Genomic DNA, 288,358 nt, shown 5'->3' on the forward strand with positions numbered 1-288,358 from the left:
CCTTATACCTTTTAGAATTAGCAGTCATCTGTATATGGCTATTTCTTTGTAGCAGATTTCAAATCATAGATTCAAATTCTTTCACAGACATAAAATTATTCAAATTTTTCTTGCTTTTATTGCACTTTTAATAAGTTGATATGGATTCTTTGTACATATTTTTAATTTCAGTGCTATAAAGAACAAAATATCGTATGAAAAATAATATCTAAGCAATTATTTTATTGCTCATGTGTTTTATTTCTCCATTTTTATATGCTGCTTATCAAATTTTTGACACTTTATTCTCTACAAGGCATAATTACTTTCTCTAGCACTAAGCACTTGCTATTAATAATTCTTTTATTTTATTTTATGGCAGCAATATTGTAATGATCTGGCAGATCCAGTTGCTATGTGTGTTAATATTTTAATGACCCCAGCTGATAAAAAATGGAGGCAATACAGTGACATTTATTATAAATATAAGTAGCATATGAAAATCAAGAACTGAACAGAAGTTGGCTGTACTAAGTGAAAATTAAGAGATAGCTCTGCTAACACACCTTTGGGATATAGTGCAAATTAGAACACTCACTGCACTAATATGGCTTTCAGTTGTCCTGTAACATTTTCTAGTGAGAACCATCTTGTATTAGAGCCCTAGAAAAGAGAACCCTTACTTCCTGTGTACTGGAAAGCTGTAAAGTTTTCTTTGGATAACCAAAAATGTTTGTCAGCTAGCCTGTTTCCCATCCATGGATGTGTTTTACTACAAATTCCTGTACTGGCCCAATCAGAAATTTTCAGGTTAAAGTCTTTGGTATTCTAAACACTCAAAATTTTTGTAACCTTTCTATTTTATAATATATTTGCATACAAATATTGTTTAACCACTAATTTATGTAGTATTTGGTAAAATTACTACTTTTCTATAATTTGTTATGATCTTACAACTTTTGTTTAATTTCCAGATATTTGAAAATTTCTAGTTATATTTTAGCAGATCTCTCATAAAATTGTAAGTCTTTAAAGAGAATAAACTGTATGATTTAATCGTTAAGAAGTTTTAGAGTTCCACTTTAAAAAAAATAAATATCCCTGCAATTTGAAGCTAACTCTATGTTAATCAGAAATGCTTTGCAAATATTTTTTTGCAAATGAATATTATCATTAACATTTTCCACAGTCTTTAAAAAATATCAAAAATTCCTCCTTCTAGCTACAGTTTTACTTACTTACATAAAATGTCATTTAATATATTTGATGCTGGGCTGTTCATGTATATATAAATTTTTAGCTCACACTTTCCTGAAAAGTAGCTATTTTGTCATGATTAATACCATCTTATATTTTATACTAAAACTATATCATTCTTTGACTTACAAATACCACTGTCGCTGTCAACTGTCATCCCATTGCTCATCGATTTACTCAAGTAGGCGCCAGTAACATCTCCATTGTGAGACTTGCTGTTACTGTTTTTGGCATATCAAATATGCCACGTGTAGCTTGCCAGGCTCTGCCATGCGGGCAAGATACTTTCTGTAGCTTGCTGGACTCTCTGAGAGGACTTATAAACATACAGCTATATAAGGTTTATTTCATTGGTTTTATATTCTATACTCTCCCTCTTGGAGAACCTGACAAGCTACCAAGAGTTTATTGTTTGCATGGGAGAGCTTTGCAAGCTCCCCATGGCATATACATATCCCCAATACAGTAAAAAGTATACACATATCTCTCGAAGAGCCCAGCATGCTATCAAGAGTATCCCGCTCACACAGCAGAGCCTGGCAAGCTACCATTGGCATATTCAATATTTTTAATATTTTAGCTTTATTTAATTTATTATTTGTATATTTAAGATTAAATTGATGTTTTCTATATTATTTCTATTGCCATATTTTCATATTTTTAATTTAATGCATTATTTAATTAGTAAATTATTTTTGATTCTATATACATTTTATTTTTTAGCAGTATAAGTAGTTTCTTATAATATTATTTTAAAAATTTTGTGTTTTGATTACAGTATCATTACTTGTAATGTTCGTGATTTTTATCATTAGCATTAGTTTCATTTAGACAAATTGATATGCCTTAATTTACTCTTTCCTTTTATACAGTCTCTCTTCCTAAAGATCATTTTTAGTGTTAATGTGTTCATAGTAATCTTTTTTTTTAGTTAATTTGAAAATGTTTCTATTTTTTCTATCATGTTTTAATAATATGTTTTTTCTAAGTATGTTTTTCAAAGTTGCAACAATTTTTCCTCAACACAATAAAGTTATTAATCCACTGGTCATTGGGAAGACAACTGCTATCATTATGATTGTTGCTTCATATTACCAAGCTGCTGTTAATTTTTTTTACATTTAGTGTTCATCATATTATTTTTTTAAAGTTTTTATTTTATTGAATAACCGTGAAAAAAGTACAAAGCTTTCAGGTTTAAGTTTCAGTCATATAATGGTTAAACCCCCATCCTTTCAACAGTGCACATGTTCCACTGCCAAGAACCCCAATGTACTTCCCTCCCAGCTACCCCCACCTAAGTAGCTAATGATCTTCACTTTATTCTCTCTATACTTTGAATACATTCAATATTTCAATAGAGAACTTTTCTCCCTCAAATATTGTCAGATTTCATAAATAACTATAATAAATCTATAACACATATGAACTTTTATACTTTTTGCAAATATTATTCTTTCATGCATCCAATAAAATTTTCTGCTATAAGCAATAATATTCTAGAATATTGATTCATAGTTTTTTTTTGTGAGGAAGGCAATTCATGCAAAGCTAAAATATTTAATGCTATTTAGCAGTTAATGATAATAAAAGTGCTTTAACAACATATAAAGTAATTGTATATATTATTGAGAGGTATCGCATAAAATTTTGAATAGTATGTAAATGATAAAATTGACCTTTATCACCACTAATAATCTACTGTCTAAGACATAACTGAAAATACCAATATAGAGGCAGGTTCTAACTTTCTAACATGACTGGAGGCATGAATTGTTCTTGCATTATTACACAAAAATGATCTCTTAATTGAGTCACATGATTGATTTAAGGGAGAATGCTTTACAACTCCTGAGAATCTCATCTAAATATTAACAAAGATGGTTAATGGGTCTGAAGAGATTGTATATCTGGAAGGGTACATGTCTTGCATGTGGCCAACCTGTGTTTAATTCCCAGTACCTGGCAACTGTGACTAAGCCCTACCTGGAAGTCCTGAGTAAGTCCTGAACACTGCCAAGCATGGTTCCAAAGCAAACAGAAATTATTGTTGAAGTTTAATAATCATTTGAAGATAAAATAGTGCGCATGAAAAATCCATGGTATGTGAAAAGTAAAAGGATCATATGTTTTATTGAATTTCTAACCAAGAAAGGCATTGTATTACTTTTTTTTTGGGGGGGGTCACACCTGGCAGTACACAGGGGTTACTCCTAGCTTTGGACTCATGAATTAATCCTGGTAGTGCTAGGGGAACCATATGAGATGCTGGGAACTGAACCCCGGTTGGCCGCGTGCAAGGCAAATGCCCTACCCACTGTGCTATTGCTCCAGCCCCTGTATTATTTTCTTAATTACCATATTTAATATTAAGTAAAGCTTGAATAGTCCCACAGAAATAGTAAAAGACCATATTTTAAATTAAGCAAGCATATTAAGGAGAGCTCCATATTCTATACATAAATACTATTAAAGCATTTCTTTTTCTGGATTAGATATATTCCTAACTAAGGAACTGTTAAAAGAATCTTAAAGAACTGTGATGGCAATGATTTAGTTTTTTTGTCCCTGAGCCTTATCACAACCTTTTTTTCCCCTGCTAGGTAAAACTTCCAAGGTTTTCTATAAAGCTGAGTTATACTTGTTCCTCTCCTCTCCTCCCCTCCCCTCCCCTCCCATCCCCTCCCCTCCCCTCCCCTCCCCTCCCCTCCTCTCCCCTCCCCTCTCCTCTCCTCTCCTCTCCTCTCCTCTCCTCTCCTCTCCTCTCCTCTCCTCTCCTCTCCTCTCCTCTCCTCTCCTCTCCTCTCCTCTCCTCTCCTCTCCTCTCCTCTCCTCTCCTCTCCTCTCCTCTCCTCTCCTCTCCTCTCCTCTCCTCTCCTCTCCTCTCCTATTTTTGATTAAACCCAGAGATGCTCAGAGGTTAATCCTGGCTCTGCACTCAGGAATTATGCCTGGTGGTGCTTGGGGGACCATATGGGATGCCGAGGATGGAACCCCGGTTGACCTCGTGCAAGGCAAACACCCTACCCACTGTACCATCACTCTGGCTCATGCTTATACTTCTGTTCTGCCAGTAAGACATATTAGTAGGTTCCAGTGAAGACTCCTCCCTCTATCTATGTCACGGTTCCAGTATTGATTGGGCTCCAGTGTTGCTTGAGACTCTCTTCCTAAGTTCAGAGCTACATAGTTCCAGGTCCCTCCTTCATCATTCCTACCTCATACTGGCTATTAAAAAGTTTATAATTCAGGGCCTTTCTTTCTTTTTTTTTTTTTTTTTTTGCTTTTCGGGTCACACCTGGCGATGCACAGGGGTTACTCCTGGCTCTGCACTCAGGAATTATCCCTGGCGGTGCTCAGGGGACCATATGGGATGCTGGGAATCGAACCTGGGTCGGCTGCGTGCAAGGCAAACGCCCTACCTGCTATGCTACTGCTCCAGCCCCCAGTGCCTCTCTTTCAAGATGCAAAAATGATGTAGGTTTTTCAAGTTTTCTCTAAGACCTCAGTTGTGTTGGATCTTTCCCTCAGGCATCTAGTGACTTCAAGTGGTTCACATTGTTACCTATCCCTAAGGATCTGCTTCTACTAATCTCTGTATTACTGTACCTCTCTCTTTGAGCCCTTCAAAGTAAACAAACACCATATATTTCCTGACTAAAACAAAGAGTGTAATTGGCAATATTTTACGACCAACTATCCCAGGGTTATGTACATCGATATGACCTACAGACCAAATGTCCCAGTGTCTATATACATCTCAATGCATATAATAAACAGAAGCAAGCCATGATCAGAAGAGTGATTACTGTATCACTGTATCAGTGTCATCCCGTTGCTCATCAGTTTGCTTGAGTGGACACCAGTAATGTCTCCACTGTGAGACTCATTGTTACTGTTTTTGGCATATCGAATATGCCACAGGTAGTTTGCCAGGTTCTGCAGTGCAGTAAAGATACTCTCGGTAGCTTGCTGGGCTCTCTGAGAGGGAGGGAGGAATCGAAGAACCCTCCAGGTCGGCCACGTGAAAGGCAAATGTCCTACCCGCTGTACTATCACTCCAGCTCAGAAGAGTGATAATAAAGAGAAGCATTATAGAGAAGTGATTGAATTATTATTTCTTAACTTTCTAAGACATGTCCTTGTTTTTCATCAACTTGCTGGTTTTCCAATGATATTGTTTTTTACAGTACTAAACCCCAATCCAAGAACAACCAGAAATGAATTCTCTCAGTACTTGCCACTGGAAAATCACTCGTTATTTATATTAGGCCAACCAACTTGTCTTAGTCTGGATACTTTATCTGCTCAATATTTTATAAATATTCTTTAATTTGCTTTCTATGTGCATCTGTATATATCTTCCAGAGTGCTTTCTCCTTAATTTCATATGCATATAATGCCCCCACCAAATGAGATTCTTCTCTTAATCCCTAGAATCTGTGAATTCATGCCACATAAAAGAACAAAAATGTTGCAGATACAATTAGGGTTATGGGGCTTAAAATAGGAGATTTATTTTGGTTTAACAACTTGCATCAAATATGAATACAGAAACTCTTAAAAGCAGTAAATTTTAAGAAGACAGAAATTGAAAAGCAGAAACTTGCAACCTCAGAAAAGCTTGATGTACTTTTTCTCATTTGAAAACAGAAACAGGTAAGCAATGTGACAAGAAACATAGAATGAGCAGCCTAGAGAAATGTCTACCTTTATCATCAAGGAAATAGAGAAACTCCCTGAAACAACTGTTGCCAAATACTACAGAGACCTTAATTTGGATTAACAGGACCCTATCAAAGGTCTAGTGAGACCAAACTATAATAGACTTGAGATTTTCAAAACTGTGAGGTCACTAAAAGGTTTTGTTCTTATGCCAAATATGGCACAATTTATTATGACATCTGTAGGAAACTACTAGAATAAGCATAAAGGATTTTTATTTGGAAAAAATATACAGAAGGAGAGATGACTCAAAGATCAAGAACACCTACTTTGCATCAAGGAAGCCCAAGTTTGATTTCTGCCATCACATGATTCTAAAGAACTATCTAAAGTGATAGTTTAGATAGTTCATCACAGAATCAGGAGGAGCCATTCAACACTGCTGGGTTTGGCTGAAGAAAAATAAAGTAACAACCTATGTCAAACTTTCCCTAAACAGAGACCACTCCTTACATCCAATGCTTGCTTTTCTTTTGGTCAATCATCTTAAAAGAAACTTTTACTGTAGATCAGAGATCAAAGTCCAGTAGGGCAGTAATAACAAAATGACCTTAGAGGAGGTTGCTTAACAGCATTTAGCATTTTGTCACAGTTCACAGTTCTTGAAGTTCAAGAGGAAGCTGTTAGCTGGTTAGAAGAAATGAAGTCTTTTTAGCTGACTGTGACCTTTGATTTTTAACAGACACTTCCTGCTTCCATAAGAAAGACATTCGGTATTCCTTCACTCACTGCTCCCTGCAATAACTGGATGTTACAAAAGACTGGAGAAGAATGGAAATCTGGTAAAATGATGTGTAAACACCCAGAAGCACAATGGACATTAGAATTATTTGATAAAAAATAGAAAACTTCAGGGCCAAGAGGTAATACAGAGGTTAAAGCATAGGTCTAGCTTGTGCTACCCTAGAGTTCAACCCTGGGCACCACCTGATCCCCTGAGCATGGCTAGGTAGGACCCTAGGAGCCCCGAGCACCATGAGAATGGTTCTGGGTACTACAGAGGCTGCAATGCCACAGAGTTAGATCTGTGATAGTTCTACTGAACTATCTTCCTGACTTTCCCAGAGTCACAGCTGGGTCTGACCTCCTAGCACTAGTTGAGAGGGCCCTCAAACCACAGACACAAACACAGAGAATGGATTCATGTTTTGGATAAGTCCACAGTTGTGAGAGAGTGAGCTGTGGTGAACAGAAGGTGCAATATAAAGTTTTATATGTACAATTTTTTCTTTTTTCTTATTTGACTATTTTTAAGTAAAAAAAAAATGGATTTAATTTGTAGGTTTTGAGAAAGGGAAGGAGAGAGAAAGAGAGCATAATGTGCTCAAGAGAGAATGGGAGCTTCTTCAAGAAAAGAGAGCCCCAGTACATATCTCAGTATTAGATAAGAAAGAACACATCTCGAGATGGTAGATGCGGGCACAACATGTGTTTGAGCACCACATGCACTTGGCAGCAACACCTAACTTAAGCATCATATGCATATATTTGACTAAAATAATCCAATATTAGATACTATTGAACACAGAGCTTTTAATTGAAGTTTATATAAACTTAAAGGAATGCAACTTAATATTTCTACAAGAGAATAAACTCACCCATGCCCCAAAGTAAATGAATATTGTGTTTTATAGCCAAACTACTAGACAAGCGTTTCAAAATGCTTTTAAAGAAAGAGATTAGGGACTCACAAAGGAGCTGAAACTACAAAACCAGGAAGGAGAACCTAGAAAGTCTGTTAGTTATTGGAATTTGAAATTGGGTTTCAAAGATTGAAAATACTAGGTGAGCTTGGGGCTTGGATTAGTATGGTACATTGTCATTGGTGTTCTATAAATAAATTAAAAAGGAAGAAAAAAGCAAGGAGGAAAAATCACTGTCAGCATATGCTTATTCAAGATCATTTCAAGCAGTTTTTAATTAGAAATCTGAAAATATCTGTCACTGTCATCCCATTGCTTATTGATTTTCTTGAGCGAGCACCAGTAACGTCTCCATTGTGAGACTTGTTGTTACTGTTTTTGGCATATCGAATACGCCACGGTAGCTTGCCAGGCTCTTCTGTGGGGGCTGGATACTCTCGGTAGCTTGTCAGGCTCTCAAAGAGGGAAGAAGAAATTGAACCCGGGTTGGCCGCATGCAAGGCAAACATCCTACCCGCTGTGCTATTGCTCCAGATGAAAACATAGATGCATCGTTTTTCAATTGTAGAAAATCTAGGAAAGAAATTTACTCTGCCAAGAAAAGACTGCAAAAGTGCTTTTACTTGTTACCCTGTGTCCCTTTCCAATGGGCAAAATCTTCTTGGGCAGATAACAATAGAAGTATTCCCTGGGTCTTAAATTCTATATAAGTATTCACTACAAATTTGGGAGGAAAAATAAAACACCCTTTTCTTGATCTTTTACAGATTTAAATCCAACTTCTCCAATCTATTCCTCAGTTTGCCTTCTTAGTTTTTACTTGAACTGAGCAAAGATATTTAATATTCAAGGAATGCATAGCTTTGCTAGTTAACAAAGGATATACTATAAGAAATCTCAAGCTGCCCACTCTCTCTTTCACTAGCTCTAAAATCTTTGACCACTTTGATGCTCCAGCAGAACATAGAAGGTCACCTGGGATATACCTTGTGACTTAGTACTTCATTGCTCAGGAAGCAAGAAAGTGGTTAAATTTTGTGAGCCAGGCAGTGACTAGCCTGCAGAACCATCATGATTTAGTTTCATCGCAAAGATGTTAGTTGGTTCAGAGCAAAGTATCACCCTATGAGGCCACCTAGAAGACTAATTTCTCGCTGCCAGTTGCTGTGAGTGGAGCATGCGTGGTGGGGAGTGCAAGAGTTTCCATCAGATTTTGCGTTTCGTGCTCTTCAAGGCTTATATTCCTCTCCAGGCTGAATTTATGATCTTTCTGTCAACTGCTTCTTTAATGCATAAGGCTAAATATCAGTGGCATGATTTAAACACTCAGGCTTTTGAATTCCTACAACTACTAGGTCCAAGTAGTCTTGCACTGACAGGCACCATAGAACACTATAATTTAAAGCCAGGTCAAGTCAGTTCCAGGACCCTTATGGAGCAGCTGGCAGCTTTCCATATTTCCCTCATATGAAAGAGAAAGTTTTCATGTGTCAATTCTCAGAGAGTCCCTATCAAAGCATATAAAAGCATTTTTAGCAGTATATAATAGTGAGATAAGCAATACTTTCTGTAATGAATGGCTTCTCTTTTACCATTTTCTATGAATATTTTGTTAGCCAACTTTTCATTTATTACCATAAAGGGAGATGCTGTAGAATTTGCCCAGAATCTTTATGTAATAGGAAATGTTGTAAGGTGTACTGCCAAAACTTTTGAGATCTTATAACCTGTAGGAAAAATAATACACACCAAACAGCAGAAATGCACAATTGAGAACTCTCTACTCCCCACTGCTTATAAAAAGATCTTAGAAGACTCAATCCATGTTCTCTAGATATTTGTAGTACCCCACCACACCCCTGGGAAGGGGGTTGGGGATCATACCTGTACACTGGCTGTTTCTTTCAAGATTTTTTTTGTCCCAGCTTTTTTATGGACTATGTTGCCAGGAGATCTGTGCAAAAGGTGTTTTCCATATTCACAGCTGCTGACCCCATTATGTTTGGTTTGCGTGGAGAGAGCTTCACGTGAAATCTCAGAACTATGTACACTCACTGCAGGCCTTTCCACTGTGCTGAAATTAGCCTGAGGCCTAAGCAGAGCTGAGGCCCCTCCACTGTGCAAGAAAAGAGTCAGAGATATCTTTTTTTGCCTATCTGTGTTGCTTTTTTTTAACACCGAAGCAGAGATGCTCCTTCATTATTTTGTTGTTCTTGTTGTTTTGAGCCACATCTTATGTTGCTAACATCTGACTCCTGACTCTGTGCTCAGGGATCACTCTTAGTGGGGATCATAGAACCATATTTAGTGACAGGGGTTGGGTCCAGAGTGGCCGTGTGTAAGGCAAGCACCTTAGTTTCAGTGCAATCTCTCTTCCATTACATTAATTATTAATCAAGAAGGCTGTGAAAACAAATTCTCCAAATTTTGAATTTGTTCCTTATCTGAAAGTGCAGGCCCCAATCCATGAGTGTAGCCGGGATTCCCTTGTCTCTAATATATAGACATTGGGCCAGGAATGTGAAACTTTTAATCTCTTTTTCCAATCATCGCAGGAAAAACTCTAATTTCCTTTTATTGAAATAAAATGATTATTATTTTTCTTAATAATGTAGGAGTAACTGCTATTTATTCAACCATTGATTAAGCTGATTGAATTGGGCATGAACTCCACATTACTTTTTTAAATTCTATTCTGAATGTTAATTTTATTTTATTATTTTGTTATTATTTCCCCCTCTTTTTTATTTTGATTCATTGTGAGATACAGTTACAAAGTTTTCTTGTTTGAGCTTAGGTCATATATTATCAAACACCCATCCCTTCACCAGTGCACATTTCCCACCACCAAAATCCCCAGTATTTCCTACACCTCTGGTCCAACCCTTCCCCTGCCTGTGTGGCAGACAACTTTCCCCATATTCTCTCTCTACTTTGGCTATATTCAATATTTCGATACCAGTCTCACCACCACTCAAACCTGCCTAACAAAACAATGCTAGACAATTTTTTATTCTTTTTGGGTCACACCTAGCGATGCACTGGGATTACTCCTGGCTCTGCACTCAGGAATTACCCCTGGAAGTGCTCAGGGGACCATATAGGATGCTGGGAATTGAACCCAGTTCGGCCGCATGCAAAGCAAATGCCCTACTCACTGTGCTATTGCTCCAGCCCCTAGATGATTTGTTTTGTATTGCTTGTTATGGATAGAATATAATGTCCAGGAACTTCTCTGTCTTTCTCTTCTGGGAGCTTTAGTTTATAGTCTCTGGGTCTTGGCTGTTGATGAGATTACATGGCACCAGGGGTAGTTTGTGGGTTTGACTGCCAAGCTTCTGGAAAACCAGGGACTTGGGGGGAGGAGGCCCAGTCCCGATCTAAGCCTGCTTGGATCTTAGTCACAGGTTTCTGCATATCTGGGTTTTCCTGCAGGTCCGCTCTATGGTGAGGTACATCCCTTTTTAGGTGAGGTTCATCCTCACTTGGATGAGGCTCATCTGAACACGTGGAGATTGGCCTTAGCTATGGGAATTATTGGCTTCTGGAGGTTATCAGCTGCTGGGGCGGGGAGGGAAACTCAACCTGCCCCCCTCCAAGGTGCCCCAGTGCAGACAGCCTGGCGCAGGGTCATTATTTTGACCCTGCATTCTGTGGCACTCTCTTCTGGAAGCTTTAGTTTATAGTCTCTGGGTCTTGGCCGTTGATGAGATTACACGGTGCCAGGGGCAATTTGTGGGTGTGACTGCCAAGCTACTGGAAAACTGGGAACCTGGGGGGAGGAGGCCCAGTCCTGATCCAAGCGAGCCTGGAGCTCTCAGTCATGGGTTCCCACCTACCTTTATGCTACTGGCCCTAACTTCATATTTTGATCTCTTTTGAGATTTATGTGTCTCTGAAATAAGACATATAAATGAGCGTATATAGCTGAACTAGAGTTGGTTTGTCAGTATGTCTCCCACATACCTAACTTTTGGTCATTTAATTTCTTGGTAAAGTTGGCCCCAAGTTGTTTGGGATCTGGACAAAGACACAGCGGCAATATTGGGACATTTGGAAGTCTGAAGACACCATTGGGCTGCTGATGCACTCACCCCACAGGTACAGGTTTACCTGCTCGCGGCACCATGCCCCCTCTGAAATGAAATTATTTTAAAGCAAATTCAGCTATGTCAAGACAGAGATTCACAAAGTTTGGCCTTCAGACACAATTCCTGCTCAGATGAACTTCTATTGAAGAACATAAGTATACCTACTTGCATTTTAAAATATTACAAATCCCAAAGCAACACATTAAAAATGTGTGACTCTAAGTCTCTCTATTTGGGGGAACTATGGTTTATAATATAGATACTGAGAGGCCATCATGTTTGATCCTTTACCCACTTTCAGCATGCATCTCTGATCCAGAGTGATCCCTTCCAACCATCATTGTCATAACAGTCCCTCCTCTGTCCCAACTGCTCTTTCTCTAAGACTTTAAGGCAGGCTTCCAACCCTGGACCATTTTTTCCTGGCCCTTCTTTCTACTGTGCTTTGATGTTAGTCTCATACTATGTTTTTGTTTGTGCTTTTTTTAATATATATAAACCACAAATGAGTGCAGTAGTTCTTCTCTTTCTTTCTCCTTCTGACCTATTTCATGATACTCTCCATGTCCAACCATTTATAATCAAATTTTGTGACTTTATTTTTTCTAAGGGCTGTATAATATTCCATTGTGCAGATGTACTATAGTTACTTTAACCAATCATCTGTTTTCAGGCACTCAGGTTGTTTCCAGATTTGAGGCAGAGAACTTTTATATAAATAAATGTCTTTTATTGTGCTTCAAGGATCTTATAAGATTTGTTTATTAACAGGTGCCCTTTAATACTTTATTTTTACTTTTGCAGAATGTTTGCTCCCAGTGGAATCAATATTTCATGGAACAAAGTTTGATAAAATACCATGGAAACAGTATTCTAAGAAACACATAATAACAAATAATTCTGAATGGAACATTGAGGAAAGTTTACTTAAGTATTTGAACTCATTCCTCACATTTCTTTATGTCAGAATCATTCCAATTTTTTATGAAGCATTGTGGAGCAAGGAGTGAGTGTCCTAACTGGAAACAGATAACAGATAGTACTCTTCCTGGCATGACCACATCTTGTAGAAAGACTCCACCCCTCACCCCTCACCCCCACATACCTCATATCACAAATGTCGGGAAAAGCCTGTGCTTCATTCTTCTACTTTCCAAAGGACAGTATGAAAGCAATTGAAGGCAAACTCTTCGGGATTTAAACACTGATAATCATATTTAATTTGATTTTGGGGGGTGGTGGTGGTGATTTAAGTCCACACTCAGTAGTGTAGTTTAGAAACTATTCCTGTAGTGATTATACCTGGATCTTATAATTATTTGGCCTCATCTGAAACTAATGTCTTATCCCTCGTACTCTTTCCAGCTTGGTATATGACTTTTGTTGTTGTTTGAAAGACACGGCCAACTGTGCTTGGGCCTTGCTGCTGTTTCACGCCATATGAGATAACTTGGAGCAACCCAGAGCTGACTAAATGCAAGGTAAGTACCTTAGCTGCTGTCTCATCTCTCCACATCCCATATTTTATACTTAGCTCTTTAGAAAGATAAAGGTTGACATCTCATATGAAGTCACTCTTTGTCCTGACCAAACAAAAAACACTTTTAACTTCAAGAATTTAAAGTTAATATACTGTAGGTCTATGCAACACTTGTAGAATTTCAGGGATTTTAAAAAAAATTATTGTTTTGTTTTGCTTTGAGGCCATACCTATAGGTACTCAACACTTTACTCCTGACTCAGTGCTCAGGATATCTCCTGGTGGTACTCGGTAGACTCTATGCAGTGCCAGAAATTAAATTAGGTTTGGCTGCATATCAGGAAAATACCTTAATCCACATATTATCTCTCTAGCCCTCCTTTATAGGTCTATGGGCCAGAAGTAGAGAAAAAGAGAAAAAAACACAGAACAAAACAAAACAAACGAATCAAACAATGTTCTTAAATTCTGTCTGCTTTTAACTTGTATACGGCTTGCTTACTGAAGTAAACAGTGTGTTTGATATTATTTTATTACATGCATGAGCTTATAATTTATCTACAATGAAAGGAAATTATGAGATAGGTGTTCACAGCCACTTTGAGTCTCAAGTGAAAGGCTTTTATGCTTTATAAGTCAAATAATCAATGCTTTAGGCCATACTCCCTCTGGGGATGTTAAAGATTAATTTTGCTGGGACTATAATTAAAAATAGAATTTAGTGATAAACTTTGCCGTCATGTTATTACTTTAAATGGCTGAGCTCTAATATGTTATCATCAAGGATAAAAAGGATATTATTTTAGAGAAATCTACAATAGAAGGGAAGTTTTAATATTGGTTTAAGTCACCTGGGAATTATTTAAAACTCTGGAAGAAAATGTGTATCAAATGCAATTACCTCTCAATGGTCCATATGGGGCTTATCATTGGCAATGTTTTCATTGTGAGTGCTTTGTTTCCACTTTGCCTTCAAGCACTGCTTTTCACCCTTACATCCAGCTAATGCACGCCCTTTCAGGCACGTGCGCACTCACACACATATATATTTGATAAAATAAATTCTTGTGCAATATGAATACTATATAATGCATGGTAATACAAATGTTATTTATTTTATTATGTTTTATTATCTATTAGCATGCCATTTGCAATTTGCAATAGATTCCAATACCCTATGAGATCTATTTATTACTTACATATTCTATTTCTAGAGAAAATCACTGCAAAACAATATTCTTTAGGAAAAATCACTTCCATTAATACAGCTTATTTTATATTAAGGTAATGTTGCTACATTGTTATCATCATATTTTGTATACCTAACAAAGTTAAAATTTTATACCTTAAAAGTTGCAGATCATTTGAAAATGGATGGTTAAATTTTAAATAAATGTTTTCATTTGAAAAATAAATTGACTTATTATGATTTTTTGAGATTCTGAGTTTTACAAACTGAATTTATTAAAGGTGCACAAATAAATAAGCACTATATAATTATAAATTTTCTTTTAGTGAAATGATTATACAATTAATTCCCCATTGTGTCTAAAATTTAAGAAAATTCTTCTTGAAAGAGCAAATACTTGAGTTTTCCTAGTTGTTTTTCTCAGGGGAATGTTTTTGTTTAGTTGAATTTTTTTTTGGGGGGAGGGTTGTTTGAATCTAGAAAAAAATCAAAGAAACAGTGTGGGGAGAAGAAGAGAGTGTTGGCACAGTTGAGGAAGGATGGCAAGAGGCATATATTTGGCAGAACTGAATGTGTTAATCTGTAGTGAAATTAGTGATTTAAAAAAGTATTTCTCAGCTGCACATCTGAAAAAAATTTATGGGTCTAATTTTCCTTAGGAAATTTAAAATGTTACAAACTCTTAAGATATAATTATCCAAGTTTTTCTACCCCACACTCACCAAGCCCAGAGAAAAGAGTGGGAATTATGTATGGATGCAAATGGGATGAGTACTGCAAAGAATTTAGAAACATTTCAATAAACATACTTGCAAATATTTTCGGTATTTTAAAAAAGTAGGACACATATGTTGAATTCAAGTGAAGAGGGCCTAAAAGGGAATCTCCAAGTGCACAGTTTGCTTCTATATTTGTGTGAACCATTTGGTTAAGTATTTTACAAAATATCTACACTTTATTTTCCAGTCCTTATGGAATTTTCAAAATACTGTATATCCTACAATAGACTTTTCAACATATGTGTAAGCTGTAGTGTGAAAATAATCGTGGAAATAATTCTAGATCTATATAATTTCACAACCTACTTGCCTTGAATTGGCTGAATGTGTTTCTCATGAAAGTATGCATCAAAAATATTTAAGTGTTTCACACAAAACTCTTTTAGATCTCAAAGCATCTCTGGCAATGGGCAAGGCTTTGCCAACCTAAGGAAATTAGCAAAGATAACATTTAATAATACCACCCAAGAGAGCTCTTTTGTCAGATTACATTGAAATGCTTAGAAGTTTAGTTGAAACGTACAGATGTTTAGTTAAGATACTCATCCTTAAGCTTGTAATATATTTGATGGTAGGGAATGATCTGCACACAGGGGTTTTCCAAAAGTTAATTTATAATGAGTTTCTAGGGGAAAATAGAAAAATTTCTAGGGAGTGAATCTTTGCAGTATCTTCCATACTTCACAGAATTGTTTTTTAGGTTCTCAGGTTCTCCCATGCCTCTATTCTGGAAAGCTGATGAGAGGCTTTTTAAAATAGCCAAGGCTTTTCTTTAACGTCCTCATCTCTGAATTTCCTCCTCCTCCATCTTTTCTTTACCCATTTCAGATGTTATAAAAATTATCAAAGAAAAAACTAGCACTCAGCAGAACTATACACATGTGCATGCTAAATAAATACTTTTGATGATGATGAATGTTGGCAAGTCTCCATGGAAGAAAGACCTTACACAAAAGATGTTATAATTATTATGTTTAAGTGATTATGCTATAATTATTATGTTAGAAATCTCCCATACTCTCAGAACTGCTAGGCAGTGGCAGGGTTGTGACATCCCCATTAAAACTCATCGATTGCTAAGGCACTTACCACCTTCACAGCAATATAAAGACTATCTTGGCCAAACAGAGACATCCAAGCAAAAGGAAGGAATTCGTGAGGTTTTTTTTTTTTTTCTTTACTTATCTTTTTGCCATTCTGGGAGGCCATTGAGGTATCCCTCTTTCTAAATCTACCCCAATGTTTTAGCTCCTGCATTGCTTTAACTTTTCTGGATCTCCTGTTAATTACTCTTAATCTTTTTAACTTTTCTTGCTCTTCCACTTCTAATTGAAAGTTTTGGCAAGTTCATCCATGCAATGTTTAATCTGAGACTCAAAATTTACCTTCTGGGACTGGAGCAATATCACGGTGTGTAAGGCATTTGTCTTGCACGCTGCTGACCCAGGTTCAATTCTCAGCATCCCATATGGTCTCCTGAGCACTGCCAGCAGTGATTCTTGAGTGCAGAGCCAGGAGAAAATCCTGAGCATTGCAGGTGTGACCCCAAAAAGCAAATAAAATAAAATAAATTTAAAAATAAGAAGTAAATATTTTTAAAAATTTACCTTCACCTGGGATTAAAGAAATTTTAAGGGGAAATTGATGAAAATTAATTTAATAGTTGTCCAACAATGAGATTTTTATTATTAAAGACAATTTCCTGAAGAAAGGTTTTCAATTTAGGGCAGTGGCCAGATATTTTAGGGGTTCACAGATGATAATAACACCAAGAAAATTATATTCTCTTTTGTTAATTGTACTTTTGTTTGGGTTCTTGTAAAATTCTCCTGGTTCATAGTAACGTACAGACTGAATGACTTTTTTTATAGGCTGTTTAAGGTACATTGATGTTCTCTCACAATCCTCAGAGACTTCCTGAGGATTGTGGTAAAGGCTAAGTAAGCAGTTCTGATCAAGGTATCAAATGCTTCAGAGTAAAATTCACTTCTTTGTATATACCAAATTGATTTTCCAAAATATGTTTGATGGACAATGTTTATTCCAGGTTACACCAAGGAGTATCTGTTTCTTAGAACCCACATACTTCCTTGCAGTACTGATAGATTTGGCTGAGTGTGTGGAAAAGGGTGTTTGAGAATGGCAGAGTTACACGTTTTCATCCCTTACATCATCCAGGTAAAGTTGGTAGAACAAGTTTTGAAGCATGGCATAGAGACCCTGACCCAAATGGTACTCAAACTGCTCATGCAGAGGAGACAGAGACACTTTCAAACTTTCCAGCACACATAATGGCTCTAGTTCATTTAAATAGCTCTGACCAGTTATCACCCACAACCACCACAATCACATTTATGAAATTATTCCCATAACAATGACAAGAGAAAAAGAAAATAAGGAAGAAGTTGAGATGGCACACAAAAACCTCTTGAGAGGACTTTTAGTGAGTGTTCAAACAGAGAGAAGTGATACAAGAGCAAAAGACAGGTTCACAAACCAAAGTTGGAGGACTAGGGATTAATTGAAACCCTCAAGTGGTGCATGGTAAGTGACTGCCTATTTAGAACCGACAGATAGGTTTCTGTGAGGTTAAGGGAGCGAAAAATCCCATATGAAGCTAGTGAGATGTTAAATTCTAATTAGAAGTGTTAATTAAAAAAAAATTCCAATTTCATCAGCGAGAGTGCTTTTGTTGTTCCGATTCTCTTTGCTACAGTGAATCCTAAGTATCCTGACTCACTTAGTTCCAATATTATTTACCACTTCATATGGTAGAACAAAGTTGACTATGGCTCTAGGAACATGATAGTACAAATTCTAGTGCTACCATGATAAGATGCCTATTGACATTTTTTGTATGTGTGGGAAATGTCTAAATTCAGGACTTTACACTCAGGCATAGAAACTCATTGATCCTTTAAATTTAGCAAACAAAGTGTGGTACTCTCAGGATGAAAATGTTGTTATGAAATTTGTCACAGTAACTTTTGCCACTATTTTTTGTTCTCTATACCTTTAGGAAAGAGTCACTACATTTCCCATATTTAGATATTTTGTATTGCATATTAAGTTAAATAAATTGTAATCATTAAGGATATTTCACATATTATTAGTACTTAATTATCAAAATCTTTTAATGAGAACACAAATATTAGCTACATTGGTCCCAACTAAATATTAAATTGATTCTAATATTTAACAAATCCAAGATTAAAAGCATTGTACTGTTTTTTTAATATTAATTAATAATGAACCTCTGGAATACTATTTAATGTACTTGTAGATGTTTTTACGACAAAAACTGCAGCAAAAGGGCGCAAGGGTGCTCTTGGGAAGGTGGGAGGCACTGGCCCCTCCCACCGCTGCCGAGATGTGACCCTGGAGGCCGCACGCGCGTGTGGATCCTCCACAGCTGCACGAGCATGAATCCAGACCCAGCTGAACCAACTTCAACATGGAGTGCTCCTTGCAGATTGTCTCCAGCCAGAGAACTAAGCCGGTTTACCATCTTGCAATGATCCGGAAGAAATCTCCATGGACTTAGTTGTTAAAGTACAGAAATACAAAACCAGTAGCGGCCGCGCGACCTCATTTCTCTTCACAACAGGTCTGACTCTAGTGAGGTGCTCCTAATAATAATGGTGAGGTTTGTGTTGAAATATTGAATGTAACCAAAGTAAATAGAAAGTAAAGTGAAATTTATCAGTTACAAGGCGGGGGGGGTGTGTGCAGGGGTGGGCGGGATGGGAGGTGTACTGTGGTTTTTTTTTCCTTCGGTGGTGGGATATGGGCACTGGTGAAGGGATGGTTGTTTCAGCATTTTATGACTAAGACTTAAGCCTGAAAGCATTGTAATTTTCCATATGGTGATTCAATAAAATAAAATTTAAAAAAAAAATAAATAAATAAAAACATTGCAGTTAGTAAGAAACATTTTAACATATTTATGTCTGTTTGATGATGTGATTTTTCAAAATAAATAATAATATCAAATATATACATAATACATATATACAGACTGGAGCGGTGTTTGCCTTGCACACAGCCAACACAAATTGATGATATTTTACTTGTAAATTCTTATGATACACATTGATATGACCCAAGAACAAGAAAGAGTTAGGTACCATTTATTTAATGTCTCCATAACTCTCATTCATCATCTGCCATCATTCCTTGTAGAAAATGATTCTTTCTTTTTTTGCTCAGCAACTAAACTTCCTGCCTTAGAAACCGCCCTCCACTTCATCAGCTCTTCTCAAATCCAAAGACAAGAATAGGATTTCCACAATCTACTATCCAAATATAACTGTCCTGGACTCATTTTCTCCAACCCACATTTTTCTGTAACAGAGATAGAAAAGTCTTAATTTAAATTTATCTTGAATTACAGAAGCAGACTTTTTAGAAGTCAGGATAGATCATTGAGCCCTTAAACATATATAGCTTTCACCACATCAATGTATTTCACACATACTATATCACATATGTTAAATTCCACATGACAGAAGATAAGGCAAATTCTTTGAAGAGTTTGTGGAGAGAAACTTGGGCCATAGTAACCACTTCCAATGATATTTTGCCAACAGAATAGGAGATTTATTGTTTGATGTGGAGTTACTTGAGCCCTGCATTACGGACCCCCCCCCACCCCATCTCCCAGAGCCATTCTGACACTGCTGGTGTCCTCTGGTAATAAACCTTGTGGTTCTTATAGTGCCAGACATGAAGTAGATGTCTCTATTCTCTCAGATGAAATTTTTTTAATTTATTTTTTAATTGAGTCACCATGAGAAGTTACATCGCTTTTATGATCAGTCTCAGTCATACTATGCTTAAATACCCATCCCTTTACCAGTGCACATGTTCCACCACCAAAACCCCAACATACCCCCTCTCCCACTCCCCCTCTGCCTGTGTGGCAGATGATTTTCACTTTACTCTTTCCTTACTTTGATTACATTCAATTTTTGACAGAAAACTCACTATCATTACTTGGAGATTTTCCTCCAACAGTCAGACCTGTCAGAATGGCATCATTAGATTGTGTGTTTTCTATGAGCATGTGATGTTGCACAGTCACAAAAGCAGCTGCCCAGTTTGGGAATTCTGGTATTAAGTCCAGAGGTATTTCTGCCAACAGCCACTGCATTCCGAGATTAGTTTCTGTGGCTCTGGGATCATGGCTGTTCAGGAGCAGAGCAGCTGTTTATGGGCCTCCCCCATCGCAAGATTCCCTATGCATCCCGTCCCATCACTGCAAACTCCTACCTCTCTGTCCATTTGGTTCTGAACGGTGATAGTTGCCATACTGTTGCAGGGGGGAAAAGGCCAAGGGACAGAAACTCTTCCCCTCCTGGGCCTGCACGGGGTCGTAACTTAGTTCAGAGCCCAGGAGTATATCAGATGAAAAATTCTTGAATCATTAGTTTTGGTTCATAGTTGTTAATAATAGTCATAAGTTAAACATTTATTTTGGAAGTATTTTAGAATTATAAAGAAGATATTATAACTAATTATTTTTTCAAGACTAAAAGTATCATTCTTTTAATATGTGGAACAAAATATTTCTATGTGGAAAACTGGACTATTTTTCTTTGAATTAAGTGGACTACTTGTGAAGCTATATTTGGTAGCTTCTGGAGTGAGTAGTATGAAATGTAGGAAGACTGACATGATATAAAAAATAATTGTGTTTATTCTGTTTGGACGAGCCTCATGCATGAAGGGACTGGCAGAGGAACCAAGGTTTTCAGGACCTGGGGCTGAGATCTCCAAGCCTGCTCAGATTGGGACTGGGCCTTCTCCACCTAGACCCTCCATTTTCCAGTAGCTGACAGCCACACCCACAAACTACTCCTGGCACCTGCAATCCCACCAACGGCCAACATCCAGAGACTATAAGACCAAGCTCCCAGGAGAACGCAGCTGCTTTGCTGCCATGTAATAACATGTGATAGCCTTGTTTTCCCTCTTGGAGAACCTGACAAGCTACCAAGAGTCTGTTGCCCACACAGAAGAGCCTTGAAAGCTCCCCATGGCGTCTTCATATCCAAAATACAGTAAAAGATCCCGGCAAGCTGTCAAGAGTATCCTGCCCACACGGCAGAGCCTGCCAAGATACCCGTGGAGTATTTAATATGCCAAAAACAGTGACAATAGGTCTAATTCCCCTGACCCTGAAAGAGTCTCCAATTGTTGAGAAAGATGAGTAAGGAGAGACTGCTAAAATCTCAGGTCAGGGCTGAGTATAATAGAGATGTTACTGGTGCCTGCTCAAGTAAATTGATGAACAGTGGAATGACAGTAATGCAGTGATTCTGTTTCAAGTGAAAAATAAAAGAAAGGAAAGAAGATAAAATAATAATGAAAAATCAGGGCTGGAGTGATAGCACAGTGGGTAGGGCCTTGCGCGCAGCTGACCTGGGATCAATTCCCAGCATCCCATATGGTCCCCTGATCACCGCCAAGAGTAATTCCTGAGTCAGTCACTGAACTGTCCCTGGAGAAGTACCCCCCAAACAGCATATATATATGTATATATAGATGTATACACACATATATAGCTTATATATGTGTATATATATGCTTATATATGTGTATATATGTGTATATATTTTATAAAATAGTATATATGTATATATAACAGTATATATACATATATAGCTTATATATGTATAGATATGTATATATATGTTTTGTAAAACAGTATTGAGCAGCAAATGTAAACATATGCTTTCTGCTGGCAATGAACTTTCAAACATTATATATATATGTATATAAATACATACATATATGTATATAAATACACATATATATGTGTAAATTCTATATATGGAATTGTCTTAGCTTTTCATGGGGCTTGTTGTTCCATATAAATTTTAGGACTGTTTGATCAGTTTCTTTAAAGAATGTCTTAGATATCCTTAAAGGGAATCACATTTAATCTGTATAATGCTTTGTGGAATATTGCTATTTTGACAATATTAATTCTTCCAATCCATGAGCAAGAGATGTGTTTCCGTTTCCGTTTCTCCTCTTTTATTTCTTGAAGTAGCATTTTTTTTCCAAATGGAAAAAGATGTCTTTATTTCAAGTGAAGCAAACATGATCATTTTGACTGAGATCAAGATGAGCAATATATAATTTATAACAACTGAGTCAATTTTATTTTCTGTAACATTCAGGGGTTGGAGGAAAGTTGCTATTTAGAAATAAGACTTTCATTAGCATCATATCTCTACTAGAACTTGAATATATGAATAACAGTTCTGATACATCAAACCAGGGTCAGAAGGATTTTCTTAGTGTTAAGTACTTCTGTACTGTCCTTAACTTAAACCTACAGTTTATTTGAAAGCTAATTTTTTTAAGCATTCATGTCGTACAGTTAGAAAGATTTAGCCCGCCTAAGATATTATTTGCCAAAGATTCCCCCAAATGGGTTTTGTCCAGTCTCTTTTTGTTAAAATTTTTATTAGTGAATCACCATGAGGTACAGTTACAAACTTATGAATTTTCATGTTTGCATTTAATTTACATCCCTCCACCAGTACACATTCTCCTCCACAAATGTTCCCAGTATCCCTCCCACCACCCCCACCCCAATCCCCACCACCCCACCTTGTCTCTGCAGCAGGGCATTCCCTTTTGTTCTTTCTCCTCCTGGATGTTGTAGTTTGCAATAGAGGTGTTGAGTGGCCATCATGTTCAGTCTATAGTCTATTTTGGCACGCAACTTTCAATCTGAGTGGGTCCTCCCAACATTCTCTACTAGGTGTTCCCTTCTCTATCTCAGCTGCCTTTTCCCCCCAGTATGTGAGGCCAGTTTTCAAGCTGTGGGGCAGACTTCCTGGTTCTTATCTCTACTACTCTTGGGTGTTATTGTCCCATTCTGCTACTTTATATTCCACAGATGGATGTGATCTTTCTATGTCTGTCCTTTTCTTGCTGACTCATTTCACTAAACATTATACTTTCCATCTTGATCCACTTATATGGAAATTACATGACTTCCTCTTTTCTAACAGCTGCATAGTATTCCATTGTGTAGATGTATCAGAGTTTCTTTAACCAGTCATCTGTTTTGGGGCACTACGTTTTTTCTCTGATTGTGGCTATTGTAAACAGTGCTGCAATGAACATAGATATGCAAATGTCATTTCTACTATACCTTTTTGCCTCTCCTAGGTATATTCCCAGAAGTCATATTGCTGGGTCAAATGGGAGCTCAATTTCTAATTTTTTGAGAATTTTCCATATTGTTTTCCAAAAGGGCTAAACCAGTAGGCATTCTCACCAGCAGTGAAGGAGAGTCCCTTTTCTCCCCACATCTATGCCAACACCAGTTGCTTTTGTTCTTTTGGATGTGGGCCAGTCTTTGTGGTGTGAGATGACATCTCATTGTTGCACCAACACCAGTTGCTTTTGTTCTTTTGGATGTGAGCCAGTCTCTGTAGTGTGAGATGATATCTCATTGTCGTTTTGATCTGCGTCTCCCTGATGATGAGTGTGTAGAGAATTTTCTCATGTGCCTCTGAGCCATTCAGATTTCTTCTTTGAGAAAGTTTCTGTTCATTTCATCACCCTAATTTTTTATCAGAATGGCAGTTTTCTTTTTGTGGAGTTCAACCAGTGCCTTGTATATCCTTGATATCAACCCCTTATCGGATGGGTATTGGGTAAATACCTGTTCCCATTCTGTAGACTGTCTTTGTGCTTTGGTCACTGTTTCTTTTGAGGTGCAAAAGCTTCTTGGTTTAAGATAGTCCCATTTATTTATCTCTGTTTTCACTTGCTAGGCCAGTGGTGTGTCATCTTTGAAGATATTGTTGGCTTCAATGTCGTGGAGGGTTTTGTCGACCTTTTATTCAATGTACCTTATGGATTCTGGTCTGATGTTGAGGTCTTTAATCCATTTTGATCTGACGTTTGTACATGGTGATAGGTGGAGATCTGAGCCAAATTTTTTTGCATGTAGCTGTCTAGTTTTGCCAGCACAATTTGTTACAAATGCTTTCCTTGCTCCACTTCACAATTTTTGCTCCCTTATCAAAGATTTGATGTTCATATATTTGGGGTGGTGTGTCAGAATATTCAACCCTGTTCCATTGGTCTACAGCTCTGCCTTTGTTACAGTACCATGCTGTTTTAATTATTACCGCTTTGTAGTAGAGTTTGAAGTTGGGGAGGTTGATTCCTCCCATTTTCTTTTTCCCAAGAACTGCTTTAGCTATTCGTGGATGCTTGTTTACCATATGAATGTTATGAGTGTTTGCTCCATTTATTTGAAGAATGTCATGGGTATCCTTATAGGGATCACATTGAATTTGTACAATGCTTTGGGGAGTATTGCTATTTTCACAATATTGATTCTTCCAATCCATGAGCAGGGGATATCTTTCCATTTCCTCATGTCCTCTTTTATTTCCTGGAGTAGTGTTTTGTAGTTTTCTTTATACAAGTCCTTTCACTCCTTAGTTAAGCTGATTCTGAGACACTTGATATTTTGAGGTAAAATTGTGAACAAGATTGCTTTTATCATATCGCCTTCTTCTCTCTCATTATTTGCATATAGGAAAACCATGGACTTTTGGGTATTGATTTTATAACCTGCAACTTTGCTATATCACTCTATTGTTTCTAGGAGTTTCTTGAAAGAGGCTTTAGGGTTCTCTAAGTATAGTATTATATCATCTGCGAATAGTGAGAGCTTGATTTCTTCCTTTCCTATCTGAATGCCCTTAATATCTTTTTCTGGCCTAATTTCTATTGCCAGTACTTCCAGTACTATATTGAACAGAAGTGGAGAGAGTAGGCATCCTTGTGTCATTTCTATTCTTAGAGGGAAGGTTCTTAGTTTTTCCCCATTGAGGACGATGATGCTTGCCGTAGGCTTGTCATAAATGGCTTTGACTATATTGATAAATGTCCCTTCTATTCCCATTTTGGCAAGAGTTTTATCATAAACAAGTGCTGGATCTTATTAAATGCTTTTTCTGCATCTATTGATATGATTATATGATTTTATCTTTTCTTTTGTTGATATGATGGATTATGTTGATTGATTCCCGGATGATAGACCATCCTTGCATCCCCAGGATGAATCCCACTTGGTCGTGGTGTATGATCTTTTTAATGAGTTGTTGAATTCTATTTGCTAATATTTTGTTGAGAATCTTCTGAACCCAGAATGCATCTGGGTTCATCAGGGATATTGGCCTGTAGTTTTCTCTTTTTGTGGTGTCTTTGTTTGTTTTCAGTATTAGGGAGATATGAGCCTCATAGAAACTGTTTGGGAGGGTTTCTGTTTCTTCAATTTCCTGGAAAAGCTTGAGAAAAACTAGCAATAAGTCCTCTTTAAATGTTGGCATAAATCGCTAGTGAATCCATCTGGACCTGGGCTTTTGTTTTTGGGAAGACTTTTGATTACAGTTTCAATTTCCTTGATATTAGTAGGCCTATTCAGGTATTCCAGGTCTTCTTGATTCAGCCTTGGGAGATTATAGGAATCCAGGAATTTATCCATTTCTTCTAGGTTCTCTTGTTTTGTGGCATACAGATTTTCAAAGTAGTCTCTGATGATCTTTTGAATTTCTTTGGTTTCTGTTGTGATATCCCTCTTTTCATTTCTGATTCAGTTTATTAGGGTTCTCTCTCTCTCTCTTTCTTTGTGAGTCTTGCTAGTTGTTCATCAATCTTGTTTATTTTCTCAAAGAACGAGCTCTTGTATTCTTTGATCTTTCAGATTGTCTTTTGGGTTTCCATGTCGTTGATTTCTGCTCTAAGTTTTATTGTCTCTTTTCTTCTGCCTGATTTGGGCTACTTTTGTTGGTCCTTTTCTAAATTCTTGAGCTGTGAAGTCAATTTACTTATGTGGGCCCTTTCTTCCTTCCTGCAAAATGCTTGAAGGGCTATAAATTTTCCCCTTAACACGGATTTAGCTGCATCCCACAGGTTCTGGTAGCTCGTGTCCTCATTCTCATTTGTTTCCAGGTACCTTTTGATTTCTTCCTTGATTTCCTTCCTTACTCACTCATTGTTTAACATTGAGTTGTTTAATTTCCAGGCGTTGGATTTGATTTTCTGCTTCTGCACATGATTACCTTCTATCTTCTGTGCATCATGATCTGAAAAGATAGCTGGTACAATGACTACTTTCCTGATTCTCTTGAGGTGTGTTGTGTGGCCCAGCGCATGGTCTATTCTGGAAAATGTTCCATGTACACTGGAGAAGAATATATATTCTTTTTTGGTGGGATATAAAGTCCTGTATAGATCTATTAGCCCTGTCTCTTCTATTTCTTTGTTCAAAACCAATATTTCCTTGCTGTGTTTTAAACTTCTTGATCTATCCAGAGGTGATAGGGTGGTGTTGATGTCTCCAAATACTATTGCATTGCTCGAATTGTCCTTCTTAAGGTCTGTTAGCAGTTGTTGTAGGTATTTAGCTGGTTCCTCATTGGAATGATACACGTTTCAGAGTGTGATTTCTTCCTGTTGTACATGTACTCCGATTAATAAAAAATGGCCTTCACTGTCCTTTCTAATCTTTTCCAACCTGAAATCTATGTTGTCTGATATTAGTAAAGCCACCCCAGCTTTTTTTGAGGGAGTTGTTTGCTTGCAGGATTGTTTTCCATCCTTTGACTTCGAGTCTGTGTTTGTTCTGACTGTTCAGATGTGTTTCTTGTCGAAGTAGCATTTTATAGTTTTCGTCGTACAGGTCCTTCACCTCCTCAACTAAGCTGATTCAGAGGTAGTTGATTTTCTTAGGCATGATTGTGAACGGGATTGCTTTTTTCATATCACTTTCTTCTCTCTCATTGCTTGCATATAGGAAAACCATGAACTTTTGGGTATTGATTTCATAGCCTTTGACTTTACTATGCAAATCTATTGTTTCTAGGAGCTTCTTTGTAGAGATTTTAGGGTTCTCTAAATATAGTATCATGTTATCTGCAAACAGTGAAACCTTGATTTCTTCCTTTCCTCTCTGGATTCCCTTAATATCTTTTTCTTGTCTAACTTCTACAGCAAGTACTTCCAGTACTATGTTGAATTGGAGTTGTAAGAGTGGGTATCTTTGTCTTCTCACTAATCTTAGAGAGAAGACTCTCAGTGTTTCCCCACTGAGGATAATTCTTTCCGTGGACTTAGGGTAGAATAGCTTTGACTATATTGAGGTAATTTCCTTCAATTTCCATTTTGGTGAGAGTTTTCTTCATAAACGGGTGCTGGATCTTGTCAAATGATTTCTCTGCATCTATTGATATAATTATATGTTTTTTATCTTTTCTTTTATTGATATGATTGATCATGTTAATTGACTTGTTAAAAACCATCCTTGCATCCCCCAGATGAATCCTACTTGGTCATGAAAATAAGCTGCAGAAAGCATACAGGGAACAAAATATAATGGAAAAAGACCTCAAAATAGCTCTAGGGTTAATCAGAGACCAAGGGGATGAACTCAAGAGGAACAGCATAAATGTCACCAGAATACCAGAAGGACAGGGAGGCAACCCCAATGAAGTAGCAGCAGTTAAAAGTATCATTGCTCAGAAATTCCCAGACCTGGAGAATGCAAACATCCAGATCCCAGGAGACCAAAGGGTAGAGATCCTAATAAAAATACTCCAAGACATATCATAATCAGAATAATGAATACCATAGACACAAGACTGCAAGAGACACAATACTGCAAGCAGCAAGTTAAAGAAGAAAATCACATACAAAGGAGCCTTAGACTTACAGCAAACTTATCAGAGGAAATTGTCTGAGCCTGAAGACAATGATAGGATATATTGAAGAAAAAAAAAACAATGAAATGAACACCTCACCAAGAATATTTTGTCTGGTTAACTCACTCAAACTCGCCAAAATGATACACTATTTCATGGATAAACAACAGTTCTGGAACTTAACTCAAAACCAACCTTAAAAGAAGGACTAAATGGGCTACTGTAAAACAAGAAAACCCTACTACAAGCACAACAAACTTCTACAGAAAGATGGCACAAAAATCTCATGACAATAATCTCTCTCAATGGCATTGGTCTAAATGCACCAGTTAAGAGACACAGAGTAGCAAAATGGATTAGAAAACTGAACCCAATATTCTGCTGCCTACAAGAAATACATGTGAACAGTCAGAGCAAACACAGACTCCACGTCAAAGGATGGAAAACAATTCTCCAAGCAAACAACTCCCTTAAAAAAGCCAGGGTGGCCATACTATTATCTGACAACATAGATTTCAGGCTGAAAAAAATTAGAATGGACAGTGAAGATCACTTTTTTAATAATCAAGAGATATTTACACCGGAAGAAATCACACTCCTAAACATATATGCACCCTATAAGGGACCAGCAAAATACTTAAAACAACTGCTAAGAGGCCTGAAGGAGGACATTGCTAACAACACAATAGTTGTACACTTCAACATCACCTTATCACCTCTGGATAGGTAAAAAATATTAAAGCCCAACAAGAAAGCACTGATGTTGAAGAAAGAAATGGAAGAAAGAGGCTAAGCACCTTTTTTCTCTTTTCTCTTTCCCTCTTTCTCTCTCTCTTCCCCTCCTCCCCCCATCGCTTGCTCTCCTTTTGGACATTATGTTTTGCAGTACAGATCCTGAAAAGTTACCACGTATATTCCTTCACCTACTTTCAAGTTATATTTTTTTGGTGGTGTCACATCCAGTGATGCTTAAGAGTTACTCCTGACTCTACACTCAAGAATCACTCCTGGTACATTCAGGGAGCCATGTGTGATACCAGAGATTGAATGTGGGTTAGGTGCGTGCAAGGCAAGCAACCTCCCTGCTGTCCTATCACTCCAGTCCAGAAGTTAAATTTTTTATCTGAAGTTTTTCTGCATCTTATATATGTTATCAACTCCACTATTTGGCACTGATTTCACTGTGCAGCACACTCTGATGGTTTGTGTCTTTGTTTTCATTTGCTTTATGGAACAATTTTTATTTATTCATTAATTTTACTTTAACCTATTGGTTGTTTTAAGTACTTTGTTGATTTTCTAGATGTTATATTTTTTCGTGGCTTACTTTTACTGTATATTCAGGTATTCATGACATTTAGATTTGGGGCATTATGATGGTGGATCTTGCACATTTTTGTTCAACTCAATTTTATAAGTTCTTTTTTTTTAAGATTCTTGTTTCCTTGGGCTGGAGCGATAGCACAGCAGGTAGGGTGCTTGCCTTGCACTCGGCCAACCTGAGTTAGATTCTTCTGTCCCTCTCTGAGAGCCCGGAAAACTACTGAGAGTATCTAGCCTGCACGGCAGAGCCTGGCAAGGTACGCATGGTGTATTCAATATGCCCAAAACAGAAACAAACAAGTTTCACAATGGAGACATTACTGGTGCCCACTCGTGCAAATCGATGAGCAATGGGATGACAATTACAGTGACTTGTTTCCTTGTCATGTTCTGCCTGGTTGATCAGTTGAAGATTATAGATTCTCTATTCAATATGTTTTTTAGATCATTAAACATTGAGACTATTACTATCCTAAAAGCCTTATCAAACATTCAAACATATAGATGAAGATTTTCCCAGACCTTCTATCATCATATCATCATATGTTAATACAATTGAATTTCTTCAATTCTTCATTCTTCTTGTTACTGCATCTGTGGATGGAGTTCTGGCTCTTCACAGTTTGGGGTTTTCTTACCTGTCAGTGGGGTTCATCTCCCTCCCTGAGTGAGATGCATGGTGATGAGCCTTTGTCAATTCCTTGCTGTCAGTGTGATGACCTGTGTATGTTCTTCAAGTGTTCTTAAAATGTTCCAAATCAGACGCAAGTAATATTAGGGGATGGTTATAGGAAAAGGTCTTGGTTGGTACTCCTTGCAACCAATATGGCAGACCATGGGGCTTTAGGGTTGAGGAGTCCTAAACTCATTATTTTAACTCATGTAGCTTTTTTTGCCCTCCCAAGTGGTACTCAGAAAAACTGAGAGCCTCTCCTGGGTATTTTCAGTCAACTCTATCAGTGATGCAGTATGAGGACCTGAGGTAATGCTTTGTTCAAACAGTGCTTAAGGGGGTTACTTGGGCCCACCCAGTAGTGTTTAAGGGTCTTCAGACTTCTTACAATAATGTATGAGGGTCCTGGGATAAAAGTGGGGCAATGAACTTGCAAGGCATAGACTATCTCTCTGGCTCCTATATTTATCTTAATACAGTTTAACCTTCAAATCATTTAGAACTATTTTTTATTATTTTTACAAAGATGTGTATCTGCTAGGTCATAATCAATGTTTCACATATGGTATTATAATGAGATGAACTAGGGGTGTGCTTTAACATCATTAAGGATCATGTTTTATTGTAAATTTTGTTACCATGAACCAAACATAGAGGCACAAATACATTCATTTTTTTAAGTTAGTTTCTCAATCCATTGTAAAGATGTGAAAAGATATAAAATTAAAAGACACCATACTAACAAACAAAATAATTATTTAAACATGTCAACATTAGGAAAGATATTGGAAAAAAGAGAAATCAAAAAATTTTAATACTGTATGCCTGCAGAGTTATACTAATTTGAAAAAGCTAATTCATGGTGTGGAAATTCAGATTTTGGAATATGTAGAATTTCAGAAGAGATATTAAGGACTGGGTGAATTGCAATTATAATTCAGATAGAAATCAGTTTACTTTTTCTTTTGCTTTTTTTTTTGAGGGGGGTCACACCTGGCAATGCACAGAGGCTACTCCTGGCTCTGCACTCAGGAATTACTCCTAAAGGTGCTCAGGGGATCTTATGGAATGCTGGGAATCGAACCCAGGTCAGCCTAGTGCAAGGCAAACGCCCTACCCGCTGTACTATCGCTCCAGCCCCTCAATTTACTTTTTCATTCAGAGAATCAATAATCACTTATGAAGCTGGAGAAAATTTTGTGGATAAGGTACTTGAAATGCTCTTTATGACCCAGGTTCAATCCTCAGTATCCTATATAGTACCCTTTGCCCCTCCAGTAGTGACACTTTGAGTAAGCCCTGTGAATTCTTTTTTTTTTTTTTTTTTTTTTTGCTTTTTTTGGGTCACACCTGGTAATGCACAGGTGCTACTCCTGGCTCTGCACTCAGGAATTACCCCTGGCCGTGCTCAGGGGACCATATGGGATGCTGGGATTCGAACCCGGGTCGGCCGCGTGCAAGGCAAACGCCCCACCCGCTGTGCTATCTCTCCAGCCCCAGCCCTGTGAATTCTTAAGTATGGGCCCAAAACAAATGCAAAAAAAAACAGAACACAAGACAAAATCAAAAGAACAACTTGGGATAACATTATTTATTTGAAGAAAATTAATTTAATAATCTCTGATTTAGGGAATCATAGAAAAAATACTGAGTCTCTCTGCCCTAAACAACCATTGGCCATTACAGTCTCACAAACTTTGGTTGTCTTTTAATCTTTCTTCTATGAAAAGAATTAAGAGAATTACCCTTTGAACAATCTGAATATGTCTGGAAAAATGTCTCTAGTACACTAACAGCTATTCCAAAAAATTCATCCATCCATCCAAACAAGTAAATATCATTGATAGACTAATATATCATGGAAATTGTTAATCCAATTATAATTTTAATGGCTTGTTCTAAATGTAACCAAAATATTTTAGAAAACTTACAAAAATGAAGGAAGTAAATTTAAAATGAGAGTTAAATATAATCAGAAAAAAAAGACTCTGCTAGTGTATAAGATGATGCTTGAAAAAGCTACAATATTTTCATTGTGATAGGGTAAAATACTCTATCCTTCAAATAGACAAGGGATGTTAGAAAAGGCTTGAAAAAAGTTCATGAGAATAAATATTATGAAATTTTAAGAAGGAAATGTTTTCTGAGGAAATGAATAAAATATTGAAAAAGTGAGTTAATATGCGAGAAAAAATAAGACTTTTTTAGAGAAAGGTGAAAACAAAAGGAAATATATGCAATAATTAAGTTTTTAAAAATTTTATAGTACACATATTTGGGGTTGAAAGTATCCACTGAGAACCTGAAATTATGAAGAAATGTTTTATGCCGTCTCACTCAAGGTTAAATTGAAGTACTTATTGGAGAAACAAGCAAACAAAAAAAAGGCATCTAACAGCATTCAAAGTAAAAATACATTTTTGTGCAGAAATTTAAAAGAAATACTGGCACTAAGTTTCATAATACCAGTCCAATATTACATGAAAAGAAAGAAAACATCTTCCAAATTTTACAAGAAGACATTTTTACTCTATTGTTTTCTGAAAAGTCAAACTATTATTTAATCATGAGGGTAGAATTTTGAGACTATGTAATTTTGAGGCCATATAATCTTAAAAATATCACTCTGTCAATGTGTTCTTAAGAATTCAGTGATAGGAAAAATTTAGGATTTATTGAACATGAGACGAAGAGTCAAAGAAAGATGTCTAGTATTTTGGAGTTGAATACTGAAAAACTCTAAGACAAATTTCATAGGGAATCAATTGAAACTATGAATGAGTAAATGATAATCATTACATGTTGTATAGAATAAAACTAAAAAGACTTTTTTATGGTCACAGAATTTGTAGAAATTCATAGAAATATTTCAGAAATTCATAGTATATTAATAGAATTTATAAAAATTCATATATAGAAAAAACAGGCAAATATGAGGGCATTGTTGATTATAAAAATATTTTTTGTAAAAATATAATAATAGTTAGGTAACATGAAAATATTTACATGTTTATAAAAATTCAAAATGGAATATAACCTTAGTCAAAAATTTTTTTTTTTTTTTGCTTTTTGGGTCACATCTGGAGATGCTCAAGAGTTACTTCTGGCTCTGCACTCAGGAATTACCCTTGGCGGTGCTCAGGGGACCATATGGAATGCTGGGAATCAAACCTGGGTCAGCCGCATAAAAGACAAATGCCCTACCTACTGTGCTATTGCTCCAGCCCCCAGTCAGAAATTTTATTATACCTATTTTGAAGAATGAGAAAGGCTAGATTAGTGATACACATATATATATACATATATAATTTATTATTATTTTCCTAAAAGAATGGTAGGTAAATAAATAGAATTATATACATGTAAGTAGTACATAAGTGCATTAAAGAAACAGCTAAGTTGAAATGTATTGCCCTAGAGAGATTATGAAGATTAGAAAGGTAGAAATCAAACTGGATGTTATCAGATTTACGGTTCTATTTTCCTTTTCATATGGCATGCTTGTAATAGTTTATTAAAGAGAATATCTTCAAAAATTGTACTCCATAAGCAAAGAAAAATAATATTTATTCAGGTAGTATGGTGATGCTTCTATGACATTCTTATATATGCACCACATTTATCTGCACAAGTTTCCATGTTTGTCAGACATTCTGGCTTAAGTTTTTTTGACTCTGCAAATATGTTAAAATAAGTATTAAAATAAATTGTATATAATGTAGGAAATATAAATACAAAGTATGCAACATTTTCTATTGAAATTCAGAAGGCTTCCATATGACTCACATATTAGTCAAACATTGTAATTCTATATTATCACTGCAGCTAAATTTCAAGGATCAATCCCTTTTTGAGTCCAGGAAATCTGCATTTTTTTAGTATATTCTCAAGGAATCCTTGATTTTAGAATCCTTTTTGTGCACATACCAAGGTAAAACCACAAGGTGGTCTTAGAAACTTTTTCTGTGAAATCTGATGTGCTTATTCCTTATGAAGATTGGTTGATAAGTCATTTTTGCTTATGATTCATAAGCCATTTTTACTCTTTATATACATAGGGAACAACTTCTTTTTAAAGAATGGCTTATATTAATTATTTTGGAAGTTTATATGCCAACTTTCTGTCCACTGACAAACTTTTGAAGCATTTCTGCAGCTGGATTTCACTATCTGATATTGCAATCACTGAACTCATTCATTGAATCGTTTATAACACTTTTAAATGGGGTGAGTACCCACACCATGCTTATAAAAAAGCTATTAATTCAAATAAAACAAAACCTCTTTATTTACCCACCATTTCTTTCCTGTGAACTGAATTGGTGCCCTACATATTCCTAATTGGGCTTTTCAAGCTGCTGATGATATTTTGATTCATTTTAAATGAGTTTATTTTTTTTAACTTAGGGTTAGCCTTTATTCTTTATCAGTCTGGCAAAATATCATTTTCATCGGTATCTTTACTGTAACTCTTATTTCCAAAAAACAGAAAGCCAACTCAAATACATTTAAACAATGATTAAATTGCTTATGGATTAAAAACTTTTCAAAGAAACCAAAGGCAAGAACAGAACGTGTAGATGCTTGTTCTTTTTTCCAGTCAAAACAACTGGAACAATAAATTCTAATATAAACATTTCTACATATATCATTTTAATTTTCTTCTTGAGAGAATGGTACTAACCTTTGATCCATAAATGTGTTGATCACTGGGAACTCTGGGGAAGGGACTGGACACTGGTGGAGGGATATAAACAAAATGCAAACATGAAAGTACATAAGTTTGTAACTGTAACTCATGGTGATTCACTAAAAAAAAAGTGTTGATCAATCCTAAAGGATAAAAAAACAGTATTACATTCATTTTATGTTCCTTTACTCAATTGTTCAATTTTAAAATAGAAATTTTGAAAATTTTAATTGGCTAATAAAATTTATTTTTATTTTTAGAATATTAATCCCTCTTTATAATGCTTAGTCTCAGCCTTTGGCTTATGTGGTTTTGTTATAACTAAGACTTTTGTTTTCATGTTTCATTTTTACTTCTTTTTTTTAACTTACAATCCTTTTCTGTTCATGTCTAGGAAGTTTCCAAAGTTACATGAAAATTCTTCTAAATGGGGGTCTGAGCAATAGCCTCTTGGGTTCTTGCCTCACAAGCAGTTGACCCCGGATTCATCCCTGGTACCACATTTGTTCCTCTAGAGCATTTTCTCTAGTGCAGAGTCAGGACCACGCCCTAAGAACTGCAGAATGTTGCCCCCCCAAAAAAAATATTCTTTGATTAGCAAATCCATAAAGCATGTGATTATAGATGTGTTTTCAATTTATTTTGTAAGATAGATACCCACCTTTACTTTGAGTTACTTTGCTACTTGTTTTAATATTTTTGTTGAAAGCTCCATTTCCTAAGAAGGACTTTCTTTTCATCCATTATTGCATGTCTGTCATGTCAAGGATCTACTACCAAGCCATCAAAGATAGCGTGGCAAATCCCCCAAAGCAGGAATTTCTTAGAGTTTATAGAGTTCTGCAATATTACTTCATAAAACATATAGTATTGTAGAATTGTATTTATGCGTATGCATTTTGTTATTACAAAAGCAAAAAATGTCCTTGTCAAAGTAGTTATTTTCTTGATTGTGAATGTTGTGAACCATTTGTCTTTCTATTAACCTTTTCTGAAAAGCAAAACTTTATTGACACGTGAAACTATTTCACAATCAATCATTGTATCATTCAAGGCTCCACCATGCTCCCAGGGTTTCTGGAGGACAGTTTGATGGAATGGTGACTATTTATAACAGTGGAAGCAGGGTTAAATAAAGCAGCCAAAGATACTGAAGAACTCAGAGCACGGGGTCACAGTTACCATCACCATCACTTGCCACTTAGTGTGACAAGATAAGAAAAGCTCCCCCCACACACACCGAGACAGCTTGAAGCTCCCCTCCCCCCCACACCGAGACAGCTTGAAGCCGACACAAAGGACTGCCTGTCAGGAGTGCAATCATAACTGCCAAAACAGTAGCTGGTATGGAAGGGAATAGACCCTGATTTCTTCTTTCTGATTTCCAATCCCATTAAAGCACCTGCCATTGATAATTCCAAGGGCAATTCAAAGACTGAGGACCCTGAGATATGTAGATATCGTCAATCACAGTTTTAAAGCATAAGAGGGTTGAGTGCAGAACAGTCACAGCACATACAGAAACCCAAACTCCAAACTTGTATACATTTAAACAATGTATGCAGCTGGGATTTGAGTCAGAGAGATAATACAGAAGTGAGTTGCTTATCTTGCAGGGATCCTCTTCAAGAACACACCCCACCTCCCCCACACACCCCTACAATGCCGGATGTGATCCCTGAGCACAGTACCAGAAAAAGATCCTAAGTATTGCCAGGTGTAACCCATAAACAACAATAGCAACAATAACAAAAAACTGTGGATTTTGTGTGTGCTTTTAAATTTGGTTTTTAATGACATATACTATTACCAGATGTGTTTGAGCGATCTCACTTCTCACAACAACATGGGTGGGTGAGAAGGCAGTATGCTACAAGAAATAAGACAGACACAGAAGAAAAATACTGTGAATGTTAATGACACCTAATGCATCAATCTTATAGAATTAGAGAATATAATCGTGGTTATTGGGGCTGGGAGGAGGGAAACAGGGAGAAATTTATTTATTTATTTTTATTGAATTAGCATGAGATACGGTTACAAAGCTTTTATGTTTGAATTTCAGTTATACAATGATCGAACATCCATCCCTCCCCCAGTGCACATTGTCCACCACCTATGTCCCCAGTGTCTCCCCCCACCCACCGCCCACTACATCCCAGTTCTCCCCCTGCCTCTATGGCAGACAATTTCCCCCATACTATCTCTACTTTTGGAAAATATGGTTTGCTCCAATTTTCTCACCACTATTTAAGCCTGCCTGCCAGGGGCAGATGCTAGATAATTTATCTTCTACCGCTTATTATGAATATCATAAGAGGTCTGGAATTTTAAAAATGTAAATAGTCCTAACCATTTACAATTTTAGGTCCAGAGACATCTCTGTAGGGAGCTAATTCATTTTGAAATTCATTTCGGAGTCTTTGGATCAATCAAGGCCGTTCATGCTCTGAGATGGGCCTGGAGGCAGATTGTGGGCGTGACAGACAGGACCCCAAACTCGTGTGGAGACCGGGAGGGAGGCGTGGCCCTTCTCCACTGCCCCCATGTGGCTGCAGTCTTAGTCCTGGAACCCTCATACCTGGCTTTTGCTTCTGAAGCTCATGGCCACTGGGATTTTATCTAGAGCAAGCAGAGAGGGCACATCCGCTCCCTCTGAGGTGCCCTGGAGGAACTGGCTTGGTACGTGGTCTGGAGAGATCTCCGGCGAGCTGCTGTCCTTCAGGGTTCACGGCTGTGTCTCTGGGATAAGGCTGTTGAAGCTCTGAGACGGCTCCCTGAGACAGATCATGGATGTGGCAGCCAGGACCCCAAGCAGGCAGGGAGAAGACAAGGAGAAATATTGATCAAACGAGTAAAACCCTTTACTTCCGCAAGATAATTAAATTCTGCATTTCTGTGGTACACAAACATAGCTGCATTTAATGTTACTGTATGCATAGTTAAAACTTTCTATAAGGGTATGATTTTAAGGTCTCTTACCTAACAAATGCTTTACTACATTGTATCATATGAATATATACTTAAATAAAGGGGGTTACAAAAACTTTTGGAGGGCATATAGGCATTTATTTTGTTTTGGTTTCCATTTTATGTTGCTTTGAGGGCAAAATTCATTTGTTCGCAGGGACTATTCGTTATCTGTGTTCAGAATTGATACCAGGCAAGGGATTGTATGTTGTGCCAGGGATTTGAACTAGGGTTGACAGGAGACGAGACAAGCTACTTAATCCGTATGAAATTTCTCTAGCCTTATATTACAACCTGTAACTGTATTTTGTATTTCTCATTAATAGTTTTACATGTATTAATATTATTAATGATTTCTTACATTCATTTCCAGTATCATCTAATTGTATATTTTATATACATTTTTGTATACCAAGTATACCGAAAATAAGTGGTTTTAGAATAATATGCACTCACATGTAAACTATATTTTTAAAAATATGCTAAATGCTCTTATTTTCCATGTAAACTGTAACAATCATTTACTTCTCCAGTCTATAATGATGATAATTATTAAGATAAAAGATTGAAATAATTATACCAATAATAAACATTCATATGTTTAGCTTTAGGGTTTCTGTCAATTCCATGTGTCAAATATTCATCTTATTTTCATTTTACAGGCTAGGTACTACATTTCAAACATATTAAGTATTGTAATCAAGAACATTCTACTTCATAAAAATATAATATCAGGGATTCAGGCTGAATCAATCCAATTTCTTTTTCTATTTCTTTGGCTCAATTCTCCTCACGCAAAATAAAACTATCCCTCCCTTGCTTTATGGTAACAGTTATTCTAATTATGAATGTGCTCATCTATCCATTGTGGGTTTTGTGTTTTGGTTTGGGGCCAAGGCTATCAGTGCTCAGGGCTTACTCCTGACTCTGTACTCAGGAATAACTCTTGGCAGTGCTTGAGGAACCTATATGTGGGGTGCTGGGATCATCTGCACTTCATTTTGGCACTTGTAATTTCTTTCTTTTACTTTTATTTATTTCACAGGACTCTTTTCATTCTCTCTAGATGTCTGCATTCTCTTGTGAATGTATAGCATTTTCTATGTCTACCTAGAATCTTAATAAAATTTCTGTACTTGAAAATTAGTACAATCAGGAAACATGATGTTTTCAATTTGACCTTTCTCCAGATTGCTTTAACTTATCAGGGCCATATTTCAGGGGCAGAGGAGAGCACACTATAGTATAGTGTTAGGGGGACACTCCCAGCTTTGTGCCCAAGGGTCACTCTTGGAAGTGCTCAGAAAACTTTGTGAAATCAGGCTTTCTGCATGCAAAGCTGCATTAAACCAGTTGCATGTCTTTCCAGGCCTGGACCTATTATAGTTCCAGAGTTCGGACTCGTGGCTACTTTTATTTTCTAACTTTTTTTTGACATTTTCCTATATATTTTTATTGAGTAACTATTAAGTAGCTATGGAAAATATATGAAAATGGATCTTGATTGGTTTCTGAGCAATGGTATATATGCAAGCATTTCACAGTGAGCCATTAAGTTTGAGAGGGCATTTTTGAAAATATTCAGGAGGAAAAAACTTACTCATTTAAATCTTACAGAGGTATGCATAGTTCTTGTTTAAGTTAGAGTAATATGCTTTGCTAAAATCAAAATCTACCCATCAAAACATCCAGACCATTATTTTCTTATGGTAGAGATTGTTTCAGCACTTTTAATTTTATCAGCCTCTATGCCATGTTTTAAGATCTGAAGTTATAAATGATCACACCAAGATACTTATAATTCATAATTTACTTTGGGTTAAAAAATTATTTAACCCTCTCCTAAGTTTACTATGTTGGGCTTGTGTGAAAACTGAGCTTATCTTGAGATTCATTATATATTCCCCATTCATTTTTCTTCTACAGTCTATAAATGTAAAGGACTCCTATGAATTAACTCTCAGGTATCAGCTAAATTTGGGGGCTATGATTTTTTATAAACATTCTAGATTTCTGTGTTATGCCATATACTTGCCATCAATTATTCACTACGAATGTCAATTTCATTGTCCAGAAAATAAAGGGAATATATACCACTTTGGTACTTTGTGTTTTGTATTTACTAGACATTTAGTTTTTAAGAGTTGAAGTTGAAATTGTTCCCTGGAAATTATATTCATTTTAAAAAGGGATTCCTGAGTACATAAAATACTTAAAATCACTAAGTAGTGCTATCTTGGTGCAAAAGCAGTACTATGAAGATTCTGCAACTATATTTTCCTTATTTTTGTATTTTTCAAGATTTTTGTAAGTGAAGCATTCAATTCTTCAATCACAAGTTTTGCTCATCCTTATAACTGTGGGTTCTGGAAGGATAATATTCTTAAGTTAATCAGTGTATTTAATTTATTTTAATTAGTCAATTTTAATTTTTGGAGCTAGAAGAATCAGTAATTTTTAAATTCTATTCCTAAAAAACAGATAATTACATGTGTATTTTCTTACTTATTGATTCATATATCCTTTATGCCTTCAGAAAACAAAGTAGGGGAGTAGAAATTGATACTGCAACAATCATCTTTCTTTGAACAAAGTGTGAATACAATGTCTAGACTGTTTTTCTTCCTGATACTATTAAGTTTAGGTTATGAGTTTCTTCATTTTATCTAGATTTAAACTTGTTTAGACTCTTGCCACATACAAAATTGAAAGTGATGTGAAACCTGGAAACAATTAAAGTTCATCTTGTAAGTGATAGGAAACATCACTGGTGCTTCAATTGCTTCTCTCCCACTGTTAAGAAAATAGAGTTGGGGATGTACATTTCTACCTCTGATTGGTGTGATAACTGAAAGTGAAGAATTATTTAGCATACAAACCCTTAATGGTGAAGTTCAGGATTTATTATGTAAAATGGTATCTTAAAATAGTATTTTTAATACGGTTTTGCTTTAATAGGTTCAAATAAAGCTCCAGGCTTTACAACTATTTTGTTTGAAAATACACAATGTTCCTTCCTATCTCAGTCATATGTAGCTTATAAAAATTACCTTCAAAATATGCAACTCAAACTATTATATAATAAGATTTCTTTTGTTCCAGCAGTGATATCAGGGAAGCAAAAGGAGGAAATACATAATATGGTCTAATCCTTTCTCTTTTCTAAGGCAAGATTACCACATCTGCCTAATTTTCAAAAGACTATTCATTTTTAAGATTATATTGTCCCTTTTCCACTTTCTCAGCAATTCTATCAGAATGAAGTAGCATCAGTCTCTAGAAATCATTCATAGACTCGAGAGTTGATTTTGAAACTTATGTTGCATTTTTCTACATTTGATTCTAGTAGAAATGCCAAGCATTGTTCTAAAGTGATTTATGATTATATCTTGTTTAACTAAAATAAACTAGAGAAGAAGGAGTATGATTATTTTTCTTTTACATATAATAAAAATTGTGATGGTGGAGGTTAAATGTCTTCCCCAAATAAAATAAACTAAAAAGTAATCGCGATTCATCTGAATCAGGTCACCTATGCATATCAGCTCTGGTCTTGGACATGACAGAATGCTAGACTTGTCATCAAATGCATATTTTGTTCTGTCCATTTTTTTATGCTATTAGTTTTTGCTTTTAGTGGCTAAGCAAATGTATCTTATGCAAGAGAATAAACTTGCTCTTTTTTATTATTCAAAGCTAATTTTTATCGCAATGTAATCTTTTTTAATTTGAGGCACACAGTTTTTTTTATTTTTATTTTTAATTTTTTCGCTTTTTTGGGTCACACCCAGTGATGCTCAGGGGTTTCTCCTGGCTCTGCACTCAGGAATCACTCCTGGCAGTGCTTGGGGGACCATATGAGATGCTGGGAATCGAACCTGAGTTGGCCGCCTGCAAGGCAAACGCCCTACCCTCTGTGCTATCGCTCCAGCCACACACACACACACACACACACACACACACACACACACACACACACACACAGAGTTCTTCTTAGGGCCACACACACACACACACACACACACACACACAGTTCTTCTTAGGGCTTACTCCTGTCTCCTCCATAGTCAGGGATCATTCCTGCAGATGCTCAGGGACTTTGTGCAGTTCCCATGTATTGCACCGGAGTGAGCCAAGTGAAGGCAAATGCCTTAAACACTATTCCATCTCTTCAGCCTTTAACATTTCCCCCTTTGTCTCACCTGCTGATTCCATGTATTATTTTTCTAAGCCATTCTCTTTTTGAGTTCTGTCTTTGTCTCTAGCAATCTGCCTGCAATCAACTCTACTTCACTGTTTTCTTGAGTTCGTTTAGTCCTGCCATGTCACTGGAATAACATGTGATGTGTTACGATTAATTTTACCAAAATAAATATCCCTCCACATCTGAGGGATATGTAGATCATGAAGCTGAGAACTAGCCTTTGATTTGTAGATTGAAACATGAAAGTAGCTGAGCTCTTCTTTAACCATGGTCGGTATTCTATAGGGATTTGATCAATTTTTAAATCGAAGTAAACCCTTCAAATGGAAGCCATATTTAATTGACAAGATTAAAATTAATGTGACCCTCATTTATTAAAGATATAGAAGAAGAGAGCACAGACAGTTCTACTTTATACAAATATAATGCCTCCCCCACCACCTCCATGGCAACCCAGGTTTAAAGAACCAGAGTTATAGGAAAGTAGACTTCTAGGATATGGAGGGAGTAGGCTAGGAGAGTACAAGGAACTGTTTTAGTGTTGGATGTACATTTGAATACATAGTCAAACCTAGATAATGGCTAAATTTGGCCCTCAGATCTGAGTTGTTTTCAAGATTTCATTAAAAGCAGCCTCAAATGTATCTATCAGCCATGGGTAATGGTGGTGTATCATTGCAATAACTTTGTAGGTAAACAAAAAATCAAAGTCATCAAGATTCATAAACTTCATGCATAATATAGAGCATAAAAACAATAGCTTATGAACAAATGCCCACACAGTAGCTGTGATTTAGAGACAAAAATAATAGTAACCAAGTATTTTACTTTAAAGGACTTAGAATGGGGAAACAAAAGGAAACCAGGGAATTTAGAAATCTATAAATTAAAGAATAGGCATTGGACTTATGGCATCAAATTGAGGAAAACAACCAGGGGCTGAAATACTGAGATATCTCAATACTTGTAGAAGAAAGATGCCTCAATCCTTATGGATTTTAATAGTCTGCTTTGAGAATACCAATCTATGAAACAAAGATTGGAAACTATGTGACAGGCACTCACTAATATCACTCCAGTGCCAGGATAAGAAAGAAAGTCAACAAGGGGATTAAGTCTGAACTTTGGGTTTAGACTTTGCCACTGACTGCATCTTCAGGAAGATGAAAAAAACATGTTTTCTATTTGATGCAAATAAGCAATATATGCTCTTAATCTTAGACTAGTATATGCAATAAAACATATAAACAAATCATTTGCCTTACTCAGTTCACACGATCATAATAAAATTTCAATGGAAAATTTAAAAACAACAATAATTTAATTTTTCACACTCTTACAATTTGAAAGCACAGGATTAAGTCAGTAGTGTGCTTCTGTCTGGTAATAGTTCTTGCTGATAGTCTTCTTTATGTGTTCTACAGAGTAGAAAGAGCAAAGGGAATTTGTATGGTCGTCTTTTTAAATAAATCAGCATTTGAATTAATAAAGACTTTGTGACTACAAATTAAGTTCTCAGAAACCCCTTTAACATAGTTGGGAGTTACAATTTCGCCATATACATTTTAGGGGATACAAACATTTTGAATAGCATACATTTGTAAAAATTAGATGTATAAGATTAAGTAGATTTCACCTATGGAAATCTCATATTTCACCTGGAGTGAAGAATGAGATTTCCAACAAAACCAGTGAATTAATTGGCTATAATTCTTGAAGATTTGTAAGTTAATAACTTAATAACTATATACAGATATATTTCTATAAACATTGAAGTTCTCTCATCAACTTGTTGGAGGCATAGTAACATCAAAGAAAATTAAGCATTGGTATATAAAACCTAGTATCAAATTAAGGATTAGATTGATTGGTCATTTTCACTGACCAGCTTAGCAAATATTAGCTTATAAAAATTATGAAAGTGAAAAATGCATGATTTTCCTCCTAAGAGACAATGAAGGGAATGCAGCAGCTTTTTAAGCATAATCCTTGGTGTAACCACTGAGAAAACTGTGTTTTTATGATTTTCAAATAAACTTGAATTCAAAGCTCTATTCATGAGTAAATAGACATACTAGAGAAAGTTTTATGTATAATTGATCCTATAGTAAACATCTTTAAACGCATTTCTGTTTTTTTTATTCATTGTAATTGCTAAATAAAAGCTATAATTTTAATTTGGTGTAATTTATAATAGTTTTATGAAACTTCACTAATGATTTTTAACAGTTTCAAGTTAATCATATAAAATTTAATTTCAGAAACATTAAAATTTGATTTAATCATATTTCAATAACACATATAATTATTTAAAATTTCATATGTTTCTATTCTTCCAAAGTAACTTATTTTCTATTTAAAGTGGACTTTTAGACAGCAAAAATATGGGGGCATTCATTATTAATTTCTTATTACTCATTGTTATTACTGGAAATTTACCATGTTCACAGAGATGTCAAAAATTATATCATTGTAATCATTATCATCTAAGCATCTTGATGAAAACTATCAGTTACACATCAACTCTTACAAAAGAAAATTGGTTAGTTAAATGAAGTACTAAGGAAACTTGCTTGAAAAATAAAAATATGATGCTGATCTTCTTTCATCCAACAACCAACATTAGTTCTCAGTTCATAATATTTACCTTAGAGATCTGAGTCACAATATTTTCCCTGAGTGATTTTTCATTGTTATATACTGTGTAATAGAAAGTGTTGACATTTTATTGAAAGCCACTCTATATTGCTGATCTGCTATGAATATTGCTATGGCAGTGGGGAAAATCTGTCAAAATGTGTTGGATTGTGTTCTGTCTCTGTGAAAAAGAATCACTTTTTCCAGGCTCTGATTTAATTACTACTCTCACTAGCATTAAAAAAATGCATTGTCTTTCACCCTTTGACTTCTCACTTTAACTCCCTTTCATCAGTTAGATCTTAGCTTGAGGTTTGTTCCTTAGAGAAGGGTTTGTTTTCCTTTGTTAATTTTATGCTAATGTTTGTCAAAGCCAGTGTTAGCTGTTACATGGGTTGTTGACAACTTCTCTTCATTCATGACTTTTCCTATAGTTGATGGACCTATGGAGTTATCCTATAACTACTTGGATCCCCGGGAAACAGAGGACTGTTCCTAGAGTCAGGGACAATGAATACTCAAGACTCAAACACTCAGCATAATCTAGGCAAAGCCACTGGGGGCCATAGACTTGTAGTCATATGAAAAAGTTTATCAAGAGAGGTGATGGTTAAATAGCACCTGAAGGATGGTGCACTAACACACAAGTGGTAAAGGGAAGTAGGGCATTGTTATGCCTAGGAAGAAGCTGCTGGATGCTGGATGCTTCGATGCTCTAGCAAAGCAAGGTTGGAGTAATGCTAAAACTCAAAGATAGCTGTTGCCCACATCTCAAGCCATTGGCCACTGGCAATCAAGGGCCAATTCATCTATGTTATACTGAATGTCAGATTTTTCTGTTAACAGTCCGGTTCCCTTAGAAGTCGGGACCCTTGCACTCCCTACAGCAAAAAGACCCACAGTGTCACAGAGTTGTGCCAGGAGGAATTCCAAGAGTTGTATGCTTTACTCTTCTAGTAGTCTATTTTCCTTAATTGGGCTCAAATATTACTTGACTGTTGTTTGTGTATATGCATACACAACTATCTCCTATATTAGATGGGAATTACTTAAAAATTCTAGTTTTAGGGCATCAGGGATAGAGTTCAGCAAACCAAGCATGTGCTTTCCATAGACAGGAAGACCAGGTTCAATCCCAGCTCCTCATGGTCTCCTAAGTACCTGAGGGTCCACACCTGAGCACTGAGCCAGGACTAGCTTTTAAAATGGCCCCAAAGGAAATGAAACAAAATCCTAGTTTTATTTCTTCATGAAAACTTGAGATTTGAATGAGATGAAGTCTGAGATCCTAAATGTATGATCTAATTATTAACATCTTAGAAATTCTGTATAGAATTTAAGAAATTAGAGCAATGAAGTGATTTATATTTTAATGAAAATGGGTGAAATATATTAGCCGATAAATTGTCTCAACTTTCCATACTTCACATAGTGCATTTGCTCATGAGAATTTACCCTTCATTATGTTAAAGGCAACAATTCCTGTCCTCAGATTCTACAACTGTTAAATAAATAAAAATATACAAAACATATACCTTCAAGTATGTTAACTTAAATGTCTTGTTTGTTAAAATTAGACAATTTAAATAGTGAGTACTTAAATTTATAAACTAAAATTCCAAAGGTTAATTTGTCAAAAGACATACAAAGTATTCTCTGTGTTCAAAGATGGGACAGTTTTTCAGCAAAATCACCATAAAGAATTTGCAATGATTTTTTCAAAATGGACTAAACATCAGACCAGAATCCATTAGGTACATTGAAGACAAAGTCAGCAAAACTCTCTGCCATATTGAAGCTAAATGTATCTTCAAAAATGACGCACCACTGACCAACCCCATGAAAACAGAGATAAACAAATGGGACTATATTAAACTAAGAAGCTTCTGCATCTCAAAAGATACAGTGAGCAAAATACAAAGACAATCGACCGAATGGGAAAAGATATTCAGTCAATATCCACCTAATAAGGGGTTGATATCAAGGATATATAAGGCACTGGTTGAGCTCTATAAGTACAAAACATTCAACCCCATCAGAAAATGGGGCAATGAAATGAACAGAAACTTTCTCTTATGCTCTTCATAAGAAGAAAATATGCTCTTCATCACTAATCATCAGGGAGATGCAGATCAAAACAACTATGAGATAACACCTCACACACAGAGACTGGCACACATCCAAAAGAACAAAAGCAACCGGTATTGGTGTGGATGTGGGGAGAAAGGGACCCTCCTTCACTAGGGAAGGCCGACTGCTTCAGCCCTTTTGGAAAACAGTGTAGACGCTTCTCAAAAAATTAGAAATTGAACTCCCATTTGACCCAGCAATACCACTTCTGGGAAAATATCCCGGAGAGGCAAAAAAGTATAGTCAAAATGACAGCTCCACTTGTATGTCCATTGCAGCACTGTTTACAATACCCAGAATCTGGAAAAAAACTGAGAGCAGTTGACTGGTTAAAAAAAACTTTGGTACATCTACACAATGGAATACTATGTAGCAGTTAGAAAAGATGAAGTCATGAAATTTGCACAAGTGTATCAACATGGAAAGTATTATGCTAAGTGAAATGAGTCAGAAAGAGAGGGATAGACATAGAAAGATTGCTCTCATCTGTGGAATATAAAGCAACAGAATGGGAGACTAACACCCAAGAATAGTTGAGATAAGTACCAGGAGATATGTTCCATGGCTGGGAAGCTGGCCACACATACTGGGGGAAGGGGCAGACCAAATAAAGAAGGGAACATCAAGAAAAGGGGATCTGGTTGATCCACTCGATGGGAGATGCGGGCTGAAAGTAGACTATAAACTGAACACAATGGCCATTCAATATCTCTATTGCAAACCACAACACCCAAAAGGAGAGAGAGAAAAACAGAATGCCTTGCCAGAGAGGAGGGGTGGGAGGGTGGATGGGGCAGGGGTGGGGGAGGGATACTGGGATCATTGGTGGTGGAGAATGGGCACTGATGGAGGGATGGGTACTCGATCATTGTACAACTGAAACACAGGCACAAACGTTTGTAATTCTGCAACTGTACCTCATAGTGTTTCACTAATAAACATTAAAAAAAAAAGAATTTCCAATGATCTTTGAAGAAGAAAATGGAGACAGCACAATAGTAAAGAAGAAATAAGATGGAACTAAAGGTAGAGGCACAGTATTCTCAGAGTCACTACAAACTGGCTGATGTGCTTGTTATTAGCCATTTAGGATAAATATAAATATCTGCAAATAAAAAGCAGATAAGAATCCTAATGGATGAGTCTCTTCATCACGTCTGGGTAGTATTACCTTAAGTGGTAGTGCCAGAAGTAATCAGAGTGGAACAAATAGCATTTTCTTATTTTAAACTCATTATATGCTGTCCATTTATTCTTGTATTATCTACTGGTATTTTACCTCCCCTAAAGTTATAGTGAATGCAGCTTGCTCTAGTCCTCATTTACGAGTTTTTGTAGCAAAGAACATAGAATTATTAGGTAAATTGGTGGATAAAATCAATGTTGTCAAATAAAATATTTTGTCCATTAACCGAATATCACTGACCTCAAAGATGACGATTACAAATATTCAAAAGTCCAGAGGAGACTTAATTTTATGCTAGAAAACAACAATTCCAGAATTCCCCTGATTCAACCAAAATAACTTTGTGAACATGACCATAATATATGTGACAGGGATTCTATCTAACACACTAGGTTAATGGTTACAGTATCATGTGGAATTGAAAAAATATATATGTTTAAATATATTTTATACTATTTTTAATAAGTTAGACACTTATTCCCTTCTAAAATATGAATTTCTTTGCATAAAAATTTTGGGAAAATAAACTTTGTCTTAAATTGGTGATTACTGAAAACAAATGCAAAATGCTTGACTTTAGAATATCAAACTTAAATGCATAGATATATTTTTAATACAGACGTGATATCATTTTTTTCTTTAAGTGAATAATTTTAAAGAATTTTAAGGGCCAAGTCTTATATTGCTCTTGATTTTACTTAGTATTGAATGTATTTCTTACTCTAGTTTCCATGAACTTCTTCTTTATTAGTACATTTTAAAACACTAGTGAGTATATACCATGTAAATAACGGCACAACCTTTTACATTAAGTTTAGTAAAACAAGTGCGCATCACAACTTTATTATGTAATATCAAGCAGAAAGTAAAATAAACTGGCCAGAAAAATAGTCCAAGGGGTAAAAGTTTCTTGCATTGCACTCAGTCAACTCTGGTTCGATTCTTAGCAACTCAATTGGTAACCCAAGCAATGTCAGGTTGATTCTTGAGCACAGAACTAGAAGTAAACCCTAATCATAGCCAGCTGTGGCCCCCAAAGTTTACCTAAAGTACATTTTTGAATAGCTACGGAATAATTTCTAAATCTATTGCAATGATACAATTTGTGTTAGATACAGCAAGAGGTGGGTGGAAGTGATAATACAGTGGGTAGGGCATTTTCCCTGCATGTACCCACACCAGGTCCTAAGCACACATACGGTTACCCAATCCTCACCAGTTGTGAACTCAGAACACAGAGCCAGGAGTAAGCCCTGACTACCACTGGGTTTAGCCCAAAAACCAAAATAAAAAAAATAAAATATATAATATGTAATAAATATTCTGTAGAATATATTTTTACGATACAGATTTCACATATGTCCATAGAATTTTTGTAGCAAGGTACAAATATTGTTATATAGGCCAGATGATATAGACTCTTAAAACTCAAAATGTCTTTGAAGTAGGTTCTATTAGCATCAATGGTTTACCGAAGATAAAAGACAAAGTTGCAAGCATCCAGTTAATTTATTTAGTATAATGCAGCTGATTAGTAATGATTAAAAAATGTTAAAACACAACTATCCTGAATCAGAGGCAGTGAAGACTTTCCTGCACTCAGTTTCACAAATATTTGCAGTAAACTCCTTTTTTGGCTCCATGTCTCAGTGAGAGAGGTACTTATTGAGGCCAGCTTGGGGCCACGCCTGTTTTAAGAACTTAGTTCTTCAGTCCGGATTCTCTAAGAGCAGCATGCTATGTGCTGAAATGGCCAACTCGTTTTGTTTCCCAAAGCAAAGGTCAGGTCCTACAGGCTCCTTTCTTTCACTCTATACCTTTCCGGCAACTTTCTTAGTAGAAGGCAATAAGCATTTACCAAGATGGAGAAATTGCTTCAAGTTTTGAGTTGTGTTTTTCATTTTTCTTTTTTTTTTATTTTATTTTATTAAATCACCATGTGGAAGATTACAATGCTTTCTGGCTTAGGTCTCAGTTATACAATGCTGAAACAACCATCCCTTCACCAGTGCCCATATACAACCACCAAAAAAAAAAAAAAAAAACCCACGCAGTACACCTCCCATCCCGCCCCCCCACCCCCTACCTTGTAACTGATAAGTTTCATTTTACATTCTGTTTACTTTGGTTACATTCAATATTTCAACACAAACCTCACTATTGTTGTTAGGAGTACCCCACTAGATTCAGACCTACTGTGAAGACAAATAAGGTTTTGAATTTCTGTACTTTAACAAGAAGTCCAGGGAGATTTCTTCCAGATATTAGATAATTGTAGGCTTGAAAACCCAATCTGTGGTCGTCTTAATATGGCGGCCACTGCGCCCTTCATCCCCGGAGAGAAAGAGGCGAGAGAGAGAAATACCTTTCCCCTCCCGGGCGGGCACGGGGCCGAGGCTTAGTTCTCAGGCTGGAGACATTCTGCGTGGGGTTGCACACACCGAAAGAGGTTTTGCTGGGTCTGGATTCACGCTTGTGCAGCTGCGGAGAGGCCACACATGCGTGCGGCCCCCGGGATCACATCTCGGCGGTGGAGTGTTTTTCATTTTTCAAATGAACTTATTTTTATTCTTTTTGTTTCTCTTGAAAGAACCCTAATATATATATTTTTTTCTTTTTGGGTCACACCCAGCGATGCTCAGGGGTTACTCCTGGTTTTGCACTCAGGAATTACTCCTGGAGGTGCTTGCAGGACCATATGGGATGACGGGATCGAACCCAGGTTGGCTGCGTGCAAGGCAAACGCCCTACCCGCTGCTGTACTATTGCTCCGGCCCCCCGATACAATTTTTGAACTAGGTCTCATCGATGTGGTGTTTGTTTGTTTGTTTGTTTGTTTGTTTTTATTGAAAACTGTTTTATTGCAAAGAGAGAACTAGAAGTAGTTAAAATAAAGTCGGCTAAATCAACATCTATAAAATGAGAAATTTATGTTGTTTTCCTTTCTTATAAAATAATGCTCAAAATGCAAGCGTGTCTGTAACCCCAGAGATTAATTTGTTTTTTCTTTGAATGTTTGTTGTGGTTGCTTTTATTCAAGTGATGAAAACAGAACAAAGTTGCTTGTGTTCAAACAGCAGTGATTCCATAGTCTTTATAGATATTGTCTGAATCTAATTGGATTTTAATGAAATGATATTTCCTTTGTGATAAGTACATAAAATTATGTTTTTAATTAACAGCACAAGGTATGAGCTATAGACACCAAGTTTTAACAGAAGTAATGGTACTTTAATGTTTTCTTCATTAAAAAAATACAGCAGTAAGAAGTAAAAAAATATACAGCAGTAAGAAGTAAGAAGCAGTAAGAACTTGGTAGGAAAAATAAATAAATGAACAAGACAATAATGTGTTTGTGCTTTTCAATCCTAAGTATTGTGACAATAGCCAATGTTTATTTCTTTCTACATTTATTATAAATATTTCAGTTAAGAGACTTTTGGATTTTTTAATATTTACTATTCCAATTGTGACAGTCTATGTACAAGATTACAAGCAAACAAATATAAGTTCACATTGTGATAATCATTTGATAGTCATTTTAAGTAATGTCAGTTTATTTCGCTCTCATACCAAATACGAAAAACTAATTTAAAACATAATAGTTTATTTGTGGGATACATTTATTTTTTTCAAATGAAATCATTATCTATTTATTTGACTTAAGGGAAATATTTGATTTGCAAGTAAATAATCTAAGGAAAAAAGCACATTCTGTTAGACTCAAGATGAATAGGAAAAATAAATCCAATAATTTTTAATCTTGTGTTGTTTTAAAAAAATGGCACAAAACAAATCCCTGGAAAGAAAAAAAACATAAAAATTTATAATAATTTAAACTCAGTCTTATTGATCACTCTGACTAAAATGATTCCCCTGCTTTATGTTACTTACTAATTATATATTCATTAATTATTAGTGAACTTTATAAGTGATCTACATACTGGTCTTTGCATTTGGTAACCTACTACTAAACAAAATTATCACACTATTTACTAATTTTTTGGCATATTTTCATTGCATTTAAGTATACCAACTGTACAATTAAATTATTTTATTTAATTTACTTAATCATTAATTCAGTGGAATGTAGAATAGTTTTCCTAGGAAGAGACACAGAATTTTGGGTTTCCTCATGGAAATAAAACGAAAAGTGTGTTCCTATTTTACACTCCTAAACAGATGGTATTCTGATTACCACTCACTTGGTTTAACAATTTTTACTCCTCAGTGTCGAAATCATTTTAGGAAAACTAAGTGAGCATGTGGAATCAAAACTTATCATCAGCCTCCATAAGGCTGAAAGATTCACATTTTCCATTAAAGGAGACTTCCAAACTTTTGAATCCAACTGAGAATGTCTGTATCTTCATTCCTTTTCTGTACAGCTGAAGTAGGCACAATTACTCTACTTGAAAAGATTTTCAAATAGGAAGCAAGAATAAAGTGTTATGGAAACAATTCACATTCAAACAATGCAAATCAGTGAAGTTCAAGGAGTTATATCATTAGCTATTTCAACTAAGAGTTTTCAAGCGTGTTGATTTTTTTTTTGCTTTTCTGTTTTTAATATTCTTAAAATTTTTTTTTAGGCAACATAATTTACAATATCGGTAATGATGGGGTTTCATGTATACATCTTTTTTTAAATTTCTTAAATATTTGACATCTTATAAACATGTTCATATGCTATGAGGTTTTTATTTGTGTGGTTTTTAGTTATAACTTTTGTCTTGCAGTGTAATCTACATGCAAAACTTACATAAATTTAAGTGTATAGCTTGATTTGTTTATATATATATGCATAAATTCCTACTAGATTTAGGCAGAGAATGTTTCCTTCAACACTGAAGGTTACTGATTTTCTACCCCCAGGGAGAAATTCTCAATTATAAAATGTACTGTATTTACGATGAACAAGAGTTTCACTTAGGTGGAGCTTTCTGTAAACGAATAAAGTAATGTGTATATTTTTGTGTCTGAATTCACATAGAATTGTGCATCTGAGATTGATAAGATTCATAAAAACTGATTTTTTATTACTGTGCAGTATTCCCTTTTTGGAAGATATCACCATTGCTTTAATAATTCTATTTCAATGGGTAATTAGATTGTTTCAAAATTACCTCACTACAAATAAAATTGTTTTTGATATTCTTGAATTAGTTCATCGATAGACAAAAGCATCCCCCTCTGGGAATTGATTTTAAGCCACAAACTTGAGTATTTGAAATCTTCAATGATTAGGAAATGGAAAAGAAAAAATGCAGAAGGAAAGCAAAGTTGGAAATTGAAGGGAAATGAGGCTAAAAGAGAATTGAGAGGGAAAATAAAAAGGAAAAGCATAATAATAAGAGGAAAGAAAAAGCATCATAATAAACTGGTGGTAATTGGCAATGTGATGCTTGTCTCTGACGAGAATGCAGATAAAGTCCTGAAGTGTGTGGGTTTAACCCTGGGCATATCCTCCCAGAGAGAAGTCAGAACAATAACCACCTCATTAGGTTAACATTCAAGAAATGTGCTAAAGAGGTGCATGCCTGCTTACTGACAAATGTTGCCCTGTGGGAAATATTTTTTAAATGAACCTAAATTCAAAAGCAAAAACAGAAACAAAAATCACTTACTGGATCAGGACTCTAACTCAATTGGTAGGTCACATGCCTTTCCTGTTTCATGTGTTGAATTCAAACCCAGACATGACAAAAAATTAAGTGCTACTAGATGTGGCCCCAGAAAACAAAGAGCAACAAGGTTAACAAAAAAACTGGTTATAATAATACCAAACTTTCAAATAAGAATTCAGAGAGATCAGAAAAAGGAAATAAAAATAGTAACATAAAAAGTATAAGATATAGACACTAACTATATGCATGCCATATTTTTAAAAAAGAGTAATAGTTTATTATAACCTTTCAAATAAAAATATGGACTGTAAAAATACATTACAGCAAAGAATAATGCATTGGTGGTGAATACACCATGATACATTTTGTCCCTGAAAGTTTAATACACATGACCTTGGCCTTGCCAACCCTTAGTTTTTACTTTTGAAAACCAAAAAATAAAGTATACTAAAATCCTCTATGTATTTATGTGATTAGTTTCAAGCACTGTCAAACCCTTGCTCATTGATTTGCTCAAGCGTGCTCCAGTAATGTCTCCATTGTGAGACTTGCTACTGTTTTTGGCATATTAAATACGCCACGGGTAGTTTGCCAGGCTCTGCCTTGTGAGTGGGATATCCTTGGTAGCTTGCCGGGCTCTCTGAGAGGGATGAAAGAGTCAAAATGGGTCAGCCGCGTGCAAGGCAAACGCCCTACTAAATTTTAAATTACTTTAGGAATGCAAATTTACATTGATACTTTCAAACATAATAATGCATATTTTGATGTTAAAGGATTAAAATAGAAAAAGAATAATCTTTAATATAAAACAAACTAAATCATTTGATAAAACTCTACTTACATTGTAACAAGAACACTTACCAAAGAAGAAAATTCAAAACTTTAATCTAAAAATATCTTATAAAAAGTGAAATAAGATTACCAGATTCAGTTACCAAAAATGTCAGAATATTGGAAGTATCCAATTTAACATTCTCCATTAAAAAATAAGAAGCAGGGATTGAAATTGCCAGTGATCTGGTTATTTGCGAGATGGAGGGTAAAATCTGCAGAGTGAACGTGGATTTTGCCATGGGGCACCGATTCGATTGTGTTGGATTTATTCGGGATGATTGTGGATCACATGGAATGTTTTGGTTTATACTTTAAATATAACATTAACTGGAAAGTACTCACGATGGAGGAAAATATAAAGATGATAGGATCCTAAGGGCAGGAAATTCAGAGGATGGAGTGCCAGTGATTGAACTTCGGACTTCATACACATGCAGAACTTATGAAACTTTCAAGGGTGGATTTCCAGGCAATATTAGGCTGCAAATCATAAAAATGAGATGGTACCAATCTTTATACCTGAGATATTTATCTGTGCTAATACAAAATGTCATATATAACAGAGAAGAAAATGCTTTGTGGACTAAGATTTAATATTTTGGGGGCAAAGTATGAGAATATTGGTCAGGTGTGTCCTTGCACTATAGTAATGATTAATATGTTCTCAATATATGAAGTTTTGTGTTTTGATATTATATACACTACTATGTCATTTTGACATTGTACATTTATACTTCAGTTCATGATTCATTTTTAGTTAATTTTTGTATATGTTTTGAGGATCAAGTCATAGTTTTTGTTTATTTTTCTTCTGGATGTCCAGTTGTTCAAGCACAATTTTTGGAAAAGCTATTCTATTGAAAATTTTATAGAAACTTTTCCAAGAAAGAGATACGAATGGCTAAAAAGTACATGAAAAAATTCTCTGCATCACTAATCATTAGGGAGATGCAGATCAAAACAATTATGAGATACCACCTCACACAACAGAGAATGGCACACATCCAAAAGAACAAAAGCAATCACTGTTGGAGAGGATGTGGAGAGAAAGGAACCCTTCTACACTGCTTGTGGGAATGCCGACTGGTCCAGCCCCTTTGGAAAACAATATGGACCATTCTCAAAAAATTAGAAATTGAGCTTCCATTTGATCCAGCAATACCACTTCTGGGAATATATCCTGGAGAAACAAAAAAGTATAGTCGAAATGACATCTGCACTTATATGTTCATCACAGCATTGTTTACAATAGCCAGAATCTGGAAAAAACACGAGTGCCCAAGAACAGATGACTGGTTAAAGAAACTCTGGTATATCTATACAATGGAATACTACGCAGCTGTTAGAAAAAAAATGAAGTCATGAACTTTGCATATAAGTGGATCAACATGGAAAGTATCATGCTAAGTAAAATGAGCCAGAAAGAGAGGGACAGACATAGAAAGAATGCACTCATCTGTGGAATATAAAATGGCAGAGTAGGAGACTAATACCCAAGAATAGTAGTTTATAATACCAGGAGGTTGGCTCCATGGCTTGGAAGCTAGCCTCACACGCTGGGGGAAAGTCATCCCAGATAGAGAAGGGAACACCAAATAAAATGTGATTGGAAATCCCGAGTGGGGAGGGAGATGCACTCTGAAAGTAGACTAGAGACTGTACATGATGGCCACTCAATACCACTATTGAAAACCACAACACCCAAAAGGAGAGAGAGAGAGAACAAATTGGAATGCTCTGCCACAGAGGCGGAGTGGGGTGGGGGGGATGGGATAGGGGGTGGGAGGGATACTGGGTTCATAAGTGGTGGAGAATGGACACTGGTGGAGGGATGGACTCTCAAACATTGCATGAGGGTAAAACAAGCACGAAAATGTGTGAATCTGTAAGTGTACCCTCACTGTGACTCACTAATTAAAAAATCAATAAATTATTTAAAAAAATAAGAAGCAGCTTACTTCTATTTCCATAAAATTATAGGTTCTAGGCAGCATAATGTAAAATATAAAGGAAAGGAGTATAAAAATTGGAAAAGTAAGGTGAAGAATCACTTTTAAAAAATTATACATAATTTACAAAGATAAATCTAAAACTTATGCATTATAAAAATAGAATACCACTTGAGAACAAAAATAAGGTCAGTTAAAAATATGCAGGTTACTTCATATTTTATTTTTGAAGAAAAAATTACTTTGCATGTATTTCCTTAGATATATGAAAATAAGTAAATAACCTCAAAATTGAAGATTAAAGATTATCAGAAAATATACTCGCTTAAGGAGATTTATTATTAGTGATTAAAATTAAAATACCTTAATCTTTCAAAATAATTCCTATAAAAATAGCAATGAAAATAAGTGTATATTTCCCAATCTCACTATATTAAGATAGATGTTTATCTGTAACAGTATAACCAGTTCGTCATTGATTAAGAGGTTGAGAAAAGAGAAACGAGGCCTTGAAAGATTGCACTCATCCGTGGAATATAAAATAACAGAGTGGGAGACTAACATCCAAGAGTAGTAGAGATAAGGACCAGGAGTTCTGCTCCTTGGCTTGGAAACCGGCTTCACATGCTGGGGAAAAAGGCAGTTCAAATAGAGAAGGGAACACCAAGTAAAGGATGTAGGAGGATCCATTTGGGTTGAAAGAAGCATGCCGAAAATAGATTATAGAACAAACACGATGGTCTCTCAATACCTCAACTGCAAACCACAAAATTCAGAAAGAGAGAGAATAAAAGGAAATGCTCCTCCGCTGAGGTGGGGTGGGGTGGTGGGGGATGGGGCGGGGGTGGTGGGAGGGATGTTGGGAACATTGGTGTGGGAAAAATGGGCACTGGTGGAGGGATGTGTAAATGATCATTGTATGACTGCAATGCAAACAAAAAAGCTCATAAGTTTTTAACTGTACCCCATAGTGATTCACTAATTAATAAAATAAAATAAAATAGAATAAGGAAAGGAGAAACGAGTAAAAATGCTTAGTCAATATGGTCTCTTCTCGAATTAAATTGAAAAGCTTCAAGATTTGCCCTAATAATCCCCTAAAAGTAAAATTATGGAATCCTAGTTCTTATATGGTTGTTGACACAGTAAAATTTTCAACTATTTTGATTATACACTTCTGTTTTGACATTTCAGCAAGCTAGAAAAGTAGAAAATTTTGTTCATCATGCTTTCAAAGGAAAAGAGAGTTACAAAATAATGTAAACCAGCGTTAGCCAATAAAATATCTCTAAATTTTGGAACTGTGAAAAGTAAATTCCCCAAGTATTCATAAAAGTAGGCAGATAGACATAATTGGAAATATGCAGTAAAATATTGTTGGGGACTGCTCAGGACCCTGAACAAAAGAGGACCCCGAAACCTTTACCCTGGACAAATCGGAAAATTCCATTACCAGCTTTGCTTGACCTGAGGCAAAGGTGCCCTTGTGACAAAGGAAATAGCCAAACTCAAGAGGTAAAAGTAGCCCAGGGCAGTTAACTAAGAGACGCCATTAAGCCCCCCATTAAGTAGAATACCTTCCTCTACCTTGTGCATTCCTCCTGCCAGATGCTCCTGCCAGATAGACCCTTGCCTTCCCCTCCCCACTATTTCTCAATCTACTCTTGAAGAATGTTGTAAGCCCACCTAATACACCCCGAACCTTTCCTTATTTGGTCTGAGAAGACACTTCCCTGATGATTGACAACTTATGTACCAACCCCCTGCTAAGAAAAGTATAAAGCCAGTGTGGCAGTTAATAAAGTTGCCCTTGATCGACATGTGTCGTCTTGGGCCCCCTGTTTACTAACCTCACTAGTCTTATTTCAGATCGGGACCCTCACAGAATCCACCTAATTAGGAGCGCTTTCCACTGTTGTCTCTCCGCGGGCCGGAGAGATCTCCAGGGGAACGCGCAAAATATCTCACCTGTCTTGCTAATGCAAACAATATTAGAAAAAAATATAGCATAATGTAGAGCTAAAACTGGTATCAAATATTAGATTTTTAAATTAATATAGGTATCTTTGGAAAACAGACTTTCAAAAAACACAAGAGAAGAACACTGCTTCCCTCTATGGGGGCAAAGAGTCAATATCGTCTGCAATAGAACATTCACTGTAGCACTGTAGCACTGTCATCCCGTTGTTCATCTATTTGCTCAAGCGGGCACCAGTAGCATCTCAACTGTGAGATTTGCTGTTACTGGTTTTGGCATATAAAATACGCCATGGATAGATTGCCAGGATCTGCTGTGCGGGTGGGATATTCTCGGTAGCTCTCTGAGAGGGCTCTCTGAGAGGGATGGAGAAATCGAACCTGGGTCAGCCACGTCCAAGGCAAACACCCTACCCACTGTGTTATCGTTCCAGTCCAATAGAACATGAGTAAAGTTAAAAGGAATCCTTCACTAATAGAATGAAAACATGTGACTGTCATTTACGTGCATGGGAAAAATGTGCAACACTAGGAAATCATCAATCGAGTGAAATCCTCTGACTTCACTGTCATCCCCGTTGTTCATGGGTTTGTTCGAGCGGGCACCAGTAATATCTCTCATTGAGAGACTTATTGTTACTGTTTTTGGCATATCCAATACACACGGGTAGCTTGCCAGGCTCTGCTGCTCGGGCTCGATACTCTCGGTAGCTTGCCGGGCTCTACAAGAGGGGCGGAGGAATCGAACACGGGTCGGCCTTGTGAAAGGCGAATGCCCAACCGCTGTGCTATCACTCCAGCCCCTGACTTCACATGAAGAATAATTTGAATTTAAACGAGCTGCAATTTGAAGATGTTGGAATCATTTTCATTGTTTATTTAGAATAACCCTTCATACTATATAATTTTAAAAGTGCCTCTAAAACTTCTTACTTGACATCTATGCTTTCTCATTACCAAAGTCAACTTGGCCTGTTTGTTCTGCCTTTAATAATTCTCTTGCATCACTATTGTACTTCAGTTGTGCTTACTTAGAAGTGTTTTCTGCTAACCACTCATACCAGTGGTGAAATTTTTATTCCATATTCAAAAATGATTTTTATTTTAAGAGCTTTTGCAAAGTCTTGTCTTTCAAGACTCGTGGTGACCTTTCATATTTCTACACACACACACACACACATACACACACACACACACACACACACACAAACACTTCTATTTTAAGTATATACCATATACTGTTCCAGATACTGAATAGTCAACAAAAACGACCTAAGAGTCCTATCTTCCGGATCATCATGCCTCTAGAGAGAAAAAATTAAACACAGAAAATAGCCAAGTATAAGGTTTGGGAGAAAAATTAGGGGGAATGAAGACAGGGAAAGGAGCCAGACAATGTGAGTACAGAGCAGACTATGATTCTTTTAGAATGCCAGGACATGCTGTTGATCAGATAGCATTTGAACAAGCTTTGTCCACATGAGATTAAAACCCACAGAAATAACTTGGGGAAATAAAACACTCTAGATATAGGATGACATAGAGGAGAACTGGCCAAGGTACCAATGGAAAGAAAGAGCAGGATGAAAATAGATGAGCTATGAGATGTGGCAAGTCCAGCCATGCAGGAACTTTCAAGTCTTTGTAATGACTATGTTTTCTGGATGAAATGGGGAATCACTGAAAAGTGATTGCCTCCCAACTTGAAAATTACTTACAGATTATGTTTAATTTACCTTTTATCCTTGGATAAAAATAGAAATCTCAAAATCCTGAGGTAATACCTGTTTCCACAGCACTGCTCTTTAAAGGTGCACAGCTCAAATGACCACAAGCTCAAGTGATTCTAGGACAACTCCAAAAAGAGTACAGATAAGACTTGATAGTATGATAAGTAAGTACGATAGAAATTTAAATAATTGCAATTTTATTGTATATAGCTTTTGTATTATTAAAGTGAATTCCTTCTCTTTTTATTTGTTGGCTTTTTATCAAAATTGGTATTATGAATGACTATTAAATTTATTGAAAGTTCTATCTGCATATACTGACTTGCTTACGTGAGGTTTATTTTTCCTTTTATTGTAATTTATGACATTAATTTATATGTTTATAACTAACCATATCACAGCAATGGAATGAATTCACCTAGTCACAATGCATGATATTTTAATGCATTGTTAAATATGTTTTACTAAGATTTTGTTGAGAAAATGTATCTATGATTATAAGGGATGGTGACCTATAATTTTTAAAATACTATTTCCATTAACTTAGTATTAGGGTAATGATTACCTCATAAAGAACATTTAGGAGAATTTTATCTTCAATTTCTAGAAGATATTGAAAAAAGAGGTACTAAGTTTTTTTTGAAGGTTTGTTGTAACTCATTGGCGAACCCACTTAGCCATTGGTTTTCCTTTTAAAAAGATTTTAATTACTCTTTCTATTCCCTTACTTGAAATTGTCCTGTTTCAATATTTGATTTTCTCTTTGTTGGTTCATTTGTAGGAGACTTTAACAAACACTTTACTTGTATGGATAGGCCAGACCAAAAATAATGATGAAACAATAACCTTACGTGAAGAGTTTGGGATTAAGAGACATTATGGTTCTCTTCCATCTGTATCAAACCAATCAGAACATATCTTCTTCTCCAGTACATATAGGGCATTCTCCAAGATAAATAGACTGATAACGGACAAGTGTGAATAAAATCATAAAGATATTCTCCCAGGATAGATAGACTGATAACAAACAAGGTAAGTGTCAATAAAATCAAAAGATGTGACTACATTTTCAGATTTTTTAGATCATGGATACTATAATAAACAATAAATAGAATTATAAGAAATACTTCAAATATTTGGAGACTAAACAGAATATTCTTTGGTAAGGAGGACGTCAAAGCAGAAAAGAAAGAATACCTACAAACACATAAGATTAAAATCACAAACCATCAGAACATATAGAACACAAAAATAGGAACACTAAATTTATAGTCATTGTATCACTGTTATCCCGCTGTTCATTGGTTTGCTTAAGCGGGCACCAGTAACGTCTCCATTGTGAGACTTGTTATTACTGTTTTTGGCATATGAATATGTTGCAGGTAACTTGCCATGCTCTGATGTGCAGATGGGATATTCTCGGTAGCTTGCCGGGGTCTCGTAGAGAGATGCAGGAATCAAATCCCAGTCAGCTGCGTGCAAAACAAACAGCCTACCTGCTGTACTATCACTTAAACTTGTAGTAATTTAGGTTTATGTCAGGAACCAAAAAAAGTCAAAATAACCTCACATTCTAAAGTATTATAATAAGAGTGAAAATAAAACCCAGAGTCAGTAGAAGGAAAGAAATAATGACAAAATTGGAGTGGAAATAAAGAAAATAAAATTATAAAAGTTAATACAAAAGACTAATAAAAAGAGTTGGTTCTCTGAAGCAATGAACAGAATTAGCAAACAGTTGACTAGTTTCACAAAACTTAAAAGAAAACACTAGTAAGTAGGATTAGAAATGAAAGAGGTGAACTGGCAACTTACCATGAAGAAAAGTAATTCAAAATATTGTTCACATACTATGAAGAACTGCATGCCATTAAAGTGGAATGGCAAATAGATTTTTTTAAATCATGTAATCAATCTCTTGTTACTGATTCAGAAGGTAATTGAAAACTCAACAAATTCAAATCAAAATGACAATAGATATCAACTTACAGCAGTGAAAATGGTCTAGATCTAAAGGGGAAAAATAAACAAGTGCTGGTGAAGATGTGGGAAAAATATAACTTCATTTATTATTGGCTGAAATGTAGATTAAATGAGAAATTAAGGAAAATAACATGGGCATTTCTAGAAAAATAAAATTGGAGATAATATATGACATAGGATTTCTACTATCTCCAAAAAACACAAGCACACCGATTTGTAAAGATGTTTTCACATAGATGTTCACTGAAGTATTATTTATAATAACCAAAATCCGGAAACAACAGAAGTATTTAATTAAATACTCATGTATGAATAAATAATTTTTGCTATATATATTTAATGGAATACTACTCAGCTATATGTTAAGATAAAATCTTGTCATTTGCTACAATATGGGTAGATCTAAGACATAGCATGCTAAGCAAAATAAATCAAAATGAGAAAGACACAAACCAGATGATATCTGTTTTATGTATGTAAAGAAACAAGGCAAGGGATTTAAAAAAAATTCATCATCATCATCATCATCATCATCATCATCATCATTATCATCATCATCATAATCCCACTGATCGTCGATTTTATCTCAGTAACGTATCCATTCGTCCTAGCCCTGAGATTTTAGAAGCCTCTCTTTGCTCGTCCTTTCCAATGGTGCCACAGTGGAAGCTCTTTCAGAGTCACGGGAATGAGACCCATCATTGTTACTGATTTTGGCATATGAATACGACACAGGGAGCTTGTCAGCCTCTCCCATGTGAGCAAGAAACTCTCGATAGCTTGCCAGATTCTCTGAGAGGGAGAACTAGGTTATAAGAAGTAAAAAAAAATCAATTAAATTAAAAACAAAGAATATGCCAAATGTCAATATTCTTATAACCATGAAAGAAATAAAAACAGTTCTGAAAATCAGACCTGGATAAACTGTACAGTGGTAGGGCATTTGCCCTGCACACAACTGACCCAGGTTCGATTTCAGCACCCCATATGGTTCCTTGAGCCATGAGTCATCCCTTCTAGAGCAGAAGTAAGCCCTAAGTACCAACAGGTAGGGGCCCCAAACAAACAAATGAAACAACCTTTCACAGTGACTGAAATGGGTCAGGCCATTTGCTTGCATCTGACACCTCACGTTCAATGAATCCCCAGCCTGGACAGTACAGCCTGAAATTCCCCAAGGTGCAGAAGCAGGGTGATCCTCGTGGGTAGCCCTGGGGTGGCCCAAGCTCTTACGAAAGACAGTATTTATCTATGTGAGGTGGTGTATGGAAAAGATCTTATTATGTTGGAAGGTTTGGTACTTTGGTGATGGATGGATACAGCTTTGTGCCCCCAAACTTAAAAACATTTGCACTCTTTTAAATCAATGTTCACTCAATGAAGAAGAAGAAAACATTATAAACAGAATATTTAAAAATAAACTTCACATTTTAATGTATTTACTTTTAGTTTCAATAAACTTGAAGTTCTGAGTGTCCTTTAATCAGTTAAATGACTATTTCTAAAATATTAATTAAACAATAAGCATTTTGCAGTCAGGCATATTGCAGTAACCTAAGTGTAGTCCTATTGTATTACACTGATTATAAAAGTCTATCGACGGGCTGGAGTGATAGCACAAGCGGGTAGGACATTTGCCTTGCAAGCAGTCAACCCAGGTTCAATTCCCAGCATCCCATATGGTCCCCCAGCACCGCCAGGAGTATTTCCTGAATGTAGAGCCAGGAGTAACCCCGGTGCACCTGTGCATCGCTGGGTGTGACCTGAAAAGCAAAAAAAAAAAAAAAAAAGCCTATTGAAGTTCAAATCCTCATTCAATAAAAATTTTTAAAATCATGAGTTTCAGAAAAAAAATATATTAGTAACAGCATTCTGTCATTCTTCCTTTCCTAAGATTTTGGATTTGGGAACAAGAATAGCAGATAAAGACCACTTCCTATCAGTAAGTTATTGGTATCTGACCAATTTCTAGCAAATGATTTCAGATTAAAATAATGCCTTAAATTATTAACTTATCCGGCGTTTGTCTTGCATGCAGCCGACCCGGGTTCAATTCCTCCGCCTCTCTCGGAGAGCCCGGCAAGCTACTGACAGTATCTTGCCCACATGGCAGATCCTGGCAAGCTACCGATGGCATAATGGATATGCCAAAAACAGTAACAGTGGGGCTGGAGAGATAGCACAGCGGGTAGGGCGTTTGCCTTGCATGCGGCTGACCCGGGTTCAAATCCCAGCATCCCATATGGTCCCCTGAGCACGGCCAGGGGTAATTCCTGAGTGCAGAGCCAGGAGTAACCCCTGTGCATCGCCAGGCGTGACCCAAAAAGAAAAAAAAAAAAACAGTAACAGTAAGTCACAATGGAGATGTTACTGGTGACCACTCAAGCAAATTGACGAGTAACGGGATCACAGTGACAGTGATTTTGGTGCCTTAATACTTATTTTTTAAAGTTGGTTGCTTACCTAGAATACAGGGAGGGAAGGAGTGGAGGGTGAGGAGGAGACAGATGAGAAGCCAAGGGGACAGGTTAGGGGACTAAGGTACAAAGGTGGTGTTAATGAAATGATAGAGCCAAAGATCCAAAACACAAGTCAATAACAGTGGAATGAAGAGAACAAAAGTTTAACAACCAATATTAGAAAGGTGCCTGTCTGCAAAATGCAGGGGTTGGGGGCTGATGGGTGGGTGAAGGGGAGCAGCATATGGGAGGGAACATGGGAACATTGGTAGAGGGAAGTTGACATTAGTGGTGGGATCTGTGCTGCAAATTGCATATCTAAAACTCAAATATGAATAACTGGAAATCACAGTCCTTTAATTTAAAAAAAAGTTAGAAAGGTGTCTGTTTATCTTGTTACTTACTTTTCTCCTCCTCTTGTGTTTTAATGGCTAAAACATTCCTGAATATTCAGTGTAGCCATCATAGAAACAAATAAGAATTTCTATAGTGTTGAGAAAAGTACATAATAGAAAATGTGTTGATTGCTGAGAACTGCCACAATGGCCTTAGAATGCTAGGTTGGAATTTATGTAGGAAAATAATTAGAAATTATTTAAACTATGAAATCTCTTTTTCAAAGGAATTTATGCTATTTCTCGAAAAATATAAAATACCTGTAACTCTTATAAACATTTATAAATTTTCTGCAATATTTCCAAAAATATTTTTTCTGGGGGTGCATACCTGACAGTGCTCAGACCTTACTCCTGGCTCTGTGCTCAGGGGTCCCACCTGACTGTGCTTGGTATAGCATATTGGATGCCAGGGAATCAAATGCAGGTCTGCTGAATACAAGGCAAGTACCTTACTCACTATACTATTTCTCCAGTCTAGAATTTTGCAGTAAGTTTGAATTTATAAATTCCAAAGTAAATGCAAGTCTGTTCAAATTATTGTACATGAAATGGTTAGAAACAAAATCATTATAAAATATAAAATTTTAAAATTAAATTTGATTATAAGAATGATGAAAGATTCATTAAAGCATGAAATAAAAATCATTATATATTATTGTAAAAAACTAAAGCACGCCGAAGGGCATGCACACTCGCAGGCTATCTGGGCAGCTGTCTCATTGCCCGCGTTCCGTGCTCTGGAACCGCAGTGTGTGGACTGGATCAGGATGGCCGTTGGCCAAGGACAGGCGAAGGAAGAACGAGGACCAAGCTGGTTGCTGATTAGTTACCATTTATTCAATCTTCCTTCTTTCTCATCTCCTGCACTCCCAGCTCTGTCCTCTCTCTGGATCTGCTGCTGCCCTCTCTCATCTCTCTCCTTCCTTTTTCCTTTCTCCCCCTTGCCCCTAGGTTACACACTGCCAGGTAGCAAAATCAACATAAGAAAGCCCTTCCTGAGGGCTGTCAGGTTCAAAGGGAACACAACCTAGGGGCATTCCAAAGCCCTTCCTGACTGCCAGTAGGCAAGACATCTCTTAAGGGTTTTTTCTCCTCTCCTCATTCCAAACACTCATTAACATCTTAATACTAGTATTTTTGTATGGTCATAGCAAGAGATACATTGAGGCTTGCAAGGCAGCTCTCATGGCAACATCTTGCCACAGACTCAGACTACAGCACTCAGGCCAGATTAATCATTCCTCACCCTAGCAGGGTCCAAATCTAGTTATTGATGTCGGTGGGCCCCACGGGTGACTTTCGTGAAGCGGGGAGGAGAAAGACGGTCACTTTCTCTCCAACCGCCTCTAACACCCGGGACCCAGGGTAACTGGGTTCTTGTCTCGCTCGCGGAAAAGAATTTCAGGAGTAGACAAGCAGTGAAGTAAATAGATTTTATTCAGAGGTTTCTGAGGGAGGGAGGAAGGGATAAGTGAGAGAGTGATAGTAAGAATAACGCGCTCAAGGGAGAACACGGGCTTCTCCAAGAGTGGAGGAAGCTCTACACACATCCTAGCACTGGACACGAAAGCATGAAAGTACACATCTCAAGGGGGGGGAGATGCGGGCGACACATGTGCTCAGCCACATGGCACAAGCAGCACATGGGCTCAGGCAGCATATGCGCGCACTTCCTTTGTTCAAGGTGGCCTTTATAGGGTTTCTCCAACCTGCCCCCACGTGGGGGCTTCTTCCCAGGTAAAAGTCCGTTGCTAAGGAGGTTACTAGGGAGGTTGGGAGTGGTGATGGCCTTCTTTGGGGAACCCCCTGGGGAGGGGTCTGTTGTCCTCAGGGTCTGCTGATGGTTTCTTCCGGGTCTTTTGTTTTCTTGAATCTGCACATCTTAAGAGTCTCCTTCCCAGAGACTCTGTTAAATCTCAATTTTCATTGCCAAGGGCCTTTCCCTATCTACCTGCCTACATCATTATCACTGTTTGGATCATGACAGCATTTGTCCATGATCAAGCTCTTAACTTATAGTTAAGCATTAGGCACTTTGGCCAGGCCCATCTCGATGCCAGGGTAGCACACAACTCACCGTTTGCCCTGGGTCCGTCTCGTCGGGACCCTGCTTTTTTGGGGTGCTAGGAAGTAAGGGCAGCTGAGGCTTAGGTTGAGAGAACAGATGCCCAGGAGGAAAATATCATGTAGAGTTAAATGACTCTCAGGTTACAAAAGCATAGCATTTACTAAGTCTTTCTGTGTCCATACAAAAAGGACATTGCTCTGAATAAACTATGCAAAGGACTCAAGGAGAAGAGAAAAACATTTACAAATCAACAGAACACTAAGAAAGAAGCTACAAATAAACACAGAGGAATGGGAGCACTGTGATGGGAGTAACCCAATAAACCTAAACTACCTGAGGTTATGTTATTCTACATATTATAACTAAATATCATGTGATATATTATTGTTGATATTTTTAAAGATAAAGAAAAAGGAAAGATATTTTTATTGCCTTTAGAAATTAAAAATGAACTGAGAATTAAATGCCTGTGTGGTTAATAGTTACCAATGTTCAATTTTACATAAATGATAAGATACTCTTAAGTAGAATGCCACATAAATATAAAGGACATCTGTAATCTTTAATTTCTTGGCAACGAAAATAATAACCCAAAAGGAAGTGAGGACTAGAGTAAGAGATTGAACATGTGGATTTGCATTTGGTAAACTATGTAAGAGCAACATAAATGGCTATCCATGTGCTTTCTAAGAGTTTTAGTTTTGAAATTCTCTGGCTACATTAATAGAAGACATAGTTTGGATTATTTCTAGAAGAGACCTTAAACTAAGAAAGCTAGGGTATATTGAGGAAAAGAGCAATAAAAATCATTTTTCGAATTTCACTAGTTTACCATTGAATGTAAAATTTACCTGGGCAATGTAGTTCACTCAACAGGTTATGTTGCATCTAAGTACATCTGGCTATTTGTGCTCTATAATATATTTAGAGATGTTAAGGAAAGTGAATTCACAGAATTTCCATGAACTAAACTTTGAAATAGTCCTGTGACTCATTATTTCAGAATCACTTGTCCCCGTGGGGACAAATTGTCTCCTCTTCACTACCATTTGAAATCTCCCTTCCTAGTTCTGCAGTGTATCTGGTTATGGAGCCATATTTGTCTCATGGTGGTTTCCCTCAATCCTCTAGGATTTCAAACAACATGGCCTCGTCACCTGCCATTGGATGTCATTTCCAACTCTCGCGACTCACTACTCTTACGGAATCATCAAGCATGCACTGGAATTAATACAAATGCACTACAATTGAAAATTAAACATATTGCAAAAAGATGTATGCTAATTTTAAAGTGGGGGGATAGAGGATTACTGCGGCAAGCAGCTGGATGTAGTAAGTTCAACCTCTCAGTTGGAAGCACTATTAAGAGAAGGAGGATAAGGAAGAAGCAGTCCCTTGAGAGACCCTCACTGGGGGCAGAAACAGAGAAGCTTGGTGAACCCTGACCTAGACATGTACCTCAGTCTCACATTTTTATGGGACACATACTGAGGCAGTACCATTGTACCACAGTCGCCAGCTGTCTCATGAGGCTTTTTGGAACAGAATTGCTCATAACCCCAACTGGCAAGACACCATGGAGGATACTGCCCTCTGCTAGCTGTGAGAAGTGCTGAGACAAAACTTTCCATCTGGGCAGGTGCTGGCGAATGTAATTTCCATGGAGAGTGTCTAGCTCATAATTGGATGCTTGGAAATACTTGTACTGGTGATACTGTCCATGTTGCTACTGCTGTGATTCATCAGGAGAGAGGAGCAATCTCGTCAGGAACCAGAGTACACAGAACATTCTGCATTCCCAGAAAGTTCACCACGAGGTTGCTGGCTATAGTACTTCTTTCTCTCCACCTGCTGAGTAGAAGCTGTGTGGAAGAGATTAGAAAGCCTATAACTCTAATGGGGTATAAGAGGTCACTAGAATGAGAGGAAACAAAGACCAAGGAAAAGAAAAAGAGTTTCTTTGTAAAATTTTGTGAAAATTTTGCTATTTGCTTACATACACTTTTTGCATACTAAGTTCATACAAAGGCCTGATTTCCACTTTACAGTTGTGACCCTTTCTACAGAGAGGTCAGGTGTGTACCCTGCAGGATGCTCTCACAGCAGAGACTGGCTTTCCTGCACTGGTCAAAGTGACCAGTGAAAGGAGACATCCCGGTGTGGTTCCTATTCTGGTTTGGGAGACATGAAAATTCTGCATGTGGTTTTCTCTGGCAAGCTTACCTGTGACACAGGATGGAATCTACTGGGGGTGTTTAATGACTGAAGAGAAACACACGCTTCAGAAGCCAGTTGGCTGACTTCAAGCCTTCCATTTTGACATCTCGATCATTCTGAGAGACTGAACGCAAAGTGAGGAATGTCATAACAGAAGAGAAATGACATTCATGGGAAATTTGAGATGCCAGTTATTCAAACCATTTTTTTCCCTACTTTGGGATGTTTTAGTAAACTGTAAATGAAAAAGAAACAACCCTTCTTTGTGAGCTTAAAGGGAAATGAAACCTTTATGGTATGGTTTACCTCATATTCAGTCAGCCTAGTGACCCTTATCTCTGGCAAAGCAGAGATTCAGGATTTCAACAAATCTACAAGGCCAGGCATGTAGATTTGGTTTACTTCTATCTGACATTTAAATATCAAATTATTTGAGATGACATATAGAAGCTATAGTGCCTTGTTTTACTCATTGACACGTGTATCAATTGTTCCAGAACTCTGCCTGTGGTGGTAGGGATGAGTGGCAGGGAGTTTAACATTTACATTTCAGCTTTTAGAAAGTATAGGTTAGAGCTTTCCCATTACTGTTGTCATTTTTGTTGACCTTTTTGCTGAAGGAGATGCTTAAATCATATTTATTAAAGTGATCATATCCAACAAGGAAAGTTCCAAGCAAAATCTTCACCATTATTGGCCAATGCAGTGGTTTAGCAATTCATCAATGTGACACGTGAATTCACTGCACCTAAGGTTAGAGCCTACCTCCATCTCCCTATGTCCCCCTGATTCAGTGGTTGCTGTATCTTGTAAAATGTTAAGTGTTAAGGGCTTACGTTTCTTGTTTCTACTCTTCTCACTCAGAGAAGCCAGTATATATTGTGAGTCAGAGAGATGATCTTAAATCACTGGAGTGAGATCTGTCCAAACAGGTAAAAACCATCTTCTACTGTGACTCCATATATACTTTAATATGAATCACATATTGACAGATTGGCTATAATACCTCGAATAACTGGTTTTATTTGGTTTAAAAACAAATGTTCCATAAGATGAGATTAACTGATGCACAAAGAGCTTGAAAAACTTGTAATGTTTTTCTGTGTGTGTATGAGAGAGTAAGAAATAGAGACAGAGAGAGAAGACAGAGAGAGACAGAGAGACAGACAAAGACAGAAACAGAGTATGCATGTGTGTGTATGTGCGTGTGTCTGTGTGACACCTCAGTTATTAGGTTTATGAGTGAATTTAAACTCAGTTTTGTTACTGCTGTTTATGCTTTCTAAACTGCTAATAAGAAATTGAAAGAAATGAATTCAAATTTAAAGAACGCATTCCTAATCCTTCTTTAGCCAGGAATGTGATTTTGCTTAATCTCTATGGAAAAACAATGCAGAGACTTCCCATAAAAGAAATAACATGGCTTCCATGTGAGTAATCAATTCTCTTCTAGGTTCAGTGGAGATAAGTCCTAGTTATAAGGCTTCAGAAACAACTGTGTAGCCCATAGACTCTAGTAAGAAACAGCAGGGTCGAGGCATCACACACATACACAAAACATTCAGTTGCATAAGTCAGATTATTATTTATCTGTCTAGGACTATACTGTTAACATAGAAATAATAGCTTTCAGATGTGTTTCTAGAAGCCATTTCATTAGAAGAGTTTCATTTTGTCAGCAAATAGTAACTGACACTTGCACAGCAATAACTATCAAGCATGGTTATGATGGTAACACACACATAACACAATACGTTTTTTCAGGGCATCCCATTCCTTACACATGGTTGTTCTGGGTTTGATCCCCAACATCCTATAGGGTCTACCAAATACTGCCAGATATGATACCTGAGTGCAGACTCAGGAGTAAATCCTGAGCATTTCTGTTTGTGGCCCATAAAATAGAACATCTAAAAAGAATTGAAAATAGTAGCTTTTGTATTGCTTCAGAGAAGTGTAAGCAACCTATATGTTTATGACTGTAGCACTGTAGCACTGTCATCCTGTTCATTGATTTGTTTGAGCAGGCACCAGTAACGTCTCCATTGTGAGACTTGTTGTTATTGTTTTTGGCATATTGAATATGCCACAGGGAGCTTGCCAGGTTCTGCCATGCAGGTGGGATACTCCCGGTAGCTTGCCAGGCTCTCTGAGAGGGATGGAGGAATTGAACCTGGGTCAGCCGCGTGCAAGGCAAACGCCCTACCTACTGTATTATCACTCAACCAATAATTTTTTTTCCAAAGCATTTTTTTTATTAGTTTATTTTTAATTAGAGAGTCATCGTGAGGGTACAGTTACAGATCCATACATCTTTGTGCTCATGTTTCCCTCATACAAAGTTCGATAACCCATCCCTTCACCAGTGCCCATTCTCCACCACCAGTAAACCCAACATCCCTCCCCCCCTCCCCAGTCCCGTCTCCCCCCACCCCACCCTGCCACTATGGCAGGGAATTCCCTTTTGTTCTCTCTCTCTGATTAGGTGTTGTGGTTTGCAATAAAGGTGTTGAGTGGCCATTGTGTTCAGTCTCTAGTCTGTATTCGGCCCGCATCACCCTTACCCCACATGACCTCCAACCACATTTTACTTGGTGGTCCCTTCCCTGAGTTACCCAGAATGAGAGACCAGCCTCCAAGCCATGGAAACAATCTCCTGGTACTTATTTCTACTATTCTTGGGCGTTAGTCTTATAGTCTATTATTCTATATTCCACAGATGAGTGCAATCTTTCTATGTCTGTCTCTCTCTTTCTGACTCATTTCACTTAGCATGATACTTTCCATGTTGATCCACTTATATGCAAACGTCATGACCTCATTTTTTCTAACAGTTGCATAGTATTCCATTGTATAGATGTACCAGGGTTTCTTCAACCAGTCATCTGTTCTAGGGCACTCGGGTTTTTTCCAGATTCTGGCTATTGTAAACAGTGCTGCGGTGAACATATAAGTGCATATGTCACTTCGACTATACTTTTTGGCTTTTCTGGGATATATTCCCAGCAGTGGTATTGCTGGGTCAAATGGGAGCTCAACCTCTAGTTTTTTGAGAATCGTCCATACTGTTTTCCAAAAGGGATGAACTAGCCGGCATTCCCACCAGCAGTGTAGAAGGGTCCCTTTCTCCCCACATCCTCTCCAACAGCGGTTGCTTTTGTTCTTTTGGATGTGTGCTAGTCTCTGTGGTGTGAGGTGGTATCTCATGGTTGTTTTGATCTGCATCTCTCTGACGATTAGTGATGTAGAGCACTTTTTCATGTGCCTTTTGGCCATTCGTATCTCTTCCTTGGTAAAGTTTCTGTTCATTTCTTCACCCCATTTTTTGATGGGGTTGGATGTTTTCTTCTTGTAGAGTTCAACCAGTGCTTTATATACCATTGATATCAACCCCTTATCTGATGGGTATTGTGTAAATATCCTTTCCCATTCTGTAAATAGTCTTTGTATTCTGGTCACTGTATCTTTTGCGGTGCAGAAGCTTTTTAGTTTAATGTAGTCCCATTTGTTGATTTCTGTTTTTACTAGATTGTTTAGTTCCGTGTCATCTTTGAAGATACCTTTATCTTCAATATCGTGGAGGGTTTTGCCGACCTTGTCTTCAATGTACCTTATGGTTTGTGGTCTGATGTTGAGGTCTTTAATCCATTTTGATCTGACTTTTGTGCATGGTGTCAGGTCGAGTTCTAAGCCCATTTTTTTGCATGTGTCAACCAATAATTAAATAAAATACTACTTGTCCTTACAGAATAATTCTAGAGTTTTAGAAATGTGTGAGATTCAAATGCATTTGCAAGAATGGATGAGTCTTAGAAGCACTATGTTTATGGAAAAATATCAAAGATATTTTATAAAAATCAAGAAACAACCACAAAGTACTAACATATTCTCAGAATCATAAGGGCAAAATGCAGTTAAGAGCTTACTTTAAAATGAGGAACCAGGGGGCCGGAACAATAATACAGCAGATAGGTTGCATTCAGGCTACCCAGCTTGAATTTGGACCAAATGGGACAGCCATTTGGTCTCCTGGTATTTCTAGGAGTAATTCCTGAGTACAAGGTCAGGAGCAACCAATTAACATCGACCAGTGTGGCCCAAAAGCTAAAATAAATTAATGAGGAAATTATAAGTAGAGTTAAAAAAAATTGAGTGTTAAACACTTTTTACTTTGAGTTTAATAGTGGTTTCCTAGGTACACTTAACTTTGCATTTCACATACATAAAAATATTGGATTTTACTTTAATTCAATTTTTTATAATCAGAAAATTAATATATAATGCAGTGATTTGATGCCATTGAAGAGAAAAAGTAAATGAGAGGGGGATTGACTCTTCAAGCTGAAAGTATCATTACTAAACTTAGTGAATAAATATTTCATAAATAACTTACAGAGCAATGCATGGGCCACATTCTCCCTTGATGCTAAAATTTCAAAATATATGTTCAATTCACAAAAATCTCATAAAACTCAGTCTTAATTTCAAGATTTGGTGAGAAATAAATAGTCTAATTTACTAGAGGAGAAATTACTTTCATTAAAGTAATGAACACTGTGCTGTTTTCAGAGAATGACTCCTCAAAGATAACCTCACACCCACTGCTACTCCCTCATCTGCCTGGTGATCTTGTCTGGACACACCTCAAGAATATCCGACACCTCTTAATCACTTATTACTGCACTTTTTCAATAATCTTTTACAAATTATGAATATAAAACTTTGGAAATGAAATTTAACCTTTTTCTATGAATATTATAGAGGAATGGTAGTAGCACTCTTGAGAAGGAAGGCAAATGCACTCTAAATCTTTTTACCTAATTTCCATGAAATTGAAGCATGTGCTGATTGAATATCATCTGCACTGTAAAAAACGTCTGGATTTAGTGAATTAAATCTGTTTTTCGATCCCATGCGATGTGTCTTTATAGCCCTGAAAGCAACCAAAACAAGCATCTCAGCTTCTCCGCAGTATGATGAGAAAACAGGATGTTTTAGATACCATGTGTCGAACATGGTGATACATCCCTCTCTGAGCCAGGCTGTACTTTTGAGTCTTTCCTTCTCAATGGGATGGACACACAGTAACTTCAACTGTATTCTGTTCAAAGATTTCACCAACCTTTTATTACCTGTGTAATACCATTCACTGAGTAGTTCTATACAGTCATTTTTGCTGCTCGGCTGAAAAGCGTGTTTTGTTGTTTTTGTTTGTTTGCTTGTTTCAGGCATTGGGAAGGAGTGGATCTGAGGGATCTGAGATGTCTGAATATCTGTAAGGCCCAGGTCTTGGGCCACTCCGTTGGGGACTGGGCTGCATAGCACAGGTCCCATGAGGTTTCGGGCTTCTGACAGTTCTGCTCTGGCTTCTCTCCAAGGCCTTGGAATAACTTGCTGGAGTCCCTGATGATCATCTTAAGAGCATGTGGACTTCCAATAGAGCTTCTGAATAGATAAATCAAAATCTGATGGAATTAAAAGGAGAAACACAGATCAACTCCACAATAGGGTTGGAGACATCAATAGTCATCTCTCATAAAGGAATAGAGCAAATAAACAGGAAAAGCAGAGGGCTGGAACAGCCTCTCAATTTCTCTGATTTAATTAAGACACATATAATTCATCACCCAATAGCCAAATATATATTCTATTGGAGTGAACATAGAATGTTCACCAAAAGAGAACATTTAATGGGATATAAAAGACTTTATTTTAAGTGGCAAACTTAAAATAACTGAAATGCAACAATGTTATTACATGAAATTAATCTAGAAATTAATAACAAAAGGTTCAGTGAAAATTCCTAAGCACTGGGGAAAAAATAAAGCATCTTTTCCTTTTATTTATAAGAGAAGCTCACAAGGGATTAATCAGTAGTTTGAATTAAATTAAACACAAAATACCAAAGAAATTACATATAGTTATAAAAAGTTCTAGAGAAAATTTTGTAACATCACATGTTTATGTTGGGCTGGAACGAGAGCACAGCAGGTAGGGTGTTTGTCTTGCATGCGGCTGACCTGGGTTCAATTCCTCTGCCCCTCTCAGAGCGCCAGGCAAGCTATTGAGAGTATCCCGCCCACAAGGCAGAGCCTGGCAAGCTACCCATGGCATATTTGATACGCCAAAAACAGTAACAACAAGTCTCACAATGGAGATGTTACTGGTGCCCACTCGAGCAAATCAATGAACAATGGGACGAAAATGCTACTGGAGGAGAAATCTATCAACATAAATAGAACATGGAGAAAATAAAAATTAAATTACTCTTGGATAAGAACATGATGATGTCTATGAAAAAATTAATTGAGCTACAAGTTAAACAAGCTCTAAAGTTAGTAAAAACTGGTATGTGGATCAATAAGATAGTGCAGCAGATAAGGAGCTCTCCATGTATATAGCTGATGAGCGTTCAATGCCCAGTAATCCATAGGGTCCCCTGAGTATCTCCAGAAGTGAACCCTAAGAGCAGAACGAGGAATAAACTAAGTACTGCTAGGTGTTCCCCACACAAAAAATTTCCTAAAAGAAGTCTATAACTTAATTTCTTTAAGAGGGTAAACAGATATTCGTACAGAGACATAATGCGACTTCTAGTCTTTATTTATGAAGTCTTCGAGGTGAATAATGCCCAGCTTTGATAATTAATTTTAGCATATATTCTATTATAAGGGAATGCCAATAAAAGTTGCTTAGCCTATTACTAATTTTAGTACTTGGTGATACTAATATAGACTAAAATAATTATACTTACATTTTTAAATAAGATTTTAATAAATATAGCTTTTATTTATTTATTTATTTAAGTAAATCTAAGCACCTTTATTTACAATACTAATAACGATGTTTCAGGAACATAGTGTTGCCACACCACAACCATCAGGAGAATATCAGCATCCCTGTACCACTATCTCTAGGTCCCCTCTCACTTTGGTCCCCCACATTTACCAAGTTGAGTTCTATAAGTAGACTCTTAAAGTCTATTATAATTGGTCATTTTTTGCCACCTTACCTTCTTAATGCTCAGTGTATGAGAAAGATAATTTGGTATTTGTCCTTCCCTTTTAGATTCATCTTACTCAGCACGCTACTTTCTAAATCTATCCAAGTTGCAGTAAACTGTAGGATTTCATCTATTCTTATAACTGAACAGTGTTCCATTTTGTATATATAACACAGCTTCATTTTCCATTCATCTATTCTTAGGCACTTGAGTTGTTTCCAGATCTTGGCTATGATGAATAGAGCAGCAACACATGTAGGAGTACTAATATGTTTTTTGGCTGAATGTTTTAGTGTTCTGTGGTAGATACTAAAGCAAGTTGTTGGATTATATGGAGGCTTAACTGTTAATTTTTGGAGAAGTTCCCATACTGTTTTCCATAGAGGCTGAACCAGATGGTATTCCCATCAACGTTGAGGAGATGAGTAAGGTAAATAAGTCACAGTTATTGTATGGGGGTGACAGAATAAGTTGATGGATGTATTGAATAATTATTCTGAGTTGTCCATGAAAATACATAGTCCTACCCTGTGTCTTGATTATTCTAGAGACTATGTCTAGATTATTCTAGACATCTCACACCAGTAAGTATACATGTATATGTGTATGTGTGTGTTTGTGCGTGTATTTCTATTTTCTAGTTTGAGTATGATTTAAATCCTATTAAGGAACTGAAATTCACAAACCTGCTTGCCTAATCCTCCTAGATACTGTTTCGTATGTGTGCCTATTTTTGTTTCCTGTTCAAGAATACTGCTCTACCAATAAAGCTTAGGTTAAATGAGAAACTCTGACAAAGACAGGAAGGGAGGACATGTGCGAGAGAAACCTTTTTGGCATGTCAGTAGGTCAGTTCATCTTCTGAGTTAATATACAGTCACGCACTTTGTTATAAATTAAAAAAATCTGTCCCAGAGAGACAGTCCTCTTGCCTTGCTGACTCAGGTTTGATCCCTGGGCACCTTATATGGCCCTCGAGCACAGTCAAGAGTGACCCCTGAGCATAACCAATGTGGCAAAAAAAAAAGAATAAAGAGTAAAGGAAATATTAACACTCAGTTCACTTTGCAATGAAGACTGTGGTTTTAATAAAGTTTGCCAAGGCATAGTAGTTATAACTACTTTTGCTTCTATTTTAAAAAAGAAATATGCCTTTTAAAATTATTCAAGTTTAAATCTTCAAAAGATATTTGAAGGGAAAAATAATGCTCACTCAAAGTGAATAATAATTATTTAACATTTGTTATTTAATGGATTGGAGCAATAGCATAGTGGATAGGGTGTTTGTCTTGCACATGGCCTACCCGGGTTCGATTCCTCCATCCCTCTTGGAGAGCCTGGCAAACTACCGAGAGTATCTCGCCCGCACAGCAGAGCCTGGCAAGCTACCTGTGGTGTATTTGATATGCCAAAAACAGTAACATCAAGTCTCACAGTGGAGATGTTACTGGTGTCCGCTTGAGCAGACAGTGCTATAGTGCTTGTTATTTAATAAATTGTCACTATCACTGTCATCTCATTGCCCATCAATTTGCTCGAGTGGGCACCAGTAATGACTCCATTGTGATACTTGTTGTTACTGTTTTCGGCATATCGAATACGCCATGAAGAGCTTGCCAGGCTCTGCCGTATGGGCAAGATACTCTAAGTAGCTTGCCGGGGCTCTCCGAGAGGGGTGGAGGAATCGAACCTGGGTTGGCAGCATGCAAGGCAAATGCCCTACCGCTGTGTTATTGCTCCAGCCCATTTAATAAATCAGAACTATTTTAAACAAAAATTTTGATGTGATAAATATAAAATATAAAAGAATTAATCAAAGAATATAAACTAGGTCATTTAATTCCTTAGAATGATTATGCACTTATGTCAAACATTTGCTCTTTGCTTTTCAACTCTGTGTGGCGTAAGATGCCATTTCTATCCACAATTGTCTATTTTCTTTCTATAAAAATCACTTGCATTCTTAAAACATATATATTAAAAACAATAAAATCCAAACAAAAATAAATTAATTAAAAAATAAATAAATAAAAAAGAAATATGCCTTTTTAAATTATTCAAGTTTAAATCTTCAAAGTATATTTGAAGGGAAAAATAATGCTCACTCAAAGTGAATAATAATTATTTAACATTTATTATTTAATAAATTAGAACTATTTTAAATAAAAATTAAGATGTAATAATTATAAATATAAGAATACACTTAGTGTCAAATCATAGATTTTTATTAAAAGTGAGTGAGAAAATAAGGACTGGAAAGTAACAATTATTGAGCACAAAGATACATGTTAGCTATTCTCATGGATTTTTTTCACAAATTATCTTAGTATAGCACAACAATAAAATTTATTATTATTACTGTATAATAAATTTATTATCAGCAACTGAACCAATGAGATTCAGAAAAACTAAACAACTTACCCATTGTTACAGAATAAGGAATTTATACAATCAACAACATTTAAATGGTCTTATTCCAGTGCAGGCACAGTAATGAGATAGATGTATGATGTATAATGAAATAGATGTATAAATTAAGTTCACATTTTCCTTTCTTCCAGATTATATGAATATTTTTTGTTTTAAAAGAAACAACATGGTAAACCTATTTCTATCCAATGATACATTCATATAAATATTTTTGTCACATTTTCTCACAAATGGGTAGCAAAGTATGAGGGGTGAGAAAATGTGAGTGCATATGTGTATATTTGTGGAAATGTTGAGAGAAATAATGTTTAATAAACAAGAGGAATTGAAGTATTTAATAACATGGGTAATTAAGAATTATATATTAGTTAGTTTATTATAAATTACAAAGCCAAACTATCTTGGTATAATTATTGTTAAATATCAGCCATCTATAAAAACACAAGTCATGACTCTCGAAGTGACAAAAATAAGTGGAGATTAAATAAAAACAAAAAGTAAAATTAGTGGTCATAAAAATATATACCTAGGGTCAAGCAATAGTACAGCAGCTAGAGCATTTGACTTGCATGCGACCAACCTGATCCAGGTTTAGTCCCTGATTTCCTAAATGGTCACCTGAGCACTGCCAGGAGTAATTTCTGAGTACAGAGGCATGAGTAACCCCTGGGCACTACCATGTGTGGTCCAAGAACAAAAAAGAAGAAAAATTTAAAAAATGCCCAAGCAAGCTATACACAACTAAGGAGCTGTTCAAGAAAAATTGAAAAGAAAAGAAAGAAAGTCAATTTAGAAATCAGTATTTATTTCACTTTGCTTTAACAGTAGGTAGAGATTAAAGCTACAACAAAATTGAGTTGATTTAAAATACCTTATATAAGAGTCCCTCTTAGGATGGGGATTACTAAAGCCGACATAAATAATGCTGATTAAAGTACATTGTATAATGCTTGAGAAAACATAGCAACAAAACAATGGTCATGTGATTTACCACAAACAGTATTTAAGTTTAAATTTAAAATTGTGTCAAGCAGGAGGATAATATACACTGATCCAAAATTAGATTTTTTAGGAGAAGAGAGTAAAATAGTAGAGAACTCTGACAAGTTTACAAACAACCAAATTACAGACTGGTTAGAGTGGCTAGTAGACTTACAAGTTTTATTCAATTCATACTGTGGACTTAATACAAAGCCCAGTACACATCTAGCACTTAGAAAAAGTGTGTAAAATAAAAAGAAAAAATCAATCCAAAATATAAAGGACTATAAGACTGAATACAGTTCTTTGTGATAAATTGCCAATATGCATCCTATTAAAATCCCAAACAACAACAACAGAACATTAATAGAGACACTGCATTCATAAACAAAACCTTGATTTATATATGCTCCCTAATTTTTCTGTATGTCTTATTTAGTGTTCTGAGAAATTAGTCAGAAAATTTCATCAGTATAGTAACTGCAGTATTACTATTGGTATAAGTCATATTTGGTTAAAATTTTTAATATGAACCCGCCTGATATGCTTACTTCATCCTTTAATATTTTCACAATATTAAATTATTTTAATATTGTGAAATATTAAATACCAAATTATTTAATTCACTGCTTTTTCTTTCTTTGATTATTTTTGCAAACACACTTTAAAATATTTATGATGTTAACTAACATCAGTTCATCTTTAAACTGTAATTTGAGTCTGATATATTTCCTCAATGATATTAAGATGGGTGATAATTCTGCTACATGTCATACATCATATGTAGTCCTAGAAATGACTATATTTACATTGATTTTCAACTAAATCCCCATAATCTTCAAGTCCTTCACTGTCCTAATATCAAAGACTCACAACACTACTACAGAGGATACTATCTCTCTACATATTGATTTGTCAGTATGTAGAATGAGGCAGACTCAGTGTAAATGACTTACCTGAAGTTCCATGGCAAAAAAAAATGGTGTGACATATATTTAACCACATCTAAATCTCAGCACTTCTGCTATATTAAGTTAATTTCAAGTTTTTTTAAAACATGAAATTTTTTGCTATTATGGTGTTAATAAGTTTGAAGCAACATTTTTAAAATAACATTACAGTTTATCTTAAAACTATTTGTCAAGGGGTTGGAGCAATAGCACAGCAGGTAGGGCATTTGCCTTGCACATGGCCTACCCGGGTTTGATTCCCAGCATCCCATATGGTCCCCTGAGCACTGCCAGGAGTAATTCCTAAGTGCAGAGCCAGGAATAACCCCTGTGCATCACCGGGTGTGACCCAAAAAGAAAAAAAAAGAAAAAAAGTATTTGTCAGTATCAGAGAAAGAAAGAAAGCACAATTTGTATAGATTAGAACTATCTCATGAAAAATGCCCTGAAAAAGCAGTCATGAATATGGCCCCTCTGGGATCTGTGTCTTGATGGCCAGCATGGTACCTAGAATATCATCCCTGCTTCCAGAGGCACCATTAAGGTGACAGCATGCATCACAGGGTCTTCTTATGTGACACAAATCCCCTTCATAATATCCAGTTGTATACTGGTGAACATGAGGACCAAGTTGTTTCCTGCCACTTTAAGAATCATATCCATTCACCTATACCTTCAATTATGGTGCCAGTATCACCCTAATTCATCACTTCATCAAGCACTTTTCCTGGTATGTCAATGAATTTGGCTAGAGCAACTGGTGGTGGACTTAATGGTTTCCACAGACTCAGAAGAGTAGGAGCATTAGAACTTTAGGAGTCCTACCTTGGCGTGCTTGGAGTTCTTCATCTATGATGTATCCCAAGCAACTGTGATGTCCTTTCCCCACTCATTGAACACACTAAGAGTCCCCTGTCCTCAACCTCTTCTATCCATGACCCCCATAAGAAGAGGGCACTCGGGAAGCTCTACCTCGTAATGTACCATATAAAGTTCACAGAACCCCACCAAAAGTCATCATTTTTGAAGGAAAACAATGTTGTTCTTATTGTTGCTATGGAAATGCATGCAGCCATTGGATACTGCATCTCAGTGTTAAATTTCACATCTTACAAAGTCCAATTTAACACTGTACTGATCTCATTCCCTTGTTGACACTAGGAATACAGAAGTTAATACTCTTTGGTCATACTCATGAAAGTACAATGACATTAAAAGAAATGCTGCTGAATTCAATGTCAAAGTGGTAAACTACCTCATATGAATAGCTTGGGCTCTGCTCAACCAGGCATTGAGAATGTGAGGTTTTTTTTTCCCCTTATAAATTTAAGACTCCTGCTGAGCTTCTGTTACACATTTTGACATAAAGTTTTATAGCAGGATTTTAAGTGATTAAATCTGGTTTCCTAATTTTAAAGGCATTTATATACTGGTCTCATCTATATATATGCATATCATATATCATATAACTTTGTTTGGGGCTATGCCTGATGTTGCTCAGGGGTTCTTTCTGGTTCTGTGTTCAGGACTGACTCCTGTTGGTTCTAATGGAACCCTATGTGATTCAAGGACTTGAACCAAGGTTGAATGCCATGTAGAGCAAGTATTTACCTACTAGACTATCTTTTGCCCCCATTCTTTACCAGTCTTTGTTTCCTACTCAGATTGCTTCCTGAGCACCCTAATATGTATGTTCAGTTATTTACTTGTTATCTCAACTTGTAGATCTACAGAGCACTACACTCAATTACATGTCTAAGAATTGCTATCATCTTCAGAACATTCCTTCTTCTGACTTGATGCTCAGCGCAGAACTTTTACCTTACACCCCTTCTCACCTAAGTTACTTAGTACATTAGAGTTATGAGGAGAAGCAGAGCAAATAAGATAAATGATAGAGTTGACTGATAGATACATACAGATAATAAATGGATAGTGAGAGATAGGGCTGGAGCAATAGCACAGCAAGGCTGGAGAATAGCACAGAGTAGGGTGTTTGCCTTGCACGTGGCCGACCTGATTTGATTCCTCTGCCCCTCTCAGAGAGCTTGGCAAGCTACCGAGAGTATCTCGCTCTCATGGCAGGGCCTGACAAGCTACTCGTGGTGTATTCGGTATGCCAAAAACAGTAACAAGTCTCACAATGGAGATGTGACTGGTGCCCTCTCGAGCAAATTGATGAGCAATGGGATGACAGTGATAGTGATACAGTGAGAGATAGAAAAAAGATAAATAGATGATGGCTAGATAGATAAACATAAGCATATTCATTATAGAAACGGGGTTAGGATATTATAAAGTTGAAATGTTTTATCTATGTTCAGGAAACCCACCAATGCATTAGAATAATTTAAGGCTGAATTCAAAGCCAGAGAGACAGTACAGATGCTAGGGTAGACATAAACCCCAGTTCGCTACCAGGCACCTCATATAGTCATATAGTTACCAAGGATTATCTCTGAGCACAGAGTAAAAAGGAATCCCTGGGTTCCTTCTGTGTGTGGTCCCCAAACCCGAAAGAATAAAAAATAATCTAAAAGTTTCAGTATTAGGGAATGATTTAATTAGTTTATATTCAGTATGTTTGAAGAAACATAAGACTAGAGAATTTGGAATGCTGTGTTCAAAAGCATACAACTAAACAAGAAAACAATTTAAATAAAATGCTAAGAGGAGTCAATTTACTCTCTTTCTTTGAACAACCCTCAATTCTATCAGAACTCATTGATTGAATAATACTCATCATTATTGTCTTGTTTTACTGATATATCTTTTGAAAACATGTGTACAAACACTCCCAGAAACACTCTGGATCTCTCTTAGCTCAATCAAACTGACACCTATAATTAACCTGAAAAATTATATTATAATTTTGTTGCTCTGGCCAAATATTAAAGTCATCATTGCTGTCTTTCTCTTTCTTCATCACAGCTCTCAGTAAGTCCTGTCAACAGAACTTCAGCAGGCTAAACCACTTACATCTCACTCAAGTTTTAACCTTGGACTCTTCATTGACTCAACTGACCTCCCTGCTTACCTTCGTGTCCAGTGTGTCTTTTAACAGAAAGTCCATCAGATCATTTAATTTTCCTGAGAAAGAACAATAATTTGGGACAACGCAGGGAATCAATACTGCATTCTTTGTATGCTCTTCAATGGTGGTTTTTCAGGCAGGAGCTGTTCCCACCCAGGGTGTATTTTGCAAACCTTTTCTATTTGTCAGAATGGGAAGGAGGCTTAATTGTTCAGGGGCAGCAGCTGTTGAGTAACCCACAATTCATGGGGCAGTTCTCTCAACCAAGGATTATCTTGTGTAAATAATAATAGTACAGAGGTTTAAAAAAATACACCTGGTTTATATGAATGATGTGATCAGGTTATTGCCTAGAAATTTTCAGTTTGCAGTCATGAAACTCTAGTCCCACTGATGGTTGAGGAACATCAACCAAAAGACAGTGATGGAACTAGAGAAAAATGCAGTGGCAGTGAGTCTGCAGGTTGGAGGACAGCCTTGTACTTAGAATAAGTATCTTGTTACCATTGATACAAGAAGCTTTCCTTCTAAAAGACAAAGAGAGCAAAGAAGCACAGTTTTATCAATTTTCTTACAAGTAGGCATCAATTTGATAAAAAAAAATTTCCCTTCGGGGCTGGAGCAATAGCACAGTGGGTAGGGCATTTGCCTTTCATGCAGCTGACCCAGGTTCGATTCCCAGCATCCCATCACCCTGAGCACCACCATAGGTGATTCCTGAGTGCAGAGCCAGGAGTAATCCCTGTGCATTGCTGGGGGTGACCCAAAAAGAAAAAGAAAATTTTCTTCTAGCTGATATTCTTTCTGGCTGGTCCATCTTATCTGCAATCCTAAATCTGAGTAACTGTTCAAGTGTCCTCAGATTTTTAGGGAGAAGGATTTGTTAAGAACTACTGGTTCTTGTGAGAACAGTCTCTGTTTTTGAATTTCTATATTCTACTTTTAATTTTTAGTGAAGTGATGACTTCACTTTCCTTTCACCTCAACAGAATTTCTCTATTCCTCTGACATATCAAACACCTTCCCGCCCTGAGGAATTACTGCATTTTTTCACTTCCTTTGCCAAGAATGCTCTCATCCAAAATATGCATATTTTATTTTATCCCAGTGATTAAAATGACCTAAAAACAAAAACCATCGAAAAGTACTCAGAGGCTACTATGACTGCTCCTGGTTTGGTAGGCAATGCAGTGCTGAGGATTCAACTTGGAGCTTCAAACATTCAAGACTTGGCCTGCAACCTCATGAGCTATATCTACCAGTATCAATAAGGCCATACTTGATCTCTTTAAGAGAACTAGGGAAATCATGCTTTCTCTAGAAATCTGATAAATATCATCAAAATAGTAACATAGGTCTTCAGTTATATTAGCTTCCATTACAAGACCAACAAGGAACACAGCAGGTTTAGAAATACCATTGAATATCTTTAGGCACTTGTATAAGGCCCAACATACACATGGAACAGAGAGACTAAGAAGACCCCAGTAAAATGTAAGATATTCCACAAATTGATGGGATCTTAAAAAGACTGAAATCAGGGCTGGAGTAATAGCTCAGTGGGTAGGGTGTTTGCCTTGCATGTAGCCAACCCGGGTTTGATTCCCAGCATCCCATATGGTCCCCTGAGCACTGCCAGAAGCTAATTCCTGAGTGCATAAGTCAGGTTAACCCCTGTGCATCACCAGATGTGACCCAAAAAGCCAAAAAAAAAAAAAAGACTGAAATCATAGAAACACAGGACAACTTAGTGGTTGCTAGAGGCAAGATTTGAATCAACTGGGATGGAGGAAATGAGTCAAAATGGTTACTATTTCCCGTTATAAGATGAGTAAATTTAGGGGCTGGAGCGATAGCACAGCAGGTAGGGCGTTTGCCTTACACGCGGCCGACCCGGGTTCGATCCCCAGCATCCCATATGGTCCCCTGAGCACCGCCAGGAGTAACTCCTGAGTGCAAAGCCAGGAATAACCCCTGTGCATCGCTGGGTGAGACCCAAAAAGCAAAAGAAAAAAAAAAAAAAGATGAGTAAATTTAGTGGTATGTAGTTTCAAAACTAACAAATCTTGAAATTTCTCCTCACAAGAAAAAAATGCAATGGTTAGGTAAAAGATGCAATAAGCTCATAATCATTTTGCAATTATACATACATAATATCCTTATGTTGTATAAACTTACAAATTATCTTCACAAAGCTAGCAATAAAATAATACTAAAGCTCTTCCCTTACTATTCCAACTCTACTAATGAGGAATTTGGAAGATTAGATAATAAATTCAGTGATAACAAATATGACACAATAGTCCTGGCTCTATGGGACAAAAGTTTAGAAGGAAATACATTTATTCTAGGTAGAGTAGAATGCATTAAAATATACAAGCTCTCATAGCAAAATACCTTGGACTCCTGGTTTAAACAAAAAGCACTAGTTCTTCAATTTGGGATGCTGTAAAGTCAAAGATTCATTTCCTGAATCTCTTCTAGCCTTACTCACCACCTCACTATAATCTCTGCACATTATCAATGTTGTCTATTGTTTAATTCCTTACACAGTCTACAAGAACACATCCCCTGAATCAGCTCTAGAGGCCTCACACAAGTTTCACAGGAGCATCAAAGAGGAGGGTAACTCCTTGAAGGGGAAAGAAGAGAACACATTTACCAAGCTCTCCCAGAGTGCACCCTGGTAGTGAGAGACTGAAACTGAGCTGAAAGGATCAACCTCCAGAATACCTCAGCATCATGGGGAAATAGCACGTATCCACACCACAAGAAGAGGATAAAGAAAAGTGCCCAGAAGACTAAACAAGAAATACCCACATACATAATCTCTCTAACTCAGAGATGCATAATAATTCTAATTCTAATGAATAATAATTCATTATTCTAGTGTATAATAATTATTATTCATTATTACTCTAATGAATAATAATAATTCTAATTCAGAGATGAAATGGTGAGAATGTTTAATGAGCTCAAAGAAATAGTGTGATGGACATCCAATAACATACAAGAAGGTATGAAAGAAACAGTGGAACACATGGTAAATAAAATTCAGAAGGAATTGAGAGAAGAGATAAGAAAAGTACAAACAAAAATGTCACTAATAAAAATTAGAGATGAAATAAAAATCTTAATGGGTGCCCTCAATAGTAGAATGATAACAGCCAAAGACAGAATCAGTGAGCTTGAAATTAGCTGCAGAAAGCATCCAGGCAACAACAGAAGATTGAAAAAGACCTCAAAATAGCTCAAGGGTGGGTAAACAATACACGGGATTAATTCAAGAGGAAAAATAAGAATAATCATAGCACTGGAGGGACAGGAAGGCAACTCCAATGAGGCAACAACAGTTGAAGACATCACTGCATAGAAGTTCTCAGAGCTGGAAAATGATGCATCCAGAACCAAGAAGCCTGAAGAGTACCTGCTAAAAGAGACCCTAATAAAAACATCCCAAGATACATTGTAATCAGAACGACAAATACCACAGAGATACAATACTGCAAGCATCAAGATGAAAGAAGGAAATCCCCAAACAAAGAGGCATCCCTTAGACTTACAGCAGACTTGTCAGATGAAATCCCCCAGGCCCAAAGCAGTGGTGGATACAGTGAAAAACCTGGATGAAATGAACACCTCACTAAGAATACTTTACCTTGGTTAGACTCTAATTCAGAATTGTAGGAACAATACTCAATTTAATGGATACACAACAGCTCAGGAACTTCATAGATTCAAAACCAACTTTAAAAGAAAGACTTAGGGGTTACTATACGACAAGAGAAACCCCACAAACACAATAGACTTTTTCAAAAGATGGCACAAAACCTCAACAATAATCTATCTCAATGTCAATGGTATAAATGCACCAAGAGACACAAAATGGCAAAAAACTAAATCCAACATTCTGCTGTTTTCAAGAAACAGATTTGAACAGTCAGAGCAAGCACAAACTTAGTTAAAGGCTAGGAAACTATTCCTCAAGCAAACAACTCCTTCATAAAAGCTGGGTGATGATAGTAGTATCTGACAACATAGATTTCAGACTGAAAAAGATTAGAAGGGATAGAGAAAGCCATTTTTTAATAATCAAACTATATATCAGGAAGAAATTACATCTTAAACATATACATATCCAGTGAAGGACCAATAAAATACTTGGAAAAACACTAATAGACTTCATAGAGGACATTGATAGCAACTCAGTATTAGTTAGAGACTTCAACACCACCTTGTCACCTCTTGATAGATCAATGAGAGTAAAACACACAAGGAAATACTGACTCTGAAGGAAGAAATCGAAGAGAAAGGGCTAGTAGATATACAGAGAGCTTTTTATCCTCCAAAAGCCGAATACATATTCTTCTCCAATGCACATGGAACTTTTTCCAAGATGGGGCACATGATGGGTCACAAAACATACCTCAATAAAATCATGTAGATAAGAATTGTATCAACTATCTTTTCAGATCACAATTCACTGAAAATAGAATTTAATTACACCCAGAAATGGAGAATCAAATTTAACACCTGGAAATTAAATATCTCATTTCTGAACAACCAGTGGGTTAGGGAGGAAATCAAAGAAGAAAAATCAAAAGATCCCTGGACACAAACAAGAATGAGGACACAAGCTACCAGAACTTGTAGGACACAGCTAAAGGAGTGTCAAGAGCAAGAGTTTATAGTGTCAAGAGTTTGTAGCTCTGCAAGTGTTCATCATGAAGGAAGAAAGGACCCACATAAATAATTCGACTTTACAGCTTAAGATCTTAGAAAATTATCAACAAAAGGAGCCCAAACCAGGCAGAAGGAAAGAAATAAAACTTAGAGTAGAAACCAACAAGCTAGAATCCCAAAAAACAATCCAAAGGGTCAATGAAACCAAGAGCTTGTTCTGTAAAAACACAAACAAGGCCGATAAACCACTAGCAAGACTCACAAAGAAAGAGAGAGAGAGAGAGAGAGAGAGAGAGAGAATCCTAATAAACCAAATCGGAAATGAAAAGGGGGATTTCACAGCAGAAACCAGAGAAATTGAAAAAAAAATGATCAGAGGTTACTTTGAGAGTCTGTATGCCACAAAACAAGAGAAACTAGAAGAAATGGATAAATTTCTGGATTTATAAAACTTCCCAAGGCTGAACCAAAAAGACTCAGAATACTTGAATAGACCTATAACTATTGACAAAATTTAAATGGCAATAAATAATCTTCCTCAAAACAAAAGTTCATGTCCAGATGGATTCACTAGTGAAATCTTCCAAGCCTTTAAAGAGGACCTATTGACAGTCCTTTTCATGGTTTTACAGGAAATTAAAGAAACCGATACACTCCCAAACAGTTTCTATGAGGCACGTATCACCCCAATACCAAAAGTGGAAGAGACACCACAAAAAATGAAAATTACAGGCCAATATCCCTGTAACTCAGATGCAAAGATCCTCAACAAAACATTGTAAATAAAATCCAGCATCTCATCAGAAATGATTATGACCTAGTACGATTCAACCCAGGAATGCAAGGATGGTTTAACAATCCTAAGTCTATCAACATAATTCATTATATTAGTAAAAGAAAAGATAAAAATAATATGATCATATAAATAGATGCATAGAAATATTTGACAATATTCATTACCCATTTATGATAAAGACTCTCAACAAAAATGGGAATAGAAGGAACATTTCCTCAATATAGTCAAAATCATCTACCACAAGTCCAGGGCAAGCATTATTTTCAATGGGGGAAAATAAAAAGCCTTCATTGGGGGCTGGAGAGATAGCACAGCGGGTAGGGCGTTTGCCTTGCACGCGGCCGACCCGGGTTCAAATCCCAGCATCCCATATGGTCCCCTGAGCACGGCCAGGGGTAATTCCTGAGTGCAGAGCCAGGAGTAACCCCTGTGCATCGCCAGGTGTGACCCCCCCCAAAAAAAAAGAAAAATAAAGCCTTCATTGAAGATCAGAGACAAGACAAGTTTGCCCACTCTTGCCACTTTTATTCAATATAATACTGAAAGTACTTGTCATAGCAGTTAGGGAAGAAAATTATATTAAGGGTATTCAGATAGAAAAGAAGAAGTCAAACTCTCACTATTTGCAGATGACATGATACTATACTTTGAGAACCCAACTGCCTATACTTAAGAGCTCCTGGAAACAATAGATTTGTATAGCAAAGTGGCAGTTCACAAAATCAATACCCAAATGTACATGGCTTTTCTATATACAAATGGCGAAAGAGAAGAAAATGATATTTAAAAAGCAATCCCATTTAAAATTGTGCCTCAGAAAGTCACCTTCCTGAACTTTAAACTATGCTACAAAGTGGTAATAATTAAAACAGAATGGTATTGGATTAAAGACAGAATTGCATTCCAAAGGAAAACAAGTTTGATATTCTCAGAGTTAGCTTAACTAAGGAGGTAAAGAAACTGTACAAAGAAAACTACAAAACCCTACTTAAAGAAATTAAAAAGACATAAGGAAATGGAGATACACCTCCTGCTCATGTCGTGGGAGAATTAACATTGTAAAAATGACAATACTCCCCAAAGCATACAATGTAGTTCCTATAAGAATACCCAGGACGTTTTTCAAATAAATTGATTAAATGGTCCTGGAATTCACCGGGAACAATTAACTCCCACAAATAGCTAAAGCTATCCTTGCGAAAAAGATGGGAGGCATCACCTTCCCGAACTTTAAACTATGCTACAAAGTGGTAATAATTAAAACAGAATGGTATTGGATTAAAGACAGAATTGCATTCCAAGGGAAAACAAGTTTGATATTCTGACACACACCCTCAAATCTATTAGTATATAGTCCTTGATGAGGAGACAAGAAGTGGTGCAAGGACAGCCTCTTTAAAAAACGGTGCTGGGAAAACAGCTACATGCAAATTAATTAATTAATTAATTAAGTAAATAAATAAATCACATCTCTATCTAGTTCCATGCACAAAAGTCAGATCAAAATGAATTAACCATCACAACCAAATCCATAGGTACATGGAAGAAAATGTAAGCAAAATCTCCATGATATTGAAGTTAAAGGTATCTTTAAAGATGAAACACTACTGACTGAGCAAGAGGAAATAAAGATAAACAAATGGGACTACATTAAACTAAGAAGCTTCTGCACCTCAAATGAAAAGTAACCACGATAGAAAGACAGCCTATAGAATGGGAAAGGTTATTCGCCGAATACCCTTAGGATAAAGGGTTTACCGCAAATATATACAAGGCACTGGTTTAACTTTACAAGAAAAAAATATCCTACCCTATCAAAATATGGGAAGAAGAAATTAACAGAAACTTCCTCAAAGATGATATTGAAATGGACAAAAGGCACATGAAAAAAAATTTTCTTCTTCACCAACCATCAGGAAGTTGCAAATAAAAAGATCAATGATATATCATCTCAAACCACAGAGACTTGCACACATCCAAAAGAAGAGCAACAAGTTCTGGCGCTGATGTGGGGAGAAAGGGACTCTCCTTCATTGCTTGTGGGAATGCCAACTGGTCTAGCTTTTTTGGAAAACAATATAGACATTCCTCAAAACACTAGAAATTAAGCTCCCATTTGACCCCTCAGTACAACTTCTGGGAATATACCCTGGAGGCCTAAAAACACTACAAAAACACCATCTACACTTTTATATTTATTGCAGCACTATTACAGTAGCCAGAATCTGTAAGCAACCTAAGTGCCCGAGAATAGATGAATGGATAAAGAAACTGTGGTACATCTACACAATTGGATACTATGCAGCTGGCAGGAAGAATAAAGTAATGAAATTTTATTATAAATGGATGGACATGGAGAGTACCATACTATCACTGTATCACTGTAACACTATTATCCCATTGTTCCTTGATTTGCTTGAGGGGGCACCAGTAACGTCTCCATTTGTCCCAGCCTTGAGATTTTAGCAGCCTCTCCTTACTTGTCTTTCCCAATGATTGGAGGCTATTTCAGAGTCAGGGGAATTAGACCTGCTATTGTTACTGCATTTGGCATATCGAATATACCACGGGAAGCTTGTCAGTGAGATAAATCAGGAGGAGAAATACTGAGTGAAATAAAATAGGAAGAGAGGTATAGATATAGAATTTCTCTATGTATTTGTCATTTGTGGGATATAAAAAATATATACTAGAACAGTAACATCCAGGGCTAGGGAAAACAAGGAGTTGGATGAGTCAATGTTTGGAACCTACCACAAGTGTGTATAGGGTAGAAGGGTGGGTAAGAGAGAGAAGGGAACAATATGGCACTAATAGGTGGAAATGATCACTAGAGCAAGAACTGAGTGTTAAAAGTAGGTAAAGAGATAGATGTGACGAACTTTCACTTTCTATATTGAAAAACACAATGTCCAATAGAAGAGAGAGAGATGGGGCTGGAGTGATAGCACAGCGGGTAGGACGTTTGCCTTGCACGCGGCCAACCCAGGTTCTATTCCCAGCATTCCATATGGTCCCCTGAGCACTTCCAGAGGTAATTCCTGAGTGCAGAGCCAGGAGTGACCCCTGTGAATCTCTGGGTGTGACTTAAAAAGCAAAAATAAAAAAAATAAAAAAGAAGAAGAGTGAGAGAAAGAGAGAACGAAAGAGAGAGAAAAGAGAGAGAGAGAGAGAAGAGAAGTGCCTGCAATAGAGACAGGTCGGGAGTGGAGTGGGAGTGATGGGAAGGAAACTGGGGATACTGGTGCTAGGACATGTACACTGGTGGAGGGATGGGAGTTGGAACACTGTATGATTGAAACCTACTTGTGAACAGCTTTGTAATGATCTATCTCACAGTGATTCAATAAAAAATCTTGGGGAAAAGTAGATAAATAGATGGGGAAAAAAATTTTAAAAGTCACATGTGGCCTCAGTTGTCCTACAAAGCTTTCCAGAATTTATCACCAGCCTACTTTATCAGAGGGACAACATTATCCTGGAGGTGGGATGTTGAAATGGGTTATGCAAAAGAGTAGCCCGTTTCATACCTGCATCACAAGAGTGCATAACTATTCCACAATGATGCCATAAAATGGGAAATTCAGTTAATGAGGTACTTAACAGCCACATTTTGGACCTGAGCTGATAGACTGAAGGTTTAAATTAAGATGGTCTGATCAGGGGCTGGAGTGACAGTACAGCGGGTTAGGGTGTTTGCCTTGCATGCGGCCAACCCGGGTTCGATTCCCAGCATCCCATATGGTCCCCTGACCATCGCCAGGAGTGATTCTTGAGTGCATGAGCCAAGAGTAACTCTTAGCATCACCAGGTATGTGACCCAAAAAGAAAAAAAAAAAAAAGATGGTCTGACTAATCTACATTTGACTTTTAAATTCACTTTAATTTAATGTGTGTGCTTCAGTCTTTTTTGTTTCCCCAAAAGGTTTCTATGCTTTGAAGTCCATTTGTTTTCACTTGATAGATTCACCATCTAGAATATTGGGGGCGGTGGTTGGCAGAAGAGTTAGAGATGAAGAATATAAATAGGAAAAGCAATGTTCTCTCTGGAATATAAACTAGAATCAGTATTTTCCAGAATGAAGATTTCAATCCAGAATTTGACTTTTGTGTCTTAGTTGCACTACCTATTTGCAGACTCTAAAACCAATAAAAGCCAATAACTTGCCTTCTTTTGTCTAAGGCAACATTTTAACTGCTGAGACAAAGATGGAGCCAGCAAAGTTTTTCTTAGATTTCAGTTGTCACCTAGTACCAAAAATATACTTTCCCTTATAATTTGGATACCTAATTAATAATTGTCATGGGCCCTAAAGCAGGTCTTCAATATTTTGGAAAGTATCCTTTTTTAAAGCAAAAGTTTCGGTTTCTGAAATAGACACTGAAAATAAGTTTGACACTGTACCTGGTATGCGATATCCCTTATAATGATTGAGACTGGTATCACTTGTTTATGGCATAGATGCAAAATAGTTGTGAAGCCCCTTATGAAGGATACAATTGTTTCAAAGTTTCTGAGCCAAATGCTTCATTAAATTCCGGAGCTTCTGACATAAATGTGCTCCATTGCTAGCTTTCATATCTAGCTGCTAAAATTCTGAAACAAACACCTTGATTCTTCCCTCAGGTCTCCACAATTAGCCACATTTGCTAATCTTTCTCAATAAATCTCACTAGACAGAGAAGAATGCAAAGTTTTAATTTGCTAATCACCCATTGGATAAGGGCTGTGGGGGGAGATGCTAATCGTCTGCAGACATCTGTAATGACCCTTGGACAAAACTGAGGAAAACTAAATCAAAGCTTTGACAAGGGCAGGAGAGCGGAAACAGAAGCCCTAATTGTGGCCATGTGAAGTGCACTTTCCCCTTTTGTATCTTTTGTAGGAGGATTGCACGGTACTTTATAAAGTAACTTTTATACACAGAATCAAAAATGACTTTTTCCATCTTTGGGGATAAATAGTCAAACTTGATCAGTGAAATATGCAAAGAGAGATGGACATTATGGTGTAAATGTTGCAGACAAAGGGATCTGGGGCCAGCTTTTCCCAGTTAAATTTGGCTAACCTGCAGAAAGCCTATTGTCAAACAGCCATGCTTCACTGAGCTCCTTTCCACTTCTGTTGTCATGTTTCCTCTTTATGGTTAAGTGAACCTCTAAACAATGTCAAAGAAATATGCATTGAGTCACATATTCTAAGAAATAGACTGTACTCTCCTCAAATCGAAATAACGGCACTTTAATTCTTGGATTTTCCACATTTTCCTTGGTAAAGCTCCTATTTGCTTTCTTTGAATCAGTTCATGCAGTTCTGCCAAAGGGGAAGCTTTGCAGGGCACTGCCACTTTAGCCCTTGAAATATTAAGATGAACAGAACAAGCAAAAGGTAAGCTTGCTTTCAATTGCACTATTTTTGTCTGTTTCTCTGCTGCAAAGGTTTAAGTTTTTCTTTGTTGAGAGAAGTTTGGCTTAATACCATTCTCTGTCAAATCAGCTCTTCTTGTTGCTGTTCTTAAAATGTCTGAAGTCCAGGCAGAAAGAAAGAAAAACAAAATTTGATGCCATCCCACTTACAAAACAAAGCAAAAAAAAAAGTCATAAATCTGCACTTAAATAGAGACACACTAATCTGATTGTCAGGGGTGAATGTTATTTCCTCTCAAAACATGTGACTGGCTTTCCTAGCTTCAGAATTTCAGTGTTTCATTTTTCTTAGTGAATTTGGTTTGGAAGATGAAACTGTTAAGTGATTTGATCATCAAAATGTCTGAGTGGCCTAAAAACATAGAGCACCAATAATGTGACTATTTCCCTGTTATTCTCTACTGCTCTTTATTGTCCTTGGTAACGTGAGTGTTGTAAATGGATTTTATAAAGAAGTTTACCTGAGGATATCTTCCCCCAAGAAGGAGATGTTGATTTTGTTTCTTTATTTTTTTTAAGTCAAAGTTGCTAAGTCTACTCAGAATGGGCATCAGACATTCTAGTCACCCTAAGAGCTCTTCTCAGGGTTGCATCCTTGAGAGATGTAATGGGCTAATGCCCCCCTCCCCTCCACAGCAAGTTCTCTGCTTTCAGTCTGCCAGATTCTCTAGTATTGAGTTTTCTTGTGGAGTAACGGTGAGCAAGTTTCCCTAAAACCCTTTCTAAAAGTGCCCAGTCAATACTGCTGTGCTGCTCCTCCAACATCTCCACAGCTCCTCGCTGCTGCTCACTGTGCCTTCCAGCCGGTTTTCTCAGCTGATATTGTGCTCTTTTACCATCTCTCCGAAATGCAAAACCTCATTGATTTCCTTTGCTCTCTTTGTGTTTTCTGCTTTTTTTCATATGAGTAAATGGAGTTCGGAGATGAAGGAAGTCCTGTTAAAAACTTGATATCTTTGCAGGAACTCACAATCCATTCTTTACCCGGGACAAAAAGGGAAAAAAAAATGAAAAGAAAAGGAATAAGAAATTGAGTCTCTAAGTCTTTCAAAAGCTTGTTGGTATATTTCTGTATTTGGAAAAGAAGACAGAAAATCTTACGATTTATTAGGGATAACTGAAACTGATAGTTTCTTATTTTTTGTTCCCTTGGGAAGTACATGCACTGTGAAAATTGATATGAAACTGGAAATTAGTTATGAGCACAACATTCCCTCAAAGTGAGATACCCATGTGACCAACTTGATTCCTTTTTGAGGATGAGGAATCCCAATATTCACTATTGCCATGTTGACAGACTCAGAATAAAGACCTCTCATTTTCCTCAATTTTTATTTGCTCATCATATCACCTAGGAAAGAAAAAGACACACATTGATATACTAAGCGCTGATGAATGCTGATTCAGTTTTCAACTCACAAAATGGTGCCCTAGACAGGCATTCCAATGTCCCTTTCGGATATAGAATATGAGAGAAAATAGCATTCATAATTGTTTAGCAAGTATTCACAAATAGGTGTGAATATGTACTTTTAATGAATTGTGAATATCTTTTTTTAAGGGCCAGGCACTAGTCATTCGTGCAAGTCATTGTTGATTTCTTCATATGGAATTGGAATTTTAAGTATTAAGTAACTTTTCATATGATTTATTTTGCAGTTGGAAATTCTATGTTTTCTGATAATGAAAATTCTATGCAGCATCTAAAATAGTATCTGAAGTGGTATTTTGTCTAAAAGTGTTTATAAAAATTCTTTTATTTCCTTATAGTTCTAAATGGTATCTAACAGTGGTAGTGAAATTTCAAAATGGTACTCTGAAAAGAATTTTAAGATGTGTAGTGTTCTAAGATGAATCATTTACACAAACTTCCATTACTTTACCTTTAATTAATAGATTAATAAATTTTAGAAACATATCATTATATTTCCTTCTGGATGTTTTTATTCCATAACGCTCTATCATATATTTTTGTAAGTGTCCCGAAGTTTAAATGATTGAGTTAATTGAATTTGGAGTGGAAGAAGTCGAGGGAGGCACTGAGATAGCATTTTGCATTTCAATTAGATAAGTCATTTGTTTGTAATGAGAAAAATGTTTCCAAAATGAGTAGAAATGCAAATAATATGAACACTGTTGAACTTCATTGGATGTGCTCCATTATTACCCTCACATGTATATATCATTTCTGATCCCCGTTTACTGCACAACATCCAGTTTTATAAAATTCGACCCATTACAATCACTTTATTTCTTTGACTAAATTTTCAGATTTTGACTGCTTTAAGGGTAACTGTTCTAGTATAAAGAAATATGTTTTAAAATATTTTCGAATAGAAAACTAAAAAAATAGAATGTCTTAAAAATTATTTGATTAAGCTGAATTTATAGGAAAGAGATGTATATTTGTTTATTTAGTATCATTAATAGTACACATGTATTTTGATGTGTATATATGCAATAATTTGTACAATATTATATGTGACAGTTTGTAATATGTATACAAGTATTAATTACATAAATTTAGTAAAAATAGTTCATTTCAAAGTTTCAGATATGCTTCCTAAGGTCTTAAAATTATCAAGCATAAAGTAAATACCCAAATTACATTAATTTATGTTATAGAAATGCACTGATCCTTTTCTTTTCAATTATATCCTTGTGCAATTTTATTCATTGGTCTTATTCTATTAACTACAAGATCAAACCTTATTAATATTCACTTATCTTTGTTTTTATATACATCTGAAAAGTATATAGGGATTAATACAATAATATAATTTTTATCTATATCATTAGGTGTTAATGTTAACATGTAGTCTAAAGATAAAACTGTAATGTTCTCATCTTCCAAATTATGTGAAAAATTTATATTTTCTTATAAATGCTCCAATTATATATGTGTCTAAATTGCATTAATAAACGGATACTGGAATCAATAACTTTCTTCAATTTTGTTAAATAATTCGTGCAATTTATAATGGAGTCTTTAGAAAAATTACACCATTTAGTTTTGCTTTTGAATATTCACTTGAATAAAATGTATTTGTTGAAAAAAATATTTAGAAGAACCCATTCCTTTACCCCCTATATATAATGGTATATGTGCTTAAGTTCATATATATTTCATTAAATTAAAATAATATATTAAATTTTACTTATGAAGTTGGAAACTATGCGGTTAAGATTGAAAAGTAATTTTTGTTCCATGGAAACTAGCTTTTTTACATTTAACTAGCATATGCATTTTGTCTTTCAAAGGAGGCTTATTCTCTATAGCACTTAAATGGTGTAATTCATCTTCCGTTAGGCTTTTGTTCATTTATTTTATTCAATTTATTTTTATAATTATTTTATAATTAAAAGTATCTTACTCTATGTGAGAGTGTTATAACTTGAGTAAAGCAAACACTAACTCAAAGAACAACATTAACTTTGGACTGAAACTAATCATAGTACATTATCATTTTGAAGTCTAATTCCTAAGGAGGTTATTACAGAATGAATGAGTTGATTATGATGGAAATTTTCCTCTTGGTGTCATTCTGGTCCTCAATTGCACATATCCCAATAGAACTTCACTACCACTCATGTTCTTCAATATTTGCTGGTGTAACAATTCAAATTTCAGTCTCAACAGTGATAGTTACACTTAAATGAAATTGTTCTACATAATTTCATGATATATGAAAGAGATTAAAATAATTGAATTAGTTTAATATATCCCATTAGTGTTTGAGATATCTTGATTCATATTTTATTTTTAATCCATAAAAAGGATATTTTCTATACTAGCAAAGCAGCATTTCCTGAGCTGGGGGAGGGATAGAATTAGTTAAGATGCTGAGATAAGAGGTTGTGAGGAAACATCAAAAATAGAGATATATTTTAAGAAAGGAGAATAGTGATAGTTTATGTAAATCTGTATATTTGAATTAACTGAATGCTTACATGAAAACTATAAGTTGATATGCAATTATTTATCAAAACCTAAGTTTGCAAAGCAAAAATACAAGGACTTGTTTTACTTTTAAATTTTTGTTATAGAAATAAAAACTTCAAAAAAATAAGATACATAAACTATTTGTCAATAATTTTTTGAGATAATTTACAGTGTCAGTTTTACTGGTAAATGTGCCATATATTTGAAAAAAGCTTAGGACTTGAGCAATATGTGTTTTCTGTTAGAAGAGCACTTCTACACTGGTTGACTTACCTTCTTTTATATATAAATGTTACAACAGACTACTGCCTAGTTCCTACTAATATAAATAAAGACTTTATAGTTAGTCTATCAGTTTTGGAATACTATTACTCATATGAAATGCAAAATAGACTGATTACAAGAAGAAACTGAGGAACAAGGAGCTCTAATTGTAGGAGAAACTGTAGAAGACATAATGGGATTTTACTCTGAGTCTGCGTGACATTGCTTAAGAACATAGAATCATTAGGGTTATTGGCCAGCAGGACCTTTTTCCTTTTGCAACAGTAAGAGGTGGGGATTTGGGGGTTTTGTTTTTGTTTTGGTGAGAATGTGCCAAATCTACCAACCCGAACTGCAGATCCTAGGAACTCATTCTTAAGGCAAGGAGATACCAATAATAACCCCCCCTCCCTCACTCTCCCCATCATTATGCAAAAATGCACCAGATTCTCCTCTGCAGACATGTATTTCTATTTCTAATTCTAATTCATTGTACTTAAAGCAAAAAGTGGAGTTATTTTAAAATCCAGCTTCTGTGTAGTATACATTGATGAAACACATTATTTCAAGTGAATATATTTTGACATTAAAATTATTTCTCTCAGTAAGAACCTCCCCAGCACCCCCTATCTCCTTTCTTAATGATTCAGGTAAACTTAATGTCAGTGAATATAACTTCACCTGAGTTTTACTATAGGGGCAATTGAGCATTTTGACTATGATAGGTATCTATTCTACTTCTATCACTGAAGTAGAACTTCAGTGTTTGATATTCTTTTGGTAATAGGAGAGATGGTCCTTACTTCATTACATTCCCTGGATAATGATACATTTTTATGAAACTTTAACATATTTTATGTTTGATTAATGCAAAATACAAACTTTTCTTTAAATGAAATCAGTATTTTTAATGGGTAAGAAGGGTTTGAGATACATACAGTATATACCAATAATGTAATTCCCACTAAGTCTATGATATTGCCACTTACCTTAGAAGTCTTGATTCTCCTTCATAATAGTGGTTTCTTAGGACTTAGAGGCATAGAAAATACAAAATACCTATGGGACATATTCCAGTACTATACATTAAATTTAAGGATTTTACATGTGATAAAGTATGTCAGTGTTGCTTACAGGGAATTCTAGTGATACCTCAGCTTTCTTGGACTTATTATAAATCCTTTGTTGGAATTATTGTGGCTGGTTCAATAATTCAGATTAGCCCTCATGTTTATTAATGCACTACATCTGTGCAAACAACATGTCAAGCAGAGAGTTTATTGTAATTGCCTGAGCAAACAGAACCTGAAAGAAGCAATTTCCAGTTACAATGTGCTATGACAAGTAATGAGGTAATTGGCATTCTGTCCTGATTACTTCCACCTTCTTTTTCATCAGGTCTATATTGTGTGTGATAGATAGTTTTATAAGAAATGAAGGTGTTTGATAATATGGTTCGTTGCTGCTTAAGGTTAATGATAAAGACAATCATCATTTTCTCTCAGAGATCTTATTAGCTTTAACATTATTTATTCATATGTGTAAGAATGTATCCAGGGCCCATCTCCTCAGCATACTGCATGCTGTTAAAATTTAAATGCAAGTACCTCTGAGTGAATGCAGAACATGTTCTAGGTTTCTAAGCATTATGGGACACAGCAACTTCTTGCAAATGAAATCTACACACTTAAAGTGTGGGTTAGAATAATGGTTTTGAGTTTGCATCTGTATCCAACATTCACCTGCTTTAGAATAACAGAAGCAGCATGACATTTAACTGCAAGGTGGTAATTTGATGCTGAATCCTCATTTTCAGGGTTTTATAACTTTCTATAAGCATTACCCTTTGCTTCTAGCCTGCAGTGAAGAAAAGGAGGAAATATATAACATTTATAGATCCAATATTAATAATTTAGAAAGTGGCAGTCTAAGATTTGCAAAAAGAAAAAAATCAGGAAATAAGTTGTTTGGGTGGAAAAAATTTATCTTTCTCTTCCAGAGAAAATTTTCCTCCTCAATGTATAAATTTAACAATATTTTTGTGTGTTTGTGTCCTATACCTTGCACTTCTCAGAACTTACTCCTGACTCTGTGCTCAGGGATCACTCATGACAGGGCGTGGGGGATTATTTGTGGTACCAAGAATTGAATCCAGGTCAACTGCTTGCAAGGCAAAAGCATTACCCACTGTGCTGTCTTTCCGGTCCCACAGTCTTACATTCTTAACATTTTCAATCTATAAAGAAAATTGCAAGTACAATGACCTTAAAAAATAATTTGGGAACAACCCATTTTCATTATTGTTTCTCTATTACTTTAATGTAACTCTAAGATTTGTGTTTTCTTGTTCTGCGTGCCTCCCATCATATTCCAGGATTCCAATTAAGCATCCTTCCCATCCATCATGACTATAGGCTATCAAATATCTCCACCATACTCCATATCACATATCACTCTTCATTCACATATCTAACTTCTAGCCAGAGAATATAAACTCCATAACGACAAAGGTTCTGTCATCAATATGACAGCACTGTAGTCTATTAATAAGGTCTGACCCTTGGCATCGTGCTGTGGGAGTTGAAATCTCAGCTCTACCACACAAGTGACGATCTCAAAAATTAATAAAATGTACCTAAAATTGAGTTGTCTTATTTCCCCACTTAAAAAGTAGATATAAATTCTAGTACTCTCATAATACTGTTGATAGGATTTATTGCTCAGTTGCTCAGAACAGTAGATACCCAGTGCAGCTTTTATGAGTAATCACATGTAGATTTGTGAGACTTCATCTTCCAAACTTCAATTTCTAGAAATTCTCTATTTTCCTAATATTAATGAATCAGGCAAAAACAAACACTGGGTGCATTGTATATTCAATTGTATAATATTAATAAGAGATAGGAATAAAGTGGGAAAGTGGGTATATATATATATGTATACATATATATACAAAAAAGAAAATCCTTAAGACACTCTAGAAAAGCATTTACAGATGGTAATGGAATATAGACTGACAATTGAGATACTCATGATAATTGGATAGTAGCTCATGGTATCTTATCAACAAAATTGTGGCCTCCACCATCAGATTCTAGTCAAAAGACTAGATGACAATCTTTGATCTACTTGGCACCAATGTGTAACAGAAGTATTAGTTTCTGAATGAGTATGTGCACATGGAAATCTCTATTCAAACGTACTGATAGTTCATCATGGATAATAATATACATTTGAAATGAAGGGCTCCCCAAAAATCATATGTAACAGATATTTCATCTCTGATTCATTCACATTTTTCTATAGGTTCCTAAGTGATGTCCTATTATATGTTTTATATATATTTGATATAAAATGTAGAAAACTTTTCAAAAATAAACTTTGTAGAATTCAGAAATGTAAGGGAAAAGAGGGGAAAACTGAATGGATGTGATATAAAAGGAGAGTTCTATTCTGGGAGCTCCATGTCTGGGACAAATCTTCCAGAGAAACCGGGATGATTATTAGCTACAAAATGTTTACTGAGCTACAGCCTCAAATTCTTTTTTTTTTTTTGCTTTTTGGGTCACACCCGGCGATGCACAGGGGTCACTCCTGGCTCATGCACTCAGGAATCACCCTGGCGGTGCTCAGGGGACCATATGGGATGCTGGGATTCGAACCTGGGTCGGCCGCGTGCAAGGCAAACGCCCTACCCGCTGTGCTATCACTCCAGCCCCTCAAATTCTTTTTGTAAATGAAAATTTTTCATTGTTGCTCTTGATTCTTCCATTTGTCAGTACGTAGCCCTGGCTACAGCAGTTCCTTCGAAGAAAATTATTCAAATAATGAATTGAATATATAAAGAAGTTAGAGTTGTACACCTTACTACTATCACGGACCTGAGAGAAGTTCAAAGTTTAAATTTTCTAAAGTTTAACCAACCATCACCAATTAAATGCACTCTTTTTATGCCCCTGGGAGTGGGATGTTAGGGACATCTTTTTGGACCACAGTCGGTGGTGCTCAGGGCATATTCCTGGATCCTTGCTCAGAAAGGTGCCCAGAAATAAATGTGTTCCATGCAAGACAAGCACATTACACCTTGTACTGCCTTTACTCTGAACACATGATCTTGCTAATGTCCTTTGTCTTGCTGTAAGGCAATGATAAATAGCTAGTCAGCACACTGCAAAACTAAGTGGAAAATTTCTATCATTAATGCAAAGGTAACGGCTTACTCCTCAACTACATTAAGATACTACAAACAAGAAATAGAATATTTAGCTCAGATCATCACTTGTGAAAACTCAGGATTATACACAGAATTGGTGCTCAAATCCCATTCTTCACAATTTTTAGACTATATGTTAGTTTAAAAGTTAAGACTATTTATAACTATCACTTCACTTATATCACTTGTCATCCTGTTGCTCATCAATTTCCTTGAGCGGGCACCAGTAACATCTCCATTTGTCCTTGTCTAGTGCTAGTGTAGCCCAATGGCGTCTGCTTGCTCCAGGAACATGAAGAGCCTTAAACCGTTCATTCAGGGTCTTGATGAAGAAGTCTGACCATCTCTTAGGTGAGTGTCCACGTGTTCTTTTGATGTCCCGTGGAATCCAGGCAGTAACAGCTCTAGTCCAGCAATCATCTCCAAATCACATTACGTGTCCAGTCCATCTGATTTTCGATGCCTTGGCAAACGATACAGTGTCCCTGATACTTGATCATTAATGAAAGTTGGAACTCTGGATTCCTTCTCTAACTAGAGTGAAATGTGATATTCCAAGCATAGCTCTATTGATTCCTCTTTGGGAGACCCAAATACCGTTCTTACTCTGTTTTTGTAGGGCCCAGGTCTCTGAGGCATATGTTAGTGCAGGAAGAACGGTGGTGACAAAAGATTTGCCCAGAGCTGGAGGTAGTTCATCTTCTTAACAAATTTTTTGATGCTCTTGAAGGCATTCCACACTGCTCTCTTCCTCCTGCGCAGCTCACGTGCCAGGTCATTTGTCATGTTGAGTTCTTGATCTAGGTACACATAACTGCTGAATTTGGAGATGTTTGTTCCATTGAGAGCAATAGGAACATCAGGAACTAGTCTGCTTCTCATGAAAATTGTCTTTGTGAGATTCAGCTGCAGTCTGACCTTTCCACGCTCACGGTTGAAGTTGGACAGCATTCATGCCCCTTGGCTAATGTTTGGTGTTACTAGAATGATGTCATTAGAAAATCGGAGGTGGTGTAGTTGCCCATCATCTATCTTCACTCCCATTCTTTCCCATTCCAGTTGCCACATGACCATGACGTTCTCGAGAGTGGCACGGAAGAGTTTTGGTGAAATGGTATTGCCCTGCTGAATCCCTCTCTTTACAACGATGATCACTTCCTTGTAGAATGGGGAGATCCTGGTGGAGAATCCGTAATACAGCTCACAGTGGATCCTGACATACTGAGTTTGAACACCCTGTTTGGCTAGGGCTTCGATGACCACTTCGGTCTGAGCAGAATCAAAGGCATTCTTTAAATCAATGAACGTTAGATGGAGCAGAATCTTGAACTCTCACGAAATCTCAATGAGCTTGGTCACCATGTGGATATGGTCTATTGTCCTAACTCTTTCTTGGAACCCTGCTTGCTCACATGGTTGTTCTTCGTCTAGTGTTCTGCTAATCCTATTCACGTGACTCAAGTGAATAACTTTGAGGCCATAGACAGCAGGCAGATCAGGCGATAGTTGCTGATGTCATGGATGTCTCCCTTCTTGTACAACAGAATGTGCTGCTGGTTTTCTCTTGAGATGGAACCTTGCATTCAGACAGGTAGCTTGTGAAGAGCTGAGTCAGTGTATTGACGAGTACTGGCGACAGATTCTTCAGGTATTTATAACTAATGTGTTTATATTCCATATATATCCATATTTATGTATTTTAGACTGTGACAGGGAAACTGGAAAATTTATGTTTTGGTAAATTTAGATGTTTAGTTAGAAATAATATTTGTGTTGATATGCATTATAAGCCTCTATTATGTACTCAACACTAAGTGCATTACAAAGGAGACCAAATGGAATAGAAGGAATTAAAAAATAGAGAGAAAAGTACAAATTCAATTTTAATAATTAGATAATTTTTATTATTAGACAACTGCCACTATGCTGAACCATGTAACACATTATGAAAACTTCCTACCCTTTTTCCATCATTACCACACCATATTTATGGTGTGAACCATCAGAACATCTATAACGGTAATTAGAGGTCACTCTAAAAGCCTACATCCCTCTCACTGGGCCAGGCATCCTACTGAGAGTATCCCTCGGCATGGCAGAACCTGGCAAGCTACCCATGGGGTATAAGATATGCCAAAACTAGTAACAGCAATGGGCCTCATTTTTCTGACCCTGGAAGAACCCCCAATATGGCAGCCCTAAGAAGAACAAGCAAGGAGATGCTGATAAAATCTCAGGGCCCAACTAGCCTGCCAAAAGAAAGAAGAACTAAAATGACTGTTTGCACGTTTAATGCACGATGCTGGCATTGGACACATCCATCAAGGACCTGTTGGTGCAAGCATGGAAGGTCAAGTACATCATTGGATTGACCGAGACAAGAAGGCATCAAAAACATCATGCCATTTTCGACACTGGAGATCTGTTCCTCGGAACATGTGACAGTAGAGGCATGATGGTATAGGTGTCCTTGTCAATACGAACTTAGCCATGAGCATTGATTTGTTCAAATGCCTAACAACCTGAATAATATGCTTATGGTTGAATAGATGTGGTTAGTTGCCAACAGTTTGTATCTTCATTGTCTAAGCACCAACATCCAACTACGAAGAAGAAGAAATTGAGAAATTCTATATGGAGCTGAAGAAATTCTATGAAGAAGACCACGCCTTCTACAAGATCATTGTCAGTGATTTCAATGCCAAGATAGGATCTAGGAGGTTATTCGAAGAACTCCACATTGGGACCCATGGCATAGAATGGAACGAACAAAGTGAGAGACTGTCTGAGTTCCTCATGTTGACCAAGACCATCCATGGTAACTCACAGTTCCAGAACTTGATTGTGTGTATAAGAGAGAAAAGTTAAAATGTATGCAGAATATCTGGAGAAGTAAAGGGGACAAGTTAGCAAGTGTAATTTTGGCTGAGCTACAGAGCTTAAATTCATTTTGAATGGTACTAGATAACATTGATAATTACAAAGAAATGACATTGTGTTTTCTGCATTTAGAAAGATTGTAGTTTAGGTTTCTGCTGTTTAGTAGAGTATTATACAAATTAAGGTATGACTACTATTAATTAATCTTCCTCACTACTCTGCTCTTTTAAAGCGAGACATAAAGAACTTTGTATATATTATTATATTTGGATTTCTATAAAAATTCTAGTGCATATTATGTATTGAACAGATAAATGAAATAACAATGAATTCTACCTCATGTAAATATTAAGTATATATAATTAAAATATAATGTGAAGCATTGCAATTTATTAAAGAAAATGTACCATGGTTTAATAAACAGGCCTAGAAAGCCTCACAAATAAGGTAAAGGAAGCATTCATATTAAAGATTCATAATTACACTAAAATCAGGAAACTTCATATGTTCCAAAGTTACTATGAACAACATGAACAGAAAATGCACAAACTAAGAGTATATGTGAATCATATATGGCCAACTAATATCCAGAGTATATGACTTATTCACATGATTGAACATTAAAATCCACAGAAGAAGGGAAAAAGGATCAAGGATGTAATTGACATTTTCCAGAAGAAGAAGCATGAAGAAATCAATAAAAATGCATAAAGGCAGTTGATCTTCTTAATAATCAGGTAAATTAAATCCCAATGTGATCCCAGTTATAGCCACAGAGTTGTCAAAAAATAATTAAAACTCTAACAAAACCAAACATTGGCAAAAGGTACTATATAACAATGAATAAAATAGTCTTAAGATGAGTAAAATGAGTACTTGCATTCTCATAAATGTTGACTGCTTCTGTATTCTGCAGGTAAGCATAGTCTAGCATAATACTTTATGGCAAATTGAGCTCTCTTAAGGAATCACCACCATGTGACAGATGAAAATGTTTTAGATTAGAACTGTGTGGGATAAAGAACCATATTAATTTCCTCATGTTAATATCACCTCAACTTGGAAACTTGATGGGTATTAGTCCAAAATGAATTGTGGAACTGGGCTGAGAAAGCTGAGGAACTACTCATAATAGTCATAGTTAATAATCATCAACAACGAAGAGATGTGGGGAAGAGGGAATTAAGGAAAAAATGAGAGAGAAACCTCCACTGGTAGTCAGAGAACTTCAGAGGTGATTTATTTGAAATAATTTTCTATAATTTTAAACATAACTGTATTTCAATTCAATAATTTTTAAATGTGTCAAACAAGAGAGCTATCAAAATCCCAGAGAATTCCATCAAGTCTACATACTGAACATAATGGACTTTTATTAACTATGAATCCCATTCTACTCTTCCAGTGTAAGATTGAAAAAATAATTATGGATACATGAAAATCATGCAGATACCCTAAAATTATATTTTAATGATTCTATGGTTGAAGTATCATCAAAAAAATTTTAAAAGCAAGTGGATATAAGTTTACTGAGCATTTTACAAATTACTTGTCATCAGTAAGGCAATACATATATATATATGTATACATATATATATATTTTCCCTTCTATCCCCATATTCATTTGTTTTCTTCTCTTTTTCTCAGTCAAGAGATTTCAATGATTAATCTGGCTGGGTCACGTTCACATTGCCAAATGTGTAGCACAGGAAGCAATGGGGAAAAAAGCAAACTGAGGAAAATGTGGAAGAATATTTGTAAATTTCTGTGTTTTTCTAGAAAACTTCCTAGATAAATTGTGGCTTTGAATGGATTGTAACATCATTAGCATACTTAATCCCTTAAAAGTGTTCATGGGAAGATATCAAGCAGGTGGTAGAGGCAGCCAAGGCGACCGTTAGCTCAGTTCACACATGAACTGACAGCTGAGCTAGAGAAAGATCAAGAGACCACATGGCTGCAGAAGCCGACCTAGTGAGCACCTCAGCCTGACCTGAAAACTTTCGTGTTCCAATTGAAAAATAAATTCCTCAATAGTTTCATTCCTTAATTGTTTAAGGCTCTAAAACTCTCCGTACAAGAGATAGGGGTCAAAGAGGAAATACAGGTGGAAAGCATGTGCCAAAAGCATTTGATCATTTCTTATAAAGAAAATCATTATTGATTATATTAAATTAAAACTATATCAAATTCCCAGGAACCTTTCTCTAAAATGTTTGGTAATTTTATGAATTAAAATCAATATTTTGGGGGCTAGAGCAATAGCACAGTGGGTACTGAGCAATGGCACAGCACCTTGCACGCGGCCAACCTGGGTTCAATACCCAGCATCCCATGTGGTCCCCCAAGCACCACCAGGAGTAATTCCTGAGTACAGAGCCAGGAGTAATTTCTGAGCATTGCCAGGTGTGACCCAAAGAGCCAAAAGAAATCAATATTTCTTAAGTTTAAAATATATTCTTTTGATATTTCGCATATTTACAAAATGAGATTCATATGAATTCTTTCTTAATCTTTCTATTTTCTCCAACATTTCTATATATGACTCTATTAGAATTAGAATAATATCATAAAAACATTATTGTTTACCTACCAGGTGCATGACAATTTGCTGAAGCAGAATTTATAACTATTTATAGTGTAATATTACATAAATGTATATTTAAAGTCCAAAGATAACTGTGCTTCTCGTCTGTGTTGTCAATAATAGAAGTTCATGACATTTGATTTGAGTCTTTGTGAGAGGCAATGTTATTCTGATTTAATAGCTTCCATCTGCTCTTCTCATTTTCATTGCTCCTTTTACAGTTTCCAAATTCCACCCTGTACCCTCCAGGGAAATTTTCTCAACCATTGATTCTATTCATCTATGAATTGGAGAAGTGGGGGGAGGTGTTCTTTTGCAGCCTTATTGTTTTGTTTATTGATCGTATTAAGCAACTTGTTGACATGCATACTCTTGCTTTTCATTTCTAATAATTTCTAGTACTGGCAAGTGCTTTGTAATCACAAAAACATAATTCCTTACAAAAAAGGTATAGGTGTCCCATTACAAAGTTAAATAGAAGAACTAGCTATGAATAAAGTGACCTAAAGAAGAGATCTTTTCTATATTGGTTAATTGATGACCAAATTATTTTCACATACGGCTATAATGCAAGAATATGTTTAAACTTGCTTATTTAAAACATATACTTAAGGTGCAATTAACAATTATTAGAAGTTTTTTTAATATTAATCACAAGTAGGACAAAATTTACAAAAATAAAGATTTTGACCTTTCATTGGCATACTGGCTACATGTGGCATTGTTTTGAGCATTTTTATTTTAAAAGTATGAATTATGTTTAGTTAAAAATATTTTTGTTCCATCTGGACATTATATACAATCTGATTTCATGCTAATCTATGAAATCAAAATTTGAAAGTACAGTAAGTTTTTGTTCTACTAAACCAAAGACATTACAATGTGTTCAGTCTATATTTGAGGAGGAAGGAAAAGTAAGATAACTAATATTTTACAAATGCAATCATGTGTACTATATAAATAATTCATGTATGTTTTAAAACAGCCCATGTTTTATTTTGTCTTGATTTCGAAAAGCTTTTATTTCTAAAATAACAATGTCTGATGAGGAGAATTGCATTGCATTACAAATTAACAAAGAACTATTAAAATAGTTTATACTGTTAATAACTATTTTGATTAATAAGTCAGTGTGATAAATATTTGTAAATGAGCATGTAGAAAAAAATATACTTAATTTATAAGAAAAACCGAGTAAAGATGTCAATGGTTAATTAATGTTTTACCTGATTCCTATCATATATAAATGCTACCTTTCAACTGAGAATTTCTATATAAGATATTAAATAAATTACTTGTCTTTAGTTGCTTCAGTTTCAATTTTATTTTTTACAGTTCTAGAATAGATATATTGGGAATTAAAGGGAATAGGTTAAAAAATAATCAGATTATGTCTAATTTCATCAACTCCATGAAATTGTCCATTTCAAACTTCACCTGTTCTTCATCCATTTATCCATTTATATATTTACCAAATTGCACCTTATTTTGTGAAAGATTGACTCTTGATCTAATTCACTTTGATTAAAAATCTTTTGTAAAAAATGATATTTCTAAGCACAGGCTAGTACTTTATACATAGTATGTTTGAATTAATTATTTACCAGAAGAAATCTACAAAGTTGCCATGCATGTTTACATGTATGAATTTATTCATTCATTCCACAAGCTGTAATAAACAGCTGCTATGTGCTCATCACTATGGAAGATCCTTGAAATATAAACACTAAATCCAGACAATCTGAAAAGGATCATTAAATGCTATTTATAGTTTCAAAAACTAGAAATTTTTTCCAGTATCTCCTGAAAGCATAAATATATTATTTTAAAACAAAACATGTAGCTTTTCTACCTGAATAAAATGGTCATTAAAAATGTCATTAAAATGTCATTAAAAAAACTCAAAATCAACTTCCAAATTTAGCAATTCCAAGAATTTAACCTGGTTTATTATGTCTTCTATAATTGATATTTCCCACATTTTCAAATACCTTAAGATTCAAAAAAGAGTTTTAAAAGTAGCTCATTATCGCAAGCCTCACTTCATATTATATTTGCCTTTGTGGTGTTTATCAGACATTGCTCTGGTAAATTTAAACTAACTTCTCTTTTTTAAAACAACCTGTTCTTTCTGTAGTGTAAATTATTTAAGTGTTAGTTAAACTCATATTTTTGTTATTGTTATATTACTTGGAAGCATCACTGGTTAATATGTTTTAAAACCTATTTAATCCAAACATGACCGACTAAATTAATGTGTTGTAAGCCTTATACTTTTGAATTTAGCATAGAATAAAACCTAGCATATTGAGGCAACTTATTATTTAACAATTCCTAATAGAGACCAAAGAGATGGTATAGTGGTTAAGACACATGCCTTGCATGAAGCAAACCGTGGATTCAATCCCTAGCAACACGTATTTCCAAAACATACATGAGTGTGATTTTGGAGTCTCTTGAGCAATGCCAGATTGATCTGGGCAATTCCTGGCACCAAAGACCTTGAGCAGCACCATATCCTCAGGCCCTCTTTTGGAACCACCAGCCTTGAAGTTGATAATATACTGGAGGTGCTTATAGTTTCCTAATAGAATTTGGGAAGCCCTAATCCCCATCCTAATCCCCCATATCCTATAATTGCTGGTTAAGTTTAATCATAATTATTAAAAGTTCCACCAACTTTCTATCACATTCACATTTTATTTTACTCAATAGATTTATTATTTCCAAATTTAAAATTTTTTCACTGTGTTTTTAAAATCTTTTAGATTTATGTAACCACAAGGGTGTTAGGTGATGGTTCAGTGTCATTTTGATTTGCATTTTCCTAGGAATGAATTTTAATGAGCCACTTTTTCATATTTCTGTTTGTCATCTGTATGTCTTCCTTGAACATATCTCTTCAACTCTTGTCTCCATTTATTGATGGATGGTATCATTTGCCATTGTTGTTCAGTTATGTGAAATTTTATATATCTTAGGTATTTGATATTTATCAGATATATAGTTTGTAACTGTATTTTTTCACACAGTGGGTGTCTTTTTTTAAATGAGAGCTTCTTTTATACAACAGACATATTTTAGCTATTGTAATCTATTTATTTTTGTTTTTATTTCCATTGGTGTTGGAGTTGAACTCTTGAGTAGATCAAGAAAGGTAGAGTGTTGAAGTATTTTTGCCAATTCTTTCAGTGAATTTCTGATTTTTGGTTCTACATTTAAATCTTTAATATTTTTTAGAGTAAATCTTTTGGTGAAGCCTAAGAGTGATTGAGTTTAATGTTTGGCTATAAAGCTTTATTGAAGAAATTTTTCTTTGTTTTCGTTTTATCCCTTCAGTCAAGTTTTATAAATAAGCAGTCCATATGCATGAGAATTAAATTACAGGCCTTCAATTCTATTCTACTGATCTGTATAACCATATATATTCTAATACCATGATGTTTTATTTTACATAACTTCCTAATGTAGTTTAATGTTATGGAACATGATAACAACATCCACCTTTGTCTCTGGATTGCTTTTCTGTTAAAAGTTTCTTGTGGTGCTGGAGAGGTATCACAATGCGTTTGATCCCCAGCATCCCCTATGGTTTCCCTGAGCATGGCTAGGAGTAATTCCTGAGTGCAGAGCACTGCTGGGTGTGGCCCAGAAAACAAGAAACAAAAAGTCTTTTGTGTTTTTAAAGTAATATTTGTAATTTTGTTATATTTCCTTGAATAATGTTATTGGAATTTTGTAAGGATTGCATTGAATCAATATGATTCTTTGGGTTGTATGGCCATTTAGCAATGTTAATTATTCCAATCTAAAAATACTAAATATCTTTTTATATCCCTCAGTCTTCTAATTATTAAAGAAGTGAGTATAGTTTCTGATGTCTAGATCTTTCATCTATTTTCTTTAGCGATTTCTTGGTAATTATTTTATTGAATGACAAGTTAGTCTTCTTGTTTTCTTTATCTTACAGTTTGTTCATTGCATAGAGAAATGCAATAAATGTTTTCTAAAGAGATTTTAATCTGACATTTTACTACAGTGGTCTACTGATTTTCCTTTTCTTTTTCTTTCTTTTTTTTGTTAGCTATTGTGATTTTCTATGTATATTACCATGTCATCTGCAAATAGTGATAGCTTAATCTACTTTCCCAAATCTCTATTATTTTCTTTTCTTGTCTAACTGCTTTGGCTATGGCTACCAGTACTGTATTTAATAATTAGAGGGGAGATGGGAAACTTTGTCTTGTTAGGAAAATCTTTTTGTTTTCACCATTCAGTGTTCTGTGTTGTTAAATTAGATATAGATGACATTTACTATTTTGAGATATTTTCATTTATTGCTATTTGCCTGAACTTTTTTAAAAAATTAAAATGTTGAAACTTACTAACAGCTTTTTTTTTAACTTATCAATATGAACATATGGTCTTTTTTATTCCTTTTGTTATTGCAACATATTTCATTAATATATTTGTATTTGTTGAAGAATCTTTGCTTGAATGAAGCCCACGTAGTCATGATGTATGATTAATATATTGTTGAATTTGTTTCATAAGATTTTGTTGAAAATATTTCTATCTATAATCATTGAGGTTATTGACCTGAAATTTTATGTAGTATATCCCTTTCTGCTTTGGTCTCACAATTTTTCTAACTTATCATGTGTATATATGTATATACTTACATATTTATTCTAACTCATTATGTATATATATTATGTTTTTTTCCAAAGTATTAATTACTTTGACTTTCTCCTGAAATTCTAGTCTCACCTGTAATAAGAAAATGCTTTTTGAATATAATTGTTACACTATTACATATCAGTGAGCAAAAATTTTTACTAGCAATCATAAAACTTTCATAGTAACATATTTATGGATAGCATTTATAATTTATTAATTTCATGTCATTAATTTCATTGTTAAGTTTGCCACTTAGTGGAAGCAATTAAAATTATATAAATAAAATTTGCATTTTTACATTTAATTTTTATTTAGTTTATGAAAATCACACTAATGTTATTTAATGTTGTGCTAATTTAACTACTACCTTTACTCAGATAATTTTTAAAAATAAATTTCTATAACTATTTAAAAGTAAATTTTATTATTTATTGAGAGAGCTGTCTTACATGAAAGTTAATAACATAATCAGATTACCTGAAAAAGTGATGTTAGTGATTAAGAGCAACCCTATCTGGGATGACATTTATATTTGTTTATTTTTTCAGGGGTAATTCAAGAAATTTATTTGGAAATATAATGTTATAAGTAAAAACATAATGTCAGAGTCCAAATGAATCCCTTATAGAATGACTCCTATATTTGAATAACAAATGCTCATGAAATGCCATTTTGCTTTTTCATTTTTACATTTGTATATGTTCTCTGTATACATTCTTTCAAATTATTTTATGATAAAAAGTACTGGAAAGAGCAAAAGTTTTGTAATAAATGTTAGCATTACAAACTTGAATTATTTCATAAAAATTTTCAAGGACAAAAAGAACATTTTGGTTTGCCCAAAGAATATCAAGTTCATATACAAAATTTCTACAATATTTAATGCAAACAATTGTTTCTGATTTTTGTGGTAACAAGATTGGAAAATGATTTTGCTACTGATTCAACAGACAATGACTATTGAAATAAACAGAATAAAGTAGATACTCTTCTAACTGTGAATACATGAAATAAAGGGTGGTACTCTTCACAAATTAATCTTTGAGGTGGAAAGCATATGAAAAGTAACTTAAAAGACTCGCATTTAAAGTAATTTCCTGTTATGATCAGTATTGAAATTCCAACATATTCTATAACCAATCATTGCTTTTCAGTTGTGTTTTGAACATGTTTCTAAGGGAGAAAATTTAAAATTTTAGTATGTCTATTTAAAATTTATTATGCGCTTTTCAGTCATATTTAAAGAGCATATAATCAGAATTTATTGGAGGTTTCTTTATATCCTATGGCATGTCTGTCTCTGTCTCTGCTTCTCTCTCTCTCTCTCTCTCTCTCTCTCTCTCTCTCTCTCTCTCTCTCTCTTTACTTTTGTGATCTCCTTCTCCATCTCTCTCCAATCTGCTCTCCCCTATAAAATATCTTCACCTTTATTTGTTACTTTCTACAAACCTTGTATGTATTTCAGTCAATTCTGTTCGGCTCCTGTGTTTCTCAGTTGCTACAGTTCCCCTGCACTACCCCCACCCCCATTCTTTCAGCCACAACCGCAGGCACTTCCTACTAAAGAATGACACCAAATAACATGTCAAGAGTCTTTCAAAATTGTTGCCAGACTTTGTGACATTCTTACAGCATATGGAGTACCGATGTGCTGAAAATATGGCAAAAAACTACCTGGTGCTTATCATGCCAGGAAGTTCCAGTTTGATGGAAAGTCCTAGTTCAGATTTGCAACATGACTAAGACTTTAATTTTTTTTTTCTGAACAAAGTATATAAGTAAAAGTTACCAAAAAGGGAACAATTACCAAAAAATTGTCCTTTAAGCCAGTTATATTTCCAGCTCTTCCCCTCAAAGCATAGAAACTACAAAAATAAGATATAGCAAAATTTAAAATTGCCTTTAAGGAATCTTAGCTAAAGAATAATTGGATTGTTATATATTGTCTTAGAGCAAGAAAACAGCACGTAAAAACTGTTTGTTTTTCTCTTTTATAGAAAGCAAACTTCTATATAATATAAAGTCAAATTGAAAATAAACACAAAATGAGCTTGAGAATTCAACAGATACTTTTTCTCAATAAAAAATCTTTTAATTAACTGAGATACATATCTTTATTTGTTAATGATTATTTTATTCACTTAATAATAAGAATACAAACTTCCAACTATGCATACTATTCAAATCCACAAATCTGGTGCACATATATAAACTTTAACCATAATCTTTATTATATTCAAGAATTTCTAGAGTATTAAAACCAGTTTAGAATTACATATGATGTAATATTTTCAGGCAGAGATACCTTTCACATGCAAATATTGAGGTATATATTTCCGCTAATTCCATTTTTCTTCAATCAAATATTATTTTTAGTAATAAAAATATAAATATTAAACAAAATATTAGAGAATAAAACCAGTGTGCATAACTGTGACATCCAACTATGGTTTAAATCACCAATCTTTCAGAAAGATCTTGTTATAGTCACATGGTCACTTGAGCATTTGGTTTTTGAATAAATTCCTACTTTTCATGCAACCTTGGCTTTTATAAAATGTTTAATCATCAGATACATTTTTAGTAGAAGTCTCCTATGTTCTAAATAATTAATGTACATCTATTTAATAGCAAAATGCTTTGCATGGGGCAACAATTCAACAAATACATCAATTTTATTTAAAATATCTGCTATGTTTTATTGCTATAGTTTTATGTTCTAAAATGATAGCTTACATTTCACTATTTCTATAGAGAAAAATATTTCTGAGCAACTATTACAAAGCTTGCCTCTCTTCACATTAGATTACCCTCAAACACTATTTTATTTTGTTATTCATTAATTTGAAAGCTACACTTGGCAGTTTTCAGGATTTGCTCCTGCCTCTACGCTAAGGGATCACTCCTGGTGGTGCTCAGGGGACCATAAGGAGTGCCAGGGATAAAAACCTGGGTTGCCACATGCAAGGTAGTGTGCTTGTCTTAAGGCACTCTAGTTCCTAAAGTATTATTGAAAGTTTTTCATTGATTTTTTTATTTCAGCTACACCCAGTCTCTGTACTAATTTTTATTTTTAAGCAGTCAAACTGGAGATGTTACTGGTGCCCGCTCGAGCAAATTGATGAACAACAGGATGAGAGTGCTACAGTGCTATACTAAAGAAAGGATTACTGTCTTATTTGAGACAAATTATTGAGGAGCTAGGGTAAACATTCTCCTAGATACATTAAGTATATGAACAAAGGAAAAGTGTCTATCGCTATTTCAAAGACAAGAAAATCTACTCTAAATATAAAAATAATGAAATTATATGGTACTATTTTAGCTATAGATATGCTAAGATTCCAGTTAGCAAAGGGCCCCAAGGGCTGGTTGTGTGGGAGGGGAAATGTTTTGTGTGGTCGGAGGTAGAGAGGGTGTGGGAGGCTCTGGTGAGAGATGAGACTAGGGAACGTGGGGGAATCTTTCCTGGCTTCAAAGGGCAACAAAAAGCAGAGGAGACTATAGTTGGGGCGGGGTCCCAGGATCTGTTTGCTCAGAGGCGCCCCCTAGGGTAGGATAGCCCCATCCCCAATACCTTCTCTGCCCCCCAGAGTGTGAAGCCCACGTCTTTCAGCTTCCTAAATCTGTACCGATGGTTGAAGTTTCCTGGACTTCCTCCTCTCTGATGGGTCAATCAGGAAAGGAAAACAAGAGTCCCACTTTAGCAGAACGTTCCAGATGACCAGAGCTGAGTGCCAAGTGTGAAGCACACAGAACCACCCCACGCTGTCCAGCCTACGATCTGCACTGCCCCCACACCTGCCTTGTCAGCACCTCCCCATTCCATACTCATTTAAAGCCTTTGTTATGGGTTTGGGGCCACACCTGGTGATGCTCAAGGGTTACTCCTGGCTCTGCGCTCAGGAATCGCTCCTGCCCCGGTGCTCAGAAGACTCTATGGGATGCCCAGGATGACTGCATGCAAAGCAAGCTGCCCACGAAGCACAAAACCCTCTCCGCTATACTACAGCTTCAGCCCTCATTTAAAGCCTTTGACTGGCTCCCTTTTGTCCATAGGTGTATAAGGGTCTCCACAATTTCTCTTTTCTTTCCTCCTGTCATTCTAGACCATGGCAGATGGTCTTGAAAAGCTGTCCTGGGCTATCAAGCCCTTGGGTTTCTCTCCAACCTCTGTTCCTCCTGCAGGGGCCCCTGCCTCCCTGTTTCTCTGCCCCCACTTTCCCTGACCTGAAGGCCTGCCCCTGAGAAGCCCTCAGGGCCACACCCAAACTAGTGAAGCAGAGAGTGAGCCTGTCATTCTGACTTTGGGGGCTGGGAACGTAACTCCACAATACAGCACGTTCCCTGCATGCAAGAGGCCCCGAGTTTGATCCCCAAACCCTCCCCACTCAAACAATTCTGTGAGAGGGTGGGAGGAAACCTGGAACCACTGGATAAGGGAACTTAACACTGGTGGTGGGACTGGTGCTAGAACATAATGTGCCTAAAACTCAACTATGAATAACTTTGTAAATCACAGCGTCTTAAAAAATAATAAAAAAAAATAGGCTGGAGAAATAACACAGCCATAGGGCACTCGCCTTGCACGAGGGAGACCCGGGTTTGATCCCCGGTCTCCCATTGGTCACCCAAGCCCAGTCAGGAGTGACTCCTGAGTGCAGAGACAGGAGCAACCCCTGAGTCCCACTGGGTGTGGTCCCAAAACCAAAATGGTAATGATAATAGTAGTTTTAGTATATATTTGACACCAAATTACTATCAATTGCAAAACAAAGCATAAAAGCCCATTAAAAATTAAAAGCAGGGGTCAGAGCGATAGTACAGCGGGTAGGGCATTTGCCTTGCACGAGGAATACCCAGGTTCAATCCTCGGCATCCCATATGGTCCTCAGAGCACCGCCAGGAGTAATTCCTGAGTGCAGAGCCAGGAGTGACCCCTGGCTAAAACTAAAACAAAACAGAAAGAAAAACAGAACAGAGTTGTTTATTTCCATATATTTTCTTTACGATTTTCATTAAATAAAGAATTCATGGAGCAATAGCACAGCGAGTAGGGCATTCTTGACTGGAACCCTGTTTCCTACCCATGGCAGATCTCAGCCCTTCTTCACTTCTGATGTGTGGGCGAGGCCCCAGTCAGAGCTTTATTAGATTCGATTGTGATTGCTTGTCCATGTCAACTCTCTCCCCCGCCAAGTCAACAATTGTGCAATGACTGAACACAAGCCCGGGAAGAACTGGTATTATTGCTGTGTGACCTGAAGCCAAGCACCTCCCCTCTCTGTGCTTTAGTTTCCTTACCTGAGGCCACAGGTGAGGAGAAGGAATGAAGGAATGTGGGCTTGGTGGCCCAGCACCTTTCTTGCATGCCTGATCCCTGGCACCACACAAGATAAGTCAAGTAATGGTTTAGACAGAACCTCCTAACTCCCCAGTAAGACCTAAAATGACGAGGTATAATGATTCTGTTCCCAGTCACTGACTAGTTCCTGAGCAGATTTCTGGATTTTGCACGCAAAATTAAACCACAAAATGGTTTCTGACACTATAGTTATTTAACAGTGGGTTTGTTTTTTTTCTTTTTTTTTGCTTTTCAGTTTTTTGGATCATCCCCGGCGATGCACAGGGGTTACTCCTCCTGGCACTGTGCACTCAGGAATTACTCTAGGTGGTGCTCATGGGACTTACGGGATGCTGGGACTTGAACCTGGGTTGGCCACGTGCAAAACAAATGCCCTACCTGCTCCTATTTAACACTCCAGCCCCTACTTAACAGTGCTAAGCTAGTTTTACATTCTCAAGTACTCTGTGTCCTGTTGGTTCCTTGCTGGGTCCCATGTACATAGTCCTTAGTCTGAGCTGGCCTCTCACTGGTTCTGTCGCTTACAGTGCCCTGCTGCTGTCCTGCTGTGGCCAGTATTTTCTATCTGTCCACGGGCTCTGCTCCCAATTCTCCAGGCCTGTCTCCCTGCAGTATACTGTCCCTTTGGCTTCCTTGGTTCTCTGGCCTTGGGCACAGTGAGAACTGTCACTTTTCTGCCATCTGCCAGACACTGATGAGGGGGCCCAGTGTGCTGCCATCTGCCTGGGACAAAAACGCCAAAGGGAGCTGCCAGACCTGTGTCCCCTTTTTATTTATTGGAGCAATAGCACATCAGGTAGGGAGTTTGCCTTGCATGTGGCCAACCCGTGTTCGATTCCTCTGTCCCTTTAGGAGAGCCTGACAAGCTACCGAGAGTATCCTGCCCGCATGGCAGAGCCTGGCAAACTGCCCATGGCGTATTTGATATGCCAAAAACAGTAACAACAAATCTCACAATGGAGATGTTACTGGTGCCCGCTCGAGCAAATCGATGAATGACGGGTCGACTGTTCTACAAACAGTTCTACATGCTGAGATTAGGCACTTTGTTGACATAAATAATGATAACCATGCCAAGAAAACAAGTTGTGTTTAATCATATGAGCAACGGAAAAAGAGGAAAGACTAAATAGAGAGAATGAGAATTACAAGAAGGAAGAGGAGGAGAGAGAGGAGAATTGAGAAGATTAGAGAGAAAAGCATTGACTATTGAACTCAGATATAATTAACATATGTCCACTATTGGTTATTGCCAGTTCTTACAAATACAATGTGACATATAAGGTAATGAGTGCAATAACTATTAAGTGAAGAATACGTTCATTATTCATAAACAGTTTCCTATCCTTTTGAATTAACAAAACTTACACAGAAAACTATTTGTAAGGATGTTCATTATAATACTGATCACACACAATAATGTAAAAAGTAAATTGATCCCTGATATATATATATATATATGTATATATATGATTGTATCATAGTGAGATACTGTTGTAAAGCTTTCATGATCTGGTTTCAGTCATACAGTGTTCCAACACCAATATCTCCACCAGTGTACGTTTTCCATCACCGATATCTTCTGTATCACTCCTAACCAATTCCCCCCGCCCCAGCCTAGCCTGTCTCTATGGCAGGCACTTTTCTCCCCTCTCTGTCTCTGTCTCTGTCTCTGTCTCTCTGTCTCTCTGTATGTCTGTCTGTCTCTCCTCTTTGGGGCATTATGATTTTCGATACAGATACTGAGAGGCAGTCGTGTTTTGTCTTTTACCCACCTTCAGCAGACATCTTCCATCCAGAGCAATCCCTTCCAACCATCATAACTATCATCTCTATTCCCACTGGCCTCTCCCCAAGCCCCTGAGGCAGGCTTCCAGCTGTGAACCATTCACATTTATCCTGGCCTTGTTTCTACTGTCTTTGGGTATTAATCTCATACTATTTTTTACATATATCCCACAGGTGAGTGCATTCATTCATTGTCCTTCTCCTTGTAAGTAGTATGTCACTGTCATGTCACTGTTATCCTGTTGCTCATCGATTTGTTCAAGTGGGAACCAGTAATGTCTCTCATTGAGAGATTTATAGTTACTGTTTTTGGCATATCCAATATACACGGGTAGCTTGCCAGGCTCTGCCATGAGGGCTCGATACTCTCGGTAGCTTGCCGGGCTCTCCGAGAGGGGCGGAGGAATTGAACTCGGGTTGGCCGCGTGAAAGGCAAACACCCAACTGCTGTGCTATCGCTCCAGCCCTTATAAGTAGTATATATTCTTAAATACATTAGGATGTACATCAGAGCTTTCATTAACATTACTATTATTTAAAAATAAAATAGATTGACAAGAAATAAGAATGAATAAAATTTTAAAATCTACAAATATTTAATGTTGCAAGTAAAATATAATGAGAAATGGAAATGAGATCAGATAAGATCAGATAACATCAGAGATAAGATCAACACATAGCTACAAGTCTGATCTAATAATCTGTGCTATTAGATTATCTGTTCTATAATGACTGGAGCTATAGCACAGCAGGTAGGGCATTTGCCTTGAACGCGGCCGCCCCGGGTTTGATTCCCTGTTCCCTCTTGGAGAGCTTGGCAAGCTGCCGAGAATATTCTGCCCACAAGGCAGGGTCTGACAAGCTACCCTTGGCATATTCGATTTGCCAAAAAGCAGTAACAAGTCTCACAATGGAGACATTACTGGTGCCTGCTCAAGCAAATTGATGAACAGGATAACAGTGCTACAGTGCTACAGGATGATCAAATAATAATTAATACTGTTTTGCAGTGCTCTGGATAGAAGCACATATATGGAAGTTAAGCTCTTATGCAGGTACTTGCATATGTAACACATTCTAGTACTGTGCTCCAACACCCCATACTTTGAAAAATGATTCTTTTTTGTTGCCTTGTTTTTGTTTTTGGACCACAACATGCTGCACTTAGGGCTTACACCTGTCTTGTGCTCAGAAATCACTATAGGTTGTACTCAGAGACATAGAAAGGGCTGGGGTCCGAACACAGGTTGGATACATACCAGGCAGGTGCTTTACCTGCTTTAGAACCTCTTAGGCTTTAATGATTCTTACTTGAATATCAGAAGAGGAATAGAGATAGGCAGATGTGGCTCCAGACTTCCACTCAGTCCTCTATGAGAACTGCCCATGGATCAGACTAACCAAATAAAATCAGAGTTGCCATCCCCTACTAATGAAAAGAAGAACAAATCTAAGAGCAAAAAATTAAACACAATTGGGGCTGGAGTGCTAGTACAGTGGGTAGGGCGTTTGTCTTGCACACGGCCGACCCGGGTTCGATTCCCAGCATCCCATATGGTCCACCGAGTACTGTCAGGAGTAATTCCTGAGTGCAGCTGAGCATTGTTGGGTGTGACCCCAAAAAAGCAAAAAAATAAAAATAAATAAATAGACACAATCATTTTCATTTTATCTGTCGCCCTTTGCCATCTTTATACTATATTTTGTTATATATCCTTTACTATATTTTTTATTTTGTTTGGGGGACATACTCAGCAAGTGTGAGAGCTTATTCCTGGTTCTTTGCTCAATGATTACTGCTTGCAGGGCTCCAGGGACATATGGGGTGCTGAGAATCAAATCTAGGTAAGCAGCTTACAAGGTGCTTACATTGCCCCATTGTCCATTGTACTGTTTTTCTAGTCCCACCTTTGCTATTTCTATTTTTTAAATTTTTTATGGTAGTAACAATACTATTATTTGCATTTCAATTGCACCTACCTATGAGCTTTATTAGAGTGCCAGGATCCCTCCTCCATTGTCCTAATATCTTTTTCTTCCTTGATCCCTTCCCAGGGACCCTCAAATAATAGTTCTACTATGTATCTCAGGGTTGTTTTTACTGGGGATTGTCTAACACTTTGCTTTCTTTCTGAATCTGCATACTCTGCAACTGAGGGAGATAACATGGTATTTGTCTTTCTAAATCACCGCACTTAACATAACTTGGTCCAGTTCCATCCACGTTGCCACAGACTGAAGATTTCCTGTTTTCTTGCAGCTGGGTAGTGTTTCACTGTGTATATGCACCACATTTCTTTACTCACTCATGTGTTGTTGGACACTTGGAATATTTCTGGATCTTGACTTCAATGAACATAGGTATAAAAATATCCTTTTATCCTTTAAGATAATATCTCTCGGAGGTATGGTGCTGCCAGCAGGTCAACCTGTAACTGTGAGGTGAGCACATCAGCAGCCTGATGGTGCCTTCAGACTTCCTGATACCCCAAAATTTCCGCTGTGTCTTTGGCCGAACCCCAACAACTTGGGTCCAAGTTTACCAAGAAATTAAATTGCCAGAAGTTAGGTCTGTGGGATCCACACCCAAAAAGCACCTCCAACTCAGCTATCCAAGCTCATTTATTGGTCTTATTTCAGACACCCATAAATCTCGAAAGAGATCAAAAAACGCAGTTAGGGCCAGTGGCGTGGTACAATGCTGGCCAGCAGGCATGCCCTGCAGGGCATACGCCAATAGTTTATTTTTCTCTGGAAAAGATGGAAACAAGGGCCATGATCCAGAGGCTCACAAAAGAATCTCCAAACCGAGCAGCTCACTGGAGAGATGCCTCCAGACTTTTAGCCAGGCTGACTTCACTAGGATGCCTCAAGTGGGAGGAGGGGTCATCCCTTCACCTGCCCCCTAAAAACCCCAGTGATCACCAACTTCCAGAACCCAATGAGAAATGCAGGTACTCAGGTCCAGTGACATAAGTCTTCAGGCCTCAAGGAATAGGGGATGGGCCTGTCCTTCTCATCCCCCTACCTCTCCATCCCCATGGGACAAGGAGGTCAGGCCCAGAAACTGCCTTAGGCTGCTACTTAAGCTCCTTGGCAGCCATGATTCAGAGACACACAAAAGAATCTTCTAACCGAGCATCTCATTGCAGAAATTTCTCCAGACTTTAATTATATGAAATTTTGGAGTTCCAGGAGTACACGGCTGCTCTTGTGACCATGTGAAGTCTTATGCTACTCATAACAAGCAATTCAAAAGAGAGTATGGAGGAGATTGTCTGCCATATAGGCAGGGGGAGGTGTAGGATGGGGTGGGATACTGGGGTTCTTGGTGGTAGAAGATGTGCACTGGTGGAGTGTTGGGTGATCAATTATTGTAGGACTGAAACTCAAACTGGAAAACTTTGTAACTATCTCACGGTGATTAAAAATTAGTAATAATTATAAGAAATTAAATTACGGCTGAGCCTAATTTGACATCTAACAGTCTAATTCTCCCCCTTGTAGAATATGACAAGCTACAGAGAGTCTATAGCCCACTCTGGAGATCCTGGCAACTCCCTATGGCATATTCATATCCCAAATACAGTAACAGATATATACATACCTTTCAGAGAGCCCGGAAAGCTACGGAACTCTCCTGCCTGCATGGCAGAGCCTGGCAAGCTATCCGTGATATATTTAACGTGTCCAAAACAGTAACAGTAACAACAGTAATGTGCTCTTCATATACCTGGAGTGAGTAGATACTCTTGGGCTACATTGGCATGAGACAGAGACAAATGAAGATGTTACTGGTGCCCACTTGAGCAATCGATGAACAATGGGATGATAGTGATAGTAATAGTGACCTTATGGATTCAGGTTTGATATTGAGGTCTTTAATCCACTTTTTTTTTTTTGCCGGTAGCTGTCCAGTTTTCCCAGCACCACTTGTTGAAGAGGTTTTCCTTGTCCTACTTCGCATTTTTTGCTCCTTTATCAAAGATTATGTGATCATATATTTGAGAGTCTGTGACAGCACATTCAATTCTGTTCCATTGGTCTGCATGTCTGTTTCTAGTCCAATACCGTGCTGTTTTAATTATAATTACTTTGCAATACAGTTTGAAATTTGGGAAGGTGATGCCACCAATCTTCTTTTCCCCAAGAATTGCTTTAGCTATTCTTGAGGATTTATTGTTACATGTGAATTTCAGGAGTGTTTTGTCTATTTTTCTGAAGTATGAATTTCAGGAGTGTTTTGTTGATTTCTTTGAAGAATTCTGATAAGGACTGCATTCAATCTGTATAGTGCTTTGGGAAGTACTGCCATTTTGATACTGTTAATCCTCCCTATCCATGAGCATGGGATGTATTTCCATTTCCTAGTGTCCTCTTGCATTTCTTGAAGTAGTATTTTGTAATTTTCTTTCTATAGTTACTTCAGCACTTTTTCTGAGTTGCTTAATTTTCTGATGTACTATTGTGTATGGGATTTTTTAAAATTCTCTGTTTCTTCTCTTTCATTACTTGTGTAAAAGAAAGCCATGGACTTTTGGGTGTTGATTTTGTAGCCTGCCACTTTATACTATATAAGCCTATTGTTTCTAAAAGCTTTTTTTGAGTCCTTAGGATTTTCTAAGTAGCGTATCCCGTCACCTGCAAATAGTGATAGCTCGATCTCTTCCTTTCCTATCTGGATGCCCTTGATATTTTTTACTTGCCTAAGTGCTATGGCAAGAACTTCCAGTACTATATTGAAGAGAAGTAGCAAGAGTGGAAAACCTTGTCTTGTCCCTGAACTTAGAAGGGAAGACTTTTAATTCTCCCTATTGAGAATGGTGCTTGCTGTGGTTTTGTGATAGATGGCTTTGATTATTGTGTGGAAAATTCCTCCAGTGGCCATTTGCCGACAGCTTTCATCATAAACGGGTGCTGGCTCTTGTAAAATGCTATCTCTGCATCTATTGATATGATCATATGGTTTTTCTTTTTTTTTATTGATATGATGGATTATGTTGATTGACTTGAGGATGTTAAACTGTTTTTGCATCCCTAGGATGAATCCTACTTGGTCATGGTGTATAATCTTTTTGATGAGTCATTGTATTCTGTTTGCTAGGATTTTTTGAGGATCTTTGCATCTATGTTCATCAGGGATATCGGTCTGTAATTCTCTGTCTTTGTAATATCTCTGTCTGCTTTTTCTATTAGGGTGATATTTGTTTCATAGAAACTGTTTGGAAGTGTTTGATTCTTCAATTTTCTGAAAAAGCTTAATAAGGATTGGCAGTAAGTCCTCTTTAAAGATTTAGAAGAACTCACTAGTGAATCCATCTGGGCCAGGACTTTTGTTTTTTGTGGGAGACTTTTTATTACTGTTTCAATTTTCTTAATGGCTATAGGTCTGTTCAGATAATCAAGATCATCTTGGTTCAGCCTCGGGAGGCTATCAGAATCCAGTAATTCATCCATTTCCTCGAGGTCTTCTCATTTTGTGCCATAAAGTTTCTCAAATTAACCTCTGAGGATCCTTTGAATTTCTCTATTTTCATTTGTGATGTCCCCCTCTTGGTTTCTGATTTGGTTTAGTTGAGTCTTCTCTCTCCCTCTGTTTGTGAGTCTTGCTAGAAGTTTATCAATCTTTTTTATTTTCTCAAAGAACCAGCTCTTGATTTCATTCATCATTTGGGTTGGTTTTATGGGGGCTTTCATCTTATTAATTTCTGCTCTAAGTTTTATCATTTCCTTCCTTTTGTTGGTCATTCTCCTAGATCTTAAGCTGTGAGGTTAGGTTACTTATGTGGACTCACTCTTCTTTCCTGAGAAATGCTTGTCAAGCTATAAACTTTCCTCTTACCACAGCTTTTGCCATGTCCCTTGAGTTCTGGTAACTCATGTCTTTATTCTCATTTGTTTCCAGGAGTCCTTTGTATTTCTTTTAAAGCCACTTGTTGTTCAGTAGTGAGCTGTTTAGTTTCCAAGTGTTTGATATGATTTGATGTTTGTGTGTGTTATTCACTTCTACTTTCAGCACACCATGGTCTGAGATACAATCTCTATCTTCTTAATTTTGTGGAGGTGTGTTTTGTGGCACAACATGTGGTCTATATTGGAGAATGTCTCATGTGCATATATGAAGAATGTATATTCAGCTTTATGAGATGATGTGTCCTGTATATATCTACTATATCTATTTCTTCCATTTCCTCCTTCAGATAAAGTGTGTTCTTACTAAGCTTGAGTCTCGTTGATCTATCGAGAAGTGATAAAGTGGTATTGAAATCTCCTACTAGTATGTGTTGCTATCGATGTGTTTCTTCAAGCCTATGAGTAGTTGTTTTAAGTATTTTGCTGGTCCCTCATTAGGTGCATAAACTGTACAGATCCCTTCATCAGTAACAAATGATCTTTTCTGTCTCTTGTGACTGTTCACTCTGAAATCAATGTGATCTGATACCAGAATGGCCATCCCAGCATTTTTTTTTTGTTTTGGTTTTTGGGTTACACCCAGAGATGCAGAGGGGCCACTCTCGGCTCTGCACTCAGAAACTACCACTGGTGGTGCTCAGGGGGGCATATAGAATGCTGGGAATCGAACCTGGATCGGCTACATGGAAGACAAATGCCCTACCCACTATGCTATCCCTCCATCCCCCATCCCAGCTTTTTGAGGGATTTCTTTGCCCGTAGAATTGTTTCAACCTTTGACTTTGAATCTGTGTTTGCTCTGACTGTTCAGATGTGTTTAGTCCAGGCAGCAGAATGTTCGAGTTTCTGATCCATCCTGCCACTCTGGGTCATTGAATTGGTGCGTCTAGCTCATTGACGTTAAGAGATTATTGCTTTGGTATTTTGTCCCATCTTTCTGCTGAAGTTGATGAATTTAAATGGTTTGCCTTATTTTATTCATTTCATTCTTATTCTTATTTCATTCAGCTTTTTCACTATATTCCACCACTGTCTTGGCCCTGAAGGTTTCATCGAATAAGTCTGCTGTAAATCTTAAGGGTGTTCCTTTATAACTAATTTCTTTCTTTGGTCTTGCTGCTTTCAGAATTTTATCTGTCTATGATTTTTGTCATTCTGATAAGGATGTGTCTTAGAATATTTTTTTAATTTCTTTTAGCTGGAACCTTCAGGCCTCCTGAGTATGGTCACAAGTTTTCTTCAGCTCTAGGAATGTCTTAGCAATGATGTCTTTGACAGTGTCTTCATCAGAGTTTTCTTCCTGTCCCTCTGGAAATCCAGTGATTCTTATGTTATTCCTCTTGGCTTCATCCCTATTTTCTCTTGATATCTGTTGGTTCATTTTGAGGCTCTTTTCCATTTTCTGCTGTCTGGAGATTCTCTGTACTTCATCTTGGAGTTCACTGATTCTGTCCTCAGCAGCTGTTACTCTGCTGCTGAGGTCTTCCACTGAGTATTTTAATTCACCTACCAGGTTTTTCAGATCTGTCATTTCTTTTCGTAATTTTGTTTGCATTCTCCACATATCTGTTTTCAAATCCTCTTGAATTTTATTGGCGGTGCATTCCATTGTTTCTTTTAGCCCCCTATGCATCCTCAGTAGCTCCCTTCTAAATTCCTTGTCAGAGAGATTGTCTAACACACCATTACTGGTTGGGTCTTCTGGGCTAGTTTCTTCACTAACTAAGCTTGGTGGGCTTCTGCGTTGCTTGACCATTATGACCTGTGTGCTTTAGACTTCCGTGCTCACTGTTACTGTCATGTTTTTGATCTAATATTAATTGAGGTGGGGACCGAAGAATTGTTGGTCTAATGCATTTTTGGTAATTGGCCTGATATAGTGAAAGTTAGGTGAAACTTGATGGTTCCTGCAAAATATGGTGGGGGAGAATAACTTGTGGCTGTGGCTCTGGACGTCACCCTCACTGGGCCTGTACCTGTGCTGGGGGAGATTGAGCAAATCCTTGAGAGTTGAGTGCTAGTGGCGTGGCCCACCTGGGTTCCAATCCCTCAGAGATCTGAGCTTGAAAATCGACTCTGCCATGCCCAGCCACACAGCTCTGGATGCCACCTGCACCAGGCATTGATATCATCAGGATTGATCTCTGAATGCAGAGTCAGGAATAAGCCCTGAACACCAACAAATGTGTTCCCCAAACCAAGACAAAACAAAATATTTTTCCTTACTGGTTTTATGTAGCAAGCATTGTATCCCAATCAAGGAGAATTTTTGAAAGTCTTTCTGTTATTTTTAAACCTACCATATTTATTGAGAACTAGGTTATAAAGTCAATGGTGACAGGATTCTTTTTTCTGTATACCCAAAGCCTGGGCTGGAGCTAGAGCACAGCAGTTGGGTGTTTGCCTTTCACGCTGCCGACCTGTGTTCAAGTCCTCCACACCTCTCGGAGAGCCCGACAAGCTACCAAGAGTATGAAGCCCACACAGCAGAGCCTGGCAAGCTACTCGTGTGTATTGGATATGCCAAAAATAGTAACAATAAGTCTCACAATGAGAGACATTACTGGTGCCCGCTCAAACAAATCGATGAGCAACGGGATGACAGTGACCCAAAGCCAAGCACACACCTTAACAAAAATATTTAAAAAAAGAATGAGAATGACCAATATTAAATGGCGAAAATATCAACATAACAGTCAGTATCATTATATATCCTTTATTCTCTAAAATTGGAAATCATTAGGTCCTGCAACAAAATTCTACAGTACAGCACTTTCAGAAATAACTGAAAAATTATCTCTTCTTAGTCACATGTATATTGTGCCTACTTTTGTATTAAATATGTTATACATCTATATAGATATTACATAATTGTATACATTTCAAGCTAAGGTTGTAGAAAACATTTTATACGGATGAATCTGGGTATTTACTTTCTTAAAATCTAAGGTAAAAACACCCCTGGCATTTGACAAAAACTATCAGTGAATAAATTGAGAATTAATCATATGCAGTCATTAGGGCTTGATGTTTGCTCATCTACGTCGAGACTGAAATCAATCAAATGAACCAGCCTCTGTGCAAAATGTCAGTTGATTCTTTGCTTCCAAACAATAAAGTTAATGAAATTACTTTTATTGAGTTCAGATATTATTAAATTAATAAAAATACATTGGGAAAGAATTTTTAAAAGTCAATTTTATTTCTGTACTCATTTTTTAACTAAATAAAATTAACTTTAGCTGCTGTTGTTATTCTTTAATCTCCCTGTTTGTTTTGTTGTTCACCCTGATGCACTGATATTCTTACTACGTGATCTATTGCAATAACCTTTTAACAGCTTTCCCTGTCTTGAGTATCTCATCCATTCAATTTATCTCTAATGGATGGCACTTCTTTTGTCTCCTCTGATCAAAAACCTGCAGGGACTCTCTATTACATAAAGAACAAACTCTGAATTTCTCGCCCTTCAAGAAATGTTTCCTGCTGCTTTTACCTGCCTCTTAAATATATTTCAAAGGCAGGCATTTCTCCTCTTCACACAAATAATATCTGATTCATCACACCTCTTCTTTTACCTGGACCACTATGATAGAGGTCTCCAAAGAGTTCTACACTTATTAACCCCATCCCACCCCACTGTACATCACCTGATCACCAAAGTTAATTTTTTAAACATTTTTATTGAATCACAGTGAGCTAGACCCTTACAAAACTGTTCATGATTGGATTTTAAATGAACCCTGATCACAATTCCACAAAAATATCGTGTTTGTTTGCGATTTGATGGAATATTTGTTGAAAGATCTACTTCCAACTTCCTTTGTGTTGCTTTTTGAAAGATCTATTCTACTTCCTTCGAATTTTTTTATCACAGAAAACTAGTTATCTGTTCCTGAATAGTTTCATAGCATGTTGTAAAAATTGAGGGCAACATCTCCAGTAGTAATTTCAGCTTCCACTAAACAGTCCTCTGAAGTCCTGTATTCACAGGAATTTAAGTCCTTCTCATGTATACCTGTTACTCTATCTCACTACCTCTTATTTAAATACCTTTAATCCAATGGCTAGTCATTTCTTGCTGTTGTATCAAATCTTTATGTTGCATTATTAATCACCATCTGTTTCCTTTGGTCCTTTTTCACTGGGTAATCAAGTTGCAGATATACTTGAAGTTTAACGTAGCTGCTATAGTTTTGATTTTCTAATTGAACCCCAATTGAATTATACATCTACCCACTATACTTGAAATTACATTCAGTGACCCTCAGAGCAGTCTTGGGATCTTTTATAACCTGTTCTTGGCTGATGTTGGAAATTATTTCTCTTAGACTAGTCTTCTTCATTTACTGTAAACTGACTTAATGGTAACTCTGGGGTTCATTCTTGTTTATGTGAGGAGAATTCTACTCATACTTTAATTCTAAATATGAACAAAATTTTTAAGGAAATTCTAAATTCTAACTTGTGCAAAAATTTTACTATTTAGGGACTTGTGTAGAAAGGGGGCTGGTTTGAGCCACACCTCCTGGTGCTCAGAGGCTACTCCTGGCTCTGTGCTTGAAAATGTTTGATAGTGCTGGAGATAGAACCAAGTTAGCTATATGCAGGAAAGAACACTAACACCTGTTCTATTTATTTTCCTTAATACATTGTATATCATTTAAATATTTTATTTTGTTGTAATTTGTTTAATCTATTATCTCCCTGTTAAATCTCAAACTTACATAACATGAGATTGGCAGTCACTGATATACAGGAAGTATCCAACAAATATTTGATAAATTCACTTACAAATGTCAACTTGGAACAATCAAAAACAATTCATATGTTTTACCTGTGGTATCCTGAGCACCAGCATGTTTTTTTTTTAAATCTTGATAACATTTTATTATACTTTAACACTGCGTTTTATTTCTGTTGCAATACTGCACCATATACTTTGATATTCATGTTATTGTTATCATTAATCTGATCTATAAAAGTCTTCAACTAAACAATGTGTCCTTAAATAAAATGAATTTGCCTTTGGAAAATTCATTAAATACAATGGTTTGTAAAATTTTAGACCCGCTGTATTCTCTCTCTAGCCCAAGAATGCTAGTTTTTTATTTGTTTGTTTGTTTGGGTTTTTTGGTTTTTTTTTTTTTGGTTGTTTTTTTTTCTTTTTGGGTCACACCCTGCAATGCGCATGGTTACTCTTGGCTCTGCATTCAGGAATCACTCCTGGGAGCACCATGTTTTACATATGGTCTCCTGAGCATCACCATGAGTGATCTCTGTAAACCCTGAGCAATGCTGATGTGCCCTCCCAAAACACAAACAAAAAAATTAAGAGTCTGCTGCTGCTATTATTGTTATTTATAGCTATTTTTCCATGGTTAACTGATGTGACCTTAACAGTTTCACTCTGTTAACATCAGAAGAATACACCACACCCACAACCAAAGTACCAATGTCCTTCCACTTGCAATTTGTTAGATGCTTCCATTCTAGCATTCTCCCAGCTTATACTTCTTCTTGGCTAACCTGAGTTTTACAGTTGGGATCTAAGGGTTGTTTTCCTTTGACATTGTTTCCTTGACTTGTTTATTTATATTCTAAATACAAACGAAATTACATGGTAAAGTTATTTTTTCTTATTTATCTAATATAACAAAGCCTCCTCTAGTTACAGAGATGTTGCTGTAAATGGCAAAACTCAAACTTGTTTTAATAAGTAAGTAGCATTTCATTGTGTATAATAAATCATATCTTCTATATCCATTCATCCCCCAATTGTACTTAGTTAATTATGATATGCTATCTTGGTTTTTGTCAGCAGCACGGCAATGAACATAGACATGCATATGTTTCTAGGTATTTTACATTATAACTAAGGGTATATTCTGTTCCATTTTTATTACATTTTTTCCAAAACTTTTAGTTTCTAATATTTTTGATAAAATGTTTTACAGTTATGATATTATCTTATGACAGGTCTTATTTGTTTTACCCTGATAATAAGTGATAATGAGTTTTTTATAAATTGGCATGTTTTTTCTTACTATCATTCCTTTTTTCTTTCTTTAATTTTTCTTTCTTTCCTTTAATTTATTTTTCTCTCTTTCATACACCCAGTGATGTTCAAGGCTTACTACCAGTTCTGCACTCTAGGATCATTTCTGGTGGGGTTCAGGATATGTGGTGCCCTGGATTAAACCTTGGTCAGCAGTATTCAAAGAAAATGCTTGTCTGCTGTTGTCTCTTCAGCCCCTGCATGATTTCTTTGGTGAAACGTTTGTTCATCTATTATCCTAATTTTTTATGTGATTGTTGTTGCTTAGTTTTTTTTATATTAGTTCTTTACCAGATATATAGGCTACAAACAATTTTTAAATTCAGTAGGACAACTTTAATTTTTAATAATAGTATCGTTTTTCTCTGTTGAGTGTTTTGGTGTGATACAATCAATTTGCTTAAATTTATTATATTTTTCTGGACATTAGGGAGAATGAAAGAAAAAGAAAGAAAGAAAGAAAGAAAGAAAGAAAGAAAGAAAGAAAGAAAGAAAGAAAGAAAGAAAGAAAGAAAGAAAGAAAGGAAAGAAAGGAAGAAAGAAAGAAAGAAAGAAAGAAAGAAAGAGAGAAAGAAAGAAAGAGAGAGAGAAAGAAAGAGAGAGAAAGAAAGAAAGAGAGAGAGAAAGAAAGAGAGAGAGAAAGAAAGAGAGAGAGAGAAAGAAAGAAAGAAAGAAAGAAAGAAAGAAAGAAAGAAAGAGAGAGAGAGAAAGAAAGAGAGAGAGAAAGAAAGAAAGAAAAAAGAGAGAACGAAAGAAAGAAAGAAAGAAAGAAAGAAAGAAAGAAAGAAAGAAAGAAAGAAAGAAAGAAAGGAAAGAAAGAAAGAAAGAAAGAAAGAGAGAGAGAAAGAAAGAGAGAGAGAAAGAAAGAGAGAGAGAAAGAAAGAAAGAAAGAAAGAGAGAGAAAGAAAGAAAGAAAAAAGAGAGAAAGAGAGAACGAAAGAAAGAAAGAAAGAAAGAGAGAGAAAGAAAGAAAGAAAAAAGAGAGAAAGAGAGAACGAAAGAAAGAAAGAAAGAAAGAAAGAAAGAAAGAAAGAAAGAAAGAAAGAAAGAAAGAAAGAAAGAAAGAAAGAAAGAAAGAAAGAAAGAAAGAAAGAAAGAAAGAAAGAAAAAGAAGGGAGGGGGGGAGGGAGGAAGGGAGGAAGGAAGGAAGGAAGGAAGGAAGGAAGGAAGGAAGGAAGGAAGGAAGGAAGGAAGGAAGGAAGGAAGGAAGGGAGGGAGGGAGGGAGGGAGGGAGGAAGACAGAAAGAGAGAAAGAGAGAGAAAGAGAAGTAGAGTGAGGAAGAAAAAGAAAGAAAGAAAGAAAGAGAGAGAAAGAAAGAAAGAAAGAAAGAAAGACAGAAAGAAAGAAAAAAGAAAGAAAGAAAGAAAAAAGAAAGAAAGAAAGAAAGAAAGAAAGAAAGAAAGAAAGAAAGAAAGAAAGAAAGAAAGAAAGAAAGAAAGAAAGAAAGAAAGAAAGAAAGAAAGAAAGAAAGAAAGAAGAGGGAAAGAAAGAAAGAAAGACAGAAAGACAGAAAGAAAGAAAGAAAGAAAGAAAGAAAGAAAGAAAGAAAGAAAGAAAGAAAGAAAGAAAGAAAGAAAGAAAGAAAGAAAGAAAGAAAGAAAGAAAGAAAGAAAGAAAGAAAGAAAGAAAGAAAGAGAAGAAACAAGAGATAAACTAATATGGAATGTTTTGTCTCTAGTTTCTCTCATGTGTTTTATAGTTTCTGGTAAAACACTGAATATTTCATCTATTTTGAATAAATGCTTTTCATATGTACTACAGAGATCCAGTTTCACTATTGTGTATTCCATATCGATGTGTGTGTGCTCTCTCGCCATGTGCACTGGGTAGTCCTGAGCCGATTCCCCACCCTGACCTGCAGCCCCCACCAACAAATGCACGAAGGAGGGAACAGAGCCACCAAGCTGGTTGGTGTTCAGTTGCTGTTTACTCCAATCTCCATCCTGCAGTTTATTCCATTCTCCCCCTGCACCTATTCCAATCACCCTGCCCACCCCATTCTAGTCTCCGACTTTCCCATGCTACTCTCCCTGCACCCGGTCTCACAGCCTTAGTCTAAAGCTCAACCTTCAAAGGTTGAGGGTAGCAACTACCCCTAGTCAGATAGCACAATCAATATATGTAAAGCCCTTCCCTTCTTCCTTCCAGGGAGGTTCTTCTGAGGCAAAGATCTCCTGCTAGATCTGCTCAAGGGCGGGATTTCATGTGAGGACCTACTTCTCCTTTCAGAATCTTAAAACTATGTTAAAACTATCTATATGTGATGATGATGTAATTCTGGATTAAATTGTATTCCATTAATCCCTCAACTTACACTGATGCCAATAGTATACTAATTCTATTAGTAGTTTTATATATGACTTGACGTAGAGAATGCTACACTTCCATTTTCTCTTCTAAACTTAGTGTTCAGGTTCTGTTTGTGGTTGAATACAATTTTCTATATCACCTGAGTTATTTACTTGAAGAATGCCATTGGAATTTGGATAGGGAATACTATGAATCTTCATGTAGAACAAAATTTTATATTACTTCTCTCAATATAAGACTATTTTCATCTTATATTTTTTAATTATTTAAGTAGTGATTAGTAGATACTGACCCATAGATCAACTTTTTAAAAAATTATTCCTAGTTACTTGATTTTTTGCAATTAAGAATGGGTTTTTTTCTTGATTTTTGTTCTATTTCTTGACTAAAAATGCAACAGATTTTATTGTCTGTCACTTTAATATAATGGTATATAATTTATTACATTTTTGAGCTGGTGTTTTTAAGGGTTGTTTGTATATATTATATTATTGCAAATCATTGTAGCTTCATTTCTTTCCAATTTTACCTCCTCTTTTTTACCCTTGCCTAATTAGTGTGCCTAGTATTTCCAAGACTATGTTGAATAATAGTGGAAAGAGTAGACATATTTTATTGTGCTTTATATTAGAAAAAAACCTTTTACTTTTTTTAATGTTGAGTATAAGATTGTGGTTTGGTTATACATGGTCTTTGCTATGCTTAGTAAATTCATTTTATTCTTATTTTGTTGAGAATGTTAATCATAATAGATATTAAATCCTGTCAAAGACTAACTGCAAGTACTTGAATGATAATGATGTGACTTTTATCTTTTGATTTGTTGATGTGGTATTAAATTATTTGGCCATATTGAGTCATTCTTGCATTCTGGGAATAAACCCCACTTGGTTGTAGTGTACCATCTTATAGCTATTGTTGAATTAACTTTATCAAGATATAATTAGGATTTTTATATGTGCTCATCGTGAAAATTTGCTGCAGGTTTTATGCATGTTTGTCCTTATCTGGTTTTAGAAATGTTGACTTCACAAAAAGTTTTTGGGGGCCTGGAGTGATAGCACAGCATGTAGGGCATTTGCCTTGCACGCGGCCGACCCGGGTTCGATTCCCAGCATCCCATATGGTCTCCTGAGCACCGCCAAGGGTGATTCCTGAGTGTAAAGCCAGGAGTAACCCCTGTGCATTGCTGGGTGTGACCCAAAAAGCAAAAAAAAAAAAAAAAGTTTTGGGGAGAATTTCTTTTTACAAGATTTTTGGAGTAATTTAAAAAGTATTAGTAATAAGGCACCTTTGAAAGTTTGATGGAACTCACCAGTGTAATTATTTTGATCTTAATTTAGATAATAATTCAGATCATCTTGATTTCCTTTATATATATATATATATATATATATATATTTGGCCACACCTTTCATTGCTCTGTTCTTGTATCTGACTCTGAGCTCAGGGATCACCCCTGGCAGAGAGTGGGGGGGCTCTATGAAATCTCAGGGATCCGACCTCGGTCAGTCATATGCAAGGCAAGTACTATTGCGCTGGTTGCAAAACATATTTTAATTTCTTTATAATTCTATTTTACTATTTTTACAAGCCTCCCATTTGTTTCCTTTCTTCCACTGACTTAAAATCACTGTCATTTTCTAGTTACTTTAGGTGTGAAGTTAAACTACTTGACATAGTCTTTGCTTCCTAATATGTCTGTTTTGCCATGATTTTAATTTATGGCTGCTTTTAATGGCTTCTTCAGCCTCCATTAGGAGTGATGCCTGAACTCAGAACAGAAAATAACAGAATAGCTTGTTGAGCCCAAAAATTTGAAAAAAAGGTTTACTAAGTAATTTCCCATTATGTTTCTTCACTCACACATTTCATGATTTTTAAAAGTTATCATGTTACTTCCAATAGAGGTTTCTCTTCCATTTATAGGAATATATGTAACATCTTTTTCAGGGTCAACTTATTGGTAATAAATTACTTCACTATTTTGCAAATAAACCTCCATCACTCTTTTAAGTTTCAGTGATAGCTTAACTGGATAAGATATTCTTGTTTAGACTTCTTTTCCATTCCGGACATTAAATAAGGAATATAGAGTTTTTTAAATATTCATGCTTAAAAAGGGAATGCTCTGCCACAGAGCTGGGGTAGGGGGGGATGGGTTGGGGGTGGTGGAGGGATACTGGAATCATTGGTGGTGGAGAATGGGCATTGGTGAAGGGATTGGTACTCGATCATTGTATGACTGAAACACAAGCATGAAAGTTTGTAAGTCTGTAACTGTACCTCACAGTGATTCATTAATAAAAAATATTTAAATAAATAAAAAAATTAAAATAACACAAAATAAAATATTCATCTTAATTGCGATCAAATAAACTATAATTCATTCTGAATACTCTTTTCTTTTTTTTGTTTGTTTTTGATTTTGCTTTTTGGGTCACACCTGGCAATGCACAGGGGTTACTCCTGGCTCTGCACTCAGGATTTACCCCTGGAGGTGCTCAGGGAACCATTTGGGATGCTGGGAATCGAACCTGAATCTGCCGTGTGCAAGGCAAACACCCTACCTGCTGTGCTATTGCTCCAACCCCTAAATTAAGTTCTTTAACAAAATAGTTACATCAATTTTTTTATGCAGGATAATTTTTAAAAAAATAGAAAGAAAAAAGTATTCATGGGCTGGAGCTATAGCACATCTTGTAGGGCGTTCTCCTTGCACGAGGCCAACCCAGATTCGATTCCCAGCATCCCATGTGGTCCCCTGAGCAACACCAGGGGTAATTCCTGAGTGCAGAGCCAGGAGTAACCCCTGTGCATCGCCAGGTGTGACCCACAAAGCAAAAAAAGAACTTAATTTAGTTAAATCATAGAAATGTTAAAGATGAGTAAATAACTTTATCCAGTATACTTGCACAAGAATATTTCCAGATTACTTTAAGAGAAATATATTAAGATAAAACACCAAAAAGGGCATAGAAGTAGCAGGAACTTTATATAAAATGAATTTTGAATTAAAATGTTATAGTATAATGTAACCTATTGGGATACTTTAAATATAATTAAGAAAATCTGCTTAGGTAAGAGTTTGGTAAAGATCACTCTCTAGTTGCCATAAAAGCTAATTATTAGACTAGGTAGAAAGTTTCGTTCTATTTGATTGTTTAAAAAAAATGCCTTTTTCAGGCAGTCAAAATGGAAAGACAGTTATGTCCGAGTTGTACCTATGAATAACCTCTTCTGGGTTTTATCTATGCTTTCATAAAAGTTCTGATTTCTATGTGACTAAAGGAATCTAGTTCTCAATATACATTTAATACTGATCACAACACAATCTTAGGGTGTTTTTATAAAAGTTAAGACAATCTTATTTCACATAATTTACACTTTTTCAGATGCCTGACTCTTCAGATTCTCCCCTTGCACTATAGTAATTCATATAAAGTTTCATCAGATCATTGCTTTTGCACACTCATGAGTACATTCACCTGAATTTTTCGCTTAGGGTGCTGGATATTTATAGCTCTCTTTAAGTTCCCTTTTGTTTTATTTTTTCAGTCATTTATCAGTGGAATGGACACCCATGACAGTAAGAAAATTCAAACTGCTATTCTTTCAGCTTCTGGACTGTTGTAAGAGTAACTCTCAAGTGTTTTATGGCATATGAGCAAAATATACCTCCCCCATCACAAGAAGAAAACAGAAGTTTATGTTTCCATATTCCGTGGTGCTTTCAGGTTAAGTGGCCTTAAAATCTCCCTTTCATTGTTCTCGAATGTTGCCAGTGAATGTCCTACTCAGACTGCTGCTATCACTCTCAGAGGAGTTAGAGAGCCCCAGATCCGGGAGATTTTCAATGGAGAGACTCAGTCAGTTCCACCAGCGGTGTTAAATTGAAGAGGGCCAGCCTAAGTAGTGACTTTTCTTCTACCTCCATAGGAGACAAATAAGCACATCGTGTATTTGGACTTGTGAGTGCCCTTTCCTTTTTGTACCCCATGTGGTCAGTTATTTCAAGTACTCTCATTTCAGCTCTACATATCAGTTAAGCGTAGGTTACTCAATTGCTTGCAGGTAGCCAAGCGTGCTGTTCGTTTTACTTAGACCTAATCTCTGGTTCCCATTTGAGGACAAGAGTATTATCATACTTCAGCCCTGCAAAACAAATGCATACGTGAGGGCAGTAAAAGCTTTGCAGGTGTTCTCCTGTTAATGGATCAAAACAGTGCAGCTCGCGGATACTTCTATTGGTAAAATATTTTTATCGGTCTGCATGTTTAGAATAAGACTGGTGTGATGCACTGCTGTTTAATTTCCAGCAAGATCAAAGATTTTATTTTAATTTTTAGATCATTTAAATATATTTACAAATAAAATGTTTTCTACTCAAACATAGAAAAATGCTCTTTAGAGCTTAGCTGTTTCTATTACAGACGAATTAAATGCTGTTTTGTGTTGGATGTTTTCTGAAACAAAATATTAAACCATTTATTATTGTAATCATGCCCAATTTTAGATTTAAGAAAGCAGTGGTTATCAATATTAGTATTTTTATGTTAGCAGGATGTCGATATAATTTTATACCTCACTGTTTATTGACATCATAATCATTATAATGCTCATTATGCATTATCGTGATTGGTTAGGGTAAGGAAATAGTAGTAGAGCCCATTTCTAATATCTGCAAGGCTCTGAATTTGATCCTCTATTGAGGATCCACATGATCCCTTGAGTATGGACAGGCAGAGCCCTAGTTGCCCCTGATAATTGCCAAGCCCAAGAACTAATCAGTGAGATTCACACCACCTGGATAAGCATCATTTTGGGTCCCTGGAGCTCCTCTGGGTCTGGGCCTTTTAAAAAATTGCATTAACATCACTTTGATTTTTTGGTTTGTTTTTGGTAATGTTGAGGATTGCACCGCATATTCCAATCATTCCTGACCCCAGAACTTGTTACTTTCTGAATCATATCTAAATTTATTACTAATAGCAAATCTTTATTTGTATAAATTCTACTTTTTTCTAACCAGTATTTAAGGGATATATAAATATGGGAAATAGAGAAAACAGAAAAATATAGAAAAGCAACTTGGTATGCTATCTGAAATACTTACAGGTATTATCTAACAACATGTCTGGCTATATAATTATACGGCTTTGCTAGCAAAAGTATGTGACTTCTTACAGGATTATGAACATTAACTCTCAGATTATCTAGGTTTATGGCTACATTTAGCATGTAAATTCAATTGAATATAAGTTCGATTTCCTCAAGTACTCACAAGATTTGGAGAAGAGTTAGCCCTATAATATCCACTCTCATTAATATCATCTGAGTGTCTTTAGTTGTTTTAAGTCAGACCCTACAAACTAACATGGGTCCCTTTTCTTTTAAGTTTATCCCCAACTGATATGCAACAATTATATATATCCCGTTGCTCATCGATTTGTTTGAGCGGGCACCAGTAACGTCTCTCATTGAGAGACGTATTGTTACTGTTTTTGACATATCCAATACGCACGGTAGCTTGCCACGCTCTGCCTTGCAGGCTCCATACTCTCAGTAGCTTGCCAGGCTCTCCGAGAGGGGCGGAAGAATCGAACTTGGGTCGGCTGAGTGAAAGGTGAAAGTCATCAATTATATATATATCACTGTCACTGTCACTGTCACTGTCATCCCGTTGCTCATCGATTTGCTTGAGTGGGCACCAGTAACATCTCTCATTGTGAGATTTATAGTTACTATTTTTGGCATATCAATTATCAGGCTCTGCCGTGCAGGTGTGATACTCTCAGTAGCTTGCCGGGCTCTCTGAGAGGGACGGAGGAATCGAACATGGATTGGCCCAGTGCAAGGCGAATGCCCTACTGCTGTGCTATCGATCCAGCCTAATATAATATATATATATATATATATATATATTTAAGTTACCCTTGTGTTGGATAACATAGAGTTGTCCTTGCTCTTCTCCCAAGGAATTTAAGGTTTATTGGACTATTCCCATAACAGTGCCCCTGAGGCACACCCAATTTCACCAAGAACTAATAATCCTATATTGCTTTTTTCTTTCCTTTATATCATTTGCATGGCTTATTTAGCAATGTCCGTTTTGTGTAGACACAGGGAGACAGCTCATGCTACGCTTTTTAACATGGGAGCTAATTGACTCCACAATATCATTTACTCCTGTGCATCATATTTATTTGACTTAAGCCTCAGTTGCCCTTAGCTCCTAGCACTCCAAAAGCAGGGTTCCAAGGAAGGGACTGGATGGACCAAAGGATGCCAGCTCTGAGTTTCCAAGAGAAAGCGTTGTGGGCACACTTGCGACGTGAGTGATAGGTGGCCAGAGCCATTTCCCTGACTGGCCCATGGCAATGATGGATGGACAAAGGACAGGGGGAATGCAAAAACAGGGCCCTGGCCCCAGGCTGGTTGGTATCCAGTTTATTTCTCTCTTCTCCCCAGGATAGTTCAATCTCTCCCCTTATGGTACAATTGTAGCCGTAGTTGTGGTCATAGCCCCAGTCATCAGCGTTCCATCATCCTAATCTCCTCATAGACCTCAAAGTCCTCTACTTCATTCGACCTTCTTCCTTGTCTTGTTGTAATCTCATAGACCTCTACTTCCAGTCAACGTCATCATCAAATCCTCCTTCTTGTCTTCACAGACCCCAAGTCTCCAAAGTCCCTGTTCTCCTCCTTTATAGCATAGTTATATACAAATCATGAAGGGTGGGAATACACAAAGGTGGGATTGAACATTATCATAACAGCAAACAGATGTAAAGCCACTCCTTTAGGAAACTAACTCAAGGACAAAATCTCATCTGAGAATTTAGCACTCCAGATTACTAAGGGATCCGCTCAAGGGCAGGATTCCATCCAGGGTGTATTGCTTTCTCCTTTCCTCAGCTAGTAATCCATTTAAACAATCAGAGTAAATTTACTTCTTATAATATTTCTAGTCATTTTGTATGAACACAGTAAGAGATATTTTAAGGTCAAAGGTTGGCTCTTCCTGGGGACATTTTGCTATATATTCCAGACCACAGTCCCCAGGCCAGTTTAGTCTTTCCTAACCCCAGCAGGGTCCTTATTCAGCTACTTCTTTTTGGGTCATAGCAGAGTTTGTTCTATGATCATGCTCTTAACTTATTATACTTACGGTGTTTAGCTTGTATTCTTTTGATGAGAGGGTAGCTTACAGCTTGCCCTAGGTCCATCCAGTCCCTTCATCAGGACCCTGCTTTTGGAGTGCTAGGAGCTAAGGGCAACTGAGGCTTAAGTCAAGTAACTATGGATGCTCAGGAGTAAGTGTTATTTTGGAGACAGTTAACTCCCATGCTACAAAGCATAGCATGAACTGTCTTCCTGTGTCTATACAAAAAGAACATTACTAAATAAGCCATGCAAATGACATAAAGGAAAGAGAAAGGCAATATAGGATTATTAGTGCTTAAATTGGTTGTGCCTCAGGGGCACTGTTGTGGGAGTAACTCAATAAACCTAAAACTCCCTGGGGGAGGAACAGGACACCCCTATGTTATCCAACATGCTCTCATGAAAATATATAAACTTTAATAATAATAGATACATATTATAGTCTCTATGCAAGTTTTGAACTAACTGCATAATTTCATTTTTAATCATTTAGCAAATGGACTGAAAAAAAAAAGAATGTCTATCTTTATCCAGTTATTCTTTGGCCAATTAGATGCAACCGTAAACAAAAGAGAAATTCTGTATCCTTCAAGAATTAATTATTTCTCAGGGGTATGAGAGATAGTAAAGTGCATGAGTTGTTTGCCTTGCATGCAGCCTACCCAAGTTCAAACCCCAGCATCCATATGGTCCCCCAAGCCCACCAAGAATAATTAGTGCAGATCCAGGAGTTACCCCAGCGCACTACAGAGTGTGCAACCCCCAAATTTCCTTTTTATTGCTTGTTAAGTAGTTTATAATATTGTAGATTTTCAGAAGTAATGAAAGTAAAGACTTTAACAATTGTTTAAAATTCATCATGCATAATGACCAAGCTCAAGCACTAACCTTTCACCTAAAAGACTCTAGGTCTTTGTATTACTTCCTTTTTCCTCTAGTCATCATAGTTTTCACTGAATCTAGAACTGAGTTTTCTCACTTGTGCCAGTTTTTTTGCTTTAGTGACTTATATCTTGCATAAGAGTAGAGCAATCTGGTAATACTTTTACTTCCTTATTTATTTCACTTAACACAACCACTTCAGTTTATATTTATTTTTTCCAAAATGATAAAATTTTATGTTGTTGAATGATAGAGTAGTATTGCATTAATATGTATGCTACAGTTTATTAATCCAGTTGTCTGAAAATGAACATTTAGGTTGATTCAAAAAGGTTTGTATTATCCTGAATAATGTTATTAACTTAGAAGAGCAAATATCTTTCTGAATTGTTGATTTTATAATCTTCAGATCAATGTCTAGAGTGGTATTGCCTGGATCATATATTTATTTTCAGTTTTGGGTTTTGAATATTTATTTTTAAATTTTCTAAAAAATTAGGAGTATTGGTATGCCAGAAGGCACTTGTTTATGTCATTTAGAAGCACAGTACTATCTTATCATGCCCACCAAAGAAGTGCAACATCTTCTCCACTTGGTAACCCCAACTCTGTGGTCAGTGTCTAAGGCAATGCAGTTTATTCAAAGTGGGTAATCCTGCCCCATCTCTAACATTTCCGGGGGCTGGTCATGATTTCCTGTGCAATTAGGTAGCAATTTCTATCGTTCACATAATGAAAGCAGAATTGTAGGGGGCATTGAGTAAATTTTATTCTGAAAAGATAGTGAGGCTAAATTAATTTGGGCGCATTTGTTTTAACAGTTTGTTTTCACTGGGCATAGTCCCTGCCTTCCTTTGGTTTGTTTCCTTATGTATGAATCATGAGTGAAATCACCTGGTAATTGCTATTTTTCTGAGTTACTTCACTTAAAATAACTCTTTTATGTAGTATTTTTAAAAGATAATATTTTGCCTTTTCTCATAACCACATATCATTCCATTGTATTTATGTAACGCTAGAGCAGCTAGAGCCTCTAAAAGGTATCAAAAGTTGCATTTATTAATATTACCAAAGCTGTGGCAAAGCAAGTAATAGAAAGTGTTTTTTGAAAGCCAAGTCTCATATTTGTGCTTAAGTAGAAAAATCAGTATGAGTCATTGATTTAAAAATTATTGATAGGTGAGCCTCAGGCATACAAAATTCCAACACATGTAACGAATAGTTCCTAAAACACTCTTCTTTTCTTAAGCATTCAATTATTATATCTTTAACTTAGTAAGCTTTTTTGTTTGCTTGGGAGTCACATGTCACTGTTCAGGGCTCACTCAGGAATCACTACTTGTAGACTCAAGGGACAATATGCAGTGCAGGGCAAGGCATTAAACCATGGTCAGTCATGTGCAAAGCAAGTACTTTAACCCATGTCCTATCTTTTTGTCCCCCAAGTAAATATTTTTAATAAGAATATGACGAATTTTTCATTATTTGTTGACATATATGTGTATATATGTATATGTGTTTGTGTGTATGTTTGTGCATGTGTGTAAATAATGACAACCCAGTTCTTAAAAGTGCATAATAAATAGAAAGCATTAAATCATTTTTCCTAATTAGTCAAACAATGAAAGTTTCATGGAACAAGTGGAAATTTAAGAGTATTAATTCATATAGTACAAACCGTGTATCAAATTACTTAGAAATCAAGAGCTATTTTTATTTTATTTTATTTTCCTTTTTGGATCACACCCGGCAATGCACAGGGGTTACCTCCTGGCAGTGCTCAGGGGACCATATGGGATGCTGGGAATCGAACCCGGGTCGGCCACGTGAAGGCAAATGCCCTACCCTCTGTGCTATTGTTCCAGCCCCAATCAAGAGCTATTTTTAACTTGTCAAATTGATTTGTTTTGTTTTGTTTTTATTTTTAAAGTATGCCTCCACCAATATGTCAAAATCATTACTCTAAGTTTTACAGTTAAAAAAAAATTCCTTTTTCTGTACTAGAACTCTTTCTCCAAGCTACTATGACAATAAAAAAAAATCAGAAGGATGCTTCATGCTCACTTAGAGAGAAACCTCAATTTTAAGTGATATTCTAGAACAAAACACATACCATACTATTAGGTAGAGATGAAAATAGTAAAATAGTCTCTGAATTGTCACTTGTTAGATTGTGCTGGGAAAGTTATTCTCTAATTTTCAATTTGATAATATGCAAAGAATAAAAGTCCCTTTACTCCTCTTGAGGGAAACTTAAAAGCGCTAAATAGGGCTAATAAACAATTATTTTACAAATTGTATATACTTGATGGATGTTTGTATATAATTACCTATAGATATTATTTTCACTCCTATTCAGAGACAATTGTTTGTGTGTTTTATATATATCATATATGTGCTATATATGGGTTAAATAAGTAGAGAATATACATGTAATATATGCATTGCTTAGAGGGAAAAATGCATAGGTATGCACAAATATGTCAGACTCATGTCATCCAAATATAGTTTCCATTTATTCATAATACTATTAATTTCTACAAAACTTCATATGCAAAATAAATTATTTACTTTCAACTAGAAATAGAAATGAGTATATTCCCATTTACCTACTGAAAAATTACTCCTTGAATAATCTACCTTGTTTGTGCCATTTGTTATAATGGTTATGTTATTGTTATTCCAAGCTCAGTTGTGATAGTTGAAGTTAGTCTCATAATTCAAAGTAACTGTTTGTGTCTTGTATTTATTCTGATATTAGAAAAACATCCACAAAATATTGTTCATTTTGTCTTTTTTGTTTGTTTGTTTTCTGTTAAAACATTTGACAGTTATTTATTTCTACACAGAACAGGTGCTCTGTTTTCCTGATACAATGACTCTTTATTAGTACATTAACAACTGCTCAGTTTGGGTTTATTTATATATCTATCCCTGAATCTTCTTGTTTATTGCTGTTGCTTGTCTTCAAGTAGAGCTCTGCACTGGTCTTTCATAAACAAATCCAGTGAATAGAAAAATAAATGAAAGAAAAAGTTATACTTGAACATGTATCCAGAGTTATGGATTAAAAACTAGAGAGAAGCAATATCTAACAAGATCAAATACGTTTGTAAAACCATATGTTAGGAATCTATAAAATACATTGAGGAAAATATAGGCAGGATGCTCTAAGATCTGGGTCTCCAAGGTGTCTTCAATGATACAATGCCACTGGCAAAGGCAATGGAATCAAGAACAACAAAATGGGACTACATCAGCTAAAGAGTTTCTACATGGCTAGAAAAGAAACATGAGCTAAAACTGCAAGAAAGAAAGCTGAGGGGATGGAGCAATAGCACAGCAGGCAGGGCATTTGCCATGCACCCAGGGTTCGATTCCCAGCATCCCATATGGTCCCCAGAGCACCGCCAGTAGTAATTCCTGAGTGCAAAGCCAGGAGTAACCACTGTGCATCGCCAGGTGTGACAAAAGGAAGGAAGGAAGGAAGGAAGGAAGGAAGGAAGGAAGGAAGGAAGGAAGGAAGGAAGGAAGGAAGGAAGGAAGGAAGGAAGGAAGGAAGGAAGGAAGGAAGGAAGGAAGGAAAGAAAGGAAGGAAGGAAGGAAGGAAGGAAGGAAGGAAGGAAGGAAGGAAGGAAGAAAGAAAGAAAGAAAGAAAGAAAGAAAGAAAGAAAGAAAGAAAGAAAGAAAGAAAGAAAGAAAGAAAGAAAGAAAGAAAGAAAGAAAGAAAGAAAGAAAGAAAGAAAGAAAGAGAAAGAAGGGAGGGAGGGAGGAAGGAAGGAAGGAAGGAAGGAAGGAAGGAAGGAAGGAAGGAAGGAAGGAAGGAAGGAAGGAAGGAAGGAAGGAAGGAAGGAAGGAAGGAAGGAAGGAAGAAAGCTGAATGGGTAAGATATTTTCAATGAACACATCAGATGAAGGGGTATATAGAGTATATATAAAGTACTGACAGATAAACAAAAATATCAAAAATCCCATAAAAATGGGGAGAGTGGAAACAGACAGGGACTTCTTTGAGGAATATCAATGAGTGGCAAACAGGCACATTAAGAACCCTCATCGTCACTTATTCTTCTTATTAGGGAAATTAAAATTAAGATAGCAATGAGATACCATTGCACATATCAAACGTACTGTTTCAGCAGAAGATGTGGTGAAAGAGGAATCCACTGCTGGTAGGAATGCTGTCTGCTTCACTATCTACAGAAAACAGTACAGAGATATCTCAGTATACCCAGTTATTTCACTCCTGAATAATTAATTTCTTTGCTGGGGAGCAAATCCGAGGCCTTTTGCAAGCAAGCACCAGATCAGCTGTACTATTACTCCAAACACCTAGTGTTTATGTTTCAAAAAGGGAATAGTTATGTCAAGAAACTTCAAGGATTTAATTTTTTTCAATTGCCACATTAATGAGAAAACAAATATTTTAAAAAATGTATTCATAAAAACACTTTTATTCAGAAACGGACACTCCTATTTATTTGATTTGTTTGAATTTTATTCTTTCTTTTAGGTTATTTTGAACAAATGCATATATATTCAGGATATATACAAATATATAAATAAATTAGAGACTCTTGAAGCAAATCTAATATATATGAAATATGCACTATTTTATAATTATGTATATTAGATTTGCCTTATGAATTGATGTGTATATATAATTATGGATATTTAGTATATTTAATATAAAATTATATATATTAGATTTACCTCCTTTGAGTCCGTTATTGGGAAGTAATTTAATAAACAACAGAACATGTTCCTACATTTCAACATTTTGGAAAACCAGCTTACTGCAAAGAACTTCCCTTCTTTAAAACTATGTGACAGAGATATCTCTCAGATTTTTACTTTAAAATTAAAGAGTAATCTTTCAAACACAGCCCATTAGAATGAAAGGTAGCTGAAAGATATAGTTGAACTGATGGTGAATGTGAAGGAACAATAAGACAATTGAAAGTGAGTTCAGTTAAGAAGTTTTTGGTTGTGGGGATAAGGTGGAGTTTTCTTTTTTCCAGATATTACTCTTTTTGCTTATTTTAATGGCTTACTTTTATTAAAGAAAATTCAGCAAGGATGAGCACATTTAATCATTAAGACGTATAAAATACACGAGTAAGAGAAGAATTGGATATAAACTCTTCCCTACTAAAAAAACGAAAAAAAGGAGCATTGTAGGCAACACACAGAATGAATAGTAGATATATTTGCCTATCTATGGGCAAAAATCGGAGTACATCTATATGAGTTTGAAAAACAAGTCACCTATGTATTGTTTATTCAAAAATGTGCATAAAAGAAATTAGCATCAGTTAGCAGAGAATTTGCTAAATTTCTCTAGCTTTACCATCTTTTAAAATCAGTTAGTATATTTTAGATTGTCTAACTTTGATATGAAAAATATCTAAAGGATTTAATAGTGATCTACCTAATTTGCTTACTATAAAAATTGAGGCTTCCATTTAAATTTTAGAAATATAAAGATAGAGGTATATTTTAAAAAACTATTGAAGGCAAACATGAAAATGAAATATAACTACATACAACTGTCACAATTTTACCAAAGTTTCTTGATTTGTAGTTCATATTTGTACTAGTTATATGAGCAAAGTACATTATTTTAATTTTTTTCTATTCTTGTTTTTGGTTTTTGACTCACACCTGAATTTGCTCAGGGCTTACTAAGGATCCCTCTGTGTACTGGGAATACTCCTGATGAGCTTGGTGGACCATATGGGGTGCCAGGAATTGAACCAAATTAGCTGCACCAAAGGCAGATGCCTTACTCACTATACCATCTCTATAGCCAATCACTTCATTTTATCAAGTAATATTGAGAAGGTATACTTTTAAACTTTTCTTAAATATTTTATTATTGTATTATCCAATGATGTTAACATTAATGACAAGCCCGTTTTTACTTAAAATGAAATTTTTAATGAAATTAATGTGTTATCAAATTTGGGACTATTGTTGTCTTTAAAGTATTTTGGACATCAAAATTTTCTTTTATTCATCTTCAAACAGTTGTTTTTGTTGCAAATAACTCAGAACTTTTTACAAAAATATTAAAGCTATTTAAACTTCCAGAAAAATTTGAACAGTACATGTGGTAGCAGAAAGAAAATTATTGTTTAGGAATATATACAATATATACAACGTACTTTTTCTTAGAGCACAAACAAATTTAGATTGTTTTCAGGTCAGAAATTACCTGCCATTCTTGCCTTTTTGCTTGACAAAATCCCTTTTTACCTGAAAGCAAATGGCATGAAATTGATGTGGGATGTACTGGTTGGTTACTAAATAGGCAGATGAGATTGTTAGAGAATGAAAACATAAGTCCAGTGATGCTTGGGGGACTTTATATGGTGTCAGAAATTGAACCCGGATCAGCTGCATGCAAGGCAAGTACCTTACCTGCCATACTATCTCTCAATCCTCAAACTATGCTTCATAAGTAACCAAGAACCCAGTAAATTTATGAAGAGGTCCATTAGACTTGTATGACATTAAATGATGTGACTTATTCCTCGTTCACAGAGTCAAACAAATTGATTGATTCTGGCAATGTAATATAGATAGCAGTTTTTCTGGATACACTGCTTGCCTTTGGAATGATTCTCAGAATTAAGAAAATTCTCATTGAAATAGCGACACATATTCACTATATCACTAAAATATTTAGAGTAATTGATTTGCATTTATCTATATATAATGAAACATTATACACCTAAAATATTGCTATCAATACCTTATTAAAATTAAAATACTGGAATTAAAATTTGAAATTAACTTTAAGCATAAAATAATATTCATTATCACTTACACTTTTCAAAAGAACACAACTAAAAGAAAAAAGTTTATGAGGATTTCAAGGATATCGTTTTTGTTAGTAACTTGTAATTTTAATTTTTCTGTTGATCTTTCAGCCCTAATTTATTGTTGCAATCTCAAACCTACTGAGTCTCAAAAATGTATTATTAAAAAAAGACAAAATGACTAAAGGAAAAATATTGGATCTATGAAATTTGTGCAATCTAATAGCTCCTTTAGCATTATAGATTATTCGTATTCATCCTAAAGATTATAGCTTGAGTTTCTTCACACAATATTACATTTACTAATTATGGTTTAACTCAGAAATAAGTTATCCTTAAGAATAGAGTTTCACAATCATTCATAAACTTTTAATGGTCCTTAAGCCTTAGAATACATGTACACTATTAATTTTAGCCAAATATTCAATATCTGGCAATGGAGATATTATTCTTTGATGTTCACTCAAATTCAGAACTCATTTTTTAAAAATATTGATTATCAGCTTACCAATATAAATTATTTTTTATAATTGTTAGAAAGAAGTTGAAATATATAAAAAATGTAAGATTTAAAATATAAAAATGTTAGTACCTTTTTAATTCCACCTATAATGTGGGTTTACAAATAAAATATTCCTTGTGTTTACATTAACTGTTTCACTGAACCCAAGAGAGGAATGCTCTTAGCACACAGATTTCACAGAAGCCATGATGATAAATGAGGGAATTATTCTCCTATTTAAGAGGTAAGGAGCAAGTGAAAATGGAAACATCTATTCTTTAAAACATTTATAAAGTAGAAATTCAAAGTTTTATTTTAAATAAAATGAATTTTTATGGAAGTAAATATGTATAAATCTAACACTGGGCATATGTTTGTTACACAGTAAACACTCAATCAATGCTTAAAATGATTGAACAAATAAATCAACATTTTCCTAATTACCAAATATCAAAGGCCTGGGATGAAGAAAATAGTCTCTCCCTATTGTCTTACCAATTTCTTAGCTTTCTACAATTTGCATATTTGTTTCTACTACCTGGGATGTCCTGACTTTATTAAAGTTAATGTTTCACATCATGTCCTACTAACAATACTGAGTTCTCTGAAACCAAGGTCTTGGTTTCCATTAAGTCTAGTACTTGGTTCTTATTTCCTCCTTTGCTGACATATAATCCATTGCATTTCAACTCAGCTCCTACTTTATTGCTGTCCAAGGACTGGTATCAGTTTAGAACTCCAGATTCCTTACAGAAACTAATGAGCTCTTTAATCTAGAAAAGTATACCTATATAAGCAAACATGCACACAATTACTTATATATCTATGTATAGATATGTAACTATCTATAGCTACATATACAGAAATATAACTTGCTTATATATCTATATAAACACATACACACACTTTAAATTAACCCCATAGTAATGAATGTAATTTTATTACTATTATTATTATTATCATTTTTGCTTTTGGGACACACCTGGTGATGCACAAGGGTTACTCCTGGCTCATGCACTCAGGAATTACTCCTGGCGGTGCTCAGGGGACCATACGAGATGCTGGGAATTGAACCCAGATCGACCGTATGCAAGGCAGATGCCCTACTCACTGTGCTATCCCTCCAGCCCCTCTTTTTATTATTTTTAATTTTTTTTAATTTTTAAATTTCTTTATTTTATATATTAGTTCACATTTGATAGTCAAACGCCAATTCTACCAACACTACAACTCCCCACCACTATATTTCAGATGTTTCCATCCCAAACCCCAATCCCTGCCCCACAGCAGAAACTGAATAATATATCATGTATTGTTTGTTATGAAAAACTGCTGCATATGCCACAAAAATGTACCCTTAAGAGAAAGAGTGTGAAGATTATTGTATTTCAACCAGGGGCCATTACGCCCTTCTATAAGTCAGTAAAGAAAATATTTCACTCTAAGAATGGTTGCCTCCAACTTTGAAGCCCATCAAATGTGGTGCAATACTCTTGGAGTATGAGTAGTGTATGGCCTATGAAGTGTCACGTGGCTGCATGTGCAGCTGCATGATCCACGAATAGATTCACTTTTGAGGAGTTCTTTTTCTGAGTGTGTAGAGTGGCCGTGAGCATGGCAGTGGTTGAGTTCTGGAGGTTTTCGGCTGCAGGGGCTGGATCCCTTGGGGCAGGGAGGGGTCTCATCCGCCCCCCTCTGAGGCGCCCCAAATGTAATAGCCTGGTGTGAGTCTGGCTGCATGATTATGGCAAGTGTCGTATTATGCTCCCTTCCGGGAGAAGACAAGCAATCTGGATGGTGGCCAATGAAGAGATTATATGGCACCAGCCAGAGGTGGCTTATGGGTGTGACTATTGAGTTGCTGGAGACAGGCAGAGGATCTCTCCGGTCCTGGTCCCACAGAGTTCTCAGACATAATGTCTCACATACCTGAGATTTCCAGGGAGTCACTCGTGGACGAGGCTTAGCCCGAGTATGTGGAGAGTGAAACATAATTTCCAATGAACTCTAAGTCTTTTGTATGTCCCTGCTTTCAATTTTTGTTTTAATGTTTTGATTATGGCTTCAAAAACTAAAATTTCCCTTTTTAATCTTAATATTAGACACATTTCTTTATATTATCCTACATTTATGTTTCTAACCTCAATCCCTAAAGGTGTATGACCTATTTTTTTTCACTTACAGGAAAACTTCCATTTCTCAGAAAACATATCCAGATAATCCCTTGTATTTTATTCAAGAAAAAAAAAACTACTTTTGTGAAGTTTTTCTATCCTCTCAGCTCTTATATATGATAAGTCCAATTTCTTTTCTTATACATCTTTTTTTTTTCTTTTCTTTTTGGACATGGCTAAGAAATTTTCCTACCACCTTCTTCTCAAATAAACCTTTCCTTCCATCAAATAAATGCACTACCTTTTTTATTATACATTACTCTGAGAATGTATGAGGGCCTACTAGTAGACAACTCCAATTCATCGTCTGAAATTTTATTACAGTACCATATTCTTTTGATTACTGTAGCTTTGTAATGCAAAGTCAGGGGATGCCATGCCTTCCATCTTCTTTTTATCAGAGTTGTCATCAGTCACAGCAAAACTAGTTTAGTTCCTGGGTATGTGGTTCCTTCTGTAATGTATGAAAGATTTGTATAACTCCAGATGCTTATGGGGTTAGTTATTTCTCTGACAGATTCAGGAAGATAGTTTTGAACCCAGGGTGTTCAATGTCCAGGTCTTATGCTCATTTCTCCCTGGTTTCTCACTGGCTCCCATATTTGCTGTTCTTGGTCTATGTTTGTCTCTCACTGGTTTTATCCCTCACAGTTCATCAGATTCTAGTCTGTCATTCTGGCATTGAAGCTCTGACCCCTTCTTCTCAAGATGCATAAACCAGTGACTTTGTCTCTTTGGTTTTCCTTAGCTCTTAGTTTTTTCTTTAGTTTCGTTAGTTTCCTTCCTCTTGATTTCTAAGTCATTCTTTATAATAATGGAATTGTAAATCTGAGGTCACCTGTGTTTTTTACCTGCCGCCCATTTTCTCAGGGTAAAATTTCCATACTTTTTGCAGTCTCTGCACTGAAACCCTCCTCCATGGATTTATCCTTCTTAACTGTCACACTGGCTGCAGCTCCATATACCACATTTTAATTCTATCATAAATTATTCTTATCAAAACTGTTGAAACAAAAGAGTCTGACAGCTTAAAATGCTATTAAAGATGTGGAGGAACAAGATCATTTATATACTGTTGTCAGGATTGTAAAATGGCAAACACTCTAGAAAGAAGCATGGTATTCTTCTAAGAAAAATCATGAAAGTGATATACACCAGTTCCTTCCAAGTTGCAGTGAATTGCATACTTGATTTGTTACTGCAGCTGCATATATGGTATTCCATTGTGTACATATGCCACACTTTTATTATTCACTTATACAGCAGGTAGGGAATTTGCCTTGCATGTTGGCCGACCTGGATTTGATTTCTCCATCCCTCTCAAGAGCCCGGCAAGCTATTGAGAGTATCACGCCCACATGACAGAACCTGGTAAGCTACCAGTGGCGTAGTATTCGATACCTTAAAAACAGTAACAACAAATTTCACAATGGAGACATTACTGGTGCCTGCTCAAGCAAATTGATGAACAATGGGATAACAGTGCTACATACATATTAAATGCAATAAGTTAGAAGAAGAAAGACAAATACTGGATGATCTCACTTATCTGTGGTATATAGAAGAAAAACAATACGAGGGAATACACGGTGTCAATGGGGGAATGCCTAGATTGCCCTGGCACTAGATTACAAAACTATAAGCATATGAAAGGAAAGAAATTGAAGGGGAAAATCAGAAGGGGTTAACTGGAAGTAACAAGGACAGGGGACAGGGGCCTTGGACATGTCCCTGGTATAGAAGTGTGGTATATCTATATATCTGAATCACAAAACCAACAACACTGGAAACATAAGACCCAAACTATTAGAATCAAACTTAACAATGTGCCTGTCAAGGAGGCAGACAGGGGGTGGGAGGGAACCTGAGGATACTGATGGAGGGAGTTTGATCCTGGTGTGATACACCAGTTTGATACAGTTTGCTGCTGGTACATTGTATGCCTGACATTCAGCTATAAATAGCTATAAATAGCTGACAATCAGCTATAAATCAGCATTTTAAATCACAGGGTCTCAATAAGTATTAACCAACATATGAACAGCAACTGAATTACTGGACATTCTCTGAAAATGAAGAATGAAATGTGAAAAAATTATAGAAATGTTTCATCAAGGCTAATAGCGGCCAGGTGGAGCAGAGGTAAATAATACTGGATATGGCTATACAAGAGTAACCAAATGATTTGTTTTGGTGATGGAAAACTTTCATATCTTGATAGCATCAATGTCAGTTTCTTTAGTTTGATATTTTGTAATCATTTTGTAAAATGTCACTTTTGGAGAAACACTAAAAAGTATGTGGAACACTTATTAATCTACATGCGAATCAATACCTTTTTAATCTATAATTTCTAGAGGAACCCGCCTATAATGTTTAGTAACATACCATGCAATAAGTTGTAGTTGAATAAAAATTGTTGATGCATATATTTAATTTATTCCTACTGAGATCAATGAGTCAGTGTCCATCGGTAACTATCCCCTTTACACTTGCTTACATTTACATCCAAATTAACTGCATGTCTAAGTATATCCTAATTAGAGATGAGTAAGTATATTTATATATACATGTTTAATTACATACTAACTACATATTTAATACATACATAATTATGGATATGTATAATTTTAAATCTGCTGAATGTGGGGATACTAAATGACACTTTCTGGGTCATGCATTTTCAGAAATGATTAAAATGCCTTGTTATTTTTTACAACTTTAATTTTGTGCAACATGCTATTTTGTAATGAGCTTCAAATTATTAAGTACATTTGCTTTAAATGTTATATTAATGGTTCATGATAATCAAAATAATGTTTCAGGGTCCAAAAGCCATTCCCTCAAATGATTTTAAATATATATTTTCATAGTATACCAAAAGTAAACTATTTATTTTTGTTGTGATTTAGTAGCTTAATTTTTCTGTTGGAGAATATTAAAAAATTATTCTGTACAAGTTTATGGCAAGAGCAGCCAGGGATATAGTACAGCATGTAAGGAGCTTTCTTTGCACAGGTCCAACCAAAATTCCCCGATATTTTATATGGTTCCTCCAGCCCCATCAGAAATGCTCTCTGAGCATAGCATCATGCACTTGGCCCCCAAAGCAGATATTTCTATTCTCATTTCACAGATTTATAAAAAGTTCAATAAAATTAAAATTTTACTGTAGGCAGTTTAAAAGGAAAAAAGTTTAATTTTATTTCACTTCCTTTTTTTGATTTTATTAGGATGACTGGAGCAATAGCACAGTGAGTAGGGAATTTGCCTTACATGTGGCCGACCCGAGTTTGATTCCTCTGTCCCTCTCGGAGAGCCCAGCAAGCTACTGAAAGTATCCCGGCTGCACAACAGAGCCTGGCAAGCTCCCTGTGGTGTAGTCTATATGCCAAAAACAGTAACAAGTCTCACAATGGAGACATTACTGGTGCCTGCTCGAGCAAATTGATAAATAATGGTGCTACAGTGTAGTGCTACATTAGGGTGACTGAGGATCACACATACTCAGTTGTGGTACTCACACACTGTAGTTGTCGTACTCACATACTTGCTTATACTGTACCAAATGATCACAGATTTTTCTGTGATGTGTTGATCTCAAAGGGCAGAGGTTGCACTTGGGCATGGGGTGAGGACTTTCTAAGGAGATCTTGAACTTTACACCTTGTGTGTCAGTTTTTCCAGGCAAAAGTCTTTGTCACTAAACTCTCCCTGGTGCCTCTAGATAAATTAATTGTACAATGTACAATTAATAACTTCAAGGTTAATATTTTGAAATCCACCCTTATATTCGATGTTCAGAGACCACCTCTGTAATGGTAGGGGAAAATTCCAAGATGTTTAGATTATGTTTACTGTTTAAAGACTCATACATTATTAGCCTTAGATATAGGCACGGAAAAATATTTTAAATAAAATCTGTCAATTATTATTTGTAAATGATTCCAGACACTAATCACCTATTGATACTTTCCCTATTCATTCTTTAGCATCATCTCTTGCAATGTTATCAAACAAAGATGCTCTTCTTATTTTCTGGATTATTTTTTCATCAATGACCTTATTTAGTAGATTTTGCTGAAAATAATCATCCAGCCATTCTTCTGGCTTTTAAGAACCTTGGTTCCAGCATGTCACCAGTGATTTATGGCTACTCACTACTTGGCATCATCAAGGGGGTGGAATATATATTTGCCCTCAGGAAATGAAAAGGAACCATAAATAAAAACTGCATGGTTGATTGGCCTGTTTCTGGTGAGGTAAGGCACACTTAATAGGAATCACTTTTCTCTCTCTTTTGCTAGTTTTCTCTATAACATAAATGGAATTTTTGTCTGGGTGCTATCTTTCACTCAACTTAGAAAATATACTAAGTGATAAATTATGTGATGTAGAGACATAGTACTAAAGCAATCCTGATGGAAAAAAAGTACAATTAGTTTGGTGTGGTCAAAAGAAAACAGATGAAAAGTATTTTCTATTTAAGAAGAGATTATTCCTGCCAAGAAAGAAACTGAATCAAGCATAGCCATCTACCCCTCAGACACACATACATGTGTGTGTTTGTCTGTGTGTTTGTGTGTGTATATATATATACACACATATATGTATATATGCATATATGTGTGTATACAAATATATAATATGATATGAGGAGCAAATAAAAGTGGTCACAGCAAAGGTTCTAGATTCTATATTGTGGGGAAAGGGAAGTATGGATTAATATACCTGAATTAAAAAGCAGCAGAGCCTTGTAAAGCAATACAAAGTACATACGGTATTTGCTGTTGAAGTTTTTCTTTAAAACTATTTTATTAATACCAATATGTATTAATAGTGTAATAGTTGCAAAGATATATTGACAAGGTTTCTAATACTTGATAATACCTTTATTTTCAAGATGTTTCTCTTATATTTCTCACTGACACACAGCAAGACTCTGATGTAGAAGTGCAACATCTCATTGAGTCCTTAAAATAAACACAGAGAGAGAGAGATACTGATGTCTTTTTGTAGATGGGGGATCTTCATTCCATATCATTTTATAGATTATGAAATTCAGACTTAGAAAAGTTAAGTACCTTGGAACAGTGGGCATCTCGTAGTTTATTATATTTCATGATATTATGTGGTGGATACATTCACATTATATTTTCTAATCTGTCTCTATATTATAAGTTCTCATTGTTGCAAAACTGGTTTACTTCTGACTGTTGTTGTTTGGAAAGAAATGGAAAGGAAATAAAATGGGGTAGGACTGAAGAGATAGTATTGCAGATGAGGTGCTTGTCTTGTAAGCTGCTGACTCGGTTCGATTCCCGGCTCTCAATCCCCAAGGCTTCCTGGGCCCCATTGGGTGTGATCTCTGAGTTAAGTCTGAAATACTGCTAGGTATAACCAAAAAAATTTTTTTTGAGATAAAGATAATTTTTTAAAAGACAGAAATGATTACTTTTTTAAATGAACAGCTATTTACATTTAACAAAAGTCATTTTAAAATTTATGTGAAAGATACTATTTTAGATCACTTACATTAAAATATTCACATGCATACACATAGATGTATATTTTAATAAGGTCAAATGATTATACAATTTTTCCAAACCACATACCTAAATAACGAAAGTTAAATACAGATTAAAATCTCCTCTAGTTTGTTTTTCAATTCATGGAGGAGAGAGGCTATGCCATTCCCAAAAGTAATACTACCCTTTCTTACAAAGAACTATGGATAGGGAGCAAAAGTCTTTTAAACAAAATTTAATATACCTAACATTTTTACTTAAAATAAACATAACACCAAATACAAACATCAGAATAAGCATACTATCTGTTCATAGTCCTGGAGATGACGAAATAAACAGTTAATGAGTAAGGCCTAACAAACTAATATTGGTCAGATGTCAGATATAAATGATTGCACTTTTACATTAATCCACATAAATTTATGAGTGGATGTTTCAGACTAGTACAAATACTTGCTAAAGCCTAGGAAAACATTAGTCTTAACAATTAAGTCATTCTCTATTTAATTTGCTACTTTTCTGAGTAGATATTCATAATCATACAAATACAATTAAGCATTACATCATATCTTTGTAGTTAGAAAGCACTAAATGACTCAGAGTATTTGATTTAAATAAATGCACTGGTTTAGTAAGTTACTTGATACATGGTAAGGTTTCGGTAAAGTTGGTGGTTGTCAAGGTCGACTGTCTACTTTGCTGTTTTTTATTCATATTTTAAAGACTTTTTTTACTTTGGTATAGAAGTTAAAGCACACATTCCACATTGTTTATATGATCATCATGCCACTTATATGTTTTATTCAAAAACTTGTAAAAAGTTATACATCTAGGTGAATTTCTGAATTCTTGTGACTATTTACAATATGTACGATTATGGTAAATTTCTTAAACTTTCTAAGCCTAAATCTACAAAATAAATGGCATGTGGTAGTGTCATCTTTATATTAATTTAAAGCTTCATTGAGTAAGTGTTCATGAGAATTTAGCAAGTGCTACATATCTATGTAAGTAAGCAATTTTTCCAAATGTTAACCTTGAGCATTCTTTAGTGTAGCTGATAAAACAGTAGTCCTCCACAGATACTATCATGATTTAATTCTTAAAATCAGTAGATTGTTGGATGATGAAAGAGGGCATTTTTGTTGTAATTGAGTTAAGTATCTTGAAATGAAAAGGTTATCCTGGATTATCCAAGTAGACCCAATGTAATCCAAAGATCCTTATAACAGGAGGGCACAAGGGTCAAAGTCTTAAGGACTTGGGACAAAGGAAACAGAGGGTGAAATGATATGCTTTGGTGATAGATTACAGGGTCACTAGTCAACCAGTAGGAGCAGATTTCTGTAAGTATAAAAGGTAAGGAAACAGAGTTTCCAGTCTCCCCTGGGTAATTCTGAAGGGGGGAAGCTCTACCAACACACTATTTTTAACAGAGAAGACCTGTGACCCATTCCTGATCTCCAGAACTTAATAAGTTCTTTTAATTATTTTTTTTTCTTTTTGGGTCACACCCGGCGATGCACAGGAGTTACTCCTGGCTCTTCACTCAGGAATTACTACTGGCGGTGCTCAGGGGACCATATGGGATAGTGGGATTCGAACCCGGGTAAGATGCGTGCAAGGCAAATGCCCTACCCGCTGTGCTATCGCTCCAGCACCTAATTATGTGTTTTTAAGAATTTTAAGAAAATCATTTTATGATGAAAGTCAAAGAATTATGATAAAAGAAAAAGCATTGCAGGAGGATTTTTTGAAATTTAAATATTATAGTTTAGTTTATAAATTCCTTTTTGTCACATGCCCACCAATACTTTTTATTTCCAGTCTTTCTAATATATGCACCAATATATTACTGGTGTGAGATGATATCTCCTTGTCACTTTGACTTGTATTTCCCTGATAATAACTAACAATGAACCCTATTTCAGGTACCTATTGGTAGCAATAGGTCCTCTTTAGGGAATGTCTCTCTTCTTCCAAGTTGTGCACAAATACATTAGTTTTTGCTGTGGTTGCAATTTGTGTTTTATATATTTTAGAAATTATCACTTTACTCGATTTATGTTTGCGAATATCTTCTCCCACTTTAGTGTCTTTTAAAGTAAAATAAATGGAAGAATTTCACTCATTATGATGAAACCTTTTAAATTTGATGTCATCCTATTTGCTTAATGTTTTTGTTTGTTGGTTTGTTTTCGTAATAGTTGTCAATGGAATCAAATTTCTGAAAACACACCAAGGCCCTGATCCTAGGGAATTCTGTCTATAAATAATTCAATAAATATTAAGGATTCTGATCTAATCTTGAGGTCTTTAATCCACTTAGAATCAACTTTTATGTATGGTAAGAGATACAGGTTCCTTCCTTCCTTCCTTCCTTCCTTCCTTCCTTCCTTCCTTCCTTCCTTCCTTCCTTCCTTCCTTCCTTCCTTCCTTCCTTCCTTCCTTCCTTCCTTCCTTCCTTTTTTCTTTCTTTCTTTCTCTTTCAATTTTTCTCTCTCCTACTTTCATTTTTTGCTGTGGTCGTCCTGTTTCTCCAACACATTGTGTTGAATCGGCTTCCCCTTGCTCTGCTTCATTCACCTAATTTCTTGGCCAGAGTAACTTCTTAAATCTGAAGGTTTCTCAGAGTTCTCAGTTCTATTTCATTTATCTTATAGTTTATTCATATTCTAGGACTATAAGGTTTTGATTACTACAGCTTATAATATAATTTAAAGACAGAAAGTGGAATATTAACTTTTTTGTTGTTAAAAATTTCTTTGGCTGCATGGAGAAGTTTCCTGTTTTCATACATAATTTGTGTCCTTTTAGTTCTAATTCTTTGGAGGATGTTAATGGGTTTTTTAATGGAAACTGAATTGAATTTTTATAAATGCTTTGGGTAGGATGATAATTTTAACAATACTTCTTCATTCAATCCATGAACATTTTTTAAGTTTCCTGGTATACTCTTTATTTTTTATAGTAGATACAGTTTTTAAGGTATAGGTCTTTTACATCTTTTGTTAAGCTGATTTCTGAATGTTTGATTTCTTTTTTTTTTTTTTTGCTTTTTGGGTCACACCCGGCAATGCACAGGGGTTACTCCTGGCTCTGCACTCAGGAATTACCCCTGGCGGTGCTCAGGGGACCATATGGGATCCTGGAAATCGAACCTGGGTCGGCCACGTGCAAGGCAAATGCCCTACCCGCTGTGCTATCACTCCAGCCCCGAATGTTTGATGTTTTGAAGACTGACATGAAATAATCTTTCTGATATCTCTCTCTTCTAGTTTATTTTTTCATATAGAAATGCAATTGATTTCTCTGTATTGATTTGTTACCTGTTATTTTTCTGTACTTGATTATTATTTCAGGTAATTTCTTATTCCAGTTTTCAGGGTCATATATATGTATATGCATATATACACTTATAAATCTTTTTATCTGCAATAATTAGAGTTTGGCTTATTTTCCAATTTGGGGTTACTTTTATTTTATTTTCTTGCCTAATTGCATTGTGGTGAGGACTTCCAAAACTATATTTATTAATAGTGCAGAAAGTGGGCATACTTGTGCCAAATCTCAGAAAGAATGCTATGAGTTTTTATCCATTTAGTATGATGCTGATAGTGTGTTTGTTGTAAATGATTGTTATTACACTGAGGTAAAATCCATCTATTCCTATTTGTTCAGAGTGTTTAGTATGAAGGGATGCTGAACTTGTCAAAAGATTTCTACACATTCATAGGAATGATATCATCATATGATTGTCTTTCCTTTCATAGATATGATATATTACATTAATTTATTTGTATATATTGAACAATCTTAAAATAAGCCCCATGTGAGATTTATTGTTTCTTTTGATTTATATGGTTTTTGTAGATACATCTTTTAAGGTATAGGTCTTTTACATCTTTTGTTAAGCTGATTTCTGAATGTTTGATTTTTTTTTAAGGATCATTTGTCTATCTGTCTATACTTTTCTTTTTAGCAATAGTTATGCCTAATTTTTTTATTAGATTAATATTAAGTTTATAGAAACCATTAGAAAAAAATTCTGTTTTGTCAAGATTTTGGAGAGTTTGGAAAAAAATCATTAGGGAGCCCATCTGGATTGGGCTCTTGTTTGGGGGGAGGGGTTAAAATCACAACTTCAATACTACTATTTATTATTGACTGGTCAGATTGTTTAAATTCTTGAATCTTGGGAGATATATGATATTAAGAATTCATTCGTTTCTTCTGGTTCTCCAGCTTACTGGCAGAGTTGTCTGTCATAGGAAAACCTTTATAAACTTTTGTATTTCGAGGTGTAATTTCTCCCCCTCTCTGATCTGATTTTGTTGGGGATTTTCTCTGTGTTTCTCTAACTAACCAATTAAGTTTGATAGACACTGTATTATTGTCTTGAACCTTTCTTTTCTTTCCTGATATAAGCCTAGACTTTGCAGTGATCTATGTTTTGTGCCACTTTTGCTGTGTTCCCTAAGTTCTGATTATTTGTGTCTTCAGTTTCATCTTTTGTTTTGCTTTATTTTTATTTGGGGCAGGGGAGGGAAGAAATGTGGGGCTATACCCAAAACTTCTTAGAGACTATTCTGGCCCTTTGCTCAGTGGTAACCCATAAAAACGTTCCAGGTGTGTGAAACATTTGAAAAATGTGCCTGGAATTAAAACGGGTGAATGAAATGAAAAGACTCAATGTCAATATTTGTCAGGCCCCAATTCTTATTGATTTTGAGGAATAAGTTTATTTTTTCTTTGATTTTTTTCTTCCTCTTATTGTCATTTAGAAACATGCTGTTTAATTTCCAAATGTTAGTGTTTTCTCCTACTTTCCTTTGGTGGCTAATTTCTATTTTCATTGGACAGCAGTCTAAAAAGATAACTTTCAGGACAGTTGAATGTAACTTCCTAAATTTATAGTTATTTATTATAGCAGCACTAGAAATTTAATGGGCACATGTGGTACTAACTTTGTCTAGAATTAGTCTTATCATCTTGCCTTTTACCTTCCATTTTTTCTTCCCCATTCAAGTTTGACACCTTAACTCCAGAGCCACTCACTTAAGAAAGTAAAGGTGATAAAGTGAAAGAAAACAAATCAAAAGAATTTTATGTAGATGTGATACTTCATAGATATCATATCAAGAATAGATTAAAACAACAAATCATTTATTAATCACAAAATGAATAAAACATTTTAAAAATGATAAAATCAAAATTTTTGTCTTTGTTTACTTTGCCACAGTGGAACATCTATATCATATACATTTCTCAACTCAACACAGCTATGAATATAATAAAAACCCTCAACTAGAAACAATTTTTAACAATATGTAATGCTAAAGATGTTCAACTCTAAATTTATCCTACCCTTGTCACCTGAAACCAAATCCTGAAGGTAATAATGTTGTCTGCATTCTCTATACACAATTTTGAAAAATTGATTTATTTCTTGAAGTATGAACTTTAATTGAACCTAAATATTTTTATAAATCCCCATTTCAATAGGGATTTTTTTACCATATTGAATGTTCCTCACCTCTTATATGTATATTTCCCTAACATATATCCTGCAGACTCTAGACAAGAATAAATATTCCATACATTTTTACAAAATATACTACTAAGATAACTATCCCCCAATGCAGATTTTACCTTATTCAGATATATTAATATGATAAAGGGTGTTGAAGCTCAAGTGCCACAATAAAACCAGATAGCAGAGAATAGGTGACTTCAGTAAAGTAAATAAGAATGACACCAGAAGGAAAGAGACATGGGAATGGAATATATATATATATAATTGCATTTTATAAATTATTTAATAAAGAAATAAATAAAATAAATATAAATTATATATATGCCATACAAAATCAATGATTCAAGTGGGTATGGATATCAAAGACAATGGGATAGTTCTCTTCTTTGAAAAGGCAGATACTAGAATAACAGGCAAATATTAGAATAAATCTTAGGGCATCTTATGGAAATAGAGATCATAGCATCTCATTATTTCTGATGCAATAAATGCATTACATAACTGAATGTGTATATATGAATATGTAAACCTGTATGCTTGTGTGTTTTAATCTAGTGACAAAGAACTATTACAAGATCAATATGAACAGATAGATAGCATGTTATGCATCAGAATTTCTTGGAAAAATTATTATATCCAGTCATGAGATGAAAAAATGAAAGTGGATATGATACACCTTGTTTTGCTCAAGCAAAGACGTATGAAACTCACACAAAGTTATTGTGACTTCAGAACTGGACAAAGAAAGGTCTCATCCTGAACAGATAGGGTGTAATTCAATTATCATAATAAATAATGATAATCAGAGGTTAAAACCTTTGGCTATAATTTATAAATACACTGAAACAATTCTGTCACATTAATATACATTTCTTACTCAGTTTTCACTTACCTTTACAGAGAATACTTCACTCATGGTAAAGTATCTTGAGTTCTCAAGTTTTTAGGACCCTAGAGTCAATGTACAATGGCTAAACCTTGGTAAGTTTAGCTTAGAAGAAGGTGTAAATGAAAAAAAAAAGAAAAGCAATACAAAAGTAAAGAACTATAAGCCCTAATTCTTGTAAATGGGCTGGGGTGATAGCACAGCAGGTATGGAGTTTTCCTTGCACGTGGCTGACTTGGGCTCATTCCTCTGTCCCTCTCTGAGAGCCCAGCAAGCTCCAAGTGTATTTCGCCCACACGACAGAGCCTGGCAAGTTACCCGTGGTGTATTCATTATGCCAAAAACAGTAGCAATAAGTCTCACAATGGAGACATTACTGGTGCCCGCTCAAGCAAATCAATGAGCAACAGGATGACAAAGACAGTGATACAGTGAAAAATTATAAGTAACTACTGTTTCTCAGAGCTGTCAGACTAGTCCCCATGTAATAGCCTCATAAAATACCTTACCTTTTTAAAAAGAAACCATTTTCTTTATGAGTTTGTATTTTCTCCAAACACATGCATGTACCTGGATAAATCTTATTTACACATCTCTTTTATTTTATCAATAAAAAATATTTTCATATTTCACCATGATGAATATCTCCTGGGCACAGTTAAAAAGTTTATTCCTAATCTTCCCTTTTCCACCTGGATCTATAATAATTTCAAGTTACACCGTGATTATTTGTTAACCAATTTTCCTCCTAAGATATGAGTTCTTTAGAGATAAATATTGTCACATTCATCCTTGCAATGCTCAGTGATTTGGGGCTTGGGGGTGTTGGGAGCACCCAACAATGTTCAGTGCTTATTTCTGACTCTGACTCTGTGTCAGGGATTGTTGGTGCTGCTGTTGGTACTGCTCAAGGGACCATATGCAATGGAGAGATTGAACTGGGTCACATGCAAGACAAGTGCCTCACCTGGTATACTAAGTGTCTTATCTCTCTGGCCATCCATGATACCATACTGATCACAAAATTGTGGATATTTATTTTTTTAACTTTTATTTATTTTTTGAAATTGAATCACAGCAAGAAAAAGTTTTTCATGATAGGATTTCAGTCACATCATTATACAACACCCATCCCTTCACCTTCACATATCCCAATGTCCCCAGTATTCCCCCTTCCCCAAGCTTTATGGTAGGCATTTTCCTTCTCTATCTGTCTTTGTCTACGACCCTGTATCTGTCTCTCTGTCTTTCTCACTCTCTCCTTTTAGGCATTATAGTTTGCAATACAGACACTGAAAAGTTATCGTGTATATCCCTTTACCTACTTTCAACACTCAGTTTTTCTCCAGAGTGATAATTTACTTCCAACTGTTATTATCATACTGGTCCATTCTCTATTCTAACTGCCCTCTGCCCTTCACAAACTTGTGGCAAATTCTAACCATTTACCAGAACTCCTGGTACCTGTTTTTCCTGGTCTGGATATTAGTCTCATACTATTTTTTATATTCCACAAATGAATGCAGTTATTCTATATATGGCCCTCTCTTTCTGGCTCATTTCTCTCAGCATGGTATTCTCCATGCCCATCCATTTATAAGCAGACTTCTTGACTTCATTTTCCTAACAGCTGCATAGAATTCTATTGTGTAGATATACCATAGTTTTTTTATCCAGTCGTCTGTTCTTGTACACTCAAGTTGTTTCCAGATTCTGGCTTTTGTGAATAGTGTTGCAGTGAATATATAAGTGCAGATAGTGTTTCTGCTGTTTGTCTTTCCCCTGTCCTCGCCCCAGGGTATATTCTCAGAAGCAGTATTATTTGGTCTGTTGGAATATAGCTCTAAATATGTTAGGCCTGACTTTGGTTCGTCCTTGCTCCCCTTGCCCAAGGAGCTTAGGTTTATCAGTCACACCCATCAAAGTGCTCCCGAGTCACTCCCATTCTTTTGTTTATCTGTAACCAATTCTACCAGTTTATCTGCTCTTCCCTTAATCAAACTCTGTTAATTGGTAAGGTCAGAACTTCCTAGGACACTGAATATTATAACATTGCCTTTCTCTCCTCTTTATGCCTTTTGAATAATTTACTTTAAAGCTATGTCTTTTTTGTATAGACACAAGAAGACAATATTATGTTTTTATAACTTAAGACTTAATTGGCCTCGATATTCCCTCCTGGGCATCTGCTTTCTCCAAGCCTCAGTTGCCCTCAGTTCCTAGCACCCCAAAGTAGGGTCCCCGACGTGGGACGGGAAGGATCCAGGGCAAGCGGTGAGTTATGTGCTACCCTGGCATCGAGATGGGCCTGGCCAAAGTGCCTAATTCTTAACTATAAGTTAAGAGCTTGATCATAGACAAATGCTGTCATGATCCAATAGTAATTATGAGACTGGGACCCTGCCAGGGATAGGAAAGACTGATCTGGCCTGAGCACTGTAGTCTGAGATTGAGATGGCCCCAGGAGAGCAATTCTATAAGCTTTAATGCATCTCTTATTGTGTCCGTACAAAATAATTAATATTATGAATTCTTATATGTTTGCTGGCTGAGGAGAAGAGAAACACATTCATGGGACTCTGCCCTTGGGTGGGTCTTCCTGCTGAAAGAGAGATTCTGTCCTAGTGAAGGCATTCCCCTAAGGGATAGAACTATACTCCCTATGGATTGTAACCACACCTTTAGATAAGCCCCAGGCTGCTGGGGGACAGGGAGATTTAAGGTAGCTGTATGAGGGGGCAGGGGGAGAGTTCCAGAGGAGAGTGTATAGAGGGAAGATTGGAATAAACTGCAAGTGAGACCAACCATCTTGGCTCCGTTCCTTCCTTCGCCTGCCACATCTTCGCCATCAACCTCCCCCGGGTGGGGGAAGCCGCTGGAGGCTACCGAACTCAGGTGGCGGGAGAGACAGCTGCTGCCCTAGGCCCTGTGCCTAGCTCGGTGCGGTGAGGTATCTCTTCCCTCTCCCGTGTCTTTTCTTTTTATTTTTGTGTTTTATACATTGGTCCATTGGGAGTTCAATTTCTAGTTTTTTTGAGGAATGCCCATATTGTTTTTGAAAAAAGCTAGACCAATCAGCATTCCCACCAGCAATGGATTATAGCCCCCTTTCTCCCCAAATCTGTACCATCTCTGCTTTTTCTTGTTCTTTTCAATGCTTGCCAGTCTTATGGTGAGAGCTAATATTGTTGCTATTTTTGATTTTCATCTCCCTGATGAAAATATAGCAGGTGATATAACACCATACACAAAAGTCAGATAAAATTAATTAGCACAATATCAGAACTGAATCCACAAGGTATAAGGAAGAAAACATAGGGAAAACCCTCCACAACATTGATGCAAAAGGCATCTTCAAAGAGGAAACATCACTGACCAAGCAAATGGAAGCAAAGATAAACAAATGGGACTACATTAAGCTGAACTAAGCTTCTGCACCTCAGAAGAAATAATGACCAAGATACAAAGACATCCCATTGAATGGGAAAAAAGCATTCACCCAATAGCCATCATAGTTGATTAATATCAAAGACATATAAGGCACTGTTAGAAATATACAAGAAAAAAGTTATTCAACCCCATCAAAAAATGGGGAGAAGAAATGAACAGAAACTTCCTCAGGGAAGAAATTCAAATGGCCAAAAGATCATGAAAACATTGTGGATATTATTGATAGTGATTAATTCAGTGACTAATCAAGTCTCAAATTAATGAGTAATAAATTAGTGACAGCACAATCAAAATAAGAGCAATGAATTTTATCCTGGACATTGAACCCCTGTTTCACCCCTGTTTCACATATCTCTTTTTATAGTACCATTTGACATTCACTGACCTTTATAACCTATGAGGAAGAAAATGCAAGTTTTAATAATTGGACAGGAGGCAAATAAATCCTACATATTAATGACCTTTTAATTATCATAGTGACTAAAAAATCTAAGAATTTACAAGCTAAAAAATGTATTTGTAGCTTATGATAAGTCATTTTAAAGACAGGTTATTGTTTAATAAAGTATTTTATGTCTGTTCTAAGAACTTACCCCTGGATCTGCACTCAGAAACTATACCTGATGTGCTTGGGAGACCATGTGGGATGCTGGGGATCAAACCTGCCAACTGTATTAATGCTCCAGCCCAAAATATCATATTTTTAAATATTATGTAGAATATATTTTTAAAACTTTAACAGGAGTTTTTCATATATTTGTCTCTGTTTGAGACACTACACTTAGAAAGCTATAAATTCATGTTCTCCATTTAACAAACATAACTATTTTTTTTTAATTTATTTAGTTTTGAATTAGTGAGTCACAGTAAGGGTACAGTTACAGATTCACACATTTTCGTGCTTGATTTTCCCTCATGTAATGTTCGAGAGCTCATCCCTCCACCAGTGTCCATTCTCCACCACCAATGAACCCAGTATCCCTCCCACCCCGCACTCCCATCCCCCCCGCCCCACCCCGCTTCTGTGGCAGGGCATTCCAATTTGTTCTCTCTCTCTTTCCTTTTGGGTGTTGCAGTTTGCAATAGGGGTATTGAGGGTATTGAGTGGCCATCATGTTCAGTCTCTAGTCTGCTTTCAGCACGCATCTCCTTTCCCGCTCAGGATCTCCAATCACATTTTACTTGGTGTTCCCTTTTCTATCTGGGATTACTTTCCCCCAGCATGTGAGGCCAGCTTCCAAGCATGGAGTCAACCTCCTGGTATTATATACTACTATTCTTGGGTGTTAGTCTCCTACTTTGTTATTTTATATTCCACAGATGAGTGCAATCTTTCTAAGACATAACTATTCTTGACCAGGAATAAAGCATATGCTCCCGGGTTATCTGGCCCTAGATTTAATTTCTAGCATTAAAAATCTTAACTATTTTTATAATATCAGCACAGTCATCTCAAAAGATACTTATGCCATTTTAACTACCTCTTAGAATTTGGGATAGTTCATTATTACATTATTTTGTTCTATAAGTGTACTTCACAAAAATGTGGTAAACATATTTTGATTCATATGGTTGTATTATGTCTATGAAATTAGAGGAGACGTAATTTCAAAATGAGTATAAGAAGATGAACATTTGGGTTACCCCTCAGTTCCATTTAATTTAAACCAGTTTCTTGGTATTAGTGGATCATTTTTTTTCTTTTTTGTTTTTGCATCAGAAAAATATTATTTACCCAATCATTTGAAGTAAAAGAATTTAAGTCTCACTTAGGTGCCCCTTGAACCACACTGTGATGATGAAAACAAATGTACAAGTAGATGTTCTAGTGAAGTTTTGAATACTTTTTAATAAACATTCTCTCATTAATTCCTTGCCAGACCAAGGTGTATAATGTGGAGAAGGTAAACCAATAACTTATCAAAATGAAGAGAAAAAATATCAATTATATTAAAGCTATCTCTCTGATGCATTCTTTGAAATGAACAATACATTTATTTAAGTATCATATAGTATTATTATATGTTAGAGATACAGTAAGAGTTTAAAATTATTGGTCCCTTTCTCTGTTATTCCACTGATTTTTCTATTATGTTAAGAATAATTATGTTTAACCTGATCAACTCATACGGTTGCTATGATGATCAAATGGATGTAAAGTTGCTCTGCAAACTCCAAATTATAAAAATCAACTGAAATCAGTTGACTTTTGACAGAAAAAACAGAAATAATTTTTTCAAGCTGCCCATCAGTGATCAGCAATAATTTGAAGAAATTTTAAGGATTTGTGACCATGTTTTGTAAGCAGATGGCTTATCTGAACCCACTCTTGTAAGTTTTTTAAATGTATCACTTTGGGGTACAGTTATAGACTTACAAACTTTAGTGCTTACATTTCAGTCATACAATGATTGAGTCTCCATCCCTCTACGAGTGCCCATTCTCCTCCACCAATGATCCCAGTATCCCTCCCACCACCACCACCCCATCCCCCCTCCCCTGCCTCTGTGGCAGGCACATTCTCTTTTTTTCCTCTATCCTTTTGGGTGTTGTGGTTTGCAATACAGGTATTAAGTGGACATAGTGATTGTGATCAGTCTATAGTCTACTTTAAGCACACATCTCCCATCCTGAGTGGGCCCTCCAAGCATCTTCTACTTGGTGGTCCCTTCTTTATCTGACCCACTCTTATTTTTTATATCTCCCACTGCAGATCTGTGGCATAAGCACCCTGTATTTAAAGACTGAGGATTTTCTACCTCTTTCTGAATTAAGACCTAGATTGAGAAGAGAAAAAGGCTCAACAACATCTGAGGTTCTGTTTCCTGGTATTTCTCCTTTCCAACCCAGTTCAACATCCAACGTGAATTCTTCTCAGAGTTTTAGTTTTAATTTCTCAGAGTTTTAGTACAGAGTCTTTATGTGTGCTATCTGCAGAGTCAATGTCCTAAGTGTTCTTCTTACACCTGACTTACCACACAAACGCAACCTCACACATATGGTTAAAGTGAACACACATCCTCATGTGTACACTCAGTGCTTCCCCTAATTAATCTACTCATCTTTAGTATTTTTCTTCTTTATTCTATTATACTTTATTAACCTGGTTAGGTTTAATAACCCTTACACCATTGTAAAACACATAGAACTGTTTTATAACCTCATGTAACACTTAAAAACACCTCTACCTCAACTTGTTCCTATACTTAGTTCCTCCTTAGTATCTTTTTAAGTTTCTTTTTAACTTTTCATTATACTTTTTCTATTAAAGAGACTTTACTTGCAATTATCTGACTACTTTTCTTACTATTGTGTTCTCCTCCTATTTATGTTTCCCATATGAAAAATAAATATTTTTCTCACAGCATGTCTGCACTTAGTACCAACTTCTGACACCAAACAAATATTAAACAAATTTGAGACAAATAATGCCTTCAAAGTGTGTAACATATTTAATCATTTCGATTCTACATGTAAAATTAAGTACAGACAAGGAATAATCATGATGTTGTGGCCAACATTATAAATATGGAATAATAAATTTAAAACATTTTCTGGTTTGAAAAATAAATCTTGTAGTCAATGAAGCTCTCCAGGTCTCTGAATCTAGCAGGGCCAGTCTCTGCACTCCTGACGGTTATCCCTGTTATCCATTTTTTCCAGGGCCTCTTTGTTTGTTTGTTTTTTTTTTCAAAGTTACTCATAGTTGAGTTTTATTTTTTTTTCTTTTACATAGGCTTTATTTGCATATGTCTCTGTGTTCTTTGTATTATTCATTATTACTCCTTCTATATGCCCCTATGCATTTAACACACATATAGAAAGGTAATATCTTTCATCTTTTTGACAAGCCTGCATAGCAAGTAGATTCGTTTGGTCACCATGAAGTTAATAGAACTTGTTTTTTCTTCCATTGATGAGCCAAGTTTCTCCCTTCCTGTTTCAGAACCAATGTAATCCAGAAAATTCATACATTCTTTTTTTTAATTAATAGTTTATTTTTAATTAGTGAGTCAACGTGAGGGTACAGTTACAGATTTATACATTTTTGTGCTCATGTTTCTCCCTTACAAAGTTTGATAACCCATCCCTTCACCAGTGCCAATTCTCCACCACCAGTAAACCCAACATCCCTCCCCCCCTCCCCAGTCCCGTCTCCCCCCACCCCACACTGCCACTATGGCAGGGTATTCCCTTTTGTTCTCTCTCTCTGATTAGGTGTTGTGGTTTGCAATAAAGGTGTTGAGTGGCCATTGTGTTCAGTCTCTAGTCTATATTTGGCCCGCATCATCTTTCCCCCACATGACCAACAACCACATTTTACTTGCTGTTCCCTTCTCTGAGTTGTCCAGGGCCTCTTTGGCCACCTCTTCTTTCTCTCATCTGTTCCATCAAAGGCCGAGAGAATACCTCATCTGCCTCTACCAAAGCCACCTCGGTCCACGCTCTGGTCACCATGGAAGCCACCTCTGTCACTTCCACAACCATCTTTGAATATTCCTTCAGAACCACGGTGGTCTGTGAAGCCACCTCTTCCTCCTCACCTACCACCAAGGTCATCTCCGCCCAGGTCACTACCTGGGGGTGGAAAGGATGGTGAAAGAAAACCTTCAGTCTCTGGGGATATACACTAGTTGTTTTCTGTTCTCCAGGCAAAGTTCTGGTTCCCACATCCCAGATTGAGGCACTGCCATTTTCTAGCTCGATGTTGGATGGTTCCTCTTCCTGACGGGTTCCCTCGGGATCCATGAGGGCCTCTTGGGGAAAAGCTTCCCCTGTCTCCTCCTAGGCCTCCCAGGGAACCATGGATCCTCCTAGACCTCTTGGGCCCCCTGGACCTCCACGAAGCAGTGGTGGCATTCCTCGACCCTCACTGGATGGCATTCTACCTTGCATGCTTTTCACTGGAGGCTTCTCCTGAGCAAGAGAAACTTTAAGTTTGCTTCCTTGAAAATCTTTCCCATCAAACCACTCCATGACAGTCTTGGCAGTTAACGGGGCTTCCTAGGACACTGTGGCAGCACCTTTGGACTTTCTTGTTTCCTTGTTCAAGTAGACACAAATAATGGGTTGTCCAGTTCTTTTGATCATTTTAACAACTCCACACTGCTTAAAAAGAAGTCTGCCAAATCATCTAAACTCACATTATCATTAAATCCTTGCATGTATATTGCACTGATGTCAGAATCTTCATCTGGATTGATGGGTGGGTCTAGATCAAGATCTGGTCCTTCATCAATGGGTTCATTAGGTTTATTGAAGCCACCTTGCTCTTCAGCGCTGCCCAACCCATCATGTTCTCCTCACTGCCCACCTTTGCTCATGCCTTCAAGAACAAACGCCTCTCTCTCTGCCCAGGTTATTAGGCTCTGGTTCTCTGCTGCTCCAAAAAAATCCTCCAGACTCTTGCCCATAAACACCCGTGATACTAGGGTGGTCCTGTCCGAATGAGCTCTACTGCATGTAGGCGCTGCTCTTTTGGCTGTATATGACTTGGAGCCTGGCTGTAGGATCCAGTTTGGGTGGTGATGTGTAACTAGTGGGCAGCTGTTGCTCATAATTACTTTGTTGCCCATAGCTACTCTGGTGCCCATAGCTGCTTGGCTGTTCATAGGTGTTCTGCTGAGAATAACTGCTCTGATCATAGCTAGTCACGTGTGTAGAGGAATAGCTGGTAGGCTGATAGATCAGTGGCGCTGTCACTGGCTGCCTGGGGTAGCTCTCAGGTACCTGGGGATAACTGTAGTTACTGTGTTCATGTCCTAGGCTGGACTGGTTGTAACCACCTGTGTTAGATTGTGGTTAACTAGTCTCAGGATGCTTGTTACCATCCTGTGGTCTTGTAGATGCAGTGGTTTCTGACTGCTGCCCATATGCTAGATAAGCAGGCTGAGTGCCATATGCAGACTGAGCTGCATAGGAGGCCAGGTAGTGGTGACTATAGCAGTGGCCGTATCCTAAGCACCAGTGTCATAGCACTGGACAGGCTGACTGAACACCTGAGGGCAGTCTACCCAGTGGGAAGCTGCCCATAAGAAGTTGCGTAGGCAGTGCCCATAGGTTGCAGCGGTCTGTGCCTGGGTATAGCTGACATTAGTGAACTGTCCACAAGTTCCATAACTCTGTTGCCCATATACAGGGCAGGTCTGTGCATATCCTTGATATGAGCTGGGCAGTGTAAGCACTGTGGCCCTGCTGGGCTGCAGCCTGGCTGTAGATGCTGTAATCCGTGGACGCCATTTTCTTTCCTTCTATCTCACTGTCTCCTATGACTACTTTTTATACTGCATTGGGTTAGAGCATTTTAAATAAAGATGTGACAAAAGTAGTTCAGTTAATTTATTAATTCTTCCAAATACGCAATTTTTCTGATAATAGGGTCATTTCCCTTGCCATATTACAAAGAGGTGATAGGGGTGAATGTGAACACCCACCCCAACCTCCGAAGTGCAAATATCCCCCCTATACTATATGTCTGATTTAAAAATTATAAAAAATAAAATAAAATGAACTTTAAGAAAAAAATGTGATATATAAAATTCACACAATCTTTATTGTACAGATGGAGAAAGCGAGAAAGAATAAACTTGTTTAAAACATTTGTTGCTTAAAAATTGATCTAATGAGGCTGTCTTTATGATGAACTTTTGTTGATTAATTATAATATAGTTTATCCAAATATATACTTTAGCTGAACGTAATTCTTATTACTAATAGGTTAACTTCATTATTATTCTTTTTTTTTTTTTTTTTTTTTTTTTTTTTTTTTTGCTTTTTGGGTCACACCTGGCGATGCACAGGGGTTACTCCTGGCTCTGCACTCAGGAATTATCCCTGGCCGTGCTCAGGGGACCATATGGGATACTGGGATTTGAACCCGGGTCGGCCGCGTGCAAGGCAAACGCCCTACCCGCTGTGCTATCTCTCCAGCCCCCATTATTATTCTTTAATATATTTTTTCCTGAAACTTCAGAAATCCTTCCCATCTCCTTTTACTAAGGAACCTATTAAAATCAGCCTAGGTTTTTCTGTTTAAATATAAATAAATATATCTAAATAATAGAATGGACATCAGGTACTAGAAAAACGTCCACCTGGGAGAAGCATCATAGAGTGGCTGCTGAGATGCAGCTTGTTCCTTCTGTCAGAACAAGGCTGGAACCTGAGGCAGGATCTGTATTCTGTCACTTTTTGACCACAGATTAAAGGTTGCCACCTCCCCTCAGACACACTGTTTCCTCATCTGTATTTGGGCTGTCTGCGTCATTCGACATTGGTCATCAAATCCACAGAAATGAAAATAAGATAAAAAAGGAATCATGATTCTAAATATATGTCTCATTTTACTAGAGAGGAAATTATCATCAGTCAGATTACTTAGACAAGTCTATTGTGACAGATCGTGTACTTCTTTCCATGTCTGATTTATTTTATTTCCCCTAAGCTTCAGCTCCACACGTTCACTCAAATCTTATACAATCTCCAAGGAACTGCCTTATGGCAGTCTCTGGTGAGAGCAGAGCAGTCTCCGCAGGGCCCCTTTTCAGTGAAGAGCCAGATGAGTGGAATTCTTATTTTTGGTCCTTAGCTACCTTTAAATATTTGAAAATATTTCAGAGGAGGTTCCTGGTTAACATAAATCTCATAGAAAATAAACCAAAACGTGTCTCTTATCTATGTATTATATTTAAATAATGTTAGTTATGCTATTTAGAAAAACACTGATATTATTTTAGGGTAGTTAATAAAACACCAATTTTAAAAATAAATTAAATTCTCTTGAAAGAAAATTGCACCATCCATTAAAGCAATAGACGTCTTCCAATACGGTAACTGAATTTGGGAATTAGTTTAAGAACTAATTCTCCAAAATGTCTGTCTCTTTAAATAGAGAGGTCTTAGGTTGTTCAAAACAGATGGGCCAGAAACTCATCCTCCTTCTCTCTCGTAAGAGAGCATAAAATGACATACCATAGCCATGCCCCCAGACTCTGCGTCAGGCTCCTTCATTTCAGGGCTCCTGGGAGGGGGCGGGTGAGGCCCCTCCCTGCCCTAAGAGACCCTGTCCTGGCAGCCCAAAACCTCCAGGATCCAATTGCCACCATGCTTACAGCCTCTCTCCACATGCTCAGACCGAGCCTCAACCACGAGTGAACTTTCTCCTGGATCCCGTGGCCACATTCGCAGCCACGTGACATATCACACCTCACTAATATCCCAAGAGTAGCACACCATATTTGGTGGGATTTAACATAGAATGCAACCAATCTTAGAGGGAGATACATTTTTACAGGTATATGTATTATATATATATATATACACACATATGTATATATAAATACACAAGGCTTAACCTTCAACAACATATTAGCAATCTCTTATAGAAGGGCTTGATCAAGGGCCTGGGTGAAATACAACAATCTTCACACACTTTCCTCTAAGGAAATGTTTTTGCATTACTTTCAGTGGTTTATTCATAACAAATAATACAAAATAAATAATGTAATTTCTTCTTTGGGGCAGAGTTTGGAGCTTGGGATGGAAACATCCCCAATATGGTGTAATGGTGGTGAGATTGGTGTTCGAATATTAAATATAATCAAATAGTGTGAACTACTTTATAAACATAAAAAAATATAAAATTTTTAAAAAAGTAAAAAAAACAGATGGGCTGTATATATGTTTACATCTTCTGTTAATAATGTATCTGGGGGCTCTGAGAGTAGTACAGCAGGTAGGGCATTGCTTCGTACACCACTGGCCCGGGTTCTATCTGGCATTTCATATGCCCCCCTGAGCCCTGAGTACAGAGCAAGGAGTAAACCCTGAGAACCACCAGGGCTCAGGGCTTCCCAAAGAAAATTAATTATTTTTAAAAAATTAACTTGATTAATTGTATGAGAAACCCTACTATTTGGTTCTTTTAAATATATATTATACATGTACATATTATATATGTATATACATGTATTATATATGTATTCTAATATTAGAGTGAAATCAATTTTGGAATAACATGTCTATTTGTATGTTACATTGAATGAACAATTCTTTAACATATGCTTGAAAACTTTAAAATTCATAATCCCATAACATTCAAATGCTTTTAATAGATAAACAAGAAAGGTATATATTTTGAATTTCGGTGTTAAGCTCAAGAGGTTTTCTTTCAACTCATTGTCAAACTTGAGGGATTAGTTGTAAAGAAATGGAGTTGTAAAGAAATTTCTTGCTTATGATTTAAAAGCAAAGGTAAATTTTTATACCCTGATGACAACAGTACTGTTGCAGTGCAAAAACTTATGTTAAAAAATGAGATAGAGCCTCTTACCAGAAGCAGGTTGGTGGGAGGAAAGCAAACGAGGTTGGTGGGGGGTCGCATTAGCTAGGTAGTGAACATTGGTGAAGGGATCATGTTGAAACATTGTATGCCTGAAACACAATAATAAATAAATGTAATTTCACGGTGACCAAATGAAAAAAAGAATAAAAATAAAAGAACTTAAGCGCCTCCAATTTTTTAAAAAGAATAAAAATGTAAAAAAGAGTAATACAACAAAGGATGCTACTACCCAGTTTCTTTGTTACACAATAATTTCTGAGATGTAGGTTTGTTTGTGTTGATACTGTTGTTAATATTGTTGTTGATGACCTTTTCATTGAGAAGTCACAGAACTGGACATGCCTGGAGGCTCCTGGGAGCAATTCCTGACCTCCTGGGGCTGCCTGCCAGAGTACAAGGGGTCTGGGGGCAGGCGGGGGTGTTGGGTCTTTGCACCTTCTTGGTTGAGCGACATGAAATGTTTAAGGCCGGCATAAAAACAACAACAAAAAAAGGTCTCATCCCCGTTGTCCATGGCTTCGTTGCATTTGTCGGTTTCTTTTATTAAACCGGAAACAAGTTGTGACATGCTGTTAATTCAGTCACTAATAACTAGCTCGAATTGTAAATCTGTGTCAGCAGGTTGGTGTTGATTAAGCTGTAGCCGCTACTCAGCTTTCGTTTTAAATATTGATAAATTTTTATTTTCTACAGTGATAAAGTCCTTGGTTTATATTCTTCTCCTTTCCTCTGCAAATCAGAAGAACTGCACGGTGTCCCGCGTGGGTCCTCGACGGGCCTCTTCTCCTCCCTGCAAGGCAGCCGGGTAACCGCTAGAGGGGAGGAGACAGCCGGATTTATTGAGGCTGAATCGCAGAGGCCGGTGGCGGAGCCGCTGCCGGCGCGCGGGCTGCCAAGGGAAAGGGTGCAGCAAAGCTCTGCAAAAACAGGCAACATTTGCTTCCTTAAGTTATGCTAGAAATGTGCTTCGAATCCATTAGAACTGACTTCGGACGGTTGGAAGGTTACAGTATGCTTGTTTGTTAACCCATAGTCCTAAACGTTAGCAAGATAATCTGTGAAATCAGAGTTAAACCTCATGACAAACAGCTCTCTCTTTAGGCCGGTAGCTAATGCCTGCACATGCTACAAGGAGTACCCGGGAGGGACCGCGAGGTATGAGGCAGGGATGCAGAGAAGACTGGGATACCCTCGGTGTAAAGTGAAAACTCAGCACATAGCTCATTTTCTTAAGTGTTCCACTACCTGCTTCTTGTTCCCGCTACTTTAAATTCCTACAACTTATTTCTGAGAACTAGTGAATGAAGGTGGCAACAAGGAAAGTAAAATACTGTTAGAGTTCAAAAAAAAAAAATCAGGAGAAAGAGAGAAAGAAACTGTAATCCTCGCAAGCATTCCAAACTGTAATGTTTTAATGTACCTAATTTTTAAAAATCAAAGATAAAAATATTAAGCATCCCAGGATTTATGGGAGACCATGTATATTTTGACTACCACTTTTGGATATTTTTAAAGCCCATTTTACTTTTAAATCTTTACTTTTTATTTTAGAAGAAAATACTTAATATTAGTATTGTTAAAGTGCTATAATGTAAAACTGGAGGCTGTTCTATGTACTCTCCTGAGTGTAATTGCACTAAGATCATTCCGTTTCCATTTGGAAAGCCAGTGGCAATTACTGGAATACAATGTATCATGCATTTGCTCACTGGATATAAAACGTATATACTAATTCGCAATAAAATGTAACAGCTGTCAGTGCATTTTCTGCTCTGTTACTTCAATAAATTGGAACTCTGACTAGAAAATGGGAATATTGCATTTTTACACACTCTGTAATGTGTTTGCTTTTTGCAAATACAATTTATTTTTTTCATGACAAAAATCGTGGTTTGTTATTACTGCTAGTGGATAAATATTCCTATATCAGAATGAATTACATATGGTATCTGTAAAGAAGTAGTAATATTTTCTGCATTTTATTGTAGCCTGTCTCCAGTAAACAAAATACACTTAACCTACTTCTGTCACATTGTGTGTGTATGTGTGTATGTGTGTGTGTGTGTGTTTACACGTGCATATGTGTTTTCTTTCATTATAATTTAGGCAGTGTATTGGGGATAAGAAAAGAAAGTGTGAGTTTATTTTTTTACCCTACCTTCTTAGGTGTCTATGCTAATCATTATTTCCAGTCACCATTGGAACTTATTTTTGTTTAAGTTTCAAATCTCTTCTTCCATACCCTTGCTAATCAGGTTTCTCAGAATAGAAAGCAGTGACTCTGAGTTTTATTTAAAATAAAATGCCTGCACATTTCTGTAATTTTGTTACTTGAGGTCAGACTTTTCACAGATAATTAGCCTTTTACACACTGTGAAATCAACCTGCATTGGTTATTTGGCTAGACTCTTTGCTTCTGTTCTTTATTTCCCAGAAGGTTAACGTGCTGAAAATCTAGCTTTAAGCTCATAGTACTGTCTCTTTGTGTTGCTAATTATCCCGTTGCATAATTATTAATATCAGGAGCAGGAAGAGGAAACAAGCACACCAAATAGTCGTGAACGCTGGTGTTCTGGCAGGAAGCAAGTCCTGCATTAATAAAATGTGCCTGTACCAATATCACAGGAGATAGGAGCTCTCCTTGTTAAGGATCATTTATTAACTGAGATCATCTTTTAGTTCGCCTTGGGGTAATGACTAATGTCAATGGCAAATTTCACAGTTGTCTAGAGAAATGAATTAAATTTGTAATAAAAAGCCCTTCGGCTTGTTGTACATGTTCATTTATTGGAGTAGTTGAACTAGGAGAACTGTAAGGCAACCAAGAACATCGGCTTAATTTCCCTTACATATAATAGTGACCTTTAACTCCATATTGAAAAAGTTACCTATGATGAACTGGTAAATTAAATGAGAAGTTCTTCTAATGCAAAATAAACTAGATGGCTGAGCTAAGTTAAACTGTCTTTGAGCCAATAAGATTCTTCACAGGAAAAATATCCTTTATTAGTGCGACTCTTCTTTTAAAACCCTCTTAAAATGTCACTTGACATACAGGCAGGAGAGGAAGACAATTTAATATTATTTCATAGAGCATTGCACCTACTTTTATTCCTGTAAATACTTAGGGTGGCTTAATTTCGTGTTCTAATGTAGTTTTAAAACGTGTTATTTTAACATGCTCTTTAATTCTAAATATACAGTGTGTTTTTTTATTTACTTGGTATAGCATGTTGTTACCATCATTATTTATAGAAGTTTTTGTGTTCATGTATTTAAGGAAAAGCATATTTCCCAGTAGGAAGAACAATTACACCACTGTCTCCTTTTCTTGTTTAGAAAGAATAATTCCAGATTCCTCTTCTTAGAGTGAAATGGTCTTGGAAAAATGATAATTATAGTTTAAACAAGCACTGTAACCAAGCATGATATTCTCAATTTTTATCAGAAAATAGACAACAACCAGTCTGCTGTGATCTGTTACTCATCCTATACTATACTTGAAACATATTACTATAGTCAAGGCGTTTGCCCAGCTAAAGGTGGCAAGTGAAAAATGGACATAATTTTCAGCAATAAATAGTTGCAATACTTGTGTAAATTAAATCATAATATTTATTTCAAAAAGAAAGAATTCATCATATATTTTAAGACTGTAATCTAAAATTAAGCTTCACTATCTTCCCTTTTAAATAATGTCAGTAAAACATATTTTGAATGTATAAAACTTTATTCCTTTTTAGAATAGGTCAGAGTCTATACAGAAAAACATATATGTGTCACATAATACTGTCACCATAGACAAATTTTTAAAGATGGATAAAAAATATCAAGTGGACCTTGGGAAATAAAAACAATAACGAAAGAGATAATCAGAAATTTAGTTGATTTAGGTTGTCCTGGTATTCAAAACCACATGAAAATATTTGCTTGGAGATTATTTCTTCCAAAATTCCTGGTTTGTTTCTGAAAATGTAGCAAAAGATCTCTTCCACCAAATTCAGTTAGTTTTTTATATTATTACTATTTGTGTGGCCCCAATTAAACTAATATTTGATCCATGTATACTAGTCATCACAGCATGCAGAACTGGCTGAAGTTACCCCAAAATTGTTTTGTCTCTACAGCTCATTGGGTATTTTCTGAGGTTCCCTATGTAGTTATTCATGACTTAGTAGAAGCTCAGAAATTTGGACTTTCTTTTCTTCCTCTTTAGTGCAGATGCTCGCAGCATTCCTAATAAGGTCAGGAAAAGAGTTCACAGTCCCCTTTACCCACCCTCTCCCCTCAGTCCTTTTCAGCAGAAACCTTATTCTCTGTGCGATTACTTAGATGAAAACCAATTAGGGAGCAGTTCACAATATAAATGCATACAGATTACTCCAGATTGAACATAACCCATGCCAACTATTTGTAGATTATATGATACCCTGAGTGGTAGGGATATTAAGGTGTTGAAAGGAAATAGCAACACAGTCTTGAGCAGGAACTTGGCCTGGCAGATCAGAACTAATAAAATACAAAACAAGAAGTATGGAAAACCCCGCACCCACCTCCCACACCCCTCCTGTTTTTGTTCTTTGTGGAGATGGGTCCACAGGCTTCCTGCAGTGTGTTCTCCTTTGTTAATCCTCCCACAATGGTCCACATGAGTTTCTGAAGGTCCCCATGCCGTTCATTCTGTGACTGTCAGTTTCTGTCTAATAAGCCCATCTCCTTCCCTGCCTCTTCCAGAGGCCTCATTCTCAGGCTGGGAGGGGATAGTGTCTCAAAGGGCAGAACAGCCCTAAGAATTACTGAATGGGCAAATCTGTATTTAGTGACCATGCTTTTCAGAATGCATTTGGGAATAAATGCAGTAAAGTTCAAGTACGGGGGTGAGAGTGGGGGTGGTGAATGAGGGGTGGACATTTAAAGTTCCTCTAGGAAGGCCTGAGAAGACTAATTTGGTAGCACAGAAGCTACTACCGAAGTTAATGATTAATGTTCAACTTTTGATTGAGTGATACAAGTCAGCCATAAACTTTCTTGTGGTAGTTAGAAAGGGATAGGGCATCTCTCCTTAACTCCATGGATATGATATCTGTAGGTATTCAGTCTTTCTGCTCCCCTCTTTTCTCTCTTATAATGCAGAATATATTGGTCAAACAGATCAGTAATGTTTTATCCACCCTCCTCCATACTTTCAGTTCTGTTTACAAATTATTTTAGATCCGTGCTATCATTATGCTAAAATCAGGTGGAAGGATGTCTTCCTGCTCAGCACACAAACCATATGATCTGTAGATCTCTTGGTCCCATTAATATGACCCCAAATCTCAAACATATTTGTACAGAAGCAAGTGAATTTCTATGCCAACATATCTTCATAGTTCTATATCCCAGCTTAGCAACTGCCTACCTGGGTGTGTGGGAGGTTATGGATACTCAAGGGCCCGTAGACATTATTGACATGATGTCAGGTTTTAACCTTTCCTTTTTGTCTTCCTTATTAGTTCTGCTTGAGGGGGAAATGTTTATTTGCAAAGTGAGGAGCAGATGTGCTTATTTTCCATAGACACTGTCCTATTAAAATGGCATTTATGAGTATCTCATACAGCTTATGTGTAAGTCATTCCATGAAATCAGAGCTCTTCTTTGAAGTCACATGTCAAGAGAATGCAGTTTCTATGTTTTCTTCATGTCTGAAGAAAACATAGAAATACAATTCTTTGTATAGACACACAGACATATATGCTTCTTTTCATAACCTGTGTTTTTATTAATTACTTCCCCTTTCTTTAATATCTCTCTTCAAAGCATGACATGCATTTTGGAGATCCCTATCTCTGCCTTTGCAGTTGAGTACTTACTGGATTTCTCTTCTCAGGTCTTATCTGCTAATAAATAAATAAATAGTAATATAAGTAGTTTTATGACATACTGTTATTTTCAGACTTAAAATGAAGATGACTGGGGGCTGGAGTGATAGCACAGCGGGTAGGGCATTTGCCTTATATGCGGCCGACCCCGTTTCGAATCCCAGCATCCCATATGGTCCCCTGAGCACCGCCAGGAGTGATTCCTTAGTGCATGAGCCAGGAGTAACCCCTGTGCATCGCCGGGTGTGACCCAAAAAGCAAAAAAAAAAAAAAAAAAAAGATGACTTAGAGTAGTTCCTGACACAAAATTAGTACTCAATATAGTCTCACTGGTTATTGATCATGCTGTTGACAAAGGCAGAAACAAAAATGACTACTCTTCTAATTTTAATACTTATGGATATTAATAATGCACTAAAATAAATCATAAAAATGAGTTCTAACCATTAAATGGGAAAGACAAAGTTTATTGATAATATATGTTTAAATACATAGAATTATAGAGTGTGCCCAAGTAAGGATAGACTTTAAAATTGATTAATACTTTGGAGCTGGAGCAATAGCACGGCAGGTAGGGCATTTACCTTGCATGCGGCAGACCCGGGTTCAATTCCCAGCATCTCATATGGTCCCCTGAGCACTGCCAGGAGTAATTCCTGAGTGCAGAGCCAGGACTAACCCCTGTGCATTGCCCAAAACGCAAAAACTAATTGATTAATACTTTTACTGAGATGCAGATTATTTTAACTGTAGCAAGCAGGAGCTAGTGATATCACATGTCTGGAGCATATGTTGACATGTGTAAGGCCTTAATTTTAGTAAGGTGTCTAAATAAAATGTTTTTATAGGGCAAACCAACAATACCTATCAGTAGTTTTATAAAAGTTCTGCAGCTTGCTGAAATATGTCCATTATTAAAGAGTAACCTGAGATATTTATTAGCAAAATGAATAAAGTGGCCATTGTAATGGTTTCCCAGATTTATACTATTAAGGAAATCACTTAATGACTAGCAATAGAATATTTTCAATCCATATCATCCATGTAGAGAAATTCAACAGTCAACGGGATGATGATGATGATCATCATCCATGTAAGCTTGTAAACTTGTTTGCAAACAGAAGTCACTACAATAGAGGTGAGCGGGAGAGTACAGCATGTGGGGTGATCACCTTGCGTAAGGCCCACCCAGGTCTGATCTGGAGCCATGCTATGAATGATCCCTGAGCACAGAACCAAGATCAAGCCCACAGTACTGCTATGTGTTACCCAAAAGAAAACAGTAAAAAAAGTTTGTTGATAACTAAACTGATGTCACATTATGATATTTATAAGTGAGATATATTTATAAATTGTAAATTCTTAATATCTGTTTAATTATAAAATCTTTTATCTTGGAGACTGGGGACAAAGTGTGGAGCACATGTCTGGTGTGTGTAAGGCCTTGGTCTCAGTCCCCAGGGTCACGTGCTTTGCTGTCCATCATCCTTGCTAGATTAGCCTGGATGGCCCCAGCATAATAGAACCCCAAGCTTCAGTGTGCGGCCTGGGCCTCAGCATAGCTGAACGTGGTCCTAATTCTAATGAATGCTTATGATCTGTCTCAAATAAAATGATATTTGAATAGATAAAATGCTTTTAGAAGACTATGTTTGCTTCTCTGTGTATAGGGGAATTGCTGATTATTTTTGTTTTTCACTGTTTTCTTTATATATTTTAAATTTGCGGGCTGTGCCCAGAAATTCTCAGGGCTTATTCCTGGCTATGCACTAAGGATCACTCCTTGGAGAACCATAGAAGGTGCAGTAGATTGAACCCATGTCAGCAAAGTGCAATGCAAGCATCATACCCACAGTACTATCTATCCTGCCTCTAGACACATTTTTAATATTTCAGAGAAAACACACTAGTAAGTTTTCTTATAGTGTGATGGTTTGGTTGAAAGCATGGAGTTTGTAGTTTAATGATAGAGATAGCTTTTCTTTAAACTAATTCTTCTGATATCCTAAAATATACTACATTTCTGCCTTGGAGATTTTCCATAGTTTATTCCAGCTGCTAGGAAATATTTGTGTATCTCCCTCTACTCTCCTTACCTCTGGTATTCTCACATCAATTGGACCTCTATTTACATGTGGCTTCCTCAGGAAGTCTTCCACTTAACTAAGAAAGAGCCTGCTTGATTTGGTCCATTTCTTTTTATAACTGACCCTTGAATTAAACATTGCTATCTTTCTCTGTATAGCATTTGTTTTCCACACCAGGCTCTAGCTTCTCATGAGCCAAATTCTTTGCTCATCATCATACACCTGAAAATTGCAAAAGGACTTGCAAATGGTAGTAGCTCAAAAAGTTGTCAACGTAATGAATGACTTAATTAGAAACCATAGTCAAAATCCTCATTATCACTAGGTCTCAATGTTGTGATCTTTAGAAATGGACATGGCCGTTGTCAGGACAAAAATGAGATGCTTCTAAGTGATAAGAAAATGATGAGTGTAGGAATTAGAATGTAGCACTGTTGCACTGTTCTCCAGTTGTTCATTGATTTGCTCGAGCGGGCACCAGTAATGTCTCTCTCCATTGTTGTTACTGTTTTTGGCATATCGAATACATCATGGGTAGCTTGCCAGGCTCTGCCATGCAGGCAAGATACTCTCAGTAGCTTGTCGGGCTCTCCAAGAGGGACAAAGGAATTGAACCCGGGTCGATTGCGTGCAAGACAAACGCCCTACCCGCTGATATTATTATTTTGTTAAATACTATTTGATAATAGTAAAAAAGGAAAATATAGTATTTAGTTATTTGTGAATGGAAAATCTGAAAATGAATTTAAAAAATCTCATTTTAGAAAGCATTTATTGCAGTTGGAGCTTTTGTAATGGGAGAAGCAGGTACACTAAACCACTTCTCTACTTATCTCCAACCTCTGACTCCAAATGTGAAAAACCTCAGTATCACTATCATCCATTTATCTTTTTAATTGCTCAGCTACATTGCACATTTTTTACTGTCATCAGAATTGTTAATCCATGTACTCATTGATAAAATACTTGTCATCTTTAGTATGGTGTGTGTAGAGGTAGTTCTTTTTTATCTTGTGTTATAATTCTACTCGTGACCAAAGTTGCTAGGCCACTTCCTTCTACAACCCTCTTCTCTAAGTTTGTTTTCTATATTTTTTTACATATAGTTTGATGCTTTTGTTCCATTCACATGTTGGAAAGCAGTGATTTGTTCACTTCTGTACCATTTTGTCAGACAAACTGTCTATGAGACTTTTTTCACCTAGAAGTATATATTTATAATTTATCCACAACATTTTGTGGCATGAATGCTTATTTCTTTTTAATGATACCTAACAAGTATTATCTTTTTGTATTATACTTTGTTTATTCATTATCTATAAAAGGGAGCCTAGATTTCTTCCACAATTCACAATTTGGTTATTATTAAGAAATTCACTGAAGTATTCATATGTGGGATATATTTTTGCTTTTTGGGTCACACTGGGCAATGCACAGGGGTTACTTCTGGTTCTGCACTCAGGAATTACTCCTGACAGTGGTCAGGGGACCATATGAGATGCTGGGAATCGAACCTGGGTCAGCCGCGTGCAAAGCAAACGCCCTACCCACTGTGCTATCGCTCCAGCCCCAACATATTTTTATGTTTTCTGGGCATGCTCTTTTGCAATATGCTTTAAGCTGATTAGAAAAATATCTAGGAATCAGATTGTAGGCTTTGTTGGAAAACTAGTTCTGCAAGAAGCTACCAAATTGTGCCAAAATTTCCATCTATTCTGCATGTTTTTTTTTCTTTTTGGGTCACACCCGGTGATACACAGGGGTTACTCCTGGATCTGCACTCAGGAATTACTATTGGCGGTGCTTGGGGGACCATATAGCATTCTAGGAATTGAACCCAGGTTGGCCTTGTGTAAGGCAGGAGCCCTACCTGCTGTGCTATCACTCTAGCCCCTATTCTGCATTTCTAAGGGAGAAGAATAAGAGTTCTAATAGCCTTACCTCCATTAGCTATTGTAGACAGGAATTTTCTTCTTTTGAATATTTGTGTGATGATAGAGATACCTGTATTAAATTTGCAATTCACCTTTATGACAATTTTCAGTGAGCACCTTTGTATACTTATTTGCTCCTTATATTATTGATATCTTATTTGCTTTTGTTTTGAAATTATTACACCTATTGTGCTGAGGACTAGAGAGCCACTTTCAGTGATGTTCAGATCAGGTGGTGCTAAGGATAAAACCCAGGGTTTCCATATGCAAAGCATGCCTTCCATTTTTGCAACATCTGCCTGAACCTGTTTTCTTTTTTTTGCTTTTTGGGTCACACCCATCAGGTTGCTCCTGGCTCTGCAGTCAGGAATTACTCCTAGCAGTGCTCAAGGGACCATATGGGGTGCTGGGAATTGAACCCGGGTCAAACACATGCAAGGCAAATACCCTATCCGCTGTGCTATAGCTCCAGCCCTTGCCTAGAAAGTTTTGAATGAGGATTTTTTCAGATATTTTACCCATTAGAAATTGGAGGGATCATTTTTTAAGTTTTAAATTCTTTTAAAATATCATTCATCAAGTACTATCTTTGAACCTATGACTTGTCTTCTTCACTATTTAAAAAAATATAGATATTTTTCTAAGTTCTAGTGATCTTCAGTTTTTCAATATTTTCTTTCATAGGGTTTGCAGTAGCTTGCCAGGATCTACCATGCGGACGAGATAGCACAGACAGGCTCTTAGGTAGCTTGCCAGGCTCTGAGATAGCTTGCCAGGTTCTGCCATGGGGCAGAGCGATAGCACTGTGGGTAGGGCATTTGCAAGGAGAACAAACTTAAGTAACTTAGAGACTCAATTTCAAGATTGACAAAAAAAAATAAATAAATAAAAAGCTGCAACAGAGGCAAGGGAGTTAGTTTAGAGGCTAGGTTCTAACTTGAATTCAAACTCTGGCACCACATGGCCATGAATGGTTCTGCATCCTTAGAACCTAGCCCTGAACCATCGGGCTAGTTTATCAAATATCAGTGAGTAACTCCTGAGTTACTCTAGGTACTGATTGAGAGGCACACACAACCCTTAAAGTTTCACAATCACACAATCACAACCACATTGGATTTGCAAAAAGATACTTGATCTATGAAATAAAAAAGAGTTCAGAAATAGATATATACAAATCCAACAAACTAATAATTACATTGGGAAAAGCACTTATTAATGATAAACATTGCTAAAATATCTGGTTCTTTTGTAATAATATTATAATATCTAGGACAAATGGTAGCTGGATTACAAATGCTCTACAACTCAATTTGCAGAAATGAGGTTGGTTCATTCTCCTTTGACTATATCACTATATCACTGTCATGCCGTTTGTTCATCAGTTTGTTCAAGCGGACACGAGTAATGTCTTCATTCATCCTAGCCCTGAGATTTTAGCAGCCTCTCTTTACTTGTCCTTCCCAATGGTACCGCTTTGGAGGCTCTTTCAGGGTCAGGTGAATGAGACTCATCATTGTTACTGTTTTTGGCATATTGAATATGCCAAGGGGAGCTTGCCAGGCTCTGCCATGCGGACAGGATACTCTCAGTAGCTTGCCAGGTTCTCCAAGAGGGAGAACTAGACAATAAGAATGAAGCAACTTCATTTGAATATATAGAGAAATAAAAAGTAGATACATATTTAAAATGATTTGAAAAATAATCAACACTGCCAAAATATGACTTCCTTTCAGAATTAAAGTCCTAACAGATTTACCATTCAAACCGATACGTAATTTAAAAAATAAAACCCAGACAAATGCACACATTTTCACAAAAATTAATTCCAAATGAAACATAAATCTAAATGTAAAATGCAAAGATGTAAATCATCTAGAAGAAAATTTTAGAAAAATATTTGTGAACTTTGGATTGGAATGTATTTTACCACAAACCCTGTCATCACTGTCATCCTGTTGTTCATAAATTTGTACTAGCGGGCACCAATAACGTCTCCATTGTGAGACTTGTTGTTACTGTTTTAGGCATATCGAATATGCCACGTATAGCTTGTCAGGCTCTGCCATGCGGGCAAGATACTCGAGGTAGCTTGCTGGGCTCTCTGAGAGGTTGTGATTACTGAAACTTTAAGGGTTGCATGCGCCTCTCAATCAGTACCTAGAGAACTCAGGTGTTACTCACTGATAATTGATAAACTAGCCTGATGGTTCAGTGCTAGATTCTAAGGATGCAGAACCATTCATGGCCATGTGGTGCCAGAGTTTGAATTCAAGTTAGAACCTAGCCTCTAAACTAACTCCCTTGCCTCTGTTGCAGCTTTTTGGTTTTTTTTGTGTCAATCTTGAAATTGAGTCTCAAAGTTACTTAATTTTGTTCTCCTTTCACATTATAATAGCTACTTTAAAACTGACTCTTTTTAAAAAAATAGAAAGTCAAGCATTAGCTCATTGATATCTAAAAGTAGTTTTCTAGTGTTTTAATAAAGATTATTGACTATAGAACTGATGAAATTTGACATATTAATATTTAGCTTTTCAATGTATGATTATAACATCTCATCATTTATTTGAATATTATTTGGCTTCCTCAATAAAACTCTTATTTTTTTATATTCTGAATGCATTATATTTTGCTTTTACAAAGATAGATTATTCAATCAATAGATAGATTGATTTATATGCAGGTTTACTTTTATACCACCAATTCTATATTTACATCATGATTTTTAAATTTTGTTTTAAACTCTTCAGTATTGACCTGCAGAAAAACAATGGACTTTTATGTGTGTATTAGCCTTGTTGATTCAAACTTACTACCCTGCCAAATTGTGCAGGGTAAGTTGATAAGCTAGAGATCCAGGATTGACTGTAGTTTATTTCCTGTCAAAATCCAAATGTCTGAAAATCAGTAACACTAAAGGTGTAATTTGTTTCCAAAGATCACTGTGTCACTATATCGTCACTATATCACTGTCATCCCATTGCCCATCGATTTGCTCAAGCAGGTGCCAGTAACGTCTCCATTTGTACCAGTCCTGAGATTTTAGCAGCCTCTCCTTATTCATCCTTCTCAATGCTGCCATATTGGAGGCTCTTTCAGGGTCAGGGAAATGAAGCCAGCCCTCTTAAGAGAGCCTGGCGCAGGGACAGGAGATTCCAAAGATATGAACTCTATATCTAGAAAGGATTAATATTTTATATTACATCAAATACAGGGGAAAGCTTGTGATTCAGTTTGAAGGACTGGAGGAAATACTTGAGGGGAGGTAGGGTCAGTCTTCTTTTTCATAACTTCTTCTTTAATCTTTTTATAAAATTTAACATTACTTTAATCCAGCTGTACCCAGTGTACCTAGAATAATATTTGAACAAAATTATAACCATTTTGTGACCTGTTAAATTTGCACAATTAACTACCATAGTCAGAATCTTATTCTTTCTCCTAAGATCAGACTCAAGACCGCAATGTCCTCAACTACCACTCATATTCAGTGGCAAGGATGCAAAAAGTTCTAGCTAGTCTAGCAAAAAGGAAAGAAAACAATAGTAAACAGAGATTGGAAAAAGAATATATTCTTCATATGTGGCATGATCTTATAAGTAAAATTTTTTAATTGATATGAGATCCCAGCAAGCTACCAAGAGTATCTTGCCCTCACGGCAGAGCCTGGCAAGCTACCCATGGTGTATTCGATATACCAAAAACAGTAACAACAGGTCTCACAATGGAGACGTTACTGGTGCCCGCTCAAGCAAATCAATAAGCAACAGGATGACAGTGACAGTGACAGTTAAAAAATATCTATTGGCACTTACCAATCTCCATAATCATGCAAGCCACTGTGTTTTTTTTAAAAAAAAACCTTTCTCTCTCTCTCTCTCTCTCTCTCTCTCTCTCTCGCTCTCTCTCTCTGTCCTCCATTTTCTCCTCTTCTATTTAACTATTTAACTTCTTTGGACAAACATGACTAACACATTAGTCATCATCAAATATGCTGTTAGCTGTGGATTCTTGGTTGACAGTTCTTATCAGTATGAAGAAGATCTTGGCTATTTGTTGTTGCTTATACTCTATCATACACTAATGTTAAATTTTAACAATTTTATCAGTACTTAATACATTTCATAAAATTGATTATCTTTGTTGAATAAAATGTCTCGATTGGAGACTATTATGAGGTAGCAAGAATATCAATGCAAAGAAGTTATCAGTATTTTATAACTTAAATAAATATTGAATCACCAGGAGATTCAATGTTACAAAGTTGTTCATGACTGAGTTTCAGTCATACAATGCTCCAGCACCCATCACTCCACCAGTGTACATGTTCTGCCACCAATGTCCCCAGTTTTACTCTTGCCTCCCACCCCTCTCTCCAGCCTGCCTCTATGGCAATTTTCTTTGCTCTCTTTCTTTTTCTCTCTCTCTCTCCCTCTTTTTTTTTTGATCATGTGATTTGCAGTACTGTCACTGAAAGGGTATAATGCATATCATTTTACATCCTATTGGAACCAAGTTCTTGTCCAGAGTAATTGTTTCTAACTATCATTTTCATATAAGTCCCTTCTCTGCCCTAAAAGCACTCTCCTCCACCTCCCCTGCCATAGCCCTCCCATCTTTTGGCAAGCTTCCTAACATGGACCTGTACTCCTGGTCCTCATTTCGATTGTTTTGAGGTATTATTCTCATACTACATTTTTTTTATATATACTACAAATGAGTGTGATCATTCTATATCTGTATCTCTCACTCTGACTCATTTCATTCAGCATGATATTGTCCATGTCCATCCATGCACAAACAAATTTTATGATTTCATTTATCCTAATGGCTGTGTAGTATTCAATTGTGCAGATGTAGCATACTTTCTTTATCCACTCATCTGTTCTTGGGCATTTGGGTTGTTTACATATTCTGGCTTCTGCGAATAGTGAATTTCATATGAAGTGATTATTTTTATATATACATGTCATCTGCTAGGAAGATTTTGGTTAGTTTTATCATAAAATGGTATAATAAAACTACTTAACTCACTATCAAAAATAAAAAGACTATAATATTTTTACAAATATTTCTTCATTTATTCGTCTTGAGTGAATAAAGTTCAGTTTCAAAATTTATGTATAGGACATGATTTTTTTTTTTTGTAAGTCTGAGACTGAGACCAGGAAGATGAAGTAAAACTTTGCCAAAAGGTCAGTCCTCATTATCTGTTAAACTTAACATGACAATCAAGACAATCAAGAAATATTCTCTTGTTTAGCTGAATTGCTTCCTTGGTGAGGTTTTCCAGTTTTGCATCATAAGATTGACAATGTTGTACCTTTGAGTATTATATATATATATTATATATATATGTGTTTGATGTATTTAGACACATGGAATTATAACATATAGTCAAGCATGACTATAGAAAAATATGGAAAAAATAGACAGTTAATATGTATTGGCTATTCTAAATTCTGAAAGTTAAATTTTGCAGATATTTTTTAAATCAACAAATTATATTTCAGAGTAGCTCTTGAGCACAGCTAGATGTGTTCACCCTCAATATATTTCAAAATTTTTTTCTGTCTCTATTTTTATGTCATCTATGTATGATGAAAGTTGACTAAGGCTTCTTCCCATAATTCAAGCTTTTCCAGTAGAGAAGAGCAATGTTTCTGTAGTGGAAAATGAAGAATGACCTGCTGAAGAGGAGCTACCAACTGTAACTCAGCTATGCTTTGTTCTGATAATATCAGTATTATCCAGTACTGATATTATTCCTCTTATTATAATTACTATAATCATCTAGCGAAGTAGAATGCTTAATTCCCACTAGGTATATATGAGAAAAATATACTTACTTGAAGTGTTAGTAATTTATTAATTTTTAAGTCTTTAAACTAGTTTTGGCATACATTTTTAGTCATGATTATTCATAGAAATATGTATGTTAATCAAGCCACTATTCTTCCCTACATTTAGCAGGTCACTCTGTTCAAATTTTAATCTATCAAAACCATTAAAATCTCCATAATCCCCAGCACTGCATATAGTCTGGCAAGCATTAGCCAACCCCCACTTCCTCCAAAAAAGAAAAATTCAACAATAGATTTGAAATTTTTTACCCTCACTTATTGTGAATTATTAATCAGATTTCAGTTGCAAAAGATAGAAAGTTCATATGAAAGTTCAACTTTTTAGAATTTTGAATATCAATGTCTGTAACATTTATAAATATTGAAGAATTCTTTTTATTTTCTAGATTGATATGTATTAATAATTCTGTTTAATTTCAAATATTTTTCTTTGCAATTTAGTTTCTATATAATCTCAGGGATAATGTAGAGATTCTCTAGTTGTATCTGAAGTCCTTCTGTGATATTAGGAAAAATAGCACTTTCTAGGAATATTATAAGAACTGGGTCAAATACTTCATGTGGAATGCTTAAAATTATGTTTTCTAACTAGTTATGCTCTCACTAAATATATTCCAGAAGAGCCAAGTTTGCATGCTACACTCAATAATATTATATTTGTCCTACTAACTTTCATTTGATGATACAAGAGAAAAAGACAGATTTTTAATTTTTTCTGTTTGAATTTTTATATTGAGTTAATTTTCTTTCCAGATCGAATGAGGGTCATTTTTTTTTTAAAGTACAAAGCTAGACAGCTTCAGGTGGATTTGCTTTGAAGCAAGGCAAGTAAACCTCCATGTGCAGCAGCTTATGTTCTGAATGTAGAAACAAGATGTGAAGAGCTATGATCAGATGGAAGTAAGAGGACAAAACTCTTAGGAATAGAAAAAGAGCAAAAAGTGACATTTAAACTAAATTTTCTTCCCACTGTTACAGAGATACATTAAATTTTCACAAATACCTTTTATGAGTGCAAATATTTGAAGTGACAATGCCACGTGTATGTTTTTTTCTTTTCTAAAGTAATACACAAGGGTTAATAAATACACACTAGGTAATTTAAATTGGTTTTATTTATTCATCACGTTATTTTACTGGTATGTTATGAAACTTACTTTTATTTTATTATTCATAAGATGATTTTACTGAGCTATGTGATGACCTGTATTTATGCTTCATATGATACATATTAAGAATTCTATGAGAAAAATATAAAGAATAAAATAAATTTCTACTATTTTAATGTCTTAAAACATTTTGTTTTCACTGTTGCTCACTAACTAGTAAGAACATTCTTCTTCCTCCAAGTAAATCCAATTTACTAAAGTAATTTAAGATGAAATTGTTTTTTGTGAATATTGATGAAATTCTATACAAAATTGATTCCTCAAAACACTCTCCTAGATTGTATTCAAAAAACTAGACACATTTCTGAAATAAAATATACAGCATTTACAATATATGCATATATTTATACATATTTGGGGTAATTAGAAATCATATATTCAGCATGGTAGTAAAAAGTCATGCAGAGAGATGTGGAAGAAAATGACGTTTGTCTTAAATTTTCTGTGTATGTCAGATTATACTGAGCACATGTCATAAACTTGCACACATATACGTCTATATACACAGACATACTTATCTGTATTCTCTGGAAGACACAAAGTCTGCAACTGCCTAACTGTTATTTAATGAACATACTCTGAATGCACCACATACAATTATTATTAGTATTATGTTTAGCACTTCTCTAGCACCAACATCTCGCTCTGAGCCATGCAGAATGATGGAACAGTACATCACGTATGCCCAGTAGGCACAAAAATCTCCAGTCAAGAAAACTGACAAATATGCTATGCCTGGGGAAAGGGAACGAAAGATGGGTATTAGCTTTGGGCAGAGACTAGGCATGTATAATATCACTAGATCCCTTTCAATCATCTTCGGCCCTTTATTTGATTTAGCTTTATTTTTGCACAAAGGAAATGCATTTTTTGTAGCCACTTAAAAACAGAACAAAAAAGGAAAGGAAGTTCTTTATTTATTGTGCAATTAGTGAGGTTTGTTTGGCACTGAGCAAGCATTTATCTACAAAATAACATAGACAAATATAAGTATTTGCATATATATGTATGGATGTAGTAATAAGATTAATAAAGTGTTTTCTAGAAATTACATTAAAAATACACCACAGGAATATTAGAATGAGACAAATATATGCAAGAAAAAAACTGTGAATATATCTGAAAGGTTATGGGAAATACGTGATTTTTTAAGAAGTCAAAAGAAGTTTGTTTTCACTTAATAAAGAGATTCATATATGCTTCTGTATATATCTAAAGAATCTTTTATAGAATATTCCTGAAACCTTATATGCTCACTAAAGGTTCAAGTTCAACATGAAAAAATAACTATTTTCTTTCTCTTAGATGGAAAAATAAGTAGATATATTTAAGCACCTTGATACCATATTTTACTTATTTCCTACATATTTTTATTAATTGTGAAAATTTAATTAATTATTCATTATATGTGTGATGTTATTTGCCCTCTTATTTAACTATTTTAAAGCAAAAGCATGTTTACCAAAAGCAATAGACATTTTCTTTAAAATATAGTTTATATGATTAAGAATGGATTTTAACATGGATGCACAACCAAATGTTTTATATTATTTGTCTCCCTTCCTTCTTTCCTCTCTCTTCTCTCTTTGGTTTCTTCTCCTGTGACCTGGTTTTATTCAGTAGCCTGTTATGGACTCCATCATTATCAGGTCAATTTAAGAAATTGATTTCTTAATGTTGACTAATATAATTGTATTGGAGAGCATCAAAAACCAAATACTCTGAACATCTAACTTTTGCAATTTGCAGTGTGGTTGACTGAGTCTAGGCAGATATTAGGCACTATATCAGTGGTTTAAAGTTCTATGGGTACAAAACTGGCAACATAGCGATTAGCTAGAAGTGAATTTGTGAGGTCTCCATAGAGTGGATAATCCAGCTACCATTCCAACAACATTCATTTGTGCTAAAGGCCACCCGAGGCCAGCTGCCAAACTCCTAAGCACTTTTCTTTATGAACTCTCAAGGCTAAACACCTTGACCCTCATGTTTTTAAAATACTTGCAATTCTATCTAAAGAGGTTGAAGATGCAAAAATATATCTTAAGGAAAACTAAGCAAACGATGTTTTACATATCTTTGTAACACCTAGAATTCTTTCTGGAAGGAAAAAGAGCTATAAAAACAATAAAAGTCATCATTGCGCATGTAACAACATCCTGCTTAGAGCTAGTACATATTAAGAGGTCAAGAACTTCACGCTAAATAAATGAAGATCTAGGAGTGGCATGTGTTGGTCTAGATTAACCCTCGGTTGCTGAATATTTATTTCTCAATATGCTACTACTTATTTAGTGGACATTTTCCTATTAATTCTTTATCAAAAAATCTATGATCATTTGCAAATTTACACACAAAAATAAAAACAATATCCATTTATTGCTTTGAGCCAGCAATATATTTGTTCAAGTAAAGAGAATGTTTGTGCAAGATTTTATTGTTATCCTTATTTTACTTGATAGTAAAATTTGAAATTTTAATTCATGGCAAAGATCACTTAAAAAATTTCCTCCAAGTTTGAATGTCAAAGACGTGGGCTCAATTCTTCATTTGTGTTGTGATCTGAGGACTGTTAAGTACAGTCCTTAAGCACTGAGTTGGTGGTAGCCTCTGAGCACTGCTTATGTACCCCTTCCAAAAATAAAAATGAGAATGGAGTTGCTAACATTTGGTTTAGCACTAAAGAGTTTAACGGATTGGAGCATATGCTCTGTGTGTTGGAGTCCCAAGTTTGATCCCAAGCAGAAATGGGGCCTCAAACCATCAGGAATGATCCTTAAGTGTAGAGCTAGGAAAAAACGCGGAGCACTAAAATATGTCATCCCTTACCCTGCCTCTAATTATTTTCCCCTTTTTATACATTTAAAATCAAGTTAATCAGTAACAATAAAATCATTGTTTTTTTACAAAATGGTGTTTCTTTCATAATTGTTTTTAAAAAATGGAGAACAGAACCAGAGATAGATGAAAAAGAATGGCAATAGGGATTTCTGTTTTTTTTTAATAATCTTAAATTATCTATTGCTAACTTACTTGATATTTAATAGTCTGAGATCCATTGAACATTCTTGGGTCCATAAACTGTCTTTCAGTGCTTCAGATAGTTTGCAACATTAGAAATATTTAAATATGGCTATATGATCTTTACTGTATTGTTTTTCCCGTGTTTATTTCTTAAACTTTTGGTGTTTCTTTATTTTAGAAAAATGAATTTGTGAGACTACACATAAAATTTCTAAAAATTCAGCTCCTCATGGGTTAGATTGAAATTCAACCAGTGTATACTTAGGTCTTATTTTTACAAAATAAATAGATTCAGTGGTAATCTTCAGAGTGTTTTTCTATACTGTTAATCAGCTAAACATAACCATTAATTATAAATGCAAATTTTCAGGGTTAAATTGAGTGTTCAGATGCTCTAATGTAGCTTTTATTGGCTGTATATTGCCAAGTCTACATAACACAAAATAAAGTGTTGGGTCAATATTTATTTTTGAATTGGTGCTTTACAGAGAGTTAATATGGGGGTAATTCAGGTCAAAAAAAGAAATAGTGTTATGAATACAATAAACAAGATATTTAATTTTTTGAATGAATTATCTGGATTATGTCAGCTGTGTAGATGTCTGTCTAAGGGTAGAATCTGGGTAATCTATTCAAAAGCTGATATTTTCAGAAAATACTGGTAGAGTACAGAAATCTAGAAAGCATGTATGAACATGAGGAACAGATAAATTGAAAGAGATTTTAAACCATGGTTATGGTTATTTTCTGTTCACAATTTTTAAGGCTTAATTAATTATACATCATTATATTAAATCTTATAGAGAAAAAAATACAAAGGTTAATCACATGCCTCAATTTTTTCCTTTTATTTATCAGCATCCCCAGAATAAGACTCATTTGTAAGCCTTGCTCGCAGTATAACATAGTGACAGGTTTCCATACAAGGAGAAATAATTTATTAGCTCACAGTGTTTTTCTAGCCTTCCCTCCACCCCACCCTGAGGTGGTGTATAGGTTGTGCAATGAATAAATTAAGTATATTTTCTGCCTTGTGCTTGGCATAAATCATTACTTTTCCAGGAGCAAAGAGTAAATGACTATTTGCAACACTATTTTGAGTTAAATAAGCTTTGAAATCAAGTGAAGGATTTCAAATTATTTATTTTGAAAAACATATCTATTTACTAAATAGTTAATAAGATTAAAATCACACTTTCTATTGTGAAAAGAAAATGACACACACTATGCTAAAAGAAGTGCAAGAAAATCCTTGTAAAATCATACTGGTTTCATGTCTTAATGTAAATAATTTTCCCCTATGGTTATAATTACAGCCTTTACACAAAACATAACATACCCATAATGTTATTTTTCTGTAATTATTGAATCCAGTTATATCAAAACTTGAAAGATGATTTTATTCTCAGAGATAGGTATGCACTTGTAAAATGCATCTTAATTTATTATATGCTGTTCCATGAATTCCCAAAGAGACAATAATAAAGAGCTTATTTTAATATAGAATTCCTGAAAAAAATGTTTCAAAGGAAGACAATTGAAACACTAGTCAATTACGTATGTGTGTATAGTATATTTAGGCTATTTGCATCTATAATAAACTAGGATAAATAACAGTTATTTTTTAAATATTTTATGGTAAATAGGGACTATAACTTTATTTATAGTTACTTTTATACTCAAAGCAGTACATTGTTTTCTAAAAAGAGTTCAAACAATGCATTATTTTACCAGACAAGATGTTCAAATGTGCACCTAGAGTTCACTCCTATTATTCTAAATCTTTATTAAGTAAGGGATAGAAAAATACTCCAAATACAATTTTCATAAAAATACATTATACATAGTGTATTTTAACTTACCTATGTATACCCACTGTTTAACCACATAAATATGCATCTATATTCTTGGGAAAGTCCTAAATCTATATAGACTATAATGTCACCGTAACTTGACATGATCCAAACTCCAAACTCCATTTTGCCTTCATTGAAGTTTATTCTATAGATTGTGTGCTGGTCACACTCGCTTCCCAAATGCCTTTTTGCCATTAAAACTCTTAAAAATACAGTGGAAGTGGACAAAGCAATAGTGCAGCCTTGTAAGTTGGCATGTGGGGTTCTATCCCAGGCAATCCATACTACCCTATGAGCACCACTAGGAGTGATCCTTGAATGCAGAACCAAGAGTAATCCCTGAACACAACTGTGTGTGGCAAAAAATACATATACATATAGGTATAGATATAGATATACGTGGTATAGATATTGATTGAGAGATTTACATTATGTACTGGAGGAACTAAAGGAGTGTGCAGTGTGTAAAGCACTTGCCTTGCATGTGGTAGGCCCTGAATTAATCCCTACCATAAATAAATTATCATAAATGGTCATCTGAGCACAACAAGGAGTGATCCATGAGCACAGACCCTGGAGTAAGATCTAAGCACAGCTGGGTGTTACTTTCAAATAAAACAAAAGAAAACAAAAGAGAATAATGTTTGGCAAGGGACAGAATATATAGATGATAATAATTTTAAAGCAGACTCGTTTTAAAGTGATTTTTAAAGTTAATGTAATAAAAATGATATTCCACCATTAGAATGATGTTGCATGGAATAAACTTATGATCATATGAAGAAGAGCATAAAACATACTTTTACACAGACAAGGTAACTGAACAAAACCTGTATGTACATCACAATGTAACTTTGGTTAAATTTCACAGACTTACAGTTATTTATCTATAGAGATGTATAAAGATTTTAACAATATTTCTCAGATTTAAATATCATTGCATTTTGTATGCCACATTTTCTACTTGTTTTCTAACAGAATAGATTGATTTATTTACAAAACACAGAGTACTTTTAAGATCTTTCAATCACAAAATCAAGTTCTTCAAATTATCAATATTTTTAGGATAATATTTACTGTAAGTTAATTTTAAAGTATTTATTAATTTAGTAATTGATTAACTTATTATATTCATGATTGTCCTAGTTATACCAGGAAGCAAGTGTTCAAGCACAAAATAAATAGGTATAATCTAGGCCTCATAAAGTTTCAAGTTGGCTCTGGTTAGGATGACATCTAATTTAATCTAATTTTGTAGGCAGCAGTCTGTATTTTTAAATTTTTAAATATTACTCTTAGATTTTGATTTAGTATGAGATAAGACACAACATTACCAATACAGGCATCATCATGGAATCCCCAGAACACTAATAGATTTGCTTCTAAGAAATTAAGAGAACATTAGCTTTTTACTATAATATGGTGTGTCCTTGAAACCTAATAAAGTAACTGCTATGGGAACGGTGCCTACATGTGTGTGTGCCTATATATACACACACAAATGTATACAGTGCCTGTATGCATGTATATAATATGCATACATGTGCATATATGTATATGTACATATACATATATATGCCAATGTATGTAAGCATTTATTTGGCTGGTTTGTAAGGGACAAATAAGGGCAGAAAAGCCATCAATAACTGCACAAAGGAGTTTACATACATAAATAAATTTTCAGAATAACATGATATTGAATTATCAAAAAAACATTATTATGAAATATTAGTTGAAGAAATAATAAGAGAAAAGAACACTTTTCTGTACTGATACTGAAACTTATTTGCTAGAAAAACTTACTAGAGTTTCTTCTAAGAAAGGAGGTTTTGTGGAAAAGTGAGAGAAATTAAATGTTGTGGGGAATTATATAAAAATATGTTATAAACACTTATTTGAGAAGATTCTCAATTTATTGTACATTTAAATATTTCCCTCTATGAGTTAACTATATGATCATATCGTATTGCCCTACTATGTAAAGTATAAACAGAAAGGGATTTCTGAAAAGTGATGATTTCTAAGTACTCTAGTTAAATGACTCACAGTTCAAAGTTTTCTAAAAGTTTTCTTCAGGCTTGGTGTACACAGTCTTCATGGAATCCCCATCGGGTCAGAAGGATAAGGCTTATCTTAAGTATAACAAGGATAGCTTCTCTGAAGTAAACAGCATTGAAATCAGTCTCTTGCTGCTTAAAGTTAAGTTAGGTAATATTCAAAAAAGAGCCCACAGTTAGCCATTGATGTTTCTCCATTTTGGATAAAAGATGTGCTATATTCAATAAATATTTATACTTAGTGATAAATAATACAATACATCTCTGAGTCAGATACTCTGGTAAACAGTTACACATAATTGACAAAATAATATTTATTCATTCTTTTACCCCAGGACCACCAACTTGGTTAGGTACAAATTTAAGGAACAAGAAGAGAAATATTCTCATTGCTCTAAAGAAAGGAATCGCACCAAAAAAAAAAAAATCTGTGTCATACCTATCATGAATGGTTTAAACATAACCATAGGGTTTCCAATCAACAATTTGATTTTTGTGATTTTTCCATTAGTAAAATATATGAATCCATCATTTGGAGTGTTATATTTCTAGTTTGAGAATATTTCTTAACTTCTAGTCAATGTGCTGATTTTGTGTATTGTGTTCATATCAGTCCTTTATAGCTCCTCACTATTGGACCCTCTATAACCAAGTGGTAGGTGTGTCTATTTCTATGAACAAAGTAAATTACTGGGAGAACAACTAAGTTCTCAAGGATAAGATTAACTGGACATATCTCAAAGTTGCATATTGGAAGGAAGTCAATTATTCTTTCTAGACAGAGTGATAGACTTCTCTTTATAGTACCACATTCAGTTAAAAAATATCATCTCACTAAGTTTTTTAAAAAAGGTTTTAACTGATGGCTGATTCAAAGTTTTTAAATGATAGAACTTTTTAAGATTTTTCAGTATTAAGCATTTTTCTCTTTTTTAAAATACTATCCAGAATATGATTTGTTCATTGAACTCTTGATGTAAAATATTTCTAAAGACACTGTTTACAATATTCCTATCATCAGTATTTTTGGTTTGTTCTTTTTATTTTAACCTAAACTAGGAACTTCTGTTGACCTACAAGCAGGATATCATGTGATCCCCTGACACTTGAACACTGCTTTATAAAATTTAAATGACGTTATAGTCAAAGGGAAAGAAATCTTTTCAGAGCTAAACTTCTAAATCATGTCTGTAGGAGTCTAGAAGAAACATGGAGACATCATTTCTGCTTTTGTCTGATTTCTCCAGATTCTCTTTCAGTAAACAAGAGAAAAATAAAAATGAAATTAAAAATTTGCAAGAGGAGATAAGGTGTGGAATGTAAGTGAATTTTGGGAATTTTTCCTGAGAATTCTCTTTTACCTCAAATACTGAAACTTTTCAATTGTCTAAAACAATACTTCTCTTGATTATTTATAATTGTATAAATAATTTAATAATGTAAATACAATCATATGATGATTTTCTATGAAAAAGTATTATTGTTTGGGAGTCAGTCCTGGCTTGCTCAGAGCTTACTCTAGGCTCTGTGTCCAGAGATTACTCCTTGTAGTACTTGGGCTCACTTATGATGCTGGTAGAATAAACTGGAGCTAGCTCAATGCAAGGCAAATACCTCAATCCCTGTGCTTTTACCCCATCAGTAGCTGATTACATAAAATTTTTGTCTAAATATTATCAGCACACTTCGAATGATTGCTTTTAGAAGAAAATTATTAAAATTCATTACTTGTTAATAATAGAATGAAGTATATAAAATACATAGAAAACAAAAGAATGATCACTTCAATAAAACTATGAGGAATATCTGAATTGAGTATGATTTTTTTATTGCAAGAGTTCTTAAGTGTTTTGATAGAAATAGTCACTCCAGTTTTTAATCCTGGAGAAGCAGCATGTGACATGCATTGATAAACACTTTCAGTGTCCATTGCTATGGAAAAAAATCATTCTTCTGATTTGGATTGGTTTGGAACTTTAGTGAGAACTAGGTAAGATAAATAGTGGACTACAGGAAATTCTTGTCCAAGAGAGCCAGATGATAAGGACAATCTTGTGGCCTTAACCAAAAGTAAGAATCATGGAACAACTAAAGAGATTAGGTAATACAAGAGGATTAGAGGTGGGTACCTGAGGATTCTCTTTTTGTTAGGAATTAATATTGTTTGGGAAAAACAGAGATTGTAAATATCTTACATATTTTTGGCAGCAGAACCAATATCTTGTCATACTTTCTGCAGTTATGCCCTTATGTTGCTTTTATGCTTAAGGTACCAGATCTTTCTGAGTGAACAGCAGACTGCTATTTTATCGCATGAGCATGATACTGATCTTGAAATGCAAATGCAAGTTTTTTTTCCACCATTCTTACCCAACTTGACTAGTTGACTTTGGCCATGATTTTTAATCTAGCCATAACCTATTATCATTTTCTGAAATGTTTCTTAGGAAAGTAATACTATTTGCTGCGTGCACTTTAGAAAACATTGCAAAATAAAAGGAAATCTTAATCTAAATGCCAATATTCTTGTTCTATTCTCATTTTTTTAAAAGGTGCATAAGACACTAAATCTCAAAAACATGTTTTTAATAGTAAAATAGCACTTCATACTCAAAGCTGGATCAGAAGAAATGTTGAGAAAAATAACTGAAAAATGGATTTTTTTATGATTCTTGTTACTCAAATTATTAAGGCATGGCTCTTTTTATTTAAAAATCTTTGCAACATTTCATGAACATGTATTTTCAAGTCCAAAAGAAAATTCTTACAGTCATTGTTTTTTCCTAAATGCCTGACTAAAATCAAGCTATACTCTGTCAATGGCATTCCCCTCATCTACCACTCGTTAACCATATCAAAAATGGAAATGAGTTTAGTTTGGCATAACTCAGAATGTCATTTGGGAAGAAGGCAGAAGGAGCTGCGCCAACATTAATGTGCACTGTGTGAATAATTTACTTTAATTTCAATTAAAGCACCAGGATGAGATATAGGAAACCTTTCCTGTGGCTGCTCTAAGCTCTGGGATTTAACTTGGTTAACAGAACAATTTATATAGTTTAGGGACCTAAATTTGGAGCCAACATGGATGGGTAAGGATACAAAATAAATAGGAAGCTATGGTGTCTGCAGGTTTCACAGTAGGAAAATTAAAAGACAGGAAGGAAACAAGGTAATTTGTAAGGAGGAAGGCAGTAAATTAGTAACTTTATGAATGGCAAGGTAAGTCAAATAAGTATAATAAATGGAGGATATTCCCGAGACTGAATGAAATGGAAAACTCAGAAAAATCTGTCTATTTTCTTCTTTTTGTAACTTTTATGTTTTTGTGCCACACCTGGTGGTGCTCAGGGTTTACTCATGTCTCTTTGCTCAGGGATCACTCCTGGCAGGGCTCTGGGGTCAGGTGATGAAGAAATTTAACCAATAGGCTGCATGCAAGGAAACCAACCTACCTGCTATACTAATGATCTGGCACCCAGAAGAATCTGTTTTCTTGGGAGTTAAGGTGGTAGAAAATCAGATGAAACTGCACATTTTTGCCTTAATATCACAAAAACTTTGGAGCTATCTTTGATTTAAAGTCTTATCTTTGACAACCATCTGATACATTTGACACATTTTACTCAGTTTCCAAAAAAATGCTACTGTTTTCTTAAATAATGAAGTGGATTATATAATTTATAACTTCTCTGTTGTAATTCATAACATCTCACTTTTTTAAGTGTTATGTTCACTTTGTCTTTGCTATAAGAAGTCTATAAATGCAGAAATTTATGTTTTGTCCATATACCTCACTGGTCATGACTAACTCCACTTGGTGTTGGCCAAAATTTCTTTTGTTACAATACCTACATCACTTTATTCTCTCATCTGTTTATTCACTGTTATCGTTTAGGTAAAAAAATAAGCATTCTTTCTTTACAGCACCTATATATCATAATGGTTTGCTGACCATATTCTTACATTTTGAAGATTCATCTACAATTCATGGGCAATGCAAATACATCTATATAACATATGAACATGTCATCTGGGAATATAGGGATAACATTGCATTTATTTTCAAATTGTGTCGAAATATTCTGTGAATCCAGGGATTACATACTAAGTAAAATGAGCTGATAAACATTCAAGTCTGTGCTCACCCACACCTCAACTTTTTTCTTAAAAGGGTCTATCTTTTTTCTCTCTGAACTTCTTTATGTTTTCTCAAAACACAATTATTTTATTTCACATACACAAAAATTATTTCACGAGCACAAAAATTATAGTTCACAAATCTCACCACTGCTTTTATTCATAACCATTTTACTTATGGCAAAGTAATATAAGAACAATGCAAGCTAAAAATATGCAATTTCATTCATCATATCCTTAATGTACAGTGAATGCTAAAGTTTTGTTATTTATATGTATATTATATGATAAACTTGGAAGTATTTAAAGTTGCCAATTACAATGTCATGTACTAACAAAGTATTTTCAAGTTATTCTCAAATCTAGTCAGTTATGACAGAAATTGGCAAATTCTTGGCCAAATCAGACCCAAGACTGATTTTGAAAATCGATTTTTATTAGATAATAGAAGTATATATTTCTTTCTTTTTTCCTAATTTATTTTTTATTGAATTATCATGTGGAAAGTTACAAAGATTTCAGGCTTAAGTCTCAGTTACATAATGCTCCAACACCCATCCCTTCACCAGTGCATGTATTCCACCACCAAGAACCACAGTGAACCTCCGCCTCACCCTCCCCGCCAGCTCCCCACACCACATGTGTAGCTGATAAATTTCATTTTACTTTCTCTTTACTTTGATTACATACAAACAAAAAAACTCACTATTATTGTTTGGAGTTCCCCGCACCCCCCCCCCCAACAGAGTCGGACCTGCTGGAAAGGAAGCATTTGACAATTTGTTTTCCATTGCTGAGAATGAAGAGATATGAGGTTGTGTGGCCACAGTAGCGGCCTCAAAGTTCTAGATTTCTGTATTTTAGTATTTTAGTGATAAATTCCAGAGGGCTTTGTGCCAGAGGTTGCATCATTGCTAGCTCGTACCTCTCTGCTACTTTATATTCCACATATGAGTGCCATTTTTCTGTGTCTGTCTCTTTCTTTCTGACTCATTTCACTCAACATGATGCTTTCCATGTTGATTCACTTATATGCAAATTTCATGACTTCATGTTTTCTAACAGCTGCATAGTATTCCATTGTGTAGATGTACCAAAGTTTTTTTAGCCAGTCATCTATTCTTGGGCATGCAGTTTTAAATTAACGATAGAGAAACCCAAAAGACAATCCGAAAGATCAATAAAACAAAGAGCTGTTTCTTCGAGAAAATAAACAAGATTGATAAAACGCTAGGAAGACTCACAAAGAAAGAAAGAGAGAGAACCCTAATAAACCGAATCAGAAATGAAAAGGGCAATATGACAACAGAAACCAATGAAATTCAAAAGATCATCAGAGACTACTTTGAAAATCTCTATGCCATGAAACAAGAGAACCTAAAAGAAATGGACACATTCCTTGACTCCTACAATCTCCCAAAACTGAATCAAGATGACTTGGAATACCTGAATAGACCCATTAATATTAAGGAAATTGAAACTCTTATCAAATGTCTTCCCAAAAACAAAAGCCCGGGCCCGGATGGATTCACTAGCGAATTCTTCCAAATATTTAAAGAGGACCTGTTGCCAGTTCTCTTCAAGTTATTCAAGGAAATTGAAGAAACAGGGACTCTACCAAACAGTTTCTATGAAGCTCATATCTCCCTAATACCAAAAGCAAACAAAGATACCACTAAAAGAAAACTACAAGCCAATATCCCTGATGAACACAGATGTGGAGATTCTCAACAAAATACTAGCAAATAGAATCCAGCAACTCATAAAAAAAAATCATACATCACTATCAAGTAGGATTTATCCTGGGGATGCAAGGATGGTTTAACATTCGGAAAACAATCAACATAATCCATCATATCAACAAAAATAAAAATAAAAACCATATGATCATTTCAATAGATGCAGAGAAAGCATTTAACAAGATCCAACACCCATTTATGATGAAAACTTTCACCAAAATAGGCTTAGAAGGAACTTTCTTCAAGATAGTCAAAGCCATCTATTAGCAGTATATATTTCTTTACATTTGTCTATAACTGCTTTTATTCTAAAATAACGGGAATGTAGAGTAGTTGCAAAAGTGTTTCTTTACAGAAAAAAATTACCAAACCCTGGTCTTCTTGTAATATAACATACAAAGAAATGAAACTCTTATGAAGTTACAGAAGTTACTAAAAATATTCTCCTACAAACCATACAGCCAAATTTTATAGAATGTCTGTTCCAGACAGTGGAATAGAAAAAAACATTATTAAGAATCCCACTCTTATGTGGGGAGGCCAATGAAAAGGAATTCATTAGGAGACATTTAAATAAGAATAAATAGGAAAATCAGTCTTGTTTTTTCTTTCCTTTTGGAAAAAAAGACACTAATTAATTGAATCACCATAAGTTACTAAGGTACAAAGTTATTCATGATTGAATTTCAGGGGTAAATATGTTAGAGCACCCATATCTTTACCAGTGATCACTTCCCTCCACCAATGTCCCCAATTTTCAAAGTCCCCCATAGCAGTATATAATACTGCTACAGAGAGGGTATCATGTATATCTCTATCTCCTTTCAAAACTATTTTTGTCCAGAGTAACCACTTCCCTGTATCATTGGCATAGTGATCTTTTCTTTGCATGGTTAGAAGTAGTTTTTTTTTCTTTTTGGGTCACACACAGCGATGCTCAGGGATTACTCCTGGGTTTGCACTCAGGAATTACTCTGGCGGTGCTTGGGGGACCATATGGGATGCCGAGGATCAAACCTGGGTCGGCCGCATGCAAGACAAACGCCCTACCCGCTGTGCTATTGCTCCGGCCCCTGGTTAGAAGTAGTTTAAAGGAAATGACAGGAGGCAAGCAGACATTTAATATAGACAAAGGCTATTCTCTAATGTTGTACTACTGTTGGTTGTATTTCTTTTGCAAAAGGGCTAAGCAAGGAAGGAGATTATATGGATCATGATATTCTTCCTGAAAAGAGACTCTGGTATAGGTTTAGTACTCTCCTCACATAGCAAAGTGAAGAAAATTAAGATCTAATATTTAACTTGAGACACCTCAAGTAATCAACAATAATAAACAATCTAGTTTCCAACATATTCTCTATCTCTAATTCCAAATGCTAGGATTCTATTCTCCTCACACAGTTCAAAAATAAATCACTAAGGTAAAAAATTAAAAAAAAAATAATCTGTATCATGCAATAGCAAATTTTCAGGCACTATACAAAATTTGAGTAACTAAAAACCAGCATGACCAAGCCATTTTCTGTAGATCTTCAATCATAGTTATTTTAACCTGTTGTTTCTAGTACATTTTTGACTGATTTTTATAGAACGCTTTTATCGAAAAATGAGCAGAAACTACCCAGTTATTTTAAAATGTCAACTACATGCATGGTTTATTCACATATGTTCTCAAGTTTAAATATTCAAATGTTTTATTTATATTTTTATAAAAATTTTCGGCCACATCTGGAAGTGTTCAAGGCCTAATCTTGGTTCTGTGCTCAGGAATTATCCTGGTAGTACAGAGGGGAATATATACTGTGTTTGGAATAAAACCCAGGTTGATTAAGTTCAAGGCAAGCACCTTACCTCGTGTATTAGCTCTCTGGACCCTATTTAAAAATTCAATGTAAAATTATTGAATTCATTTTACTGTACTTCACTACATTAAATATACTAGTTTATACTTTTTGCCCTGTAAACTGAATGAAAAGCATTACTAGTAGTAATCAGCTGGGTTTTATTTGTTCACAAATATGCTTAACAAATGCAATTTTTAAAATCCTCCAATTTTCTTGTTCATCCTCCAATACCGACTTTTGGAATTCAGTATTATGAGGGATAAACTCATCCAAGAATGTCTACTTAATTCCTTCTTATTTTAAATGCAGTTATTCCGAGGCAAAGAAATGTATTCATTTAAATGATTATAAAAAATTTTAATTGCTGATAGAAGCAAACAATGTGGTTTCAGTGTTTGCCTGCTGTCCTTCTATACGTATCATTACATTCTAAAACATATATTTTAGGTCATCTTGTAATACTAGTTAACAAGTCTATTAAAAGATTTTTTTATTTTACGTGTATTTCAGAGTGCTTTTTTGAATTTATTAGCTAATTATCTTATTTTGCGATTTTGAACTATTGAAACTATTGAATTATGGCTTAGAGTTTACTTGAAGGATTTTTTTTTCTGTATCCATGTCCAAATGATATGAGTTTTTTACCTTAGGAATTTGTTGTATAAGCATTTCAGTTAATTACCACCCCCCCTGCTTCTCAGCTGAAGACTCCTTACCACTCTTATAGCTCAATCTCCTTTTGCAAAACACCTTTTGATTCACCACTGTCATATTTTAAGGGGCCATGTTTCCTTCTCCTCTTTACATGAATGTTTGGTCCCATTTCTCCCTAAAATTTCAGCTCTTCCAAATCTGAAGGACAGGGCAATTCCATGGAATGAGCCCTAAATCATCAGATCTGTAAGTAGTCTCAGACCTTCTCCCCAGTTCTGCTCTTCTTCAATCACTGCCATTCTAAATGGGTAAATTACTTTTTTTTAATGAGGTGAGGTTTTTTTTGTTTGTTTCTTTAACACTGAACTTAGATTCTTTTTTTTTTTTTTTGCTTTTTGGGTCACACCCAGCAATACTCAGGGGTTACTCTCAGGAACCACTTCTGGCGGTGCTTGGGGGACCATATGGAATGCTGGGGATCGAACCCAGGTTGGCCGCGTGCAAGGCTCATCCAAACTTGTGGAGAGCAGTCCCGAGAATCCCGAGAATGGTGGTTATTGAGTTCTGGAGGTTTTTGGCTGCTTGTGGCTCTGTTGGGGCAGGGAGGAAAACTCAACCTACCCTCCTCTATGTTGCTCTAGAGGTATTCTATATTCTTGAATCACCTGCTGCACCTGTCGTAAATTGATAACATACTTTGTTTTTAGAAGTTGCAACTCGGAAATATGTTCTTTAATTTGGATGGTGATAATTTGATGGTGATTTCTGTCATAGAACTGTTAGAACTTTGCTTTATCTCATTTCTACTCCCTACGTACATAGGTATGCCAAGACAGTTTGTACCCCCATATTCTTACATTCTAATGTTCTGACATTTTGTCATTAAATTTGTGCCATTTTATATATATATATATGTATATATATGTAAACACACACTAAGAAATTGGTTTATAGCTTAATTCTATGAAACCATACCCAACTTACCACAAATAGTTTCCTTTATTCCTTTTAATGTTGTGTAGTATTTTCAGATATATATTTACATAGCATGTTTAACTATTCACTAATTAAAAGATATCTGGACCAATTTCCAACTTTACTGTATATAAATACTATGAACAAAACAACATTACTTCTTATTAAGCAGATGACCTAGGGTATAATTGTTGGGTTGTGAGGTAATTGAGACTTTAGTTTTTTCAAAAAATTCTGAACCATTTTGAAAAGTAATGCCCTATTTACTTTCATGCTAGTAGTTTACAAAAGATTCAGATTCATCAGTACTGTTACTTTATTGAGGTTATATCTATTTTGGTTTGCCTTATTTTAATATTTTGGAGAGTTGAGTAACATCTTGTCTCTTGCCCACTTGTAACAGAATTCCTTTTCTTTTAATTCTTCCCTCATAGCTGAATTTTGAGAGAGCTTTATACCTTCTGGACACAAATTATCTGTCATATACACAGTTTGCAATAGTTTATTTTCTTCCTCTTTTATAGAGTCACTATGAGATACTTAATTACTAAGCTGTTCTTAATCCATTTTCAGTCACATAATGTTTCAACACCCATCCCTCCACCAGTGTCCATTTCTCACCACCTGCAATAGTTTTCTACAAGCTTGTATCGGAAGTATTGTACATTTTGCACAACTTTGAATAAAGCAAACGTTTCTCTTTGACATGGCTTAATTTATTAATTTTTGGTGTTAAGTCTTTGTGTAATAAGTGTAAGAATTCTTTATCAAGTCTTAGATCTAACTCACTATTATTTTTCTTTCGAAAAAGTTTTATAATTTTCATATCTGTGTTATATTATAGCATATGATCCATTGAATTTAATGTTATATCAGATGTGAGCTTGCATCAATTTTTTTCCCTTTAGACATTCAGTTGTTCCATTAGCATTTACTGAAAAAATGCAATTCTTCCTCTTTTGTCTCCTATTTATATCTTTCTCAAAAAAAAAGAATGATCAGGGCTGATAACATAGTAATGGTGCCACAGATCTCATGGCACAATATGCATGGGAATCCAGTTTGATCTCTAGCAGCACATACACAACCCTTTCTTCCTTTACTCCCCTGACTGCCGGTCTCATCAGGTGTAACCCTGCAGGTCCAGAAGCACTGTTCGGTGATCCAGAATCCAAGCAGCACCATCTCCTGACACTAGCATTTGGCCAGGTTTTGAGGGCTTCTACCCCAAAATCATTTGAGCATATTATGTGTGTCAATTTTGAACTACCTTTTATTGCGCTGATCTACATGTCTCTTTATCTCTTGTATAACCTTATATTTCTTTAGCACAATCAGGAGGGATTCATTATACTTTATGCTAGTTAAATTCATTTAGCTATTACAGAGCTAGTTGACATCAATGATATTTTGATCCAGAGTCAGGGATCACGTGATTTTTCTTTAGTTGTTTAGGTCTTTCTTTCAGAAGCATTTCTATATTTTTCAGCATAGAAATCAAGGGTACTTTAAATAATTTAAACCTTCCCATTTCAATTCCTTTGGAGTGATTATAAACAGTACTGTGCTTAATGATTTTGTTGTTTGAAGGTTCCTGATTCATATGTAGTAATAATATAAATGGACACATGGCAAGTTCTTACTAAACTTATCATCAGCTCTTGGGAGTTTCGTGGCAGATGCTATGAGTTTTCCATAATAGACAATCATGTTTCTTCAAGTACCTATATTTCTTTCTTCACTCTCTTTCTTTGTTTTTGTTTGGATATGGGACTTGGGAGAATTTCCCTAAGGAGTCCTTAGGGACACAGCCCATAGGGCCCAACTCCTTGAGATATTTCTTCTGGTCCTGGGCCATGCTGAACTTAAGGTGGCAGAAATTTAGGATGTGTGAGCATAAAGAGTGTGCCTAATGATAGAATTGTAGTAAGTGTATGCTGGGAGATACCAGGGTCTTCCCTGGAATGTTTGGAGTCTAACTCAGCAAGGCTTGAGACTAGTAAGACTACATTTGGACCGTGCACTTCTGGGGATCAAAGTTAAAACCTAGAGCTTGTAAGAAATGCTCTACAACCCTCTGAGTTTCTTCCCACCATCTTTCCTTATTTTCAATCATCAGACATTTTTAGTTTTAATTTACGTATACATTAGTTGTAACTTCTCAGTAATATTTTGTTAGAAATCCTTCCCATGCTACTTATCTTATAAATGAAGAAATCAGTTATTTTATTATTTGCTATATGGTTGGCTGCTGTTCTGTCTTAAGTTAAAAGAATGCCTCCTAACTTCTTCACTGTCACTGTCACTGTCATCCCATTACTCATCGATTTGCTCGAGCGAGCATCAGTAACGTCTCTATTGGGAGACTTCTTGTTACTGTTTTTGGCATATTGAACACACCACGGGTAGCTTGCCAGGCTCTGCCATGCAGGTGAGATAGATACTCTCGAGGCTTGACAGGCTCTCTGAGAGGGGTGGAGGAATCGAACCCGGGTTGGCTGCATACAAGGCAAACACCCTACCCTCTATGTTATTGCTCCAGCCCAGCGTGGAGAAGAAAAAAAAATGATTAGTAGATTTGTATTAAATATATTTTTATATTGTGGATTACGTTATAAAATATATTTGCATACTTGCAATACATTACACTTGATTTAATATTTTTTATTCCATGTTGAATGCATTTTCTGATTTTTTTTGAGTTTGCACTTAGCATAGGAGAGACATCATTTTTTAGTTTTGTAAGTTTATGTTGGTATTTTCTAATTTTTTCTTTGAGAGAGGCATACCTGGAGTTGCTCCAGAGCTAGCTCTAGGTCATTGCTCAGGGATCAGTCTTGGCAGTGCTTATTTGTGCTTATTTTGGGGCTGGGGTGATCAAATGGGGTTGACTGCATGCAAGACAAATGTCTTTAACCTATACTTTAACCTATACTTTCTCTAGAACTTTGGTTAGTTTTGTGTAAGAGGAATATTGATGAAATGAGTTAGGAAGTATTCCCTCTATTATTCTTGAAGATATTATATATGGTTAGTGCTATTTTAAACTGGCAATAGAGTTCTCCAGAAAAGTCATCAAGATTATGGGGCTGGAGTAATAGCACAGTGGGTAGGGCGTTTGCCTTGCAAGCGGCCGATGGCTGACCCAGATTAGATTCCCAGCATGCCATATGGCCCTGTGGGCACCTCCAGGTGTTAATTCCTGAGTGTATGAGACAGGAGTAAACCTTGTGCATCTCTGAGTGTGACCCAAAAAGCAAAAAAAAAGGAAGTCATCAAGATTTGACTATTTTAAGCTGCACATTTAAAATAGTTATGGGTTTTAAGATTATCTATGTCACCTTAAGTTTGGCACTCTGAAGATATGATCCATTTATTTAAATATAAATTTATGAACTCATGATTGTATATTCATAGTATTATCAAATCTTCTACTCCATAATTGTAGGGTCTTCTCTATTTTTACATTATTCTTAGTATTTATCCACACTATTTTTAAAACCCATTTTAAAATTATGATTTTCTCAATATTTTCTTGTCAATCTATTTATTTCAACATTGTCTTTTTTTTTTCTTCCTAATATTTTGGGATTATCTTGGATTTATAATCTTCTCTTGAGGTTGTAACTGAAATAGTCCACTTAAGAGGATTCTTAAGTTCTAATATAAGTATTTTATAGTTGTTTTAGCAAAGAAAACATAAATAGTACTGTGTGTGTGCATTGAGTGTGCATGAGAGAGAGGGGGAAAAGAGAGATTTATAAAGGGTCCCATGAAAGATTTATCTATTACTATGTGGGTTTTCAAACTTTACAAGACACTGGCACAGGGATAAAATGTACAGCACAGTAAGAAGGAGTATTGAGTGAAAATTATACTAGAGAGTCACAGTTCCTTCAATCCTGGACTTTTACTATAGTTCTTCTACTCACCTAATTTTAGACATACAGTGCATACAGTGCTTTGGTTGCCTATTGGATGTTCTTCATTTACATTCTACTTAAAGGGAAAATTCAGGGGTAAAAAGGGGTACAGATCATTTTGTCCACAGCAGAATTATGACTACATGCATATATGTATATATGTATTTTCAGAAGATTATACAGAGTATTATGTACCAAAATATTGACATAACAGAAAAATCTAGATTATAGATGCCTTGTTTTCAAGGTGAGATGATAGAACTTATTGAATAATTAAACATAGTTTGTGCAAATTTTTAGTAATCAAGCAGGGTTCAATTTAGGAATTGAAGAATCAAATGAATAGTGGCCCATTAATCAAGATGGCAAGGATTGATGGAGCCCAGATAGGTGTATTAAGGACTTTGTTTGTACATATTAAGTTTTAGGTACTTAACAATCAATAATGTTGGGGTAGTCAAATAAATATCCATATTATATGAGTCTGGAATCTTAATTTGTAATCTTACTTGAATAAATATTTTTGAGAATCAGCATATATATGAGATATATACTATTAAAATAGCAAATATTTCAATATTATGTACATATAAAACATTAATCTGAGTTATTTCATCTTGCTCTTCCAAATTTAGAAATTCATCCAATCACTTGCTGTTGTTTTTAAGTGTCTATTAACCTTTACAAGGATGGAGACAATTATATCTAAATTTGGAATCTGAATATAATTGAGTCACCAAGTAATTCTATGAAATACAGGGAGAGCATATTAACTTATTCAGAACTTTATGACTCCTAAGTTTTTACTCTTATTCTTTGTCAAAGTGACACTGGGCATATCCATTCAAAATGTTGAGAAGATTAAATGAGAAATAGAAAAAGACTTGTAAAATCATCCTTTCATTGTAAGAGAAAATGCAGAAGATTCAAAAGGAGAAATTTTCCGCAGACAAGACAGTGATAACAAGCACTTTAGATTAGAGCAAACTATGAGTTAGGCAGTTATCTTGTCCAGGGTCAAGAGATAGAAGGATAATTCCTAATATAGAGCAAACAACAAACTCTGTATAGTAAGATCTCATAGCACAGTCTTTATTTATTATTTAGTACAATATTTGAAGAAAAGTTAATTTTTTTCAAGGGAAGAATTATTAAACTTTAGAAATCTAGGACTATCCAATTTTAAACATATAAAGTTAGACAGTTTGTTAGAAACTATTGATGAAAGAGACTAGTAATTGCAGAGCAAAATAAGAGAAGATGCACAGGGTCACTTAAGCACTGCCAGAAGTGACCTTAAACACAAAGCCAAGGCTGAGTTCTGTGTACAGCAGGGTGAGACCCATAAAAAAAACAGAAAAAAATAATGTATATAACTCTTACTCAAGAACATGAGTTTGATTTTCTTATAATTTACATAGTATAATCATTATTATAGATAAATGTCCTTGATATATGTAATTATTCTGAAGTTCTTCACAACACCAATACATTATTTTAATTAACTTTTATTCCTTTTCATTTTTAAAAACTCTCTTAAATTTAAAATATCTGAATTTGAACACTTTGCAAAACTATCTAACCTTGTGCTGGAGAGATAATACGGGAGGATGTTTTTCTTGCAAATGGTTGACATAGGTTAAATCCCAAGCATTGCATATGTCCCCTGAGCTTCACCAGGAGTAATTCCTAAATGCAGATCCAGGGGTAATCACTGAACCTCACTGGATGTGACCCAAAAAACAAACAATAAAGCCAAACCTGTCTTACCTGTGTCCTATTAACTGATATTTTATTTCTTAGCTGCCTTTGTTATACTACCAAGGGAAAACAAAATGTAATGCATTAGCCACAGGTGAAAATAACTATGTGCTCACATTTTCTGTAATCACAAGACAGATTATAATTTTTAAGATAAAATTTTAACCATAAAGTCATACTACATTTCATATTTTAAGCCAAATAGCTCTATCTATTATGAAATATTGGTGTTCTTAAGAGTATTACAAACATCCATTTTTATAATCTTTAGATTAATAGATACTAAAAATAACAGCACATTACTAGACAGGATTCAAAATTTGACATAGTTATATCAAAACAGTGTATGACCTGTTTTTGTTGTGTAATCAAATTTATCTTTGATAATGCATTTTATTCTGCCTGGCATGTTATATAAAATCAACATACAATTTGTTCACTCTCTATATCTTTTTCTTCTGGATAAAGCCAGGAAAAAATGAGAGTGTTCTAATGTGCCCTGAAAAGCAAGAACATTGATCTCCAGTAGGAGTTCTGGGCCACCTTTCACTTGTCACTCTCAGCTATAATTTAAGTTATCAGCTTTAAATTATTTAGTGGTTTATGAGTATAAATAATTCACCAGTCAACAACTCAGGTGACAGCCCATTAATCAGTCCAGGAATGCGTGCTCAGGTGTCATGCTGTGGTCTGCACTGGATAGAGTCCAGAGGATGTAGTCATGCTTACAGTGTTCTCCTTTCCTTCCCCATCCTATGATGTACATTGTTCTTCTGGACTGAACTAAGTGTCGCTATAGTGGAAAAATGTGCTCAAGACCTCCATCATTCAGAGATGGAACCAAATTTTGTTAGAAGATTAGGATTGCTAGTGCTCAATAATTACCACTACATTGTGGATTTGCCAAAGGCAAAGCTTGGCCAAAAGTAACAGGGGTTTATAAGAAAATGGTAATTTAAAAAAATTGGATAACAAAATAGGAGACTAACACCAAAGAATAGTAGAAATAAGTACCAGGAGAAATTGGTACTTATTTAAAAAAATTAGATAACAAAATAGGAGACTAACACCCAAGAATAGTAGAAATAAGTAGCAGGAGATTGGCTTCATGGCTTGGAAGCTGGCTTCACATGCTTTTGGGAAAGGCAGATCAGATAAAGAAGGGAATACCAAGTAAAATGTGGTTGGAGGACCCACTCCGGAGGGAGATACGTGCTGAAAGTAGACTATAGATTGAACATGATGGCCACTCAATACACCTATTGAAAACCACAACACTCAAAAGGAGAGAGATAACAGGAGGGAATGCCCTGCCATAGAGGCGGGGTGGGATGGGGGGATGGGATTGGGAGGTGGGCAGGATACTGGGTTTATTGGAGGTGGAGAATGCGCACTGATGGAGGGGTGGGTTCTCAAACATTGTATGATGGAAACACAAGCATGAAAATGTGTAAAGCTGTAACTGTATAAAATAAAACAACATGTTGAATTTTTGTAAAAATAAATAATAAATGAATAAATAAAATTAGAAAGAAATAATGTATATAATGATGAAGATTAATATCTTATCTTTTTTTATTTGGAAAGAGATCTCCCAAGATGGTTGCATCCTAGTGATTCTTGGTTAGAATGTGGTTTGGTTAATCTGAGAATTCAATAATATGGTGTTGCTGGAGTCCTATAGTGCCAGTAATTATCTGTGTTTGTCCAGCATTGCCACAAGGGGTACAGAGCTGTACCCAGTGATGCTTGGGAGACCATGTAATTTTGCAGATCAAGCTGGGGATGCCTGCATGCAATGTATATGTATTGATCACTGTCCTACTCTCTCTTATCTCTATTTCTGGGGGAAGGGTATCACATGTGGAAGTTCGCAGGTCTGACTTCTGGTTCTGTGCTAGATCACTCCTAGTTATGCTTGGGGACCTAGGGATTAAACCTGAGCAAGTGCCTCAAGCGTGTATTATCTCTCTAGCACTCTGGACCCCATTTTCACCTTTCTGTTCAGACTATTGGTTTTTAAGTCTTGACTAATAAATGTTTGCTTGCTACATTTTCTGCTGGAGCAATAGCATGGTGGGTAAAGCTTTTGCCTTGCTCATGGCTGACCTGGGTTTGATTACTCCATCCCTCTCGGAGGGCCCGGCAAGCTACTGAGAGTATCCCACCCACACGGCAGAGCCTGCCAAGCTACCCATGGTGTATTTGATATGCCAAAAACAGTAACAAGTCTCACAATGGAGACATTACTGGTACTTGCTCAACCAAATCAATGAACAACGGGACGACAATGCTATACAGTGCTATATGTTTTCTGCCATCTTTCATAACTTAAAACATGAAAGAATTTTTCTACAAGTTTTGGACATTTTGTCTAAACAACTCAACTTGTTGAACAGCTATAATTATACAATGCATTTAGTACTCTCTTCAATCTCTCTCATGATAAAGGCATACAAATCACAGAATGATCATTTAAAACCCATTAACATACTTACGAGATGCTAATGAGAATATTGTTTTATTTTGGGGGGAAAGTCCAGTTGATGTACTGAAAGCCCAGGGCCCCTCTTTTGATTCTCAGCTAACCACGGCAGAGATTCGACGTGAAGGTCCTAGAATACATTGTTCTGATCCTTTAGGGCAGTAATTGTCCCAGACACTCCTGTAGTGCTCAGAGAACCAGAACGGTCCACCTGCCATACTTTGAGATCTGACTTTCAGTATTTGAGATCGTACTTTGTGGTGCTGACAATTGGACAAATGTTGGCCATATGAAAGGCAAGAACCTTAAACCCTGTATGATGTCTCTGGCCCAGGATTTTATTAGATGTTATCATGCCATAAGCAAATAGTGATAGTTTTCTCCTCCTATTTTATCATATTGTTTTATTTAGTTTATTTATGTTAGTTGGGCTGGAGCGATAGCATAGCAGTAGAGTGTTCGCCTTTTATGCAGCCAACCCATGTGCGATTCCTCCACCCCTTTCGGAGAGCCCAGCAAGCTACCGATAGTATCCTGCCCGCACAGTAGAGCCTGGCAAGCTACCTGTGGCATATCCGATATGCCAAAAACAGTAGCAATAAATCTCACAATGAGAGACGTTACTGGTGCCCGCTCGAACAAATCTATGAGCAATGGGATGACAGTGACAGTGACAGTGACAGTAATTTGTCTTAGTTCTAAGGCTAAGATTTTCACTACTATATTGAACGGTAGTGAAGAGAGTGAACACCCTTGTCTTTATGGCTGATCTTAAAGGAAAGCTCTCAGTTTCATCTTTGACTATCATGTCAGTGGTGAGTTTGTCATATATGGCCCTTAATATATTAAGATATGTTCTTTATATCACCATTTTCACTGCTTAATCATATCATAAATGGATGTTAAATTATAGCTTATAAATTATAAATTATAAACAATAGCTTCCTCTCTATCCATTGGTAATGATCATATGATTTTTTCTTTCCTTTTGTCAATATTATATATTACATTAGTTAATTTTCTAATGTAGAATCATTCTTAAACTTTAAGAATAAATACCACATGACCATGGTGTAAGATTCATATAATATATTTTAATTTGTTATTTTAAACCATGATGAAGATTTTTGCATATATATTTATTAGAGATTGTGGTCTATATTTTTTCCATGTGTATGAAGTTTTTATATGCTTTCAATATTTGGAGATTATTTATCAAAAGATGTCTGGGGGCATAAAAATATTTTATCGGTTGCTTGTACCTGACCTTGGTTTGATTTCTAGCACCTCATGGTCAATGACCATGACTAAATGTAGCCCCTTGCCTCTCCAAGAGGGACAAAGGCTTTAAGGGGGTTCTCCAATCGCCCTTAGAGTTGCTACCATGGTTCACACCAAATTTAAACATATCAAATATGGTGCGGGAATAATGTGTATTCAGTGTCTTATGATGTGTCATGTGGCCGTTTTGCGGCCGCGTGGTTCAGAGAGCAGCCTGGAGTGGGGCGGTGGCTGGGTAGTGGATGATTACTAAAATGATTGTCTGTACTTTCAACGCACAGAAGCATCCTTCGAGTACGTAATGGTGCAAGCGCAGAAGATCAAGTACGACATTATTGTTCTGACTGAAATGAGGAGACATCAATCACATCACACAATTTTTGATACTGGAGAAGAATTGTTCCTCGGAACATGTGACAACAAAGGCATTGGTGGCGTTGGTGTTCTTGTCAACACGAACTTGGCCATGAGCATGGATGGCTTAACAACCCAAATTGGATGAATACTCTTGAATAGATGTGGCTCACTGCCTGTAGTTTCTATCTTCGTCGTCTACGTACCAACTTCCAACTACGATGAAGAAGAAATTGAGAGGTTCTACATGGAGCTGGAGACGTTCTATAAAGAAGAAACACCTTCTACAAGATCACAGTTGGTGATTTTAATGCCAAGATAGGACCAAGAAGGTTGCCCGAAGAACTCCATATTGGGACACATGGCCTAGAATGGAACGATCAGGGTGAGAGACTGTCTGAATTCATCATGTCGACCAAGACCATCCATGGTAACTCACAGTTCCAGAAGGCCAAATCTAAATGCTGGACATGGGAGTTTCCCGGTGGAGAGTTCCACAAAGAAATTGACCACATCATATTCAATCGAAGGTTTTGCCTGACCAACGTCGCTGTTGTCCCAAAATTCCAAACGAAATCGGACCACCGTTTCCTTAATGCAAAATTCTACTTCACAGAGTGGGGAGAAAAGTCTGCAAAATTTAAGTCTAAGAAGGCAACTCCCAGAATGACCACCAACTGGGAGCTCTTTGGCACTATTGCAGCAATGTGGGAAGATGCCGTCCTTGAAAACATCGACGAGGAATACGATTGACTGGTTCAGCAACTCCATGACTGTGCGAAGAAAGCCTAGAGTGAGAAAGCCACAAACAGACGCCTGTCTTCGGAAACTCTTGAGCTCATTCATCAATGTGGTTTGGTGCAAGCCTCAGGCAACCAAAAGCTAACGTCCAAGCTCAAAAAGCTGTGCAGAGATGTGATAAAGGAAGACCTCAAAGAGAGAAAAGCAGCAGTGTTGGCCAGTGCAGCAGAAGCCAGGAAAGTATTCGCAACGCTCGCCTGTCCTTTGCCAACTACAAGACCAAGATGACTGCCCTCCGACATCCCAATGGATCCATCACATCTTTCAGAAATGCAATGAAGAGGATCATTCACGACTCCTTCTCGGATCTCTTTGACAGCCATGTCCACTTGCCTACGTACCAAATTCTGCAGGATGAATATGTCATTCCCAACATTCTCCCTTCTGAAATCCGACACGCTATTTTGTTGGTAACGACACGTACAGCACCTAGTCTGGACAAGGTCAGACCTAAACACCTGAAGAACCTGTCGCCAGTACTCATCAATACACTGGCCCAACTCCACATGCTACCTGTCTGAATGCAAGGATTCATCTCAGTGTAAAACCAGTAGGACCGTTCTGTGTACAAGAAGGGAGACATCCACGACATCAGCAACTATCGCACAATCTGCCTGCTGTCTGTCATCTACAGGTTGTTCACTCGTGTCATCCTGAATAGAATAGGCAGAACACTAGATGAAGAACAGCCATGCAAGCAAGCCAGGTTCTGAAGGGGATTCAGCATGATAGACCATATCCACACAGTGACCAAACTCAGTGAAGTATTGCGAGAGTTCAAGATGCTGCTCTGTTGAACTTTCATCGACTTAAAGAAGGCGTTTGATTCTGTTGAGACTGAAGTGGTCATCAAAGCCCTAGCCAAACACGGCATTCAAACTCAGTATATTAAAATCCTCCGTGAGCTGTATTCTTGTGAATTTACCACCAGGATCTCACCATTCTACAAGGAAGTGATCATTGAAGTAAAGAGAGGGGTGTGACAGGGTGATACCATTTCACCGAAACTCTTCAGTGCCACCCTCAAGAACATCATGCAACAACTGCAATGAGAAGGAATGGGAGTGAAGATAGACTGTCGGCAATTACACCACCTCAGCTTTGCTGATGACATCGTTCTCATAATGCCAAACATTAGCCAAGCGGCACAAATGATGGCCGACTTCTGCCAAGAGTGTGGAAATATCGGATTGCAGATGAATCTCAACAAGTCGATGATCACGAAAAACAAACTGGTCCCTAAATCTCCATTTGCACTCAATGGAACGAACATCTCCAAATGCAGCAGTTATATGTACCTGGGTCAAGAAATCAACATGAGGAAAGATTTGGTGCCAGAACTGTGCAGGAGGAAGAGAGCAGCATGGAATGCCTTCAAGAGCATTGAAGAAGTGGTTAAGAGAATGAAGAACCTCCAACTCTGGGCACATCTTTTTGATTCCACCATTCTTCCTGCACTAACATATGCCTCACAGACCTGGGCCCTAAGCAAATAGGATGAGAATGCTATTAGGGTATCCCAAAGAGGAATCAAAAGAGCTATGCTAGGAGTATCACGTCTCACTCAAGTGAGAGAAGGAATTCGGAATTCTGACCTCGTCGATGGTCAAGAATTAGGGATGCTGTCTTGTTTGCCAAGGCATCAAAAATCAGATGGGTTGGTCATGTAATGCGATTCAGGGATGACTGCTGGACTAGAGCTGTTACCGACTGGATTCCACAGGATGTCAGAAGACCACGTGGCTGCCCACCGACTAGAATGTCAGATTTCTTCGTCAAATCACTGAATGAATGATTTAAGGCTCTTCCTGTTCCTGGAGCAAGCAGATATCATTGGGCTGCACTAGCATGTGGCAGGGACAAATGGAGATGTTACTGGCACTCAAGCAAATCAAAGATCAATGGGATGACAAGTGATACAAGTGAAGTGACACAATTTGATATATGCCTCTTGTTAGTTATAAGATTCCATTTGCCTTTAAATGCTTGTTCCTTCAAGGCAGACTCAGAGACTATTCTGGATGGGTGCTCAGGGGTCACTCCTCAAGGTGCTCATGAGCCTAAATAGTCAAAGTCAGGTGTCCTACATGCGTACTATATGCTACTTCTATTGAGCTATCTAGTCAGGTGAGCTACTATTTTTGTGGCCATTCTTTGCTCTCTTTCAGCATGGTTTTGAGACACAGTAATGTGATACTCAGACTCACTGATGATCAGGAGCTATCAGGTACACTTTGGTAATACTCCATGCTGTATTTGAAATAGAAAGTAAATCAACCTTAAATTCATACTGAAACACCAATATTATTATTCTTATCCACATTTAATATGTTTCACATGTCTTGCTACTGCATAAAGTGGATTCTTTCACCTCTTATTGAGGTGTTTAATGAATCTCTTTATATAATGATTTTTGCACAGTTAGTGGCCATTAGTACTTTAGCTGTTATTTGTCCAGAAAGCTGTTTATCATTCCTTCAGATGTAAGTCATAGCTATATGTAGTGTTGCTGGCTGAAAGTCTTTTCTAGTCAACTCAATGACATGAGTTCATCATGTCATTCCCTTACAGTCTATCATTCCACTTGGGAAATCTGCTAATATGAGTTCCTTTTTAAGTGAATATTTGCTTTTCTCTTTTGTTATTAGGGTTTTATATTTAGCCATCTTAGTGATTGCAATAGTGCCAAAGAGCTCCCAGTTGGTGGTCATTCTGGGAGTTCTCTTTTAAACTTTGCAGCTCTTTCTTCCCACTCCATAAAGTAGAATTTTGCATGCAGGAGATTGTGGTCTGATCTCATTTGGAATTTTGGCACAACAGTGACATCGGTCAGGCAAAACCATTGATTGAATATGATGTGGCAAATTTTGTTGTGGAACTGTCCACGGGGAGACTCCCATGTCCAATGTTTAGATTCGATCTTCTGGAACTGCGAGTTACCATGGATGGTCTTGGTAGATATAATGAACCCAGACAGTCTCTCATCCTGTTCGTTCCATTCTAGGCCATGTGTCCCAATGTGGAGTTCTTTGAGTGATCTTCTTGGTCCTACATAGGCATTAAAGTCACCGACAATGACCTTGTAAAATGTGTTGTTTTCTTTATAGAACTTCTCCAGCTCCATGTAGAACTTCTCAATTTCTTCTTCATCATTGTTGGATGTTGCTGCGTAGACAGCAAAGATAGAAACTGCCGACAATGAGCCACAACTATTCAAAAATAAGGATTGAATAGATGTGGCTCATTGACAGTATCAGCGAGGAATAATTGACTGGTTCAGCACCTCGATGATTAGGAGAGGAATGCCGAGAGAGAAAGTCACAAAAAGATGCCTGTCTTCGGAAACTCTTGAGCTCATCCGCCACCATAGTTTGGTGTGAGCCTCAGGCAATCACAAGCTAATGTCTGAGCTCCCAAAGGTGTGCAGAGAAGCAATAAAGGAAGACCTCAAAGAGAGAAGAGCAGCAGCATTGGCTGATGGGCAGAAGCCAGGAAAAGTATTTGCAACAGCCATATGTCCTTAACCAACTATAAGACCAAAATGACTGCCCTCCGATGTCCTGATGGATCTATCACATCTTCCAGAAGGGCAATGGAGAGGATTATTGATGACTTCTACTTGGATCTCTTCGATATCCACTTCTACCTGACCACATACCAAATTTCGCAGGATGAATATGCTGTTTCCAGCATTCTCCCTTCTGAAATCTGACACACCATTTTGTCGGTAAAGAAGCCTACAGCACCAGGTCTAGACAAGGTCAGACCTGCACACCTGAAGAATCTGCCCCCAGTACTCTCAATACACTGGCTCATCTCTTCACACATTACCTGTCTGAATGCAAGGTTTTGTCCCAATGGAAAACCAGCAGGACTATTCTGTTGTACAAGAAGGGAGACATCTACGACATTAGCAAATATTGCCCGATCTGCCTGTTGTCACTTATCTACAAGTTGTTCACACGAGTTATCCTTAATAGGATTGGCGTAACACTAGACAAAGGACAACCATGTGAGCAAGCCAGGTTCCGAAAAGGATTCAGCACTATCAATATCCATATCCACATGGTGACCAAGGTCATCCAGGTTTTGTGAGACTTCAAGATGCTGCTCTTTCTAGTGTTCATTGATTTAAAGAAGTCCTTTGATTCTGTTGAGACTAAAATGGTCATCGAAACCCTAGCTAAACAGGGTGTTCAAACTCAGTACATCAGGATCCTCTGTGAGCTGTACTACGGATTCACCACCAGGGTTTCACTATTCTACAAGGAATTGATCATCATCAGTTCCACCCTTGAGAATGTCATGTGATGACTGGAACGGGATGGAATGGATTGAAGAAGGACAATCAACAACTACACCATCTCCACTTCACTGATGACATCGTTCTCATAACACCAAACATTAGCCAAGTGGCATGAGTGCTGGCCGAGTTCAACCATCTGTGTGGAAAGATCAGACTGTAGCTGAATCTCACAAAGATAATGTTCATAAGAAACGTAGTAGTTCCTGACGTTCCATTTGCTCTCAACGGAACAAACATATCCAAATGTAGCAGTTATGTGTACCTAAGTTGAGAACTCAACATGATGAACGACCTGGCACCTGAACTGCACAGGAGGAAGAGAGCGGTGTGGAACACCTTCAAGAGTGTCGAAGAAGTGGTTAAGATGACAAAGAACCTCTAGCTCTGGCCACATGTGTTCGACTCCACCATTCTTCCTGTATTAACATATGCCTCAGAGACCTGGGCCTTATGAAAACAGAGTAAGAACTATATTCAGGTCTCCCAAAGAGGAATTGAAAGAGCTATGCTTGGAGTATCATGTTTCACTCAAGTGAGAGAAGGAATCCGGAGTTCTGACCTCCATCGATGATTGAGAATCAGGGATGCTGTCTCATTTGCCAAGGCATCGAAAATCAGATGGGATTGACACATAATGCAATTTGGAGACAACTGCTGGACTAGAGCTATTACCGAATAGATTCCACGGACATCAAAAGAATGCATGGCCACACACCTACAAGGTGGTCAGACTTCTTTGTCAAGACACTAACAAACGGTTTGAGGCTCTTCATGTTCCTGGAGTGAACAGAAGCCATTGGGCTACAGTAGTACGTGACAGGGATGAATGGAAATGTTACTGGCACCCGCTTGAGCAAATTGATGAGTGCAATAGGATGACAAGTAGCAAATCGATGAGAGCAATGGGATGACAAATGTTACAAGTGATACAAGTGATTGCACTTTGGGATTTTTTTTGCTTGAAACTCTTAACTTTATACATCTGGCCATATGCTGCTTTCTTCGTTTGAATGCATTTTCCTTTCTATTCTTAAAATATTTTGTTGTTTTCTTCACCATCTTGTAGTCTGATGACAACATTTTTTTCTATATATATTGATCCTTAAAACACGTATGCTACCTTTACTAAAAATTATTTACTTGGGTCCAGAGAGATAACATAGCAAATGGGGTGCTTTCCTTGCACATCGTCAACCTGGGTTTTAAATCCAGCAGTCTGTATAGTCCAGGGGTGCCACCCTGAGTGATTTTTAAGTTCAATGTCAGGCATAAGCCTGGAGCACCACTGGGTGTAACTCAAATTCGAAACAAGAATAATTATTTATTTTTACCTCTTATCTTTTAAAATGTATTTCTACCGTTGCTTTTACTCACATATTAGACTTTTTGGCTTATACTACTCAACTGTTCATTTCCTTCATTGTACTTTTTAATTCAGCGCTGCATTCTTTAGCTCAATTACTTCTCCTTGAATTTTTCTCAAATTTCGCCTTCTTCATGTTCTTCTCATTTACTTCTTACTTCAGTGTGCATTATTATAATTCCCACAATAGTGGTACTTTAAATAAATTTCAATTTTTATTGGACAAGATTAATGAGATTAATAAATTTCTCACTGAATTGGCAAGATTGCATGATGCTTTTATAGTGTAGCTCCAGATTTTAATAATATAATATAAATGTCATGGTTCTGAAAAATTAGCATATTAAATGAAAAGAACTAGAAAAAATGAATATATAATAATTATTTTCTATTGGAAAAACATGCAGCAGCAGTAGTCCTGTACTTTTTAGGCCCTAACTTTAAATAATAAATAAGATATATTTATATTATATTCACATATAATAAGATATATATGCACATTTTAATATTATGAAAACCAATATACTTAATAATTTTAATAAATATATGTACTATGGAAATGTTTAATATATAAATATATGAAATGCTTAGGTTAACTATTAAGTGTATTATATTTAATTGTGAACTGGAAAGATAGCACAGTGGGTAGGGTGTTTGAGTTGCATGCAGCGACCCAGGTTCAATTCCTTTGTCCCTCTTGGAGAGCCTGGCAAGTTACTGAGAGTATCTCACCAGCGCGGCAGAGCCTGGCAAGCTACCCATGATGTATTGGATATGCCAAAAACAGTAACAGCAAGTCTCACAATGGAGACATTACTGGTGCCTGCTTGAGCAAATTGATGAGCAATGGGATGACAGTAACAGTGACAGTGATATTTAATTGTATATTAATTTTAAAAATGAAAAAATCTTCCTTAGGACATCTGGGCAAGTAAATTATTAGGACTTTAAAGTGAACATTACACTCAAAAGTAGGAAAGAATTTTCTTTATATTGTTAAAAATTGAGATGTGCTTGAAGGCTAGCAGGAAAAGTATAAGCCATGCTACAACGTACTCATCTAAAAGTCTATGTGCGTCATATTAAAAGGACTGAGATAGACTGATAAAAATTTATTATTTACAAATAGCTTTCTCTTGGGAATTTTGAATCCCAGGAGAGTGTGAACATCTATAGAAAGTAAAATCAGAAAAGAATTTAAGAGAAAGTATAGTTTGAAATGGGAGCAAATATTCTCAAACGTTTTTTCTGTTGCTATAAACATGTATTTTTGACAGGAAGGAGTCCAGTTTTGTATAAACATAATTACTAAAATAAAAACATTCTTAGCATATTGCTCATAAATCATGTTTATGGAAAAGTATAAGGAGGAAATGTATTTAATTAGGAGAAAAAACTCAGTCTTTATCACCAGGAAATTAAAATTATGTTCTTAACAAATGAAGGTGGATGCAGAAAGGAGTTCTGGAAGTAATGTAAGAGACAAGGATGGCTCCGGGGCCCTGGGCACATCAGTGGTGCAGTAGTGAAAGATCTATATATACCCAAACACTAGACACAACACAACTGAACACATGAACCCCCAACTACAATTATTAAACTTTAAACTGTATCTTTCAATGAGTCAGACTGGAGAGTGGAGGGAACAGAGGGGCATTCGTGGAGTCCCAAGGTGATGTGATTAGAAGTGGGAACACTGTATGCCCAGAACTGTATTGTAAACAACTTTGTAAATTATGGGTCTAAATTTTGAAAAAGAAAAATGACAAATAACGGAGGGTCTATAGAGGCAGTACAGAAGGCAAGGAGCTTGCCTTCCATGCAGTCATTTCTAGTTCAGTCCACAGTGCCGCATGTGGTCCCCTGAGCAAAACCAGGAATGATCCCTGATTCTACATAGTGATAAGAGTGTGCCCTGAGTGCCCTCTCCTGTAGCTCAACCCCCATCACCCTGCAAAAATATTAAAAGAATGTAGTGTGCTAAAATACTTTCCAACTTTTATAGAGATTGTAATATTAGCAAATTTTGAAAATAAGCAAGTAATTTAGAGAGAGAGAGAGAGACAGAGAGAGAGACAGAAAGAGAGACAGAAAGAGAGACAAAGAAAGAGCAAGACAAAGAGAGAATGGCAGAGGCAGGCAAAAGGACACACCCAGATGCAGAGTTTACCTAATCCGAAAAAGATATTTGGGGAAATATAAAACAGCCTCATAAAACGAAGCATTATTTTTTAATTTGAAAAATCAGACTTATGTAAAAATATTTTTTATACTTCAGGAGTCTAGAATAAATCATATGACAAAAAATAATTTATGAAGTGTTAAAATCTGTTAGCAGTAACAACATAAAGTTTGATTTTTAGACTTTTTCCCCTGATAAGAGAAGACAGGAAACCACTTTCGAATTTGAAGAATTTGAAGTCTTTTTCCTTTTGTAACGAAGGATGAAGATTTTCTCAAGTTTATGCTTGCTTGTGGTCCTAACTGGCTAGGTCATTCCGATACTCCCATCTTGATTTCATGTCAGTATTTCAGGCGTCAAACTACATCATTCATCAAATCCAAAAAAATACAGAATTTCCCGATGTTCATGCTCTGCGTTGCAGAAGAATGTGACACCTCATGTTGAGAATTATTCATTTATCAATTTAGCACATTCTCTCTACCAAGAAATTATATTTATTAAGAACTACAAGAAATATTGAGGATCCCTGAAAGTAATGTGCATGTCATTATCATAAGAGTTAATTCAAAGTTTAGAATTATAGATTATCAGTAACTGGTTCAATTTGCACATCAAAAGAAACAATACAAATCCAGAATGTCACAGACTAATTACCATTTGTAATATTATATGAATATTGCAGGTGGGGTGGGGACAGAGAGGAAATCACAGCCCGAAATGCCCTGAACTCCCACTCCAGACTGGTGGACTGGTAGACCTTGACTGGAGTGGTGCTGGGGGGCCCACATGGGCTGCAAGGAATTGAAGTCCCACTGGTTCCATGAAGACCTGCCCACTGTACTATCTCTCTGACCCCCTATGGTGGATCTCTTTTCAGAAATAGAACATAAACCAGGTGTAATAGAAACCACTTTTCGAAGCAGAATTTGCTACAGAGCACTGTAGCACTGCCATCCCGTTGTTCATTGATTTGCTGGAGCGGGCAGCAGTAATGTCTCCATTGTGAGACTTGTTGTTACTGGTTCTGGCATATCGAATATGCCATGGGTAGCTTGCGGTGGGTTGTTTGCAGGTGGGAAGTTTGAGGGTGGGTAGCTTGCGGGCAGGATACTCTCAGTAGCTTGCTGGGCTCTCAGAGAGGGATGAAGGAACTGAACCTCAGTGGGCCGTGTGCAAGGCAAACTCCCTACCCACTGTGCTGTCACTCCAGTCCACTATTGCTCCAGTCCATTGCTACAGAGAATAACAAGAAACCTAGCCTTTTCTTAACCAATCCCTAAGAGTACTCTCTTCCTAGGGCTGAAGCAGAAAATCTTTTGCAGAGTTCACAGAGGGCTCAATTGCCTAATACCTAACCAGCCCAGTGCTGGGAATTTGACAAGGATACTGACATAGTACTTGCTACAGAAACAAAGTACTAAATGGTGAAAGTGGATGAAACTAGTGTTGACTTTAATTTCAGGTAGCCTCAAGCTTCTAAATTATGAAAAATATTGAACATCTTTTAGTCAACCAGACTACCTTGGTGTGATGATATGCCCACAAGTCCAGGGTTTCTCAGGACCACACTTAGCAGAACTGAGGGGTGTCCAGGATGCTCCTTGTCGACATTTGAGGGGCCATTGCAAGATTTAAATTTAGGTTCTTGCACTTACAGAACCTGAACCCAACTTATCTTCCCCAGGTTCAAACTAAATATCCTTTAAAGAGAGTGTCAAAACAAATTAAAGCAAGGGTTCTTTTCTGAGTGGTCATAGAGTGTTAACGGAAAAAAAGAAAACATAAAATAAAAGTTGGATATTTACACCTCACATTAGCCACCAGAACTTAAAATTTTATATATAAACTGTCTTCATGAAGAAAACTGAAAAATGATATTGCCATTAATTATTATGACATGGAGCTATTTTTAATAAAAGAAGATCTTTCTTTACAAATTTTTCATTGCTATAAATTTGTGTAATTTTGTAAACTATGTCAAAGGAATGTATCAATCAGAGCAAGCTATCAACCAGTAAACAAACTAAAAAATACAAATGTAAACAACAGTAAGCTATGCAGTACAATTTGTCTTTGAGGTAGGTTTTTGAATGCATCTATTTATTTATTCATTTATATTTAATTATATTCTTTTTTATTGAAGTGACATAGATTTAAATCAGTTTTCAGGGATACAATTTTAGGGGTATATTTTCTAAATATATGTTACAATTCAGCTGCCAGCAAAGCACAAAATATACCACTCCCACAGTTTATTCCCCTTCACTTTCCATTACCCATTACTTCTGGTAATTCTAGTACAACTGTCAGAATCTAGTCCTGTGGTTTTCTTGATTTGTATGTTCTCTTGCTTTGTTTTTATGCAAATATGCATTCAATAATTCGATACCTGTTGTTCTCCTTATGACTTATTTTCCTTAGCATGATATCTTCTAGTTCACTGTTGTAAAAATGGCAATATTTTCTCTTTTCTTAAATCTGAGTAGTATTCCATCATGTAAATATACCATAGCTGTTCAGTTCTTGGGTTGCTTCCTTACTTTAACTGCTATTCACAGCAGCAATGTCATGAACATAGCTGTGCATTTTTCTTTTTGAATTTGTGTCTTCATTTTCTTTCGGTAGATAATTTGGAGTGAAACTAATGGATCATACTATTGATTATTTTTAATATATTGAAAAATATATATATTGTTTCCCACAAACATTTACCCTAGTTACACATCACCAACAATAAATCAAGGTTTGATTTATCCACTAATCACTAGCACTCATTGTTTTGTTTTTAAATTGTACCATATAAGTGATGACAAACTATTTTTTCATATTTTTTGGGCAAGTAGTATATCTTCTTTGATTCAGTATCTGTTAAACATTTTTCTCTATTTGATAGCACAGCAGGCAGGGCGTTTGCCTTGCACACGGCCAACCCAGGTTTGATTCCTCTTTCCCTCGGTAGAGCCCGGCAAACTACCGAGAGTAGCCCACCCTCATGGCAGATCCTGGCAAGCTACCCGTGGCCTATTGGATATGCCATCAACAGTATTAAGTTTCACACTGGAGACATTACTGGTGCCCACTCGAGCAAATCGATGATCAAGGGGATGACAGTGACAGTGACAGTGAATATACACATATTTATATATACTTCTTTCAATATATACTTTTCTCCATTTATATATATTCATACATACACACATACATATATATAACACTGTCTTCCTATTATATATATTATACATCATATTATTATACTATTATATTATATGTCATATTATTAATATAATATTATATTATTAGTATAATATAATACTATTATTATATTATATGTCATATTATTAATATAATGTTAATTTAATACAATATTAAGAGAATATAATGTTGATTTACATAATATTAATTAATTGTTAATATAATAATTATATTAATAATATATCAACACTATATTATAAATATTTATATCTAAATGATTATATTATTATATATTATTATACTATTACTATAATATTACTATTATATATGTGTATATATGTACTATATATGTATATATACATATATAATTGTCTCATCAAGCATAAGAAAGCTATGAAACGTCAGGATTTTGACGCATTATCCCTGTATGTAACTGTTACCACCAAAGTTTCATTTGACCAGCAAAAAGACCATCTGCTCATCCTCCCATTCCTCCCTCTTGTAATCAGCATTCATTTCACTGATTTTAAGAATTAATTTCATTGTTTCTTGTCATTGCATTTGTTTTTGTCATTAATATTGCACTTATGAGTGAACCCATTTGTTATTTTTTATTCACTTCCTTATTTTCCATGTCACAATCACCTTAAGATCTGCATATTTTTCATCCCAAAAGGCAATTTTAATATTGGCATCTATATTAATGGGATTGCATAACATTTTGTTTATTGAGATTTCCCATAAAATAATAAAAAATTTTCTGGTCAATTTTTTTTTTGTTAAAGACTGGAAACTGACCATTATAAGAAGCTTTTAGGGACTGGACCAATAGTACAGCAGATAGGGCGTTTGCCTTGCACACTGTCGACCTGAGTTCAATTCCCAGCATCCCATATGGTCCCGTGAGCACCACCAGGAATAATTCCTGATTAATTCTTGAGTGCATGATCCAGGAGTAATCCCTGTGCATCACAAGGTGTGACCGAAAAAGCAAAAATAAAAGAAAAGAAGAAAAAAGAAGCTTTTAAAATCATTGTGTCATATTACTTATTTTAAAGCTATCTGCGTATGATAGAGATATAAGGCATACTCACAAATATATATTAACATTGAATAATCCACATTGATGAACATAATTTCTTTGGAACACTTTAGCAAATTATTTTATGAACCTCCTCTGTCCAAATTAACACATTACTTACTGTTTAGTATAAAGCCAGTAGATAAATTGTACTGCACACTTGGCATGGGGAGATGTCCCAGAACATGACTTACCAAGTAACAGGACTTTGTCACAGTACCTTTTCATTATTAGCTGCTCCCCTTGTAACAATAGTGTTGAGTGACAGTAGTCTTAGTATCGCAACTCTCTTGTGCAACCACACAAACTCATTTTTGGAAGGACAATGAGAATTCTAGGTTCATCTTAGTGCTGGAAATGCTAGCACTATGCAGCTGGTGAAAACATTTTCATTTTCTTCCTGTTTACTTTTTAAGCAGCACAATAAATAGAATTATACCACCAAATTTTACATGATGAAAGGTTTAAATCAATATTCAAACTGCTGTAAAAAATTTGCTGATAACTTGATGAAATATGGTAAAGTTTGTCTTATACTGATATTAGTTCTTTATTCATTTGACTGTATACCATTTTAGTCTTTTTCTTTCTCCCCATGTATGTGCTCTTTTGTCTTCCATCTCTCTAAGTTTTCTTTCTGTTACTATGTTACAATGTATTCCCTTGATCAAACTTCTCTGACTCCACGACTGCTTTTCCATATAGAATTCCACCCTACATTTCTTGTAGAGTAGATATAACGCTGGCAAACCCTAATCACTCATTTGGTGTGTAAAAGGCTTTATTTCTGAATCATATCTAAAGGACTATTTTGCTAAGTGCTCAGGCTTCGGGTTAGTGACAACTGGCCAATGTTGTACCCACCTTTTCCAACAGGTAAAATACAGCATCCTGCCAGGGCCTAGACGCAGAAGTAATGTGGCAGTTACTAGACAGGAATTTGGTAACAGACTAAGGAATAGCATACATCATGTCCTTGAGCTATTTGTTGCCAACACTCCAACTGGACTCCAGTGTTGGTGCTTCATCTCTTCATCACCATTCTGCTTCCCATCATGACCATACACTCAAGAACAATGTGCACAGTAATGTCTGCATCAACGGCAAGGAAGAAAAAGAAGTTTGAAAGCACCTAAGTGGGAACTTCTGGGAGGAAACCTTTGTAAAATTAAATGGAGTTCTTTGAAGAAAGCAAGTCTCCAGCAGACAAATGAAAAGACATAGAGCTGAAATAGCTAGGTAACATAGAATAAAGAAGCATTATTATAGAAAAACTTTTTGGAAATAAAATAACACCTAAACATCCAGAAGCCAATATATCAAATCTCTTAATCCAAGTTTTATATATATCACTGTATCACTGTCATCCCGTTGTTCATTGATTTGCTCGAGCAGGCACCAGTAATGTCTCCATTGTGAGACTTGTTACTGTTTTTTGGCATATTGAATATACCACAGGTAGTTTGCCAACTTTGCTGTGTGGGCGGGATACTCTCGGTAGCTTGCTGGGCTCTCTGAGAGAGGTAGAATTGAACCTGGGTTGACCACATGTAAGGCAAACGCGCTACCACTAAGCTATCTCTCCAGCCATAATTTTATATAACTGTAAATTGTCCAGTAGCAATTCACTAAGAAAACTGAAGATATTGAACAATTCCAAAGAGAATTTGGGTGAGAAGAAAATTCAGTATAACATGGAAAGCACAATGACATCTCAAAGGAAAGACTTTTGTGGTTGAAGATAAAATAAATTTTACATTTTTCCTTAGGAGTTGCTTGTCTTCCTGTTTGTGTATTCCTTCTGTGCCAGTGTCATAGATATTAGTTCTCTGTCAGATGGATGGTGAACAGATATTTTCTCACATTCAGTAGATGTGTTTTGTTTTAACAATAGTTTCTTTTGCTGTGAAAGAGCTTATTAATTTTATATAATCCCATTTATTTATTTTTAATTTATTTCCCTTGTTGTTGAAACTGAATCCACAAATACATATGGAAACCATTATATTGAGTGTTTCTCTTTACTTTCTTCAAAACGGGCCATAGTTTTAAGTTTAATATCTGGTTTTAAATACATTTTGAGCAAATTTGTGTTTGGTGTAAAATAATGATCTAATTTCATTTTTCTGAACATGATTATCCAATTTTTCCCTAAACTATTTATTAAAATTATTTTCTTTTCCCATTCCTACTCATGATTCCTTTATTTTAATATGATTGCTCACATACTTTCATTTTCAAATTATTCATTTCAGTGTGATAAGGTTAGTTAACATGATTTGAACTAAAGCGATGGCACAGCAATTAGGGCATTTGCCTTGCACGTGACCAACCTGGGTTCAGTTCCTTGGTGTCTCTCGGAGAGACCGGCAAGCTACTGAAAGTATCCCACCCGCGCAGCAGAGCCTGGCAAGCTACCCATGATGTATTGGATATGCCAAAAACAGTAACAACAAATCTCACAATGAAGACGTTACTGGTGTCCGCTCGAGCAAACGATGAACAACAGGACAACAGTGCTACAGTGGTACAGATTTGTATTCTACTAATATAAACATAAAATACTACTATTAAATATGAATGTAATGTTATACATCAGATCTTTGGATGTTGTTTATCCTGTATAATTGAAACTGTATACCTTTTCCAAAACCAATTTATCACACCGATAAATGCATTTATTTTAATGTTTTACCTAGTTTCCACTTAAAACAATAGCAGAAATAGTTGCCCCTTAAATTGTTCATTCATTGTCATTGCCATTCCATCATTTACATAATTATTTATATCCCAAAGTAATGTAATGGAATAAGTGGAATGAAAGAATTCACTCATGTGTGGTATACATGCTGTTTGCTGTTGATATGACAGTTATTATTGATAATGTTTTTAAAATATTCTTTTATTAGTATTTTCCAGTGTTAAATAATTTAAATTCTGAAACAAAGTCATTGAAAGAAAATTATAACTTCAATTTCACATCACTGAAAATGTTATAGTATATACCTCTAGCTTTATGTAAACTACGTAGTTGATAACATAAATATATATATACAATTTTGTGTTTAACTTTAAAACTTTAACATTATGAAAGAAATTTTCTATATTGCACATACATTAATAGATATCTAACATTCTATTAAAAATACCCTAATTTTCTTGACTACTTCTTTATTATTCAGAACCAATTGCAGTTGTCAATCATATCTTTATGATTAAATTTAATTTCTCATTTGTTTATAATTGAATTGAAGTGATATTTTTTTGTGAATTGTACTTTACACTTCTAAAGTAAAAATAATCATTATACTGATTAGATATGAAAAACTAAAAAAATTGATTATTTGTACACAATCTCATAAATAACAAATATTTCTATGTTGTGTTTCATTCATGTTAGGTTTATATTTAGGTTCTTCTTAGTTTCACATATCATCTTTCCATGTGTCTCATTTTAATTTTATTATGTCTTTATTAATTGGACCTGAAGACCTCTGGAACCCAGGCACAACCATGCTCAAGGCCACTCTCCACATGTTCAGACAAGCCTCACACATGAAGGGACCAGCAGAGGAACCCAGGTGTGCAGGACCCGGGGCTGAGATCTCCAAGTCTGCTCAGATTGGGACTGGGCCTTCTCCACCCAGACCCCCCATTTTCCAGTAGCTTGGCAGCCACACCCACAAAATGCCCCCAGCGCCGTGTAATCCCACTAAAGGCCAACATCCAGAGATTATAAAACCAAGCTCCTGGAAGCCATCTAATAGCCTTGACAAGCTACCAAGAGTCTATTGCCTGCACGGGAGAGCCTTGCAAGTTCCTCATGGCATATTCATATCCCAAATACAGTAAAAGATATATACATATTTCTCATAGAGCCCGGCAAGCTACCGAGAGTATCCCGCCCGCACAACAGAGCCTTCCAAGCTACCCATGGCGTATTCGATATGCCAAAAAACAATAATAATAGGTCTCATTCCCCTAACCCTGAAAAAGCCTCCAATCATTGGGAAAGATGAGTAAGGAAAAGCTACTAAAATCTCAGGGCTGAGTGTAATAGAGACGTTACTGGTGCCTGCTCGAGTAAATCAATGAACAACAGGATGACAGTGATACAGTAATTATTAATTGGACAAGTATATCTTAGCAGTTTTAAAATAGAATTTTATAATGTATTGTACCCTGCAGTGGGCAGGGCGTTTGCCTTGCATGCTGTCAACCCAGACTCAATTCCTCTAACCCTCTGGCAGAGCCCAGCAAGCTACTGAGAGTATCCAGCTCGCACAGCAGATCCTGGAAAGCTGCCCGTGGCATATCCAATATACCAAAAACAGTAACAATAAGTCTCACAATGGAGATGTTACTTGTACCAGCTTGAGCAAAATCAATGAACAACGGGACAACAGTGCTATAGTACTTGTACCCTGAATGAACAGTTTGGTGCTCTTCATGTTCCTGGAGTGAGCAAACACCATTGTGCTACACTAGTTGTACTACCCTGTTGTACTACCTATACTAGTTGTACTACACTAGTTGTACTACCCTGTTGTCCTTATGTAACAGAGACGAATGGAGACGTTACTGGCACCTGCTTGAGCAAATCAATGAACAACAGGAAGACAGGTAATAATACAGGTGATTGTATCCTTACACTTTCTTTTTTTTTAATTTATTTATTTTTAATTAGAGAATCACCGTGAGGGTACAGTTACAGATTTATACACTATTTGTGCTTATACTTCCCTCATACAAAGTTCGGGAACCCATCCCTTCACCAGTGCCCATTCTCCACCACCCGTAAACCCAGCGTCCCTCCCACCCTCCCCAATCCCATCTCCCCCCCATCCCACCCTGCCACTGTGGCAAGGCATTCCCTTCTGTTCTCTCTCTCTAATTAGCTGTTGTGGTTTGCAATAAAGGTGTTGAGTGGCCGCTGTGTTCAGTCTCTAGCCCTCATTCAGCCCGCAACTCCCTTCCCCCACATGGCCTTCGACTACAATGTAGTTGGTGATCGCTTCTCTGAGTTGACCTTTCCCCGGAACGTGAGGCCTGCCTCGAAGCCATGGAGTCAACCTCCTGGTACTTATTTCTACAGTTCTTGGGTATTAGTCTCCCACTCTGTTATTCTATATACCATAGATGAGTGCAATCTTTCTATGTCTGTCTCTCTCTTTCTGACTCATTTCACTCAGCATGAAACTTTTCATGCCCATCCACTTAACTATAAAATTTTTGACCTCCTTTTTTCTAACAGCTGCATAGTATTCCATTGTATAGATGTACCAAAGTTTGCTCAACCAGTCATCCGTTCTGGGGCATTCGGGTTTTTTCCAGATTCTGGCTATTGTAAACAGTGCTGCGATGAACATACATGTGCAGATGTTGTTTCGATTGTACTTTTTTGCCTCTCTGGGATATATTCCCAGCAGTGGTATTGCTGGGTCAAATGGGAATTCAATATCTAATTTTTTGAGAGTCGTCCAAATTGTTTTCCAGAAGGGCTGAACCAGTCGGCATTCCCACCAGCAGTGAAGAAGGGTCCCTTTCTCCCCACATCCTCTCCAACAGCGGTTGCTTTTGTTCTTTTGGATGTGTGCTAGTCTCTGTGGTGTGAGGTGGTATCTCATGGTTGTTTTGATCTGCATCTCTCTGATGATTAGTGATGCAGAGCACTTTTTCATGTGCCTTTTGGCCATTCGTATTTCTTCCTTGGTAAAGTTTCTGTTCATTTCTTCGCCCCATTTTTTGATGGGGTTGGATGTTTTCTTCTTGTAGAGGTCAACCAGTGCTTTATATACCATTGATATCAACCCCTTATCTGATGGGTATTGTTCCTTACACTTTCTTATTTTACCCTTGTAATTACAAAATATATACTTAAGTACTTTATCAAGAAAAGAAAATAAATGTTTTAGTATATACATTTCTAATTATTCTGAAATTATTGTATTAGGATAGTGTCTTTTCTCACATTTTCTTGGTAAGTATTATGATTTTCTGTAATACTCATTCATTTTGAGGAAAGAAAATTTGCCTTGCTCTTCAAGCTCGTGTTCTCCCTTGCACACTTACCTCACTTGCTTATACCTGTTTTTCTTTGCATGTCTATTTCCACTCCGGAGAAACCTGCCTTGTCTATTGAACATGTACTTCACTCTTTCTCTCCCCTCACATCTCTCTTAATAAGTTTCAACAGAAGTGTCTGCTTCACCAGAAAACAAAGTAAATGAATAAAGAAATTTTGCATGTGTTCTGTGTGTGCAAATGATGTTTCATATTATTTCATATTTCAACAAATATAGGGGAAATATTTTCATTGTTTATGTACTTGTAAAGTCCATAAATACTGTCAATTTTTATAGTAATAGTATAATGTTTATATGTTTGAAATATATGGAGCGATAGCACAGACGGTAGGGCGTTTGCCTTGCATGCAGCCGACCTGGGTTTGATTCCTCTGTCCCTCTCAGAGAACCTGGCAAGTTACCGAGAGTATCCCACCCACATGGCAGAGCTACCCATGGCATATTTTATATGCCAAAAACAGTAATAAAAAGTCTCACAATGGAAACGTTACTGGTGCTCACTCAAACAAATGAATGAACAATGGACTACAGTGCTTCAGTGAAATTTCTCCCAAATGTCAACAAATTATATTACCTATAAGTATACACACAAATACTTATATCCATGTATATTTTAATAGTTTAATTTTACACTCATACTTTATCTGCTTTGATCTTTTCACATTTAGTATACATACCTCTACATTTATTTGCTTTTATTAGTCTTGAAATGATAGATCCTACTACTTTACCACAATTTTTCTCTTAACATCAATGTTTAATATTTCCCAATAATGTTGGGATATCTTGACAGAAAAAAGAAAACATATAAATAAATTATGGCAAAGTTTTAAGAAACTATCCTATATAAACAGGATAGAAATAAATTGATCATGATAATAGTTATACCCTAAATATGACAGTATCAAAGTGATGATATCCAAAGAAGGATCTTAGGAGCCACAGAGTACAGGAGTGAAGATTCATGTACTGCATGTAGCTGGTTCAGTTTGATCTCCTGCTCCACAGGAGCATCAATCCCCAGGCTCTGGGGTCCCCGTGAGCACTGCCAGAGCAGCACAGGTCATCTGTGGCACTTCAGGGACTGAACAAGTCCACATCTCTTACCCTTGCCTTGAACTGCCATACTGGCTGTTGAAGAATTACCAGGAGGAGCCCCCTCCCCTGCCATCTGCCCTTGACTCTTCACACACACCTGCCGTAGGCCTCCTGAACATGCATTGAAGGCTCAGAAAACAAAATAAAATAAAACAATATTTTTTTAATTTAAAACTTTGTGGAAATACTATGAATCTCTCTCTCTCTCTCTCTCTCTCTCTCTCTCTCTCTCACACACACACACGGGAGTTCAAAACAACAATAAATCTGTGAAAACTACCTTTTCTTTATCTTTCTCAATTTTCAGGGTCATAATGGAGTTCCAAACTCAGGGCCATGGTTGAGCCAAATAAGCTCAGTGGGAGATAAAATCTTCTGAGGCTTCATCATCAAATAGTTTTGCAAAACTTACAAAGCAGAGAGGAAGCAATGTGACAACTAGAGTATATACTTTGTGGTGGGTAAAAAATGAGGATTTTTATTTACAAATTAATTATTTTCCCCAAACTTATAAGTTTGCATTATATTCTTGCTGTTGATGAATGTATGTTGATATATTTCCTCCTTAAAAAAATATTTTCAGGAATGGATCTGCGAGGGACAGCAACTCAGGCAGGGCACTGCTGCCACTAGGACCTGAAGGACTCAGTCTCTGTTGTTACTCAAACTCAAACAGTAACAACAATAAGTCTCACAACGGAGATGATACTGGTGCCCACTCTAGCAAATCGATGAAGGACAGGAAGACAGTGCTACAGTACTACAGTGCTATCGTGCTACATCACTGAATCACTGTATCACTGTCATCCCGTTGTTCATTGTTTTGCCCGAGTGGGTGCCAGTAATGTCTCAATTCATCCCTGTTGCATGCTAGTGTAGCCTGATGGTGTATTGGGGGCTCTTTAAGCATTTTTGGTACATCGAATACGCCATGGGTAGCTTGCCAGGCTCTGCCATGTGGGCGGAATACTCTCGGTAGCTTGCCAGGCTCTCTGAGAGGGACAGAGACTTTTGGGGTGGCCTCTAATAACCTTTACAGGTGTTTCCAGTCTATGGAATGTAAGCTTTTGGTCGATTGGCATTTTTCATATGAAAAGTTAGTATTTTACATATTTCTACATATGAAAAATTATTATTTCTACTAATGAAAAGCGGCTATTAAAGCACTTATGTAAGCATAATCTAAAATAGAAAACATTGACATTTTCATATACTAACATTCAAAAAATCTAGTCACTATTTATTGATATTATTTCACATATGATCAATCCTAAAGTTGTGGTTAGAGAAGTAACGTACAGATGTTCTTTTTCAAGAGTGGGAGAGAACATAAAAGTGTGTGATGGTGCTCAGTTTTAAGAAATGAGGCTAGACACCAAAGTTAATGTAAATCTGCTAAAGGTCAATGTAAAATCTTATTGAGATTCAGCAGACAAATATTTTGTTAATATGTACAATAAAGGTTGTGTCTTTGACGACAATTAGAGGGAAATATTATAATTTAATCTTTTTAAACAATAATGAAATACAATATGATGCTCATGACTGTAATAAGAATATTTTTGGTTCTTGTTTATTTATATATAAATTCTGGGTTATGCTATTCTATTTCAAGCAAAGAAAATAATCAGCTAAAGGTATGCCTGGAAATGAATCAATAAAGAAGTCATGACATATAAAAATCATTGTTGTATATAGTATATACACAGCAAATACTGTTAAACTATAAAAATATGAAATTTTTAGAAAATATGAAATCATAAGAAATCTATAAATTTATAAGAAAATATGAAATTTTGCATTTTCTACAACATAAAGGGATATAGTAGTTGCAACATTAAGTGAAATGATAATAAAGATAATACCAACAATCTTAGATATATGTGGTATATAAATAAATTAATAAAGAGGTCTGGAGATTAAATCAGTGGTAGAATTACTGAGTTCCTGAATTCATTATATGTAGTGAACCCCTGCAAAAACAGAAACAAAGAATAAATAGGCAATACATAATTTTTTAAAAATCCAAAGACTCTGAGAACAGGTTGGGTAAATCTATGAAAAGATGAGAAAGGTGTTACGTGCATACAGTGCCAGAGTGGTATTGGTACATCAGTGGTGAGCGTGTCATGCTAATTTTGTATATGTATAATTTAAACTTTAACAATCTTGCAAATCCTTGTTCCATCAGCAAAATAAAATAAACATCATTATGAATTTAGGGAATCTACATGAAATTGAAGACCATGCTCAGGAAACAGACAGAAGGACACTAAGTACTTGTGGAAGATAGACAAGAGAAATTCAGTCGAGTTGAGTAAAAGTAACACAAGTCCACACTCCAATGCTACAGGGTTTATACAACCTTTCTCCCAAAACTCAGACCTTATCTGTTTAATTATTCTTATCCCCGCCCCTATTTATCTCATGATCACATTCTTGTTAGCCTTTATTCACATCTCTCTTGATCTGCAAACAATAATGCAACAACGAGAGGTTTTTCAACTCTATTGTTTGGCAGAAAACAATCCACAAAAGAACAACCTCACTGATGGCATAAACTGAAAGTTCATGGAATTCCTACGTACCTCGATTTTAAGTAATTAATACAAAAAAATAAACTTACTCTCAGTTACTCTACTAATGACAGTGTTTTATTGTAGGGAAAGGATGCATATTAAAATGAGTCAAGAAAGAAGTATTGATGAAAACTTAAATGTAAAGCTTCTATTTATCCTTGCCCACTAGAGTAAGAATACAACTTTTCCAGTCTTAATGTATGAAAATATGCATGGAATAATGCCAACTAGAGAAGCTTTCTTGGCCAAAGTTCTATCATAAATTCATTACATAGTAGTGATTGATTGATTAATATCGCTGATCTCAGTCTCCAGGATGACTAATGCCATATACCCAAACTTCCTAACTTAAATCAAATTAATAAATTCTCTGTCATTGCCAGCATTTACTCTCAATCGTAGATTTAGATTATCTGGTGTAACCTCTGGTCACTTCAGGCAAAGGCACTTTTGTCAAGCAAGACATTCCAAGGGTTTAATCATTCCATGATTTCCCTCCGTCAAGGAGCAAAATCCAGACCTCCTGTAAGAAGGTTAAATTTGTTACTATTAAATTTGAAACCACTTAGACGCCTCCTTTCCCTTTACTTTATCCATTTGTCACCCTTTCTATTTCTCACAGATGATAGGAGCAAGAGACTACAGCAAACTCTGTCACACAAAGCAGTCTGTCATTCTCATAACACCTGTACCTGCACATAACCTATTCTTTGGACCTCATTTTACAATGGAAAGGGTACTGCCTTCCTTCCATTCCAGTGTGCGAAACTGTCTTTTTCTTTCTTCAATGATTTCCTTTTCAATGACTAAAGTTTAACTCATTAGTGCGGCTGAAAGCACCTCCTTAGTTCCCTTGTGTCTCACCTTCAGACTCTCGTTTATTTACTTTACAACTTTTGAGTAGCTAATCTTTCTTATCCAACCCTTTGCATTTGCTATTCCGCCACTCACTGATCTCCAGGTCTGAACTTCAACATCAATTTTGGGAAGAAGTGTCTGGTTCTCTAAGAGTGGATACATTTATGTACTCACAATGCTCTTTCTATGTCTTTAGCACATTGCACGCTATTGTCTAATTGCCTGTGGAATTTCCTGTCTCTCTACTAATTTTGGAGCTCAGTGATGATGCTCTTGTCACTTTTGATCAGTCTTGCATTTCCATCATCCTGCACAGTGCCTGACATCAAGTTGGTATTTATAGAGGTCAAAGGCCAGAAAAATGGATTGGAAATAATTGCTAAATTTTAGCTGTGAAAGAATTTGCATGCCGGGTCATTAGTTTTGCTCATAAAAATTTTCAAATAACAGTGAGACCTGCATTTTCAAAATTGCCACAATGTCAGATCAAAACAGCATTTCATTATTTTTTTCAATTTCATTTTTCCTGAATTATATACTATAAGGTGTCTTTTGCTTTTATTCTCTTCAGTTACAATTCCTATGCTATGCATTATTCAATAGTGTCCTTTAGTGCTATTTATCTATAGACAGTTTGAGAACTTTTTGCCTTAATAAATTTAGCTTTTTTTAAATTAGAGTTTACAAAGCATTGTGAAATCAAACTTCCATTTCATCGTTAAGATAACTCCCTCAATACTCATTTTGTGAAATAAATAATTGAGGGCCAGAGAGTTTAAACACATGGTAACAATATTAAACTGTTAGTGTAAATACATTTTATTAAGCCATATAGGATTCTGGACAATAAGACATTCTCATTTTGAAGGTTAAAATGAAGTGATCAAATACGACAATTTCATACAATTCAACCTAATGAATCTTGAAATAATCAACAGGAAAGTATACACACAATTGTTAAAATAAGTGACAAATATAATCAATGCTATGAACAGACAATTAAATCTAGTTAGTATTCACATAAAAAAAAGACTGAGGCACTACTCTTAGTTTTCACTACTGTCATCTTTATTTAACTTCTCAGAATAGTGCCAACACTTCTTTCAAATACAACTATTTTTTACACATTGGTCACATACCTAATAACTTCACAAAAATACATAAATTTTTGATGTTATAGTTATCTCTACACATGAGAATTACTGGAAAATTTTTAATTTTTCCAACTCTATAGTCTCTTGCTCATCAAAATGTGTTGGGTTCCCCACAATAGGGTATGAATGAGCATTTGTGTCCCTTCCTCACTAAAATTGGGGGAAGCTATTAATATTCTAACACTAAATATTGTATTTTTAGATCCCTATCTGAAAGTATGGTTAGTCACTTCCTTTCCTATATTACTAGGGGATTTTTGCTGTCTTATTTATTTAATTATTTTTAATAGTTAACACGATGCTGTGGCAATTATAGGTGGTGTCTCATGTTCAGCTGAAAAGACTTGGTACTTTGCAGAGATTAGATGCAGTGTTTATTATGCTCAGCGGGTCCATTTCATCAATCATGTAATTTATGTCATTTATTTCTACACTAATTTGGCCAGTTAATAAAAATGTATAAAAATTTTCAACAATAATTATATGTTATCAATTTGTTAATTATGACATTTCTTTCATAAATTTTTAGATCTGAATTTCAGTATTTGCAAAATTAGAATTATTCTTCCTCCTGGTGAATTGAATCATAAGTCATTGGGAATATTTCTTTATCTAGTGTTGAATTCAATATCCTATTGGTCTGTTTAATGATTCTGATTAGGATTTTATAGAGGGCATTCTCAGAAAAATCTATTTTTGTTTATCTAGTTATAGAATTTTTAAGCATTATTTTTAAAACTCTAGTTTGAACAATATTCATCATTCATTTAATTAACTTACACTAAATTTAAGTGTTTACTTAGTTCAGTCTGGAAATTATCTTATTAGTTTTATATATGCATCATATGTACTCTTTTCTTTCATTTCTTAAAATTCATTTTGTACTCATTAGTTTTGATATATAGCTTTGAAGCATTTTTTTAAATGTTGGAGCCATTTCCAATGGTGCTTATGAACTTTGTGCTACAAGAGATTAACTCCAGGACTGCCACAGTCAAAGTCTGTGTCCCTTTAGCTTTCTGACTGCTTTAATTTTTTTAATTTGTCAATTTTTTTCTACTACGTTTTGACATTTAATCATATCACTTGTATCACTTGTAGTCCCATTGGTCTTCAATTTGCTCGAGTGGGCGCCAGTAACATCTCCATTTGTCCCTGTCTCGAGCTAGTGTAGCCCAATGATACCTGCTCGCTCCAGGAACAGAAAAAGCCTGAAATCGTTCATTCAGAGATTTGACGAAGAAATCTGACCATCTAGTTGGAGGGTGGCCATGAGGTCTTCTGACGTCCCGTGGAATCCAGTCTGTAACAGCTTTAGTCCAAAGGTCATCTCCGAATGACATTACATGACCGGCCCATCTGATTTTTGACGCCATGGCAAATAAGACAGCATCCCTGATTTTTGACCGTCGACGGAGGTCAGAACTCCAAATTCCTTCTCTCACTTGAGTGAGACATGATATTCCCAGAATAGCTCTTTTGATTCCTCTTTGGGATACCCTAATAGTATTCTCATCCTGCTTGCATAGGGCCCAGGTCTCTGAGGCATATGTTAGTGCAGAAAGAACGGTGGAATCAAAAAGATGTGCCCAGAGTTGGAGGTTCTTCATTCTCTTAACCACCTCTTCGATGCTCTTGAATGCATTCCACACTGCTCTTTTCCTCCTGCGCAGTTCTGGCACCAAATCTTTCCTCATGTTGATTTCTCGGCCCAGGTACACATAGCTGCTGCATTTGGAGATGTTCGTTCCATTGAGAGCAAATGGAGCTTCAGGGACCAGTTCATCATTCACGAACATCATCTTGTTGAGATTCAGCTGCAATCCGACCTTTCCACACTCGCGGTCGAAGTTGGCCAGCATTTGTGCCGCTTGGCTTATGTTTGGTGTTATGAGAACAATGTCATCTGAGAAGTGGAGGTGGTGTAATTGCCGACTGTCTATCTTCACTCCCATTCCTTCCCATTCCAGTCGTCACATGATGTTCTCAAGGGCGGCACTGAAGAGTTTCAGTGAAATGGTATCACCTTGCCTCACCCCTCTCTTTACATCAATGATCACTTCCTTGTAGAATGGTGAGATCCTGGTGGTAAATCCACAATACAGCTCGTGGAGGATTTTGATATACTGAGTTTGAACGCCCTGTTTGGCCAGGGCTCCGATGAGTGCCTCAGTCTCAATGGAATCGAAGGCCTTCTTTAAGTCGATGAACGTTAGACAGAGTGGCATCTTGAACTCTCGCGAAACTTCAATGAGTTTGGTCACTGTGTTGATGTGGTCAATCATGCTGAATCCCCTTCGGAACCCGACTTGCTCGCATGGTTGTCCTTTGTCTAGTGTTCTGCCTATTCTATTCAGGATGACACGAGTGAACAAAGCTGTGCAGAGATGTAATAAAGGAAGATCTCAAAGAGAGAAGAGCAGCAGTGTTGGCCAGTGCAGCAGAAGCCGGGAAAAGTATTCGTAACGCTCGCCTGTCCTTTGCCAACTACAAGACCAAGATGACTGCCCTCCAACAACCTGATAGATCTATCATATCCTCCAGAAAGGCAATGGAGAAAATTATTCATGACTTCTACTCGGATCTCTTTGACAGCCATGTCCACCTGCTCACATACCAAATTCTGCAGGATGGATATGTCGTTCCCAACGTTCTCCCTTGAAATCAGACATGCCATTTCGCTGGTAAAGACATGAACAGCACCTGGTCAGGACAAGGTCAGACCCGAACACCTGAAGAATCTGCCACCAGTACTCATCAATACACTGCCCCAACTCTTCACACGCTACCTGTCTGAATGCAAGGTTCCATCCCAGTGGAAAACCAGTCAGGACCGCTCTGTTGTACAAGAAGGGAGACATCCACGACATCACAACTATTGCCCAATCTGCCTCTTGTCTGTCATCTGCAAGTTGTTTACTCGTGTTATCCTGAATAGAATAGGCAGAACACTAGACTAAGTACAACCATTTAATCATATATTCCTCTTTTATAAGCTTTCCACTGGACTAGAGCCATTGCCAACTGGATTCCATAGGACGTCAAAAGAACGCCTGGCTGCACACCTATGAAATGGTAAGACTTCTTTGTCAAGATCCTGAATCAACATTTTGAGGCTCTTCATATTCCTGGAGCGAGCAGACACCATGGGGCTACACTAACATGCGACAGGGATGAATGGAAACGTTATTGGTAGATCATTTTTCATCCTGTTGCTCATCGATTTGCTGGTATGGGCACCAGTGATGCCTCCATTCATCCTAGCCCTGAGATTTTAGCAGCCTCTCTTTACTTGTTCTTCCCAATGGTGCTGCATTTTAGGTTCTTCAGGGTCAAGGGAATGAGACCCATCATTGTTACTGTATTTGGCATATGAATACGCCATGCTCTCCCCCGTGCAGGCAGTAAACTCTCGGTACCTTGCCAGGTTTTCCAAGAGTGAAAAATAGGCTATCAGATGTTATGTAGCTGTGCCTTGGCCTCGGCTTCCTGGAGCTTGGTTTTATAGTCTCTAGATATTGGCCACTGATAGGGTTACACTACGTTGGGGGTAGTTTCTGGGTGTGACTTCCTAGATACTGGAAAATTGGGAATCTGGGTGGAAGAGGCCCAGTCCCAATTCAACCTTAAAGATCTGAGCCCCAGGTCCCACACACCTGGCTTCCTCTGCCACTTCCATCATGTGTGAGGCTTGTTTGAACATGTGGAGAGTGGCCTGGATCATGGCTGTGACTGGGTTCCAGAAGTTTTCAAATGCCGGGGCTCTGCCTCTGTCCACAATTTATATTAAATTATATTATAGTCCAACTTCTAATTTTATTTAACTAATTTCTTTGTGTTTTCTCCATATAACTTAGATGAGAACCAAAATACATTGTATAGTGGGTAGGTGCTTGCCTTGCACGTGGCCAACTAGTGCAAGGCAAGTTGACCTTATTTCCCTACTGCATTCTAGATGGCACCCTGAGCACCTCCAGAATTGATTCCTGAGCACAGAGGCAGGATTCATATGTGACCCCAAAACTAAAAAAAAAAATCAAAATGAATAAACAAACAAAATTAGCAGGAGTGAAATCACCTGCTAATTTTATTCTTTCTACTTCTATAACTACACAAAGTCTTACCCTTTACTAGTATTCCTATCATTCTAGTACATATCATATAAAATGTAACCCTACACTGACTTGTCATTGGTCATTGTAACTCAAATAGTATTTATTTGTAGTTCACTCTGGCTAATATACATTTTATTGCATTGGACACAATATCATGACTTAAACCTACATTAAGTTTTTTAACAGAATGGTTCCATCACCTTAAAATTTCTCTGTTTTTTTTTGGACCCATTCCTCCTTTCCTCTCTCCTAACTCATAGCAGTACTGGACTTTAAGTTTGTTTGTTTTTGGACCACAACTGGCAGTGCTCAAATCTCCACCCTGACACTGCACTCTGTGAGCAATTTTATCTCAGTGGACCGTATGGATGCCGGGGATCAAACCTGAATTGGCTTCATGCTAGGCAAGTGCCCAACATGTTGCACTATCTCTGCAGTCCCCGAACTCTGAAACTTTAAACATTGTCTTGATAATAATGTCTTTTCTACAGTTTCATTTAATTTAAATAATTCAGTAGCTTACCTTTATACTCATTTTTAAGTTCTTTAGATATAGTTAAGGCTAAATAATCATTTCAATTTTAATATTGAATAATATTTTATTGCATGCATATATCGCAGTTCATCTACTCACAAACATAGATTTTTTCAAATTTGTGTAATTATGAATAAATATGTTATAATAAGTGCACAGTGGTTTATGTGGAGACATGATTTAAACTCAATGAAAACCAAAGAGACCAATTGTTGCCTCAGATGACAGCAATATGTTATCTTAAAAAATAACTGTCCAACTCTTTAAAAGTAAAGTACCCTTTGGTGTTCACAAAATAAATGAATATTCTTGTGGCTGAAGAGAATCAGTAGTAATTGTTATTAACAGCATTTTTGATTTGGGTCAGTATTTCAAGTGTGTGAGATTATTTCCTGAGAGTTCAAGATGCTGCTCTGCCTAACGTTCATTGACTTAAAGAAGGACTTTGGTTCTGTTGAGACTGAAGCGGTCATCAAAGCCCTAGCGAAACAGGGCATTCAAACTCAGTACATCAGAAACCCCCACGAGCTGTATGGAGGATACATACAGTTCTCACGACAATGTTCATGAGAAATGGACTAGTCCCTGATGTTTTATTTGCTCTCAATGGAACGAACATCTCTGAATGCAGCAGTTATGTGTACCTAGGTCAAGAACTCAACATGACAAACAACCTGGCACCCGAGCTGTGCAGGAGGAAGAGAACAGTGTTAAACACCTTCAAAAGCATCAAAGAAGTGGGTAAGAGGACGAAGAAACGGCTCTGGGCATATCTTTTCGAATCCACCATTCTTCCTGCACTAACATATTGCCTAGGCCCTATGAAAACAGGATGAAATCGCTATTCGTGTCTCCCAAAGAAGAATCGAAAGACCTATGCTTGGAGTATCATGCTTCACTCAAGTGAGAGAAGGAATCCGAGTTCCAACTTCGATAATAGAAGTTGGTCGATAATAGAAGATCAGGGACACTGTTGCCAAGGTGTCTAAAATCAGATGGGCCTGACACATAATGTGTTTTAGAGGTGACTGCTGGACTAGAGCCATTACCAACTGGATTCCACAGGATGTCAAAAGAATACCTGATCGCCCACCTACGAAATGGTCAGACTTCTCCCTTAAGACACTGAACAAACAGTTTGGTGCCCTTCGTGTTCCTGGAGTGAGCCAATGCGATTTGGCTACACTAGCATGCAACAGGGACGAATGAAGACATTACTGGCGCCCACTCCAGGAAATAGATGAATAACGGGATGACAAGTGATTAAGTATGTAGTTCTGTTATGCAAATTTGTAATTTCCCATGATACACTATATTGAACTTTCTCTTATACACTACTGGCCATGTCTACAAAGATTGTATATCAAATGCTATTCATTTACCATTGGTTTGTAATATTATGTGATTTGGATGAAGTGCTCTGAACTTCTGAATAGATGCTATGCTTTACCCACCCACTATAAAATCACTGTAATCTCAAATTGATCACTTAACTATGTTGTTTTATGTGATATATGTTGAAGACTTTGCAAATATCTAGCTAGGTTCTTTATAGTTGCATTCAAAGTTTTATTTATGCATTTAAATGGCGGTTCTTTAAAGCATTTGGCAAATACTCTCTTTATGGAGTGTAGCTTACCATTCACTCTTGACAACACCTTTTGAAGTCAGATATTTTATTGTGTTGTATTCTTACTTATAAAATATTTATTTCATTATTTATGACTTTAATTTTATATTAAAATCATTTAATTTCCTGGTTTACCTTTACATTCTCCTATAATCCTATAGGTACTATACAATATTCTACAATTAGATTTGTTGATCATTTTGAGTTAGTTTCGTGAAGGGCACAAGTCTTGTTCTGCTTCTTGTTTTTCTTTGTCTTTAGGTTATTTTTTGGCCTATGAAATTGCCATTTTTACTGTACCATTTGTTAAAAAAATATTTTCTCAGCACTGGAAAAATAGTACTGGGAGTGGGAGTGCTTTCCTTGCATGTGGTCAACCCATGTTCAATTTCCAGGCTCTCATAAGTCTCCCAGCACTACCAGGAGTAATTTCTGAGTGTAACACCAGAAGTAACCCTGAGTATTGCTGGGCGTGGCCCCCAAAATATATAAATGAAAATATTTTCTCCATTTAATTGTCTATGCTACTTAGCTATTTTACTCAATATATGTAGATTCAATTATTGATTCTTTGTGTGGTCCAATGATGTATTATGTTATTTCAACAAAACCTGATTTTCCTAATATAAATTTTAATGAATATTAAAGTCAGGTTCATGAACTCTTCTCTAACTTTCTTTATCTTCTTCTTCAATATTGACAAGACTATTTTGGGATTTTTGTATACCAAATATGAATGTTTGAATCAGCAACCACAAAACAACTTGTTGATGTCTTGATTTAGATGGACTTGGACTTATATATCACTTTGGGAATTACTAATATTTACCCTGTGTCTTCATCTTCATGAACATGGAATATCTTTCATTGATTTCTTAATTGATTTCTTCAAACTTTGTAGTTGCTTTTTTTTTTCATTTTTTCTTTTTGCCTCTGGAACACACCCTATGACACTCCAGCTCTACGCTCAGGGATTCTTTCTAGCAGTGATTGTGGGACCATATATGGTGCCAGGAATTGAATCCAGGTCAGTTGTGTGCAAGGTAAGCACTTTACCTGCTGTACTGTACTCCATCCCTATAGTTTTGGTTAAATAGAGTCTTGTGCACATATTGTTTATAATTATATTATTTGAGAGTGCTAATATAAATGGGAATATTTTTTAATGTCAAATTCTGCTTGCTCCCAATATGGACGAGTCTCAAAAAATTAGAAATTGAGCTCCCATTTGACCCAGCAATACCACTCCTGGGAATATATCCCAGAGAGGCAAAAAGGTATAGTAGAAATGACATTTGCATCTCTATGTTCATTGAAGTACTATTTATAATAGCCACAATCTGGAAAAAAACCGAGTGCCCAAAAAACAGATGACTGGTTAAAGAAACTTTGGTAAATCTACACAATGGAATACTATGCAGCTGTTAGAAAACATGAAGTCATGAAATTTGCATATAAGTGTATCAACATGGAAAGTATCATGTTGAGTGAAATGAGTCAGAAAGAAAGAGACAAACATAGAAATATTGCACTCATATATGGAATATAATGTAGCAGAGAGATACGATCTAGCAATGATGAATCTTCTGGCAGAAATTTCTCTGGACTTAGTTACTAATATACTAAAATGCAGAAATCCAAAACTTCATGGCTGCTATTGTAGCCACATGACCTCATATCTCGTCATTCAATAATAGTGAGTCTTTTTTGAAATATTGAATGTAATCAAAGTAAAGAGAAAGTAAAGTGAAATTTATCAGCTACACAGGTGGGGTGGAGGCATCGGGAGGTGGGGGGGTGGGGGGAGGTTTACTGTGGTTCTTGGTGGTGGAATATGTGCACTGGTGAAGGGATGGGTGTTTCAGCATTGTGTAACTGAGACTTAAGCATGAAAGTTTTGTAACTTTCCACAAGGTGATTCAACAAAAAATTAAAAAAAATAAAAACAATAAAAACAAGTTGAAAAAATTATGCTTGCTCATTGTTAATATATAAGAATGTGTTTAACACTTATATATTAAGTATATATTATGAATGGGTCACAAGTAGGATGGGAAAGATCTCTGTAAAGCGATAAATAGAAATAGAAAATAGAAAATATTCTCTCAACTATTATTTCCATGAGTTTTGTTGTTGTGTCTTGTGGACACATTTTCTAGACACAGCCATGTCACCTGTAAACCAAGTGGCTTTATTTCCTTTTTTTCAATCAGAATATCTTTTGATTTTTTTACAGTGGGTATGGCGTTTGCCTTATACATGGCCAACCTGGGTTTGATTCTTCCATCCTTCTCGGAGAGCCCGGGAAGCTACTGAGAGTATCCCGCCCAAACAACAGAGCCAGGCAAGCTACCCATGGCAAATTCTATATGCCAAAAACAGTAACAAGTCTCACAATGGAGACATTACTGGTGCCCTCTTGAGCAAATCAAGGAACAACAGGATGACAGTGTTACAGTGCTACAGTGTTATTATTTCATTAGCTACTAATACACGGGTTTTAATTACTTCTTTGCTCTATAAGTTTTTAATACTGTAGTTGTTATCCTCTATTTTAATTGACATAAGAGCATTTATTTTTAAGGTATTCATCAAATAAAATTAGATTATGTTTTCTATTCACTGAGCAAAAAATTCTGTAGCATATATTAGCACCATGTTTTTTCCTAATCATTTTGTTCTTAATTATTTTAGTTATTGTCATATTTCTTCTGATATAACTGACATCACATTATTCTCTGCAAGAACTCTTTCTTTCTTTCTTTCTTTCTTTCTTTCTTTCTTTCTTTCTTTCTTTCTTTCTTTCTTTCTTTCTTTCTTTCTTTCTTTCTTCCTTTCTTCTCTCTCTGTCTTTCTTTTTCTTTCTTTTCTTCTCCTCCTTCCTCCCTTCTTCCCTTCCTTCCTTCCTTCCTTCCTTCCTTTCTCCCTCCCTCTCTCCCTCCCTTCCTCCTTCTTTCCTTCCTTCCTTCCTTCCTTCCTTCCTTCCTTCCTTCCTTCCTTCCTTCCTTCCTTCCTTCCTTCCTTCCTTCCTTCCTTCCTTCCTTCCTTCCTTCCTTTCTCTCTCTGCTTATGGCAGTATCAGAGATTAAACTCTGGGTCTTACACATGCAAGGCAAAGGCAAAGGTGCTAAAGCTGAGTTTCATCTCCAGTTATGGAGGTATATAAATGCAAATACCTGGATACAAATGTGGACTATTTTTTATATTCTGTAAAAAAATATTGTATTTGTAATATTTACTATATTTTAATATGTGTATGCTTATAATAATAAAGATTGAAATTGCAATATTTAATGATGCAATCTAGTTTTTAAATTTCATTTGGGTAGAAAAGCAATAACTTGGTTTGATCCCTTGCACCAGATATGGTCCCTTGAGCACCACCAGGACTGATACCTGAACTCAGAACCACGTGTAATAATACTACTGTGTCACCTCCCCCTAAAATATGTAGTAACAAATGAGTAAGAATGAAAAAATGTAAAGGGACAGTTACCACAGGAATAAAAAAGTAATCATAGCACCAAAGGGGTAGGTAGAGAAAATTCTTTTTCAGTAGACATATGGAGAGAATTGGAGCTATTATAGGTTGTTCATATAAGTAGAAATGGAGAAGACATTTCAGGAAGAAGACACACACAAAAGAGGCTGGATACAGAGTTTACCAAAGATGCTCAGTGAAGAGTAGGGTAAGACTAGCATAAAGAATATGTGCAATAATGTACAAGGATGTAGGAATAAGGAGATCAGATTGAGAACATTTATTATGTAAGATTAAGGAATTTGAATATGTGCATAAGCAGGAATTGAACAATTGCTGAACATTTTTAATGAGCATATTTTAAGTAAGAATGGAAAGAAAGTAATAAGGAGAGATAAGCAAGGGTAATGGGAACCACGAGACTATGGTATCAGCTATTTTTATCCAGTGTGATAGGATAATGGTAGGAAATTCAGAGTATGAGCACATCATGGACATAGTAGGAACTTATTTCACTCATGCTTTCCCTCAAGATGTATGGAGTTAATACATGCTGTATAGGCACACACAGAAGAAATGGTTAGTAATACGATTTTGGAAACTGAGCAGGTAAATCAAGAATATTCAATACGATGTTCAATGTCTAAATGCACTCTAAAACGAAATGGTACAAATGAATGAAACCTTGTGTGAATGGTTGCACATAAGCCAGTGTCTAAAACATAGGAAATCATTTTGTATAAAATCTTGATATTCATTATAAAGATTTCTTTTTCCTACTTGAAGACATTTTTCCCCTTGAGTATAAATTGGAAGGTTCAAGTACAAACCAACAATAGTCTGCATTTATACCTATAGTTTTTCTATTTCTAAAGCAGTAAAAAATTAAATCTTTAAAGAATCCCTAGTCTAGCAAATCTAGTCTGCTGATTTTATAAGTTTCAATTGGATCAAAGGGCTCTTGCCAGATCAAAACTCAAGTCAGTTTCAAATTCCCTGGATCTGCTAATAGAGACACTAGCTGGGACACTTAGTATTCTATGTATGCTAAGCAAGCAGGAAGCAGTAAAAGGTGCTGTCCACTAGCTTATAGTTAATGTGGGTATTATATAACCTTTGTGGACCTTTCTTTGTACTTTTAAAAGAGACAATGGCAGCATTTCATTATGCTAATGGGCCATGAAAGATACAAATACAGCTGTTGGTTCATACTGGGTATACTATGGAAGAGAATATTTTTAAATATCTGTAAGTGATTCACTAATACAGATAATTGAATTTCAGCATATTTCTCCTTTGAGCCTTTCCACAGGATGTTCTGTCATACCATTAAGTAAGGTGGGAAAGAAGAAATGAAAACTTTTAAGGATGCATTGACTTCCTTATTTTCATCCTATATATATATATATATATATATATATATATATATATATATATACTTTGCTAACTTGCTTAATGCTCCCTTTTATAGCAATCATTTTTTTAACTCAGAAAGAAGCAAACGCCATTTTTAGATAAAGAGCAAAGGTGTTAACACTCCCACTTAAAGTAAGTGACACGGATAATTCACAAAAGTATCAAGGACCTTTTTTAAGGCCCTGTGCTTGGTGATGACATGAGCACACCACTGTGCATTATGACGACAAATAGCTCTCTTGATAATTCTAAACATGTGTAAGTTATAATCTTCTCTCCTAAAAAAAAAGATTTCCTTTCCTTGCTTTACTGTAATCATATGCGTTTCTATTAAGGTTACTTTACTTTTCATCTACATTAAAAATAGTTGGCACAAGGACACATTGTAAATTAGAGATTGTTTTTCTCTTGATTTAATTAATTTAAGAAATTTATAGATGCTCTTCTAAAACCATTTTTAAAGATGACTTTACTTTCACCCAAGAACGAGTATAGTTTTTATTTCCAAATACTTTTGCATTTTTTCTCAGACTTCCCATTGGTCAGGGTAACTGTACAGACTTGCCCAAATGGTATTGGTACCCCGGGAACTGCAGATCAACAACAACAAAAAATAGACATAAACTGGATTCTTTATTGTTCAGGTTTATTGAGATATGACTCACAGGTAACTATTTTGCAAGTTTAAGCTTTGAAATGTTTTGTTTTGATACATTCATGTATTACAAAATAATTACCTGAATTCTCTCTTGACCTACTTAATAAAAGGGATAGAAAATGAAATGTGGACTGTTCCCAATGCATTGTAGAGCTATGATGGACATCAATTAGTACATTATTCTATTAAGTGTGGTAATCCAAGTGATCATTTACCTGATTCTCCAAAGATTTGGTTTGGTTTGGTTGATTCTCCACTGACAAGGTTCATCTGATTCTCCAAACAGATTGTTCAGGAAAGGCAGAGACTAGAATGTGGTTTCTAGAATCAGTCAGCCATCTGGACTAAATACTCTGAGTCTGAGGCCCATACTGCACAGACATAATGGCTGCAAAAATTCCTGTTTTAAAAGGACAACACATGGGTGTAGGCTATCCCATTCATTGATTGGAAAGACGGGGTGTCCATGCTCTTATACCAGACTGTAATTTGTTTTTAAAGCAACAGCATCTGAAGTGTTCAAAGGACTAAACACTAAAGTGTATTTGGAGAAAATACAGTATTGGGCTTCAAGTGTTGGTAAATAAATAATTTTAATACATAAATGACAAAATATTTAGTGTAAATTTTCTTTATGGCAAGGAGATTTTTTAATGAACCCAGTATTTCATCTATCTATGGAGCTATGTGTTCATTACCCCCTCAATCAATAAGTTCTAGTAATGTGAATAAGAATAGTAAAGAAAGCAGTAAAAAAATAAAATAAAATTCCTGTGCTTGGGAATTTATATTCTAGTTAGGGCAAAATATATCATAAATGGAACAATCAGGGAAAATAGAGTGGGTTTGAGGGTGACAGATGTATTAAGGTAAAGAAAGAAAAAAATTTCCTTGAAAGTGGAAATGAAGGTTGAACAAGGAGATGCGTGGTATTTTAAAGCACAGACCTCGTGCTGAAAGGGACATACTATAAATGATTATAAGAAGTTCTTCATAGTCTTCATATTTGCTCCTATTTGGAGCTCTCTAAACCTCATTTCCAAAAACAGTAGCACTGTAGCACTGTTGTCCCGTTGTTCATCGATTTGCTCAAGTGGGCACCAGTAACACCTCCATTGTGAGACTTGTTGTTACTCTTTTTGGCATATCGAATACACCATGGGTAGCTTGCCAGGCTCTGTCATTAGGGCCGACCCAATTCGATTCCTCCATCCCTCTCAGAGAGCCTGGCAAGGTCTAAACCTAAGTAGTAGATTTATTTTTTACTTCATTTTAATTGATTTTAGGTCTAGAGGTCATGTCCCTGACTGAGTTTCACAAAACTATGATAAAGAAATATCAGAAATCTGAACTCAGTCTACTTCTTAACAAGTAAACTTCTTGTTAACAAAGTACGCTTGATTTCATATTCAGCAAATTCTTATTTCACCGGTTGATTTGTTATATGTACATATGTGTCTCAGTGTTCAAAACAGAATTGATATTTTGTAACAAAGGAACATAAGTTCAATTTTCTTTTTTATGATTATGATAAGATAATCTATCAATGCTGCTGCTCTCTCTTGTGCTTGAGTCATTCAGTCATCAAGCAAGGAGCACCCACACTCCTGTTCAGCTTCGGAGCATGTAGAAATTTATGTTTTGTCCTTTCAAAACAGAAGTTTGCAGACAGTGTGTCTGTGCAAGAGATGCAATGACTAAAAAGACATCTGCTGGCAAGGAGCACAATAAGGAAATTGTTTAAGAGCCACTGTATTATCTTTCACATTCTGAGGAATGTTCAAATAAATTTCCTTGCCAGATAGTTCTCCAAAACGTCTTAAGTCCCAGTAGATGAATATCAATTTTGTGTGACTTAGTCCTGGGATCCCTGTCCTTCCAGTTCTGTATGCTGAAAACCACATTTGCATGAGACTACAACAGAGAAGAGTACATTTTTGGATCTTTGGAAAAGCAACAACCATGTTCTATACCAACTGCTCTTTTCCTCATCACTTGAACTTGCTTGCTAGCGCTGTGTATGATCTCAATTAGACTATAAAAAACGTTAATGCATTGTTTCTGCTGTGTATTAATCAGCTGTCTCATTTTGGAGGGGTTGGGTGAGTGGTTGAGAGCCAAAAATCAAACTCATATATAGAGTTTGCCTCCTGAATGCAACAGTGTCTTGGAGCAGACCGTGGAATAAGCCATGGATGTGGGTGGGTAGTTTAAACAGCACCTGAGCTGGCACCAGGGCTCTGTGATATACCATAAAGGATGATCTTGTACAAGCTGATTGTGTATGCTCTATGCCCTGCATACAGAAAGCAGCTGTTCAGGGTTCTCTGGGGATGGTCATGACCTGCACTATGGGAGCTGCTGATCTGCTATTCTTATTCAAGTAACTTTCTACAACATTTGGCAGTCAGTGCGTGGGCAGTGGGCAGAGAGGGGTAGAAAGGGATTTAATCAGCTTTGCTGCAATTGATATCTAATTGATAAATGCACAAAATTGTGAAAACAGTCCATTAAAAGTTGAGTTCTGACAAGGAAGTGTGAGCTTCATTTTCATGTAACTATAAAAGTTGAAATTGATTTTACTATTTCAAGGTGAAGAAAACCATTTTCAGTTTTCCTGCTAGAAACACAAATACTATATATATGTATATATGTATATCCATAGCAAGAAAATGAAAAATTAGAAAAGCAGAGCTTTAAACTATTTACACAGGAAATATAAAACTGTACATAGGAATTGAAATAGTTAAAATAGATGAAATAGTTAAATCACTAACATTGGTCTTGCAACTTTATTTTTGTATGCACAGAAAAATAAAAATGAAATAAAAATTTCTCTGAGCTCAAGAGTGATTTTAAAAGAAAGTTATTTTAGTAGAAAGAAAATCAAGCAGTTGCTTTTCACCTGAAGAGATTTTCTGGTTCAATCCAAGGTTAAAATTATTTTTTTTAATTTGACTTGACTTTTTCTTTATTCTTCATTAAAATATAGCAACAAATAAATCCTACGTTAATGCCGCTCATCTGCTTTTCTTTGTGCCTAGATTAAATCAGATATTTGAAATCTCCAAATATTTTTCCTGTAGTTTATGTAATATCATTTATAGTTGGGCAGGAGAATCAATATTATAACATCACACATTCTAATATTGATTATGCTATGTTAGATTTTAGATTTTTCTATAAATTTGTAAAGGCTGTAAACAAGAGAAATCCCCAATGCTTTAACAGAATTGTTCTTTCTCTGACCACATAATTGCTAAATTGTGCATGTCAAATGGCTTCAGGATATTCTGTCCACTTTCCATCAGGTTATCAAGAAAAACTTGCCAGAGAACGATGTTGTTTATGTGTCCTTAAGTTAGGAACTCAAAGGTCAAGAGTTGCCAAAAGCATTTTCACTTAGTAACTGCTTTTTTCTCCCACAATCTGTAATAGACCTCGCCAGTGATCCTTATCATTTATTTCTAAATGTATGTATTTAGTATCTAAACCAAAGTTAAAATTTATAGCCCAACTTTATTACAATAACAATGATGCTTATGCAGTATATATTATGTGCATATGCCAAACTTAAATAGCAATACTAATTTATTTTAAGTATCTTAGAAGACATTGATATATAAAGGTTTTCCTGATTATTTCAATACATTTAAATAATAATTAAATAATTTATTGGCAAAGAATTTACTCTAGTGGCATAGAAATGAGTCTCCTTAGTGAAAATATTGATTGTCTTTTTATTTCAGAAACAACTTAGAAACAAAGGTTTTTTTCAATACATGCTAGAATCAAATCATTAGATCTATTTACGTGCATTTCAGAATCTCTTTTTTTCTTGACAATATTCTATGAGTCATATCCCTGAGCATGTGCCATTGGCCATTCTACTGGTAAACTATAACTGCAAGACTAATCTTAAGTTTTGACAGCTAAGACAGTTGCAGCAATTAATTGCTAGGGAATAATTTCCCATCCCCAAAGTACAGACCAAGAAAACATGTTCAGAAATATGCTACAGCTCTTAACTGTTTTTCTGACAGTATAAACTAAGACGTCTTTGCGATGTTAGGTCCTAAAACTCACAAATCCCCTACTCCTATAAGTAAAATAATCAATGGAGTGAGGCAACTTGCTTTTTATTCCAAGTCAGAATATGAAAACATATTTGATGTTCATGTTTAATAAGAATTTCATGATTACTTGGAGTACTTAAACATCACTATAATCTTGTAAATCCCCCCCTCTCCCCACCCCCCATATTTTAAACTTAATTCTGGTGGTATTGTTTCAGGAAATATAGTTTATAAATGTAAAAGCTTAAAGAACAAAAGAAAACGATTTTAAACATGACAGGACACTATATTCAAAATACAGACAAAGACTCAATGCAGCAGATGAATCTCATGCAGCATCTGAAACAAATGAAAGGAAAACAGATTGTCATCAAAATTTTTTTTCAAAAAGTTTGATACATATTTCTTTGGGGAATAGTTTGCAAATGATATATAGAATATGTGAAATACAATTGTAAACAGACATGCAATTTACCTAGGTTACAATCTGTTCCATGATCTTTGTTCTTTCTTAAGAAAAAAGACAGGGTACACACTTGGAACAGGACTGTACCAAAATAAATCTGAGATTGAATTATTAGAACTGACATTATTAATATTTTTTTAATATTCCATGGCTTTCTCTTGATTCTTTGCATGCCACATCTTTAGCAAACTCCAGTCCCTTAATCATTTTAAGATTTGCTGTGTTCTCAATAGCTGTTTGCTGGTATGCACGCACAATCTCTTTGAATGGCAATAAATATGCATGGCTAAAAAGAAAACTATAGTCAGAAAATCATATGTGTAAAGCATTAACTGCTGTATTCAATGTTTTATACACTCTTGTTCACTGAACACATGTTGCCCTTGGGTATGAAACTGAGCTTTCCTTGGCCTTTTGTGGCACTTTGGTCTCTTTCAGCAAAGGCAGAACCCTGTAGGGGAAAGGTGAGGGGGGGCGTGATGGGGTGGGGGAGAAAGGGCAGGAGAAGAAGTGAATGTGAAACGCAAGAAAAGGAAAGCTCTCCGTAGGTCCTTGTTGTCAGAGCCTGGGAAAACTGAGCATCTTTCCCCCAACGTGCTTCCTTTCACCCCTTTTCACCCACACCCCGGACAGAACTAACCCCTAGTCACTAACCACAGCCAAATTGCATTTTCTTTCACTCATTGAGGTTGCACATGTGCCAGAGCACTGACTGACACCACATTTTGAAACTGATTGTAGGACATTGTCCAGCACAAGCCAAGCAGAAACCGCAGCCGGCTGTGCACAGGGCCGGGCTCAGAGCAGAGAACATTTCTTTCTAGGTGGTCAGCCATGGAGCAGGGAGTTCTGACAACTGTCATTGTGTATGTATCTTGCTACAAAATGCCTCAAATAGAAATGTGAGACCCAATGCTTGCAGAAGAATGGAAAGGCAAGGGGGAGGGGGAGAGGGAGAGAGAGAAAGAGAGACGAGAGAGAGAGAGAGAGAGAGAGAGAGAGAGAGAGAGAGAGGCAGACAGACAGAGAGACATACAGAGAGATACAGAAATCAAATATATATATATATTATCATGTATCTCAGGTTTGCTTGATTTTTTGTATAAGAGAAATAGAGTTTATAGTTTATAAACCCTTTTCCCTGCTCTGAGGTTTCAAGTCAGTCAGTTCATGGAGTTATTAAAAGGTATAGACTTTGGGTAAACCATATGCTGATCTTACTTAAATGGAGAAAGAGTCTTCAAGAAAAAATAAAGGTTGCAGCTGGTAGTTACAGGAGTTTACTATTTTTGAATGGCTCTTTAGTATATGGTATTTTAATTCATCCCACAGATTCAAATTGGATGGTGACTGTGTACATTGGGATCTACTGTATGGTGTTCTGAGTAATGCTGGATTGCTAAAATTGCCATGTAGATTGATGCTAAAGAGGCACTTTGCCATTTCTAAAAACTTCTCAAGCATTTTGCACAGAATAAAAATGCTGACGGGCCTGCTACCTCTGCAAACATGGATGGTATAAATGCATATAGTCTCCATCCTTCCACTTCTAAGTACAGAATGGGTAATTAGGACTGCTCAGGCTATGATAGTGAAAGACATTCAGCATTCTCTTTATAAGAGTGCTGATTTTCAGGGAGTTTCTCGCAGCCCGGGGTTGGAGGCAGGGGAGCGGATATAGTAGATCAAATTGGTACCCGATATTTAGCAATGGCAAACTTATTTTTAATTAAGAAATTTTGATGTCAAGTAATCAGTTGTATTTATAGACGAGAAAAAACTAGTCCATGGATGATATCTAAGTTCTCTGAGCTTCTAACTAGTGATTTTTTCCCCTCTCTGCTCTGTACTTGAACCACAACTTTTTGTGAATCATTTGTGTCAATTTCATCCACTTTTAGGAGTGAGCTCTTTATGCTCCAAGTTTTTTCATAAACCACTTCCAGATAAGAGACTTCTGTATTTCATATGGTCGCTTGCTGGCCAAAGTTCTGTTCCTGGTACTGGTGGTCACGTTGTGTTGGGTTTCCTTATTAATGCTATCCTATGCCAAGGAAAACCTCACTCAGCTTATTCCACCACTGAAAGCAATTAACCTGTAACATGAGCTCTTACATCACTGTGCAGCAAAGAACTAACAAAGATTTGTTATTTGGACTACTGACAAGTTCTAATCCTCTCCTAGTAGAGCTCTCTGGGGGATTTCTAGCACATGGACATTACTGAACAGACATGTTCCAACTGCCCTGGTATGATGCACTGGATTTATTCCAAACATAGAAAGTTTACCCAAAAGCCAGTGCATAATACAATTGACCATAAAAGTTCCATTATAAACTACACATTACTGAAAATCTCTAGTAAGTAAAATCTAAGTCCTGATAATAACATCCAACCTTAGGATTAAAACATACCATTATTATTGATTTTGCCTCACTAACAAGTTGACAATATTAAGAGCATGATTTGAAAGTACATTTATTTCTTTTTTAATCTTTCTCTTTTATCTTGCTTTCTATTTCTCTTGCTTTACTTCCTTTCTCTCTCTTCTTACTATGTATTTCCTACTCTTTCATTTTGCCATGGGTTTTGGTCAAAGTAGTATCTGGCTTTAGCTTTTAATCCATCAATTTGTCCATCACAAATTGATTGTGTACCTTCTCTGATTAATGATTTTATTGCGTTTCATTAAAATATTAAGCATGTTAACTGTTGATACTTTTTCTGTCACTCCAACCTACACACCATGTGCATTTTTGTCTTTTTTTGTTTCTTTTGATCATTCTGCAGGATCAATCTAGTGCTACTTCCCAAAAGCTATAATAGCAAATCTATCTTCCAGTAATCTGAGTAATTATCAATGTAAACTTCATTTGATTGTGCTAATTTGTGAAATTAATGTTAAAAAATACAATCACATGGGGCCAGAGAAACAGTACAATGGTTAGCGCACTTGTATACAAATGACACACATTCAATACCCTGTATATGGACCCCAGAGTACTGCCAACAGTGATTCCTGAGCACAGAGTAAGGAGTAAGCCTTAAGCATCATCAGTCGTGGTAAAAAGTATGCAATAACAATAAAGTAGGAGTATTACACTCAACAGCTCACTGGCCATATCTTTCTCAGACAGAAAAACATTGTTCATCCTTTCTTTACTTTTAGTTTTATTTGTAACTTATAAAAATATTTATTTATTGAGCTGGAGAGATAGTACAGGAGTTGACATTTGCTTTGCCTGTGACTGACCCTTCTTTTATTTCTGGCACCATATATGGTCCCCTGGTCCCCACTATAAGCAATTGCCAAGGAGAGAAAAATGAGTAAACCCTGAGCACTGCCTGCTGTAGCCCCCAAACAAATAAAAGTATCTAACATTAAATATTTATTTATTTATTTATTCATTTATTTATTTTCTCCCTCACACAAACCTCCAGATAATAGGGTAATAAAAGTCACCTAACCATGTGTGCAGGTCCAGAAATTAAGCTTAGGACTTCACCTTGCCTTGGAAATTCCCTACACCACTGAGCTCTAACCTGGGTATTTTATCACATAGGTTATACCTACCATCAAAGTGAAAAGAATCTTCTTTGTGGCATCAGCTGGTTTGAATTCACTATCTTATGTTTCTTGGCAATTTGTGTTACAACTGAAGAGCTGATTTGAGATTGTTTAGTGCAGGAAGGATTGGTTCAGCTGGTGGCCAAGACCAGTCTCTTACATCACAGTATTTTATCAGGAAAATCTTGCTGGCTATGCACCTTCAGTATGATATTTAGTTAAGAGTCATGAAACACTGAAAGTAGAAAAAGGTCTAACAATTCTTGAATGGGTAACTTTTAAATGTGCACTGAAGCTATTGATCACCAACATGAATTCTTACTGCTCCTGACAAACAAAAAAGGAATAGGGGAACATTTCTTGCATGATCACTGGCACTCCTATCACATCCCATCATGGTGTTCAATAAAGTAGTAAACAAAGATGTTAAAAAAAATTGACCATGATACTTAGGGAACACATAACTTTAAAAAAATGAATAGAGAAAGTGAATAGAAAAACAAAGATAAGATTTTAATGTCATAGAATGAGAAGATGCCCGGGAGGGCCATGGAGACAGTGAAACTCAGGTAAACAAAGTTGGTTTCCGGCAAACTGATTCTGCACCTCTGGCATCACTTAACAAGTGCATCAGTCAGATGTTGCTACTAATGAAGGTTTCCAAAAGAGTGTTTAGATACTCCTGACTTAACATAAGCAGCATTCAAATGTCAGGTCGAGGTTAAGTTTGACTATCCTGTATTTAAGTTATTGAATTTAAGGATCAGCTACTTGGTAAGTGATTTTCATTCATTCAAAAAAAGTCATACACTTATGATTCTGCTTCTGGAGTCATTCACTAGACTGTCATACTCGAATTGAAAAATGAATAAAGTGTGCATTCCTATGTTCGTTAAGGAACTGTGTAACAACCTTCTTCCAACAAGTGCATGCTATTTCTATTTCATTTTCTCTGTGATTCTAAGGCTGGGTTCTGGACTCTAGTTGTCATATTTATCCATTTTGCCAAAGGCAGTAAGACAGAAAAGTTTCATGTCTTCCAAGCTTTGAGTAACCGTTGCTGAAGCTACTGTGACATGCATGAAATGAGATGAGTTGAAAAACCTGAGTGCTGCAACACCAGTCTCCGGATTCCTATGGCATATTTGCCACGCACAAGGCAGGGTCAGATCTTGTTGTACCAATAGCAGTTTTAAGAAGAGAAATGATTAAGTCCTGAATAGGTTGACAGAAGAATTTTCTACAATCAAATTTATTTTAGGAATTAGAAAAATATTTTACAAATGAAAGATATTTTCAAAGTGTAGGGAAAAAGCATATTAAATATTTACTCAATATTGAGTATTATTTAAAGATGTAACCAGGTGCAGAATCTTCAGAGGTATAAGGAATTAAAAAATTATGTTAATTATAGAACATGCTTAATTTAATTGCATTCCTTGGCTAAACTATTTTGTTTGTCCAAAACAAAGCCTTATAGATAATTAAAATCTATTATAATTCTTAAAAATTATCTTAATTCTATAAATCTATACTAACTCTACAATACAACCTCACATGTCACTTTAACATTCATACCTTTATCTACCTATTTAGCTAATAAAGGTTACATCTATCAGTTTAATGAACAAGCATGTGTTACTTTTATGTACATATCTGAGGCTGAATATATTTATTCTACTCTGCTTGATGATGTTTGCAATTTCATTGGTAGAATCAATATATCATAAAGGTACAAAATATAAAAGTGTATGATAATTTATATGTAACTATGATTCATAAATGTTTAAATATTTATATGTAATATATCAATAATTGATATATTACATATTTGAAAATACTTTAAATAAAGTATATAACTATAGTTTTATAAAACATGTATAATATACATTTTTTTATTTATATTTACATCAATAGATAAATAAAATATACATATTGCTGAATGTGACAATGACATTAAGGTAGGTACTAAAATATTTAAATTTAAATTTATTTAAAAAATGCAAAGATACCATAAAAATTATCAGGAACAGTATTTCCCAATCAAGATATCTATGTGTTCCTCTTGGGCCCCCAGTGGGTAACAGGGATTATAGTCAGAAAAAGGTTGATAATGAATTATAATGATAAACATGTGGTAACAGAAACATCTGAGTTACAAATTTATGCTTCCTGTTATTTAGTGTTTTACCTAAGGTTCTATTTGTTTTCTCACCTTTAAAATACTAATGTATCATAGAAAGATTGCACTCATCTATGGTATATAGAATAACAGAGTGGGAGACTAACACCCAAGAACTGTAGAAATAAGTACCAGGAGGTTGACTCCATGGCTTCGAGGCTGGCCTCACGTTCCGGGGAAAGGTCAACTCAGAGAAGCGATCACCAACTACATTGTAGTCGAAGGCCATGTGGGGGAAGGGAGTTGCGGGCTGAATGAGGGCTAGAGACTGAGCACAGAGGCCACTCAACACCTTTATTGCAAACCACAACAGCTAATTAGAGAGAGAAAACAGAAGGGAATGCCTTGCCACAGTGGCAGGGTGGGGTGGGGGGGAGATGGGATTGGGGAGGGTGGGAGGGACACTGGGTTTACGGGTGGTGGAGAATGGGCACTGGTGAAGGGATGGGTTCCCAAACTTTGTATGAGGGAAGTATAAGCACAAAAGTGTATAAATCTGTAACTGTACCCTCACGGTGATTCTCTAATTAAAAATAAATAAATTTAAAAAAAAATAAAAAAAAAATAAAATACTAATGTATCCATGTATCCTTTTATGATGATAGAGCCAAGTGACCAGACTGTGAATAATAACTAATGAAACACAATCATAAGATGCTTTGCATTTTGATGTGAAAACGAAGGCTTCTGTATCAATTATTTTTTTGAAACAAAACAAGCAAAAAAAAAAATCTATTTTTTTTTTTTGCTTTTCGGGTCACACCTATCAATGCACAGGGATTACTCCTGGCTCTATACTCAGGAACTACTCCTGGCGGTGCTCAGGGGACCATATGGGATGCTGGGAATCTAACCCAGGTCAGCAGTGTGCAAGGCAAACGCCCTACCCGTTGTGCTATCACTCCAGCCCCACCCCACCCCCCAAAAAAACCTTTTAAGGCCCAGAGTGATAGTACAGTAGAGCTTTTCCTTTGTCAGCAGCAGAAGTCTCCAAATGTGATCCACGAGCATATTAGAGCCAGGAGTAAGCCCTGAGCACCACCCAGTGTGACTCCCCCAAACAAAACAAAGAAAATACCTGTTTGTAATGTGTTAGTCCTTCCTGTGTTTTGAGTAACTCTTATCTACTTGTTTTAGTAGTGTGAGGTATTCAGCTGGATTGGGAAATTTAAAAAAAAAATTTTTGTGGCATATAATTATAATTTCTGGTGTTGTCCCTTGTAAGATCATAACTTTAAGATTACATAAACTTTTCCTAGTTTTTTTTTATAATCTTAATACTATATGCCAGTGTGGAGTTTGCTTTTGATTCTTCTTATGTTAGAGATTCAATAGCAAATATAACTAAGAAATTCGATTTTGTTTTAAAATATTACTTACTTCCACCTGCCATCCAACAGTGCAAATTGTCACTTGCATAAAAATCAGAGGACTTGATGATTCAATTTTTGTCTGTTTCTGGAGATAGAATTTTTAAACAATTTTATTATGCTTTTTTTATATTGTCTATACAAGTGAATAATACTGTACAAAAGTAAAAGTGTATTTTACTTTTAACTCTTCTATTGTTTTATATTAGAAGTAACATGTTTTGCAACTTATTTGTATGTAACTTATTTGTATGTAAGGCATCTATTTATTTGGAAAGGAAGTATATCTTCTGGTATAAGAAGGAATGTAAATTGTCTACAGATGAATTCTGTTAAAGCTTATAAGCAAAAATACCATAGAGTAACATTTTCTTTAAAGAGTAAAAGACAACCTAGTTTGCTCATTCCAATACAAGAGCAGTATATTTTTCATTTTAAATGTTTAGGACAAAGACCTTTAACATATGTATTCTTCATTTACCTTTTTTCTAATTAGCTTTTTGAAATTTTGATTTTCTATTAGTCTATAAAATCCCTGTTCCAGAAAGTAGCAGAGGTAAAACATGCTCTATTAAAGTATAATAAAATAATCCACAGGACACTTTATTAAAAGTAGCATTAAAATATAAACCTGATACCAAAAATTAAATTTTCAGAAGTTATTTGAGAAAAATTGAAATCAATGGCTTAATTATATCTAAAGTAATTTTAAGTAAATATTATTAGTAAAGTATTTTAATTACTGTACTTTATGGGACCTAGTTATAAGCATTTATTAATACAAACTGAGCACTCATTATAAATTTCCACAGAAAATGATAAAATATTATGTATGAAATGAAGCATTAGCATGGACCATTAAGTCCTCTATTTTCATTTAATTGAGTTTGTCAGTAGTACCCTCTTTAACTGAAAACCAGTCATAACCATAAAATTAAATAACAATTAAAGAAACAACTATTGAAGAGTTGCTTGGAAGCTAAGGTGCCATTTAACCAAAACATAGCAATTTAATGTAAATTGCAGAGCATGTAGACACAGTTCTGAAAATTATGCATTCTGGGGTTCCCTATAGGTTTGATGTAGTAGGCATTTTTAGCATTGTGTACTAGTTGAGGAATCCACCTATAATTCAGAAAGGTGGCAAATGATCAAAAGTTCCTGTAAACTTACTTATACCCTTATAAAATAATTAAAGATCCAATTACTAATACCCTTATAAAACAATTAATGGTCCATGTAACAATGCAATTTATTGTCACCTAATCAACGGTTTAAACTATTGATACAACTATTAACATATATTCCTCAGAGCACCTGTATTGATACTTTTGTTGAGTCTCTGTGCAAATTGTGTTTATGAAGTTATAACTAAAACTATAGCTATAAAAATAAGTGTTTGAATATTATAACATATATAAATATGAACTATATCTTAAGTTTCCTTCATTTAAAACTATATTTCCCTTTAAAATAAAATTATGTTTATTGATTATTGTCTACAAATTCTAACATAAGATTTTAATTTTCAAGTGCCTAGTTTTCTTGTGTTTATCTGTGTGCGTGAACTGTCACTTACAGAGATATGTACATACACATATGTATATATGCAGATAATTATTTCTACTAGTTATACTTCTGAAAGGAAGACAACCTCCACAATTACTTTTAACACTATCTAGACACTTTCCATGTTGCACAACCAGCAGGGGGAGATAAGATTTAAGGAAATAACAAGATGAACTTGATGGGAACAACTACCTGGCATATAAACAAACAAACAAAAAGGAGAAAGATGATTGCTACTTATCAAATTTAATATAAGTGACATTCTTGCTTCCAAAAATATAGTCCCTTTCCTGCAATAGCTCAAAAGTATCATCACTTTCACATTTTACTTTCCACATTGCACATATTAAATTGAGACTTTAAAGGTCCTTTACTTTTTTCGTTTCAAAGGTTTAATTTCCTATTACAATATAAAACAAGGATCAAGTTTAGACAAATATAAGCTCTGATCAAGTAATTTTAAAACCTGTATGAAATTGAACATACAGATATCACAGTCATACACATATTACTGACAGAGTACTTCAGCACATTTCCCAAAATTCCACTTGTAGCTCCTGAGCTAACACATTACTGAATCCAATTTCAATTTTAACATGTCAAAAATTAAAAGACATATATTTTAAAGTAAAATGTGGGAAGCATACAGTTCAAATATTGAACATTATTGTTAATCTAAGACTCCTTGTGTGCTAAAAAGACTTGGGGAAACATAGTGATTTAAGTTTGGGAATCTAAAGTCTTATGTCTGTAGAATTAAAATAGATACATGAGCTATTTTTGGAATTTAGAAATGTATTTGTTCTATCAATAAATATGGTGCCATTTCTGTTTACCAGTATTTGGTTTTTCTAATAATATACTTGCCATGCTTTCCAGAATCTGCCTATACTTTGAATAGATCAGCACAATACTGAAGAACTACAACTTTGAAAGCTGTAATGAAAGTGTGCCATTAATATCTAGCTAGAGAAAAATACAGTCAAACTGATTAAAAACAAGTCTTTTAGGGGCTTGAATGATAGTATGGTGGGTTAGGTGCTTGCCTTGCACATGGCCCACCCCGGTTAGATCTGTCATCACATAAGATCCCCTGAGAACTGTCATGAGTAATTTCTGTCTACAGAGCCAGGAGTAACTCCTTAGCATTCCTGGGTGTGGGTAAAAAACAAAGAAATAGCGGGTATGATGCTGCCAACAAGTCAACCTGTACCAGTGGGGTAAGTGCATCAGTAACTTGATGTTGCCTTCAGGCTTCCTGACACACCAAAATTTCTGCTGTGCCTTTGACTGGACCCCAACAACTTGGGACCAAGTTCACCAAGAAAATAAATGGCCAAAAAGTTAGATATGTGGGAACCATCGCCCACAAAGCACCTCTGGCTCAGCTATACAAGTTCATTTATTGGCCTTATTTTAGAGACCCATAGATAAACCTCGAGACCAAAAGCCACAGTTAAAAGCCTCAGACCCATGCATGGCTTGGGGTAACTTAAAGAGAGGCGGGTTTATCTGTTCCAAAATCTTCACCATACCCACGGCCTGACTTCACCATCTCAGGACAGATCTCACCAAGATATAGCACTGTAGCACTGTCATCCCATTGTTCATCGATTTGCTCAAGCTGGCACCAGTAATGTCTCCATCTTGAGACTTGTTGTTACTGTTTTTGGTACACTGAGTACTCCACATAACTTGCCAGGCTTTGCCCTGCAGGCAGGATACTCTTGGTAGCTTGTCGGGCTCTCTGAAAGGGGCAGAGGAATCAAACTATGGTCGGTCGCATGCAAGGCAAACACCCTACCTGCTGTGCTATGGCTCTAGCCCACCAAGATATAATCTGCTGAAAATTTAGATATGTGGGTTTTGTGACTGAAATCCAGGTTTTCAAGGAGTTGGGGTAAGCTCCCTCCCCCCACTTCTAAGTACACTTGGAAGCACTGGCAGTCACCTCCACAAACCAACTCCAGCGCTACCCTGTAAACTCTATTACTGGCCTTACTTCAAAGATCCATAAGTAAATCTCAAAAGAGATCAAAAGCACGGCAGCAAGTCCTAGAAGACACCACAAAGCTGGAGATCTCTCCAAGCTCCATACTGAGCCAATTTCATGGGGCCGCCCCAGATGGAGCACATTCACTCTCCCTGCCCAGTCCAGATGGAATCCCGGTGACCAAGAGCTTCCACAAGCAAGAGCCAGGTATGTGGGTTCCAGAATTAAATCTCCATGCTGCATGGCAGCAGAGGTGTCAGGCTGTCCCTCCCATGCTCCTGCCCGCTTGTCGACCGAGTTGCCACTCCCACAATGTGCCTCCAGGCACCACCTTAGAGCACCAACAGCCCTGGTCCAGGGAAACAGCAGGGAGTACCGGAAGACAACACAGAGCTGGAGATCTCTCTGGTCTCCATACTGAGCCAATTTCACTGGGGCACCCCAATGGAACAGGTGCACTCTCCCTGCCCAGTCCAGATGGAATCCCGGCAACCAAGAACTTCCACAAGCAAGGCCCAGGTATGTGGGGTCCAGGACTAAATCGAATGGCAGCAGAGGTGCCAGGCTATCCCTCCCCAGCTCCCTGCCTGCTCATTGGCCTGACTGTCACACCACAATGTGCCTCCAGGCGCCATCTTAGCATACTAAAAGCCCTGGTCCAGAGACGCCCAGTTGAATTCCAAAATGGATTAGTGCCCTACAGAAATGTCTCTAGAACCCAACCATCTACACTCTAGGATTCCAGAAGCATGTGGCCTTAGGACCCAAGATATTCAAAATGAACAATAGACAATACATGATCTAGCATCTGCCCCTGGTAGACAGGCTTGAATGGTGGTTGGAAAATTTAAGCCAAACATAATGCCCTAAAGTAGAGAGTATTGGGGAAATTTCCTGCCATGGAGGCAGGGTGAGGATTGGGTTGGGGGGAATATACTGGGGACACTGGTGGTGGAAAGTGTGCACTGGTGAAGGGATGAGTGTTCAATCATTCTACAGCTGAATCTCAAACAGGAAAGCTTTGTAACTGTATCTCACAGTGATTCAATAAGAAAAAAAAAAGTAATGTGGAGTTTATGCCCAATTCAATCAGCTTAATCAGTGGCTGAATAAATAGAAGTCCCCATACCAAAAACAGTAACAAGGCGCTGGAGAGATAGCACAGCGGGTAGGGCGTTTGCCTTGCATGCGGCCGACCCGGGTTCAAATCCCAGCATCCCATATGGTCCCCTGAGCATGGCCAGGGGTAATTCCTGAGTGCAGAGCCAGGAGTAACCCCTGTGCATTGCCAGGTGTGACCCAAAAAGCAAAAAAAAAAAAAAAACCCAAAAAACAGTAACAAGTCTCTTAATGAGAAATGTTACTGGTGCCCGCTCTAAATAATGGATGTGCAACGGGATGACAGTGAAAATGAAAATATATATATATAAAATATAGTCATTTAGTAGAGGATTTATTATTCTAATCTCTCTATATATTTTGAGATAACTCCACTAAAAAGGAAATAAATTTCAGTAACTTAAAGGGCTGGAGTGATAGCACAGTGGTAGGGTGTCTGCCTTGCATGTGGCCGACCCGAGTTCGATTCCTCCGCCCCTCTTGGAGAGCCTGGCAAGTGACCAAGAGTATCCCACCCGCACGGCAGAGTCTGGCAAGCTACCCATGGCATATTTGATATGCCAAAAACAGTAACAAAAAGTCTCACAATGGAAATGTTACTGGTGCTCATTCGAGCAAATCGATGAGCAACAGGATGACAATGACAGAACTTAAAGCAACAAACTAATTTTCATACTTTCTCGCAGTCCACGAGAATCACATTATTGAGTTAAAACTAAAAAATTTACCCATCAAGTCACTCAGGGATTCAGTATAATAGAAATTCCACCATCTTATACACTGTCATACAACAGAATATACTGGGAGAAAAATGGAAATGAGAATAGAGTTATGTTTTTTCCTTTCAAATATTTTACCAGAAAATAAACATAAAAGTCTTTTGTTCTTTATTCCTTCTTTAATTTTCTTTTTGAGTCACACCTGGTGATGCTCAGGGATTACTCTTGACTCTGCCCTCAGGTAGTCCTGGTGGTGCTCGGGGAACCACAGGGATTGCTGGAGATTGAACCTGCTTTAGCCCCATGCAAGGCAAAAGCCCTCCGTGCTCTATTATAACTCCAGCACCTAAATTTTTTTCACTAAGAGAAGATAATAATCAAGTATCTACTGTATCACTGTATCTCTGTCACCCCATTGCTCACCGATTTGCTTGAGCGGACACCAGTAACGTCTCCATTGTAAGACTCATTGTTACTGTTTTTGGCATATTGAATATGCCATGGGTACCTTGCCAGGCTCTGCCCTGTGGACAGAATACTCTCGGTAGCTTGCGGGGCTCTCCGAGAAGAGGGGCGGAGGTATCAAACCTGGGATGGCTGTGTGCAAGGCAAACACCCTACCCACTGTGTTGGCTCCAGCTCAATAATAATCAAGGACTGAAGACTAAATTTATTTGTAGCTGAAAAAAGAGAATAAGACAGGCTCGTAAAATTGCTACCTTTCCCCAAAGCTAAAATAATAAGCAATTGAATTCTAGAGTTTTTGCAGGATTGTTAATTTCATTATACATGATATAAAGTGTTTATAACTTCATTATAAATTTCATTATACTTGATATAAAGCTTCATTTTTATATGTAATATAAAGTGAAGTTTTATATATATCTGAAAAGAAGTATTTAAGTAACAGTACTTTAAGAGAATTCATATTTTTGGTTTGTTTGCGGGGAATGGGGACAACATCTAGCAGCACTCAATGCTTACTCCTGGCTCTGTGCTCAGTAATATATCCTGACAAGGGTTTAGGGACCATATGTGGTGCCAGGGATTCAACCCAGTTTACCCACAGGCAAAACAAGTACCCTACCTGCTATACTATCTCTCTTGCCCTGGCTTTTGGCTTTGAATTTTTTTATTTATTCATTAATGTTAATTATCTTACATTTTGTTACAGAAATGCTAACATATTTGTTTATTGGTTTGGTCTCAGATCCTACAGAGAATGTTATGAAATATAGAACATAAACATCAAACACTCCTCTGAAGCATTCACTACTCAAACATTCTTTCTCAAAGATTTACAAGAAATGTGTATATTATTTACAAGAAATGTGAGACAAAAGCTCATTCTGGGGAAAATCAAGCGGTCTGGTCTAGTTTTAATTCTAGTTACATGAATTACAAACTACATTTTAAACTATGCTTTTTAAACATTATTAACTACATTTTTTCTTGCATGTATTTTACTCATTTACAGTGGTAAAAATGTTTGGAGTCAGATTCCCATATGTTTTACCTCTTCTCGTGCTGAGTATAGCATTGTATCTTATAAATTCTCCACTTTCATTAATCTTTTACCATTTATTTTCTCCTTTGAAACAAAATAGTCTTCTAAGGGACATGTACATATTTCTGAGCTCCTGTCTATTACACAGTTTCTGCATGCCAAATATGGCATGATGAATTACGGTATTTATTTTTGTAGTCCCTAAGTGTCCACAAAGAAAACATTGATATTTAAACCAATTGAAAATTGATTTAGACATAAAGTTGAGAGTAGAACCTTAACTTTGTGTTTTCAAATTAGCTGATAGCTAACCCAAATCATTTGGTTTTTATTTTGACTTTTTAAATATTGTATCATGAAATCTGTTAGGCCTCTACAAAAATTGTGGCTTAAGCTAAAAGAAATAATTTATGATGTTGCCTGTGTAAAACGAAAACTAATACTTTACTTCTGATATTGTGGTTGTGTGCTGAATTTACAAATCAATGTTTTTTTTAACAAGTGGTTAATATTATTCACACAATAAAATAACTGTAATTTTATCATGCATTTATTATGAGTTAGATTTCCTTTTTTATGCATCAAATTCCTGCCTGTTTTAAAACTTCTTACTAAATGTAAACCACTTAGAATTAAACCATTTAGAATTAATTTTATGAGATATATACCTATGCATTTTATGTGTTTCCTAGTGCTTGGCCAACCTAGTATCAGGCACAATATTTTTATTTGGATATTTAAAAATATAGGCATAACTATTTATTTATTCATTTATTCTCGGGGAAGTGGGAGGGTGTGCTCCAGCTTCCCTCCCCACTTTGAGCAGAGCTCCGGCAACCAAACACCTCCAGAGCCTAGCTACAGCCATCCTCTAGGCCCCTCTCCACACGTTCGGACAAGCCTCACGCATGAAGGTACCAATAGAGGAACCCAGGAGTGTGGGACCTGGGGCTGAAACCTCCAAGCCTGCTTGGATTGGGACTTGGTCTCTTCCACCCAGATTTCCCATTTTCCAGTAGCTGGGTGGTCACACCCAGAAACTGCCCCTGCCGCCATGTAATGCCACCAACGGCCAATATCCAGAGACTTAAAACGAAGCTCCCGGACATCTTATAGCCTAGTTCTCCCTCTGGGAGAACCTGGCAAGCTACCAAGAGTTTCTACACATGGGAGGCCTTGCAAACTACCCATGGTGTACTCATATGCCAAAACCAGTAACAATGCAGGGTCTCATCACCCTGACCCTGAAAGAGCCTCCAATGTGGCATCCTTGGGAAGAACAAGTAAAGAGAGGTTTCTAAAATCTCAGGGCTAGGACAAATGGAGATGTTACTGAGACCACTCAAGAAATTTAACAATCAACGGGATGATGATGATGATGATGATGATGATGATGATGATGATGATGATGATGATGATGATGATGATGATGATTCTTGTTTTGGTGTCATGCCAGTGATGCTCTGGCTTACTCTTGGCTCTGCACTCAGAGGGTCACTCCTGAAGGCCTGGATGGACCATATAGGGTGCAAGTGGATCAAACCTGGATCTGCTGTGTACAAGGCAAGTACCTGACCCAGTGTACTATTGTTCCGGCCTCCAAGGTGCTGCTTTTTAATGATTACACATAATACTTCTTAAGCAAAAATTTGGAATATTTTATTTCACTTATAAATATAAGAAACGCCTTAATTGATAGGGTTGCTAACTAAAAATGTATCTAATAGGGGCAGGAAAGATAGTTCAATTGGTCGAGCTTTTGTCTTGCATGTCCCCAGCTCAGGTTTCATCCCTGGGAGCCCATATGGTACACTGAGCCCCTCTAGGACTGATCCTTAGCTCAGGGGCAGGAGTAAGCCCTGAGCACTGCTGGGTGTGGCTCCCTGCAAGGTCTGAAGTGAGTAGAAGAGGTGCATCTAAAGTTTAAGAGAACATCAAGTCACTGAATGAATGTGATATGTATCACTGCACAACAGGACATACTAAATTTTAATAACTTAAAAGTGAATGTGTGGGTGGGAACTCTGTACATTTCTACTGCTGCTTTTCTCTTATTTAGCTGGAGGATTAATTCTTTTTAATAACCCAACACTGCAGGAGTTACACATCTTTTTTTTTTTTGCATGTTGTGTCACACCTGAAGATGCACAAGGATTACTCCTGGCTCATGCACTCAGGAATTACTCCTTGCGTTGCTTGGGGGACCATATGAGATGCTGGAAATCGAATCCAGTTCGGCTGCATGCAAGTCAAATGCCCTATCCACTCCAGCCCCTGAATCACACATTTTGAGATTTAACATGAACCCTTCATATACCCTACTCTTATTCTTCTCTACATGGTTGTTCATCTTCCAGAAGGGTACACTGGGTGTCTGCATAACATAGTGACCTCTGGTTCCCTAAGTATCAACTCTAAAAATGTAATATCTCTCAAACTCTGGATATTTCAACACATCAATTTCATTATTTTATTGTTTAAACAAGTGATAAGGATATCCAAGTTTCAATGTAGAATAGAATAACTACTTCATATTACATAGGGAGCTATAATTTGAACAAGTCTTTATTCTATGGCTAAATTATGACAAGTCTTAGAAATTATCAAAGCATTGTTGAAATTACTCATTTTGTCTAAATAGATTTCTACTCTTCTTAAGAGTGGCATGTTATCAGGCACCTCACCAATAAAGTCAAATTGATATGAAAAAGTGTTATTGACACTTATTTTCAGAGAATTGTGAATTAAGTAGAGATATCACCTTATAGACTATGACAATGGCCTATATTGAAAAGATAGAGACAAGATGAGGGAGGTAAAGAGAAAGAACTTGCATTCACTGCTGGTTTGCTTTGGAAGTATAAAGGCCTAAACCTGTTTGAAAAATTGTAGTGTAACATTGGTATGTCCTTTCTGCCTTGCCACAGGAAACTTAGGTTTATTGGGTTACACCCATCACAGTGCTCCTGAGGCACTCCTGTTCCTCTGTGTTTATCTTTAACCTCTTCTCTGTGTTCTGCTTCCCTAACTGATCAATCACTTTATCCCCTAATCAGACTCTGTTAACTTGTAAATGTTGCTTTTCTCTTCTCCTTATGTCCTTTGCATAGTTACTTCAGAGCAATGTCATTTTTGTATAGATACAGGAGAACATTTATTACAAAATGTTATGCTTTTGTAACTTGGGAAGACTCCAAATAATATTCACTCCTGGGCAACCATTTTCTCAACTTAAGCCTCAGTTATGCTTAGCTCTTAGCACCTGAAAAACAGGGTCACAATGAGGAACTGGGTGGACCCAGGGCAAGCTGTGAACCCTCCTGGCATCAAAATGGGCCAGGCCAAAGCACCATAATATTTAACTATAAGCTAAGAGCATGGTCATGGACAAGTTCTGTCATGATCCAAAAAACTAACAACTACTTTAGGATGCTGCTAGGGTTAGGAAAGACTAATCTTGCCTAAGCACTGTAGTCTGAGATCTATACTTAGAGGCTCTCAGGAGAGCCATCCTATAAACGGAATGTATCTCTTACTGTGTCCATACAAAATGACTAATATTAAGCAGTAGAATTAAGATGAATGTTTAACTGACTATTGGACTAAGGAAAGGAGAAATGCACCCTAGGTGGTATTTTGCCCTTGAGATGGATCTTCTGCCTGCAGGAGATCAGGAAGGGCTTGGATAGGTCGATTGTGCTACTGTGCTACCAGACCTGGGTGTGATTGCTACCACTAAGGTTTGGAGGGTCTGAGAGATTAGAGAGAGCAGGACAGCAAGATAGAGCCTGGCAAGGCTAGCAAAGAGCACAGAAGAGAAGAATGTAGGGGAAGAATATAGTAGAGGAGAAGAATGTAGAGGAGAAGAATAGTGGGGAAGAATGTAGAGGACAAAAATGTAGGAGCAGGGTCCTGGAGGAGATAATAAAGGAGAATTGGGGGACCAGGGAGGATCAAGGGGAATCCAGGAGAAGGAAAACAGATTTGGGGAAGGAGAGTCAGAGGAGAATGTAGACAAGATTAGACTAAACTATAATTGATACCAACCAGCCTGGCCCTCGTTTCCTCCTTTGTCCATCCTTGGCATCGCCTGTCCAGGGTGCGGAAGTGGCCTGAGACCACTGAATACAGGTGGAGAGAGAGAGCCACGGGCTTCTTATTAGTTTTCTGAATATACAGAAAATAATGTGGTAATTTATTTTAACAATTAAAATTTGAACTACCCTATTATCCACTAATTTCACTTTGAGTTTTCTAATTCAAAACACAAAACCACTAAGGTGAACAGATAGATGTGTAATTATTTTCATTGAGATGCTATAAATATATGTCCTATATATATGTGTATATACATATATATTCTAAACTTATATAATATGTATATGTGTACATATATATTTAGACACAAATATAAGACTCAGCTATTAGCACAGGTGAAATACTGTATTTTTCTATAACATAGCACTGTAGCATTGTCATCCCATTGTTCATCAATTTGCTCAAGTGGACACCAGTAACGTCTCCACTGTGAGACTTGTTACTGTTTTTACGCCACGGGTAGCTTGCCAGGCTCTTCCCTGTAGGAGGCATCTCATAGCTTGCTGGGTTCTCTGAGAAGGAAGGAAGAATCAAACTCAGGTCGGCCACGTGCAAGGCAAACGCCCTACCCTCTCTGCTATTGCTCCAGTCTGTTTCTATAACATATAATCAGTCTGTTTCTATAACATATATGTAACTATAGAGGTCATGTTAAGTAAGATAATTTAGAAGAAAGGCAAATACCAGATGATCTTATTCATATGTAGAATATAAAGACACAGAGCAAAGGAAGAGACAATATCTAATTCAAATAAACTCTTAAATTCTGATCATAGAATTCAGGTTTTCTAAGATGAGGCTAGTTTGCTGAAAAGATTCAAGTTCAATGGGCAGGGGCAGAGGACAATTGACACCCGGTGTTTTAATATTGTACCTCTAAAACATCCTGCATGGCAGAGCCTGGCAAGGTACCTGTGGCATATTCGATATTCCAAAAACAGTAACAACAAGTCTCTCAATGAAGATGTTACTGGTGCCCTCTCGAGCAAATCAATGAGCAACAAGATGGCAGCATAGTGCAGTGCAGTGCTACCTCTAAAACATAAACATTTAAACTTAGGATAGACTAATTTTACTTCAATTATATATGTATGTATATATTATAAAATATGTATATGTATATACACACAATAAGATATTAAATGGCCTATACTCATAGCAAACAATTTTTACTAAATTAAAAAAGTCACAGATTTCCCTCCCCCCCCATCCAGTTAATCAATGTACTATACTACAATATTTTGATGTACTAACCAAAAGGAACATGCAAAATACTATTGTAGGTAAATATTAGTTTTTTTTGTCTTTTTGAATTTTCACGTATTTTACAGAGTAATGGTAACAATAACTTAATTTTAAAAAATTAAATATTTTTAATATCTTCTCTTTTTCTCTTTATTTGTACTAGTGTCAACTAGTGCATCACTTCAGGGCTTTAGTCTTACATGAGCAAAACAAATAGATCATCTGAATAAGGAGACTTACTCAGATGAGAATCTAAGTAAGAATATGAATGTCAACTACTATATTTTAGTTCATTTGAAAATTCTATGCTTTTTGCTATCAATATCATAATATAATGATATTTTAACAGTACATTAAATAAAGATATAGTGCTAAACATACACCAAGAAAATCATAAAATATAGATGGTATTATTTGTAGAATTTCAATTATATAAGTGATTTTATTGTATGGTAATATGATCAATAAAATATTTCTAAGCATGAGAGTATATTACATCAGGATAAGCTTCTTTATGAGGAGTGGAATGGAAATTGTCTTTAAGGACAAAAAATGAACAATATAAAATCCCTGACTACTAAAAAAAAATCTCCTCTGAATATATTTTTAAAATGGATGATGGTCCAAATGGTATTTATATTTCACTGGATACATTTTAAAGAGTGGTACAGCAGTTTCATTTTTAAATGTCAATATTTACAACATACCAGAAATTACATTCTTTGAAAATTTAAACTTAGGAGAATGTTTTGCATATATACTCATTACATGCTAGAGGATTGTCCAAAATATTTAAGAGCTATGCTAAGTACAAAAAAAAAAAACAACAGCAAACCTCTGGTCCATGGTGATGTCTAACTTTAACCGTCATTCAGGATAAACTGGTATCTTTTGGGTTGTATGAAAAAGTAATTAGGTACGGGGATCAAATTTCATTCATGGTCCAGGCTGAAGCCAGAGATAACACCAGCAATCATTAGTGATGATAGACTTCACGAGAAACCTCAAATCTAGAGTTATTCAGCTTAGCAGCATCATAATGTAAAAATAGTGGTCAGCTATTTTCAGTCCTCTTGTCTTTCTTTTATCTAAATATGATCCAAAAAGATTATGATGAGCATTTTTGTTTTTCTTTCTGTAATCATAGAATATGCTGAGAATCTAACAGACAATGGAGATAATGTCACAATTTTGCTATCCTTTTTGAGCATCTATATAAAAATGCATATGTGCTAATAAATAAAAATTTTAGCTAATAGTTGTAGAGTTCCCTGGATATAGTACTTAGACTTACCTTGTAAAGATCCATTGAGTTTTAGGTGAAAAAAACCCCCACATTTCCCACCAATTTATTATCTTAGTTAATCCTCATGACATTATGAGGTAGATTTTATGATGCTATTTCACAGGTAAAAGAAATAAGGCTTAGGAAAGTCCAGCATTATGAATTTTAGAAAATTCCTCATGATATCTGATATTAGTCTTCCTTTACATTTTTGGAAAGTCATTTACAAACCTCAATTCAATAATAAAAATAATTCTTTTGAAGGGAGATAAATACCTACGTCTAACATGTTTCTGAAAGCATTTGGCAGTAGACCAGACTGAGGGAACACCTACTCAGCTGAGTCTGTTCAGTTTTCCACACATCCAGAACAGTCTTTTACTTTCATACTTCAAGATACCTTATCTAAACTCAAGATCCACCTTTCTGTGAAACATTCATTTTATGTACATATTTTTACACTTTATACTTGGAGATCATCTAAAATCACAGTGAACAATAAAAAACTGAAAAAAAGGTGATCTCTGTGGTTCTATTAAGTTTCCTTCTCTCTCTGGGAATTTAATTGCAGAAATGACCCCTGTCTAGAATTTAAATCATTAAAATTTAAAATATTGAATTTGAGTATACGAGATGCCAGTTACCTAAGGATAAATAAAAATTGTCTTTGAGCATAAAAATTAAGTGACAGAACATTATATATTTTTCTTATGTTTGATATTTTGAGTTTCACTATATATATACATATATAAACAGCTAGATCAATAATCTAGGTGAGTGAAGTGGAACATGAAAAGCCTCTTAAATGAACGGTGTTGGGAAAATTATTTAACCATGCTATATACATTAACATATGTATATCACTGTCACTGTCATCCTATTGCTCATCTATTTGCTCGAGTGGGCACCAGTACAGTCTTCATTTTGAAACTTTGTTGTTACTGTTTTTGGCATATCGAATATGCCATGGTTAGCTTGCCAGGTTCTGCCATGCGGGCGAGATACTCTCAGTAGGTTTCAGGGCTCTCCGAGAAGGGCAGAGGAACCGAACCCGGGTCAGCTGTGTGCAAGGCAAATGTCCTACTGCTGTGCTATTGCTCCAGCCCACATATATATGTATATGTGTTATATAAATATTGCACTGTCATAGCACAGTCGTCCTGTTGTTCATCAATTTGCTCAAGCGGGCACCAGTAATGACTCCGTTGTGAGACTTGTTGTCACTGTTTTTGGCACATTGAATTCACCATGGGTAGCTTGCCAGGCTCTGCCGTGTGGGGAGGATACTCTTGGTAGATATCCAGGCTCTCCGAGAGGGATGGAGGAATCGAACCCTGGTCAGCTGTGTGCAATGCAAAAGCCCTACCCACTTGTGCTATCACTATAAATGTTTATTTATTTAAATTTGAAATTCCAAATAATCTAGAACCTAATCACACACACTTGAAGTCTGGTTCCATAAACTCCTAAATGATTTGGCAAAGATACATTCCAGTATATTCGAGGGTCTGTCTGTGGACTCTTGATGCTATTCTAGCACTTTAAGTGTCTGTCTTTATTACAGTGCCATACTTTCTTGATACTACAGCTTTATAATATAATTTAAAGATAGGGAAAGAAAAACATTCCACATTGTATTTTCCCAACATTGCTTTGAATAATTTTAGCATTTTCTTTGAATTTTAAGAGCGTTTGGTAATGTCATTAAGAAGTCCAGTATTTCTATAAGTACCATGCAGAATCTGTACAGTGCTTTAGATAGCATAGTCATTCAATTTATTGTTTTTAATTTTTCATGCATCACTATGAGATACAGTTACAAAGCTTTCTTGATTGAGTTTCAATCATAAAATGACCAAACACCCACCCTTTCTCCAGTGTACATTGCCTACCATCAATGTCCCCAGTAGCCTTCCCGCCACCCCCACCCCATCCCACCCCCTGCCTCTGTGGCAGGCAAACTTTCTTCTTACTCCCTCTCTCTACTTTATGGCATTATGCTTTGCAATACAGAAACTGAGAGGCCATCATGTTTGGTCCTTAGTCTATTTTCAACATACATCTCCCATCCTGAACAATTCCTCCAACTATCATTGACTTAGTGTACCTTCTCCATTCCAATTTCCTTTTCCCACAGCACATAAGGCAGGCTTTCAAACCATGGAGCAATCCCCTGGGCCCTTGTCTCTACTGTCCGATAGTGTTAGTCTCATATTATGTTATTTTATATTCCACAAATGAGTGCAGTCATTCTATGTCTGTCCCTATCTTTCTGACTCATTTCACTTAATATGATACTATCCATGTCCATCCACTTATAAGTAAATTTTTTGTTCCTCTTTCCTAACAGCTGCATAGTATTTCATTGTATAGATGTACCAAAATTTATTTAACCAACCTTCTATTCTCAGGCACTTTGGTTGTTTCAAGTTACTGGCTATTGTAAACAGTGCTGCAACAAATATACAAGTGCAGATGTCATTTCTACTGTGCTGATTTGCATCTTCAGGATATATTGCAGGAAATGGTATTGCTGGGTCATATGAGATTCAATTTCTAGTTTTTTGAGGAATGTCCATATTGTTTTTCAAAAAGACTGGGCCAGTCAGCATTTCCACCAACAATGAAAGAGAGTCCCATTCTCCACACATCTGCACCAGCACTGATTGTTCTTGTTATTTTTGATGTGTGCCAGTCTCTGTGCTGTAAGACGTTATCTCATTATTTGATTTGCATCTCCTTGATGATTACTGGTGTAGAGCATTTCTTTCATAAGCCTTTTCACCTTTTGAATTTATTTTTTTTGAGGTAGATTCTGTTCGCTTCTTCTTCCCACTTTTTTATGAAGTTGGAGAATTTGTTTTTGTACAGTTGTACTACTGTATTGTATATTCTGGATATTAACCCCTTATCTGATGTATATTGGGTAAATGATTTTTCCTATTCTGTGGGCTCTCACTGAATTTTGGTCACTGTTTCTTTTGAGGTGCAGAAGCTTCTTAGTTTAAGAGAGTCCCATTTGTTTATGTTTGTTTTCACTTGCTTGGTCAGTGGTGTTTCATCTTTAAAGATGCCTTTAGTTTCAGTGTCATGGAGGGTTCTGCTGACATTTTCCTCCATGTACCTTATAATTCAGGTCTAATATTAAGGTACTTACTCCACTTGATCTAACTTTTGTGCAGGTTACAAAATCAATACCCAAAAGTCCATGGCTTACCTATAAACAAATAATGAAAGAGAAGAGATACTAAAAAACCAATCTCGTTCACAATAGTGCCTCAGAAAATCAAGTACTTTGGAATCAACTGAAAGAAAGCGGTGAAATACCCGTAGGAAGAAAACTACAAAACACTATTTAAGAAATAAAATAGGACATTTGAAAATGGAGACACCATACTCTGCTCATGGATTGGGAGGATTAACATTGTCAAAATGGCAATACTCCTCAAATCATTATACAGATTCAATGTGGTCCCTACAAGGTACATGTGATATTTTTCAAAGAAATAAACAAAACACTCCCGAAAGTCTTATGGAGTAATAAACCCCCAATAATAGCTAAAGCAATCCTCGGGAAAAAGAAGATGGGTGGCACCACTTTACCAAACTTCAAACTGTACTACTGAACAGTAGTAATTAAAACAGCATGGTATTGGACTATAAACAGACCCGCAGACCAATGGAGCTGAGTTGAATATTCTGACACAGACTCTCAAGTATATGATCACTTAATCTTTGATAAAAGAGCAAGAAATGTGAAGTGGAGCAAGGAAATGCTCTTCAACAAGTGATGCTGGGAAAACTGGACAGCTACATACAAAATAAATGAACTCAACCTCTGTCTAATGCCAATCATAGAATGGTCATTTTAGCATGTTAATCCTCCCAATCCCTGAATCCCTGAAAAAAATTGAATGTTTTCCAATTTTCTGCTTCTATTTTTATTTCTTTTTATAGTGATTTATAATTTCATTTACATATGTCTTTCGACTAGAGCAATAGCACAGCGGGTAAGGCGTTTGCCTTGTATATGGCCAACGTGGGTTCGATTCCTCTGTCCCTCACGGAAAGCCCAGCAAGCTACGGAGAGTATCCCACCCTCATGGCAGAACCTAGCAAGCTATCTGTGGCATATTTTATATGCCAAAAACAATAACAACCAGTCTAACAATGGAGACATTACTGGTGCCCACTCGAGCAAATTGATGAACAATGGGATGACAGTGCTACAGTGCTGTTTTTCAACTCCTTTACTAAGTTTACTTACAGGTGTTTAATTCTGAGGGACACAACTGTGAATGAGTATTTTTTTTTCTGCTTTTTGGGTCACACCCAGTGATGCACAGGGATTACTCCTGGCTCCGCACTCAGGAATTACCCCTGACAATTCTCAGGGGGCCATATGGGAAGCTGGGAATAGAACCCGGGTCAGCAGCATGCAAGGCATACACCCTACCTGCTGTGCTATTGCTCCAGCCCCTTATTTTTCAAAGATTTTTTTATTTTATAAAGTAGTTCACAATATTTGATTACATTTAATATTCAAACACCAATCCCACAACCGTTACACCTTCCTGCCACCATATTTTAGATGTTTCCATCTCGAACTCCAATCCCTGCCCCAAAGCAGAACAGAAATAATATATTTTGTATTGTTTATTATGAAAAACCTCTGAAAATGCTACATTTAAAAAAGTATCCTTAAAGGAAAGAGTGTGAATATTTTTGCATTTCATCAAAGGGCCATAAAGCCTTTGTATAAGAGTTCAGTACCATGTTGTTAAAGGTTGAACCTTGTGTGCTTATATGTGTGTGTGTGTGTGTGTGAGTGTGTGTGTGTTTGTGTGTATGTGTGTGTGTAAAAAATATTTCCCTCTAAGAATGGTTGCCTCTTACTTTGAAGCCCACCAAATGTGGTATGGTACTCTTGGAGTATGGGTAGGGTATGTGGTTTGAAGTTTCACATGGCTGCAAATGTGGCCATGCGGTCCAGGAATAGTTTCATTCAAGGGTGACGCTTGGCCAGAGTGTGTGGAGAGTGGCCGTGAGCATGGTGGTGGTTGAGTTCTGGAGGTTTTCAGCTGCAGGAGCTGGTTCCCTTGGTGCAGGGAGGGGTCTCACCTTCCCCCCTCTGTGGTGCCGCAGGTCAAGCAAACTGGTGCAGTGTCTGACGCCATGGTTATGGAGAGTATCATGTTATTGTCCCTTCTGGGAGAGAAGGACATGCAATCTGGATGATGGTGGATGACAAGATTATCTGGTGCCAGCCACAGATGACTTATGGGCGTGACTGCTGCATTGCCAGAAACGGGGATATGGGCCAAGGATCCTTGAACTCAGAGTTCTCAGTTCCAAAGTCCTGCATACCTCGGTTTTCTGGTGAGTGAATGAGTTTATTATTATAATTTTTCTTTCTCTTTTACTTCACTGTGTATGTATAAATTCCATGTATTTTTAATACAGATTTTTTAGCCTGCCACCCGTACAAGTTTAGTGCTCTAGGGGATTTTATTAAGAGTATTTAGGGTTTTTAATGGAAAATATTGTTATCTGCAAATGTGTTAGCATGACTTTTTTTTAAATATGAACACCCTTTTTGATCCTTTTCATGCCTAATTGATGTGAGTTTTGATACAATGTTGACAAAAATGAGTGGAGTGTACATTCCAGTCTTATGTCTGATATTCATGGACAGATTTTCAGTTTTTCCCCATGAAATATTTAGCTGTGCAGCTCACAAAATTAAGATTAATATACATCAAAATGACTAAAAACTACCAAATGTGGGAAGATTATGATTAAAAAGAAACCCTCTTTTACTATGGTTGTGAATATTGTTTAGTTCTGCCTCTATAAAAGCAGTAGGAGATTTCTAAAAAATGTAAGGGTAAAGTTTCCTATATGACCCAGAAATTTCACTTCTTGGCATCTATCCCACCCAAACACAAAATCATTAATATGAAAAGATATATACACTCTTCTGTTCTTTGTTGCATTTAATATAATAGTCAAGACACAAAAACAACAAATGAACCCCAAAGTTCAATGACAGATGGATGGTTAAATTGTAGTTATACTATACTTACTAAGGGATACTATGCAGCTATAAAAAAAAGGTGAAATCTTCCAGTTCTCTAAACTTGGATAGAACTGGATAGACTATGCTAATTGAAATAAGTCATAAGATGAATATGTTGCTCATGGCCTACCCAGTTTGATTTATGGTATCTGTAAAGTCCTCTGAGCACCCCCAAAATGATCCCTCAGTCCAGAGCCAAGAGCAAGGCCTGACAATTGCCCTGTGTTACCACAAAACAAAACAAAAAAACCCCAAATGGTAAATATCAATACCACTGACAACGTATTACCTAATATTATATCTTAAAACCAATTAAAGGAAAATAATATTGTCCACTACGTAAAAAAAACTCATTAAGTAAAATGAAACAAAACAATATTTTATAATCTATTTGCATGGCTTTGTTCATAGTTGTGCATTTACAATACCCAAGATCTGGAAAAAATGTAAGTGTCTGAGAACAAATGACTGACTAAAGAAACTGCAGTACACATGCACAATGGGATACTACTCACCTATAAGTAAAAAGATAAAATAATGTAATTTGCTGCAACATGGAAGTCGAAGGCTTTAGGAAACAAAAATATAAAATTTCTCTCATATCTAGAGAAACACAGTGAGAGAGGAACAGTGGCTATTGTTGAGAGACCCTGGAAGTCAGCCAACAGAACTATGTCTGCCGAGGGTATGAATGAGGGTGGAGAAGGGACCTTGAGACACTGATGGAGTTGGAACATTGTATGCTTGAAAATTTAATATCATTTTAGTGAATTATAATGTCTAAATAAGGCTTGGACAAAAGATAAAAAATATAAATATGAAAACAAAAGTAGATAACATTTATAACTTTGTTTCTTAGTTTTACAAGCCAACCAACCAGGGATGATGACTGGCACTCCATATGATCCCCTGAACTTCACCAGGTGTAATCCTGAGCACAGAGATAGGAGCAATCTCTGAGCAGAGCCAGATGTGTGTCCAAACCAAAAAAACT

General features: G+C 36.2%; 1 pseudogene; it reads right to left on the bottom strand.

Moving 5' to 3' along the window:
* Positions 1–68,979: 68,979 nt before the first annotated feature.
* LOC101538295 (RNA-binding protein EWS-like) lies at positions 68,980–173,436 on the bottom strand (annotated as a pseudogene).
* Positions 173,437–288,358: the final 114,922 nt, after the last annotated feature.

This window comes from Sorex araneus, chromosome X (genome assembly GCF_027595985.1).
Source record: "Sorex araneus isolate mSorAra2 chromosome X, mSorAra2.pri, whole genome shotgun sequence".
Lineage (NCBI taxonomy): Eukaryota > Metazoa > Chordata > Mammalia > Eulipotyphla > Soricidae > Sorex > Sorex araneus.